The sequence below is a fragment of the Wyeomyia smithii genome, chromosome 1 (genome assembly GCF_029784165.1).
Source record: "Wyeomyia smithii strain HCP4-BCI-WySm-NY-G18 chromosome 1, ASM2978416v1, whole genome shotgun sequence".
Classification (NCBI taxonomy): Eukaryota; Metazoa; Arthropoda; class Insecta; order Diptera; family Culicidae; genus Wyeomyia; species Wyeomyia smithii.
The window spans coordinates 78,757,852-79,030,024 of NC_073694.1; the positions used below are offsets into that span (position 1 = coordinate 78,757,852).

The 272,173-nt window shown below is 37.7% G+C and overlaps 5 protein-coding genes across 16 annotated transcripts; 2 read left to right on the forward strand and 3 right to left on the reverse strand.

Moving 5' to 3' along the window:
- Positions 1-23,439: 23,439 nt before the first annotated feature.
- On the reverse strand, positions 23,440-28,441 carry LOC129716863 (uncharacterized protein K02A2.6-like). The gene is made up of 3 exons (XM_055666706.1): positions 28,209-28,441; positions 26,684-27,697; positions 23,440-26,535 (listed from the first exon to the last, which is right to left on the reverse strand). The coding sequence occupies exons 2-3, from the start codon at positions 27,227-27,229 to the stop codon at positions 23,440-23,442; spliced, it is 3,642 nt and encodes a 1,213-aa protein (XP_055522681.1). The 5' UTR covers positions 27,230-27,697; positions 28,209-28,441.
- A 2,171-nt stretch (positions 28,442-30,612) lies between these two features.
- Positions 30,613-200,906, reverse strand: LOC129718668 (cAMP-specific 3',5'-cyclic phosphodiesterase). 12 transcript variants are annotated; one of them, XM_055669676.1, is made up of 14 exons: positions 200,507-200,906; positions 181,134-181,298; positions 180,056-180,873; positions 65,192-65,380; positions 64,881-64,943; positions 48,284-48,385; positions 42,364-42,532; positions 42,206-42,299; positions 41,833-42,143; positions 41,504-41,768; positions 41,329-41,443; positions 41,113-41,275; positions 40,703-41,059; positions 30,613-35,332 (listed from the first exon to the last, which is right to left on the reverse strand). In XM_055669676.1, exons 3-14 carry the CDS (start codon positions 180,370-180,372, stop codon positions 35,267-35,269), a joined length of 2,211 nt encoding a protein of 736 aa, XP_055525651.1. In that variant the 5' UTR covers positions 180,373-180,873; positions 181,134-181,298; positions 200,507-200,906; the 3' UTR covers positions 30,613-35,266. The 12 variants fall into 12 exon arrangements, with proteins under 12 accessions (XP_055525651.1, XP_055525649.1, XP_055525647.1 ...); XM_055669674.1 differs by lacking the exon at positions 200,507-200,906 and adding an exon at positions 200,060-200,478; XM_055669672.1 differs by lacking the exon at positions 200,507-200,906 and adding an exon at positions 200,060-200,478 and having other exon boundaries at positions 181,134-181,461.
- A 21,721-nt stretch (positions 200,907-222,627) lies between these two features.
- Positions 222,628-223,689, forward strand: LOC129716864 (uncharacterized protein K02A2.6-like). Its single transcript, XM_055666707.1, has one exon. The coding sequence runs from the start codon at positions 222,628-222,630 to the stop codon at positions 223,687-223,689; it is 1,062 nt and encodes a 353-aa protein (XP_055522682.1).
- A 31,191-nt stretch (positions 223,690-254,880) lies between these two features.
- LOC129718885 (uncharacterized) lies at positions 254,881-255,954 on the reverse strand. Its single transcript, XM_055670082.1, has 2 exons — positions 255,722-255,954; positions 254,881-255,664 (listed from the first exon to the last, which is right to left on the reverse strand). Exons 1-2 carry the CDS (start codon positions 255,723-255,725, stop codon positions 255,243-255,245), a joined length of 426 nt encoding a protein of 141 aa, XP_055526057.1. The 5' UTR covers positions 255,726-255,954; the 3' UTR covers positions 254,881-255,242.
- A 2,576-nt stretch (positions 255,955-258,530) lies between these two features.
- Positions 258,531-260,036, forward strand: LOC129718884 (uncharacterized). Its single transcript, XM_055670081.1, has 2 exons — positions 258,531-258,815; positions 258,880-260,036. Exons 1-2 carry the CDS (start codon positions 258,797-258,799, stop codon positions 259,728-259,730), a joined length of 870 nt encoding a protein of 289 aa, XP_055526056.1. The 5' UTR covers positions 258,531-258,796; the 3' UTR covers positions 259,731-260,036.
- Positions 260,037-272,173: the final 12,137 nt, after the last annotated feature.

Below are 272,173 nucleotides of genomic sequence, written 5' to 3' on the forward strand. Positions count from 1 at the left end.
ACCACACTGAGCCCTTTGATATTTCCCTTTGATAACCACCCAAATTTGTTTTAAATCTATCAGCTTGTTTAATTCGACTATTTTACTTACATAACATTTATTTGACACCGCACAATACAAAAAATGTTTAACGGAGCCAGAGAACTCTTATATCTGGATATCTTATGAACTAAAGGCAACTTTTTTACCCTCGCTGCCGACTACGAGCTAAAACTAAAACTAGCTGTTTTTTTAATCAGTGGTTCGGTTTGTTGTTAAATGGGAACTCTGGTGTTTTTCAAATAGCCATAAATCAGCTTCATGTATGTTATGTTTCGCTGAGCCAGGATATCATGAACTGGGACGTAGGGTAGTATTCCTCGGGCCCTGAGGGAATCCAAAAGTAGGGATCTGGCGTCACGGAATTCAGCATACACCCAAACTACGTGTTCAATGTCATGATACCCCAATCCACAAACGCAATGAATACTGTCCGTGAGCCCAATATGCAGTAGATGTGCGTCTAACCCGTAGTGGTTGGACATAATCCGAGACATCTTGCGAATGAAGTCTCGTCCTACATCCAACCCCCAAAACCATGGTTTGATGGATATCTTGGGGATGATGCTGTGTAGCCACCTTCCCAATTCTCCCTTATCCCACGAGGTCTGCCAGTTGACAAGTGTGCTCTGACGTGAAAGTTTTAAAAATTTATTTTACGCAATTGGTCTATCGTAAATATCACCGTTTGTTGCGCTCGCCTTAGTCAAAGTGTCCGCTTTCTCTTTGCCCGGATTGGAACACTAAGGTAATCTGGAAAGATTTTTCGGATAAAGCACTCAAATATTCCCGTATTTTTCCCAGGAAATACGGAGAGTGATTTGCATTTTTATCGATCGGAGAGCCTCAACAGAACTGAGACTGTCCAAAAAGATGAAATAATGGTTCGTGGGCATATTTTCGATAATCCCTAAGGTATACTGAATTGCAGCCAGTTCTGCGACGTAAACAGAAGCAGGATTATCGAGCTTGTAGGAGGTGGTAAAATTATTGTTGAAGATACCGAAACCAGTGGACCCGTTGAGAAGTGATCCGTCAGTATAAAACGCATTGTTGCAGTTGAGGTTTTATATTTCTGTGGTGTAATAATAAGGCCCAGTAAAGGCGGAGTCCGATTGATAAATATATAAGATCAATATAACTTCTCCTCCGGAGTGGAGAGTTCTATCGAACACCAATACTATAACGCAAATCAGGAATAAAACCCGCTGCGCGGGGCTGACTCAGTCAGTTTGGTTTTGGATCAAGTAACAAGTGTTTCATATAGTGGTTAATATCCGAACTCCTACTAAGTGGTACTAAGGTACATAATAAGTGTCGACGAACTATTGATGAAATTAAAGATTGTTTGTCAGAATCACTTGGTTTTGCCCCCAACCAAGTAATTTTGATGAAACGAAAAGCAAATGCCAAAATTAATCAAACTGGAATACACCAGGAATATTACTTAGTACATTTTGATCGTACCAAAGTACATAATTTGAAATTTTTGGAAAAAGCACGTGTTTTATTTAACGTGCGAATAAAATGGGAAAATTTCAAGAGACATGCCTATGGTCATGGAACTCGAAACTGCCATATGGCTGCAAAATGTATGATTTGTGGTGACACTAGTCACACGAAAGATATCAGCCCCGTGAAAGAGACCACTAATAGTTTCAAATGTGTTAATTGTGGGGGAAATCACAAATCTAATTTCTTTAATTGTCCTGTAAGGTCAAAAATTATTGCTTCCAGACAACGTAGGAATTCTAAACAACCTGTTGTCAATGTGGGTATACAAAAGACTTTCAATACTGTTCAGGCATCACCAGCACTTTCATTAGCAGGTGTGTCTGTAGGTAATAATTTTAATTCAGATAAATTTCAGACAAATAATCCTGTTCAGGCAACACCAGGCTGTTCATATGGCGGTGTTAAGTCAGACCGGACCAAGTGACATTTTGTTCATTTCGAGAAAAACGAGTATGAAGTTTGTTGCTCTGGGAATTTTGAAGTTTTCAATATTTTAGCGCAGTTTTGATGTTATAAGTTGGAGTAACTCTCTAACTGTATCATGCAATATGACAATTGAAAAAAAGGAGAGCCGTGAGCTCAAAAAGGACAGGTTTGTAACTGATTAAATGTACTTGGTCCACTCTGATTGAATCAAAGAAGAATCATTAATGACTTGGTCCATTATGACTGAACAATTGAACAAATAATTTTAGTCCATTGATCGCCGAACAGCCAAAAACTTTTTAATCTACATGGTTAGCTTCTGCGACATCAACAATTATTGAAAATAGTTTGAATAAACTTTGAACTGTGTTTGTTTCAACAAATCAATGGCTTGCATAAAATAGTAACAAACATACACTTACCACTTATTTCAACCTCTTGAGGATATAATTCATTGGTGAAATTATCAAGTTTTAAGTCAGTATTACTACGGTAACTTGAACTTCTTTCTGAAATTGTGGAATGTTGTGTCACCCACACAAATGACTGACGTTTCTCATTGACGTGTTCAATCAGAGTGGACCATGTACATTTTCCTCATTCACTGGTAAAGTATACTTTTTTGACTAACGGGTAAAGAAGCATTCCGATAAGTTGCCTGATAGTGTTGAAATTCATTTATGTTGACTTCAAACCGATGCTGTAAATTTCGACAATTTCAACTTTTTTCTGTTTAACACATGGTTCACTTTGTCTGCACACTATGAGGCATGATATCAGGTCATGTTAGTGACAGCAATAAACGGTCCAAAAGCACATTCAAAACCACGGCAGTGCGTAAAACTTTACAGATTTCGATGGGGGTGAGTGAAAGAGTTCTCTGATACAAAGAAATCCGGAAAAACGCTTTAAAATTCTTCCGTTCGTTCGCTTTTATCAATAGCTGACCGAAGGCAGTCTCCTTGAAAATAAACACTTGGTCCATTCTGACTGAACATTGTAATAGCTTTTCATTGGTCATGCAGACAAAAATCATGCTATAATTTCTGCTGTTTTAGAGATAAATAAAATCTAATTGTTGTGTGATGTAGCTTAAGAAAATCTTTATCCAATACTATCGTTAACTCGTTTTTTTTTTTAATTTTGCGACTTGGTCCGGTCTGACTTAACACCGACCATATGCCAGTGTCCTTTCAGGTAATAATTCAAATTCAAGCAGTAACAAACCATTCGTGTTTGGTGCTGAAAAGCCAGCCAGTATTGATTTAGGTAGTCCAACTCCCGAGAAGATTGAATACCTACAACAATCCATGCTGCAGTTAATGTACGTTCTGTTGAACTGTAACTCGATATACGAGGCTGTTCAAAAAGGTATAAAATTTACAACTAATATTGTTATGAAATTGAAATTCAGCAATGATTTTAAATAATGCTGTAAATTTTCTAAATTGGAATGCTCGCTCTTTAAAAGCGAAAGAGGATGAATTTTTCAATTTTTTAACAGTCCACGATGTGCATATTGCAGTTGTGACTGAAACGCTTTTAAAGCCAAATATTAAACTAAAAAAGAACCCAATTTATATAGGTCATAGGTTTGATAGAATTGATGTTGCCGGTGGTGGAGTTGCAAAACATCGTGTTTTGCCCCATCTTGAAACCAAAGTTATCGGGAGTTTGGGAATTGAAATTGAAACAAGTATTGGCATTTCATTTATAGCCGCAGTGTATTTGCCTTTTCAATGCACTGGTGAGCGAAAACACTATTTCAAGGGAGAGCATAGCATAGCATAGCATAGCATATTTGATCGCCCGTGTGTTGCCCGCGATTGACCAGAATCAGCTGAAATTGCACAAAGAACCGTCAAAATGGTGCCTAGGAGTAGCAAGCCATTTTCAGTGTACAATTCCTGGTGATTTTTCTTTTCACTGGTCAATAACGTAGCTGGCCACGCCCAATGCAGATCAATAGAGGAAGGGATATCGGGAGTGTTAGTTTAATACTTGTTGCTACTAGAGACCGAGGAATCCTCTGCATCATCCACAAGTATCAAAGGAAGGTATTAGTGTTAGTGGAAAGGAATTGATCTGGTCTCTGCGCAACCGGCCATCAGAAGACGATATAAATAGAACCGCATCACGATCGCTGTATCGGCATATAGGAGAATCGAAGTTTCTAGGTATCACCGGCAACAAATCGTTAACAGTCTGTATCACACCAAACTTCGCATTTCATCCCGTGAACTATTAAAATTTACCTCGAAACGAATGAATTTCGTAAAACGCACCGCACGCCGAACGCAAACTACTGGTACCAGCTCAAAGAACCGTTAGAGCGAGTAAAAAAAAAACCCACAAGGCACACCCGAGCATTATACGATGTAATGGTCATTGAACTCCGAAACCGCTGTATTAAGATAGTTACACTGAGCGCTGTCAAAATAACGTGCGCGAAACTGAGCTGACCTCCCCGAAGCAAACAAAAGCGTGCCCACTACACTCCGGAAACCCTTAGATAAACAAAACTCACCCGGGCCGATGATGCGTTTCACCGGGGCATAATGCACGACCGCTCCATTTTCTCCTACCGACGCATACGCGACACGACGTTACGCACCAAAGACCTACTGAGTATAAAAACTGACAAAGTTCCATGCATTCATAGCCCAAAAACTCAAAAACATGCAAATAAGCATATTAAACGAAACAGAGTTCCAAGTTTATTATTAAAATGCCAAAATAATTGCAATCAAAGTTCAGTTGTCGTGAACTATTTTCACGCCCAAAACGATTTCAACATAATTAAATAAAAGTTACTTATGTATATCAACATATGTCCAAAAGCTAGAAAAATCATAAAACAAGAACATAGAACTGAATAAAATGTCACCGCCCTGCCAGGACTGACAATTGTAGACGATGCATCAATCGCATGCCGCATTGTCATGCTCGAATGATAAATTTTGAAACTATATTGTAAAACTGTCAATTTTGACCTGTGAGAGTGCATCGCACAATCTGGTTTGTAAATATAAAAAAAACTCTACCCGCAACCGAAAAGCTACCACACTTTGTGCACCCAAAGATGAAACATTTACATTTCTGAAAAAGTCCAAAACCCGCTAAAAACCACTACACACAGAGCCTATGCATTCTTAAAATATTTGATACAAAAACTTATACTCATCTGTTTTATTTTGGTTATGCCTATGCCAGCGAAACAAACACCGACAAGCACAGCGCAACACTTCTCTCTTCGCTCTCTCTCCAGATATTATCGTTCTCTTCGCTCACACCGCCATGCATTCCATTTTCGCATGTTAATAACGAACCGCTAGTTAGCGCGACGCACAAAGTAGGCACTCACACTGACGCAACTTAGCTGGCCTTACAATTTTCAATTGCAATTTGAGGAAAAATTATCACTTTCACGCAAGGAACACTGTGTTTTTCACAAAACCTTCACTTTTCTCATTTAGACAAAGCATCACAGATCACAACTTGACACTTTTTAACAAGTTTGGCCACTTAATTCACTTATAAATTAATAAATTAAACGGATAGCTTTCGGGGCACGTATTATTAGTTAGCCGTGATGCCAGCCTCCCGAAAAAACTATTTCAAGGGAGATTTGCAAAAACTCACAAGACGACTTCAAGACGACAAGAGGCGCCAACTTTCTAGAATTATTGAGAGAGCAAAATGATAAGTTGCCCCTTCGGAAAAAATATTGGAGGGGCAAAAAATGCCTTGCCCCCCCAGTAAAGATTTACTCTTGCATGAGCGTCTGTTCCCCAGGTTAGGAGCGACTCAAACAGCGACTGATCCGGAGCGGACGGCTGATCTATGAAATGCGGTGTCACGCCAGCTACACCCAGTAGAATTAAATGGAAATTTGTAGTAGAATTAAGTGGAAACATAACCTATTCTCAATATTCAATTCCATTCTACTAAGACGCTCAAAAAGAAGTTTATTTTACACCCAAGACGGCAGCCCCGTTGCGAAACTAGGCATCGCAGCCCTAGTAAGACAGCATGCTGAAATAAACATACTAAGACCAACCCAGAGAATAACACGAATTGGAACAATCGGTATAGACGTAGGCAAACGGAAAAGGACAACGATTGGAAACTTGGCACTTGGAATGTTAGGACTCCGATCGAACCGCCGGAGAGCTACGGAAGGCAAAAGTGGAGGTAGCAGCCATACAAGAGGTGCATTGGCCTCAAACCGGAGAACGTTAATTCCAGGCGGTTTGATTCCACCGCGGGCACTTCTTTCAAGTACCACATCTACTACAGTGGCGGTGACAGAGGGGAACAGGGCGTTGGTTTCGTGCTACTTGGAAACCAAATGAAGCGTGTCATTAGGTGGAGGCCTATTAATGGCCGTCTATGCGTATTGAGGATCAAGGGCAGATTCTTCAATTACAGCCTGTTGATAAGGCACGCACGTGTACGCACCGACAAACAATAAAACCGATGACGTAAAGGAGGAATTCTATAAGTTCTTGAGAAAACGTATGGAGAGTGCCCACAACACGATATAAAGATCGTCATCGGAGATACGAACGCACAAGTCGGACGAGAGGAGTTCTTTCGTCCCGTTACTGGTAGAGATAGCCTTCACTCTACCACCAACGACAACGGGTTGAGGCTAGTGAACTTCGCCAGGGCCAAGCGAATGGCCATTTTGCACGTCTGAGCATTCGGAAGCACACCTGGAGACACCCCAACGAAGAGGCCTGCTCCCAGATCGACCACATGCTAATCGACGGCCGGCACTTTTCAGACGTCATAGATGTGCGGTCCTTTCGAGGCCCAAACATCGACTCGGATCACTATCTCGTGGTAGGCATGATTCGCGCCCGGTTGTCCAACGTATTTAAATCAAGATCGGCGAGAAAAATACGTCTGGACATCCAGAGGTTATCAGCGGAAGGAGTTGCTGCAGAGTATACTCGGAAAGCTGATAGACGGATTGGTGAACCAGCTGGAGTGGACCTGAACGAGCAGTGGAAGCACATCCATGATACGGTTAGCGAAACAGCGCGACAGGGAGGGGAACCTGATTACCGATAAATCGCAGGTGGCCAGGCATTGGAAGCATAATTTTGAAGTGGTGTTGAACGGTTAGGAAGGTAGGAGAGGCGTCGAGGGGATCAGGATATAAATTAGGGAGGACGGAAAAGCTGTTGACCCACCTACATTGGACGAGGTAAAGAATGCTTGCAAAGAGGGGAGGATTACCCGCCGAACTTTTCAAAGCGGAAGCGAGCGGCTGTGTGGTGCAATTCACCGGATTATGCTAATGGGAATGGTCTGAGGAACAACCTACGGATAACCTACGGACTGGTTGGAAAGACTCATATGCCCTATCTACAAGAAGGGAAATAGACTCGAATGTAATAATTTTCGAGGCATAACCCTCCTCAATTCCGCTTACAAAATTCTCCCCCTGCGTTTGTGACGTTAGATGGTGTGAAGCAAGTTGACGGGCTCTCGAACTTGCTGTTCAACATCAAGGTTGTTAACACGATAGAATATCGTCGATAATCGTCATCGCCGTTACCGATAACGTATGGTATCGTTATTGACGATGACGATAACGCCTTCAAACATTAACGTTATCGGCGATGACGATAGTCACTAGACGTTATCAGCTCACTAACGTCTTATGCCAGTTTTGTCTGCTGTGGTAGCGAGTGGTGTACTGACTTGATCAAAAAGCAGGCACGGGGTGAAGAAGCGTTTTCTCACTTCGGAGGGTTGGAGACGAAGCATCACTAGGCAACAGAAAGAAACTTTTCCTTATTTGTTTATGTTTCGCTTCTCACCAGGCAAAAAATGTTGGAGTTTTGATTGTTTTAACTTCGGAGGCGCTTTTTGCATTTTTGCAGCACAAATATGAATAGTAAGGTATGTGGCATTGTCATATTTGCATTTAAAATGCATCTCAATCATATATCTAATGATACAAAAATTACTCTTGCAGTGGTTGTTGAAAAACAAACGTTATTGTTTCGATACCGTCCAGCAGCTATCGTCTTTGACAATGACGATAATGTCTGAGGACGTAAGCGTCATCGTCGATAACGATAACAGACGGTATCGTTATCGGCGTTTTCGATAGGTTATCGATTAACAACCTTGTTCAACATAGCTTTGGAAGGTACAATACGAAGGACAAGTGTGCAGAGGAGCGGCACCATCATCACTAAGTCTCATATGCTTCTGGGCTTCGCGGACGACATTGATATAATTGGTGTTAACCGTAGAGCAGTTGAGGAGACCTTTACGGCTCTCAAAAGGAAAGCTGAAAAAATTGGACTCACCATAAACACGACCAAAACGAAGTACATAGTGACTGGCAGAGAGCATGGTAGTTCTGCGGGGTTTGGTGCTGCGGTGAAGATGAATGGGGGTACTGTCAAAGTGGTTGACGAAGTTTTGTATCTTGGTACTCTCGTGACATGTGACAACGAGGTGAAGAGACGGATTCCGGCTTAGGTCACGTAGCCTACAGATCCCTACGGAATTTGCGCACTATAGGACTCTGATCCTTCCGGTGGCGCTCTACGGACATGAATCGTAACGTGGAAGGAGGCCGATCGACGAGCGCTTGGGGTCTTAGAGCGTTGAACCCTGCGATCAATACTAGGAGGCAAACTAGAGAATAGGGTGTGGCGCAGGCGCATGCATCACGAGCTGTAAGAAGTATACAAACACGCTGATATTGTCAAACTGATGAAACACGACAGGTTACAATGGGCTGGTCACGTAACACGGATGGCGGATGAGCGACCGGCAAAGATAATATTTAGCAGAGAGCCGGATAGAGCCCGACGACTTCGAGGTAGACCTTGCACGGGCTGGATGTGTGCTGTCGACGAGGATGCCAGAGCAGCGGGTGTAATGGGAGGCTGGAGAGTAGCAGCCTAAGACTGAGTTTTGTGGAGACGTATTCTGGATTCGGCATAGGATCTCAACGATCTGTCGCCATAAAAGTAAGTAAGGAAAGTAAGTTTGAGTCTCTACTTAAATCTAAATATTTCATAAAATGTTATCAAACCAAATACTGGGGCATTTGTTTCATTTTTTGCCTTTCTCTTAGAAAGGTATAGCAATCACTTGCAAAACCGAAAGTATAAAAGTGCTCCAAAGGGCCGAATGGCATATATCACTCGACTCAGCTCGACGAGCTGAGCATTTTCTGTATGTATGTATGTGTGTGTATGTGTGTGTGTATGTGTGTGTATATGTGTGTGTGTATGTGCAGATTTTTATTCTCACTCACTTTTCTCAGAGATGGCTGGACCGATTTTCATGAAATTAATTGCAAATGAAAGGTCTCGTTGTCCCTTAAGACCCTATTAAATTTCATTGTAATCGGATTTTTAGTTTAGAGGTTATGGTTCAAAATGTAATAATCATGAAACATCATTATCTCAAAAACTGCACAACCGATTTAAACAAAATTGATTTCAAATGAACGGGCTACCCGAAATACCTTTAACTTTTGAATTTCATTAAGATTGAACTTGTGGTTCAAAAGTTATAACAAGAAACGTGTTTTGAAGACTACTTAGTCTCACTCATGTTTCTCAGAGATGGCTGAACCGATTTTCAAAAAATCAGTGTCAAATCGAAGGTCTAGTTGCCTCATAAGACCCTATTGATTTGTTTTCAATCAGACTATTACTTTTCGTGTTATGTTTAAAAATGTGAAATCCAACTATGAAAAGGAACATATTCCGAAGACTACTTGAACTCACTCACTTTTCTCAGTGATGGCTGACCCGATTTCTACAAAATTAGTGTCAACTAATAAGTCTAGCTGCCTCGTAACACCCTATTGAATTTTACTGTAATCGGACTGTAACTTCGTCTGCAAAGTACCGAAATGTGAAAATCACGAAACTTCATTATCTCAGAAACTACACAACCGATTTGATCAATATTAATATCAGATGAGCGGGCTAGTTAAGGGTTAACTGATGAATTATGATTGAACACGTGGTTTCAAAGTTTGGCTGCCCTATACGTTCCATTTCATTTGATTATAATTGAACTCAAGCCATCGTATGTATTAAATTGTTAATAAACCAACGAAAGTCTACTATTTCAAAGATTACATGACTAATTTGAACATAACTAGTGTCATACGAACAAGTCATCTCTCAAACTTACAAATAACAAACTTCATAACAATTTGATATGTGGCTCAAAAGTTTGAATTTCAAAGTTCAAAGGCTATTTAAAACTATACCTGCTTTGATTGATATATGTGGTCTCAACATAATTTAAATGTGGTTTTGTACTATTTGAACGTTCCAAATTTATTGATTCCTTGCGATGTGTTTAAAGTCTGCAAATGCACGACGAATCGGCCATAGGATTTGATCAAAGTCAAAAGACAAATCGTTTGAAATGAATGGTTTTATCGAAATGACAAAATCTTCTTTTGGCTTTTGGCGCCCTAATTCTGAATATATTCATATTGGGTGGTATTCGGTCATTTTCAGCGAATTTTCTGGCATCAATCTGACACCGGAAATACCCATATTGGGAGGTATTTAGTTATTTTGGTTGTTTTCCAGAAACTAACAGTGGTCGTCTTTAAATTCAAAATAGTGTCAAGGGTCAACGTTTGGTTTCTATGCATCATCTCGATTTCGGAAATATCCATGTTGAGTATTATTTGGTCATTTTCGACTGTTTCCTATAAGTTGCCATTTAGCGATTCAAAATGGTGCCTGAGGTCAATTGTTAGCTCATTGCATCATTCTGGTTCCAGAGATACTCATATTGGATGGTATTTGGTTATTTTAGGCTGTTTTTCACAAACCGGAAGTCGCCATCTTGGATTTCAAAATGGTATTTAAAATAATTTCTGGCCCCATATTGGGTGTAATTCGATCATTTTCCGCTGTTTCCCAGGAACCGGAAGTCGCCAACCTAGAATCCAAAATGGGGTCTGTGATCGATTTCAGCAGCTGTGTATCATTTGTTACCACTAAAAACATTCTGTAGCAATCATGTTGGTGAATTAAATTTGCATAATTATTCTTCGTCAATTTTCGAATTTATAGCTGTTCTACTATAAAGATCATGGTTAGTTGGCTAACCAGGCGCAATTACACCTTGCGTACGAGTTAGCCGTTTGAATATTTGCTCTTCCTTTGGCCTCTCATTCGCGGTGACGCAACCCAAAATCTCAAGCACGAATCTGCGACTTACTTGCTTGTTCTTATTGGTAAAACCCCAGCCAGCGCAGGTCATTAAACTCGGGAAATGAAATGGTTAGATGCATGAATCTAATGGGAAAGGGAGATATAAACTCGGGTTTGAATTTGCCGTGGAAGTTTGTTGTAAAATTTCCGGTTTCAAAGCAAATGTCTCGTTTGATCTGAGGGGCAAACCAATCTCGCTTCGATCATTTATAATCGAACGGCGAAAGAAGCCAGAGTGTGTGTTTTTGTGTTGTTCGCGAATTTGTTCGAGGTTTGTGTTAGCGTGAGGTTGTCTTAGATTAGCTAGTTGTTTTAAGTGTTGTTTCTTTGATAGGATTAGCGCATGTTAGGAGTAGCTATAAATTTAGTGGAGACTTTGCCAGCAAGTGTGGTGAAAACAAAAGGTAAAGTTTGTCTGGGTTTGGCTGTAACTGTGTAACCTAACCGCGTCGAACAGCCGTTCGACGGCTTTTTACGTTAGATATTAAAGCGCTTGGCGAAGCCATAAACCCACCGCCAGCAAAGTACATCCACCCTCCTACCGCACACTTCTGGGACACGCCGTCAGCCAGGACAAGGCCCATTCTGCCAGCCGCCGCACACTAGGGCGGCCCATGCTGAGTCGCTGATCGAACTGATCGGCATATGCAGCCAATATAGAACCGACGCCATCGCTAAAACACGACCGTACCCGGATGGTGCGGTGATTGCTGTTGGACGCCGTTTGCCAGAGGGGATTCACTGCTGTCAAATTTCATATATGTGTGCGTTATCGCAGATCAACTCTGGTCCATGACGTTTGTTGGTCCATGACGTTTGTAACTATGAACAATAATGGGGGAAAAATCACTACATAACACATTCATGTAAGTTTTTCGCCGTTTTACGAGTTTTGATTTAAAAACGTTCCGGTTTTATAATTTTTCACATCGATCAATTTCATTAACAAAAAGAACGAAAACCAAAACAAACGCCATGTTGCCGAATATGTTGGTTACACGATGTTTGACAGATAGATCCCCCCTGCCGTTTGCAGTAGATCGCCGCGACGGCTAAAAAGGAGAGGTGTGAGTAGCCGCCATAAGAGTGAGTACGCTAGAAATAAATCTCTGCGCAGAGTAAAGTTCAGCCAAGACCCCCACCTTTGAAAGATAGCTTTATGGCATAGCCAATAGAATACACCCACGCACACTATAGGTTAGTGAGCTAGTTATAGATGGCCAAAATTTAGTTAGTAGTAAAACGAAGCATGCTTGTAAATATAATTGTAAAAGTGAGGTAGTGCGTTTCCCTGTTGTTGAAGTGATGTTTTTGATGATTTAGGTATTCTAAGGTGTCTCACGACTCGCGTTCGTTCTAGTTTGTTTGTTTTGGTACTCCAGGTGGACTGCCTGGGAAAACAGTCCCCGCACTCTGGTTACGCTGAACTGGGCAGCAATCTGATTGCTCAGAATTGGTCCAGTGAGGAGAATCACGAGTTCGGTGTTTGAGGTTTTAGGATTATTTTCGCGAATTTCTGCGGTATTGAAACGCATGAGACTGAGTACCTTAGTGAAGTGCATCTGCCTTTTCGTTTTCCCTCAGTTTATCACCCTGACCCGCCCTGAGGCGGAGTTTCTGGCCGGGCTAGCCAAGACAGGCAAGTGGTCCTCTTTGAGGTGGCGCTTAAGCCACTTGCTTGAAGATACGGGGAGCGGAACCGCGGATTTGAGAGTGTGGCTTTCCGGCCCGCTACATTTTTGCGCCCAACGTGGGGCCACGTTTTGGGGAAACTTAGTTGTTTTTTTTTTATATTTGTAGGATTTCTCTGGGAAATAGTTTAGGTTCACATAACTTTTTTCATTTGAAATATTTATTTGCGCTGTCTTGTGTAATTATAAAAATTCTTATGGTGTATTCGTCCTATTTCTTTAAGAATTAATTTCTACATTAAACATTTTGTATACAAAATAAATATTGATTATTGGGAAGTGTGAGTGCTACTTTTGAATAATTATTTGGTACCATATAAATTTTGTTTTTATCTTATTTGCTATTCAGTTTTGATAATTTTCTATTATCATATATATATATATATATATATATATATATATATATATATATATATATATATATATATATATATATATATATATATATATATATATATATATATATATATATATATATATATATATATATATATATATATATATATATATATATATATATATATATTTATCATTTATTGTTTTCTGATTTTAATGGATACTGTCGCGATGTCGCACAGGTTTCCACGCTGATCACCTCACTAACGAAGAGGTTGATTACGAACTATTAATCCGCGGTAAGAGAAATGATATGGCTACTGAGCCAGAAGCTAAATATCGCCTTCTGCGGAGTCTCTACCACGACGATATCCGCGAAAAGCGAGACTACCCGTCGCCATACACCATCGAGCAGGAGTTTGATTATATCGCGGGTAAGGTCTATGATTTGGAGAAGAAGTTGGGTCGCGGCGTGGATGATCGGGTCATGTCCCGGTTGATCCACTACGCTATGCGAGCGGCTAGAAGCCAAGCACCCGATGCTCGCTCGGAGGAAATGCGACGGGAATTGTGTGGCTCCATTCGGGAGGTTTTGAACAGAGCTAATGGGAAAAAGGTTACCGACGAGAAACAGGGTAGGACAAAAGCGTTAGATGCGCGCCGATACTTGTCGACGGATTTGGATGACGCAAACGGAGGTGCAGTAGGTGGTTATTCGTTGGAGGAGTTACAACGCGGAATCGGCGAAGCCTTGAGACGTGATCCTTCGAGTGGTGCATACCCGAAGCAACTTCCAGGGAATCGGGATCCAGCCGTAACTCCAAAACAGTCCAAGGACCAGGCACTCCTGGAGCGCATTGCGAGTTTGGAAAGGGAATTGGCGAAGGCACGGATGGAAGGTTCACGCCAGAATGCACCCCCGCGCGTCGAGCGGATAGCCTCAGAGGGTGGTCCGACAAATTCCCAAAAAGCGAGAGAGAAGCCACAGGAACGGCATTCAATGAACTTTCCTCTAAACCTCAACTATCCGTGGGCGGCACAACGCGAGCAAACCCAGTGGGACCGTTACGAACCCGAGCGTGTTCGACGCGACTTATCGCGGGATCGTCAGGGAGGTGATATCGGGGCAGACCGGAGGAATCGGAACCGATATTCACCGGATCCAGATCGTAAACGTAGGGAGCATAGCCCCAGACACGAACGTGATGCCAGTAGTCGCCCGAGAGGCGATACCGGGGCAAACCGGAGGGATCGGAACCGGTTTTCGCCAGATCCAGATAGTGGACGCAGGGAGCATCGCCCCAGAGTCGAGCGTGAACGCTGGGATTCTAGCGACGACGACAGCTCTCTCGCGGATGATAACGTGTTCAGTCCGCATCGCAGGCGAGATAGCCGAAGGGAGCGGCGAATTAGCGACGCCGAAATTCAAAACGCTGACCGCCGAATGGAAAAGTGGCATTTGACCTTCAGTGGCGATAGTCGGCAACGGCCATTAGAGGATTTTCTCCACAAAATCCGTCGCTTAGCGCATATGGATCGCATTGCGGACGATGTACTTCTGCAACGAATCCATACGATTCTTAGAGGGGAAGCTTATGACTGGTACCTATGCTATTCTGACGGGTTTCTCACTTGGGAGGACTTTGAAGAAAGGATACGGTACATGTGCGGTAACCCCAATAAGGATCAACGAAACCGGCAGCGGATTTACGAGCGTGAGCAACACCGCAATGAAACGTTCCTTTCGTTCAAGATGGAGATTGAGCGAGTCAACAAACTGTTGACCACACCGTTGGACCAGCACCGGCTCTTCGAGGTGATCTGGGACAACATGCGACCGCATTACCAATCAAAATTGGCCTGTATAACGGTTCGAGATTTGCGGAAGCTTGAGTACTACGCTTATCGCATCGATGCCTACGATCCGACTTTTCGACAGCATAGGGATGGACCAGCTCTACCTCCCAATCGAGTCCATCAAATCGAAGTGGAGAACCGGAGCAGCGACGAGTCGTATTCGGAAGCGGAAGAGGTCAATTTTATTGGACGGAAAGGTGAACAGCGAAGGAAACCTGTTGAGTCAGCCAACCTTCCAGCAGAAAACCGACAAGTGCGGCAGCAACCAGCACACGGAACGGAGCGCTTGGGCCCGTTGTGCTGGAACTGTCGTAAGACGGGGCATGTCTGGAGACATTGTTCCGAAGAAAAAGGAGTTTTCTGCTACATTTGTGGGAATCCCGGGAAGGTGTCCAGTAACTGCGACACCCACCCGCGAGTTTCTGCAAACAGAAGGTCGGAAAACTAAGTCAGGAATGCAAAAATGGGAACAACCGCATTCCAACTGACAGAGACGTTCCCAATGAAGGTTTTGACGATCTACTCCAAAAGGTGTGTGAGGTGCGAGTTCAGACCGAGAGTTGTCCGCACATTACGGTACACATTTTCGACCAAGCATATGACGCACTGCTAGATTCGGGAGCCAGTGTCAGTGTGACGAACATCTCTGACATTGCTGAACGAAACGGTCTAAAACTTCAGACCAGTCCTTTGAAAATAGTGACCGCCGATAAAACCGTTCACGAGAGCTTGGGATACGTGCAGCTGCCCGTACGATTTCGAGGGGTGACAAAGGTTCTGCCTATTCTAGTTGTTCCTCAAGTCTCGCAGAACCTAATTTTGGGATATAACTTCTGGAGAAAGTTTGGTATTCAGCCAATGATTCAGGGAGATAACGGATTCGAGTTAATCACTGCTATCGAGTCAACAACACGAGCTATTACGCCGGCAGCAGTGAAGTCGATCACCACGTTACCCGCCTTGAAACCGATGGGGCCAGATGAGACGCTGGATATTCCGGCGTTGGAATTGCCAGAGCCGTCGAAAACGACCCCCGAAACGGTTGAGACCGAACATGATCTAACGGTAGAGGAGCGGGAAAGTTTGGTGAAAGTCATTAAGATGTTCCCTTGCACGACCGAGAACAGACTGGGGAGAACATCGTTACTGCAGCATGAAATTGTGCTCCGAGAGGAGGCGAAACCGTGTCGGCAACCGTTGTACCGATGTTCGCCTGCAGTACAGGCGGAGATGGAAGCAGAGTTAGAGAGGTACAAACGAATGGATGCCATTGAAGAATGCACTAGCGAGTGGGCAAGTGCTCTAGTTCCTGTTCGCAAGACGAATGGGAAGTTAAGGGTGTGCTTAGACTCGCGGCGGATCAATGCTTGGACCAAGAAAGATTCCTATCCCATGCGCAACATGGGAGGAATATTCCACCGGCTTGGTAAGGCCAAGTATTATTCCGTTGTGGACCTGAAAGATGCGTATTTCCAAATTCCTTTGAAGGAGGAATGTCGGGATTATACCGCTTTTAGGACCCCACAAGGATTGTTCCGTTTCAAAGTCTGTCCGTTTGGCTTAACTAATGCGCCCTTCACGATGTGTCGCCTGATGGACCGTGTGATAGGTTTTGACCTAGAGCCAAATGTCTTCGTCTACCTAGACGATATCGTCATCGCTACGAAGACGTTTGAGGAGCACGTCCGGCTTCTGAGGATCGTGGCGGAGCGCCTAGCGAAAGCCAACCTAACCATCTCGCTTGACAAAAGCCGCTTCTGTCGCAAGCAGGTTACCTGTTTGGGCTATCTGCTTACCGAAGAAGGTGTAGCCATCGACAATAGCCGAATCGCCCCGATCTTGAGCTACGCTCGACCACGCAACGTAAAAGACATTCGTCGTCTTTTGGGTCTAGCCGGATTCTACCAACGGTTCATCCGAGAGTACAGCCGAATCGTGGTACCGATTTCCGATCTCCTGAAAAAGTCGAGAGCGAAGTTTGTCTGGACTGAGGCAGCTGCAGCCGCCTTTGGGGAGCTAAAAGCTGCGTTAGTTTCAGCACCGATTCTGGGGAATCCAGATTTTTCGCTTCCGTTCTCGATCGAGTCCGATGCTTCGGATAATGCTGTTGGGGCAGCGTTAATCCAACACCACAACAACGTGCCGAAAGTCGTGGCCTACTTCAGCAAAAAGTTGAGTAGTACCCAAAGGAAATATGCGAGTGTCGAGAAGGAATGTTTGGGAGTGCTCTTGGCGATCGAACATTTCCGCCACTTTGTTGAAGGGACCCGTTTTAAGGTGGTCACCGATGCTCGAAGTTTGTTGTGGCTGTTTTCGATTGGGGTTGAATCTGGCAATGCGAAACTGCTTCGTTGGGCTCTAAAAATCCAGTCGTACGACATCGAGCTGGAGTACAGAAAGGGCAAAAGCAACATCCTGGCGGACTGTTTGTCTCGCTCAGTCGAGATGATATCTGTACGAGCTTTAGATGTCGACCAGCAGGAACTTGCGACGAAGATTCAACAGGAGCCGGCGAAGTATCCAGACTTTCGGGTTGCCAACGATGAAATCTGGAAGTTCGTGAAGGTGGACGGAAAAAATTGAGGACCCGCGATTCCAGTGGAAACGGTATCCAGCGAAAGCGGAGAGACCCGAGATTGTGCATAGGATTCACGAACGTGCACACCTGGGCTTGGAAAAAACATTGAATGCTGTGAGGGAACGATTCTATTGGCCATACATGAGCAGTGAAGTGAAGCGAATCTGTCATACCTGCTTAACGTGTCAGATGAGCAAAGCTTCGAATCAGAACACGACACCTCCCATGACCAATCAGAAAAAGATCGCTCAGTACCCGTGGCAATTTCTCGCAATGGACTATGTCGGCCCTCTGCCAACTTCGGGCAAAAATCGAAATACGTGCCTTCTGGTGGTAACGGACCTATTTTTCAAATTCGTGATCGTGCAGCCCTTCCGACAAGCAACAGCTGAATCGTTAGTCAGCTTCGTGGAGAATTCTCTGTTCCTGCTGTTTGGAGTGCCGGAAGTGATCCTCTCGGACAATGGATCCCAGTTCACCTCTTCGTTATTCAACGATCTGTTGACCCGTTACCATGTCACACACTGGAGAACGCCCAATTACCACCTCCAGGTGAATGACACGGAAAGGGTTAACAGGGTGATAACGACTGCTATTCGGGCTTGCATCAAGAAGGATCACAAAGAATGGGCGAATAACCTGCAACAGATCGCCAACGCGGTGAGAAACTCCGTCCACGAAGCCACCCACTACACTCCTTACTTTGTCATGTTTGGTCGGAACATGGTATCCGACGGCCGGGAATATCGGCATCTGCGCGACGCTCCAACTCCGAGTAACGACAAGATTGTAGACGAGGAGAGGGAAAAGATGTTAGATGTGCGGAAAAATTAAAAAACCGCTTATGAAAAGCACTCCTCGTACTACAACCTGCGCTCCAATGCGAACTGTTCTACCTACTCGGTCGGTGAGCAGGTGCTCAAAAAGAATACGGAGCAGTCGGACAAAGGGAAAGGGTTTTGCGCCAAGCTGGCACCGAAGTACATTCCAGCGGTGGTAAGGAGGGTTGTAGGGGCACATTGCTACGATCTTGACGATTTAGAAGGGCGAAGACTGGGAATTTACAATTGTAAATTTCTTCTCGTCCTTAGTCTAACGTTTCCACCGTTGCAAAATGTTGATAATTTTTTTTTCAGCTATGTAACTCTAAGGAGTGACAATATGAAACTGATTTTTTTTTTGAGCTATGTAACTCTACGAAGTGACAAAATAATATTTGATTTTTTCGAGCTATGTAACTCTACGGAGTGACAAAATAAAATTTGATTTTTCTAAGCTATGCATCTCTACGGAGTGACCAGGATAAATTTGATTTTCAAAAGCTATGTAGCTCTAAGGAGTACCTTTTTTCAATTTTAAAATATGTGAGGGACCGAATTTCTTTCCGCTTTCTCAATGGTCATTGGGCAAGTTACTGAATCTGCACAATCAAAAGTGGCTCGTAAGAGTATTGGCCTCGTAGAACAGAGCATGAAGTTTAAGAAGGAGCTGGGCAATGACCTGTCGAAAGTAGTGGAAACACGAATTAGAAGTGAGCCCAAAGCGATGATTTCGCCGTGGTCGAATAATGACTCAGTTCTACTAATACTCGCCGCACTAAAATTTTAAGATTGTGTAGAATGGTAACAATTTGTTCCAATTCTCAACCTCATTTTGTTGAAATTCTTCACACATTTCCAAGCTATGTATCGCTCAATTGAGTCGAGACATCTGAGCCATGATGCGAAAACTCTGGTGCAGAAACACTGTTCTGCCATTCCGTAAGGATGCGCACATAAGTGCGGCCCTCACAAAACCATCTATTTACTGGGGGATCCTTGATGCTGAAACGCTCGAGGAACTTCACGAAATGTGTTGGAACAAGAAAATGGCAAGTTAGAACGAAGAAATTGTTCTGAGCTAATTGATGCGAAATATTTTATCAAGAATCGTCCACAGACAACGAGTTCTTGGTGAATGGTAGCATCAAACGAAGAGAGTTTTTTCGTTTTACCAGGGAAAGACTTCTAAAAGACGTTAAACAAAATTAAGGGCAAGGAAAAAACGAGGCGAATGTAAAATTTCCCTTTCGGCGTCAGTAATGTTAGTGTGTGCAACTACATCGAGTCTTAGGTGTAAGTTAGTACCTAACGCTATGTATATTTTTAAATTGTCCTGCTACTTAAATTTATTATTTTGAGTTAGTATGGTCAGTTTAATTTGTAAATAGTAGATTTAATTGCATGTTATTTATTTATTTATTTATATTTAGAATATGAGTAAATATTTATTTAGATGTGTATATGGTTGCTGAATTAGGGTTAATTTATTTATTTTCTCTATCTGTTATTTATTCATTTGTTTATTTAGTTAATTATTTATGTTAGTTAACATGGTTTGCTTAAAAATATTGTTAGTTTCTGAAATTTTTGTCTGGGTTGAAAAATTTATATTTTGGAAAGTTTATGGTTTAGAATTTATGGCTCGCTGCCGTCATGCTAGCAGGCCGCTGCAGCCACCCTTCGGTGCAAAATCTTAATTCCTTTGTCCGGCTATCCTAAAAATTAAAATTAACCATATTAGTTCTTGTTCAAAATCTTACCTGTAATTGGAAGTCATCTTTCCTGTTCACTTTTTCCCTCGATGTCCGGTTCAACCTCAATATTTTCCTCCAGATCCTACTCGTACCCGGGTAGTATAGTCCATTCCGTCCGTCGCGGGTGCCGATGGGGGCGGTGATATGGTCCTACAAAACATAGTTTTATATGGAAGTTCTCTTTAGTGAACTTCCGTATAAATTATATAAAATTATCATTCTTCCTACCTGTTTTTGTCGATTTTCTATCCGGTAGCACAAAACACACTTTTCCTGATCACTGTTTACTTTACGTTTGACGTTTCTATCGCTGCTGTACGGGTGTTCATATGGTGCGTAATTCAGTGCGGAGCTTTTTATAGCACAGGGTGTTTACTCATTTTTCGTCTGTTTCGTTATGGTCGATTATGTTCGATGTTAGAAACATTTCGTAAAATGTATTTGGAGTTATTTATGTCGATTAATGTTTCATGTGGTCGGATGTAGTCCGGCGTAGAAGCATAATCGTTGTATGTTGGGTATTTATGCGAATTGCATTGGGCTCTGTAACCGTTAATTTCGGTGTATGAGTTACTGCTGGGTAAATTAATGTGGGTTATTGCGTTTTGCGTGCAAAGATTCGTGTTCAGGTGTGTCCTGGGGTGTCTTTGACGTAAAACAAGGTAGATTTATGTAGGATACCTTTCCAATCATAGTGTTGGAGTAGTCCTGTATGTGAATGTGCCAATTTATTGTTGTAATTGTTTGGGGTATTTATGAATATTTATGTGGCAGATTTCTCACTAGACGAAGAGTCGTCGTTAGAGTTACTGCTCGGGAGTTTTTAATTTGGGGATAATGCGTTTGCCTAATAGAGAGAAGTTTCCAAAGAAGTAAATTCTCTCGAAAAGTAAATAGCATGGGAGTTTTGCTGGGGGTGCCTTTCCAACATCGTGATTGGAGCGGTCCTCCAGTAAAATTGCCTTGGAATCTTGGAAGCTCGTTTTAAAAAATAAAGCGATGCCGTATTTGGGAATAATCTATTTGGGAAATTTAATTGAATCACCGTACAGGACCGAAGGAACGTTACACGCCCATAGTTTGAATTTCTTGGTGAACCTAACATTTTGTAAATATTGTAAATAGTAGCTTAAGTTGTGATTGCTTTTGTAAATATTTTGTACATAATTTGCTTCTAAAATTTTCTCATTTGGTAATTCGTTTCTGTCAGGTTTGCAGTTACGAAAATTTGATTGTACTCCTACAATCAAATTTTCGTAAAACAGACCGGGGTGTTATGTAGCAATCATGTTGGTGAATTAAATTTGCATAATTATTCTTCGTCAATTTTCGAATTTATAGCTGATCTACTATAAAGATCATGGTTAGTTGGCTAACCAGGCGCAATTACACCTTGCGTACGAGTTAGCCGTTTGAATATTTGCTCTTCCTTTAGCCTCTCATTCGCGGTGACGCAACCCAAAATCTCAAGCACGAATCTGCTACTTAATTGCTTGTTATTATTGGTAAAATCCCAGCCAGCGCAGGTCATTAAACTCGGGAAATGAAATGGTTAGTGTAGGTTTTCTCGTTACCGGCTTGCTTCGTCTAATCAGGACTTGCGACCGTTCACCCTCGATATTCGCTTTTAACTCCCCTGAACACTTCTGTGCTTATTGCCACCACCTCGTTATTCTAGTACCACCAAAACTCTCCACATACACAGTTAGCGTTACTCACTCAATTTATCTTACAGCATATACACATTGCTGAGTTTGTTTCATCACAACTCTACATCCCTCTCCTTGTCCGATAAAAAAAATGTTTGCACATGAATAATTTCTAAATATCTGACAATATATTTATACTGTCCGGCCCCTCGTTTAGAGTTTGAACTGTTCAAATTAAAACCCATACTTGAATAAGTTTTAATTCAAAATATGTATTCAGAAAATGTGTAAAAAAAATCATTAAAGCAAACCAACTTAAGCGTGCTTAGCTCAATCCGTTTCAGGGATACCAAATGTGCAGATTTGTCTGCAAAAACGCTGATTTTTGGAGTCCGTGTGCAGATATTTATTTATTTGCAGATATTTGCAGTTTTTCCACGGTTTCTGCAGATTTTTTTCAGAGAGTCTTCTTATATTTGCGCAGATTTTCTTAAAATGTGTGCAGATTTTTACAGACTTTTGCCCGCGTCAGCGAATTTTTTTTTTTCCGGATCACGGGTAGATTTTTTTCAGATTTCGAGCACATTTTTCCGGTTTTTTTTTTCGAGCAGTTGCAGACATTTTCAAAAACATCTGTCATCTCTAGCAGTTGCAGGCATTTTTCAAAAACATCTGGCATCTCTGATCCGTTTGAAGTTTATGAAAAGATCGGACTCGAAACGGCTTGCATGCTTTTATTTTTTCTTAGCAGTAAGTATGCTTATCACTAACTAGATTTTTTTTGTTTGTTACACTTTTAGGTAATTTTTCTTTGAACTAGGCAACAGCAGTGCTAAGATATTTGCTTATGCAGCCAGCATTAATTACATTCGGAAGGTATTTGTATTATGTATACGTCGTGGTCAATTGGTTCCTTTTTTGTAGGGTTCTTGTTTATTATGTTCATGGTAATTTTCGATCTGGGTTTATTCTTAAAAGGAGGCGGTGATTGGAAGGAACTTATTTCCCAGTTGCCGCCGTGTTAAATTATTACTGGTGTTGATTTTAGCTTGGCTTCAAGTATCCCGTCAATTCCGACTGTATTAACAAGTATGTGAATCGAAGAAAGCTGGAAATTACAACTGATATATATCCGGACATTTGCATAAATCCTCCGATCGAAGATAATGGCTTTTCATCACCTTGCCGAAGATGACGATCGCTTTGGCTGCAACGACAGCTTGGTGAGAGCCTGTTCCCTCCCTTCGTGCAACCTCATTAGCATTCTTTTGACCCTGAGTATAAAATTTGTTTTAGGTTAGCCAAATCTCTGTATGGCAAAAATGCAGAGTAGAACAATGTAGTGACTGGAAAAGAACATCAGGGATATTACGAACTATTGTTGCTATTGTTGTCCAGTTCAGCAAAAGAAAAATAAGTCTCCAAGGTTTTGGAATTGTTTTCTTTCAAAGAATTAGTAATTTGTAGAGAAAAAAAAACATTTTTTTTTTCAAAGAACGTAAATCGCTGATTAGTTAGTTTAAAAAAAAAAAGGCTAGGAAGCCTATGAATTATAACGAGCTGGAATTTTTACTGTTCTAGTTGGACGCTTAGATGAAGATTCCTCTGCTCCTGTTGCGTCAAGATTACGCTTCGTTTGTTTTATTTCTTTTGTAGTTGAGGAATTAGCTTCTTCGGGTACAATACTTTCAGGTTCTGCCGGATCCAAAGCTCGCTCTGCTGTTTCAGGCCATTTTCTCAAATGAGTGACACATCTGCGATACCGTAAACCCTCTTCATTCTCAACAATCACATCACTTCCAGAACGTTTAACAACTGTGAAGCGCTCCAACCGAAATGCTGTTTCTAATTTTCCACATTCATAGTTTTTCAGCATAACGGAGTCACCAACTTCAATATTCGATGGTTTTGCCTGTCGCTGTTTGTCTGCATACAACTTCCCCTTGATTTTCTTGATAGCGTCGGACTCGCGTACACTTTCATCACGGTGGGATCCTGGTTCTGTTTTTAACGATGGAAGTAGGTCTTTCACCGGACGTCCTGTTAGAATTTCCATTGGAGCTTTTTCTGTAACAGAATGCGGGGTAATATTGTACCTATAGACATACTCCTGAACAGCTTTGCGCCAATCTTCTCCAGATGCCTTGGCGATCCGCAAAGCTCTCAAAATCCCTTGATTTTGCCGCTCCACCATTCCATTCATCTGCGGCCAGTAAGGAATAGTATGAATGAGCCTTATGTTCTTACTCAAACAGTAGTTGTTAAACTCATCGCTCGTAAATGGTGGGCCGTTGTCGCTGCGGATTGACTCGGGATAGGTTTGTTCAATAAATACGCTTTCGAGTGCCTCTATTGTTTTTGATGCAGTTGTTCCCTTCATCTCAATTACTTTTAGAAATCGACTATAATAATCAACAATTACTAAGAATGTGGCGCACTCCTTAGCTGAAAAGAAATCAATTGCGATTTGCTGCCATGCTCGTTCTGGCATTTCTTTCCGCATCATTGGCTCTGGTGGATTTTGTCTACTGACTACTGCGCATCCGTGGCATTGCTGGATTTTCTTTGTGACATCGTTATCCATGCATGGCCACCACACTCGTTCTCTAAGGCTGCGGCGCATAGAAACCACTCCTGGGTGACCTCTATGAGCTATTTCAAGCGCTCTTGCTCTGAGCTTCACTGGTAGAACAAGTCTTTCATCCCGAATCACCATTCCGTCAACGATTCCTAGTTCCCTTCTAAAAGCTTGATAACGGTATAATTCCACAGGCCATTCATCAGAACGCAGTGCTTTGATAACGGCTAAGAGAGTTTCATCTTTGCCGGTTTCAGATTTGATCTCAGCCAGCGATATCGCTGTTGGCCCTTCTCCCACTGCAAATAAAAAATGGTCAGTAGTGTCATCAAATGCAGGGTCTTGCTGGGTGATGAGCCGTGACAATATATCCGAGATGTTTGAGGTTCCAGGGAGATATTTCATTTCAAAATCATATGGTTGCAACCGTAGGGCCCAACTTTCTGCTCTTGAACAAGCCCGACGTCCCGTCTGATGCTTCCCTCCGTATATATACTCCAGGGTTTTGTGGTCAGTAAAGATCGTAAAGTGCAACCCAAACAAATAAAAATAAAATTTTTCAACCGCCCATACGACAGCGAGTGCTTCACGCTGGGTTTGTGGATAGGCTCTTTCTGAAGGAGTTGAGCCCTTCGAAGCAAAGCTAACAATTCGTGCCGTTTCGGTACCATCCCTCTGGACAAGCACCGCCCCGAGTCCAACAGGAGAGGCGTCGACATAGAGTTCTGTGCAGTCAGCAGGATCGAAGAAACCCAGTCTCCGCACATTGTTCGCTAATTCCATTCGTAAGTCTTCAAAAGCTTTCTCTTGGTCTTTTCCAAATACATCAACCTCACCCCGGATAAACTGTCTCAGAGGCTCAGTTCTTGTTGATAGCCGTGGGATGAAATGACCGACAAAATTGATCAGTCCCAGGAAACTGCGGGCTTCTTCCCTAGTTTCTGGCCTCCGAAAGTTCTTGATTGCTAGAGTCTTCTCATCTGAGGGGCGGATACCTTCCGCATTTACCTTGAAACCCAGTATTTCAAGTTCTTGTACACGGAAAACACACTTGCTCTGGTTTAGTAAGGCATTGTTACGCTCCAAAACCGATAGCACGGTCTGCAGTCGTTCGTCGTGCTCTTCCAGAGTCTTGCCCGCCACTACAACATCATCGATGTAAATGATAACACCGTCTATACCTGCCAGCATATCTGTCATGACGCGCTGGAAAATCTCGGGTGCGCAGGTTATTCCGAAATTCAGTCTCTTGAATTGCATCAGTCCTCTCGATGTCATGAACGTGGTTACACCTCTTGACTCGGGGTGTAATTCGATGTGGTGGAAGGCGGATGTTATATCCAGTCTTGAAAAGAATTTCGATCCCCTCAATTTGTTCAGAAAAGTATCAATTACCGGCAGCGGGTAATGCTCACGTTGAATGGCTGCATTTGGATACTTCATGTTGATGCATAGACGAACATCGTCCTTGCCTTTCGGGACAACCACCATCGGTGAAATCCATTCCGGTGGTCCTTTAACTTTCTCGATTACATCCGTGCGCAGCATTTCCAGAATTTTATCGTCAACTTTTTTCTCCATTGCTACTGGGACTCTCAAATAGGAGATTAGCCTTGGTGTACCGCTTTTGTCAATGGATAGTTTTACTTGTACATTCGGAAACTTCGGGAAGGGGTCCACTTCGGTTTCAATGTGGTTAACGTCAAGCCCTACTTTCAGAACTCGAAGTTCTTCAGAGGTTCTTTTACTTAATAACGATTTGGTCGCTCCTTTTATCACGAAGAACTCGGCGTAGCTTTGTGGTTTTGACGAGTTCACCGTTATGTTGGCTTCGAAACTAGCTCGGACGCATAAGGAGCCACTGCTTGCATATGCAGTGAAGTTGCGGTCGCAATGCGACTTGATATTGTGAACTTTAGCTTCTACTTCAACAAGCTTTTGCCAAATGTCCTCAGTAACAGTGTTAATCGCTGAGCCCGAATCAATTAAAAACTCAATTGGCAAATTATCGACCATGCACAAAATCAATCCATCCTTTAATTCCGGGTTTACTTTGTTTACCTGTCGTATCATAAAACAAAATCAGAAAGAATGGGATCATCAGACTTAAGATAACTAATTCTTTATTATTATTTTTTTTTATATTTGAAACATCAATGGGTAACTTATTAATAGTAATTGGGTTAGAGCAACAAACAGGTTATTCTACCTCTGAAATATCCTCCGGTTTTGGGCGGCGCGGCATTTCATCCTTCCAATCATCTGTGTCCGATACAGCATTAGTCTCTCGCGATGGACGTTTCCAAGCAGTTCTACGTTGTACAGCATTCTTACATTTCCGAGCGAAATGGCCAGTTTGACCGCATTGATGACATCTTGATCCCAGAGCTGGGCAACGAGAATAATTGCCATCGTGCTTCCACGATCCACAGCGGATACATTCAATATTCGAGCGGTTGCCTGCTGCCCGTTCTCCATACTTCAAATTATTCGGGAAATTTTGACGGTTCATTGATCGGGGATTCCTCGCTTGTATTTTATTGAATACAAATCCGTTTGTATTACGATTGTCAGTTGGTTGTCGACGAGACCATTTTTGTTTCACTGATGCTATTGTTTCCTCTTGTTTAAACGATCTAGTCTTCTCCCTCTGCTGCATCAGAATCTCTCTATTAATCGCATATCCGGTCAAATCATCAAGGTCCATGACACTCTCCAGACCTTTATCCCGAACTCGCTCATCTCGGGCACCCATAGTAATTTGATGCAGAATTTCCTTTTCTTCATGTTCTCCAAACTCGCATCGGGCTGCTTATGCACGCAATCTGAGCACGAATTGGTTGAACGATTCGTCTCCCGTTTGCTTCAAGGAACGAAAAACTTCGAGTTCCACACGATCATTTCGTTTGCCCACAAAAAATTTGTTGAGTCTCTTGACCGCATTGTCATATTCCGGGAACTCTGGTGGCATCAAAGGTATTTTCACTGGTTCAAAATTAACTTCCTCTGGGACAGGTTTCAGGTTATAAAAGATACGTTGCAATCCTCTGCCACCGTATGTCAACATTGTGACCAACCTCTCGTGTTGGGATTGAATGTTCTTCATTTCAATTAATAGCTCGAAGGATCTGTGCCATTCCTCCCACTCTCTCCTTAGATCTTGTGCATCCACTGTAGCGTTGAACGCTGCCAACGCCCAACGTTGTCCTTCATCGCCATTCATCTAAAACGATTGCAAATAGAAGAAAAACAATCAATAAAAAAACTTCTTCATTTCAAAATTTTTTTCAATTTTTTTTTTGAACTTCGCATTCGACCCGTCTTATTTGAACCACCTTCAAATTAATCTGCTTTTCATCCACATCTATATCATCCACTTCGTTTTTTTTTTTTTTTTTATCCACATCAGGTAAATTTACTTCATATAAATCCACTTCATATAAATCTACTTCATATAAATCCACTTCGTTTGAAACCACTTCGCTTCAATTCAAAAATTTGGCATTCAATTGAACTCGTCAGTATCTTACATCGTCGCTCCGCTTCAAGCAGATCCGCCATCTTTCATGCCAACTTTGCTTGCAAAAATACGCCATTTGTATTTTTTCCTCTGTCGGTAATGCGGATTTTCCTTTTTTTTTTTTTTTAGCTTTATGCAACTATGATTTTCATCGTCAGACAACTATTTCATAAGCCAGAAAATGTTTTGCTTAAGAAAAGAAAAGAAAACTTACCATTGATCCTACCGACTGTGCCAAATTGTAGGTTTTCTCGTTACCGGCTTGCTTCGTCTAATCAGGACTCGCGACCGTTCACCCTCGATATTCGCTTTTAACTCCCCTGAACACTTCTGTGCTTATTGCCACCACCTCGTTATTCTAGTACCACCAAAACTCTCCACATACACAGTTAGCGTTACTCACTCAATTTATCTTACAGCATATACACATTGCTGAGTTTGTTTCATCACAACTCTACAGTTAGATGCATGAATCTAATGGGAAAGGGAGATATAAACTCGGGTTTGAATTTGTTCGTTGTAAAATTTCCGGTTTCAAACCAAATGTCTCGTTTGATCTGAGGGGCAAACCAATCTCGCTTCGATCATTTATAATCGAACGGCGAAAGAAGCCAGAGTGTGTGTTTTTGTGTTGTTCGCGAATTTGTTCGAGGTTTGTGTTAGCGTGAGGTTGTCTTAGATTAGCTAGTTGTTTTAAGTGTTGTTTCTTTGATAGGATTAGCGCATGTTAGGAGTAGCTATAAATTTAGTGGAGACTTTGCCAGCAAGTGTGGTGAAAACAAAAGGTAAAGTTTGTCTGGGTTTGGCTGTAACTGTGTAACCTAACCGCGTCGAACAGCCGTTCGACGGCTTTTTACGTTAGATATTAAAGCGCTTGGCGAAGCCATAAACCCACCGCCAGCAAAGTACATCCACCCTCCTACCGCACACTTCTGGGACACGCCGTCAGCCAGGACAAGGCCCATTCTGCCAGCCGCCGCACACTAGGGCGGCCCATGCTGAGTCGCTGATCGAACTGATCGGCATATGCAGCCAATATAGAACCGACGCCATCGCTAAAACACGACCGTACCCGGATGGTGCGGTGATTGCTGTTGGACGCCGTTTGCAGTAGATTGCCGCTAAGTACCGTTGGATGCTGAACGACGGCTAGAAAGGAGAGGTGTGAGTAGCCGCCATAAGAGTGAGTACGCTAGAAATAAATCTCTGCGCAGAGTAAAGTTCAGTCCCCACCTTTGAAAGATAGCTTTATGGCATAGCCAATAGAATACACCCACGCACACTATAGGTTAGTGAGCTAGTTATAGATGGCCAAAATTTAGTTAGTAGTAAAACGAAGCATGCTTGTAAATATAATTGTAAAAGTAAGATAGTGCGTTTCCCTGTTGTTGAAGTGATGTTTTTGATGATTTAGGTATTCTAAGGTGTCTTACGTCTCGCGTTCGTTCTAGTTTGTTTGTTTTGGTACTCCAGGTGGACTGCCTGGGAAAACAGTTCCCGCACTCTGGTTACGCTGAACTGGGCAGCAATCTGATTGCTCAGAATTGGTCCAGTGAGGAGAATCACGAGTTCGGTGTTTGAGGTTTTAGGATTATTTTCGCGAATTTCTGCGGTATTGAAACGCATGAGACTGAGTACCTTAGTGAAGTGCATCTGCCTTTTCGTTTTCCCTCAGTTTATCACCCTGACCCGCCCTGAGGCGGAGTTTCTGGCCGGGCAAGCCAAGACAGGCAAGTGGTCCTCTTTGAGGTGGCGCTTAAGCCACTTGCTTGAAGATACGGGGAGCGGAACCGCGGATTTGAGAGTGTGGCTTTCCGGCCCGCTACAATTCACCTGCCAAATATGGTTCCATTTAGTTGATTAGTTCGCGAGATGTGCAGAAATTTGTGCAGACACATGTGCTTTCATGAGAGGAAGGGGCGTCGAACCATTATGGACATATTTATTACCCTTTAAAACATCCTTATGCCAAATTCGGTTTCATTTGCTTGGTTTGTTCTTGAGTTGTGCAGAAATGTATGTTTAATTTGTATTGGACCCCTCCTTTCCAGAAGAGGGAGGGGTCTCAAACTATCATAGGAACCTTTATCGGGACCAAAAACCCCTACATACAAATTTTCACGTCGATCGGTTCGGTAGTTTTCGAGCCTATATGGATCAAAATGGTGTCAAGGGCCAATGTTTGGTTACTATGCATCATCTCCATTACGGAAATATCCATATTGAGTATTATTTGGATTCGATCATTTTTGGCTGTTTCCCAGGAACCGGAAGTCGCCAGTCCAAAATGAGGTCTGTGTTCGATTTCAGCTGATGTGTATCATTCTAGATCCGGAGATACTCACGTTAGACGGAAATCGGCCATTTTTGGCTGTTTTCTAGAAACCACAAGTTGCCATCCTACAATTCACCGGACTGCATTTTTATATGTATAGATTACAACATCAATATTTTAGAACCTAAAGAGTGAATATACATTTATTGGATTGAAGCGTTCATGTAAATCTATTTTTACAAATAAAAGTTTGAATGAGAAAGGCGGGGCTGACCGCTAGGTGGATTAATTTAGGTTTTTTTTTCAAAAACTCATGGGAATGTGATAGCATTTTTAACAACTGTTTATGTCACTCTAGAATACTTCTGTTTTATTCCGAACAAATAGTTTGCATGCATCGGAGACTGCGATCATTTTTGTTAAGGTACGTTTACCAGTGATAAAACCCTTCCTTCGTCGACGATAGTATAAACTTTTAAAATTACACACAACAGAATTTATTACTGGTGAACGTACTCCAACTGACACTACGATTCAGGTTCACATTTGTGTCAATGCTTAATTTCATTTAGTTTTTTATCACTGTTGATAAAACAAAAATAAATGATTGTTCGTTTTTATTATTCAGCTTTTCTTCTCGACTTGCAGAACAAACAATGATAACGTACATAATATTGTGTTATTAGATATTGTAAAATATTGCGAAAAACGACGTCCTGCGCCGAAAAATATATATGTGTAATGCTTTCATTTTTGCTCGTTTGATTAAGTCATTCTTGGCTTGGGATTCAGTTATCCACCACGATTAGCTTAAGCACTCTTGATATTTTGGAATTGTATGATATTGGATTGAAAATTGTTTGAATACAAGACTAACAACAGACAAGAAAGTATTTCTTGTAAAAAATGTGATCCGGAAAGTTCCTGCCACAAGCTCGTTCACTAACCAAGTGAAATGACATTATTTTTATCTATTTCGAGAAGTAATGAAACACTATCAATATTACATCTTTTCAGTTTAAATCTAGATTTTTGTGCATGCTTTGATGAGTGTTTTATTTTCGATGAGTCGTGTTTTTCATACTATAACTGGCAAAATTGGACTTGAGATTTAGAGAGATAGAAAGAGAGCTTACTAAGTGGATACCTCCAAAATAGCTGATAGAAGAGTATAGCGAGTAACATGTCTCTTACGGTCTATTCAAAATTACACGTTGGTCTAATAGTAACTAACACGTAAAGCGTCTTGCATGTTTCTTTTTCATCCTATAGGTTTAATTACAATATTTCTACTACGATTAATACATGATTATGTTAAAGAGGCACTTTATTGCGCAAAATTTTGATGAGCTTGGGCAGCTTTCTCGGATAAATAGTTCCAGCAGTCTATTGCACATATAAAGACGGATACATCAGGTTCATGACATAGCTAACAATTGCAATATCCGCAGAGTGGATCACAAAATTCCAAACCAAAAATGAGCATCGAATTCTAGATGTTACTTACTTGTCAATTTGTTATAGTGTACCGCGTAGAACAATTCTGCATACAGCTTCTTTTCAGTACATAGATTTACTGTGATGTAAAATCAATAATGCTTTTGACATTAGAAGCTAAGGATATGCATGTCTGTGGCAACAGATCGCGTTGTATTTCGAATTTGAACACAGGCTCTCCGCCTTCTATGGTTTTATTTCAGACATTGAAATTTTGGTTGGAAATAAGACAAAAATTTTTTGGCATAATAATTCAAAAGCTATTTTTGAAAATGTTAGTTTACAGAATAAAAAATGTTTTCACTGGCAAATGATTTGCGCCTTCACAATTAATAACTGCATGTAATATTATCAATCCTTTGGTAACGATAATAATCTAATTATAAAACTCATTATTTTTAAACGTATCTGCATTACCACAAACACACATTATATTATTGTTTCCTTATAAATTAATCATAGAAAATATTTCAACCAATACTCTAAAGCTATCTACTCCTTTTGGTATTCATTATTATTGAAATTCTAGTTACAATTTCCCATTTTGGTTGCTTGCTATTATGGCTTCATACCCTTTTCTGCTATTACTCAAAACTAGTTACACATCGACATTTTACTAATTATTAGCATAATCAGACAGTGTTTTTTTTCTCTCTTGTTTAGTTTGTTGTGTTTCCGTTTTTAAATAGGTTAATTAGTCTTTTTCTAATTGTAGAGGTTTTCCCACTCCAAAAACAGACTTTTTCTGTACGTTATTACACTTTACTTTTCTTGTGTGTTTTGTTTGCTTTGTATATTTCTAGAGATTTGTTTTGCACTAGAAAGAAAGATTTTCCGACAAATTCCTTGTTCCCACTTACACAAATAATGGCCAGAGCCGGCGGTTAGCGGGGGTAGTACCGGAAAATATCCCTGTGGGTACTTTCCCTCTCAGGAAAAACAAAAATTCTAATAGTTTTTTTTCCTGATTTGAAAAATTTGAATCAATATACGTTAATACACTAACGACCTCTGTCTTTCGATGCCCCAGCTGCAATGCATAAATATTGCCGTATTGATATTTTATCGATATAAATACTTGGTTTATCATTGACGCGATCGCCACATAGCGGGAGCATTGCCACTTACGGTTAAATGACGGTTTCAAGTTTTTACACATCTTTGAAAAATAAGACGAATGTCTGTTCTCTGCTATAACCTCTATTTCTTTCTTCTTTTATTTAAAACATGCATCGCGAGCTGAGATGCCAGAATTTTTCGAGAGAAAATTCGTAGATCTGATCTCCGATAGCAAATGATGCATGTGAATGATGGCGAAGAGTAGTATTGCCACATCTCTATATCCTTCCCGATTCCTTACTACCCATTCGGGAAACAAGCGTGACGTCGGCCCTGACAATAGCGTATGTTGTAATGTGGAACGATGTGCATGAGCATATTTCAAAATGCCCAAATTCCCATTTACCGCAATGTAGCAACATGCTATCAATGAAACCTGGTCTTTTACTTGTTTGTTTCTTCAATAACAGTCTATGTTAGGGACAAAGCGATAACGTAAACTTTGGCATATTGACAACATATTCTAATTCATGCACGTTTTCTTATGCGTATTGGAAACCACAAGGCGTCTTGCAGATCTCTTTTAAATGTCAAATCAAGTTGCAAAATCATTTGAATGTAAATGAAATATAAAATCGTTTCTAGCTGCAATGTTGTCGTGTTCGATATTGTTGTTTGTTTTGATATTGCTTCTATTTGATAACTACTTATGTAATAGAACAGTTTCACTTTCAATAAGCAATGTAATATCTTCAGATGCGTATCCACTTTTCATAGTTCTCTAGCGTCTATTTTTGGTTCATGGCAACTTATCAAACAAGTTTTGCTTATTGGGCGAAATACTTAAAATCTTCGTGATTTTTAATACATTGCAAAAGGTTCAAATTCATGAGAAATTTGATAGCAACTGAAAAAAGTTGTTTTCGATCCAACATAATTGCTCACAGTTGAAAAATGAAGGGCTGTCAGTTTTTATAAGTTTGTTTTTTATAAATTTGCTTTGCATGCCAAACATTGAAAAGCGAAAATGAGTATAAATGCGAAAATTAGAAATGGTATTTTTTGGTCATGTCTAGGCTCTATCGACAATCGTTAAATTGTGGTATTGGCACTTAAAAAATTAAAGTGTGAATCAATCTGTCTTGCTAGCTTTATGACGCTTTCCTATATTTGAATTGAAGAGTAACTTATATTCGATTGATGAAAACAATGGTGTGGATTTATTTTCTAATTGGTAATTTTAATAAAATCGTTTTCTACGAAAAAAATCGGAAAATTGGATGGATTGACTTATCTTCTGGTTAGTAATTTTGAAGGTTGGTATTATTGGTTGAGTGTCGGCGATGAATAATAAATAAATAAATAATAATTTGTGTAATTGATATATGATATTTATCTAGAAAAATTAAAGATATGAAAGTCTATGAAGACTTGAAGAAGAGGGAAAAGTTTCCGACTATGTTTTTCATTCAAATTATGCATTTGCTGTTTAGAAAACTAAGGTATACACAAATTATTCATAATGACGAGTGTAACATGTAGCGATAACATAAAACAGGACACACATTTTTGATCATAGTTAATAAGTATGCGTATTTTTGGACGAAGAAAGAACATGTAAACAGAGGCTTTACTCCCAAAAGCTCTGTAAAATGAAAATTTATTTTTTCATAGTGAAGAAGCAATCATATGAACGAACACGATACAATGTTTGAAAATCACGAGTTTTTTAGTGTTAGGCCCATAAACCACAGATTCTCCAGGGGAAGAGAGATAAAGAAGTCACAGCGCGACAGCTATGTCTATACTGTAAGCTGTCGAAACTCTATTGATTAAGATAAAAAGGAATGAATGCTATCTCTCAATTATTTTGGGAGACCTAGTTTGCTGCAAATTTGTATTCCGTTTTCCCAAACGTATAGTTTACCTAAAACTAGAATTAAAATTGTTTTATTGTTTCATTTTGGATACAGCTTTGCTATGCGTGTGGTTTACATGGTTGGTTTTTTAAACTTGTTGTTTTAGTTTAACAAATACATCTCAGACGTATCAAAAATAAAGTTCAACTTATTGGTACAAATCTTTGTTATCCGTAAAATCTTTTCATAACTAATAAATTATCAACGAATTACATATACTACTGTTAAATATTAAACGTAGGGAACCTGCCCTCACGCGTGTATTTGTGTTTTTGTATGTATATATATATATATAATATGTGTGTGTTGTTACATTTGTTCTTGTTAGTAGCTTTAATTCATTCTTTTCTTGCATTGATTCAACCGCAGTAAAACCAGACTTTATGCTGTTCCGTGTTTGTATTGACGCATACACGATTACAAAGTTACGATGAGTATATGCTTGATTTCTTGCTACATTTGGTTTGGTTTACGTTTGCATTCAATTTGTTCATGAGAAGGAGATGGAAAGGCAGACTACTTTCACTGGGGCTTATCTTCACGGTGCGAATCGTCATTTTCGGAAGCACTCTCTTCTTCTAGCGTCATCTGGAATTTGACAGAGAAGTATGCTATCATTTTGTTATTGAATTAAAAAATAAATCGAAATGATTAATGTAACCGAGTTCAGGTTTAAAACAGAAGTGTATTGAATAAAAATATTATATAGGGGAAGGGCGGCTATAACTGGCCAGGGGGGTATAACCGGACGATGGCGGTTTGCTATGGAAACGATGATTTTTCCATCAACTTTTATTCAATTCACATTTTACTTAGTACATCGATCATTTTAAACCAGCATGTGCTACTTCACCGCGAGAAACGTCCAAATAAAACGCATAATATAAATTTGGAAGTAGAATTTTCTCTAAACAGCCAAGCAGCAAGTCGATTTTACCCTACTTGTGGCCGATTGAAACCCGCACGAGGAAAGAATAGTCGTTTTATCAACAAAATTCCACAATCGTGAAACATAGTACGATTGTTAAGAAAACAATTATCTGATATTTTTTTTATATGGTTTGGACTATGTAGAATCTTTTGTGGTATAGTAGTCGTTTTTTGTTTTTTGCTTCCGCTTTTCTATTAGGAAAAAGGCTTATGAGGTCGGTCTAGCCCCCCCTCCATCCCTTCCCCTTTTGTAATAGCGACTACTGCTGGTAGCAGATGAAGAAAAACAATAAGAGACACTCAGTACTGGCAAATACCCTATAGGCTCCGTAAAACATTAATTTGTATTGTGCCTTGTCAAATAAATGTTGTGAAAAAAAACCTATAAGACAATATTTCCCGATAGAACTGTTTCAGATGATCAGATCGCCCTATTTTCATCCAATATAGTTTGAATTAATTTTTTATTTTAATTCACAACAAAATCGATTTGTCAGTTGATAGCAAACTATCACATTCGCAATTGTAATTCGTCGTGAAAAAACAATACAAGCAAACAAATAACATGTTGATTGAATGCTTATCCATAATTTATTTCCATGCCCATGCCAAATAACCTATCGTCAAAGATGATTAGAACAAGATACCTGACTCTTGCAGAATTCTTCGGACATGGTTGTTGCTGCGCGTGAGCAAAAACTAATTTATGATATATACTTAACGTCAAAATCAACTGACGACAAGGCCAAGACATGACTGCTGAAAGGTGAAACAATTTTTTCAGTATCCATGAGGACGACTGTACGGTACTGCTATCCGAAAAATGATAATAATGTGTACGAATGTTTAGTTCTCAAACATGAAACTTTCCGGAAGAATCAAGAATTACCGGCGCATCATTTAAAATTAAGCGTACCATCAGAACTTCTTGATAACCGCTATGGGCACGCTCTACAGCCGAGTTTTCCACTCTTGCTAGCTTGCGACATATCAAACTTTAAGTTTTGGTAGAATTGGACCTGAAAACGAATATAACCCCTCAATATAAACCCCTACTCTGACAGTCAATTTCACACTTTTCTTTCGTACTTTGAAATGCGAAAAATATGGCAATAGCAAAGCAAAGCCTTGGTACTACATTCCGTATCGGAACTTCACCTTCTGTTTGTTATATACAGACTTCGCAGCCAACTGTTTAGTGTACAGGACAATCGCGGGGCTAGCGCTACGATCCTACTGACACTAACAGTCTCTCCCGAGCCGAGGCTCAAACCTACGACGACTGGCTTGTTAGGCCAGCATCGTACCTCGAGACCATCTGGGAGACAATAGCAATAAGTGCAAAAAATGAAGATATCATTAATCTGCATGTTAGGCGTCGTACACAAATTACGTAACGCTAAAAACCTAGATTTCAGACCCCCTCCCCCCTATGTAACGATAACTAACGTTCGATATGACTCCCCCCTAAAATTACGTAACGCTGGACAACCTGTCCCCCCCTCCAAATTTGCAATTTTGAGCAAACATCACAGTTACGTAACGATCTCAACTATCACCCCCTCCCCCCTATGTAACAATAAGTAACGCAGATTTAACCCCCCTCCCCCCACTTCATGCGTTACGTAATTTGTGTACGACGCCTTATCTTGAGCGTCGAACTGACCAAACTGCTACACATTTTTCATATACAACCTTGAACAGCTCAACGATCGATGACGGATTATGCACGATGAATCGGTTTTGCTCATAGTGACAATTTTATGAGAATTTAAGTCATCAGATGGCAGCACTCAGATGGCCGTCGAACGTCGGTCGTGTTCAAAATGTATGAAAAATATGGAAGTTAGGTATCTTGTTCTTGTTATCTTTGCTATCGTCCATTTCGAGTGGCTCCGAATCGAATGAAACTCAACGTGTTTTAAACGGTTGAAGACATTTTTTAGACGTATCCATTTTAGCAAATATTCAATTTGAATGTTCAATACAGCTCTCAAGCTACGTAGCTGCCCTTACAAGCCAGTCGCCGTAGACTCGAGTCTCGTCTCGGGAGATATTGTTAGTGTCAGTAGGATCGTAGTGTAATCCGTGTAATCCTGTATGTTAAACAGTTGGCCGCGAGATCTGTGTATAATAAACAGAGGGTCGAGCTCCGAATCGGAAGGTAAACCATGGTTTTGCTTTGCTTTGCTATTTTGTTCAATGATTATGTTGAGCATTTTAAATCACAAAACTCAGATATTCAAGATATTCAAGATATTCAAAGTTATATATATGGGTCATTCCATACGAAGTGTACATGCCACTTGGACACGACCATCACAGATTTTGTTCAAAGTTGGGGGAGTTATTCATCTACTGTCTCTTTGGAACAATCCCAATTTTGGTATCGATTGGAATACTCCCCGCTCTCCAGGACCCCCCTTTTTATTGCAAAGTCGCGCAATTTTTGTCAAAAATCTCTTTTCATTTTCTTACAATTCATAGACGTAAGATGTCCGAAAAATACTGATAGATTATTTTTGAAGAAAATAAACCAAGGAATCCAGAAAAAATATAAGTTTTGATTGGAAGTGTTGCGAGATAAATTATTTTTGTATTTGAAAACTAAATTTACATTTTTCGGCAAATGCAGCCATTTTTATTATAAATTTGATAATTTCATCGTGATCCTTTGAAAATTTCACATAAGAAACAACTATCATCTCGAAGCAGTATGAGCCAATCTCGAGATATAACATTTTTACGAAAAAAGTTGTAAATTTCGTGATTATTTTATTTTATAATTTATAGACGTAAGCCAACCGGAAAATAGTGATAGGTGAATTTTAAGGAAAATAAACCAAGGAATCCAGAAAAAATATTGTTTTTGTCCGGAAGTGTTGCCAGATAGATTATTTTCGTATTTTAAAACTAAATTTGCATTTTTCGGCCAATGCAGCTAATTTTATTTTAAATTTGATGGTTTCATCGTGTTTCTCATAAAATTTCACGTAAAAAGCACTTACCACTCTGTGGTAATATGAGCCAATCTTGAGACATAACATTTTTACGAAAAATTAGTTACGAAATTCAGAACTATTTTCGTAAAAATGCTATATCTCGAAATATGCTCATATTACCACGGGGTGATTAATGTTTCTTACGTAAAATTTTTCAAGAAATATGATGAAACCATCAAATTTGAAATAAAATCAGCTGCATTTGCCGAAATATGCGAATTTAGTTGTAAAATACAAAACCAATCTATCTGGCAACACTTCCGGTCAAAAATGATATTTTTTCTGGATTCCTTGGTTTATTTTCTTCAAAATTCACCTATCTCTTTTTTCCGGGTGTCTTACGTCTATAAATTGTAAAAAAAAAAATTATTACGAAGTTTACAACTTTTCTCGTAAAAATGTTATATCTCGAGATTGGCTCATATTACCTCGGGATGACAGTTGTTTCTTATGTGAAATTTTCCAAGGAGCACGTAGAAATTATCGAATTTAAAATCAAAATGGCTGTATTTGCCGAAAAATGTAAATTTTGTTTTTAAATACAAAAATAATTTATCTGACAACACTTCCGGTCAAAACTTATATTTTTTCCGGATTCCTTGGTTTATTTTCTTCAAAAATCATCTATCAGTATTTTTCGGAAACTTACGTCTATGAATTGTAAGAAAAAGAAAAAAGAGATTTTGAACAAAAAATGCGTGACTTTGCAATAAATAAGGTGGTCCCACAGACACTAAATTTGGGATTTTTTCAAAGGGACAGTAGATGAATAATTTTTCCAACTTTGAGCAAAATCTGTAATGGTCGTGTCCAAGTTTGTGCTTTTTCGTGGTCAATTCGTATGAAATGACCCATATATTCAACGAAAATATCGCTTTTTCTTCAATTATTCGTGATTCTCCAGTAATAATCATTCGGCATGCCACCAGACCGAACAAAGCCCGATTTTTTTAAATTCTGTTATTACCAGTTAATGTGAAAATTAAAACTTGTCCTTCATGAAAAAACGAAATCATTTGAACAGTTCATTAAGATGTTATAACAAACACCTGCAGTAAGCATATAGGATGATTAAATTTTCATCACCGATCACTCGGAATAATGTTTTTGGTACTTGGTTCGGTTTGGCTGCACGCCAAGCAGTTTCATCGAAATAATCCCATTCAGCTTGATAATAACCCCATTCGGCTTGGTAACTAGATCATTGTTTGGCATGAGAAAAGAAGCCCTAGGCTTATTATCATCATCAATTGAGTTTTTGAAGCAATCATATAGTTTTTACATTTTTGCAAATATGAAGAGATACTTTTCTTCAATCATCTGCAAATAACAAGAAGACTTTTTCCTTTTACGGAAATTCTTGTGTCGTCGCAGAATAATGTTTTGGGGCACACTTGTCTAGTGGCAGAAGTCGATCAATTAGATATTTTTTTAAAATTTTGATTAGAAAAATTAGAAAATAATAGTCCGCAATTTCGCAATCAAACTCTTATGTCAAACACTGTTGAAGGCTTTTTGTAAGTCTAGAAGAGCATCTTCAGAACTGTTAGCTTGTATCATATTAGGAACTCTGAGCAATTGATAAGTAGTGGAATACCCATGGAGAAATTTCAACTGTTCATCAGCAAAAATTCAATTTTTCATTGATGTGTATGTTATTGGTCGATAACTTGAAAACTCAGCAGGATTTTTATCCGGCTTCAAAATTGGAGTAACTTCCGCATTTCTCCATAATCTGGGAAAATATGTAATTTTTAACGTTAATGTACTGGAAAATAGCGCTACTATACTGGAAAATAGCGAGGCTAGCATTGCGATCCTGTTGAAACTAACAATTTCTGGAGTAAGACCCATACCGTTTCAGTTACAATTGATTGAAAAGGGAATAGAGTTTTTTGTCGGTTTTATCGCGTGAAATCGTCTTGATTGTTAGATTTTGAGGGAAGCGTTTCAAAAACTGAATGTGAAACTGATTATATTCACCTAAAATTATGAAAACGGCATCCAGTATTCAATTTAATCTTACCTGAAAGCGAATCTTGTCCTCTGCTTCATCTAACGCCGGTGGCGATGGCGGTATTAAGCTCTGATAGTAGTCACGGTTTTCCTCCAATGTATCAAGGATATCCTGTGCATCTGGATGCACCAGATCTGCCCAAGTCTCCCACAGTGGGTGAACAATATAATCGATGAAGCCAACTTGTGATTTCTCGATTGTCGCATTATGTCTATCGCACATTGGGCTTATGTCCATTCCAGCAGCTCGCTCCTTGTCTCCTTGCAAAAAGAATTCCTCCATCAGTAGAGAGACCCATCTTTTGTACAAGGGTAATGGTTTGGTGGGATTGCTCAAATCAGCACAGTGTACCATATTTTCTAATACCTGAAAATTGTTACAAGTTAAGTTATGCTTGGTATTCAGTTTACGGCACTAACCTGTATCCTATCAGTATAATTATCTAACAGAAGAACTCCAGATCCTGCTACCTTTTTTGTTTCAACCATTGTCTTCAAATCAGCAAGCAATGTCATATGTTTCGACATATCCGTCGAGAGCACCATATCAATGACCATCTTCCGAAAAGTTTGACGTTGTTTCCTGAAATCAAATTCTTTGTTTATAAGGCATTTTTCTCTAATTCCTTCACTTACTTCTGTATATTCCGTAGTATATCGCAGTCTTCATTTTGCAAAAGTTTAAATGCAACTGCTAAATGATGGTTCTCCAGTACAGATTCGTCATTGTACATAATCGCTAATTCCGAGCCTACGAATAAAAACCCGTCAAGATAATTTTGAATACTGTTGAATGTACGAATATATTTACTTGAATTTATTAAAAACTGGTTTGTCAGACCTGGATGATCAACGTCGTGTATGCAGGCTGCAAATAGTGCAGCACAAATTTCCAACGCGGTAAACACGTTCTCTAGAGCTGGTGTATTCAACAGAACGTGAGTACTTTGTGCTACATCGGCCGCGTGAAGAGAATTGTGAAATGGGTTATCCTTAACATAGTGATCCTCTAAGGTTGTCATAAACGCTAGAAAAACTTTGGATGGTATCATAAGAGTGTTCAAGATGTCCCGTTCCTGTGTAAAAAAGATCAAATTGAACTAAACCTAGATAGAACGATTATCGTGAAGAGCGACGGACCTGAAATATAGCAAAAGCTACACAGGTCAGCGGTCGATTGTTACTCAAAGTTTCTATTTTGAAAATATCGATGCCCCATGTATCGACACTATTGAGAATCTGTCCCAACTGATGCTCATGTGGTGTGTCCACTCCATATACTGGTAAGCGGTCACTGGTAAAAGAATTTGTATGCTGCAGTGGTCTCTTGAAGCCTGATATTTGCGACATTCTTTCGCCCATCCTGGGTGACCTACTGCGACAGAACGAGGTTTGATTATGAGAATCTGAGTCATCTCTACTATAAGGGATGTCCAACTCCTGTTGCTTGTCTGGAAATATGGTTTTTAAATTAGAATAAAATCTATTATATTTATATTATTGAATACATTACCTAAGAAAGTAGAGCAAATATACTCAGAGATTTGATTACCAGACTTGCTAGATTCGCTTAGATGCGACAATTCTTTATTAAGCATTCTTTTGAACTGGAACAGAAGGAAAATGAACTGTTATCTAGTTGTACTTCGCAAAAAAAAAACCGGAACTTACTTTTAATGATGCCATATCGGAAACACTGCGATGCGTTTGCACCGTTTCTAATTGGTCAAGGCACCAATCCAACTCATCGATCGTTTCTAAAGCCAGCTTCACATACGATTCTTCACCAGGAGTTGGAGCCTTAGGAATTGGTGTCAACTGAATATTGTTTCGTTTTGATCTGCAAGTGAAAAATTATTAAATAATCAGTATAGTTTGGAAATAAACCATTCAAAAGGTCCTGCTAGTCATTTGAGGCTTTGTTGTGGCTTCGAGTTGAGGTTCATGCCAAATTGGTTCATTTTCAATATTTCATTTTGTGCCAAATACCTAATTGTTATGCATCGCTGATTTTCTGCTTTCGTTGGAAGGAAACGGCAGTTGAAACATATCGAAGGCTGCAAAACATTTCTGAAATGCTGCGTGGGTTCAAATCGCAGTTATTTATTATAAGCTGTCAAACCGAACCTAGGTGGAAAAGCCAGTGCTAGTACCAGTTAACCCTAGCCTGCTAAAAAATTAAAAACTCAAGGACTTATAGAGATAATTGTAAAATCAACACAAACATTATTCAATTTCTGATAAGCATTCATAAAATCTAAAATTATTTTTTTATTCAGCAAAAAATACTTGCTTTCCCAACTTTACAACTATGCTCTATCAATTCTTACTGTTTTTTAAGGTACACCTGAACCTGAACGAGACGAATGAAGTGTGTTTTGCGATCCGAACTGCTCTTACTCGTCTCTTTGGAAATTGCTGTGCAGTCTCCCAACATCGTGTGTTCTACTCGCAAGAATATGAGTAGCACCCGATTCCCGAGTGTAAGAGACATCTCCGGTACGAGACGGATAAAGTGCGCTGTGACATGCGAGCTGCACTTACTCGTCTCTTTGGAAACGAACGTACAGTGCGATCCGAACTGCTCTTACTCGTCTCTTTAGAAATTAATGTGCAGTGGCAGTCTCCCAACGGCGTGTGCTTTGCTCTCAAAAAAACGAGTAGCAACCGATCCCTGACTCTTAGATAGAAAATCTTTCTCACCTTCGTCTCTTACTCCTCCCAAATATTGGAGACGTGCAAAGAACCTGCGAGGCGCACGTAAATTTTTTTGCACAGCTTTGAGTAGTAAGGTGATCCTTGTCTGGGGCTTTCGCGATTCACGATTTGCTGCCACCATCGTACGAGTTTGGGCCTGGTTTTACTCTTCCGGTTTTTTAACCAATATTTTTAAACTTAACCACTTGAGGATCAAGGGATGTGAGCTACCCAAATTTTGAACTGGTGATTTTCTTATACTACCTCAATGTTTTGTGCAATTTTTGTATAAAATGTCAAAATAGAACATGTGCTGGACACAATTTCGTCATAGGAAGAGTTTAAGAAAAGACTATCAAATATTTAAAAAATACGACGCCCAATAAATGTGTTATGTGCAAGGTACATCTTTGTTTTACAACCGATAGAAATTACTTCACAGAATATCATAATTAACAAATAGCATATTTCTTTTTTTATCTCTTTGATTGTTGATCTATTTACATTTTACGATATCTACTGATAAACTTATCTAAAAAATATGTTACCTTTGTTAACCTGTGGCAAATTTTTCTCCATAAAATTCCAGCAAAACTACACTTAGGCTATCGAGAGTCTTCGGCAGGTTTTTGAAGAACCTGCCGAAGACGTTGGCCACCCTATAAAATTATTCTCTGAAAATTCTCGTTCGATTCTGAACAACCTAAAATAAACGAATAGGTAGGTACCTGGGAGGGAGAAACGGATACGAAGTTGTGTGAGTGTCAAAATGAACCAGAATGAGTTGTCATTGACTGTCAATTCGAACCAAGCGAAAAAAATCATTTTTCATAATGAGTATTGTTATCACTGAAAGGTATCTCGTTGCTTGCAAAAATATTCATCGCAAAAAGTTTTTGTTAATAACAATAACAGTTTTTGCGTTTTACATAATAAAAAAAAAATTTGCACATTCAGTTTTTCTGATGTTACTAAAAACTTCGTTTGAGTCATGCATGCGTTACAGCAAGAAAATAGTTACACGCTATCAAAAAACGACTCATGTGCGTGTTCTGTATTTTGAGTGTAGTATTTGTTTCTTCCTCCCAGGTAGATATCAACATATCAGAATTACAGTCAATTCGGGTTATTCGCGTCGAAAGAGATTTTGAAGGCTGTTCACACCTACGTGATATGTAATTCTCAAAATGTGCGTGATGACAAAAGCAAAAATATTTCTTTCCTTCTTTTTCGCATGCAAAAACCAAACAAATATCAGCAACACCGTTAACGCGAATACCGTATTGTTCTGAAGTGGTTAAACCTTGCACAAAGCACTTGACTGATCAAGCATTCCGTACGCTCGAATGACAAAATAACGAGATTTGTGAATTCGCGTTTTTGCGTTAGAGCGAATATTGCTCTACACTAAAATTAGTCATAAATCACAAAAAAAAAAAACATGAATACTTGCTCAGCAATTCATAGTTCTAAGTTTAATTTTGTGAACTTGTCTCTCAACACTTTCAAATGTCATACACATTTCGTCACTCACCACCAATTGCTTATGGTAATATGATACACTTTAACAGAGCTGAACAGGCCCTCGAATTTCTGATTTACATAGATAGTCTCTCAAAAAAATCATATTACGATTTTTTCCATTAAGATGAAAACCGACGAAAATCGGGGGTGTTAAGTTCTATGTGGAAATACATCAGCAAAAAATATAACGAGGACAGAAAACAATGAAAAAGAAGTTGCTAAAAGTGCTGTATTCTGAAATTTCGTTTTAAAAATAATGTTTTTTACTCGAACTAATGATTATTTTTACAAGATAACAAAAAACAGGCTTGATGAAGCTAGTCTCCAAGTTAATAAGAATTTCCTTCGAGTAACGGAACTATCGAAATTGATGTAGATTTAATAGCTCTATTCGCTACTGCATATTGTTTATAAGTTTTAAGTATTTGACTATCGCAATGATCTCATATTGCGAAAACTTCGAAATGGAACTTTGATTATAAGAATGGTAAATTAGAATGATCAATTATTCTAACGTACTATAGCCCACAATTCTAACATCATAAACAATTAAAAAAAATTGTAAATGGGAGGTGATAGAATATGTTAGCATATCTGTCTTGAAAGGCAAAATCTTGCATGATGTCAATAATGTGTTTATCAGTTGTTTTCCCGAAAACGAATTTTCCTGTTTTGTTTAGTTACAATCACTCACATGATTCATTCTAAGAATATTTTCCTCATATACAACACAAACAACTACGAATAACGTCGATGAAGCATTGTGCAAGAAAAAAGTTGGCAAGAAAGTCAAAATACTTTTCCCCGATCTCTGTGCTGACGGCATGGACGTGTGAACGACCGAATCTATACAGCCGTAATAGCATACGAAGATTAAAAAAAATCACAGGAGGGTTGTGTGCAAAGCCACGACCGCAAGGTTGAAGTAGAATACATTTACAAGAAAGATAACCCGGCTGCTTGCGTGTCAGTCATTTCTAAATCGGATTTGTTTCGTATATACCGCTTGTTAAGCACAGTATCAACAAATCGTAATGAACATCATACTGCTGTGCATTTGCAGCAGCATCAAACCTCAGTTGCAGTTTATTAATAACCATTCATTATGCTCTTCCAAATACATTTAGTAGCCTTGAAAAAGGGCGATTGCTGCAATTGCAACTTTCATTCAACTATTGCATAAATGCTTCATGGTCAGATATACCAGCTGCAACTACTACGCTATCCATAGCCATGCCACAGTTGTGGCCGCTATATGCTACCATTGGTATCCGCTGCCCCTGCATCAGCTGGCCTAGCTGCTATAGATGCTGAGATCCGCTGCAACTGGTGCGCTATCCATTGCTATGCACAGTGGGGAATCGCTGGCCATCAGCCAAAAAAATTTTTTTTCGTTAGCTGTTTCATAATATTTTTTCCTTTATTGCTATAACATTCAAGTGTCTAAATCCAAAATTTGGGCGCAATATCATGAAATCTGAATTTTTTATGACTTTTCAAAGCTTGGCGAACTGACGATTTTTGTCTTTTTTTTTAAAAAAAGTACATTACTTTGAAACGCTCTGTAGCTTCAAGGATACCTTGGATTTTTTTGACGTCAAAGGAAAAGTTGTTGTAAATATTGTGCAAAACAAACCCTTTTCATTAGATATGGTAAAATTTGGTTATAGTAGGCCTGACACTAAAAAAAATTTAAAAAAACCTGATTTTTGGTAGAAAAGAAGCTTAAAAGTTTAGTTGCCGCAGTTTGCCACGGTTGTGACTACATTCAAAATTTAGGTAAAACAAAAAACAGTCGTCGCACTCCGCATCTTTTCGTATTCATTTAGAACGTTGTGTCATTCCAGTGTCTTGGTTTTCAAATTCATAAATTTGTTGAATTTTATTATGGAGCCTTTAATTTCAGCGGCACCACCTAATTCACTGTCTAGTAAGTTGTCAAGTCATGGTGTTATACATGTATTTAAATGTCCTCTCTCAACCATAGAACCCTGATTAGGAAAATCACTAGAAGAAATGAAAATTGCAGCGAAAGACATTTTTCTTGCTGATAAGTATAATGAATTTCAAATTTTCTGGAAACAATTCAACACAAGATTCAAGCGATCACAGCGGAAGATGATGATGATGATGATGACTTTTTCAATTTGTAATTAGTTTGTGTTACTTATGTTGTTTTAGTTTATTTGAAAAAATATATATATTTAAAATTTTTTTAGTTCGATGGGTCGTCCATAAATAACGTTTTTTTTTTCAATGGGGAAGACGCCCGGTGGCACTACTTGTGGTCAAAGATCATATAACTCTATAAAAAGGAAGAAAGTGCCAAAAAATATTAAAAATTGGGTTTCGTGCTTTATGGGCGGCCCCAAACATGAAATGGATGCCAAATTCGTGATCAGCGCCCCAAAATTATGTAAATACCATGTTTTAGTCGCATTTATCGAATTTTTTTTTTGCTTTGCCAGCCCCACTGTGCTATGCCACAGCTGTGGCCGCTATCCACTTTCGCTGGTATCCACTGCACTGCTAGTGCTGCTGCTAAGGATGGACGACTACTGTTGTCGCTTTCTAGAACTTTTATGAGCGGCTTCGGCTGAAACAGGCTCTTATATAGGCCAAATAGCATATTTTAAACTGCAAGGTATATGATTATGTCGACCGTGCTTGGGAAGCAATCTCATAACGACCAATCAGAGGTCTAATTTTCCGTTTTGACAAGGCTTAACTATTTTCAATAGTACAATAGTTTGAATAATAAAATTACAATTATCTTCATTTTGGAAGAATCTTAGAAGATTTTCCAATCTATTGCTGCAAAAACGAAGGAAGTCCATCGAATACTAACCGATTTATTAGCATTTGAAATTGGACATATTTTTCACTTTTTTCGGTTTTAGATTTTCATTTCACATCCCTATGTACTTTACGAACTAATTTCATTTTTTGTCATATTGACTTACATTTTAAGTTTAGTAAAGCGGGAAATGTATGTAGTTTCGCGGGAATGCGAAGATGAACGGGAATAGAAGGTGTGACTAGAATTAGAAAAAATTTTCCCCCGTCTGGACGAGGGAAAAAATTTTTTTCTAATTCTAGTCACACCTTCTATTCCCGTTCATCTTCGCATTCCCGCGAAACTACATACATTTCCCGCTTTACTATCCCTATGTAGCCGAACTTCCTGAGAGAAGTATTCTACTTCAAAATATAGTAGGGGTCTTCACATCGAGCTCGTATACGAATACCGAGCCGTAAACTGTGTATCTTCCATTACTCGTCAATGGAGGTGAGTATTTTTACGGCTGGGTATTTGTTTACGAGCTCGACATGAATCCCCCTAGTATATACGAATACGATCTATACTTACTTGGGCGGTGTAACATTCGTCAAGCTGTAGAAGTTCGATCGTATCGAACGTAGGCTTGCCAGAATTTGCGCAAACGGTGTTACGATCAAATCTTCCAAATGTCTGGGAGCGTAGTGATAGTGATCATGACGTTGACAGCCAACAAAATGCACCAGTTTTCAGGCATGATACGGGGCGAGTATGAAAAAAATAGAACAGAAATCACGAATTATTATTATTGCAGTTGGCGAAAAAACGTAGAGTATAACGAGTGTCCCGAAAGCGTAGGTTTTGGCAGTATACCAACATGTGAACATTAAATTTAGTTCCGCGCAACATCAAAGCAGTCGTTAGAATCGTGCTGGTTCTGTAAGCTAGAAGTATGGAGTATTCGTAAAGTTATTATTCTGTCGCAATCCATTCAAAATCTGTCGAGCAGTACATCTACCGTTCGTATCTGTTTCATATGATTTAAAAAAGTGACGAGTGTTTAAATACCTGGATGAATTCATTAACACTTCAGATTTCAATTCTTTTTATATGTAACTTAAAACTGAGAAAAACTACTCCAGCAGAAAACCCATAGTTGGTAGATTTGAAAATTTTAAAAATTTTATGATAGCGTGGCAGGATTTTATTGACTATTTGAGCTAGCCGCGATTAGGCGACGTCCATAACTTATGTAACGCAAAAAAAAACAATTTTTCGAAACTCACCCCCCTCCCCTGTGTATAAAAACGTAACGTCACCACCTACCCCCCATAAAAATTACATAACGCTGTAACACAACTCGGTCAAATTCTTTTTTGAAGCAAAATTACGGCCTCCTCGGAGAGGTGAGCAAGATATTTTTATTGTTACGTAAGGATGATCGTGCCTCTCCCCTCCACTATGTAACAATTCGTAACGCTCAAGGGTATCCCCCCTTACCCTATAAGCGTTACGTACTTTATGGATGCCGCCTTAGGAACAACCGGAAGACTTGATACCACTAGCAGAATTGAAAACCTTTCATAGAAATTTTAATCACCTTATTATCGTAACATTTCCATCAATACTTTTAAAATATTGTCAAAGTCTTGGTGCTACATTCCGATTCGAAACTTGACTTGCTTTTCATTATACACAGACTTCGAAGCCAACTGTTTGATGTACAGGACAATCCAGTTCCACGGCACTTTTTGAGATTTGCTTTTCGTAAATTGTCATGGACGGATCGCTTCCGTCTGCCAAGCTATGAAAGTCGCTGCTTATTAATACGTCTGGAGGCTCTGGCTCTTCGTAGAGACACGGCCAGGGCATTGTTTACCACAGTCCTTTTGCAAGGCCTCATAGACTACCCCGCTTTCTTGGAACAACTGAATTTAAACGTGCTACCTCGTGCCCTGCGGAACAATTCTACGCTACGACTGGCTGCTCAAAGACCTATCTACAGAATTTTTGGATGCAATAGATGGTCTCAAATGATTATTCAACAGAGTATCTGCTCTTTTCGACTTCAATTTATCTTGAACGCTTTTTCGATATCGTTTATTTTTTTTTTTTAATCTGACTAGTTCAAATGTAATATTGTTGCATTCTCGTTTCGTTATATGTATTGACTCTCTGAAGATAATTTTTGCTGTTAGCTTTAAGTTACACCATTGGGGCACCTGCTTGCCTGTTGGTGAATAGACCAAATAAACTATGGCTCTGGTAAAAAAAATTGCGGAGCTAGCGCTACGATCCTAGTGACCCAGAGCCGCGAAATTTCGAAACTACAAAATGAATATCACATTACGGCAATTACATTCTCTCAGATTGAGACTGATATTAAGTGCCTCCTGTGCCAATTCTCATTGAAAATCATGTCAGTGAAAAAATGATATTGTCTAGAAACATGTTAAATATATTTGATCTGAGCCAATCTAATGCATAAAACTGATGAAATAATGAGCATCTACATTCTCAAACACATGAACATCGCTAAAACAACGATGCGCGTGAGAAATCGCAGTAGTCAGCATTACGATAGGGCTCAAAAGTTTCGTCTTCTCGAAAAAAGATCATCCAAAAAAATTTTTTTTCCTATAAGGTACACCAGATCTCGACGTTTCATGCATCTTTTAGACATTTGGCATAAAAAAATTCGATATCGACGATATCATGAACTTTTACCTGTGCATTTTATCCGTCAGAAAGTTTAAACATTGGTCGCTTTGAGGGATGTGTTCCCAAAGGCCGATTTAGCTGAAATTTTGCATGGAGACTTGAACCCTACCGCTGAACGATATTCGAATGACCTTTTTTCATACATCTCACTGGCACCCTACGTATATCTTCCATTACTCGTCAATTGAGGTGAGTATTTTTACGGCTGGGTATTTGAATACAAGCTCGATATGAATATAAAGTAAATGTACGTAGCTCTTACTCAGTTAGAGTAAAACTAGCTGAACCTGCGTAAAAAATTGGTCCCCTGAAACTCAATTACACAATGTAAACCTGCTTATTTAAGTTAGAAATTTGTAGATTTTTTTCTTTAATAAGGAGGTTTTTAACCACAAGCTGGCTCGCCACTTTAAGACATAAATGATAAAGTTTATATCCCTGCTTTATTTCCGGGAAATTCCGGGAATATAAACCCGGAAAACCGGATTTTCGGGAATAAGAAAATTCTTACGGGACACCCCTAACGCTTATTTGAAAATAAATGGGCTTCTGAATCTTTAGGTGCTAAAACAATCGAAATGGGACGAAAACTGCAAACGGTATAAGAATTTTAATTTGTGAGTACCCGGGTACTCCGTTGGACGCGTAAAGATCCTTTTTTTTTGTCGAGCACATAACGGTTTTAAACTGCTTACTCCACAAAAAATAACGGTTATTAAATAAAAGTTCTCTGTATCCAGTTTCGCAACAAAAATTGGAAAAAAATGGAGACGGCTGGGCCTAGCAAGCGTCACGACAAACATGAATGTCTGTTCTCTGTGCTAACAGTCTCTTCCAAGCCGAGACTCGAACCTACGAAAGCTGGCTTGATGAAGGTAAAAGCAAAGCAAAGCCTTGGGGCTACATTTCGTTTTGGAACTCGACCTCCTGTTTATTATACACAGACTTCGCTGTTTAGTGTACATGACAATTGCGGGGCTAGCGCTACTCCTGCTGACTACGATCCTACTGGCACTTACAGCAAAGACGAGATAACAAGATACTTAAGTGTCAGATCTTCTCATATACCTTGTGAACTTCAAGTAATGTGGCGCCCCCGAAGGACTACCAGAAACATTGATGGTGAATGTGTGTGTGTGTGTAATGTGCATAAATACAAGCTTGACAATTACAACTACAGAAACGTTATGTCAAACGTGCCAAACCGATAACACGTACACAGACACAGTTGATGGATTATACGTGTTGAGGGCGTTTCGATTTTATTTCTAATCAAATGCAAGGAGCTGTGTGTCTTGTTATTGCTCGCCTTAGTTTAAGTCTCTCCCGAGCCGAGACTCGAACTTACGACGACTGGCTTGTTAGGCAAGAATCGTACCTCGGGACTGGCTGGGAGATGAAGGTACTCAGAAACAAATTGAGGTCAAAGCAACTTGTCTTACTAGGCAGTCGATTTGTTAATTTTTTAAGTCTTGAATGGTCAGGTGCAAAAAATGAGTAAAGGTTTGGTTTGAATTCACAACTGGCAAACTTTTGTTGCGGGTGAGAAGAATCATAATCGAATTAAATTTTCAAGGCGTTGGCATTCTTCTTATTACCTGCTAACAAAGGAAGAATGGTCGTTAAATCGGTCGTTTTTCATACGATCTTCCTAGGGTGGTCGGTATTACCGACTTTTCGAAAAACCGGTATTTCGGTATCCAGCTTTCCAGGAGTGGTAATGACGGACAGAGCACGCAGCCCATTTTGACGTTTTCTGTAGGTCAGGAAATTTTCAGTCACAGTAACGGAGTAGAAAATAGAACACCGTCGTAACGTAGCTTAGCAACTTCAACAAACAATGGGTGTTTTGTTATTCAAGTTTCGTCGTGCGCATGCGCCGATCAAAATAAACAAAGCTGTTTATGAAAGTTGCTATGTTACGTTGCAACATTTTTATGTTTTTTATTCCGTTACTGCGATTGAAAACTACCCGACCTACAGAAAACGTCAAAATGGGCTGCGTGCTCTGTCCGCCATTACCGCTCGTGGAAAGCTGGATTCATAAAAATAAAAACCGGTAAAAAACCGGTATTTTAATTTTTTTCGGATGAATCCAGCTTTCCATAAGCGGTAATGGCGGACAGAGCACGCAGCCCAGTCTGACGTTTTCTGTAGGTCTGAGAATTCTCAATCGCAGTAACGGAGTACAACATATAACAACGTCGTAACGTAGCATAGCAACTTTAACAAACAATGGGTGTTTTGTTATTTAAATTTCGACGTGCGCATGCGCGGATCAAAATAAACAAAACTGTTTATGAAAGTTGCTATGCTACGTTGCAAATTTTTCATGTTTTTCACTTCGCTACTGCGATTGAAAATTACCCGACCTACAGAAAACGTCACAATGGGCTGCGTGCACTGTCCGCCATTACCGCTCGTGGAAAGCTAGATACAAACCAGGGGTGACTAATGGTCTTGGAACCTACTTGTTCAACTACGAAATTCTGAAAACTATTTATAGTCTCAGGTTGCATCTATGGACGTGCCACTTTATAATTATGTTTTTGAATTTATGAGTACCGTAAACTGGGGTGACTTTGATCACCGGGGTGACTTTGATCACTGTACCTCTTTTTTGAAAATGTGGTAAAAAAGCGCTCGTAGTGCTTGGGACTTGTCGTAATCTTCACTAAATGCGTGGATATATGTTCGCATTGCTACTACTCATGCATTTCCTGCTATTTAAAGAGAGTTTTTCATGCTAAAATATTAATTGAATATAAAATGTATTTTTGGCGATTTTTGTTGCATACAAACAATCGGTTCAAGCAGATTCAAAACAACAAGTTGCAATACGTAAAGTTTTTTTATTTTGTTCCCAGATTAGTTCTTAAGATGAACAAATATTATAACAATACATTTTATTGTTATTTTTGCAAGTTTTTCCTCAAAGGCAATGTTGAGTCCCAATATTCTCCACAGCGTATTACATATTTCTTCTTAACAAAAACCCAAGACGTGAAGTAACATGCAAATTTGGCCAATTTCATAAGTCAAATTCCTCGTGGACTAGTTTTTGATGATTTTAGACCACCTTCTCTCTCAGTGGATAACAATTCATATATATTCTAAAAATTTTGTATGAATCTCGTACATTCGCCATTATAAACTGTTCACGTAGAATGTGAATGGCCCCCAAATTGCTTTCCATATTTATAAACCCGTTTAAGGCTGTTCAATTTAGTGAAAGTAGCAAAGTGTTACACCAAATTCATGAAAAAAATGAAGTGATCAAAGTCACCTCGGAATGATGATTGGTGTAAAATTTTTAGAGCATATTTAAAAACAGCAAAAATGTTGCTAAACTTTTGAAGTAGTGACTGAATCTTTTTAAATGCATGCCAGTACTTATTTTAAAAATGTCGAATAATATTTTTTTTTCCTTCATCTATAGTTTATTTGACACGGCACAAATACAATTCAATGTTTAATGGCGCCAATTATATCTGGTAGCTTACTTTCTAAAGTATCTTAATAACTAAAAGCAAATTTTTTATCCTCGCTGCCGACTACGAGCTGAAACTAAATCTAACTTAAAGTTAGAATATTTTGCATTGAAAGCACAGGTTTGCTGTTTGATGGTTTTCATTGCCATAGGTAAGCAGCATATTAAATTTGTTCCGCTGCTGGACCAAGATATTACGGACTGGCATATTGGGTTGTTTCCATCGGGCCTTGAGAGTATCGTGCGGGTCTGATTGCTGTTTCCGGATCCGGGGTCCTAACGTGTTCTTGTCGTTTGGTTGGATGTAGGCGGAAGGGGATAGGACTAAACTGGGGCGTGGATGGATTTCAGGAAAACGTATATAAGGGACATGTAGGATAGGTCACGGCTCGCCAAGACATCACGAACAGGAACAGCCGGCTGCCTACCTTCGGCCTGCAGGGAAGCTATTAATCTAGACCTGGCGTCACGGTGTACAGGGCATGACCAAACAACGTGCTCTATGTCGTGATATCCTTCACCACAGGCACAGATACCACTCTCCCCGAGCCCAACACGACGGAGATGCGCGTCAAATCTATAGTGATTGGACATAAGCCGGGACATCACGCAAATGAAATCCCGACTTACATCCAACCCCTTGAACCACGGGTTCGTCGATACCTTGGGGATTATGGAATGTAACCACCTTCCCAGTTCCCCCTTGGTCCAAGAATTTTGCCAACTGATGATCGTATTCTGACGTACAAATGCAAAAAATTCATTAAAGGCAATTGGTCTTTCATAAATATCACCGTTTGTTGCGCCCACCTTAGCCAAAGAGTCCGCTTTCTCACTACCCGGTATCGAGCAGTGAGAAGGGACCCACGCTAAGGTAATCTGAGTAGATTTTTCGGATAAAGCTCTCAGATGTTCCCGTATTTTCCCCAGGAAATACGGAGAGTGCTTAACATCTTTCATCGATCGGAGAGCCTCAATGGAACTGAGACTGTCCGTAAAGATGAAATAATGGTCCGTGGGCATTTTTTCGATAATCCCTAGGGTGTACTGAATTGCAGCTAATTCTGCGACGTAAACAGAAGCAGGATTATCGAGCTTATGGGAGACGGTTAAATTGTTATTGAAGATACCGAAGCCAGTGGACCCATCGAGAAGTGATCCGTCAGTGTAAATGATCCGGGATTCCACGAGTTTCTTCTATCATGGATGTATCGAAAAACACAGTAGAATCAGAAGTATTTGATAAGTCGACACGATTTGGAATATTCGAAGAAGGGTTAATATTTTGGGACATGTGATTGAAATACAATGTCATAAAACGGGTTTGAGAATTAAGTTCGATTAACCTTTCAAAATTTTCAATCACGGGACGGTTCAAGACCTCACATTTGATTAGAATACGAGAAGACAGGCTCCAGAAGCGGTTTTTCAATGGTAGTACTCCAGCTAAGATCTCCAAACTCATCGTATGCGTCGATTGCATGCAACCCAAGGCGATACGCAAACAACGATATTGTATTCGCTCCAGTTTGATCAAATGTGTGTTTGCTTCGGAGCGGAAGCAGAAACACCCGTACTCAATAACAGACAGTATCGTTGTTTGGTAAAGCCTTATAAGGTCTCCTGGGTGGGCACCCCACCATTGTCCGGTTATTGTACGAAGAAAATTCACTCTTTGTTGCCTTTTTTTCATCAGATACCTCACGTGACAACCCCAGGTGCCTTTAGAGTCGAACCAGACACCAAGATATTTGGGTACCAAAACCTGAGAAATCGTTTTACCCATTAATTGTGTTTGAAGCTGTGCAGGTTCATGCTTCCTAGAAAAAACTAATATCTCAGTCTTCTCCGGAGAGAATTCGATACCTAGCTGTAAAGCCCAAGCAGACAAATTGTCCAAGGTATCTTGCAATGGTCCTTGCAAATCGGCAGCTTTGGCTCCTGTAACAGAGATTACACTGTCGTCTGCAAGTTGTCTTATCGTGCATGAATTTGCCAGACATTCGTCGATGTCATTTACATAAAAGTTGTAAAGAAGGGGGCTTAAACATGAGCCCTGGGGAAGACCCATGTAGCTAATGCGAAAAGTTGCCAAATCGCCGTGCGTAAAATGCATGTGCTTTTCGGACAACAAATTGTGCAAAAAATTGTTCAAAATTGGAGAAAATCCTTGTCGGTGAAGTTTACCCGAAAAAATGTCAATAGAAACGGAATCAAAAGCCCCCTTAATGTCCAAGAACGCAGACGCCATTTGTTCTTTGCAAGCATACGCCAGCTGAATATCTGTTGAAAGCAACGCAAGACAATCATTCGTCCCTCTGGCACGGCGGAAGCCAAATTGAGTATCTGATAGTAGACCATTTGATTCGACCCAATGGTCTAAACGACGGAGTATCATTTTTTCCATCAATTTCCGGATACAGGATAGCATTGCAATCGACCTATAAGAGTTGTGATCAGAAGCTGGTTTCCCTGGTTTTTGGATGGCCATCACCTTCACTTGCCTCCAATCCTGCGGTACAATGTTTTGCTCCAGGAACTTATTGAACAAGTTCAACAAGCGCCTCTTGGCATTGCCGGGTAGATTCTTCAACAAGTTGAATTTGATTCTATCTAACCCAGGCGCGTTATTGTTACAGGACAGAAGGGCAACTGAAAATTCTGCCATCGTAAAAGGTGATTCTATCGCGTCGTGGCCCGGAGACGCATCGCGAACAATTTTTTGCTCAGGAACAGAGTCCGGACATACTTTCCTGGCAAAATCAAATATCCACCGACTTGAAGACTCCTCGCTTTCGTTGACCGTTACGCGATTCCGCATTCTTCGGGCTGTGTTCCAAAGAGTGCTCATCGATGTCTCCCTCGACGTCTCGTTCACGAACCGACGCCAATATCCGCGTTTCTTTGCTTTAGCCAGGCTTTTAAGCTTGGTATTAAGCTCCGAATACCGTATATAGTCGTCGGGTATACCTCCCTTCTGGAAGGCCAAAAACGCGTCGGGTCTTTGCGTGTAGACATCGGAGCACTCTTTGTCCCACCACGGAGTTGGAGGCCGCTCTTTGATCGTTACGCCGGGATATTTCTTCGTTTGGGCTTGCAACGCGGCGTCGAGGATTAAGCCCGCGAGGAGGTTGTATTCTTCAAGTGGTGGGTGATGTTGAATCGACTCGACCGCTTTTGAAATCATTTCCTCGTATAACTTCCAATCGACATTCCGTGTGAGGTCATACGGAATGTCAATTGGTCGCATGCGAGTTGACCCGTTTGTAATTGATATAAAAATAGGCAGATGGTCGCTACCGTGAGGATCGAGGATTACCTTCCATGTGCAATCCAACCGTAGCGACGTCGAACATAAGGATAGATCCAGAGCGCTTGGGCGCGCTGGAGGTTTCGGGATACGTGTCATTTCACCGTTGTTTAAAATAGTCATGTCGAAGTCATCGCAAAGGTTATAGATTAAAGAGGAGCGGTTATCATTGTAAGGGGAACCCCAAGCCACACCATGAGAGTTGAAGTCTCCCAAAATCAAACGTGGCGAGGGAAGAAGTTCTATTAAATCAAAGAGCAGCCGTTGCCCAACCTGTGCTCTGGGAGGAATATGTATTGAGGCAATACCAAGCTCTTTACCTTGTATTTGACATGCGACAACTTCGAAGCCTGGAATCGAGGGGAGGTTAATACGATAGAAAGAATAGCACTTTTTAATCCCTAAAAGTACTCCTCCATATGGGGTGTCTCGATCAAGGCGAATAATATTAAAATCATGGAAGTTTAGATCAATATTTGAAGTAAGCCAAGTTTCACAAAGGGAAAATGCATCGCATTTGTTTTTATTTATCAAAACTTTAAACGAATCAATTTTTGGTAAAATACTTCTACAATTCCACTGTAAGACAGAGATAGAATCCTTCATATACGCAGTTGAATTAGGCATCGAAGGATACAATCGCTGCAAGGAGGGGCCATTGGGCAGTCAACTGCTTCAAAAATGATCTAACTGTTGGGAGGAATGCTGTAAGAAAAATTTTAATTGGATCGGGAACATTGAAATTTTCAAAAATCCAGTCCACAATGTCAGAAAATTTCACTAATCCAGAGTTTGTTTCATCAACTGGATGTGCAAAAGGAACAACTGGGGTTTTAGATGTTCCCGGCAGTGCTGGGAACTCCTTCTGGGACTTTAAATTTGCAAGCCCAGGAGGAGTTTGCTTCGGTTTTTCCGCAGCACTGTTTGGTTTGTTCGTACTTTTCATTACACTTTGGGAAATCTTAGGACCTTTACGGGGAAGTTTAGGAGAAGAAACATTTTTCCTCTTCCTATACTCCCCAGGATTGGCATAAGATGTTCCCGCTGATGAATCGTCAGAATCGGTTTCATCAGAGGGCAACAGATCAAAGGGGTTCGATGTTATGGTAGAAGTTGAGGCGGGGGCCTAGTGTGGTTGGTAACGTCTCCGCCAACCACGCTCGACGCCTGGGTTCGAATCCCACCGCCGACATAGGTGTCGATGGTTGTGAGGTGGCGTGATCCACTCACAACCAACCCAACTGGTCTAGATTCAATCCTAGTCGACACCGGGAGATTTTCTGAGGCGAAAAATCTCTGGGATCACGCCTTCCATCGCATGAGGAAGTAAAGCCGTTGGCGCCGGTCCGTTAATAAACGGGTCGTGAGTTAGGGACCTGGGTGTGGAGTCGCCTCCCTGGGCGTCGGTAATTGGCCACAACAGTGGCGGAAATAGACCGACGGAAAATAAGCGAGAATAAAAAAAAAAAAAAAATGGTAGAAGTGGTCACGGTCTTCTTCAGCATCTCAGCATAAGAACGCTTTGAACGCTCCTTAAGTGACCGCTTGATTTTATCTCTGCGCTGCATGTACACCGGGCATGTGGAGAGCTCATGCTGGTTTTCCCCACAGTGAATACATTTTTCAGCATTAACACTGCAAGAATCTTCCGCATGAGTCTCCCCACACTTGCTACATCGTGCCTTATTGCAGCAGTATGCGGCTGTGTGGCCTAACTGCTTGCAATTGGTGCAATTCATAACACGGGGTACATACAATCGCACAGGCAGACGAACCCGGTCGATCGAGACGTGGCTAGGGAGTGCAGATCCGGCAAACGTAACGCGAAACGAGTCTGACGGAGTGTAAACTTTTTTACCGCCGACGAAAGACATGGACCGCAATTGCTTACAATTCAAAATCTTCGCCTGTGTTTCGGTATTTTTGAAGCAACCAGTTGCGCTTTTTAGGATACACTCGACAGACAGACTCGAATCGGTAATGACACCGTCGATCTCCACGTCTCGTGCGGGTATGTAAACGCGATACTCGCGTGTGAAGAGCTCAGAGCAAGCGATAGCATTGGCCTGTGCCAGATCACTGACCACGACACGGAGCTTGTTAGGTCGGACCTTGGAAATTTCGGTCACGGCCTTGTACCCCTTCGTCAGGTCTTTAGAAATTTGCAGTATGTTTAATCGCTTTGAATTCACTCCTGCCTTTGGACGAAAATAAACAGTATAGCTGCCCTGTTGAGATCCGTCCGGGTAAAGCCTGGGGCGAGGGGGGACTGGAGAATGAACAGAGGAGGGGGTAACAGAAGGGTCAGGGTCAAGGGGGTTCGGGGATGGTGGCACGGGAGGCGAGGGATCTATATCCATCGCGCTAAATGTAGCGCACTAGCGCACTAGCGCCGACAAGAACACGTACCTATTTACTTCTTCCTTCCAGCAGTGGTTGTCCGATCGTTCGAAGCTGCACCCAAAGCAGCCAGCAGCACCAGTACAGCAGCACCAGTACAGCAGCACCAATACAGCCACCAGCAGTGAGCCGGGTGTGAGATCACTCAGCACAGCGACACGACTCGACTGTCAAATGATGGCCTTGAATTAGAAAGATCTATTCACTGTGCACAGATCAAAACTGCAGCTGGTATTTTGCACCAATACAGCCAAAGTTGCGAGCCGGGTACAGAACGTAGCGACACAACTCACAATCTAGTTGGCCTTTAGCGCGAATAATACACTCTTTCGTTTGGCTATTCGTACACACGGACCGGATTGTAATAGAACGACCACTTTGCACGTCCGTTTCTGTCGAGTGTTCGACGCGGAATGAAATATCGAATAATATTGTTTTCAGTATATTCTGAAAATATTTGAGATACAATCAAAAAAGTGATCAAAGTCACCCCAGTTCACGGTACCTATATTTCATTACGATCTATACTGTTTGTGAGATTTGGATCACTGCGACCATTGTTTGATCTCTTGTGGTGTACGATACAGATACAACACTGGATAAATTTCACAGTGTTTGGAAAACTTCAATGAAGGAATAAAGTGATATGATTACGAAGAACATAATTTTGAACTCATTATCAAAAAATTATGCAAATTTCTATTTTAATTTTCATTCACTTAGTTTCAAATTAGTAAATTAGGGGAGAACCGTACAAGACGCACCAGTTGGGTAAGATGGCCCATGCTATCAATTCCCCAAAATACTGACACATGTGGCTCTTTATGACAAAATTCTACGCTTTTCTCATAAAAACCCAGCTTCTCTACAGTTCTCATATAAAAAAGTGTGCCGTAATGACTAAAATACTCAAAAAACTGTGTAATTGGCTGTGACTCTGTCCAACATGTAATAATTCATGAATTTTATTTAAGCTTTCATGATTAACTGGCTAGTAAATAACACAAAAAAAACTATGGTTCCCCTAACCTTTACACTTTTGGAGTTTATAATACTATGACTATTTCAAATTATTTCACTAACTTTCGTCAACTTTTACCTAAAAACAATCAAAATTAAAATTGGGACAGAATGCACTATGAAGAGCTTGCAAGAGATTGCTTGGCAATTTAGAGCATGTTCCATTATTTTTGATTTTACTTTCGAGACTTCAAGCGCTTCTCACTTCGCTTGCTGATTTCTGCTAGTGGCATATTAACCACCTGCTTTGGAGCATACTGACCTTTGTTGTGGTGCGTTTTGGTCACGGGCTTGTTTGGCGGCAATGGTAATTTTTACTGAAAAGACATTGAAATCTAGTATTTTATAATAAACTTTGTCATAAACATACAATAAATAGATCCTTCAATCATCCTACACGTTCAATATCGCATTGAAATGATTTGAAGCGCTGTAAAACGCGAGATTGCTTAACTGGTGCGTTTTGTACAATCCTCCCCTACTTTGAAATGAAAATGAAATGACGATCAGACAAGAATTTACATTTTTCGAATCTGAAGGTAAATACTTCTCTGTTCTGTTTGATTCTCTTTAGACAGTTACTCCAAATTCAGTTGAACCTAAGAAAGCGTTTTTCAGCTAGAATTATTGCTAATAAAATCCGCTGCGGTTTGTGCGACGAAGCTTTGATACTACTATTTAAATTTTACTTTTTTAGGGAGCAGTAATTTTTAGGATGAAATTCTTTATTGATTGATTATTTCATCCTGTAAACACTTTGTATCAGGAGCAAATTGTCCATAGCTAGGTGCAACTTGTGCTATGCACACGGAGACGCCAAACTAAAAATAAATTCCTAATGAGCAAGATCGCGCGAAATGACCTATGGTCGAATATCGACCATTTTTGATTTGAATGAAACTTTGCACACGTATTCGGCTTAGCGAACTGAGCATTTTTCACAGATGGAGAGATTTTTTACACCCATGAGTTACATTCTAAAAGGGCGTATGCCTTTTGGCATAGGTTTTATTCGAAGCATTGTAGCCCGTTGGTTGTATAGAAAAACTGTCTGAGAATGAGTTGTAGGGAATTAAAAATGCACCATAAAAAAAATATACACTGTACAAAACATTTTTTTTTTGACCAAAAAAAATTAAATATAAACATTAAATTTCAATTTAAAAAAAAAGAGTTGAATTTTTTTTCTATTTTTTTTTAAAGAAACTTGACGTTAATACGCAATTTTTTAAAAAAAGTCCGGGATGGAGAAATGAAAAATAATTTTTTTATGGTAGATTCATTTTTATATAAAAATTTTAATTCAAACATTTTTCAAAATATTTATATTCTGATGATTTTAAAAGATGCAGAGAGTCATTTTGAATCAAAAAGCTCTTGGTAGTAAACATTTCAAAGGCATCGGTTTTCGACTTATTTTTAATTTAAGCTCAATAAGTTATTAATATTTCGGAAAATACACGTTACAAAAACCATACGTTCATTGGAATGCTTGATCAAAAATAAACAATTCATTCTTTGACAACAAAACGATTGGATAAGTAACTCAAGCGCTGTACCTTAGCCTACCTACACGTTCCCCCTTGCCAAATGTTTTATAAAAAAATTTGTTTGTCGTGCAACACTACTACTACTTGCTTACTAATAATAACTGTTTGTAAAGTACGCAACCAATAACTACTGGGTTACCTATACAAATATCTGTTTTCGTATATAAATACGATTGCACTACTCCAGATGTGTTAATAACAGTTAGCATTTTGTGAAGATGAATAAAGTGAAAATGGAATACACCAAGCCCAAATGATGTAAACCCTTTCCTGATCATCGGTGCTCATCAAGCTTACGCAAATTAAACGGAAACGTTATTGCAAAATTAAAAATATTGAACAGTCAAGCTCATTTTAATACGTCTTTATCAATTTGTGATTCGTGTAGTTATTGGAATGATAGTCAAGTCACCATTCAGCCCTTCGTTGTTTACTATTCTGAATCTGGAACACTTAAGAATATCAGCTTCATCATAATATCGGAAGTACTCCATCATGATACTGTTGCGGTTTAGGTGTTCATTGCCAAATCAAAGAGTTTTTTGAAAACAACAATAGAGTTGAAAAAAGCGATATTAATGTCTGATGGAGCTGCCTCACAATATAAATATAGAAAAAACTTTGCAAGTTCGAAACAAAATATAATGTCGATGCAGAGTGGCATTTTTTGCGACTTCTCATGGTAAAGGCCCATGCGATGCAATTGATGGCATATTAAAACGAATGGCAGGAAATGCAAGTTTAGCTAAAGAACATGAACATCCTATTACAAGCGCAAAATAATTGTATGAAAAGTAATAATATTCATCAAAAATGTCATTTAGTTGGGTATCATATGAAAAATATGAACAAGGAGTAACAGAATGGAGCAATATTTTCAAAAAATCTATAATAAGAGCTGCCACACAAAAGTATTACTCTTTTGTTCCGATTTCAGAAAATAAGATACAAACGAAGCTGTTTTCAAAAGATGACGAATCATTTACTTATGATGTATATAAAATATAAGATGAAACAAGTTCTGTAAAGTATCTATGTCATAAAAAATATGTTCCTAAGATAATAAAACTCGAAAATAAATATTCGATTCTTATATATATTTATATCACCTAGAACATTTAACTCTTTTCTTGAGAACCGTTCGCCCAATCGTTTTGTTGTCAAAGAATGAATTGTATATTTTTGATCAAGCATTCCAATGAACGTATGGTTTTTGCTGGAGAACCATGGACAAATTAAGAAAAACGTGTATTTTTCTAAATACTTAAAATTTTTCGAGCTTAAATTAGAAATAACTCGAAAACGAATGCCTTTAGAATGTTTACTACCAAGAGCTTTTTGATTCAAAATGACTCTCTGCATCTTTTAAAATCATCAGAATACAAATATTTTGAAAAATGTTTGAATTAGAATTTTCATAAAAAAATCAATCTACAATAAAAAAATTGTTTTTCATTCCTCCATCCTGGACTTTTTTTAAAAGTTGCGTATTAACGTCAAGTTTCTTTAAAAAAAATTAAAAAAAAAATTCAACTCTTTTTTTTTAAATCGAAATTTAATGTTTATTTTTGATTTATTTTGGTCAAAAAAATTTTTTTTTTGTACAGTGTATATTTTTTTTATGGTGCATTTTTAATTCCCTACAACTCATTCTCAGACTGTTTTTCTATACAACCAACGGTTTCTGGGCTACAATGCTTCGAAAAAAACCTATGCCAAAAGGCATACGCCCTTTTAGAATGTAACTCATGGGTGTAAAGAATCTCTCCACCTGTAAAAAATGCTCAGTTTGCTAAGCTAAATACGTGTGCAAAGTTTCATTCAAATCAAAAATGGTCGGATAAATTTTCGCGTATTTCCAGTCGATTTGAAATGATTTTGCTCTAATGCAAATTTGTATTGATATATTTTTTTTAGTTTTACTTTCAACTAGCACAAAACGAATAATGATTTGCGTATTTTCGCGAACATGATTGTGATTATTGCCTTAAACTATGATTTTGAGAATTTGTAGTTGAACTGGTAAGTTCAAACCCCACGAGTTGCCTCTGTAATAATGAGTGTGTAAAGAGATTAGCTGTTCTACTTAGAAAATAAATGTTTTGCGTAATTGATATGCAGTCTTTTGACATGTTATCGATACACGCAAACACATCGTCTGAATCCAAGCGGAACAAACAAGAAGGAAACAAAAATTGACAAACAGGTAAAGGTAAATTAATATTCAATGTTGCTTCTGTATAAATGTATTTATTATATACACCGTCATGTGACTTGTAACGCCTACCTAAGTGGGTAGCATTCATTAGTCTTACAATGATTTATGAATATTGTGACATGTTTTTTTTAATTTTGATAAAAATACCGGAAATACCGGTGTTTTTGCCCCTCCAATACCGGTATTTCGGTATTGAAAACAAATATCGGTTTTACCGGTTTTTGTTTTACCGGTAAACCACCCTAGATCTTCCAGATACTGTGTATTATCTTTATATGTTTTCAAAACCTAAATCTCGAACGTTCTACGTTGGCCAAGTAATGCTTAGATATCTCCGATTCTTTACACAGCAGGAGAAGAGATAAAAGTTTTAGAACAGATATGTGCACAGCAATACATGTAGCGTGATTTCCAAATAAATATTATTGATCCATTGATTTCTATCTGAGGACACTCGTTACAACCACGTCAATACTTACGTTCGTTCTGTACTGGTGATCGTTGGCGCTTCCACTTCTTTGAGTCTAGAAAATTTATCAGTTCTATGAGATCAATGTACGAGCAGCGGTTGTTGGTTTTTGGTGGTGGTTGTGGATGTAGTGGTTGTAGATTGTGGTTTTTGATTTTTAGCGAACACAGGTGACGGCAGGCAACAAATATCGTAGGAGTGGGAAACAATTATAACAAAGGCATACAGTTTAGGCCATATATAGGAAAAGAGAGCATTGAATTAGAAACAGGACATAGGCACGAAGAGACATTTCTGGACAACATTGTGAAAAGTACCTACCTTTCACTCGCGATACTGGAATTTCTCGACATCGACTTCGGCGACATCTCGAAGTCCGAATCAGACCGATACAAAAAGGATTCTCTTCGTTGAGGTAGATTCTGCAGTACCAATCCGGCAGCAGCGGCGGCTGCTGGTGATCCACCTTCCAGCGGTGATCGTGAACCTTGGCCATTTTCAACGTCAAAACTGAAATGGTAAAAAAGAATATTATAGTTAATAGAGATCGTTTGTCTGTTTGTCTGAGGAAAATGATGAAAATATAGTGGACCGAGAAATTTATAATCTACACGCAAAAGTTGAAGTCTTGTACAATCATTGTGTTTCCCGATTCGCACAAATGTTGCACAGAAATCGCACAATAAATGTGTGAAACGCATAACGCAACAGTTGTACTGCGAATACATTGACATAGAATGAAATCAGAATATGTATCCTACACCGAAACTTTATTTCTCACGTCGAGTGTACTAGTAACTGCTACTTATGGAGCAGTGCCAGCAGTGAACAACAACTTGTGAACTCACTTGATTTAAATAGCTATAATACTCGATCGATTTATATCGATGTATTTGGTCATTAAAAAGTACCATTGAATGATTTGCAAAAAAAACGAAACAAAATTCTGTTCACAACATTTTATAATCAACGCTAGCTTCACCGCAAAACTAGCGAAACCCTCCATTCCACAAAGCTACAAAAGCGTTGCTGATTTTTTATGGCAACACTTGTAAATTGTGAATAATTATTTTTGTCATTCTGTGCTGTGCTTTTTCTCAAGCGACGAGAGAAATTTCTCTCTCGCTCGTAGAATTTCCATGTATGTGCGACAAGACTAGACACGTCACATACAATTTTCAGGTTGCTCTTTCGTTTCTTTTTCGGTTCGGATTGCAACGCGCAAGGCGATATCTCGTTGCTTCACGAAATGAGCGAGACACCCGTGTGTACATACTTGATACCAGTGTTGTTAGTCTCACTCATACTGTCGGTGCGTGCTTGCTGCTATTCAGAGGAATGCATGAAGAAGAAAAAGTATCTCGAAAGCGTGTGTGCAAAAGACTTGAAAAGCGTAGCATATGTCTCGTCCTCAAGTAGAAAGGAGGATAATGGTTTTGCTTCTCGCTCGCTTTGCAATGCTGCTTGATACCAGTTGAAACTGTTTAGGTGTAGTAGTTTGGAGCTGTCAAATACATTGGAGAAACGCTAGAGCATTAATTGCATTATGCCCAACACGCAATCATTGTACTGGTTCCGAATTACATCAACAATTGCGCTAAAAACGCACAATTTTGTACTGGTTTCGCACCATCCAACTTTTGCGTGTATAAAATCTCAAAAACGTGAATAACCCGAGGGTTCTATCTCTGAAAAGATTTGAAGGTACTTAGTATCGCAGCTTCATACTGTTTTCGGCAGGAAACATTAAAATTTCTCAGGCATGTTGCAATTGATAGAACCAAACCTGGATCGAGAACGAGGTCCAATCAATTGCGATGATCAACTTGTTCGAGCGTTCGAGTAGAATGTCATCAAATATAAAAAAAAATTCCCGTTATATTCAACTATCGACTTCTAAGTCGATTGATTTTGGAAAATGAAGTTTTTAAGATATATACATTTTTTTTAAATTTTTGCTTGAAAAACAAAAAAAAATTCCACACTGTTGTGAAATACAAATTTGCTATCTAGAACTCTGTCGAAGATGTCACACAGATCAAATAAACCAAATACCCTATTTACATAAACCGTCATTAAAAATCTCTCTACGTGAAATGTGGATGTCCCTTTAGCTCCAGGGGGATTCACTGCCGTCAAATTTCATATATGTTTGCATTATTGCAAATCAACTCTGGTCCATGGAGCTTGTTGGTCCATGACGTTTAATAAATTACCTGTGTGTCGATGAAACTTCATCACTTTTCTTCAGCCACCTGTACTGCCACAAAATTTCACTGTCTAACGCATGATTCAAAAAAACTTCCACTGTTTCTCGAGTTTTTTATAAAGAAACGTTCCAATTCTATTGAATTTTGCATCGATCAATTTCATGACTATAATGACAGAAACTAAATCAAACCAACGCAATGTTGCCAAATTTGTTGGTTACGCAATTTTTGATAGAGAGATTTCCCCCGGTTAGCCCAAATGTGTTCGTAATGCAGAGCTGGAACACTTTAATGCGAATATGGGTTTTCTAGATTTACATGAGTTTTGTATTATCAAACAGGTCCAAATGATTTTTTTGCAATAAATAGTGTGTTTTCAACATGGCTTGTATCCGCTTGCAAGAAAGTAAATGTTTGTGTTTCTCTCCAAAACGGCACAGAGATCGTGCTGTGAAAAATCATCAACATTTGCATACTGTATGGTAGAGAAAAATGATATACCTGTAACGGCCATTATTAAAAAATTGCAATTTCATTACATGTGTAAAATATATGACAGTATGTGTATGTTGACTGAAGAAGAATGTTATTGCTTTTTATTGCTCTCCGATATGGTAGATTGCGGGTTCAAGTCCCGTCTGTATAAGAAAAAAAATTTCTAAGTCTAAGTCACAACTTTTGTCCTAGTTCATTCTTCACACACTTTGCCTACTTTACTAAAACTTAAAATGTAAGCTATAAGACAAAAAATGCAATTAGTGCATTCGTATTACAAGAGGCTGCTATTCACTGTTTTGAAGTTCAAAATTTGTGATGAATAGGCTGACTTTTTATTATTCAAAGTTTTATGATGGGGTGGTGAGCACTTAAATTCTTTTTTGCCTTGATTTATTGGAAAGTTTGCACTGAAGATTGAAAATAAGGCAAACACTTCCACACACAACATTACTAAGAGAATCATACCACTTTCAGGTTTTCTTCAATGACTGTTATCGTTTCTTTATTGCAGTTAGAACATTGATTGAATTACTAAGCCCTAACTCGTCTTCCTATTTGTATACTACGCTTCTTTTGCGGATTCTAAAATCTACGCGGATTTTTGAATTTAGACGTTTTTCTTTGCACAGACGACAAATTTTATGCGGACTTTTCAGGAAAGTCGTTTTTAAGCGGCTTGCATCTCGATTCGCAGGTGAAATGAACACTACCTACAAGTGAAGTGTTTTACACGGATTTTGGAAATTACACGGATTTTGTAATTTACACAGTTTTTTAAGCGCTATGGGGCATAGCCCCTAACCAAGTAGTTCTAATGAAACAGAAATCACGAGACAAAAACAGTCGGAGAACTAGAACTTCTCTAGGTAATTAATAATGTTGTTGGCTTCTTTTTAACCGAACTGAGGTTAACAATTTTATTAATGCAATCTGTAATGTGCGGGTAAAGTAAAAGTTGTATAGGAAATTTGGCGAAGGTGAAAAGCATATCATTTAATGCCGTATTTGCCAATGATATGGCCATGGTTCTAAATCCTGTTACATAAAACAAAAATGCTTTATTTGTGAAAACTCTACTCACCAAAAGGACACATGTGAAAGAGAGTAAAAATTTCCATTGTGCCAATTGTAGCGGCAACCACATGTCAATTTTTTATCAATACCCTGTCCATTTAGCCATTGTTCTATTTCCCAGTCAAAGCAAGCTTCAAAACATATTACTAAGCCTCCAATTGTATCGATTATACAGCATATTGGTAAACATAAAACGACGACGAACAAAAATACAGAAATAAACACAAACAGCATTGCTACCGAGAATATATTTTTCAATATTAACTGCCTGGTCCCTATTCCAGGAGGTAAACTTTTTTTCTGCAACATGCAATGTTAGATCTTATGAACGTCATGTTACAGGTAATTCCATATTTGAAGCAATTCAAATTTGAATAAACTGTATCAAACTTAAATAATAAATAAAAAATAATTCAATCAAAGTTTTGAACTGTAACGCTCGCTCATTTAAAGCCAACGAGAATGAGCTTTTTATTTTTAACAGTAAATAATGTGTGTTCTTTGTAACCTAACATTCGATTAAAACATGATCCCAATAACGAGGTTCAAAGATATGACAGAATAGACCATCTCACCTTTTCTGACAGTTAGTGGTAACTTTGTTTGCATTTTGGACTTGTGCTTTTTTGGTGGAGCAATCGTGTGCGTTGTGAAAATGCTGCTCAAATTATAATTGTTCCTAATGTACTGGCACCTCACGCACAATATTTAAAGGGCATTTTGGTAACAATCTACTATAATGGAGAGCAAAACTGCATCGTCCGAAGGTAAACAAAGTTAACAGTAGCTGTCAAATTCAGATGCGTGACGTCACCGTGCGATGGTCTATTGGGGTTTCGACGGGGAAGTTGCGATTGTAGTCCATCGCAGAATCAAATATCGTGCTTTTATCCATCCCAAGACGAATGTTACTGAAACTTTGGGCATTGGAATGAAAACTGACATTGGGATTTTTTTTAGTGTCGCAACATATTTAACATTCCACACTGGGCCAGGATTGGAATCTAGCAGAACGAAAATATCAGCGCTCGCGCGATTTCCGATCTTCTACAAAGTTTCTTGGGATAGTTTTTTTTTTTAAGGGGGTTGTTAGTTTGTTAGTAGCTTAAGTATTTATGATAAATATTAGTAAATAATGAGTATGTGTGTCCAATCACAAATGGTGACTTCTCAACACTGTTAGTAATTTGTAATTTTAATTGTTAGGATTTGTTTGCTTTCGCAATTAGGACTTATCATTCGTAGGGGTTTAAACTTACTTGTCAGAAAAGAGGAAGTAAAGTTACAACTAACTTATTTGCTAACTTATTGGCTATGAAGAGAGCTTATCGTAACAATTGAGGATTGCAACGATTTTTGTCGAAAATTGTTAATAATTTTATTTGACATAGCTTCCAATGGTTCAACACCAGTAAGTCTATGTAATTCGAGTGTACCAAACCAAGGAGGACGCTTCAAAATCATTTTCAGAATTTTATTCTGAATCCTTTGGAGCGTTTTATTCCTTGTTGAATAGCAACTTGACCAGATCGGTACAGCATAAAGCATTGCTGGTCTAAAAATTTGTTTGTAAATCAAAAGTTTGTTCTTTAATCAAAGTTTAGAATTCCTGTTAATGAGAGGATATAAACATCTCGTATATTTGATGCACTTGGCTTGTATACTCTCAATGTGCTCTTTGAAAATAAGATTTTTATCATAAATTAGTCCCAAGTACTTAACCTTGTCGGACCAACTTAAAATAACCCCATTCATCTTGACAACGTGATTATTGTTTGGCTTAAGGAAAGAAGCCCTAGGCTTATGCGGAAAAAATATCATTTGAGTTTTAGAAGCATTGGGAGAGATTTTCCACTTTTGCAAGTAGGAAGAAAAAATATCTAAACTTTTCTGCAATCGACTGCATATGACACGAAGGCTTTTTCTTTTTACGGAAATGCTTGTGTCATAGCAGAACAATGACTTTGTGCATCCTGGAGGCAAATCAGGAAGATCTGAAGTGAATATGTTGTACAGGACTGGACCCAAGACTGAACCTTGAGGTACACCTGCTCTGACAGGATAGATTATCAGATTTTGAATTCTGATAGACAACCTGCAGAGTTCGATCAGTAAGATAATTTTTTAAAATTTTGATTAGGAAGATTGGAAAATTCAAAGATTGCCATTTCGCAATCAAACCTTTATGCCAAACACTGTCGAATGCTTTTTCTATGTCTAAAAGAGCAGCTCCAGTGGAATAACCTTCAGATTTGTTAGCTCGTATCATATTAGTAACTCTGAGCAATTGATGAGTTGTGGAATGCCCATGGCGAAATCCAAACTGTTCATTTGCAAAAATTGCATTTTTGTTGATGTGTGGCATCATTCTGTTAAGAATAATTCTCACAAACAGTTTACTTATTGAAGAAAGCAAACTGATTGGTCGATAACTTGAAACTTCAGCTGGGTTCTTATCCGGTTTTAAAATTGGAGTAATTTTTGCATCTTTCCATGATTTGGGAAAATATGCAATTTTGAAGCAGCAATTGAAAATTTTCACTAAAAATTCCATTGTGCTCTCAGGGAGATGTTTGATTAGTATATTAAAGATTCCATCGTCACCAGGTGCTTTCATATTTTTGAAATTTTTAATAATTGATTTAATCTCATTCAAGTTAGTTTCAATTATTTCTGCAGGTAAAAAATTCTGGGAAGAAATTAAATCAAATTGACGTGTGACTTCATTTTTAATTGGATTTACAAAATTCAAATTTGAGTTATGAACACTCTTAAACTGCTGAGCAAGTCTTTGAGCCTTTTGTTCATTGGATACAAGAAAACGTTCACCATCTTTTAAAACTGGAATAGGCTTTGAAGGTTTCCTAAGAATCTTCGACAGCTTCCAAAAAGGTTTTGAATATGGTTTCAATTTTTCAACTTTAGTCTCAAAATTTTGATTTCTCAGAAGAGTAAATCTATGTTTAATCTCTTTCTGTAAATCTTTATAAATAGTTTAAAAAACAGGGTCGCGAGAACGTTGATATTGACGTCTGCGGACATTTTTCAAACGAATTAGAAGTTGAAGATTTTCGTCAATTATTGGTGAATCAAATTTCATTTGAGCCTTTGGAACAGAATAATTCCTGGCATCAACAATTGCACATTTTAATGCTTCCAAAGCAAAATCAATATTCACTTCGTTTTGCAAATCAAGCTCATTATTGAAATTTCTCTCAATATGAGTTTTGTATCTTTCCCAATTAGCCTTGTTATAATTGAAAACAGAGCTCATAGGGTTTAAAACTGATTCATGTGATAAAGAAAAGGTTATTGGAAGATGGTCAGAATCAAAGTCAGCATGTGTGATCAAATCACTACATACATGATTTGATCTGTTAGCACCAAATCAATTGTTGAAGGGTTTCTTACAGAAGAAAAGCATGTAGGACTATTCGGAGACAAAATAGAATAGTATCCTGAAGAACAATCATTGAATAAAATTTTGCCATTGGAATTACTTTGAGAATTATTCCATGAACGATGTTTAGCGTTAAAATCGCCGATTATAAAAAATTTCGAACGATTTCTGGTGAGTTCTTGTAAATCACCTTTACAATAATTTTTGTGCTCGCGTGTGCATTGAAATGGTAAATATGCTGCGGCAATAAATGAAATCCCAAGTTCAGTTTGAACTTCAATTCCCAAAGTTTCAATAACTTTCGTCTCAAGATGGGGAAGAGCACGATGTTTGATTCGGCGATGAATAACAATTGCAACTCTACCGCCCTATCATATCTATGAACCACGTAATTGGGATCATATTTTAATTTTATGTTAGGTTTCAAAAATGTTTCAGTAATAATTGCAATATGCACATTATTTACTGTTAAAAAATTAAAAAGCTCATTCTCATTGGCCTTCAATGAGCGAGCATTCCAAATTAATATTTTAATTGTTTTATTTAAAACCATTGCTAAATTTTAAATTAGAAACAATTTTAATAGTTAAATTTGTGCCTATTTGAATGGCTTCTGGGGAAGAGCACGATGTTTGATTCGGCGATGAATAACAATTGCAACTCCACCGCCCTATCATATCTATGAACCACGTAATTGGGATCATATTTTAATTTTATGTTAGGTTTCAAAAATGTTTCAGTAATAATTGCAATATGCACATTAATTACTGTTAAAAAATTAAAAAGCTCATTCTCATTGGCCTTCAATGAGCGAGCATTCCAAATTAATATTTTAATTGTTTTATTTAAAACCATTGCTAAATTTTAAATTAGAAACAATTTTAATAGTAAAATTTGTGCCTATTTGAATGGCTTCAAACATTGATTTTGCCTGCAACATGGCGTTCATAAGATCGAACATTGCCTGTTGCAAAAAAGAAAGTTTACCTGCCGTAATAGGCCCCAGGCAGTTGACATTAGAAAAAATATTTTCGGCAGCAATATTAGCTGGAGTAATAGGTGTACAATTATTTTCTAGCGTGTTTTGCTGGCCCATTTCGGTCATTTTCGAACTACCAACACTAGGCGGTATAATGTTCGAACTACCTGTAACCTGTCCATAAGAAAAACGGGTATGCAAAGGAGTAGGTAAACTATGCGTCACTGGTACGCATGGAGAATTTTGTTTTGAAGTTTGTTTTGAATTTCGTTTATCTTGCCTTGCCTTAACAATTGCTAAACGGGCTGGGCATTGATAAAAATTCGACATATGGTTGCCGTTACAATTCGCACAGCGAAAATTTTTACTCTCTTTCACAGGACATGTGTCCTTTTTGTGAGAAGAGTCTACACAAATGAGGCATTTTTGGTCCATGTTACAAAACTTTGAACCATGGCCATAACGTCGGCAAACGCGGCATTGGGTGATATGCTTTTCACCTCCTCAAACTTTCGATATGATTCCCATTTTACACGCACGTTATATAAAGCAATTGCTTTTTCAAAAAATTTTAAGTTATTAACCTCACTGCGGTTAAAATGAATTAAATAATTTACAAGGGAAATTCCAGTTCGCTGACTGTTTTCGCCTCGTGATTTTTGTTTCATCAGAATTACTTGGGTAGGGGCTATACCAAGTAATTCTGTCAAAGTAATTTTGATCTCATCAACGGTTTGATCGTTGGTGAGACCTTTCAATACGACCTTGAACGGCTTGGCGCTCTTCGTATCGTATGAAAAAATACTACAAGGTATACAGCCCTAGGGTTGTATGAAATGGTCACGTGGGACTAAACACTGTAGGGGATTTTTTGTTACAAAATATACAGAGCCTGCAGACAGAATCAAGGTGTTTGCTCAGCGACTGTACGTATTTTTATTTTCAGCCTCCCCTGGAAATCAATTTTTTGAATTTTCTAAATTCTAATGAATCTTAGTAAATAATCCAAAAATTCACAAGCATTCGCAGGCTCTTACCCTTCTACAAATGTGTATATGTGGAATTTACTCTTTCGATACTATCCGGTCACGATTATTTAGTGAATATCGAAGATAAAATTGAATAAATATCCGTTGCAAAATCCACAATTCTTGTGGAATAGTTCATGGTAATCATATTTATGAGATAAACTTTAAATCACCATCAACAACAGCATTGCAGTTTTTCCTCGATTGCATACGTATAAAAATGTACGAACAAAAGTGTACTACTGCAATACGGATAGTACCGCTGCAGTATGAATAGGAGTGTACCGCCGAAATGTACGGATAGAAGAGTACCGCTGCAATCATAGACGACGAGAGACCTGCGGTTCTTTACTCCACTGATACTGTTGCTGTTACCAGCATGTTTTCCTACAAGACATCAGTTTTTATGAGGTTTTGAAAGCAGGTCTAGAAATTGTTCAGGAATGGAGATTGTTTCAAACTTTTCGGAAAACTTTTACCTTCGAGACATCATGTTAGTCTAAGCTCATGGAAGCAAAAATAAATTGACCTATTGGGACGGGGAGACTCTGTCAATTTTTATATCGATATTGATACAGAGAATATCACGGGGAACGGATGGTGTCCATTCACGCCGTCTGTGCTAGGGATGCTCGCATGTAATTGGTTCATTTTTCGCGTAAGTTTTCCTGTAACTTTTTATCAATTTTCACCGTTGAGCAGTAAAGTAATAATGATAACTAGCGTTTTATAAATGTGTTACACATTTTATCTATCCAACAACATATTGGTTATTGTTATCCATCATGTGGTTATGCTGCTATTAACGTTTGAAATCTGACGCAACATTTGCCAGTTTCATTTCCAATTTTACAGAATGCATCCCAGTATAGTAAACAAAGACGTAGTCCCACGTCAAAAATTATACATCTTTTCAGTTAAATACTGAATAAGACGATTTCAATGTTTGGGCCAGTAAACGGCATTCGCACAATAGGTGGAACTTTCTCCTTTTTTACAGAAATTTCACTTTGAATAGTTCTACTTTCGAACATTTCAATTTCGCCGGCTTCTTGCTCAGGCAGAATATCATATAAATTTTCACTGCATAAGCTAGTTTCAGAAAGAGATGTCTCTCTTTTTCTCCCCGTAGCTATGCGTGGTTTTTATTTTTCGTCCTGCCATTTCAGGTGATACGAAAAAAGTTCAAAAATAATATCAAATTGCAAGTATTGAGAAAGGAAGAAATAGGTAGTCTTGAGAAAGACTGATGTAAGTTAACTTCCAGGTAATCTTTAAAAGACACACTGACAAAACACAAACTTTGAAGCTATAGGCAGTCAAAGACCAGTCCACAAGCAACCGAAAATACGTCTGATCTGTCGGGCAGCTCTAGACGCACTGATTCTTGGGATAGTTATGGTTTCAATTTGGTTGCTTGAATTAGTTCTGAATTCAGCTGCCAAGGTGCCGTTGCGATGCCGATTTCTTTTTTCATACGGTTAAGCTTTGTGGGTATCAACAAAGTTGAAGATCTCTCAATTTTATGAAACATTACAAAATATACAAAATTTTTAGCTGTTCAAGTTTCAAAGATCTACGATTTTTTATAAAACATAATTTTATTTTTATTTTTTTTTTTCATTGTGATATTTTTCTGAGCTCGCTCGAATTAATTTCATACAATTTTTTTCTCGATAGTTATGGAATAATTACGTCTTTTTTCCGATTATAGAAATTTTTAAATACTTAACTGCCGGTAACCGCAAGTCAGTTCCATCTGTAATTTTGTCAATTTTTAGTTAGCATCGGATTTTGGCCTATCTTTGAGTGTATTTTCAGATGTACCGATAAAAAATAGTGGTTTGTTCAACAAAAGTGGAAATCAATACCAAGTCGAATTGTCACATTATGAAAAGTATCCGCAAGTCAGTCATAGAAGAAAAATAACCGAGTCAGTTTCAATTTAAAAAAAAAACATACATAATACAATAAAATGGATGGGGAGCGGAGAAGAGAAGTTTGATATGACCGTTTATATTAAAATAAGTCGTCTAGTACCAATTATCAGTTATTGGGATTATTTATTAGTTTGAATTGGTGTTGAATTTATGTGCAGCAATTTTCTGCTAAAACTAATTCAAGTCCATTTTTTTCTTGGTTCACTTCTTCGTGGATCTATCCGGAAGTCTTCAATAAAGAGAAAACTTCCACCAGAATCCAGTAAATCCAAAGGTGATGCTCGAACCTCAAACGGATTTTGGTTATCTTGACATTTGTTGTCGGATGAACCAACTGCAGTCACGCCTTCAGTTTCTTCATCCGAATCCTCACCGGATGAGCTTTCATAAGTTCCGTACATCATGAGATTTTACATATTTTAAACTGTTCTCATGGACACTACACTACACTTCCGAACTGCGAAGAATTGACAGCTTTTCACGACAACGAATAACAACACGTCAACAAGCACTATAGTATCAACGTGGCAATGTGACTGACTTGCGGTTACTTTTCTCTTCAGTGTAGAATGTAACGGCAAGTCAGTCACATTCAAGGTTTTTATCATAAAATCAATGATTTCAGTAGTTTTCACAACGTAATTAGTGCAGGCTAGTATGCAAACTATACTTTAGCATGAATATTGAAAATGAAAATAAGAAAATGAAAATTGAAAATGAACATGAAAATAGTTTTTCTGCGTCTAAAGTCACACCTTCTATTCCCATTTATTTTCGCATTCTCGAAAACTACATACATTGCCCGCTTTACTAAACCTAAACTGTAAGTCATATGACAAAAATGAAATTAGTTCGTAGAGTAAAATTTGCATAAACAGAGCTCTCCCGTAATACGCATTTAGTGGGGTTTGGCCACCAACTGAAGTGTCTCATCGCTTGCGTCGCTGTAGATTTAATAAGTCGTTATACACAGTGTGCGTAAAGAGACCACTCTCTCAGTTACAGAAATGAACTCCCACATGGCAGTGTGTGCAGTTCATCGTGGCGTGCTGAGATACGGGAACACAATAATAGAGAGTGATTCGACATTGGTCTTAGGGGGAGTTATACCTTTCCTAGTAGTTTAATTGGCTAAAACACCTTGCCAGAGACAACGGAGATTGCGGGTTCGAGTCCCGTCTGGACGAGGGAAATTTTTTTCCAAGTCTAAAGTCACACCTTCTTTTTCCGTTCATTTTCGCATTCTAGAAAACTACATACATTGCCCGCTTTACTAAACTTAAAATGTAAGTCATATGACAAAAATGAAATTAGTTCGTAAAGCTAAGTTTACTTGCCAGCATGATGTTTTTTCCTTAAACGAAAGGTAAGAAACGGCTCAAGCAGTGGCGCCTATTTTAATCAGTTGAAGAAAAACTCCTGAATTTTGATCAATATTGACAATTTCAATTACAGGAGCGAAAACTCTGATAAACTAGTTTTCTTACAAATACATTTCAAGTTCAACACGAAAACATCAATCGAGAAAATCCAACCAAAATTGTAGCCATTGAGGCGCTATTTTGATGCCGAAGAAGGGTGATTTAACTCATGTCCCCCGACTAGTAACGTTATATACTGAAGATCAGACCCGACAGAGAGGAAAATAGCAGACAAATGTTTATACTTATGTTTGTATTTAACCTTACACATTACAGTGTTGAGACGAATATTTCGTCTCAATACTGCTGCATAAGCTGTTTGAAATAGGCTCGCTGCCCTTTTTTGCCATTTTTTCTAGCAATAAGTATTACGCACGTTATGTGCGGAGATTTTGGATATTACTTATATCACTGATCTTGTAATAACATTTCTCAACAGATAAAGAATTGAGTATACAGAAATAAAAGAAAACAACATAATAACAGTGAACAGTTCCACAGAAAATTTTCCAGTTTAAATATTTTTTTTTAAATTGTCATTTTTGATTTGGCTGAAACTTTGCATAGATGTCTCTATAGGCAAAAGATGCCATTTTGTGTTATTTGTTCAGTTTTTTGGAACACGACTCATTTTTGGGAATTTATTGAAAAATGCTATTTTGTGGAGGTATTGATGATTACAAATATTTTTCGGGCCAAAATAGTTTGTTTGATCGCTATGACGTCTTCGGCAAAGTTGTAGATGACAATATTGCCTTTCCAAAAAGAATATACACTCTTAGAAAAAAACTTTTTTTGTGAAAAAAGTAAAATTAAAAATAATTATCTAAAAATCATTTTTTTTTAATAAAAACTACAAAAGATTACCTAAGCAATGAAACCTGTTCGATCATAGAGAAATCAAGAAAAAAAAGTAACGATTTTTTGAAAAATTTTTAAATTTTTTTCACAGGGTTTTTTTTTATGAAAGGACAAAATTATTATTTACGACTTTGTCAAAGACCGTTTCGACTGTAAAAATATTTTTAATTCCCCATAGAGTGCTCTATGGCAAATTAAACATATTTCTACAGCCAAAACGGTTTGTTTGATTGACATCAGTAAAATGGTAGATGACAATTATGTCCTTCAAAAAAAATTATGCCCCTCGAAAAAAAATTTAAAAAACAATTTTTTTTTATTTACTTCTGGTCGAGCGTCTTGATAGAATATTTACACTACACATTACACTTTTATCCACTTTCACTATTTAATTCTATCACTTTTCACTTATCACTTGCATATACGTATTTCAACGCTTACTTAGCGTAGCGCCTTCGTCAGTGCTTATTTGGAATAAGTACTGACGAAGGCGCTAAGTAAGCGTTGAAATACGTATATGCAATTGATAAGTGAAAAGTGATAGAACTTAATAGTGAAAGTGGATAAAAAATTTTTTTACAACAAATCATAACTTTTTTTTCTTGATTTCTCCATGATCGGACCGGTTGTATTGTTTAGGTAATCTTCTATAGTTTTTAAATAAAAAAAATAGATTTAAAATTAAACAGCTTTTTTCGATTTTTTTTTTAAATTTTTATTTTAACTAACAAAAAAAAATTCTCAGAGTGTATATTTTTTCCGGAAAGACAAAATTGTTATCTACAACTTTGCCAAAGACGTCATACCGATCAAACAAACCGTCTTGACCCTAAAAACATTTGTAATCATCAATACCTTCCCAAAATAGCATTTTTCAATAGCTTCTCAAAAATAAGTCGTGTTCCAAAAAGTTAAACAAATAGCACATAATGGCATCTTATACTTATAGAAACATCTATGCAAAGTTTCAGCCAAATCAAAACTGGTCGATTGAATTGGTTGCTCGTTTTCTTGTGGAATTGCTCTAGTGTGTTTCCCTGCGATGCGCGAATGTATTTTACCACCTGTTTTTGTGCGATAGCCGACAACCGGTCTACATTTACGAGTGAAAGCTTACTTACGACGCACACTAACGAAGTGAAATCAAATGAAAGTGTTGATCGTTTACAAGTCTGAACTATGTACTAGAAAACGGAAGTCTCTTCCCGATCAAATGATTATAACAATTTGTGTTACCGTGGAATGGGGTGAAATTTATCAGTGGGGTGAAATTGATTGCCTGAAAATTCGTGATAAAAATACTCATCAAAAGATACTGATCTTATAACACTAGGCAATGTTTACGTGTCCTTAAACCTAAAATGCAACTTTTGCAAGATTCACATAAGTGTCAAAGTTAACCCTTGCATGCAATTTTACATGTTTTCGAAAACTTCTTCTAACTCAGTCAAAACTCAATCAAATTTGATCAAACAAGTTTTCAAATAACAAAAAAGTAGGAGGGTGGTTTCAGAGACACGCCCACAAAGTTGACGTAGAACTACGATAGTTTTATATTTCATTTCGAGGCTGACATGGCACACATGTGCCAAAAACGACCCATTATGTTTAATCATATTTTTAAAATTATTTGTTTTTTTTTTACCAATTGTTAATTCTCCAACAGAAAGGTATTTTGATTCTCAATACTAAAAAGCTTACTATGTCTCTAATCACTCGGGTGGTCGGATCAAGTATCTAGGTCGTCATAGGCCACATGCGGACCTGTCCCCGTTGAGTTCCGGTTACTCCCAAATCATTGAGCCTAAATTTATCAAGTGAGACCTCTAACGACTTTAAACTAAAACTAGTTCAATAATGGCCATATCTTCTGTTAAGGTCGTCATAGGCACTTGAAAAGTAAAAAAAAAAAAACATGAAAAGAGATCCGTTCATTTTTGGCATGGTTCGACTGCCTGTTCAAAAATACGGAGTATTTTGGTTTTCTATTGTCTTCTTAATAGGTTTTTTACATTTAGTTATACAAATAAATCTGAGAAAAACAGAGTGTAGAGTTCAAAAATGGGCAACGAATTTTTTTTCATACAATGCACCAAATTTATTTACCCTGCTATCTGCCTCTACCGACACGAACAGAATTTTGTTGTCCACGGCTCACAGCGGATTATGCGGCACCTGATATTTGCTTCCGCACGAAACAAAAAGAAGAAGAAGACAATTCCAACGCAATTCGATTGTCGTTCATCGCAACACATCTGCCCAACACGCCCCACTACGCGTCCACAGTGACAATGTAGTCTTCACTTGGCTTGGCTGCGCACAAATGAATATCAAGTTCTACTGCACTGGCAGACGAAGAGTGAAAAACGCTGTATTCATATAAGGCCCGGTGCAGTACTATTGCCTGTGCCAGCATGTGCGTTAAACTGTCTGATGAAAAAGGTCGTTACGAACTCCCCGAAAAAGCTTCACCTTCAAGACATCAAAATAGTCTAGGCTCAGGGAAGCAAACATTAGTTGACCTATTGGGGCGGGGAGGTTCTGTCAACTTTTTTTTGTCGCTGATATAGAGGATATCGCAGCAGGCAGTTGGTGTCTACTCATGATGTCTGTGCTATGTAGGTGTGCTCGCATAAGATTGGTATAATGTTCGTGAAAGTTCGACCTTGAAACTTATATTAAATTTTCACTGCTAAGCAATGTGATAAGGATAACTGAAATATCAAAAAATTGTCCATCATTTTATAAATCCAATGACATATTGACTATTGTGATCTATCATGTGGTTACATCAGTATTACCGTTTAAAATATTTCATCCCGACGTCAAACTTTAGTTTTAATTTCCGCAGAATGTATCCCGATATAGTGCGGTAAGACGTAGTCCTACGTCAAAAAAAAGTGTTGAATTTACTTAAAATAATCTCAATTCAGGGTTAATTACGTTAAATTTGGAGAAGTGTCAAAAGTTTGATAAAGGCTCAAAAAATATAATTTTCAACAATGTTTATTTCATACCATTAAAGTAATACTGATGAATTCGGAGGAAACCACAAAGATTTTAATTTCAGAGCTAGTTTTTTAATTGAAATCGATATAACAACGATGATCAAATGAGAGCAAATTTAGCAAGCTGCAGTTCGTGAACCAAAATGGATAAATTTTAACCTGAAATATCGTTATTTTCGTTTCCAAACTAGCTGTGATTGATATTATTAGTTCAGAAATCATCATTTATCATAAACATATCGAAAAAAAATCAGATTTCCAATAAAATGTATGGATTTCAAAGGTGATCAATTTCACCCCGATTTATCTCATAGTAGGTACTTTATAGAATTCTCAAACTTATTTTATGAAGTAGGCGATAGAAATTTCATCAATAGCTATAGAGGTTTTCTATAGCACATGCCAGTACTTGTTTTAAATATATACTATTTCGGGAATAATGTACATGAAGTTAGTTAAATGGAAAATATAAATGGGTACCATGGAACGGGGTGAAACTGATCAATTTCACCCCGTTCCATGGTACCCTAAATATATCTGAACATGATAGAAATAACAAACCTGTAATATTCTTGATATGCCAGAATGATAAAAAGTACAGAATTATATCAAATTCTGTTACCATGCACTTGAATGTTCAAAAGTGTGTTTTTTAAAGTATATTTATAACAAAATTTGTTATTCAATTGCGAAAATATAGTACATTCTAACTAATTCTGATCTTTTTCCGCCAAAAACCTTACAAAACTTCTTTTTTTTTTTTCTTCACATAAGGTACAAAACTTCTTATAATTTGTAATAATCTATGAGTAACTTTGATAGGAATTTTGATATTTTAACTATTAACAAGACCAAGTTTAGAATACAATTTGATATAAAAAGTTTGTAACAAAATATCAAGATATGTTATAATCATGATATTTTTGACTGATCGGGTTTCTTGTTTTTTTTTCTTTTTTTAAAGACGTCTGGAGTAGCATTCTGACCTCTGAGCTGGGATAATGGTTACGAAAACACGAAGCAAATAATCTATCATTAAGAACAATTGCGTCATGGAATTTCATATTTTTATATTAAATATTTGATGCAGTTGCGCTGTTGGTTGCCAAAAAATATTATTTTGAGCCAAAGAAACATATAGATTATCCGTCGGTTATGTCTGTGTTAACAAATTTAACAAATGACAGAGTATGTTAAATAATAACAGATTTCGAATAAAAAAGATCAAAACAAACCTCTAGGTGGATTAATTCGTGTTTTATTAAACAAAAAAGAAACTGCTGAGAATATTCACTATCATGATATTCAAAAGCAACTTCATGATGCCCAACAACCCAAACAACCAATGAATACTGACCAGATAAACATTAACACTCGTGTTGATATTTTGATAGACAAAAATGAAAATCATTTCAAAATAGTGAAAACCTAAACTATCTCATTCGACAGTTGATACTGTACCGTACGGTGTACATCGTCTAAACAGACTTTCACTATTTGGATTGATAATCACCGAAGATCCTCTGAATTTAATTTCCGAGCTCTTTGATATTCATTTCATTGTTCTGTCCTTGAATATGGTAAAAAATTCAACTCAATTCAACGTGAATAATCATCGATCATCTAAGGCACTGATCTAAAGTAGAAAATTAGTTTAAACTGCTGATTACACTGGTAAACACAAATTTTGCCCTAAAGTTCAAACTGGAAAAAATGAAGACTGAAGCTTTTCAATCATTCCTGTGAATTTTGGTGCCTCTAGCAAAAGTAATTATTTCAGAGACTTGAATGAGTTTTCCCGTAAGCCATCGTAGAAGCCCGACGAGAAATCACTCTGCGGCCTTTTGACGCAGTTTTGCATATACTAGTGGCACCAAAATTAACAAGAATGGTTAAAAAGCTAATCTTTGTAGAGCATCTATTTAGAGCTTTGGGACAACATTTTTTTCGCTTTTGTCGTTGTTTATCACTCGAATGATTTTTCCTATGCTTGTTGTTTTCTTGGGACCGACAAACTTTGCGCGAAGTTGTTCGCTCTAAAATGACTTTGATCAGTAATTAAAGTAATTAAAGTAATTAATTAGTAGCTGAAGTCAGTGCCCACTTAATCGGAGATTTATAAGTTACTATTATTTTTAGTAATAAGTAAGTATTTAACTAGCTTTTTGCAGATTTTCCCCTAATTAACGGTTCCAAATTAGTGAATCAAAATTGAAAAATCAGAAACAGCATCGTGATTGGCGATTACAACGATCAACATTTCTTCTGTTCTACTATACCTTCCTGTGGTTCTTCGTCGACGACTGAGGCTAGTTCTGGACATACAACGTCGAATGCGGGTCAAACTTTTGCGTGTGGTAATACGCGTTTCCTCTGCCATTGATCGTCCCTCATCTGTGTTGAAAATGTCCGAACAAATCGACGATGAATCTTGGCGTCGTTTATCGTAGATTTTACTCGTTGCAGATGAATAAACCGTATCACTTTGCATAGAGACACAAAGCTCTTCGAAGGATGAATTAAGGTTCGTTTCACCGGCCGTGCCATCATGCAGTTTGTGGTTTCCACGGTTGCCGTTTGATATCGTTACAGGTGTTGTAACTGCCGCTACCGATGTCGATGACGTTAAAGTATTGTTTGTGATGGGTTTTCGCTTGTGTGTGAGCCCACGAAATAGCGAAAATATTACGAATACAGCAACAATCATATCATTGTTTGTTGGCTGTCTCCGAATTTCAAATTTTCTCTAGTATTAAACACTAAACATTTGTCACTATTTCGCAAGGATTTTTCTTTATAAATCCATATATATATATATATATATATATATATATATATATATATATATATATATATATATATATATATATATATATATATATATATATATATATATATATATATATATATATATATATATATATATATATATATATATATTTTTTTTTTTTTTTTTTTTTTCTCGCGGTTTATATACACTGTGAGGAAGAGTGCATTATCATATAGTCCGACAGGTGCAATTCTAGTTTTCAGATGAAATTCACTTTCTCGAGATTTATGATGCCCTAGTTTCCGGGTGCACTTCGTAATTGAAATGAGAGAGTCATGCAGGATCACTTGCTTCGATTAAATCAGACGTCTAATTCTGCAGAGCTAAAGTATTGCGATAGTTGAAAGATAATGGTTCTAATCAATAAGAGGAACAAACAGTAGAATTTTACTGTAGGCTTGAAAAAGCGGAAGATCTAACACGGGAAAAAGGAGAAATTCTAGTCTCCAATGTAAATAATGCGCTGTCTTGTTTGGTCGGTTTTCGAAGAGTGCTTTCTGTTTCTATACCGGCCAAGTACGCCTGCCCAGATGTTATAATCAATCATAGTGGTGATTGTTACCGGCGCAGACGCTTGTAGTCTCTGGTTGACACAATTATACCAACACATAGCAAGCTGCAAAAGACTAGACAGTGGGCTGAATCTCATAATCCACCCATGTTATACTCGATAATCCAGTTTTCTACTTGGTATGTGCACGTGAAAAATCGTGGTATTTCGAAACTACATACGTTTCATAACTGCACAAATTCTTCCAAAAAAAAAATCGTAAAGTTTTTATTTCACCCATAGGCACATTATTTTTATCAATTTATTGACGAATCGTGATGTCTTGAATATTTCGAAAAAAACTGTTTGTTTGAAGGCATCTGATGCAGTTATTGGGTTGCACGTAAAAGGCAGAACATCGTCAGTGAAGAATATTTGTTGTCCCAGCGAAGAATATTTGTAGACTATGAATATTTTCATCAATCTAAAAACAAGTAAGCTAACATTCTTTTTTTATTCAAAACTTCTTGTTGATTTAGTTAATGCTGCCTTTTTTGTGCATTACAGGCAGGATAATTGATAGTCAGGGCTAGACTTGAATGTTTCATACTGTAATTTTTTTCTTAAAAGTTATTATTATTACCATCGTCGTCGTTGGCTACGATTATAAGAGATGCAATATAAAAAAAGTCTTAATAATAAACTTATTTTCAAAGAGCACAATGAGAGTATACAAGAAAAATGCATTAAGTTTACGAGATGTTTATGTCCTCTCATTAATCGAAGTTCTAAACTTTGTTTACAGAATAAACTTTTGATTTACGAACAAATTTTTAGACCAGCAACGCAGCAATTCTGAAAATGATTTTGAAGTGTCTCCCTTTGTTCGGTACACTCCAATTACATAGACTTACTGGTGTTGAAACATTACACATTCCCTTTTTTGACGAATAGGTTTAAATCCTTACGAATGATAAGTCCTAATTGCGAAGGCAAACAAATCCTGACCATTGAAATTACAAATTCTTATCAGTGTTGAGAAGTCATCATTTGGTTTTGGCCACACAAACTTGTTATTTACTAATAATTATTATAAATACGAGCAAACCCTTTTAGTTAATAAAAAGACTTCATAACACTGGTCACTACAGGTGCACTTTAAAAGTTCAAAACGGAAAAAATGAAAGAATATAGCTAACCATTTCTGTGGATATTGGTGTCCCTAGCCACTGACATTTTTTCAGAGACTTAAATGAGTTTTCACGTAAACATAACGTTGAAGCGACGAATCCGGTGAACAATTACTATGCGAACTCTCACGTAAGTTAACGCGTTTTTACAATGGCTAGGGCACATCTGTTCAACTGAAAACCAAAAATGAGACAAAATCTCTTTATTTCAAGTATCGACATCTAGCGGAGGAGAGGACGCATTTTAAACTCGAAATTTTATTGCGCTTATATTCCATTCATTCAATAAAAGGACTGTATGAGCTCTCGCTGCTTTTTCGCTGTGAGAATCCTTTGTTCTCCCCGGTGCTGGTATAGCGAGAATGCCTTTTCATGATAATCGTACAGTACCACCCGCATACGTGCAACGGTTTTTATTTATGTAGATATATTGTTAATGAATTTCATTGTTGCCCAAGTTGAAATCTGAATATCTTGACTAACGACAATCATTTTTTTACATTGTACCTAATGTCGTAAGCAGTGCTGTGTATAGCGCGTCTGATATGCATTGCTTGCAATGTTAGGTATAAAAACGGTACGAGAAAACAATATTGTCGTTGGTCGAGAAATTCGGTTTCCAAGTCCAACGAAGATATCCAAGTAAATCAACTAACAGGTTAAAATAGTTTCAATAGTCGCGAGGTGTACGATCCAAAGTAAATCGTTAAACAATGTTTGAATGGTTGAAAGATTTTTAGTGCAATTTGTTTCATTGGCGTTGATTGTGAATTGTTACTGAATTTCCGCTTAAAAGAACTCTTGAACGTGATCCTGTCTTAACTTGATTTTGATTGGTTCAACTATTCAAGATCACCTTTTTGCCTGGTCATCGAAGTAAAAAAAATAATTTTTTGGTGCATTTTCAAACTATTGGAGCGAACTGTTCGAACTATGCACTGTAAAATCAATGTAGGATGGAACAGCAAAAAATGAATGCGAAAGCTTGGGCACCGATTTGCCGCAGAGTTTTGTACGAAGTTGCATATCTGTGCTGTGGCTAGGGGCAGCAAATTCATAGGAATGGTTGCATAGCTAAAATCTTTCATTTTTTCCGGTTTGAACTTTTGGAATGCACTTTTTATTTTGTCGACCAGTGTAATCTTTGAATCAGCGTATCGTTTACGAAAATAAATCATATTACAAATCTCCCCACATTCTCAAAGGAAAGCCTCTCAATGTAACTTAGGTCCTTTTGAAAAGTTACGCGAGAAATGGTCAATAGTTATCAGATTAGGTGAAACTTTTGCGTTAATTTATTACCTTAATAGTGAAAAGAACGTGTTTGTTTGCTTTCAATTACGAGTAACGTGTCCCGAGAATAGACGTGAAAGTTAACACCAACCTTAGTAATTATAAACTTAGAACACTGTCGTTTTACCAAAACCCTCCCTGCTGGTTTCCAGGTACGATGCTGGCCTAACAAGCCAGTCGTCGTAAGTTCGAGTTTCGGCATGAAAGAGACTGTTTGTGTCAGTAGGATCGTAGCGCTATTGTCCTGTACACTTAATTAGTTGGCTCCGACTTCTGTGTATAATAAACAGAAGGTCGAATTCCAAATCGGAATGTAGCACCAAGGCTTTGCTTTGCTTTTTCGTTTTACCAGAAACGGTATTTCTTTATTTAAAATAATTTTACCTTGATACAAGTATAAAAAGAACGAATCATTAACTGTTTTTTTTTTTCCTTTATTATAGAGACTTTCAGTCTTCGGACTGGTTCGTCTCTTATCGCTACCTGATGAAATTTTTGCGTTTATGGCATTTGTCATAAAAAATGTCAATTCTTTATTCATCAGCTATTCACCAATTTCTGATTTTTATATATCAGCTAAAAGAGTGTGATTTTCTGAGCAAAACGTGATTTTTTGAGATTTTATATCACATGCATTCGATTTATAAATTTATAAAAGAGAAGTTCTGTATGTATGTATGTATGTATGTATGTATGTATGTTCCAGCATAACTCTTGAAGGCCTGAACCGATTTCAACCAAACTTGGCATACGTGTTCTTTGTACAAAGTAAGTGGTCATAGAAATATTGACTAGGGGGGAGAGTTACCCTTAAAGAAGGAGTGGGTCAAAAGTAATAAATTTTTATATATAATGGAAACCTTTCATTGAAATTTGATGATTTTCGGGTTCTTTGTCATATTTGAAGGCCAGAAGTTGATGTCCAGAGACCGAAACATAATGTTCGATGCCATTTCCAATCCAAGATGGCGAATTCCGGTTTCTGGGAAGCCATTTAAAACTGTGGAAAACGCTCACAAACCCCTCAATGTTGGTTTTTTAGGGAGCAAAAATGACTCTTAAGAATCGGTTATCGGTGTCTGACGATACTTTGGGGCGTTCCTAAGCCACGTGGTCATGACGTCTAGAATCCAAATATTCATGTCCGGTGCAAATTTTTAAATCGTACATGGCGGATTACATATTCTGGAGAGATTACTAGAATACAGAAGAAGGCTTGGACGTATATATGAAGAAAAAAAAGGCTTGGACGTAATATTGAAACGTTGTTTTGAAATCAATTCCGCGATTTCTGCTTTCTGTCAAGCTGTGTAAAACTGAGTAAATTGGTTAAATAATGTCAATATTTCTAGAAAGAGAACTATGTTTAGAAAATGCCAACGGGCGTCCAACGCTATTTTCAAATTCAAGAAGAAAAATATTCAAATACTCCCTGATATTAGGTTCAAAGGTCAGAGTTGACTCCCCAAAACCGAAAATTGGTGTCCGAACGTTTGGTATAGTGAGGGTTGTTTTTCTGCATTGGAAGATTTTCAAAACTTGAGGAAAATGTGGAGATAGTCCCCGTATCTCCAAATTGCTAATTAATTCATGAGGCTGATGAGGCAATCCATTTTTCAACGGAATTTTTGATCTCACTCGACCCAGCTGGAATGCTTTCGAATCGATTGGTAATCAACGGAAAAGGTGGTATATAAGCAAGTTTATAACTAAGATAGAAATATTATTTGCAATGATGGGTTGGAAAAATACCTATATGGAAATATAAAAAATTATAGAAAAAGCAGAAATTTTTACACGAGCATTCAGCTAGTGAAGAATAAAAATTGCCCCAAATCGCTACAATGACAGTTGGAATATGGGCGAACTGTCATTGTAGCAAATTGGTGCAGATTTCGAGCAGTTTTAGTTCGTAATTTAAAAATTGAAGGACAATGATACGAAATTTTTGAAAATCACGTTTTGCTTAGAAAATGCAGCTCTTTCAGATGATATAAAAAACTGATATGGCTAAACAACTCAATTAAAAGATTATATGAGCATTATATAAATATGTTTACAAATGTTTGAATCTTGTGAAATCTACCGAAGAAAGCTGAAATGGCTCAACACAGTCGGCTGAATCCGAAAATCAACTATTTTTGGTGTTATTTTAATTTTAAGCATATGCTCAGCCCATAGTGTATTGATAGTATCATTATGTGAATAGCAAGGACATTATAGGTACTGTGAGAGCTGTCACGGAACGAAATGTTGGAATATGCGGAAAATCTGAAAGCCGGATGATTGTGTTGGAAAATGTATATTTGCATGCATTCATTCTTTGTCAGGAGGGATTTACCGCTGTCAAATTTCATATATGTGTGCGTTATCGCAGATCAACTCTGGTCCATGAAGTTTGATAAATTACCAATGTGACGATAAAACATCACCAATTTTCGTTAAAAACTTGTTGCTGTTCCAAAATTTCACTACGGAACGCATTATTGATAGAAGTTTTCCGCGATTTCTCGAGTTTTGTTAAAAGAGAACGTTCCATTTTACTTCGATCAAAACGACAAAACATGCAGACGCCTTGTTGCCAAATGTGTTGGTCACGGTTTCACGATATTTGACAGATAGATTCCCCCTGTTCTTTGTTGCTCCCATGAAATATTCATGGAAATGCAACATGCTAGTTTCACCTATCTGCTTTTCAAAGCTAGTCCTGGCAATGTTGGTGTGTCTGTTTTAGCTCTGCTGGTGTATATCATAGATTTACGCTACATCTACATATAAGCAAAGCGACCCACTGATTACCTAAATCTGGGCTGAAGTTTATCAGATTTACTTATACTAGCGAGCTACTTTTCCCGACGATGATGTAAGAAGGAAGCAACAGTTTCAACATAATAATATACTCACTCTAAGGTTTCAGCGTTTATGTAACATGATGTTCGTTCTTCCTTAGGTTGTTCACTGCGAATGCTCAATTGAACAGGACTTAAGATTGATATTTTCCTATTGAACAGCAGACTTTTTTTGAGCTTCATCTCACTATTGTTCTCCATCTGACCCAGCATTTTTTCGAAACGAGAACAAACTGCTTTTTGAGGTGATAGTGGCGGCAATTGATTTACTGTATTTGAAGACTCAGGAGAGAGAGACTCAGCTTCGGTAAAGTTTGGTGCAGCCGATGATTGAAGGGTGGGAAAACTGGCAGAGTTACTTTGCTGTGTGGTTGACGTGCTGCTACTCTGCAGGAAACTGTGGAATCTGGTTTTCTTCGAGGATACCACTGAAGAGGATACCGTCGACGCGGATGATGAACTCTGCACAGATTGAAAAGATTGTACGCTTGCGTTTGGGCTGACACCTGTTGCTGTAAAGTTTCCATGATTTCGAACATTTTCCAGTAGCTTGTCTGCTTTGTTCAGTCCACAACCGTCGAATGACGAACCGGAATCCAGCGTACTTGTGACGTCTGTCGCCTGTACCGGCAGCAGGCGTAGTTGGTTGGCAAACATTGGTTTGACATGTCGCTGCGGTTGATTAAATCCTCCCAAAGGGCGAATTTGATCGTCCTCTTCCCGCATAGTGTTCACGGTTTTATGTAGAAATATAACGTAGCTATTTCACTTTTTAGTTTTCTCTTTTCGGTTTTAATTAACAGTGTCAAATGTTTTTCGATAGTTCATACCATATTTGTATTACTTAATTCCAATGACTATCAAGTTTATGTTTGAAAAGTGCCCTATTTTTATTGATATTTGTCGCTGTTGATTCAGTGAACAATTATGCAACGAAAAAGTTAACAAACGTGCCATCTACTGATCACCTTATACGAATGCATTGATTTGAAATCATGTCAATAAACACGTCATAGGCATGAACTCATTAGTGTTCATTGCTTTCAATTTTTGCTTGAGAATTAATAACATGCACTCTCGTCTTCTACCCAGGAGATACATATCGTATCGTCAAATCGTGAATCGCGTGAAAAGTAGCGTTGAAAATGGCGCAAATGGATTGGATGTTGTTTAACACAACAAATATCGCAACAGATCATGAATTGATTTGAAGGTTTTGAGACTTAAAAAAAATATTTTGGTAGATGTGAAAAAATAATGGAACACAAGAATAATTTTAGAGAGCTGTTTTTTACGCTAATTTGATATTCATTTGATAGCATTGATTTGAAGCGAGTTTTTCCATATTTTACAAAGATTTTCGAAGTATGTACGAATGTATATGTACAACACGAACTTTCTCAACGACGAGTGGTCATACTCGTCTTTTTACTCAAACGCAATATTTTTTTACGAAGTTCCAAAACAATACGGACATTTCATACAGCAAAAATTTTTTATCTAAAAAGAGATTTGCTCTCAATTGACCAATTTTCTTCACCTGCCGCTATTTTTCACCTATCACCTTTTTCATTTATATATTCTCACAATTTCTTTACTTTTGCACTTTACCAACGATGCTGATGGCAGCAATAAATTGCCTTCTTTTCAAATGATCAATTTTATGTTAAAAAAAAACTCACTCTGGAGCAAGTGAGAGCGTGTTTGGTGTCGAATATTAGAGATTCGTCTGAGACACAGAACACCTATTTCACATTAGGATCAGCAGCAAATAAATATTCCATTGATCACTTTCTCGACGTGCTACAAAAACCGTGGAGTAGCAAAATTTTCGAAGGCGTGAACAGTATAACGAAGACGGCACATTCACTAGAAACCGTTCTACGAGTTTAAAGTGTGCTACTTAACTGGCAGATATACGCAAGATACAATTTTCGGTGGTTTGGCTTCTATCACCGTGAACCGGGGAATGACAAATTTTAAATTTTGTTTTTCAGCAGCAAGCATCTTTGGTACCTACAACGGTAAATAAACGTCCGTTGCTGCAAAGAAGAGGAGCTCTGCGAAAGGGAGGAAATTCGTTTTGTAAGGATGTTCAAATTATGTGCTTGGCACTTCGTATTATAAGAATAGTTTTGATTGAACATTATCTATACCTATAAAACAAGTTCAAACGGTACTTTATTGTTGACTGAAGAATAAATAAAAAAAAGCAAGCTTTTCGCAAATATTTTTCTGTATTATCACGCATTTTTCATAAATCATTGTCGTCTGATCTCCAATACGTATTTAATAAACAGTAAAGTGTGGCCCGACGCTAGACTGAGGGGCTATAAACTTGCACAGTTGCTCGATTGCGTTGCAACTTGCAGGTTTTCATAATTTTTAGTCTATTTTTATGAATCCATTCAAACATACTACATTTCATTGAATAGGGTAATCGCTCCATTATTCATCTCAACAGCTTGGTGCACCTATATTCATCTTATTTCTCTCATTTGTCCAATTTACCGTCAAATTTCTACAAATTTTTGAAAGTATATCTATTTGCTTCTCGAATTTCTCAAGTGGCGGAAAGTTTTACGTTGAAAAAATGGTAAAATTTGACGATAAAATGATCAAAAAGGCGTGATGAGATAAATATAGGTACTGAGATGAATATAGGAGCGGTTACCCTAGTACATGTGTACATGTTCTTATAAAAACTGAAAGATCTAGGCATATTTATGAGAACAAGCATAACCATACTGCCTATAAACGAGTCTTTTGTCACAGATGATTATTTTTCTTGTCACATGCTGAACACAACGCAAAAAAATAAATGCATTTTTGATGTTGTAATGGCAGCGAATGACAAATGAACACTAAAAAAAGAAAATTAAAAGTTCAACTATGGGCAATTCTCGGATATAGAGCGGGGGCCTAGTGTGGTTGGTAACGTCTCCGCCAACCACGCTCGACGCCTGGGTTCGAATCCCACCGCCGACATAGGTGTCGATGGTTGTGAGGTGGCGTGATCCACTCACAACCAACCCAACTGGTCTAGATTCAATCCTAGCCGACACCGGGAGATTTTCTGAGGCGAAAAATCTCTGGGATCACGCCTTCCATCGCATGAGGAAGTAAAGCCGTTGGCGCCGGTCCGTTAATAAACGGGTCGTGATTCAGGGTCCTGGGTGTGGAGTCGCCTCCCTGGGCGTCGGTGATTGGCCACAACAGTGGCGGAACTAGACTGACGGAAAATAAGCGAGGATAAAAAAAAATTTCGGATATACCAGGCCACTATGGACACGAGATCCTTCACTTTCATAACCTTCAATGTGAGTTTAGAATGTCACCGTAACCAACTAGTTCAGCCATTATATTGACATCAATAGAATTGAAACTTGCAATTGAATTCTTACTTTTTTTGTAAACTTTAAGTTTTAGTAACAAGTTGTCTTTCTGGGTTTAAAGTTCCCCTCTATTGCAAAAAATGACGCTCTGAATTGAAAAATGTTTGCTAAAATACAAAATGGTTGCTAAAATACGATTTACAATGGAGAAAGATTTCAACAACAAAATAATAATTCTATTATTTGAATCTATGTTTTCTATATACCCTGTCAATTTGGCAGCCCTACAATGTCAGAAAATGAAAATAAATACAAAAAAAGTTTTCGTTGCATACGGTCTAATTTTTTTCTCAGCGGAATTAAGTGTGCTCTTCAATTGTTGTTTTCCACTAGCAAAAAGTGTTATTGCATCGAATATACCTATGTCGAGCAACATATTTTTGATTAAATATCGGTAAGTTTAAATGAGAATTAACGTTATGTAACCAGAAACATTCTTTCATTACGTTCGGTGCATAACGCTTCCCGTATTTCGGTGGCAAAAGGACTCTTTGTAAAAAAACATTTACTTACATTTCATCTCGTTTCCAGCATTGTCCGGAAATCCAATAGGCGGTCATGGACCGTTCGACAGCTGCGATCGGTGCTAGAGGCTATCAAAAGCGGTGTTTCCGCTCGAGTGTATGAAATTTCAAAGGAAACCTTTTTGCCATTATTTATTAGATGGCGAAATGAGCCGTACTGCTCCAATATTGTGGTGCATTTTACCTCATTTGCATGGTGCTTCCTGCCCCTTTGCTGCGGTGCATTTTACCCCAGCAAGGGTGCATTTTGCCTCGATTGACGACTTTTATAATGTCTTACACTCACTTAAAAAAATGTGTGTTATTCATTTTTTATAATATTTAAGCATCGGATGCGAGTTTGAACGAATGAATAAAGGTTTTTATATTTTGATCAATATATAACATTGGTTTTATCTCACAGCTAAACTGGGGTAAAACTGGTGCGTTTTACCCCAGGAACCCCTACTAAATGAACTACGGTACGAAGTAGACAAAAAAGACGGTTGATAATTATTTTCACTCACATTCTAATTTAGCATTTTGTGCGCTACAACAGAGAATGCATTCAGAGTTCAGGAATTTTCAAAAAATAATTGAAGAAAAAAATAAATTGATCGTAAATTGACCGTTGATTAGTGGGTACCTATTTTTAATTGTATTCACGAGAAAATCGTTGCCTTCCAGTAGTTCTCGAGGCACGAAGTTGGTCCATCTAACAAACCATCGAATCTTCGAATCTCGACTGGAATAGTCATTGATATACACTACTCATGATCGTTGATCACGAAATCTGGAGGTAATAACGTTGACATCTGAGAATTGCGTGTTTGCAGCAAAAATGATTTTTATTTTTTTAGAGGGTTTTAAAGCAATGCCTTGGTGCTACACTCCGATTCGGAGCTCGACCTTCTGTTTATTATACATAAACTTCGCGATCAACTGAAGAAACGCTTCTTCAAATCACGCACTGAGGACAACAAGCGATTGCTTCACGAAATGGAAGAGCTCTACACCGCACAGTGGTTTAAAAACGTGACCGTCAGCCTTTTGTGTACAAAAATACCACTTAAAAGCTATAGTGTGTTCGACAAAGTTTTTGCAGATCTTGGGGGAAATTTTTTATGTGAATAAATTTTTGATTAATTCACCTAAAAGTGAAATTTTTTTTTCATAATTGCTTATCAGATCAAAATAAAGTCTTCAGCCAAGTTGTAGACAATCTTATGTAGAAAAACTTTGCTGAAGACACCTTTGTTCTATCTCTTGAAAATCGACGCAAGGCCGATAAGACACAAGGCCGAGGGGAAGTGAGGCGGAATACGGTATTATCGTCATCATCATCTCAGCGCTCTTTCAATAACATGTATTTCGCTTCAGAGTGTCATTTGGAGAGCAATACACTCGCGGCCTTCGCGTCCATTCGGCCTCGCGTCCATTCGGCCTCACGTCCATTCGGCCTCACGTCCATTCGGCCTCGCGTCCGTTATGCCTTATGGCAGTATACCTCGTATTCATTATGCCTTACATTCATTATGCCTCGCGTCTGTATGCCTAGCATACTATGCCTAACATCCATATGCCTGGCGTCCATATACCTCGTGTCCCGTCCCCTTTGTGCTTTACAGGAGGATATTGACGTACCTATACGCTGAAGCACATTAAACAGCATGCAGGTTAATACCACGAAATGCTGCCCCATTATCTTCTGCCGCTTACGCAATCCTTTGCATTTGGGTTGTATAATAGGTTCCAGCAGTCTTCTCCTAGTAAATGAAATAAAAGATTTGGGTGTCATCATTGACTCTAAGGTCAGATTCAACGGGCATATCTCCATGATTACTGCTAAAGCATCCACCAACTTAAGTTTCTTGAAAAGAAATACCAGTGCATTTCAGGATATCTACGCGCTCAAATCACTTTACTGCGCTCTAGTCCGCAGCATTTTGCAATACGCTGTCGTTGTATGGGCGCCGTATGACGCTGCGCAGGTAAACAGAATCGAAGCTATACAAAAAAAAACTTTATAAAATACGCTCTACGTGTCCTGTCCCGGAATAACAATATTAACCTTCCGCCATACGAGGAACCAAGTTAACTAATTAACCTGGAGTCATTGGCAGTAAGAAAAAAAACTACTTCACCGGATTTTTGTATTTAGTGCGAAATTACACGCTGCTGTGGCAATATACCCATCGTACCAACTACGCTTATAACGCACCATGGAATATGTGCTGTTGAGTTTTCAACGAAGTTTGTGGCGTCTTTGATTTTAACATTAGTAACAGTACTTACAGACGAAGAGTTCAACACCTAGGCTATGACAACATCTGTGCAGATTGACCAATAAATTAAATTAAAATTAAACTAGACTGGTTGAACTGACTAGCGCCACGATCCTACTAATACTAGCAGTTCCTCCCGAGCCGAGACTCGAACCTACGATGACTGGCTTGTTGGGCCAGCATCGTACCTCGAGACCAGATGGAAGGTCGTAAATAATGTTCCTAGATATTGTTTTCATATATTTAAAGTAGTGGGTATGAAATTCAATAGATAGAGCTTTTTAGTCGACCAGTAGTGTTTCGAAAAAGTGAAATTTTGATCGCTTTGAGGCGCCCCTTCCCGAAGTCCGATTGAACTGAAATTATGCATGCAGAGGAAACGGCCATTACTCGCTAAATAATTGGTATTTCTTACGAACTAACATTATTTGTTGTTGTTAAATAACTATTTTTATGCAATAAAAAAGATGCTACACGCTTAAAAATAATTCCAAACTTTGCTCTTTTTTCTCACGCAAAAACGTATATAACCCCTTAAGTAACTTCAAATTAATATGCACATTTGTGCTACTTAGAATTGGGGGTTTTAATTTGAAAAAATACCTGCTTTTTCTTATACTAATCGATAACCGACCTTTCAGTAGGCATTACGTAATTTGTCTTAGATCTCTACGAGTTTTCTTTGATTTTAAAATTGAAAAATTACATTTGTTTTAAGTTTTCACTAACTGGCAAGTAGTGCACAGAGTGACATTGCTGTTGCTGGCTTTTGGGGAATATAATCCTGATAGTAAGCAAAGTGTCATTTCTGCTGCTGGCTTGTGGGAAATATAACCCTGGTTTGCGTGTCATGACAGGGATGACAGATGTGAAGACATGTTTCAATATTGAAAACATTTGAGCGCGTGTGAATAAGTGGAAGCCTAATAGTCGGTTGATTAACCGTACTCGATTTAATGTGTCACTGGAAGTTTTGTAAACTTTCAACGGAGACCGTGTTTACAGATTTCCTATGTATAAAGACATTATTTGTGGAGTGTGAATATATTTGAAAAAATGACCTGGCCTCCCTGTGTCATGATTTCTTGACGGTGGGGTATGTCTTAAAACCACTTACAGTTGTTAAAATTCGAAATCAATTTTTTCAATAGTTTTGCTGTTTAAATTAAGAAAAGTCGGTAGAATATGTATTTCTTTTGACATTTCTTACCCCAAGAAAAAATAATATACATACCCCTAAAACACTCTATTAAACTCCTTATAAAACTTCTGGTTTGCTGGACAACCAATTGCATAATATCATTGATTTGATTTTTTTTTCCATATGTTGATTCATTTCGTTTTACAACTGATTTTTCTGAATAGTATCGATTGAGTATTGTTTGCATTTTTATGATATTTCAGAGGGGGTTGGGACACGAGGCATATGGACGCTAGGCATATGGATGTTAGACATAGTATGCTAGGCATACAGACGCGAGGCATAATGAATGTGAGGCAAAATGGATACGAGGCATACTGCCACAAAGCATAATGGACGCGAGGTCGAATGGACGCAAGGCCGAATGGACGCCAGGCCGAATGGACGCCAGACCGTATGGACGCTAGGCCAAATGGACGTTAGCTCGAATGGATGCAAGGACGAATGGATACAGTGTAGAATTGATGCAAGGCCGAATGGACGCGAGGTCGAATACAATGTTTACAATGAATACAAATCATCGTGAATATGTGACCCGGATTTGCAATATCCATTATATTATATACTCAAATATTTTTTACTCTGCATATGTAGTTCTAGAGCACATGTTAAAGCGCTCTCAATCCGAATGCCCAAAATGTACTGAAAGTTAAGCACGACAAAGAGACAGGCCAAGAAATTCCATAGGCCAGTATAGAACAGCCTAGTATGTGGTGAGCGGATCGAAGGGGTAAAAGCCTATCGCTCTGAATTACGTATAGGGTATTATTTAGGCTTTATGTGTAAATAAAAAACCTTAATCTACCTCTTCTCTTAGATAAGTCCGAACGAGCGGTAGCGAGTGGTAGGTCGCGAGTGTATTGCATTCAATTGACACTCTGATGCGAAATACATGTTATTGAAAGAGGGCTGTGACGATGATGACGATAACACCGTATTCCGCCCAAGTAAGTCTATTCGGCCTCGCCTCTATTCGGTTTCGCGTTCATTCGGCCTTGCGTCCATGCGAACTCGCCTTCGTTCGGCCTCGCGCCCATCCGGCTTCATGTCCATATGCCTCGTGTCCGTATGTCTACCGTCCATTATGCCTCGCGTCTGTATGCTTAACGGGTGGGTGAAAAATGGATCTTTGACTGGGCGAATTTTTGGGCATTCAGGGAGTCGAATTCGAGGGCTTGGACACCCATTTGGATATTTCTATCAAACACGACTAGATAAGTTATTTTGGCTGTAATGCAACCCGAGTGTGCAACACGATGCAAATTAGGCACTATACAGTAAATCCTGCATATCGTCGCAGTAACATATTGCCTTTTCTTTTTAAATGTTTGCGATTTACTTTTCTGGTAAGATGGTTTGCGTGAATTTGAATTCTCGCTTCTAGCAATTTTGCTTTTTTTAAATGATGTGAAACCTTCTTCTTTTTTCTATTAATTAATAGACAGTAAAACCCACATGCCGGTATTTGTTTATCTAGTGATTTGTCGATCGATATGTTAACAAAAAGTTGTATTTGTAATTATTTAAAAGTAATGTGTCAATTTTATATATGACTAGCTTTTACGTACATCATAATATAATTATTTCACCATGGTAAAAGCAAAATGTATCAAGTATGATTTTTTTGTCACAAATAGAGTGGGAGATTTATAGATCCGTTATTCTATTATATCTAAAGATTAAGCATTCAATAGTTGAGTAAACTTATTCATTTTTGCTAACATGAATTTGCAAAACATGTACAGAAAATTTGCTTTAGGCTTGTCTCAATATGAATTGTGGGTTGATTCTTATTTTTTAGTCATATACAATTGAAGATATGTAGATTCGCAGCTTATTGAATTACGGTCAGGTTCGGATTTTTTTAATGCATGTTCATTTATTATTTAATTTGTGCATGATCCAGGTCGAATGTTGCGATTTCAGTTTTTTGAGTATTCCGACAACGGTTTTCTTATAATTTTTCAATGTTCATAGCGCCAGCGATCCAAACATCAATTTTACCATGGTGAAATAATTACATTATGATGTATGTAAAAGCTAATCATACATAAAATTGACACATTACTTTTAAATAATTACAAATACAACTTTTTGTTAACATATCGATCGACAAATTACTAGATAAACAAATACCGGCATGTGGGTTTTAATGTCTATTAATTTATAAAAAAAAAGGATTCATTTCATTAAAAAGAGCAAAATTGCTAGAAACGAGAAGTCAAATTTACGCAGACTATCTTACCAGAAAAGTAAATCGCAAACTTTTAAAAAGAAAAGGCACACCCCTATTTCCACTATGGTTCCAATCAGCTTACGGATTCGGAGAAAAACGTTTCGCGGACGGTAGGGGCAGTTCACCTCGCGGCTAAAGATAAAATTAGAATTCATAAACACACGCGGGAAATGAGCTCTCGTTGCTTTTACTTACTAGTGACGAAGGAAACAGAAAAACAAACAGGTACTAGAAAACAACATACGGTAATGGTATTGTGGAAATAATGTCCGACGATTTCTTATGTTTCATCGTGCTGTCAATATGGTAGCAAACAGACACAGCACAAAAACACAGCCAAAAAAATCGGTAATATTTTTATTTGTTCTTTACATAACAATATTTACTCTGTAGTGGGATAGCAACCAAAGATTAGTGATAACTGCAGCTAAAATCCGCAGGGGACTGGGTTATTTTTGAAGTCAGTTTTAACATTGACTAATGGAATACTCTCTGCAAACAATGGTGACAACCTTAATCAATTTATCAATATCGTCAGTAAAATGAATTTTTATAAAATCACAGTATCCAAAAATCCACGAAGAAGAGATGAATGTAAAATGCATCACATTTGGTACAGTTTCGGGAATTGTTTGAAAAAAACCCAGTATGACTTTCTGTGTTCGCGAGTGAGTTTGAATGTAATGTTTTAAATATATCGGTATAGTTTCACTGCTGGCCACCAAAAATTTGTTATTTAGGTTATTTAGAGTGACAAATAAATCCAGCAAATATTATCAAGGTGTATTTTTTCTGAAACATCATGTGTTCGTGTGAATCCATTTCAACGAATAATAAATTTGAATGAGAAAAGCTGGGTCTCACCGCTAGGTGCATTAATTTGGGTTTTTTTTTTAATATTTTGCGAAAATTCAGTAGAACTTTGTGAAAACATTACATTATACAATACATGCTATGCTTACGAATTTGAATTATCAGGGAAAACATCATCTGTCATTGTTTGAAAATATCCTTAGGATTTTTATTTCCAATTAGGTAAACTCAGTTTTCAACGGACACGAGTCTTGATTAGCGCAGATAAACCTATCTATTTTAATCTTGCCTATGTTCGGTAAACCTCACGGTAATTTAATAATAAGGGCCATTAAAAATATATCTTGATCCCAACGAGCATCCCCTGACGTTACAATGATTGAAAAAGTGTATTCCGAAAGCAACAGGTGTAGCTGAAGCAGACAAATTCAATTTGCCTTCAATTTGCATTCCAAACACTTCTGATGCTGAAGATGGTTTACAGACTACCAAGATTGACAGGTCCGTCCTAGCAAACACGCATTTCTAGAAATTGAAGATCACTGTCATCGTTTAGGAAATTTACAAGCGCTTACTGTGCAAAGTGTTGACACCTCATTCACTTTCAAAATAAACATTGCTCGATAGATCGAACGTCATTTTTCACGGTCAGCCACAGTCGAAGAAATTCGACGTTGTATGCTTTTCGATCAGCGGTGGCGTATTTTTAGCTCAGCGGTTGTGAATTGTTGAACCACTAAAGAGAGCAGCATGAGTGAATCTATAGGGGTACGGGGGGTAAGCCCGGCCCCCTAAGGAAAATGATTCTTTAGTAGCACTTGATGGCGAATATTGTTATATTTCTTTCACAGAATCATTGCCCAGACTGTTTTCTACAAGATATAAAGGTTTTCAGTACTTTCAAACTGTTATTTTACAAGGAATAGTGAAGTTTTGAAACTAAGATAAAAACGACGTTTAGCCATCAGTGCGGGTGAAACCGGCACCCCTTGGGGGTAACACCGGCACCTAAGTTTGTTCATGAATTAACTCGATTTAACTGAACCAATTTGAATTCGAAAACCGCCGAATGAGGGATCTTACATTTTTGTATGTTACTGTTGAAATTGGTTGCTGTCGGTTAGCTGGTTCCGGCAGATTGCCGGAACAAGTTCCGGTGAACATTATGTATAAACAATGAAAGAATTTGATACTCGGCAAGCCTATCATGTGGCACGTTAAATCATATTATTAACTAGTTTCATTGAAGCCAGGAACACATTGACCACACCGGAGCATATTTCAAATACTACCGGAAAAGCCGTCAGTTTTGTGACTTGATTCAGTACATTTGACACCTCTAATAACCCTTGGAATCATTCATGAATCACAGAAGAGCTTGAGTGCATGGTTCTAAGTCGATTAATTAATTTATTTATCAACGAGACATCGGTAATAGATGAGAAATATGTGTCAGTAACATCCAACTAGCCTCAGCCCATGTCGGGCTTACCCCACTCACTAGGTGACGGTGTTACCCCGACAGCACACATTTTTTTTAAAAGAGTGTTTCTACAAATTTATCGCTTCAATTTACCTCAGATCGAATTCCTGTGATGGCTAACAATACAGGAAATAAACTGTAGAACAACGAAAAATTATTTTAGTCTTTTCAAATGAATGGAAGCTTAAGTTCCACTCGCGAAAAATTACATCTGTTTACGCATCAGCTGCAGTAGCGTATGTTTCGTCTATTATTTTGACGTTTGACGTTTCAAGGTGGCTTCGATGTGTCTTAAAGTGTCTAAAATATTAAATACCAACACTTCACATATTCCAAAACACAGTTAATTAGTGTTTTCTAGTAAAATCCTAGGGGTGACGGTCTTACCCTCAGTGCCGGGATTACCCCCAGTACCCCTACCTATGCATATACACTAAAGTGGATGGTACATTGGTGTTCTATATTTCATTAAACCATATGAAGTGATTTCGGCTCTCTGGAATCTCGCTGTAACAACTATAACTGTTGATTTAGAATGTAGTTATGCCTCAGGGGTGTACATCAACACCGCATATAATGAATGTATATCGAACAGACTTCCTGAAATCTCGCTCGCACAAAGAAGAGACAGTGTGCTTTGCGCTGCAAGTCTCGTTTCTCATTCAGTCGCTTCGTGCTGTGTGCAGCGTGCGAGCAAGAAAACTTACCATTCGTACGAGCCATGTCTCGTCACATGGGAATTTTTTTGCGACGTACACGAAGATACCTCGTCTCTCAACTTAACGAGTGCGGTGCATGGGCGACGCGTACTTGAGACAGCTTGCGTGCAAAATCTCGTGAGCTCGTCTCGCGAGCTTGCCTCGCATGTTGCTTTGCGCTAATGGTGCGAGAAGGAAATTTATTTTGCGCAGAAGGATACAGGCAGGGGATTTCATGTTTTTTTTATTTACGATGTTATAGCAGCATGCATCAAAACACCGTTAGAATTATCAATGATAAAACCTAGGTAACTTATTTATCAATTCAAAATTCTATTATTAATCCATCCAACTTTTGTTAACATGAATTAAGAATGTTTTGTTACTATACTTATTATGCTAACGGTACGAAAATGAGTAATATTTTTCTTTTCACCGGATGCAGAGTATTACGTTGGTTAATAGAAGTGTTTCTTTCGTCGGTTTAGATGTCATTGACTATCTTATGATAGAACTCTGTTTTGTAGTTCTAAGGATAAAAAATGGGGTTTGAAATTACAACATAAGTTTTTCGGGAGTTAAAAATAGTAAAACCATTGTTTATATTTTCTAGTACATGTTGATGTTGGATAGAATTTTCGAATTGAGTACACTAAAGTCGCTTTTTATGCCGCGTAAAAAACCGCGTAAATTCCGGAATTCGCGTAAAAAAAACCGCGTAAATTCTGCAATCCGAGTGAAGAGGAACCGAAATCCGCACGAAAAAAATACCGCGTAAATTCCGGAATTCGCTTGAAAAAACCGCGTGAATTCCGGAATCCGCGTAAAAAAACCTAATAAATTCCGGAATCCGCGTAAAAAAAGCCGCCTAAAAAGCGACCTTAGTGTATAGATATTGCAAATCAGGATCTGAAGGTTCGTGATAATCTGATCGTAGTAATATAGTTTTGTGAATTCTTCCGATTAATACACCTTCAGAAGGGTCTGACGGCATATATCGTATGTAGGTACGGTAGGCAGCCTATACACCAGAGAGACGCAGAGACACTACCGTTAAGGCAACTGTCAACATCAAAACGGATAACGGCAATGCAAAATTATACAGCTCGCCCGTTTTGATGTTGGCAGTTTCCTTAACGGTGAGTGCTTTGTCATTTCTCTAATATACAGGTTCACTAAGGTACAGTACGGGCGTCTCGCTTAGTTCGTAAAGCGATGAGACATCGTCTGGTGCGCCTAGTCAGCCTATACACCAGAGAGACGCCGAGACACTCACCGTTAAGGCAACTGTCAACATCAAAACGGTTAACGGCAATGCAAAATTATACAGCTCTCCCGTTTTGATGTTGACAGTTGCCTTAACGGTGAGTGTCTCGGCGTCTCTCTGGTGTATAGGCTGACTAGGTGCGCCGCAGTCCCATACCTAAAAAAAAGAAAAGAAACCTCTCGTCGCTTGAGTAAAAAGCTCGTGTACAGGAAATCTGTGTACACGAGAAAGTCTCACGAGCTGTAGCGCACGAGCTGTATCAAGTATGTACAGTACGGGCGTCTCGCTCAGTTCGTAGTGCGATGAAACATCGCCTTGCGCATCGCAATCCGAACCGAAAGAGAAGCGAAAGAGCAACCTGCAAATTGCATGTGACCTATCTCGTCTCGTCGCACATACATGGAAATTCTACGAGCGAGAGAAAGATTTCTCTCGTCGCTTGAAATAAAAGCACGTGCACAGGAAGTCTGAATCGAAGCATTCCTTTCATACTGCAGGTGCTAATTTGGAAGTTGATTCAATTCATTTTTAGAGAAACAAAGTATGGAATTTTTGATTAATATTCTCGGAATCGTCAAAACTAGTTTTTAGAACTTTTTGGTCTCTCTCGTATGGTGTCATTTCCGTAGTATTGCCCACGCAGAGTATTGTTTAATTCTAAATTGATATTTAGTATGACATGCAAAATAAAAACAAACCAGCGTGTGAATACTAATTTATTTCATATGTTTTTGCTATATTTAGTGTGATAAAAGTCTCTTGAAAATATTGCCTTAAGCTCGTATCTTTGTATGCATGTAGGTATGGTTTAAATGATTTGGAATGTGCAGGTATGTCTTGACAAACATCATCAAAAATTTTTAAATCTATTTTTTCTTTCTTATTGACCACAGTGTTTTCATTTACGACTTCGTAGACTGCAGAGAGAAACTATAACCTTAAAAAATTCAAAGAGCACATTTAGAGTACACAAGCCAAGTGCATCAAATATACACGCAAAAGTTGAAGTCTTGTACAATCATTGTGTCTTCCCGATTCGCACAAATGTTGCACAGAAGTCGCACAATAAATGTGTGAAACGCATAACGCAACAGTTGTACTGCGAATACATTGACATAGATTGAAATCAGAATATGTATCATATACCGACACTTTATTTCTCACATCGAGTGTATTAGTGACTGCTCTTTCTCTCTTGCTCGTAGATTTTCCATGTACGTGCGACATATAATTTGCAGGTTGCTCTTTCGCTTCTTTTTCGGTTCGGGTTGCGTCGCTTTACGAAATGAGCGAGACACCCGTGCTGTACATACTAGATGCCATTGTTGTTAGTCTCACTCATACTGTCGATGCGTGCTTGCTGCTATTCAGAGGAATGCATGAAGAAGACAAAGTATCTCGAAAGCGTGTGTGCAAAAGACTTGAAAAGCGTAGCATATGTCTCGTCCTCAAGCACAAAGGAGGAGAAAGGTTTTGCTTCTCGCTCGCTTTGCAATGCTGCTTGATATCAGTTGAAACTGTTTAGGTGTAGTGGTTTGGAGCTGCCAAATACATTGGAGAAACGCTAGAGCATTAATTGCGTTATGCCCAACACGCAATCATTGTACTGGTTTCGAATTACATCAACAATTGCGCTAAAAACGCACAATTTTGTACTGGTTTCGCACCATCCAACTTTTGCGTGTACGAGATGTTTGTATCCTCTCATCAACAGGAATTCAAAACTTTGTTCAAAGAACAAAGTTTTGATTTACAAACAAATTTTTAGACCAATGCTTTATGCTGTACCGATCTGGTCAAGTTGCTGTTCAACAAGGAAGAAAACGCTCCAAAGGATTCGGAATAAAATTCTGAAAATGATTTTGAAGCGTCCTTCTTGGTTTGGTGCACTCGAATTACATAGACTTACTGGTGTTGAACCATTAGAAGCTATGTCAAATAAAATTATTAACAATTTTCGACAAAAATCGTTGCAATCCTCAATTGCTACGATAAGCTCTCTTTATAGCCAATAAGTTAGCATTTAAGTTAGTTGTAAGTTTACTTTCCTTTCTTGACAAGTAGGTTCAAATCCCTACGCATGATAAGTCCTAATTGCGAAAGCAAACAAATCACTACAATTAAAATTACAAATTAATAACAGTGTTGAGAAGTCACCATTTGTGATTGGACACACATATTCATTACTTACTAATATTTATCATAAATACTTAAGCTACTAACAAATCCCCCCCTTAAAAACAAAAATAACCTTCAAAAAATTTTACCATTACCGCCGCGGTCTAGATGCTTAGGGTTAAGCCCAGTGCCCAGTGCCGCCTTTAGACGGTCTTCAGTTGAACCTCTAAAAAGCTTCAACTTGAAAAAAGTTTATAAAGCTTCATAGTGATTTTTTCGAAGTCCGTCTAAAAACTAATTTGGGCACTAGAGGGTTAATAACAATTTCCATTCATATTATTTACCAGGAAATATTATAAAAATTATTATAATTTCTAATTTATATTAATTGTTCTCAATGTAAGTTTTTTTACCTAGAGTTTGCTATAAATGTAATTGAAGAAATTGAAGCCAAAATTTACCAATTGCACTTATAAACCAGGGTTCATGATAATCAACTATCTCGATAAACAAACAGATGAGTGGTTGATTAAGACTGTTCCTACCTTAGTTCTTTGACAGTACGGAGCTTGTGGCTGTTGATGAAAGCAACATTCCAAAGAAAGATATTCTTGTCGTTATATTTCCAAAAAGCCCTCAATATGATTACAACACTATCAAAGCGTTTATTGAGCTTGAGCTTGATTGATCACCACCGGTTGCCACTACGTTACTGGCCAGGATCGATTGGAGTTGTAAATCGAATTTAGTGATTCCTGCTTGGGATTTAGCTTTTCGATGTGCATCTCCAATAACCCCTGCATCAATCAAAGAAATAGTTATCGGTTTCCGTTATACTCTACTAAATTTTTTGGAAATAAATATTGAAATTCAGTCCGCAAATATATATTTCGACTGTGACGTACAGTCTTCCTCAGTGCTTATGTGGACTGGTAAAGAGCAAAGCGTAAATCCTGTTTTTTTTATTTGTAGTAGGTAAAAATGAAAATTTAGCACCCTTAATTGGAGTTAGGTAGGGAACTATGCGGTCGATTGTTTACCGTACCATGTCTGGGGTTTTTGGGAAGCAGATTGAATAGCCATGAGGGGTGATTACCTGCGTCTTTATTGAGAAGCGTGCATGAGTGTTGTTTATAAATTTCAAAACTTTCAGCTACGTCTAATTTCCATAAATTATTAACGGGGCGGAGGAGGTGAATGTTATCCGAAGTTAGTGGATGTTCCTCGTTAAAAATATGTTCAGCCACTTTTGATTTGAAATGGTGTGGTGGGGCATTTGTTGAAACTTTACTTGCTTTGGTCACTTCTGCGAAATGTTCTTTGAAACGTATCCCTAGGTTGCGTTTAGTTTGTCCAATGTCCATGTCACAGTGACTGCATGCAATTTTATAAATTCCAGCTTTGTTCAGGGTATCAATAGGGTGAATACTGTATATGCGAAATATCCTAACATTCGAATGTGAATCGTTTTCTAAAGATTCGTTTATCTCGCGAACTACCTCATCATACCCTCAATACTTACAATAATAATTGTGATATGATACCTACTGAATTTATAAACTTGAAAACTCTCATGCATACAAAGCGTAACCGATGAGGATTATTATGTTTTGGCAAACGTTTGCACAGTTTTTCATTCATCTATCAAGAATCTAATCTAACTCGAATAGTTGCTCATTGAATGTTATCCGAAGTTAGTGGATGTTCCTACCACGTCATGAAAATTCGTCTGATTTAAAGACAGTTGAGGAATTACGTAAACAACCTATTTTCTATTTGAAGGCAGATAAGGGGAGCAAAACCGTCATCATGGACAAGTCTGACCATGATGAACAAATAACCCAAAAAATTGATAAAGGTCCATATTGGCAACTGCGACTTAATCCTCTTGCTGATATGGTAAAACGTGTAGAAAATACAATAAAAGAATGCAAACCCGTTTTGGGTAATGCGTCACAAAATCTTCGTGTTTCAAATCCAGTTCTTCCAAGAATAAAGGGTCTCCCCAAAATTCACAAACCTGGAAATGAAATGAGAGAAATTATCTCAGCGGTAGGGGCTCCCACAGAAAAATTGGCTAAATGGCTGGTAAAAGAATTTCGAGCCATGCCCCATAAATTTCCAAGTCGATCAGTAAAGAGCAGGATCAGTTGGAAATTTAAGATCCTCGGGTAACATCCAATCTGATGAGATAATGGTTTCATTTGACGTTACGGCCTTATTTCCTAGCGTTCCAGTGAATGAAACCCTAAACCTTTTAGAGGACTGGCTTCTTTCCCAATATTTTGATAATACTTGGAAAAAGAAAGTTGACAGTTTGTTGAAACTTTCACGCCTTTGCATGAAAAAAAACTACTTCACATTTCGTGGTAAATTTTACAAACAGACTAAAGGGGCACCAATCGGGAATCCTCTTTCTCCCTTTCTATGTGAGCTCTTCATGGCAAATATAGAAAGTACATTAGAGAAGAGGAACATCTTACCGATTCGATGGTGGAGGTATGTGGATGATATTTTTTGTATTTTGAAAAGGGCGGATCTTGAAACTTTTTTCATATCCCTTAATAATACCCATAAAAATATAAACTTCACGATTGAAAAAGAACTTAACAACAGACTCCCTTTCTTGGACGTCGTTGTAGTCAGAAAGTCTACGGACTTGGAATTTGAAATTTATCGGAAACCCACGAATACAAAACGGGTAATACCTAACACTTCAAACCATCCCTTCCAGCATAAAATGGCATCCTTCCATCATATGATCCACCGCATGGAAACTTTACCTCTAAGTGAAGTAGCCAATGAAAAGGAACTGTAATATATTTTCGAAATTGCTAAACTTAATGGCTACAATGAAAGTATCATTCAAGCCATTGTTGATAAAAAGAAGCGTGCTCAAATTCGGAAATCTTTTACAACACTCAACCCAATAACAGAAGATCTGAAAAGGGTAGCCGTTGAATATGACGTTAACTTGACACGCCCACTTCGTTCAAAATTTAGAAAATTTGGGATGGATATTGTCTACACTAGTAGAAATACCCAAATCAAAACATAAATTAGGGTCTACCAAAGACCCTATTGATACCCTGAACAAAGCTGGAATTTATAAAATTGCATGCAGTCACTGTGACATGGTTTACATTGGACAAACTAAACGCAACCTAGGGATACGTTTCAAAGAACATTTCGCAGAAGTGACCAAAGCAAGTAAAGTTTCAACAAATGCCCCACCACACCATTTCAAATCAAAAGTGGCTGAACATATTTTTAACGAGGAACATCCACTAACTTCGGATAACATTCACCTCCTCCACCCCGTTAATAATTTATGGAAATTAGACGTAGCTGAAAGTTTAGAAATTTATAAACAACACTCATGCACGCTTCTCAATAAAGACGCAGGTAATCACCCCTCATGGCTATTCAATCTGCTTCCCAAAAACCCCAGACATGGTACGGTAAACAATCGACCGCATAATTCCCTACCTAACTCCAATTAAGGGTGCTAAATTTTCATTTTTACCTACTACAAATAAAAAAACAGGATTTACGCTTTGCTCTTTACCAGTCCACATAAGCACTGAGGAAGACTGTACGTCACAGTCGAAATATATATTTGCGGACTGAATTTCAATATTTATTTCCAAAAAATTTAGTAGAGTATAACGGAAACCGATAACTATTTCTTTGATTGATCTCAATCACTCTGCTAAGACGCTCGTTATAGATTTTCTAGAACCCCTGCATGCTGATCAGTACCGACGCCTGCCGGTCCAGAACGTAGATCAAAGGAAGGAAGGAAAGGGGTGTTAGTTCGATACTTGTTGTTACTAGAGGCCGGATATACTCCTGCACACTCCACAAGCACCACGGGTATAGGAATTTTGTGTTAGTTGTTTGTCGCGTTTCTTCTCTACATACGATAAAACTCTTAGCGGTATTTATGGGCACTCGTCCACTAAGATACTTTTCGCGAACCTATCTTCTATATTTTTTGAAGTAGAATACTTCTCTCAGGAAGTTCGGCTACATAGGGATGTGAAATGAAAATCTAAAACCGAAAAAAGTGAAAAATATGTCCAATTTCAAATGCTAATAAACCGATTAGTATTCGATGGATTTCCTTCGTTCTTGCAGCAATAGATTGGAAAATCTTCTAAGATTCTTCCCAAAATAAGATAATTGTAATTTTATTATTCACACTATTGTACTATTGAAAATAGTCAAGCCTTGTCAAAACGAAAATTTCGACCCCTGATTGGTCGTTATATGCTTGCTTCCCAAGCACGGTCGACAGAATCATATACCTTGCAATTGAAAACATGCTATTTGGCCTATATAAGAGCCTGTTTCAGCCGGAGCCGCTCATAATAGTTCTGAACAGCGACGACAGCAGTCCTCCCTTAGCAGCAGTGGGTACCATCGATAGCGGAAGCGGCCACAACTGTGGCTTGGCTGTGGATAGGCCAGCGTATAGCGGCCACAACTGTGGCATAGCGTAGCATCAGACAGCGACAACAGCAGTCGTCCTTCCTCAGCAGCAGCACTAGCCCTGTGGTTGGTCACCACGTCTCAGGAGCAGCGCGGTTTTTCTCAGCGTGTGTCGCCAGACAGCCATTATTCCCCCCGTGTTGGGGCAGCATAATGATTGCCATCAGGAAATCCAGTTTCGGAAATCAAAATGCCTTTTTGAAGGCAAATAAACAAGTCATTGAAAGTTAATAATTTTTGTCAACGCAAGCAAGCATTCTGTGTTGCATCCCAGCAATTTAAATTTGTCGCACCCGTTTAATTTACTGAATGTGAAATAGCTTCCACAGTGCATGTTGTCCGTGTATCTTATTTCCCCCAATGTTAGGGCAGCTCAAAGGTTGTAATTAGCAACCGATTTTGAACCACACCATGCTTTTTTCAAGGCAAATAAAAAATAATTGAAGGTTAATAATTTTCTGGCATCAACACAAGCAGACATTCTGTGCGGGATGCAATCAAATTCTGTTGTAGTTGTCTAATTTTTACTTTCACTTTATTTAGTAAACCCCCCACTGTAGGGGCAGCGCAAAGGCTGCGATCAGCATAACCGACATTGAATAATAAATTTCCCTGTTAGTACGCCTTCACAAAAGCAGTTAGTCCGACTATGCAGAGCTAATATGAAGTCGATTCAATCAATCAGCATAAACAGAATTTCGTCATCTCCCAGCTGCCAAGTTGCAACATGATGCAACACGCAACAGCGAGCAAACGAAATCGCTTGATGTTACAAACCGCAATAAGATACGGGTTAAAACCGTTGCGTGTGTGAGAGCACCATCGGTGTTTATTCGCTGGATACACTATCTCTATACTGTCTACTGAACGCAATAATCTGCTTACATGCGACACGGGGACGGGAACATTTTCTTCAACCAAGCTGCACAACACGACACAAAACATGTTATTTTGTTGCTTCAATGAGAGTGCTATCGGTCCGGCTCGACAAGAAATCATTTTTGTGCATCCGTGCTACGAAACTGAGGAAAAACTTTAGAAACTGAAAAAAGAGGTGGAGCTTATCAAATGATCGCTATATCATTCCACCACGTACGTGAAATAATTCATTCCTATTTTCATCCCTATATAAGAGCCTGTTTTAGTCCAAGCCGCTCATAACAGTTCTGAACAGCGACGACAGCAGTCCTCCCTTAGCAGCAGTGGGTACCATCGATAGCGGAAGCGGCCACAACTGTGGCTTGGCTGTGGATAGGCCAGCGTATAGCGGCCACAACTGTGGCATAGCGTAGCATCAGACAGCGACAACAGCAGTCGTCCTTCCTCAGCAGCAGCACTAGCCCTGTGGTTGGTCACCACGTCTCAGGAGCAGCGCGGTTTTTCTCAGCGTGTGTCGCCAGACAGCCATTATTCCCCCCGTGTTGGGGCAGCATAATGATTGCCATCAGGAAATCCAGTTTCGGAAATCAAAATGCCTTTTTGAAGGCAAATAAACAAGTCATTGAAAGTTAATAATTTTTGTCAACGCAAGCAAGCATTCTGTGTTGCATCCCAGCAATTTAAATTTGTCGCACCCGTTTAATTTACTGAATGTGAAATAGCTTCCACAGTGCATGTTGTCCGTGTATCTTATTTCCCCCAATGTTAGGGCAGCTCAAAGGTTGTAATTAGCAACCGATTTTGAGCCACACCATGCTTTTTTCAAGGCAAATAAAAAATAATTGAAGGTTAATAATTTTCTGGCATCAACACAAGCAGACATTCTGTGCGGGATGCAATCAAATTCTGTTGTAGTTGTCTAATTTTTACTTTCACTTTATTTAGTAAACCCCCCACTGTAGGGGCAGCGCAAAGGCTGCGATCAGCATAACCGACATTGAATAATAAATTTCCCTGTTAGTACGCCTTCACAAAAGCAGTTAGTCCGACTATGCAGAGCTAATATGAAGTCGATTCAATCAATCAGCATAAACAGAATTTCGTCATCTCCCAGCTGCCAAGTTGCAACATGATGCAACACGCAACAGCGAGCAAACGAAATCGCTTGATGTTACAAACCGCAATAAGATACGGGTTAAAACCGTTGCGTGTGTGAGAGCACCATCGGTGTTTATTCGCTGGATACACTATCTCTATACTGTCTACTGAACGCAATAATCTGCTTACATGCGACACGGGGACGGGAACATTTTCTTCAACCAAGCTGCACAACACGACACAAAACATGTTATTTTGTTGCTTCAATGAGAGTGCTATCGGTCCGGCTCGACAAGAAATCATTTTTGTGCATCCGTGCTACGAAACTGAGGAAAAACTTTAGAAACTGAAAAAAGAGGTGGAGCTTATCAAATGATCGCTATATCATTCCACCACGTACGTGAAATAATTCATTCCTATTTTCATCCCTATATAAGAGCCTGTTTTAGTCCAAGCCGCTCATAACAGTTCTGAACAGCGACGACAGCAGTCCTCCCTTAGCAGCAGTGGGTACCATCGATAGCGGAAGCGGCCACAACTGTGGCTTGGCTGTGGATAGGCCAGCGTATAGCGGCCACAACTGTGGCATAGCGTAGCATCAGACAGCGACAACAGCAGTCGTCCTTCCTCAGCAGCAGCACTAGCCCTGTGATTGGTCACCACGTCTCAGGAGCAGCGCGGTTTTTCTCAGCGTGTGTCGCCAGACAGCCATTATTCCCCCCGTGTTGGGGCAGCATAATGATTGCCATCAGGAAATCCAGTTTCGGAAATCAAAATGCCTTTTTGAAGGCAAATAAACAAGTCATTGAAAGTTAATAATTTTTGTCAACGCAAGCAAGCATTCTGTGTTGCATCCTAGCAATTTAAATTTGTCGCACCCGTTTAATTTACTGAATGTGAAATAGCTTCCACAGTGCATGTTGTCCGTGTATCTTATTTCCCCCAATGTTAGGGCAGCTCAAAGGTTGTAATTAGCAACCGATTTTGAACCACACCATGCTTTTTTCAAGGCAAATAAAAAATAATTGAAGGTTAATAATTTTCTGGCATCAACACAAGCAGACATTCTGTGCGGGATGCAATCAAATTCTGTTGTAGTTGTCTAATTTTTACTTTCACTTTATTTAGTAAACCCCCCACTGTAGGGGCAGCGCAAAGGCTGCGATCAGCATAACCGACATTGAATAATAAATTTCCCTGTTAGTACGCCTTCACAAAAGCAGTTAGTCCGACTATGCAGAGCTAATATGAAGTCGATTCAATCAATCAGCATAAACAGAATTTCGTCATCTCCCAGCTGCCAAGTTGCAACATGATGCAACACGCAACAGCGAGCAAACGAAATCGCTTGATGTTACAAACCGCAATAAGATACGGGTTAAAACCGTTGCGTGTGTGAGAGCACCATCGGTGTTTATTCGCTGGATACACTATCTCTATACTGTCTACTGAACGCAATAATCTGCTTACATGCGACACGGGGACGGGAACATTTTCTTCAACCAAGCTGCACAACACGACACAAAACATGTTATTTTGTTGCTTCAATGAGAGTGCTATCGGTCCGGCTCGACAAGAAATCATTTTTGTGCATCCGTGCTACGAAACTGAGGAAAAACTTTAGAAACTGAAAAAAGAGGTGGAGCTTATCAAATGATCGCTATATCATTCCACCACGTACGTGAAATAATTCATTCCTATTTTCATCCCTATATAAGAGCCTGTTTTAGTCCAAGCCGCTCATAACAGTTCTGAACAGCGACGACAGCAGTCCTCCCTTAGCAGCAGTGGGTACCATCGATAGCGGAAGCGGCCACAACTGTGGCTTGGCTGTGGATAGGCCAGCGTATAGCGGCCACAACTGTGGCATAGCGTAGCATCAGACAGCGACAACAGCAGTCGTCCTTCCTCAGCAGCAGCACTAGCCCTGTGGTTGGTCACCACGTCTCAGGAGCAGCGCGGTTTTTCTCAGCGTGTGTCGCCAGACAGCCATTATTCCCCCCGTGTTGGGGCAGCATGATGATTGCCATCAGGAAATCCAGTTTCGGAAATCAAAATGCCTTTTTGAAGGCAAATAAACAAGTCATTGAAAGTTAATAATTTTTGTCAACGCAAGCAAGCATTCTGTGTTGCATCCTAGCAATTTAAATTTGTCGCACCCGTTTAATTTACTGAATGTGAAATAGCTTCCACAGTGCATGTTGTCCGTGTATCTTAATTCCCCCAATGTTAGGGCAGCTCAAAGGTTGTAATTAGCAACCGATTTTGAACCACACCATGCTTTTTGAAGTAGAATACTTCTCTCAGGAAGTTCGGCTACATAGGGATGTGAAATGAAAATCTAAAACTGAAAAAAGTGAGAAATATGTCCAATTTCAAATGCTAATAAATCGGTTAGTTTTCGATGGATTTCCTTCGTTTTTGCAGCAATCGATTAGAAAATCTTCTAAGATTCCTACCAAATGCATGAAATTGCAATTTTACCATTCGAACTATTGTACTATTGAAAATTCTTAAGCCTTGTCAAAACACAAAATTCGACCTCTGATTGGTCGTTATACCGCGCTTTCCCAAGCACGGTCGGCAGAGTTACGGTCCTAGTAAATTGGGAATGCATCATTTGGCCTATATAAGAGCTTCATCAGATAATAAACAGACATTTCATCGGATATTAAATCGAACAACTGAAATTTGAAGAACACAAATGAATATTTGAAGAGTTAATATTTTCTCGTTTTGCGCTATAATCCAAAGTTAATTATCTTCATCTACATACTTACTCTGACTATTATTACGTGTTTGCGTCGCTTAGTGTTTGGCTACGGTCATGCAGAACGCAAACAACGGCGCGATGCGATTCGGCAAGACGAAATGTGTTGAAATGTATAGCTCTACTTCGCCTTAGAAAGAGCTGTACATTTCACCACGGTAAGGCGAATCGCATCGCGCCGGCATTCGCGTTCTGCACAACCGTAGCCTTTTTTCCGTTCCTGTTTAATGATGTCGTATTAAATGTGCATATTACAATTCGGCAGCACTTCAACTTCTCATTTGCACAAAATTTAAAAATATTCAATGAACTTCATTCAAAATATCAAACAAAAAGAAATTACAATACTGCCAATGAACGGTCAACGTTTATTTACTAGAAAAAATGACTGACACGCAAGCAGCTGGGTTATCTTTCTTGTAAAAGTATTCTACTTCAACCTTGCGGTCGTGGCTTTGCATACAACCTTCCTGTGATTTTTTTTTTTACGAGAAACTTAAATTTGAACACAAAACTTATTGCGCGAACAAAACAACTATTGGGCCAAAATAACTTGCAAGTAATAGGTGATGCGCGAAGTATTCAGGTTTCTATCTATATTTTACGACATTCCCTTAAATTAAAAGATATCTCATGTCCATTTCATGAATAGTATTTCTGTGAATACTGTATATGCGAAATATCCTAACATCCGAATGTGAATCGTTTTCTAAAGATTCGTTTATCTCGCGAGCTACCTCATCATACCCTCAATACTTACAATAATAATTGTGATATGATACCTACTGAATTTATAAACTTGAAAACTCTCATGCATACAAAGCGTAACCGATGAGGATTATTATGTTTTGGCAAACGTTTGAACAGTTTTTCATTCATCTATCAAGAATCTAATCTAACTCGAATAGTTGCTCATTCGATCGAAACAGTGAAACTAGCTAAATGGAATCACATTTATTGTTTCCCGGCAGAATTTATATCTAGGTCAGACGCAAACAAAAGAAAAACCGACTCTCGACCTGACATTTTTTTAGTCAACGCAACACAAGAAAATATACATCTAGAATTTTAAAATTGGCAAAATGCATGCATTTCAAGCTAAAAAAGTATATAAAATGCGTATTGGCTCGGGTAACAATGTATTATTTCAAATCAATTGACAAAATGCCTGAACATTATTATGGTCAATATTTAATTTTTATCTATTTTTCAAAAGCTAGAGAAGTTATAAAACAAAAACTTATCAGAAATCTGTCCGTGGACTCCGAAAGATATGCTCTGCACAGTAGGCGGCACTTGCTGGCACCAGCAGCAAAAATTTTGCATCCCAATACATAAAAAATAGTAAACACAAACTCAGGTATTTGGCATGCCTGTTTCGACATTCATCACGTATGTCAACCTAACACTCACCAAAACAACCACAACACACTTCAAAGGCGTCAACAACTGTCAACAGTTTGTTCGCTCGGCGGAATTACATTTTTCATCAGACAAACACGAGTAGGTATTCCATTCTAAAGCCAGATCGGCAACACCATCAGACCTTACACAAAGAAGAAAAAAGAGCTCTTAAGACGCAACAATAGCACTTAATTTTCCAATTGATTTTCTTTCCAATTGGAATGTTGTCATATTGAAGATGGATGTAGTAATTTTCAGTCTAAATGAGCTATTGAAACATTCAGTTATAAAAGGGATACTTAGCTTCTGGTTTCCGAATGTTAAAAGGAGAAAAAGATTCTTAATAGTCGGAATACATTATCTGATTTCCGATTTCACTACCGAAATGCTTGACCTGTAGGTTACATGCTCTCGCTCCCGCTCTCTCTCGAACACTTTACATGAACTATCACCAAGGAAACGATAAACAGCAGACATATTTTGGCATGTCGACAGAAGCAGTATCTTTAATTCAAATTTCCACTTGCAAGTTTGCTTGTCCTGACGAATTTCACGGATTTCACACGCGGCGTACCGGGCTTAATAAGCCTGTTTTAAATTATTAATTTTTTGACCCAAAAATCGTGGAAAAATCACTAATATTCGTAACGATTTTTAACGCGTTGCAGCCGTTCAGTACTGTGCTGCCAGATCTCCCACTATCAAAGCGTTTATTGAAAGTCAAAACACTGAACACTGATGCATGGAAAATCCTAAATCGCTCGGTGATTTACAATCTACACTATAAGTAGGCACTCACGGTCGATGGAGCAGCGATGAAGACGATAGTTGACCGCGATATGCACATCAACTACGAATTTGGAAAGATAATGTTAAATAAATCTACCAAAACATCGGGTGAACCCAGAACTGCAGTCTCCGGCTAAATAAGAAATGATATCCATGGTGAACAGAACTCAGGGTCAAACATTATTTGTCCCATTTCTGTCTAAAGACATAACTCACGCCCCTCGTCAGACTTTGGAAAACCCACAAACGCTGTTGGTCGATCAAAAAGCCATAAAGACTTGGTTAGGGATACGATTCGATCAAGCATTCATACTAGGGATGGGCGATCGGCTCGCGAGCCGTTCATATGAACCGGTTCTTAGGAAAGAGCGAAAGAACGAACGGCTCACGAAAAAGACCATCAATCAGAAGCTGAATCTATTTAGGTGAACCACTACCACAACAATAGAGTTCAAGGAATTTCTACTCCAAAATGTAAGCTTCTTTACGAAAGTACACAAATTGCTTCTAAAGAAGCAATTTTTATAGAGATAAGTGACTTTTCACCACGCACACTAGGAAACGTGTAAGCCCATGTAAAGTTGCTTTTGTTTCCTCCAAACTGTAAATCACCGCAGCTCGTTGCTTCGACTTTTATCACTTTTTAACGTTTTTGGTCGATTATGTTCAGCAGCTTCTTCCGATTTCTAATCACGAATAAAAAATAATGCAGAAACAAGTTCTAAGGGGTAATATCTACCAAAAAAAATTTTTCTTGTCATTTTTTTTATTGGCTTAAATCATGCTAAAACTATCCTAGAATCACAATCTACATCGCCCAAGTACTGAACTAAACTCAAAATTCGTTTAAATCAATTTTTACCGAAAAACTTTTATGCTCCAAAATAACATTTTTCGTTTATTTTGGTCATGGTTGTTTTGAAGTAGAATACTTCTCTCAGGAAGTTTGGCTACATAGGGATGTGAAATGAAAATCTAAAACCGAAAAAAGTGAAAAATATGTCCAATTTCAAATGCTAATAAATCGGTTAGTACTCAATGGATTTCCAATGGATTTGGTTCTTGCAGCAATAGATTGGAAAATCTTCTAAGATTCTTCCCAGATGAAGATAATTGTAATTTTATTATTTAAACTATTGTACTGTTGAAAATAGTCAAGCCTTGTCAAAACGAAATACTCGACCTCTGATTGGTCGTTATATGATTGTTTCCCAAGCACGGTCGACAGAATCATATACCTTGCAATTTGAAATATGCTATTTGGCCTATATAAGAGCCTGTTTCAGCCGAAGCCGCTCATAATAGTTCTAGATAACGACAAAAGCAGGCCCCCCTCAGCAGCAGCAGTAGCAGTGCAGTGGATACCAGCGATAGCGGATAGCGGCCACAGATGTGGCATAGCAATGGATAGCGCACTAGGTGCAGCGGATCTCAGCATCGATAGCAGCTTGGTCAGCTGATGCAGGGACAGCGGATACCAATGGTAGCGTATAGCGGCCACAACTGTGGTATGGCTACGGATAGCGTAGCAGTTGCAGCGGGTATCAGCATCGATAGCAGCTGATGCAGTGAGGCACTTTAGTAAAATGCAGTCTCTGTGCGATAGCGGGCACTAGTAAATGCATTCAATGGAAAGTTGACTCATTTTGACAACACGTGAGCCGTCTAGTTTTGAGTGTTAAATCAGCTTTTCACTGTTTATTTTATCACAAGAAATACTCAATTCGCGCTGTCAGTGATAACGCCAAGTTGTGATCGGTAACTTATCCGATATTGAATTGAACAACAAATTGTCCTTTTCAGGATGAAAAAAAAGCTGATGATTGAAGAGTCAATATTTTCTCTTGAGTTAATTTACATTTTTAAATTTGTAATAGTTATAAATTTTACTTTATCTACGTGTCTTTGAACGTACTGAATTCTCTTTTCCTTCAGTCATGAGCAAGACATCCGAAAATTTTCATTATTTGCATAAAAATTAATTTTCCGCATAGCCAAAATTTAAAAATTGCCAAGCCCCAATCATGACCAGCAACTTACTATTATATTGAAAATGGTCAATCCTTGTTGAAGCGCAAAATTCGATTGATCTGATTAGTCAACATTTATTTATTTAAAAAAAATGACTGACACGCAAGCAGCCGGGTTATCTTTTTCGTAAAAGTATTCTACTTCCACCTTGCGGTCGTGGCTTTGCACACAACCCTCCTGTGATTTTTGTTTTCAATTTCGAGGCCTTGTAAACCAGTAGAAGTCACCTATGATCGATATCGTGTTTCAAATGTGAAGTATAGAGGTTGCCGCATCAAGTTTCGACCGTTACAGCGTCTCTAAAACACGTGTTTACTCACAATTACCATTTGTTTAGTCGATCAGCCGTTCTCGTGGTGTAGGTTCTTTATTTGAGTTTTTTGATACTTTTTAACTGTGAGTTATCCTCAAAAAAACTTAAATATGAGTGACAAGTTTTGCGTGGGATCGGACGCCAACCGCGTCAAAGTCACTGAGCGTCGCATGTCTGATACCGCGAAAGAGGGTAGGCGCAGCTTTAGATCAGATAAAAAAAAAGGAAGAAGAGAAAGATAAAGCCCAGGAAGGACAACTCTACGGCACAGGGATAGCTGACTGAAGGTTAAAAAAATATTAGGGGCTTTATTATTGCGATTCGTAAGATTTATAGCATTTTGAAACTTTAAACGCGTTTTTCTCAAAACTATGTTTTCAAAATCGGCGAGCAGTAGAACTGAACAAGTTTACATCCGATTGACTTTAAATTTTAACTATAGCTTTTTCATTAGATTATCTATATTTGGCGATTGATTAACAACAACAAAAGTTATAAACAATTAAAGTCGATTTTTTTTGTCAAAAAAGAACTTTTTTTTTAAACCGGTGCCATTTTGCGAAAAAAAATTCTAAAAATATAGTCATGTGTACTTCACTAGCGACACTTATGTAGATAATGAGAAAATTTTTGTTTTGGTGATAGGTGGAGTTGGGCACGACTTCTACTGCTCGCCGCGGAACAACTTTTAAAAAAAGCGGTTTACGGCAATCGCTGCACAGCCGCACAGTACTTTTATATAGCTCAAGAAATGGCCTGTGCTATTTTCACGAAGTCAAGGGTTGAGTGGACAGTGGATTCCTCAAAACCCAGCCAGGACCAAATGGAATTTATCCAGTAAGCAAGGATACTATAGTCCCTCTTCCGGTAGAGATGTTCAGGGCTAACATAATATTAGCTACATTCCTGGTAAATGGCGAAAAGTCGACGTCATATTTATTCCTAAGGCTGGAAAACGGGAGAGGACGGGTCCCAAAGCATGCAGACCAATCAGTCTAGCTTCTGTCATTCTGAACATGATAGAGAAAATCATTAATCCATATATCAAATTATCGTATTTGAACAGTAGACCATTAAACAAGCTTCAGTTTGCCTATCAATCTGGTAAATCAACTGAAACAGCACACGTTGGTTTTAAAAGTAAAGAAGTTTTCTGATGTTAAAGGAAATCACACTTTCCGCTTTTCTTGACATTGAGGGAGCATTTGACATTGCTTTTCATGAATAAGCTATGCAAAAAAGCAGTTTCGACAAGTGTATCTCAAATTGGATACTTGCTTTGTTAGCTAAAACGGTTGTCCGCAAGAGGGGTGTTATCTCCAGTATTGGCCTCTTGTAGTCTAGTAGTCGCCATTATTGTGATAGTTTGGGGGAATTGTGGGTCTACAGTTACTAAAAGAATACAATCAGCCCTAAATTACACACTCGAATTGTGTAACCTGGAAAGAATAAACGTTTATCTTTTTAAAGTATGCAATCTTAAAAGCCAACAAATTCCTCTGGGCTTGCGGCTTTACATTTGGCGAAAAGTGGGGACTCAAACCGAGGATGATTCACTGGTTATACTCGGCAATAGTGAGACCTAGAGTATATTTGTATATTTGTATATTTTACTATAGTTTATCTGACAATAGTCTCAATAAATAGCAAAAATCAGAGTCAAGTCTAAAACATATTTGACAACTTTAACCTATCCACAAATTTTCGTGATGATTCACCGAACTCAAATAAATCTTTAGCACTCAAAAAGGTTTTGATTGCGGCGGCGATTCGCTCGTGAAAACCATAGGATGTACGATGAAATGCAGTTTGTAGTAGGCCAGTCGATCTGAGAGTACGTTGCGAAGCACGGAAGTTTAACTGGAACAGAAGCGACGGTGAATCGATCTCGCCATTCAAAATTTTGGTGACAAATACAGCTTGCTACGGCGTTGTGTCAAGGCCAAGTAATCGACAGCGATCAGGATACGGTAGAAGGTTTTCCGGGTCACGTAATGCTAATCGAACGAATCTTTTTTGGACACGTTCTATCCTTAGACACCAAGATAGCTGATCGGGAAACCAAATCATGCTGCAGTTTTCGAGTAGTGGTCGTACCAGTGAACAGTACAGCGCTTTTAGACAGTGTTGTCGGTTTGCTTTCGATATTAAGTTGGCATGATGCAAATTAAAATTGAGCCTAGCGTCAAGTTTGATACCAAGGTCACAGACACGGTCAACTCTTTTTAGCTCAAGTCCATCAATGCGGTATTCGAACATAATAGGGTTTAATGTTCGGTGAAAAGTCATAACCTCGCATTTTCCTATGCTAATCACTAGGCAGTTCCTATGACACCAGTCAACAAAAACATTTAGTAGAGCTTGTAAACGGCGACAATCGTCAATTGTGCGGACTACCAAGTACAACTTTAAGTCATCCGCGTATACTAATTTACAACCAGTCTCCAACAGTAGCATAGCATCATTAGAGAAAAGCGCAAAAAGCAGAGGCCCCAAGTTGCTGCCTTGCGGTACTCCCGATTTGTTAGTGAATTGCGACGAAACACAAGAACCAAGTTTCACACGTAGAATCCTACACATAAATATGAACTCTGCCATTCGACGAACGGACGTGATGCTCCAAGTCGTAAAATTTTACGCAATAATATGCAATGGTCGATACGATCGAAAACATATAGTATGGTGGTCTGAAAATACCAACCACCCACAACTTGACAGATTCTCTTAGTTTCGCGTACTCACAAATTGTAGGTGTCGCTACCGTACACAAACAATGGGATCGTCCGGTTTTGGCGAAACAACTTTTTTGCAAAAGAAAATAAATTTTCATATCACTAGACGTGGACGTCAAAAGTACACCACGCTCAACATTCGATTTGGACGTAATAAATGAGTTGGTACAATAATTTAATAAGAAAAAATCAATAAATTATGAATTCTTAAAAATAGAGAACGAAGAGAAAGAGGGAGAAGAGAGAAATTATGGTCGTTGCATGTCTATTATGTTACCTACTTCGGTATATGTAGTGTGCGTGTTATAACTGTCGGTAATCAACACAGGCAATTATATTGACTGTTTGCCTGACAGCTGGCGCTGCAGTAAAAATACTGAAGATGATTTGCAAACAGCATTTTACCTATCAAGATTCTATTTGCAGAGAAATATCACGAGTTTACACAGCGGGAAACTTTAAACATTTAGATTTTTTTCACTAGACGGTAGATTCAAACTAGGAAAACGCCCAACACGCTATGTACCTACCAACTCCTGTAAAAACATAACCTCAAATTAAAAACGAAACCGGATCTTGATCTGACAAGAATGATCAGCCAGATGGCTCTTAAATGGGTGAATCTACAGGCGCTGGGGTCACTGGACCTGGATTCAATATATCAATTCCAATAGCTCACAGTTTTGCGATGCTATTTGAACATGCACGAATATGTTTGGCCAATTCAAGTTAATCTCAAACCTGTTAAAAGATCACTCGGTTCAACTTTTTAAGAGTTTAGGCCATCACTGTTATAAACAAGAGAATGTCATGGAATTAACGCCATTAAGTTTGTAAGTAAAAGTTCGTAAAAGTTCGGAATGCATGGCAGATCCCAGATTTTCTATCCGTGACTTCAACCTTGTGGTGATGACAATGATGATGGTCCCGCCACATACCCCTACAAAGGTTTGAGCTGGACGATTTATCTATAGATTATTAATGTAGTCACATTTTAATCAGTTATACAAAAAAAAGGAACTGATTTTACCTCCAGATATAAACTTCTTCAAAAACTGTACACTTGATTCATAGAGCACACAAAACTAGTACAGGGTTTTCATGACCTTCAGCCAGACCAACCACAACTATTTCATGATTTTCTCTAAGCATTCAAATAATTTTAACCCTTTCCCGCTCATGGTGACTCTAAAGCACCAAGAATTATAATCATCATATCTTGACATAAAACAGTTTGTTGTGCTTACGATTGTTCCATAAACTTTTATATGCTGCCTCAGAGCATCACTGGGCATTTTCTTCAACATACTACAGTTGACAGTAATTTTAGTTAGTCTACAAAGTGTTCACTTTGAATTTTCTCGTGAAGCTATAAATCGTCAGGCAAACTCTACATTATTTTGAAAAACTTAGTGTCATTCTATACAATAGAAACTTTCACGTGTGAAATACATTGTCTCTTAAACTGTGCAAGTGTCGGTGCACGTTTAACATGTCTTGGCATCGAATTGAAAAAAATTATACCTTTATAAAACAATGAATTCTGTGAAGCTCTCGTTAGAAAGAAAGGTGTTTTTATTTCATCCGCGTTCCTAGTGTTATATCTATGAAAATCACGAAAAGAGGTTTCAATTCGATCACTCAAATATTGAGGTAGCAAACCATTTTTTTTTAAAATGAACACCATAGACAAAATTAACAATTCGCTGCTTCACAGATAGCCATTGCAAAGCGTCCAACATGAAAACAGAGGAAGTTAATATATCACAATTTAAAATCGAACGCATTATTCTATTCTGCAAACGCTGTAACCTCAAAAGTTGTGTGTTATTGGCCAAGAACAAAAATGTAGGGCAAAAATCCAAATGTGGAGAGATGATTGACTTGTATAGCTGTATTTTACTACTTATCGTTAATTCGTTTTTCAGAGGGCATAGAAATCCATACTTTTTGGAAATTTTCTTGATGACATTGTCAACGTAGAGCTTCGTAGCTGCAAGGTTACAGAGTCCGCTTTGACAAGCGAATGGTCATAGGTTCGAATCTCAGTAGAACCAAGCCATTCGTTGGCAAAAAGAACTTCAAGTATGGGTTTATTCTCAGGCTCTTCCACAAAATATATTCTCTTCAGACTAAATAACCACTGGTCTAAAGCTTCGATTATATCATAGGCACTATAGCACGTTATACGCTGTTAAAGTTAAAACTTGCAGGAGGACATGATAAAGTCGATAAGGAAGGCAGTAGGTTATTAAGTCTGAATAAGAAGACAAAAAGCAGAAACAACACGGAGCAGGTTACTTCTCACTAGGTAACACTGCAAAAGAGTAAAAATAAACAAAAATGTGCGAACAGCTAAAACGTTCGGACAATGCCACAAAAGATCAAAAAACTATACTGGTCGCAGTGGGGTCCATACAAAAAAAAAAATGCGAGCGTTGAACTTCAGGTTGTCATCAAGAATCTCGCCAAGATATTTAATCTCCCGAACGCGACCAATTGCCTCATCATCTATAATAACAGAGACATCGTCATTTACAACGGTGCGCGAGAAAATCATAAATTCAGTTTTATCAAAATTCAATTTCAATTGCTTATACTTCAACCATCTGCTTCAAGAACGTAAATCTTCGTTGAAGTGTGGAACGGCTTCTTCCACATTCTTAGCTGCAATGAATAACACGGTCATCGGCAAAAAGATTAATATCACAAAAATGTAAAACTCGTCGCATGTCATTTATATACATAATAAACAAAAGGGGCCCTAATACACTTCCCTGTGAAACTCCAAGATTATTCTCCACGGGACTAGAAACAGAATCATTAAAAACAGTCGGTTGATTTCTGTCAGACAAGTAGCTTTTAAACCATCTGAATGCAGTACTCGAAATTCCAAAGCGCTTGATTGTGAATATATAAGTCTATTGCGCAAAAGCCAAAGTATTTAGGTTTTAATGTATTATGCAATGTACTATGCATTACAAAATTACAAAATAACCATGGGCGCAACTACGGGGGGGCTTCAACACAAATTAAGATGTCGTCATTCATTGGCTTAGAACTAGTCCTGCACCCCGGATCGTTTCTCAAGCCTAGCTCTCTTACTCATCTTACCAGTCAGACAAGAGCTGTAGTAACTCGTGCTGTATCAAGAAGTTGCCGCCATTTTACTCGGTTTTGGGCTGTGTTTCACCAGTTCCTGCGCCCCGTTACTTTCTGGTGCCGGTAGGGTTAGCTGAAGAGAAGTGATTTCACAGGGTTGTCGTCCAGCATCCTTACGACGTGAACGGCCCACCGCAACCTATTGTCTTTCGCCAGGTGCGCAATGGGGTTCTCTCCAAGCAGCGCTTGTAGCTAATGGTTCATGCGCTGTCGCCGTTATCCGTCGTCCGTTTGTACTCCACCGTAGATAGTCCACAGCACCTTCCGTTCGAAAACACCAAGAGGACTTCTGTAGAGGACTACCGGTTATATCAGGGTTTTGTAGTTTTTTGTATTGAAGTAGTCATGTCCGATCAGCACTGTGATTGGTGCGTACGTATGTAATGTCTGTGAAGAACGGGCCGTCGATGAGAACGTGGTCAATTGTTTTGCTGTACGTTGGTCGAGGAAAGAAGGGACTTTGGACTGCCAGCCCGTGGGAAGCTGCGAAGTTGGTGCATAGCAGGCCGTTGTCGTTCGTCACGGTGTACAGGCTATGCGGACCGATCACCGGCTTATATAAGTCTTTCCTTCCGTTCATGTCCTCAATGACGATCTTGATGTCTCTACGCGAGCAGCTATCGTAAAGTTTCTCCAGCTGTGCGTAGAACGTTTCTTTTTCTGCATCTGGTCTTCCTTCGTGAGGGCCGTGCACATTGGGAATAGTGTAGTTGTAGAACCAGCCTTCTATTCTCAACAAACACAACCTGTCGCTGATTGCCTGCCACTTCATCACACGACTCTGCATCCTGCACAGCACTATAGAACCGCTACCAAGCTCATTGGTTGTGCCACCGCTTTGGTGGTACTGTGCCTTGCGGTCACAAATCCACCGTTCCTTCTCTCCTTTCAGGCAAAGCTCCTGGAGCGCAACGATGTCGAAGTGGCGGGATTCTAGCTGATCCAGCGGAATCTGGTCGACATCCGGGGCGTTGAGCGATCTACTGTTACATGTACCGAGCTTCTAATCGTCGTCCTTATTTCGTCGGCTGGGTCATTGTCTATTGTTCCGGTTCGTTTTGAATTCTTGATTCTTCGTAGTATGTTTATTTTAGTATGCTGCCTTACTAGGGCTGCGATGCCTAGTCTCGCGGCGGGGCTGCCGCCATAGGTGTAGCTGGCGAGACACCGCATTTCATAGTTCAGCCGGTCGGTCTGGATCAGTCGCTGTTTTAGCCGCCCCTAGCCTGTGGGGTTCAGACAAGCTGCTCTCTAAGGAGAACAACTACCCCTTTCCTGTCCTGACCAAGTTCCCACCGGCTCACCGGTTTTCCCTTGGTTGCTCGTATCACAGTCGGTAACACGTGGAGGTAGGAATAGGGCATTATGCCTTGAACCACACTGGGGTCTATTTTATTCCAGCTAGTACGGATGTGTTGTTAAAAAGCACTGCCCAGCCATTTACTAAACCTGGCTCTCCTCAATATCAAATCAGTGTTGCTGAAAGAGGTTGGCGTTGACGCTGTGTTCAAGATATTCAGTACATCTTCGGAGATTCTATCCCGAAGTGATTTTTTCTGCTGTAACGACACTATTTTAAGCGTTATCAAATAAACATATAAAAACCGTTTTTTTTTAAATTACATACATGAAAACTAGCCCCCCTAGAAATTTTCCTTAGTTGCGCCCATGAAAATAACTACCAGCCTTCGCTGATGACTTGGAACTATTCAATAAAATCAAAAACATCGAAGACGCCACTCATCTTCAACAACAGCTCAACTTATTTGCACGCTGGTGTAAGTTGAATTGCATGATACTAAACCCCGACAAATGCTCTGTGATAACGTTTACCAGAAAGTACCGCCCACTACATTTCGATTACACGTTGGATGGGTCTTCAATACAGAGAGTCGAACACGTCAAGGATCTTGGCGTCCTCCTTGATTACAAACTCACCTTCAAGCAACATATATCGTTCATTGTTTCTAAAGCCTCTAGGCCAGCAGTTCTCAACCTGGGGTACGCGTACCCCAGGGGGTACTCGAAAACCTTCAGGGGGTACGCGAAAGAAAAATCAGTGATGGCGGACAAAACAACTTTCCTCTAAAATACTTAATTTGTTTTTCAATATTGCTCTCAAAACATGACTGTAGCAATCAAACAAACCATAGTTCAATTAGAAACCTAAACAAGATTATCCTAAAATGATCTTCCACTATTCTCTCCCAATCTGCGAAACCATTCCAAGCCAGGGGGTACAATCGATATGAAAAATATCGCCAAGGGGTACGCAAACAAAAAAAGGTTGAGAACCGCTGCTCTAGGCAACTGGGTGCGATTTGTCGCTTGACGCGGACTTTAGAAATATACAATGTTTAACGACACTCTACTGCTCGCTTGTTCGGTCCTCGCTAGAATTTTGCTCCACTGTCTGGCTTCCTCACTACAACAACGCAATTCATCGCTAACGGTGCCATCACTGGTCTGTTAGTAGTTGCAAATAAATATATAAAACCAGGAACCTGAAACCTTTTTTTAATGTGTACCATCTGCCGGGGTAATATAGGGTCACGGGGGTGAGATTGCTCTATAACGGAAAATTTTTATATATGAGAATACACTAAAGTCGTTTCTCACGTGGGGAACAGTGTTGCGAAATTTCGACACAGAAAAATGAAAATGATACAACAGCAGTTTCCCTCTCACTCTCTTCAATCTGATATTGAGTGTCACTCTAGTCAATTATCAGTCAATAATCATCCATCGCATGAAGTCAATGAAGTAGGTAAGCACCTTCGTCGGCATCGGCATCGGCGTCGGCGTCGAAAGGAGCAGAAATGACATTGATAATGATGGACAAGCTGTAGATCCACCAACCATGGACGAAGTTAAAAAAGCAGGTAAAGAACTGAAAAACTGCAAGGCAGCTGTGAAGGACGGCATTCCATTTATGGAAAATATGCAATTTTTAAACAACTATTGAAAAATTTTACTATGAATTCCATTGTGCTCTCAGGGAGATATTTGATTTATATGTCGAAGTCCCAGATTTTTGCGCATATTTTAAAATTTTTAATAATTGATTTAATCCCATTCTTGTTAGTTGTTAGTTTGTTATGAGAAAACATATCAGGTTGGGTTTTAAATTTGATCCCGTTAGGTGATAAAATTACAGAAATTCACATAAAAATGATTCTACTAGTATCAAACTCATATCAAACTTTGTTGCTAACGTATCAGCTTTTTTACGAAATAAGATTGCAGTAGAGAACAGCATAAGCACAACCATTGTTAGAAACAACTGCAAGGCAGCTGTGAAGGACGGCATTCCATTTATGGAAAATATGCAATTTTTAAACAACTATTGAAAAATTTTACTATGAATTCCATTGTGCTCTCAGGGAGATATTTGATTTATATGTCGAAGTCCCAGATTTTTGCGCATATTTTAAAATTTTTAATAATTGATTTAATCCCATTCTTGTTAGTTGTTAGTTTGTTATGAGAAAAACATATCAGGTTGGGTTTTAAATTTGATCCCGTTAGGTGATAAAATTACAGAAATTCACATAAAAATGATTCTACTAGTATCAAACTCATATCAAACTTTGTTGCTAACGTATCAGCTTTTTTACGAAATAAGATTGCAGTAGAGAACAGCATAAGCACAACCATTGTTAGAAACAACAGGATTTGATAGAGACGAAAAATTTGTTAAACTTGTTTCAGGACAACGTTATTTCAGGATTTGTTATTATAACTCATTCAGATTCAATTTTGTTATCAAAAGCATATGAGAAAACACAATATTGAATCAAATCATACTATTTTTATCTCGTGTTTATGGAATTTTGTATTTTTTTAGTTATGCTCTTCTGATCGGGAAGCTATAACGGTCTGCGCAGTGCGCGAAATTCACATTCACAACAAAACTTTCCGATGAAATGTACAATGGTGAATGTTAAATAATAATTGAAACGAAAAGTCTTCGAGGCTTTATGCCTCAACATTTTATGCCTTAACATTTTCCCGGCTGTCTTTAAACCACGTTTTAATTACTGGTTAATCAAGATATCCTTCTACCGTTCGGATTAATCCAGTCATACATTTTCTCATAATTTGTATGAAACGTAGGGTAGGGAACGGCTTAAGCAGTAGCGCCTATTTTAATCAGTCGAAGAAAACAGGCCTCAAGCTCCTGCATTTTGATCAATATCGACAATTTCAATGATGGAAACGAAAACTTTGGTTGTCTAGCTGTCTTACGAATATAAGAAATACCGTTAATCACAAAGCAATCTGTGAACAATTGCAATTGAAATAAATGAAATAAAACGACCTATATAGCAGCCATTCAGGAGCCACTTCGGGTGCTGAAAAAAAACGCCTGCAAAACAGATGGAAACTGCTTAAAATAGGTTAGGGGTGATTGGAATAGTGTCCCTCGATTGGTAACTTTGATTGATGATTGTTAAAGTTTACTAACTTAGTTTTACAATCTGAAAGCAAGTTCTGACAGAGAAAACGATAGCGAACAGATTGATATACTACTGTTTGAGTTTCACCCAACACATTTCGAGTATTTCGTCTGAATAAACAGGCGGTTCCTAAAGCTGCTTAGAATATGTTCTCTACCCTAATTCTGGTCAATCCTTCCAGTCCCTTTATAGTTTTGGTGGTCATGGTCAGCCCTAGACAAACTATTTCATAATGTTATAAATGTATATTGTTTGTATACGCACTATTGCTCATTTTTCATATAATAAACTCTTTTATCTTAGGTACAATCTCATCAGATTGAGTTAGGGTTCATATGTTTTTAGCAAAATAATAGTCCTAAGTAACTTAACCATAATTGTGGCAGCTGTTAACTAAACATTTAAGTATGCATAGACTTGCTTTGGATCAAATTCATTGCTTAAATGTGTGTATTACAAGCTAAGAAATAAACACACAATCTCACCCCGGTAGACGGCCGTTTAAATAACCAAATTATACTACAACAAATATTTGATTTTACATAAAAAGTACACATTACAAATGGTTTTTTCTTTATTTAAGCTGCAAGAGTCTTCAATAGTTTCTTGTTTTGAAAAACTGCTCATTTAATATTTTTTAACAAATCGAAAAATTAATGGCGTCGGATTAAATCGTTTCGGAAATGCAATGATTAAAACAAATATAGTTTCGTCATAATAATTTCCAAGAAACCGTCACCAATTACTTTAGACTGAAACGGTATTTCGTAGACTGTTCGTCGTTTCCTATTAATGTGTTTAGTATAATTATACTAATGCACTGTTTTGAATCAAAACATGTTAAGATAGTCTTCTATGAATAGACGTTACTCAATTAACACAGTATAAGATCGAAAAAACAAAATGCACTGCAAACGTTACCGACTGAGCTTGCTTTTGTCCAAACACGCTCGCTTATAGTAAGGGAATATTTTCCTGAAGGTATACCTAGTAATATTAGGTAGTAAAAAGCTACTTCGAATCGAATATACATGAAAAAGCGCTGTGGGAAGCGACGCGAAAGTGCTCCAATTTTCAACGTCTGCGACTAGCGCGTACTCTTCCGGAGTATATTAACTAGCCGCGATGACGCTCAAGTATTCAGTAAGTAAGTCGAAAATGCACATGTAGTAATCACCAGGAATGACTTAGCACCAAACATTACTTATAGTCAGCGCTCTAAACACTTGTACGTGAGTATGTATTAGGGTTTGCAATATTTCCGGGAATCGGTTTCCCGGGAAACGGGAATGAAAATTCTCATTTCCCGGGAATTCCCGGGAACCGGGAATGAAAACAAAATACTTAGCAAAAATGGCATTTCAAATAAAGTTTATTGATAGAAGGTACCAAAAAATCGTTTACATTTTCGTTATCAATTCGCATGAAAAACGAATTGAAAAACAAAACTTATTCAAGTTCACATCAGAAATTGCAGAAGAGTAGCTTTCAGGGTTTTTATGTCGTTAAACAATCGCTTCAGACCCACTGACAAATTTCCGTTAAACCCAAATAATGTAATTTCCTTCTGTGAAATTTTGCTTAAATCCGCTGAATCACCGCTGGTGTTCGATTTCCATAATACTTTTAAATCACCGATTCCATCTTGTGCTACATTTCATTAGAAACTGGAGTTTCCAATACTTTAAGTTTGTTGAAAAGCAAGCTGAGTGTTAAGCAGGTATCAAACAAGACAAATATTTGATATATTTGGTACCGCATTTTTTAAACAAAATATTTCTTCGGGCTATTATATATGCTATAGTATTGCTCTATAATCAATATTTGCTCAAAACTCTGTTTGCTTGAACAGTAGCAAAGCCCATTTGCTCATATTTTACCGAATATATTTGCTATACTACCACACGATGCGATTTATTTTCGTAAAAAAATGTGCGTAACAATTTAGTTTTAATTGTTGTTTAATTTTAATTGATATAACAACATTTCGAACCCTTTGGATTTATTTGCCTGACTTCTCGTTGACTGAATAAGACAGCAAATGTTTTTGAAAAAAAATTGAAGCAAATAATTTTATATAACACGGCCAGCAAATATTGACCGTCATTTCAAGCAAATATTTGCTCCCTATAATGGCTACTTCAAAGTGCTTCACACTTTGACGACTTATGTTTCGTGCTTGGAATCCCGGGAAATCGTTCCCGGGATTGCAAACCCTAGTATGTATGCATTCTGAAATGTTTGAAATTCACATAGAAATCAACAAGAATGCTAAAACGATTTCTGATAAACGTATAAAAGATTGTTATGTAAATCCCTTTTTTACTTAAAGTGCTTAGTGAAAAGTAGTATCAAGCTGAAAATTTAAAAACGCAGGGTTCATCATCCTAGTTGAAATGCTCAGATATCAATTCAGATCTTATGCGTCTCCGGGCCACGACGCGATAGAATCACCTTTTACGATGGCAGAATTTTCAGTTGCCCTCCTGTCCTGTAACAATAACGCGCCTGGGTTAGATAGAATCAAATTCAACTTGTTGAAGAATCTACCCGGCAATGCCAAGAGGCGCTTGTTGAACTTGTTCAATAAGTTCCTGGAGCAAAACATTGTACCGCAGGATTGGAGGCAAGTGAAGGTGATCGCCATCCAAAAACAAGGGAAACCAGCTTCTGATCACAACTGTTATAGGCCGATTGCAATGCTATCCTGTATCCGAAAATTGATGGAAAAAATGATACTCCGTCGTTTAGACCATTGGGTCGAATCAAATGGTCTACTATCAGATACTCAATTTGGCTTCCGCCGTGCCAAAGGGACGAATGATTGTCTTGCGTTGCTTTCAACAGATATTCAGCTGGCGTATGCTCGCAAAGAACAAATGGCGTCTGCGTTCTTGGACATTAAGGGGGCTTTTGATTCCGTTTCTATTGACATTATTTCGGGTAAACTTCACCGACAAGGATTTTCTCCAATTTTGAACAATTTTTTGCACAATTTGTTGTCCGAAAAGCACATGCATTTTACGCACGGCGATTTGGCAACTTTTCGCATTAGCTACATGGGTCTTCCCCAGGGCTCATGTTTAAGCCCCCTTCTTTACAACTTTTATGTAAATGACATCGACGAATGTCTGGCCAATTCATGCACGATAAGACAACTTGCAGACGACAGTGTAATCTCTGTTACAGGAGCCAAAGCTGCCGATTTGCAAGGACCATTGCAAGATACCTTGGACAATTTGTCTGGTTGGGCTTTACAGCTAGGTATCGAATTCTCTCCGGAGAAGACTGAGATAGTAGTTTTTTCTAGGAAGCATGAACCTGCTCAGCTTCAAACACAATTAATGGGTAAAACGATTTCTCAGGTTTTGGTACACAAATATCTTGGTGTCTGGTTCGACTCTAAAAGCACCTGGGGTTGTCACGTGAGGTATCTGATGAAAAAATGTCAACAAAGAGTGAATTTTCTTCGTACAATAACCGGACAATGGTGGGGAGCCCACCCAGGAGACCTTATAAGGCTTTACCAAACAACGATACTGTCTGTTATTGAGTACGGGTGTTTCTGCTTCCGCTCCGCAGCAAACACACATTTGATCAAACTGGAGCGAATACAATATCGTTGTTTGCGTATCGCCTTGGGTTGCATGCAATCGACCCATACGATGAGTTTGGAGATCTTAGCTGGAGTACTACCATTGAAAACCCGCTTCTGGAGCCTGTCTTCTCGTATTCTAATCAAATGTGAGGTCTTGAACCGTCCCGTGATTGAAAATTTTGAAAGGTTAATCGAACTTAATTCTCAAACCCGTTTTATGACATTGTATTTCAATCACATGTCCCAAAATATTAACCCTTCTTCGAATATTCCAAATCGTGTCGACTTATTAAATACTTCTGATTCTACTGTGTTTTTCGATACATCCATGATAGAAGAAACTCGTGGAATCCCGGATCATTTACGCGTGCAGCAGATCCCTAAAATTTTTTCCAATAAATATCGAAACATTAACTGCGACAATATGTACTACACTGACGGATCACTTCTTGATGGGTCCACTGGCTTCGGTATCTTCAATAACAATTTAACCGTCTCCCATAAGCTCGATAATCCTGCTTCTGTTTACGTCGCAGAATTAGCTGCAATTCAGTACACCCTAGGGATTATCGAAAAAATGCCCACGGACCATTATTTCATCTTTACGGACAGTCTCAGTTCCATTGAGGCTCTCCGATCGATGAAAGATGTTAAGCACTCTCCGTATTTCCTGGGGAAAATACGGGAACATCTAAGTGCTTTATCCGAAAAATCTACTCAGATTACCTTAGCGTGGGTCCCTTCTCACTGCTCGATACCGGGTAATGAGAAAGCGGACTCTTTGGCTAAGGTGGGCGCAACAAACGGTGATATTTATGAAAGACCAATTGCCTTTAATGAATTTTTCGCATTTGTACGTCAGAATACGATCATCAGTTGGCAAAATTCTTGGACCAAGGGGGAACTGGGAAGGTGGTTACATTCCATAATCCCCAAGGTATCGACGAACCCGTGGTTCAAGGGGTTGGATGTAGGTCGGGATTTCATTTGCGTGATGTCCCGGCTTATGTCCAATCACTATAGATTTGACGCGCATCTCCGTCGCGTTGGGCTCGGGGAGAGTGGTATCTGTGCCTGTGGTGAAGGTTATCACGACATAGAGCACGTTGTTTGGTCATGCCCTGTACACCGTGACGCCAGGTCTAGATTAATAGCTTCCCTGCAGGCCGAAGGTAGGCAGCCGGCTGTTCCTGTTCGTGATGTCTTGGCGAGCCGTGACCTATCCTACATGTCCCTTATATACGTTTTCCTGAAATCCATCCACGCCCCAGTTTAGTCCTATCCCCTTCCGCCTACATCCAACCAAACGACAAGAACACGTTAAGACCCCGGATCCGGAAACAGCAATCAGACCCGCACGATACTCTCAAGACCCGATGGAAACAACCCAATATGCCAGTCCGTAATATCTTGGCCCAGCAGCGGAACAAATTTAATATGCTGCTTACCTATGGCAATGAAAACCATCAAACAGCAAACCTGTGCTTTTAATGCAAAATATTCTAGCTTTAAGTTAGATTTAGTTTCAGCTCGTAGTCGGCAGCGAGGATAAAAAATTTGCTTTTAGTTATTAAGTTACTTTAGAAAGTAAGCTACCAGCTATAATTGGCGCCGTTAAACATTGAATTGTATTTGTGCCGTGTCAAATAAACTATAGATGAAGAAAAAAAAAATTCAGATCTTTGATTTTTTGAAACATTGATTTCATTTGTCTGCAAATGTGATTGAACTTCTCATCCAAAATAAGAAGATTACATTTATTATATAGCAACTAGAGCATATTCAGATATATTCAAATATTATAGAAATTTGGCTTGGTGGTCAAAATTGACATTGTTTCGGTTAGGTTAAAGATTATTAGAATATGTAATATAAACATAGGCGAATATAAATCTTGACATATATATTTGAGCCAAATTAAACATGAAATTCCATGGGCACAAATAAGGTTAATTCTAGAAGGGTTTACTCACCTTTTATTTAAAAAAAATTTTTTTTTCATATCGTGTAAAATAGTATCGATGAAGTAAATGAAGATCAGTCCAATTGAAATTGAAGCTCCGAATTAATTGAAATACGGTTAAAGACCATCATTAATCAACATAGTTTTCTTTTATCGTAGCTCTAGCGTTAATCCAATTGTATTCTTTTCAAACCACCAAATCTAAAATTAATATGGCTGTCTAATGATAATTAACAAGATAATTTTAAGGCATACATAATGTATTTTTTTTTGTACCAGGCTAGTTAAGTCAACTTTACACGAATTAGAAAACTCTAACAAATTGAACTTTATCCTCCGAGGTTCAAAAGATACCCTCTTCTCTTTCCCGATTATCTATTTATAAAAAGGATATAAATGCAGGTCAACGTGATAGGTACAGAGAAAAACGGCGGAAACATTTTATCTGAAACTGATATTAATCTTTTCACCCTTTTTTCCAGTTCATTAAGCACGATGACAGTCAATGGTGAACTGCCTGGCATAATAAAGCCCTCCTACTTCTTTGCTCCTCTGGATATCGGCAGACGTGTAGACACACAAATTCGCCGATATCCTCCGTTTATCCAGAATATGCTGAGAATGCATGTATTCTTTCCAGTATGTGTTTTTATCATGCATCGTATATGAAACCGTTAAGGTGGATGGGTAAAGTACGATCAATATTCCACATGAGCAACAGATAGCAGATTGTATATACCAATTTGAACTCATATAAAAGATACTTTTCCCGCTCGGAAACACGACTGCTTGTTCTTCACATACTAAACATTTTATCTGGTGGTCTTGTACTGGTTGATTTGGCAAACTGGCAAAATCGGCAGCATACGTCAGCAGTATACCTCGAGTAAATTGTGTAAAGTTTCTGGAAGCGGCGAATTATGTATATATAGGGTTTTGAGGGCAGCACCTGTTGAACTGAAAAGCCGTAGTGGCAAGTGAAGCGTAACGAAAGGGTACCTCGTTTTGAGCAAACAAAAAGTGATTGATTCCTGCATTTCACCTTCCGAGAAACAGTAGAATAATGATTTTTATAGACCTTCATTTGGTATATGACAAGAATCAATAAGAAAGTTTGATCGTTGAGCATCTTTATTGCAGTCATTTTTTTTTTGCTCGCAACTCTCATGCCAATAAGTAAAAAGTTTTATTTAATAAAAGTATTGTACGTGAAAATGCATTTGTTTGCAATTGCAGCTTGTATGTTATTGTTACAATAACCTGCAAATCTTAGTAAGGTCATGATCGGAACAATTTGGACTGTTTTCATGGTACATAGATTTTCATGTTACATTTTCCCATTTAATATACGTTTATCGAAACAATCTACATCTGTCCAGTTTACAGAAACAATCATAGAATTTGCATTATGTTCGGAACAGGATTGATCACAATCGGAACGAAATATTCTTCATAATCGGACCAGCCGTTATATTTCTGATCCATTTAAATGCAAGTAGTTTTTTAGGTGGACAATTTAGTTGTCTAAAACTCTTCCTAACATTTCAAATTGTGTAGGAAAAGGAAAAGATTTTTTTCTAACAAAAACTTTCCCATGAATTGTACCCACGTGAAATCCATCATTATATCAAGCTCAGGCAAAGTGAAGAGGTGAAGTCTCAGAAGTAAGCTGTTCCGATTATAATGCAATGCTGTTCCGAACATTTTACGGAAAAATATACTGCTATTTCTTGAATATTTGATTTCATTATCACTACTTACGAACAAGATTTAATATAGCAACCCGCATAATCAATAACCATTAAACGTGCATAACAACTAGTTCGGGATATAGTCCCGACTGTATGGGGTATCGTTAAACAATATGGATTATCATCCGTTTATTGTTATTGATTATGCGGGTATTGCGTTCGAGATTGAATCAATTTTAAAACTTTTTCTTACTAATAGGAATACTTAAACAATCCTAATGAATCTTTCTGTACAGTATCAGGAGAAGTTATTTGATGTTTTTGCTGAATGTTTGATTATGCAGGTGCCGAAATTGCGTTTTTAAAAATTGTTTCGATCATTGTACATGTTCGGGCTTTTCCGGTCATGATACATTACCTTACCTGAAACTTAATTAACCGAAGCGTAAGACGTTATTCATTTTATTTCAACCAAGACCCATCATTTTCTTTTTTTTTATTGGAAACCAAAAACACTCGTTCGCTTATCCGTCTAACAGAATCTTTCACTATCAAATAAACATTTTGATTGTTACGCAAATCTTGCATGGTTCTATCTAATGTCTCCAACAACTCTTTGTAAGTCATGAGTGCATGTCAGGGCAATATTAATCGTTTGTGTTTGAAAACTATTGTGACTTTTTGAAAAAAAAAACTGAATTTTTAACCACCGATGCAGAAGCTCCATTCGATACCGTTGAGCATTACGTCTTCGTTATTTATTATTACATAGGGGAGGGGATTTTAGAGTTACGTAACCGTGAAGTTTGGGTAAAAATTGGGGAAGGCAATCTGAAATCTAGATTTTTAGCCGTACGTAGTTTGTTTAGTCGTTTCAAAGATATCATGAACAAAATGACGGCTCAGATCTCAGGTTACGTTATATTCACATTTTCAGGCAAGGTTGCATATTCAATTTTTAGCTGTCAACTCCATTCAATTAGTCGCGTGCCGATAATTCGCTCCACAAGTACAATTGTGAAACATGATGTACGACAAAGTTGCAGTCCTTAAGTAATGCTACAAGTTTGTCAAAGAAAGCAATGCTCTAACTCTTATGCCTAAAATGTGAAAGCCCATATTCAGTAGGGTATTCAGCCAATATACGCTGTGAATATCACCGCGGATATTGGCTGAATATTGCGCTGAATATGGACTCTCACAACTTCAGGTATAAGAGTTAGATCATTGCACTATTCGACAAACTTGTAGTACTACTTATGGACTACAAGTTTGTCATACATTGTTTCACAAAATTGCATTTTTGGAACGAGCTATCGGCACGCGGCAATAAAACACCCCAAAATTGAATATGCAACCTTTCAGGGATGACGACAAATTAGACACCATAAGGGATACAAGGCCGTGACCGAAATTTCCATGGTCCGACCTAACAAGCTCCGTGTCGTGGTCAGTGATCTGGCACAGGCCAATGCTATCGCTTGCTCTGAGCTCTTCACACGCGAGTATCGCGTTTACATACCCGCACGAGACGTGGAGATCGACGGTGTCATAACCGATTGAGTCTGTCTGTCGAGTGTATCCTAAAAAGCGCAACCGGTTGCTTCAAAAATACCGAAACACAGGCGAAGATTTTGGATTGTAAGCAATTGCGGTCCATGTCTCTCGTCGGCGGTAAAAAAGTTTACACTCCGTCAGACTCGTTTCGCGTTACGTTTGCCAGATCTGCACTCCCTAGCCACGTCTCGATCAACCGGGTTCGTCTGCCTGTGCGATTGTATGTACCCCGTGTTATGATTTGCACCAATTGCAAGCAGATAGGCCACACAGCCGCATACTGCTGCAATAAGGCACGATGTAGCAAGTGTGGGGAGACTCATGCGGAAGATTCTTGCAGTGTTAATGCTGAAAAATGTATTCACTGTGGGGAAAACCAGCATGAGCTCTCCACATGCCCGGTGTACATGCAGCGCAGAGATAAAATCAAGCGGTCACTTAAGGAGCGTTAAAAGCGTTCTTATGCTGAGATGCTGAAGAAGACCGTGACCACTTCTACCATAACATCGAACCCCTTTGATCTGTTGTCCTCTGATGAAACCGATTCTGACGATTCATCAGCGGGAACATCTTATGCCAATCCTGGGGAGTCTAGGAAGAGGAAAAATGTTTCTTCTCCTAAACTTCCCCGTAAAGGTCCTAAGATTTCCCAAAGTGTAATGAAAAGTACGAACAAACCAAATAGTGCTGCGGAAAAACCGAAGCAAGCTCCTCCTGGGCTTGCAAATTTGAAGTCCCAGAAGGAGTTCCCAGCACTGCCAGGAACATCTAAAACCCCAGCTGTTCCTTTTGCACATCCAGTTGATGAAACAAACTCTGGATTAGTGGAATTTTCTGACATTGTGGACTGGATTTTTGAAAATTTCAATGTACCCGATCCAATTAAAATTTTTCTTACAGCATTCCTCCCAACAGTTAGATCATTTTTGAAGCAGTTGACTGCCCAATGGTCCCTCCTTGCAGCGATTGTATCCTTCGATGCCTAATTCAACTACGTATATGAAGGATTCTATCTCTGTCTTACAGTGGAATTGTAGAAGTATTTTACCAAAAATTGATTCGTTTAAAGTTTTGATAAATAAAAACAAATGCGATGCATTTTCTCTTTGTGAAACTTGGCTTACTTCAAATATTGATCTCAACTTCCATGATTTTAATATTATTCGCCTTGATCGAGACACCCCATATGGAGGAGTACTTCTAGGGATTAAAAAGTGCTATTCTTTCTATCGTATTAACCTCCCCTCGATTCCAGGCATCGAAGTTGTCGCATGTCAAATGACAATACAAGGTAAAGAGCTTTGTATTGCCTCAATATATATTCCTCCCAGAGCACAGGTTGGGCAGCGGCTGCTCTTTGATTCAATAGAACTTCTTCCCTCGCCACGATTGATTTTGGGAGACTTCAACTCTCATGGTGTGGCTTGGGGTTCCCCTTACAATGATAACCGCTCCTCTTTAATCTATAACCTTTGCGATGACTTCGATATGACTTGTTTAAACAACGGTGAAATGACACGTATCCCGAAACCTCCAGCGCGTCCAAGCGCTTTGGATCTATCCTTATGTTCGACGTCGCTACGGTTGGATTGCACATGGAAGGTAATCCTCGATCCTCACGGTAGCGACCATTTGCCTATTCTTATATCAATTACTAACGGGTCATCTCGCATGCGACCAATTGACATTCCGTGTGACCTCACACGAAATGTCGATTGGAAGTTATACGAGGAAATGATTTCAAAAGCGGTCGAGTCATTCAACATCATCTACCACTTGAAGAATACAACCTCCTCGCGGGCTTGATTCTCGACGCCGCGTTGCAAGCCCAAACGAAGAAATATCCCGGCGTAACGATCAAAGAACGGCCTCCCACTCCGTGGTGGGACCAAGAGTGCTCCGATGTCTACACGCAAAGATCCGACGCGTTTTTGGCCTTCCAGAAGGGAGGTATACCTGGCGATTATTTACGGTATTCGGAGCTTGATACCAAGCTTAAAAGTTTGGCTAAAGCAAAGAAACGCGGATATTGGCGTCGGTTCGTGAACGAGACGTCGAGGGAGACATCGATGAGCACTCTTTGGAACACAGCCCGAAGAATGCGGAATCGCGTAACGGTCAACGAAAGCGAGGAGTCTTCAAGTCGGTGGATATTTGATTTTGCCAGGAAAGTATGTCCGGACTCTGTTCCTGAGCAAAACATTGTTCGCGATGCGCCTCCGGGCCACGACGCGATAGAATCACCTTTTACGATGGCAGAATTTTCAGTTGCCCTCCTGTCCTGTAACAATAACGCGCCTGGGTTAGATAGAATCAAATTCAACTTGTTGAAGAATCTACCCGGCAATGCCAAGAGGCGCTTGTTGAACTTGTTCAATAAGTTCCTGAAGCAAAACATTGTACCGCAGGATTGGAGGCAAGTGAAGGTGATCGCCATCCAAAAACCAGGGAAACCAGCTTCTGATCACAACTCTTATAGGCCGATTGCAATGCTATCCTGTATCCGGAAATTGATGGAAAAAATGATACTCCGTCGTTTAGACCATTGGGTCGAATCAAATGGTCTACTATCAGATACTCAATTTGGCTTCCGCCGTGCCAAAGGGACGAATGATTGTCTTGCGTTGCTTTCAACAGATATTCAGCTGGCGTATGCTCGCAAAGAACAAATGGCGTCTGCGTTCTTGGACATTAAGGGGGCTTTTGATTCCGTTTCTATTGACATTTTTTCGGGTAAACTTCACCGACAAGGATTTTCTCCAATTTTGAACAATTTTTTGCACAATTTGTTGTCCGAAAAGCACATGCATTTTACGCACGGCGATTTGGCAACTTTTCGCATTAGCTACATGGGTCTTCCCCAGGGCTCATGTTTAAGCCCCCTTCTTTACATCTTTTATGTGAATGACATCGACGAATGTCTGGCAAATTCATGCACGATAAGACAACTTGCAGACGACAGTGTAATCTCTGTTACAGGAGCCAAAGCTGCCGATTTGCAAGGACCATTGCAAGATACCTTGGACAATTTGTCTGCTTGGGCTTTACAGCTAGGTATCGAATTCTCTCCGGAGAAGACTGAGATAGTAGTTTCTTCTAGGAAGCATGAACCTGCTCAGCTTCAAACACAATTAATGGGTAAAACGATTTCTCAGGTTTTGGTACACAAATATCTTGGTGTCTGGTTCGACTCTAAAGGCACCTGGGGTTGTCACGTGAGGTATCTGATGAAAAAATGTCAACAAAGAGTGAATTTTCTTCGTACAATAACCGGACAATGGTGGGGAGCCCACCCAGGAGACCTTATAAGGCTTTACCAAACAACGATACTGTCTGTTATTTAGTACGGGTGTTTCTGCTTCCGCTCCGCAGCAAACACACATTTGATCAAACTGGAGCGAATACAATATCGTTGTTTGCGTATCGCCTTGGGTTGCATGCAATCGACCCATACGATGAGTTTGGAGATCTTAGCTGGAGTACTACCATTGAAAACCCGTTTCTGGAGCCTGTCTTCTCGTATTCTAATCAAATGTGAGGTCTTGAACCGTCCCGTGATTGAAAATTTTGAAAGGTTAATCGAACTTAATTCTCAAACCCGTTTTATGACATTGTATTTCAATCACATGTCCCAAAATATTAACCCTTCTTCGAATATTCCAAATCGTGTCGACTTATCAAATACTTCTGATTCTACTGTGTTTTTCGATACATCCATGATAGAAGAAACTCGTGGAATCCCGGATCATTTACGCGTGCAGCAGATCCCTAAAATTTTTTCCAATTAATATCGAAACATCAACTGCGACAATATGTACTACACTGACGGATCACTTCTTGATGGGTCCACTGGCTTCGGTATTTTCAATAACAATTTAACCGTCTCCCATAAGCTCGATAATCCTGCTTCTGTTTACGTCGCAGAATTAGCGGCAATTCAGTACACCCTAGGGATCATCGAAAAAATGCCCACGGACCATTATTTCATTTTTACGGACAGTCTCAGTTCCATTGAGGCTCTCCGATCGATGAAAGATGTTAAGCACTCTCCGTATTTCCTGGGGAAAATACGGGAACATCTGAGTGCTTTATGCGAAAAATCTACTCAGATTACCTTAGCGTGGGTCCCTTCTCACTGCTCGATACCGGGCAATGAGAAATCGGACTCTTTGGCTAAGGTGGGCGCAACAAACGGTGATATTTATGAAAGACCAATTGCCTTTAATGATTTTTTCGCATTTGTACGTCAGAATACGATCATCAGTTGGCAAAATTCTTGGACCAAGGGGGAACTGGGAAGGTGGTTACATTCCATAATCCCCAAGGTATCGACGAACCCGTGGTTCAAGGGGTTGGATGTAGGTCGGGATTTCATTTGCGTGATGTCCCGGCTTATGTCCAATCACTATAGATTTGACGCGCATCTCCGTCGTGTTGGGCTCGGGGAGAGTGGTATCTGTGCCTGTGGTGAAGGTTACCATGACATAGAGCACGTTGTTTGGTCATGCCCTGTACACCGTGACGCCAGGTCTAGATTAATAGCTTCCCTGCAGGCCGAAGGTAGGCAGCCGGCTGTTCCTGTTCGTGATGTCTTGGCGAGCCGTGACCTATCCTACATGTCCCTTATATACGTTTTCCTGAAATCCATCCACGCCCCAGTTTAGTCCTATCCCCTTCCGCCTACATCCAACCAAACGACAAGAACACGTTAAGACCCCGGATCCGAAAACAGCAATCAGACCCGCACGATACTCTCAAGGCCCGATGGAAACAACCCAATATGCCAGTCCGTAATATCTTGGCCCAGCAGCGGAACAAATTTAATATGCTGCTTACTTATGGCAATGGAAACCATCAAACAGCAAACCTGTGCTTTTAATGCAAAATATTCTAGCTTTAAGTTAGATTTAGTTTCAGCTCGTAGTCGGCAGCGAGGATAAAAAATTTGCTTTTAGTTATTAAGTTACTTTAGAAAGCAAGCTACCAGATATAATTGGCGCCGTTAAACATTGAATTGTATTTGTGCCGTGTCAAATAAACTATAGATGAAGAAAAAAAAAATTAGACACCAGAGCTGAGGTAGTGAAAAAAAAATGACGAGAAACCGCCTCGGGGTGCAAACCGTACGCAGTAAAGATTACAATAATTGCTTTCATATTCCATTTTCCATTAACACCTCAATCAACTGAGGGGAAACGCTGAGTGGCTATCAAGTGGGTAGCATTTAAAAACATCAAAAGAGCGTGAATATATTTCGATTTATTGCTAACCACCCGCCATTCGTGGATGCAAAAATTCAACAGAGATTGAACCAAATAGCATTTGTTACATAGGTTTCAGAATTCCTAACAATCATTTTGTTTGATTTTCTTGTTGTTTTTGTTTTTTTTTCCCTAGCTCAGAATATTTTCAAAAATTTGTACAAACTTTCACTACTATTGCTATCGCATTTAACTTGAACGTTAGTTTCTTTAAATTTTTTGGAGGATTTCGAACATCAGAGACGATAAGGTCAGTTTTATCATTTTTGAACAAAAATTGAAATTTGAATTTGAATTAAAACAATTATAACTAAAACCAAAACTAAATGAGAATGTTGTGGATTTCTAATCATAAATGAAATAGTACGCAGTGTACTATTCTATAATGTGCTTTGGGAAAAGATTCATATTGCTTTTGCGATCAATTGATTGAGAACTGATATTTCCCTGGTTTATCCTCTAGATATAGTTCATGAACATTGGGTACATTTGGTCCATGTCATACAGTAATAAGATGAAAGTAAACAATTCGACATATCGAGTAAATTTTGTTATTAACAGTTCATTATTTTATTAACATAGAATGTTCATTTTGCACTTTTTTTTTTCAAATAGAACTGAAATATATAAAGTGCTTAATGTTTGTACGTTTCCTAAGAAAATCAATATTTAGCCACCAAACTTTGATTTATGTAGAACCAGCTGACCCGGCAAACTCTACTACGTACTACGACAAATTGAACTAAATTTAGTAGGTATTGTAAATTTCGGTTGAACTATGAAACTTACTGTTCCACAGAATAAGCAATGAATTGATTCAAGTGAAGAATTCAGAGCATCCGAATCGTGTCTTCAAGGGGCCAATTTGACTGTTATTGGTCTAGTCAGAAACTAAAAATTTCCTCGGTATTTCATTTTCTTTTTTTTTTTTGGATGCCAAAAACACTTGTTCGCTTATCCGTCTAACAGAATCATTGCACTATCAAAAATACATTTTGATTGTTACACAACTCATGCATCGTTCTATCTAATGTCTCCAACAACGTTTTGTGTGTCATTAGTGCATGTCAGGGCAAATCGAAATAAATGATATAAAACTCTTTTTCATAGTCCTAAAGCAGGGTCAGACGAAGCAAATATTAACTAATTTTGGTTCGAATTTTATTTGCACAAAATAAAATCCGTACGGAAGTTGACTTCAATATTACCTCTTTTTCTTGACTTTGAGTCAACTCAGGCATGATGTTAAACATGGGCCCGTTACCATAGTATCTAATATGCTCGTTCGAACATTTGAAATAATAATGTAATCTACATAAATTAGTTATTTCGGATACCAATCTAGAGGAACTTGGTAGAGGAACCTCTATCAAAACAGTCTAACGTACGCGTTAACTTTTTCTAAGCCCAGGTTGATTGCTCTAATTTAGTAATTCTGAAATGGTTACATGAGACACCATGATTTGTTCCACACCTGTACTGGCTGATAGACACCGTCAATCATTCATCGGAAATTTCAGCAGTTGAGCTGGCAATAGAAACATTGAGCAAGCATATAAAGACTTCAAGATAGGTATACCTACTACCTGTTGCATGCATGCCAATCAAAACAGATTGGAGCAAAAGCCTCGGACTAAAAAGAATGAAGCAAGCCTCGAATTATTGATGACGTAGTTTTCGTTCATCAATCACTGGTCTACCTTAGCTAGTGGTGTGAAAAACAACAACTTCAAAACAATGAATATAGATAAAATTAATATCTGTGTCGATGTACTGTGTTCGAATGCATTGATTAAAAGGCAATCGTATTATTCAATTACAGAGTTTCAACCCACAATTTGCGCTGCCGCTGAAATTGCTAGTGCAAATGACGTCGATTGAAGCTTTTAAGTAGAATGAACATACAACCGCATGCAATATCTTTCATACATAGGTATATTCAATAAATTCATACGTATATCTAGAGTATTGTTTAATAAATAAACGAGATCAGCTGGACGACCGACAAATGTTTTGCTCTATGTGTGCTACTCAGTGGATGCACTTTTTGCATTCTCTCCTTTGTTCCATTATATGGTCCGGACATAGCTGAGGCCTGTTTAATCGATTTGTGATGGGAAAAAAACTGTAGTACCTGTTGTAAAGCTAGTAAAACCACTGTTGAACGTTTAGTCGTGACGAAACGATGCCAAACGACGATTTAAGAGCCATTTACATACTTAATTGGATTTCTTCTGAGGAAACAATTATCGTGTCCGATGCATGTCCACGACAGAATAGAAGGGCTGTTTTCGTTCTTTCAGTGTTTTTATCATATGTATAGGAGATTGAGTTTGGTGCTACTAGTTATGAGAAAACATGTATACCAATAATTTAAATAAGAAGGAAAAACTAGTTTTAATAAATCTTTCAACCAAAACCAAAGTACTAGTATTTTTATTTCTTTTTCTCTTGAAAAAACTAGATATCATATCTACTTCTAGAGCTTTGTCCTGCCTATTTTAATTTTAACGTAACTCACAAAAAGGCATATTATCATTTAAAACTGGAATTTTTCAAACAAAATTTCGAAATATATCTAACAAACGGCATTTAGAAAGATAGTCACCAAGAGCTTTACCATTTGAAATTGCTATAAAAGTTAGATTTCATCTTGGGATTTGATTGTTTTTTTTAAAGCTGAAACTGAAAAAAAATGTGTAAAAGTCAACTTTCAAGTAAAATTTTGTCATTTACATTTCTCCATCCGAAATTCTTTAAGTTTAAATAAAAAACTGAATTTCACGGGAAATTTAGCTCTTTTTTGCAATAATAGAAAAACAGTCCTTTTTTCTTACTCTCTAAGCTATAATTCTAAATAATTTTGAAACAGATGTATGTAGGAAAGTAATTATTATAAGCTTTTCTGATTAAAAAATGTTTATCCAATTCTTTGAAATCTTTAGAATAGAAATATTTTGAAAAATCTTGGAATATATTTCTTTGAAAACCTAACTTTTTAAGAAAAAAAAAATTCATTCCTCTTTCCTGAACTTTTTACCAAAAGTTTTTTAATAACTAAAGGTTTCTGTGAAAAAAAATCAACTCTGTTTTTTTTTTTTTTCTCGCTTGTTTTCCGTCGGTCTAGTTCCGCCACTGTTGTGGCCAATCACCGACGCCCAGGGAGGCGACTCCACACCCAGGACCCTAACTCACGACCCGTTTATTAACGGACCGGCGCCAACGGCTTTACTTCCTCATGCGATGGAAGGCGTGATCCCAGAGATTTTTCGCCTCAGAAAATCTCCCGGTGTCGGCTAGGATTGAATCTAGACCAGTTGGGTTGGTTGTGAGTGGATCACGCCACCTCACAACCATCGACACCTATGTCGGCGGTGGGATTCGAACCCAGGCGTCGAGCGTGGTTGGCGGAGACGTTACCAACCACACTAGGCCCCCGCTCGGACTCTGTTTTTGTAAATGTGTAAATGTTTATTTATAATTTATTTGGGTAAAATTTTTTTTTTGCACGGTGTTACTATTTTTGTAAAGTAAAGGTCGACAAAAGCAAAAAAAATGCTGCCCCAAAGCTCGAAATACCTGCCCCAGATTTTTTTCTAGTTTAGGCCACACCTGTGTTTACCAGTGTTATTTATTCCCTGCAATTCGTTCTCAGATAGTTTTTCTGTACAACCAAAGGTTATCAAGGTACAATGTTCTGAATAAAACCTATGCGAATATGCTTACGCCTTTTTGGAAAACTACTCTCCAGCCTGAAAAGTTTTTGCACTCGCGAAAAATACTCATTTCGCTAAATCCAACAGTGTGCAAAGTTTCATTCAAATCAAAAATGTTTGAATAAATTTTCGCATATTTTTGCATCATTTGGCATAGAAACGCTCTCCTATGAGTTGGAATTCAGTACTGATGAAAGTCTGGTGCCCAAGAGATATTGAGTAAGGATTGGGTATAAATGCTTGCGTTCTCTTTTGCATCGTCCTTGTTAAAGGTATATTTTTGGAGATATGGAATTTACTAAAGGAGAAGAAATTATTGAATAAAAGTGGGTCTGAAAGTAGGCATTTGTCATTAACACAGACAATTTCACTGCCAGCTAGAGAGCGGCCAGCAGATCGTTCGATTGATTCCATTCTTATAGCTAAGAATCATTCTAGCAGAGAGTTTTTGATTATAGGATTGTCTCGTTAGGTAGCCGTATGACGTATATGAGAATTTCAAAATTTTAGCTTCTAAAATTCATAAAACTCGAATCCGCTCAACTTTTGAGACGTGCAGACGTGTTTTTCGATTGCGCCTATCACAAGTGAAGCATTTGCCTTTGAAAATTCTTATTCTTGATTTATACCGTGCCGCGTCGCGTGTAGCAGTGTTTCCGCGATGAGGCGCGAAAATACCTTCAAAATTGACTATTCACAGTTCGCCATAAAGCCGTCAGTTGAAAAGCTCTACGGTTTTTGTCGCTCAGTTCTCGGCTTGAAGAGAGAAGAAATAAAAAGATTACAGTGCCACAGAGGTGGATCATGTGCGTTTATAAAGGTCAGTGATCTGACGCTTGCCCAGAAAGTCGTCGACGAACACGACGCAAAACATGAGGTGGAGTGTGAAGGGAAGAAACACAAGCTACGAATCACGTTAGAAGATGGTAGTGTTGAAGTGCGTGTTTACGATCTCCCTGAAGATGTGGGGGAAGAAAAGGTCGTTGACTTCCTGAAAGGCTTCGGAGAAGTAATCTCTATTCGCGAAGTGTCGTGGAGTGAGAGTAACGAATCCGAAGGAATACCGCTCGGCATATGGTCTGTACGTATGTTAGTGAAGCGGAACATTGACTCGTGGGTAACCATCGACGGAGAGCAAGCACTTGTTGTCTACAAGGGACAGCTGCAATCCTGCCGCCACTGCAAGGAGCAAGCACACACTGGAATATCGTGCGTCCAGAACAAAAAGCTGTTGTACCAAAAAAGCTACGCAAATGTAGCGAAACAAACTGGACAAACAAACAGGCAAACTGCTGGTCACCAATCCAAAAACTCAGCTAGCATGAGACCAACAAACATGAAAACAGTGGGTACTAAATCCACCGCTCCTTCGCTAAATTCGTTCACCGCCTTCCCCAACCTGCCGAAGAGTGCCACTGAGCAGAGTGAGCCAGCAGTCCCGAAAACGCTCGGAGAAAACCAGCCCACAGTCGGGTTAGTTGCATCGCATCAAACCATGCAGCAAACGTACGATGCGTCACTGCCATCCGTATCACAGCCGAAAGCTGTCGGAAATCTGGGAGATATTTTTAAAAAACCCTTCCTTACGCTGCGATCGCAAAGTAAGAGCAGCAACGGTAACGAAACCGACGATTCCACTACTTCAATTAACAGCCGAAGAACTCGAGGACGACCTGCTGGTAAAAAACCACGACCGAACGACGGCGATGATGAGCAGGAGGAGAACTACCAACTATAAATGGCTCTCACATCCTACAATATCTCGTCCATCAACATCGGTACCATAACGAACCCCACGAAACTCAACGCACTTCGGACCTTCATCAACAACCACGACCTAGACATCATATGTCTACAAGAGGTAGAGAACGAGCAGCTATCTTTGCCTGGATACGTCGTTTTCTTCAACGTGGACCAAGCGAGAAGAGGTACAGCGATTGCTCTGAGGCAACACATCCGAGCCACTCACATCGAGAGAAGCTTAGACAGTCGACTTCTCGCATTGCGAGTGCGAGACACGACGATATGCAACATCTACGCTCCCTCCGGATCAGCACAACGCGCTGCGCGGGAGAATTTCTTCAGAGAAACGCTTCCCTACTATCTTCGTCATCATACAACACATACAATTCTAGCCGGTGATTTCAATTGTGTGCTTAGAACATGCGATTCAAGCAGCCCGAATACCAGTGGTGCCCTCAGAGCAATCGTACAACAAATGCAGCTTCACGATGTGTGGGAAAAATTATGCCCACGTGATGCGGGCTATACGTATGTCTGCCGAAACGCGAGGTCGCGCCTCGATCGCATCTATGTCAGCAACGGCTTGCGTGATCAGCTGCGAGCAACACATGCCCACGTATGTTCGTTCACCGATCACAAAGCGGTAACACTTCGGCTCTGCCTTCCTAGTTTGGGACAAGAGTATGGTCGTGGTTTTTGGTCTCTTCGACCCTATTTGTTAACCGATGAAAATATAGCGGAGTTCCAATATAAGTGGCAATATTGGACTCGACAGCGCAGGAATTATGCTTCATGGATAGAATGGTGGCTTGCTTTCGCTAAGCCCAAAATAAAAAGTTTTTTTAAGTGGAAATCCCGCGCCGTCTTCGAGGAATTTCACTGTCAACATCAACATCTCTATGGCGAGCTACGGCTAGCTTACGATAGCTACTACCAACATCCAGAAATGATAACCACCATCAACCGGCTGAAAGCCGAAATGTTGACACTCCAACGTAGATTCTCTCACACATTCATGAGAATTAATGAGACGCACGTGGCAGGTGAACCCATGTCAACGTTTCAGTTGGGAGAAAGACGAAGGAAAAAAACCGTCATAACACAGTTGCAAACAGAGCGGGATGAAACGATAACAGAACCAGGGGAGATCGAAACGCACATGGTCAACTACTTCTCGTCCCTATACTCGGAAGAGGCAGGAGAAGAGTTTGACAACAGCTTCAACTGCACGAGAGTAATTCCAGCCAACGACCCGCTAAACGAAGCCTGTACGAATGACATCACGACGGCAGAGATCTGGTCAGCAATACTATCGTGCGCACCCCGAAAATCACCCGGATACGATGGTATTCCGAGAGAATTCTACCACCGCCTGTTTGATATCATCCACCGTGAGATGAACCTTATAATGAACGAGGCAATGAACGGTAATCTCCCTCCGTCGTTTGTGGAAGGCATTATCGTGCTGGTGAAAAAGCGAGGCGGCGATGATACAGCCCGATCGTACCGCCCGATATCTCTCCTAAATAGCGACTACAAGCTCTTCTCACGCATCCTCAAAACCAGGCTAGAGCGAGTGATGCAGGAACATCGCGTCCTGAGCGATGGACAGAAGTGCTCAAATTCAGAGCGCAACATTTTTCAAGCAACTCTCGCTCTGAAAGACCGAATCGCAAATCTTCGTCACCACCGGCGGGCAGGCAAACTGATTAGTTTCGATCTCGATCATGCATTCGATCGGGTTCGGCACTCATTCCTTTTCGGAACCATGCGGGCGCTCGGTTTCAACGATGAATTTATCACTCTGCTCTCACGCATCGCCAGCCGATCCACATCTCGGCTGTTAATCAACGGACATCTCTCCCATCCCTTCGAGATTCAACGTTCTGTGCGGCAGGGGGATCCACTGTCCATGCACCTCTTCGTACTGTACCTTCACCCACTTGTGTGTAGGCTTGAACGTGTATGCGGCGACGATCTACTGGTGGCATATGCAGACGACATAAGCGTGATCATCTCATCGACAAGGCAACTCGAAGAAATGAACGACCTGTTCACCCGCTTCGAGGTAGCTGCTGGCGCAAAATTAAATTTGCGCAAAACTGTTGCTGTAGATGTTGGGTGCAGCGAAGGGAACGCAATTAACACCCAGTGGCTGCAGACAACCAATGTTGTCAAAATACTAGGTGTGCAATTCACAAACTCGATACGCCTGATGACTACATTAAACTGGGATGCGTTGGTAGGCAAGTTTTCACAACTAATGTGGTTGCATTCTTTACGCACACTGACACTGCATCAACGGGTCACCATGCTGAACACGTTCGGAACTTCGAAGGTATGGTACCTGGCTTCCATCCTACCACCGTTGTGCGTACATACTGCGAAAATAACAGCAGCAATGGGCAAATTCCTGTGGAGAGGGATGGTCGCTCGAGTCCCAATCATGCAGCTAGCTCGTAGCATAGAAAATGGCGGGTTAAAACTGCAACTACCGGCATTAAAATGCAAATCTCTCGCTATCAACCGACATCTGCAAGAAATTGAATCACTTCCTTTCTACAGATCCCTCCTTTTGCAAACAAATCCTCGCCCAACGATCTCGATAGATCTCCCTGATCTTAGACAAATACAGACAAACCTGAGACAAATTCCCCATCAAATTCAACAGAGTCCCTCCACCGGCCATATCCATCAGCATTTCATCAATCAAACAGTTCTACCAAGGGTAGAACAAAAATATCCAGGAAGTGGCTGGACGCGCGCCTGGCGGAACATAGCAACGAGGAGACTAACATCAGAACAGCGAACACAACTGTACCTTTTAGTAAACGAAAAAATAGAACATCGCAAGCTGCTATTCGTGATTCAACGGGCGGACGACGAGAACTGCATACACTGTGGAAATCGAAGTGCAGAAACTGTAAAACATAAATTCTATGAATGTGATCGCGTAAGACCAGCATGGACAACCTTACAGCAAAGGACAACAGCCATTCTGGGTGGATGGAGACAGCTAAGTTTTTCGGACCTAGCCAAACCTGCATTATTTGGAATAAATGAACAACGAAGACTCAAAATACTGAAGCTTTTCAAGGAATACATCTGTTTTATAAATCAATGTAATAGTAGAATTGATACTACAGAATTAGCGTTTCATCTCGATTTAGTGAACCCAAGCTAAAAGTAATTTTTATGTACATATAAACGACCTGACAAATAAAATCATTTTACAATTAAAAAAAAAAAAATTCTTATAGCTAAGAATCATTCTAGCAGAGAGTTTTTGATTATAGGATTGTCTCGTTAGGTAGCCGTATGACGTATATGAGAATTTCAAAATTTTAGCTTCTAAAATTCATAAAACTCTTCTCACTGGGAATAGTTTGTTTGACAGACTTTATGAAAGCATTAAGAAAGTAAAAGGCATCGTATCTATAAACCAGCTGGAAGGTTACTTACTAACTAACATTGTTTTAACTTCGTAAGAATGGTAGAAAATGTAGAGTGATCAGGTAAACACTTACCTAACTTTGAATGTCCTCGATGCCCGACGATTCCACTTACGATCCGGAAGCATTGTTCCGGATACTGTCCAAATATTATATACAAATTGTGAACAAGTTTATCCCTTTACAAACTTTATAACCGCACTGTAGGGCTCTCATCAGAATTTATTTAAAAACTTTTAGTTCTAGGACACTAACTAATCAAGGCACAATATCGTCCCCTACACTCCACAAAAATAAGCATCTGTGAGAGGAGTTCTTCGCTTCTCTTCCCTGCTCAATTACCTACCACTTACTAATTTCGATTTGCCACAATATTCATATGTTGCATCAAGTAGAGACCATGACGTCGATGATAATGGCCATTTGTCACAAATTTTCAATCCCATTAATTTTCGGCTCCCGCTTGAATACCTCCCATAAATTTCGCCCTCAGCAGCTTATTTTTCTCATGTTAACTTTTGCGGACTAGCTTCTGAATCAAACTAGTCGAGCAGCGCAATTTAACAAGGCTAATGCGAAAACAAATCAAAATGCATTTATATTTTGTAATTATACATACTCATCTACTGTCTACCGTGCGGCGGCCAGACTGAGTGAACAAATCCATTGAGCCGGGAAGAAAAACTTAGAGAGCGCTCCAAAACCGAGCTATAGCCAGAATAATCACACGCTCTTTTCGGTGGATGTGCAAGTGTACTGTCAGTGCATCGCATTGTAGCACCCTGCTTTTAATAGTCTGTATAATTAGTAGCAAATATTGGCTTAGCTGGAACAAATTTAAACAGTAAATCTTCGTGAGATCCCCAGTAACATTTAGGTTAATAAACAGGTACAAACTGGAAAAATAAGTTGTAAAACAAACCCAAAAATAGTAGATAAGACGAAAACTGAAACATTACCTTACATAGGCCTACAATACACTTTAATCGCACGCTCTGTGATGTAAGTTGGGGAGAGGCTCTATACAGCTGACTCCGACCAATTATTATGAGAATTCAGTGCCGGCTCTGATCTAGTAATTTGTAATGTTTTATACATTGCTTAGTATAGGTATGTAATATAATAGAGCCAGTAGTCTATGTATTACGTACACATACACAAATTCGATGTTTTCGGTGGAGCACTCGAGCTCCAGTCATTTAGCTTGGATGATGTACAATTGAATAACCTGTTGGTAATTGCATAGGTTTCTTTCAATGTCTCTTATTTAATACAAAAAAAAACAAAGCTAATAATCACAATACCTTCCTGCTATGTACGACTGAGCTTAGGCGGCGTTTAACATCTATGAATGAAAGCATAATTTTATACAATTTACTAGAGTTGAAATAGGAAGGTGACCACGACGAACTAAAACCTCAAAACCTCACTGCTAAGTGAAACAAGCCTTGCATGTACTCCAATATTCGAGGCTATTGGGATGCGTTATCTATAAAGCAAAAACACTTAAATAGCAACGAATGCGTGAAATTCACTGATTAATTCATGTAATTAACCGCTTTATCTGAAGTAATCTACAGAAGTTGTGTGAAGGTGTTTGTTTTCCTCCCACCGGCAATTGACGCCATTAAACTATCACTACCACTTTGTAGATTCTCAGGATCAGCTGATGACAGACTTCATTTTTCGCTAACTGTTCCATTTACTGAGCACATAAATTGAATTTACGTTGAATTTGTATTTCACTACTGAGTTGCAACTTTTTCATTTTCCGCTTTGGCGGTGTCTAGTTGGTTGCTTAACACGTTGCTAGACATATTATAAAAAGTGTAGGTCAGTGCTGGAAATTATCGGTTGATATTCGCAATACCGATATTCCAATTTCACCACAAATCAAATGGCAAATGATTTTTAGTTGTATCAAGTATCCAGCATATCAAGCATGCATAGAAATGCATAGAAAATCAAATATTCATCAATGAACCCCATATTTATATTAATGAAGAAATGTTTCGATGCTACGAAAAGGCAAACTTAATTATTCCAGTTTCGTAACGATTTATATTTCCACCACTGAGTAAGATAAGAACAAATAATCAATCCAACCAGCAATTTCATTTTCTTTCATTAAAGTACGTAGTTTTAATTTCACCTCTCGATTCAATCGAGTGGTCGGAAGCATAACTTTGTAACAAAAATAGTAAACAAAAAAAAAAATAGTAAAGAGCGATGAGATGAATATAGGTGTTGGGATGAATATAGGAGCGACTTCCCTAAGGTAGCGGGGGTACACATTCAACATTTTACGCGTTTTATCTGATGAATTCGATGAATATTAAAAAACTATGCATGTATCATAACATACTTAGGAATAATACTATATTATAGTTTACGGCTAAACAGTCACTCTTGGTAGCATTATTTTAGAATTAGTTTACACATATTCAAAATTACGGGTGAGTCAACCCAAAGTCAAAAGGAAGTGGTATTTCAGTGAATATTACGCTGTTGACAGCGTTTTTCACGAAACAACGTTTTTCAACTGGTGGTAAGTTCTCAGCATCAACTGAATTTTTAGCTTGGTTAAAAAGTTTGCTTAACGTGTAGAAACGGGTTATCTCACATGTTAGATAGCCGTTTTTCGAAATATAAATTTATCAACGTTTTATGAATTTTCTAAAAGTGATTTTTCTTGAAAAAATTATTTTTTTCACTGAAATGCCATTCTGTCGATTTTTTGAATTTCCAAAAACGGCTATGTAACAAGTTAGATAATCCATTTTTACATTCTAAAAAAATTTCAGCCAAATCGGTTCAGTAGCTGCTGAGAAAAACGTACCATGGAACGGGGTGAAATTGATCAATTTTTATAACAATTTCCAATTAACTAGCTTCATGTACATTTTTCCCGAAATAGTATAATTTTAAAACAAGTAACCTCTATGGCTATCGGTGAAATTTCTATCGTCTACTTCATTAAATAAATTCGATAATTCTATAAGGTACTATGAGGTAAATTGGGATGAAATTGATCACCATTGAAATCCATACATTCTTTTGGCAATGTGCTTTTTTTCGATATGCTAAAGATAAATTATGATTTCTATACTGAAAAATATCATTTACAGCTAGTTTGGAAACGAAAATAACGATATTTCAGGTTAAAATTTGTTTATTTTGGTTCACGAACTGCTTGTTGCTAAATTTCCTCTTATTTGATCGTCGTTAGACCGATTTCAATTCGGTTGGTTGCAAAAGCTCAAAAACTAGCTCTGAAATTAAAATCTTTATGGTTTCCTGCGAATTCATCAGTATTTCTTTAATGGTATGGAATGATCATTGTTGAAAATTACATTTTTTGAACTTTTATCAAACTTTACTCACTTCTCCAAATTTAACGTAATTAACCCTCAACTAAGACTGCTTTAGGTAAAATCAATACGTTTTTTTTGTTATTTGGAAACTTGTTTGATCAAGTTTGATTGAGTTTTGACTGAGTTAGAAGAATTTTTCGAAAATATGAACAATTGCACTGTGCATGCAAGGGTTAACTTTGACAGGTATGTGAATCATGCAAAAGTTGCGTTTAAGGACACGTTAACATTGCCTAGTGTTGTATGAGCAATATCTTTTGATTAGTGTTTTTATCATGAATTTTCAGGTGATCAATTTCACCCCACTGATCAATTTCACCCCATTCCACGGTACCACCAGTTGAACAACACGGTTTCGAGAAGAACGCTGCCAACAGCGTCATACTCATTATATTTGTACTCTAAACATGCAAAATATATCGCAATATACCTTAATCAATTGCCAAAATACTCAAACACATTACTTTACTTTGAACATTCGGGAACAAATTACGAAAATTCTCTTTTTTCCAATCTTTCAGAGTACGGTCCCCCCTTTTTTTTTTTTTAAGGGGGGATTTGTTAGTAGCTTAAGTATTTATGATAAATATTAGTAAATATTGAGTATGTGTGTCCAATCACAAATGGTGACTTCTCAACACTGTTAGAAATTTGTAATTTTAATTGTTAGGATTTGTTTGCTTTCGCAATTAGGACTTATCATTCGTAGGGATTTAAACCTACTTGTCAGGAAAGGGGAAGTAAACTTACAACTAACTTAATTGCTAACTTATTGGCTATAAAGAGAGCTTATCGTAGCAATTGAGGATTGCAACGATTTTTGTCGAAAATTGTTAATAATTTTATTTGACATAGCTTCTAATGGTTCAACACCAGTAAGTATATGTAATTCGAGTGTACCAAACCAAGGAGGACGCTTCAAAATCATTTTCAGAATTTTATTCTGAATCCTTTGGAGCGTTTTCTTCCTTGTTGAACAGCAACTTGACCAGATCGGTACAGCATAAAGCATTGCTGGTCTAAAAATTTGTTTGTAAATCAAAAGTTTGTTCTTTAAACAAAGTTTAGAATTCCTGTTAATGAGAGGATATAAACATCTCGTATATTTGATGCACTTGGCTTGTATACTCTCAATGTGCTCTTTGAAAATAAGATTTTTATCATAAATTAGTCCCAAGTACTTAACCTTGTCGGACCAACTTAAAATAACCCCATTCATCTTGACAACGTGATTATTGTTTGGCTTGAGGAAAGAAGCCCTAGGCTTATGCGGAAAAATTATCATTTGAGTTTAAGAAGCATTGGGAGAGATTTTCCACTTTAGCAAGTAGGAAGAAAAAATATCTAAACTTTTCTGCAATCGACTGCATATGACACGAAGACTTTTTCCTTTTACGGAAATGCTTGTGTCATCGCAGAACAATGACTTTGTGCATCCTGGAGGCAAATCAGGAAGATCTGAAGTGAATATGTTGTACAGGACTGGACCCAAGACTGAACCTTGAGGTACACCTACTCTGACAGGAAATCTATCAGATTTTGAATTCTGATAGACAACCTGCAGAGTTCGATCAGTAAGATAATTTTTTAAAATTTTGATTAGGAAAATTGGAAAATTAAAAGTTTGCAATTTCGCAATCAAACCTTTATGCCAAACACTGTCGAATGCTTTTTCTATGTCTAAAAGAGCAGCTCCAGTGGAATAACCTTCAGATTTGTTAGCTCGTATCATATTAGTAACTCGGAGCAATTGATGAGTTGTGGAATGCCCATGGCGAAATCCAAACTGTTCATTTGCAAAAATTGAATTTTCGTTGATGTGTGACATCATTCTGTTAAGAATAATTCTCTCAAACAGTTTACTTATTGAAGAAAGCAAACTGATTGGTCGATAACTTGAAACTTCAGCTGGGTTCTTATCCGGTTTTAAAATGGGAGTAATTTTTGCATTTTTCCATAATTTGGGAAAATATGCAATTTCGAAGCAGCAATTGAAAATTTTCACTAAAAATTCCATTGTGCTCTCAGGGAGATGTTTGATTAGTATATTAAAGATTCCGTCGTCACCAGGTGCTTTCATATTTTTGAAATTTTTAATAATTGATTTAATCTCATTCAAGTTAGTTTCAATTATTTCTGCAGGTAAAAAAATCTGGAAAGAAATTAAATCAAATTGACGTGTGACTTCATTGTCAATTGGACTCACAAAATTCAAATTTGAGTTATGAACACTCTCAAACTGCTGAGCAAGTCTTTGAGCCTTTTGTTCATTGGATACAAGAAAACGTTCACCATCTTTTAAAACTGGAATAGGCTTTGAAGGTTTCTTAAGAATCTTCGACAGCTTCCAAAATGGTTTTGAATATGGTTTCAATTTTTCAACTTTAGTCTCAAAATTTTGATTTCTCAGAAGAGTAAATCTATGCTTAATCTCTTTCTGTAAATCTTTATAAATAGTTTTAAAAACAGGGTCACGAGAACGTTGATATTGACGTCACGGACATTTTTCAAACGAATTAGAAGTTGAAGATTTTCGTCAATTATTGATGAATCAAATTTCATTTGAGCCTTTGGAACAGAATAATTCCTGGCATCAACAATTGCACATTTTAATGCTTCCAAAGCAAAATCAATATTCACTTCGTTTTGCAAATCAAGCTCATTATTGAAATTTCTCTCAATATGAGTTTTGTATCTTTCCCAATTAGCCGTGTTATAATTAAAAACAGAGCTCATAGGGTTTAAAACTGATTTATGTGATAAAGAAAAAGTTATTGGAAGATGGTCAGAATCAAAGTCAGCATGTGTGATCAAATCCCTACATACATGACTTTGATCTGTTAGCACCAAATCAATTGTTGAAGGGTTTCTTACAGAAGAAAAGCATGTAGGACTATTCGGAGACAAAATAGAATAGTATCCTGAAAAACAATCATTGAATAAAATTTTGCTATTGGAATTACTTTGAGAATTATTCCATGAACGATGTTTAGCGTTAAAATCACCGATTATGAAAAATTTCGAACGATTTCTGGTGAGTTTTTGTAAATCACCTTTAAAATAATTTTTGAGCTCGCGTGTGCATTGAAATGGTAAATATGCTGCGGCAATAAATAAAATCCCAAGTTCAGTTTGAACTTCAATTCCCAAAGTTTCAATAACTTTCGTCTCAAGATGGGGAAGAGCACGATGTTTGATTCGGCGATGAATAACAATTGCAACTCCACCGCCGGAACCCTGAATCCTATCATATCTATGAACCACGTAATTGGGATCATATTTTAATTTTATGTTAGGTTTCAAAAATGTTTCAGTAATAATTGCAATATGCACATTATTTACTGTTAAAAAATTAAAAAGCTCATTCTCATTGGCCTTCAATGAGCGAGCAATCCAATTTAATATTTTAATTGTTTTATTTAAAATCATTGCTAAATTTTAAATTAGAAACAATTTTAATAGTAAAATTTGTGCCTATTTGAATGGCTTCAAACATTGATTTTGCCTGCAACATGGCTGTTGGGAATAAAAACTTCTCTGCAGCGACTTTGTGGAAATACGCTCAAAGCTAGAATATATTACGAAATAAAGGTTTCCTAATCTAGATGACATTTTTAAGGTTATATGAAATGGGACTTACAATTTTAGTTTCCTCCCAATAATTCAGCTTTCGCTGGTACAATAAATTTTCGCGTTAACTGTTTGCGTATGGCAACGTATTTCTTGCTCCTAATCCTAACAATTGATAGAATATAATTCGAGTTTTATTTTAATAAAGATTTACCATACCGTTAGTTTGCTACCTATTACTAATCGTCACGTTTGCCAATGAGATGATGAGTCATCGTTTAACTGACATCTACTTATAATAAGTGACATAATATTTAATTAGAGGGCCTGTCAGTTGACCGTTTACGAGTTACGTCGGTTTAATGCAGGGGGTAGTCAAGTGGAGTTTCTTGGCGGATCGAACACTCCCCAGCCCGTAAACTCTTATCCTCCTGTTGTTCAGTAGCAGGATAAGATTTACCTTCCAATTCGAGAACCGCCAATTTTGCTACCGGCCGTCGAAATACACCTTTATTTGTTTTGACCATTACTTGGCGCACGCGACCATCTGATCCAGGAAAAATTTCCTCTATCCTACCTCGTACGCCGTTATCCCCATCACCATCGTCCATTACTATGACCAAATCTCCAACTTTTATAATTTTGTTTTCTTCGTGCCACTTGCTTCTAGTATTTAATGTTGGAAAGTACTCTCTACACCATCTGTTCCAAATTTCAGTCGCCAGGTTTTGGGACCGTTTATAACTGCTTCTCAGCTGCTCTGCCAGATTATACGTTATTCTAAACGGTTGGTGTTCTCCAGCTGAGTTTCCATGCAGAAAATGATTTGGGGTTATAGCCTCCAAATCGGCTGGCTCGGTACCGGAATATGTCAATGGTCGAGAATTTATGATATTTTCTGCTTCTGCTAGCGTCGTTACTAAAATTTCGTCATTGAATTTATGTCCATGGTTCAATGTCTTAAGGGCATCCTTGACCGAGCGAACCATTCTCTCCCAAACGCCACCCATATGTGGGGCGGAAGGAGGGTTGAAGGACCACTTGGTTCTCGCGTCTGTAAAGACATCTGCACATTTCTCGTTTATGCTTTTGATCTGATTCCTCAATACTCGCTCAGCGCCCTGAAAGTTGGTTCCATTGTCCGAAAATATTTCTACGGGAGAACCACGCTTTCCGACAAATCTGCGTATTGCCATTATACACGATTCTGTCGATAAAGTATACGCAACTCACAATGGACTGCCCGGACTACGAGGCACGTAAATAGCCCGATCCATCGTTTCTCCACGCGCCTACCTACTGACACCTCAATAGGACCAAAATAATCCAATCCCACATAGCTAAATGGTTTCACGTATGGTTGAAGACGTTGAATGGGTAGCGGTGCCATTCTCGGAATCTGAGGTTTGCTTCGACGCAGTTTGCACCATGCACAGTCTCGAACAACTTTCTGCACCGTTGCTCTTAAACGAAATATATAAAATCTCTGACGTATTTCATTCACGATTGTCTCTTTCGATCCATGACAATATCGTCTATGATAGTCTTCTATGAGCTTGATCGTTATTTGGTGATCTTTGGGTAATATTATTGGATAGCGGGCATCAAATTCGGCAAATACCGCGTTAGCCGTCCTTCCTTCCACTCTCAGAACATCAGATTCATCAAGTATCGGCGAATATTTGTATAACTGACTCGATTTCTCCAGATGAATATAAATCCCCTTGGTACATTCTTTGTTGCGTTTCAGGATTTTTACCTCGTCTGCAAATGCCTCTCCTTGAGCCATACGCCACAAGAGATTTTCTGCTTGCAGATATTCATTTTGCTGTATCGGAACTTGAACAGTTTCAAACGCACTCGGACGAGCCTTTGCCCAGTATACCGTATGTAGTGGGACACCCTGTATTAATCTCTTACAATTCGATATGAAGCGATACACGAGTGCAGCTGTACGTAGTAGGATTTTCCATTTTGAAAAGCGCTCAACTTTAATTAGTGGTTGTTGTGTTGTTATATGTACGAATAAATAACAAGCTCGTAACTCTTCGGCAGTATTCGATTTTAACGTTGGCTGTTCTGGCCAATCGTTCTTTGATTTCCGCAAAAACTCGGGTCCTTGGAACCAACGACTATTCATGTCTAATGTCGTTCCTTTGCCCCATTTCGTCATATCATCGGCCACGTTCAATTTTGTCGGAACCCATTTCCAACACTCAACACTTGACGTACTAATGATTTCGCCGATTCTATGCGCCACAAATGGTTTGTATTTTCTTTGATCCGACCGTATCCACGAAAGCACAGTCGTAGAATCGGTCCATAAATAACGTTCCCCTATAGGCAATGAATGATTGGCGCATATTGTATTCAACAATCGAGCACCTAGAACTGCAGCCCGTAATTCTAATTTAGGCACAGTAGCTTCTTTCAGTGGGGCTACCTTCGATTTCGACGTCATCAGAGTGCACGTAGATTTTCCATCCATTTCAAAGCGGAAATATGCCACACATCCGTAGGCGACCTCACTGGCATCTGTGAATATGTGCAATTGCAGTGTTCGTATGTCTTTACTGGAACGGGTACCAAAATAGCAGCGAGAAATTTCTACCTTTTCAATCATCGGTAGGGCTTGAGTCCACCTTCTCCAGCTACTGAAAATTTCATCATTAACCGCCTGATCCCAATCTGTGCCACACCTCCAAACGTCTTGCATAAGTATTTTACCATGCACAAGAAAAGGTGCAAGAAATCCCATCGGATCAAAAAAACTCATAGTGCATCTGAGGATGATGCGTTTAGTAGGCCGAACGTTCTCCATGAGGTACGGAATTAGCTCCGCACGTATTCCTGTGGAAAATGTGAACACATCTTCCGTGGGCTTCCAAAGAATTCCCAAAACACGTTCTGCTTCTAACGAAACATTGCCACATATTGACTTCGATTTGGGGCGAGCATCTTCACCCAGTTGTTTAAGCACATCCACAGAGCTACTCACCCAGTTTCGAATTTTAAAACCTGCCAACGAGTGCACATGGCGAACTTCAGCCGCGCGCTGTACTGCTTCCTCCAACGAGTCGGCGCTATCAAAATAGTCGTCTACATAGTGTCGTTTAATTATGGCTTCTGCTGCCTGTGGGTGTTTCAGGGACTGCTGCTGGGCGTTCATATTTTTAACAAAATGCGCTGAGCAAGGCGAACACGCTGCTCCGAAAATGACGACATCCATCACATAGATTTCAGGAGACTCTTCTGGTCGCGTACGAAAAAGGAAACGTTGGGCTTGTTTATCTTCATCTCGTACTTTTATTTGATGGAACATTTCCATTATATCGCCTCCGAATCCAACACGTCCCTCGCGAAATCTGCTTATCACTGCTGGTAAGGATATCAGCATATCTGGCCCTTTAAGTAACATATCGTTGAATGAAATGCCTCCAGCCTTTGCCGCAGCATCTAACGTTAGTCGAACCTTGTCCGGTTTTTTAGCGTTTACTACCACATTCAGTGGTAGGTACCACGTCCGTGAAGCAGGCGTTATTTCAATCTCTCTCTGAGTAGCTTTATGAGCATAACCCTTCTCGATATATTTGCTCACTTGATCTGCTACCTTAACTGAAAGTTCCGGGTTATTTTTCAGCCGTTTTTCCAACGAAAGCAGACGTCTCATCGCCATCGGGAAACTATTTGGGAACTTGACATCGTCATTTTTCCATAACAACCCTGTCTCAAATCTATCTCCTACCCGTTTTGTCGTACGCTTCAAAATTTCACGGGCACGCCGGTCTTCATCGGACTCAAGCACGTACGGAGAATTTACACCCGTTTCTTCCACTGCAAAGAAGTTTTGTAAGGTTTTATTCAGCTCTAGATCACATTGGTGTATGCCACAGAAAACATCTGTCTGTAAAGGTCTTGGACCGCAAATTGTCCACCCTAATGCACCACGCAATGCAACAGGCTCACCAGCCTTGCCTATTTTTGATTCAATCGGTGCTAGTAACTCCATACTGTCCAACCCTATTAAGATGGTTGGTTCTGCGTCGGTTTGATCGTCTATAGATAGACCAGACAGGTGTGGAAAGGAAGCGGTTAGCTCTCGCATCTGGTAACTTTGTCTTGGTAGATTTAGTCTCTCTATCGTTTGCACCTCATTCAGAAGATGCTTCCTATTCCCACCTCTCGCTGAAATCGCTAAACTGACGCGCATCGAAGCCTTCTCGGTTCTACTAACATTCGCTGTCCACTTAAGATTCAGAGGTCCAGCTGTACCAACCAAACCCAATTTATCTGCTACCGCTCTTTCTAAATGGGTTTTGGATGACCCTTCATCGAAAAAGGCAAATGTTTCAACCGATTTTTTTCCATTATATAAAGTCACAGGAGCTACTCGAAAAATAACTGCTCGTTTAACATTTTCGTGGGTGAAACAGTTAGACTCCTCCGCCCTTCTCTCACTTGTATGCAACAATGGATGATGTGGTTCATTGCAGCCGTTTATTTTGCATCTAAATTTGTTACGACATGCTTGATTACCGTGACCATATAAGCATAATGTACATAAGCTCAACCGCTTCACTAGGTTAATCCGTTCATTCAAAGAAAGTTTGCCGAAATAATCACAATTCCTAGCCCGATGTCCCGACTTACGGCAGACTGCGCAAGGTTTATCGTCAGTTTTTGCTTTCGATAACGTATGAGTGGTAACTGCTTTCACCGACTCTTCATCATAGTGCGTATTCAGAAATCCCCTCTGTTTAGTAAACACTTTCTCTCGTCTAGAATCTGTTCCCTTCTTTTCACCAATCGGGATCAACTCACTAGCATCATCAACTAGTGATTCCATAAAATCACCAAACGTTCGCAAGGTGACGTGAGATGCACTTCTTTTATACCGTACCCACTGCATTTGATAATCAGCGGGAAGCTTTTCTACCATCTCCTGCAAAAGCACTGGATTGCTCAGATGGTCTAAAAAGTTTGCGGCTTCGATGTGATCGCATAGCTGTTGCGTCACTAACCCGAAATTTATCAAACTCTCCAAATGATCCGATTTAGGAGAATCGGCTTTCTTCGCCTCGGAGATCAATTTCCGAATCGAAAGCTCTGGTCTGCCGAAAACTTTAGCTAAAGTGTCAATTATCTTCGGAACATTTTTTAGCAACAACAGTCTACTGCGCACTGCCTCGAGAGCAGGTCCTTTTAAGCTCTCCTGTAGCCGTATCAAATTTTCTACATCAGAAAATCCACACGCGTCATTAGCGTTTTCGAAAGAACTAATAAAGAGCGGCCAATCGATAGGGTCGCCTGAAAATGTTGGCAGCTTTCTTGGCCATACCTGCCGAGCGGCGATTTGATTTTGTGTCGGCCCCAGCCCGTGTGTAACTACATGATTTGAGTACGTCGCGACGGTTCCATCGATAGATTGTTTGTTACTCGCAATAGAAAAGTGGGAATGAGGTTTAGAATCATGTGCGGCACTTGTTTTTTCGGATTTTTCGATAACCGGAGAGAGATGTTGATTATGCAGTGCTGTTCCACCGATATGCCCTCCCGTACCCGGAGGCGGATGAGAACGGTTTTCGTTAGATGATCGATTATTCGAGACATTCGGGTGCCGTAGCGGTGTGCTTGTGAATGGTCTTTGGTTTTCGAAACCCGTTTTGCCATCGGGAACGAGACAGTTTCCAGGAATAACCTTAGGGATCGCGCCGAGACTATTCATGTTAGAAAGCTTCTCTCTTTTCGCTTTTAACTATTCTCGCTGTTGCTCGATCCATAATTGCGTTCTACTGGCTTTACTGACGGCGCTCTTTACATTGTCGGTATCCTCTACTCTTTCCTCTTCTCGAATAAGCGACTCTATCACTTCATATCGCCTTCTCATGTATTCTTGTTGCAAAACCCATTCCTCATCTAGACGCAACAGTTCCAATTCAGCTGTGGTACGTCGTAACGAAGCTGAGATCGATCCTCCAGACTTTACCGACGCTGCTCGATTAGAGGCGGGCTTAATTATATTCGCGCACGAATCACAGAACCAGGCTCTGTTTGCAACAGAATCATCCACTCCTACGCATTGGTAATGGTACCAAATACTACACTTGTCGCAAGCAACCATTCCGCGGTCTACTGATGGGGATAACCCACATCTACCACATGTGCAAAATGTTTCATTAACATTCTCCGACGATGCCATATCGCTGAGCGATAAAATTCTTTGAGACTGTTGGGAATAAAAACTTCTCTGCAGCGACTTTGTGGAAATACGCTCAAAGCTAGATTATATTACGAAATAAAGGTTTCTTAATCTAGATGACATTTTTAAGGTTATATGAAATGGGACTTACAATTTTAGTTTCCTCCCAATAATTCAGCTTTCGCTGGTACAATAAATTTTCGCGTTAACTGTTTGCGTATGGCAACGTATTTCTTGCTCCTAATCCTAACAATTGATAGAATATAATTCGAGTTTTATTTTAATAAAGATTTACCATACCGTTAGTTTGCTACCTATTACTAATCGTCACGTTTGCCAATGAGATGATGAGTCATCGTTTAACTGACATCTACTTATAATAAGTGACATAATATTTAATTAGAGGGCCTGTCAGTTGACCGTTTACGAGTTACGTCGGTTGAATGCAGGGGGTAGTCAAGTGGAGTTTCTTGGCGGATCGAACAATGGCGTTCATAAGATCGAACATTGCCTGTTGCAAAAAAGAAAGTTTACCTGCCGTAATAGGCCCCAGGCAGTTGACATTAGAAAAAATATTTTCGGTAGCAATATTAGCTGGAGTGATAGGTGTGCAATTATTTTCTACTGAGTTTTGCTTACCCATATTAACGGTCATTTTCGAACTACCAACACTAGGCGGTATAATGTTCGAACAACCTGTAACCTGTGCATAAGTTAAACGGGTATGCAAAGGAGTAGGTAAACTATGCGTCACTGGTACGCTTGGAGAATTTTGTTTTGAAGTTGGTTTTAATTGAGAAATTGAATTTTGTTTACCTTGCCTTGCCTTAACAATTGCTAAACGGACTGGGCATTGATAAAAATTTGACATATGGTTGCCGTTACAATTCGCACAGCGAAAATTTTTACTCTCTTTCACAGGACATGTGTCCTTTTTGTGAGAAGAGTCTCCACAATTAAGACATTTTTGGTCCATGTTACAGAATTTGGAACCATGGCCATAACGTTGGTAAGTACGGCATTGGGTGATATGCTTTTCACCTCCGCCATACTTCCTATAAATTTCCCACTTTACACGCACATTATACAAAGCATGTGCTTTTTCGAAAAATTTTAAGTTGTTAACCTCATTGCGGTTAAAATGAATTAAATAATTAACAAGGGAAATTCCAGTTCTCTGACTGTTTTCGCCTCGTGATTTTTGTTTCATTAGAATTACTTGGGTAGGGGCTATGCCAAGTAATTCTGTTAAAGTAAGTTTGATCTCATCAACGGTTTTATCGTTGGTGAGACCTTTCAAGACAACCTTGAACGGCTTGGCGTTCTTGGTGTCATATGTAAAAAATTTGTACATCTTGTCAGTTAAATACTGAACAAGACGATCACGACCCTTTACTGAGTCGGCTAATAAGCGGCATTCACCTCTACGGCCAATTTGATAGGTAACTTTAACGTCAGAAACAAACGTTGAAAGTTCCTTTTTGAAATTATAAATTCAGAAGAAATAGTTACTACAATAGGTGGAACTTTCTCCTTTTTTAAAGATTTTATATTTTGTATAGTTTCATTATTAATAACTTCCATTTCACCAGCTTCTTGCTCAGGCAAAATATCAAAAGGATTGTCACTACAGACACTCGAAGTGTCAGAAAGAGATGCCTCTCTTTTCCTCCCCGCAGCGATGCGAGGTTTCTTTTTCCGTCCAGCCATTTCAGGTGATACGAAAAAAGTTAAAACAAATGTTAAATTCAAAAGTAGGTAGTCTTGAGAAAGACTGATGGGAAATAACTTTCAGGTAGTCTTTAAAAGACACACTGACATAACACAAACTTTGAAGCTATAGGCAGTCAAAGACCAGTCCACAAGCAACCGAAAAAACGTCTGATCTGTAGGACAGTTCAAGACGCACTGACGGTCCCCCCTTAATTATGTTTATACAGTCAGGTTTTTTCTATGCGGTTTTTTAACGCGGATTTTTTACGAGGTTTTTTCATGCGGATTTTTGAATTAACGCGGATTTTGAAACTAACGTGTTTTTTACACGGAATTTTTTAAAAACGCGGTATTTCTTTACGCGATACCGCGCTAATTCAAAAAAAATTTCAGGAGTTTTCGAATTAACGCGGGTTAGAAACCAAACACGTCTAAGTATTTATTGAGTGAAACACTTCGTAAAAAACGGAAGATCAAAAATATCCGTCAAAGAGGACAATTTTTCGGTTTTTTTCTGAAACCTTTTTGATTTTTAATTAACGCGGTTTTTTTACGAGGTACATATCCCCCGCGTAAAAAAACTTGACTGTATATGGCAGACTATTGCACAACATACAGACATAATTAATTCCGGAATGTTTTATGTGTTTTTCACATAAATACGTGTTATACATACTTTTTTTGACGGCCGATTTAAATGCGAAACTTGTCTTTCTTTCTCTAAGCATAAAGAATCATGACCAAGGAGCTTTCAACTTTCACATGCGCTACAATATATCTCATTGATACCATGTAAAACATAGTAGTTACATGCTTCAACCGTTGTTATTTTGGTTTTTACTTGAAAAGATATGGAGTACCGTAAAACGGGGTAACATTGATCTTTTTTCACGTTTTCGTGAGTATTTATATATTTTACAACTGAAATTACAGGTTTCATATTTCTAAAACCAGTACAGGTTGGACTCGATTGTATATAGTCTCCGATTTTTTTCACAATATATAATCGAATTATATATATAATCGAATCAGAGAAAAAAAAAGTTTTATATTTATATTTATAAATGTTTTCGAATAAATAAGAAGAATTTTATTTTTGAATTATCCCCCTAAAAGTCAGAAAACACGTTTCTTACAACAAAAAATACATATCTTGTAGTTATTCCTGATGTGATTGCAGTCAAATGTAAAGAAAAATTATTTAAATAAAAAAATAAAAGTATATGTAGTTTTGTCAACTTGTTTGCATTTAATTTTTCAAATTTTTAAAAATAATTTTTTTAATTTTTTTTTAATTTTTTTTATTTTTGAAATTATTTTTATTCGGGTATTTTTGTTTAGGTATTTTTAGTTTTTTTATTTTTAAATTTTTTCAAACAATTTTCAAAATTAGTTATGTTTTAAATTTTTTTTTTTTATTATTTTCCTCCTTTTTATCAAGCGTCACGTATTTTGTAGATATTCTCTTACGATATATTAGCTCTAGATAAGCCATATTTGAAATTCAAGGGTCTGAAATTATATATAATCGAATCATATAGAATCGAGTCAATATATAATGGAGTCTCTATATAATCGAGTCCGACCTGAAATGGCATCCTTAGAACTTGAGAAGTTAGTTTTTGAAGCTCTTCGAAAATCTTGAACATTAAATCATTTGTTTTTCGTCGTTGTTTAAATTTTCCTTATTTGGGGTAACTTTGATCAGTTTTAATTTTGAATAGTTTTGAAACCTTTTTGAACTAAAAATGTTAGATAATGCTTCACGGATTGATATCACGTTCTCCTTGACTGCTCTTACTGCGGAGGATTGTCCTGCCCTTGCACCTAGCCGCGGTATGTATTGCGAGTCATTTTTATGCTATATATAATTTAAGCTTTCAATGATGAAAAACGTAATCGTTGGTCGCGAAATTTGCCTGAAGTATTTCTTAACAAATATAAACTGATTAACTATAAATGTAATAAATTTGACTAACATTTTTTTCTAGTTGATTAAGAAAATTAAATAACGGATTTGGAAAACATGCCAACGAAATGTTCGATATTCGACCAGTATAAAGTGCTTGTTTGGCACTTACTGAGAGTAAGAAATATAACGGTCAAATTAATTTTAAAATTCTGTCATCAAAACAATAAAAAATTTCAACCAATGCAATATTGTTCAGACCTCGAGTGACACAAGACTAAGATGTTATACTCAAATTTAGGAAAAGTAATCACGGAGCAGATTTATTTCAACTAACCATGAGAAGGGTTAAACTGATCAATGTTACCCCGCTGATCAATGAAACCCCGTTTTACGGGATATACAAAATTTAATTTAGAAACTAAGAAGATTTTTTAAAAATCCCGTGTACCGTGAATCGCTGAAACAACTTCACAGTAATTGCGTCACATAACCGTATAGGTGAACTGACGAGGTTGATAATATCATTACAATATGTCTCAAATATGTATCAAACATTTCAACATTGGTTTAATAGCAAATTAATTTTTTGATTTTTTTGTCTATGGAACGTTGCACTGTGCGTCGTTTAGCGCTACGTAATTTAAGTCCTTTTCAAATCAAATACTATAACCTTACGGCTACGAAGCCTCCCTTAACATCTTCTTTCTCTTAATGCTTTTCATTCAGCTGGGTTTTTGATATGCAGAGTATCTAAAACGTTAGAAAAAATAATGGAAATTTTCCGAAACGTCATCAATATTCCATGATTGAATTACAAATTTCACGACTAAATGATACGTTTACAAACTTTAGTATTTTAGTTGATATTCCTGTGGAAAATGTGAACACATCTTCCGTGGGCTTCCAAAGAATTCCCAAAACACGTTCTGCTTCTAACGAAACATTGCCACATATTGACTTCGATTTGGGGCGAGCATCTTCACCCAGTTGTTTAAGCACATCCACAGAGCTACTCACCCAGTTTCGAATTTTAAAACCTGCCAACGAGTGCACATGGCGAACTTCAGCCGCGCGCTGTACTGCTTCCTCCAACGAGTCGGCGCTATCAAAATAGTCGTCTACATAGTGTCGTTTAATTATGGCTTCTGCTGCCTGTGGGTGTTTCAGGGACTGCTGCTGGGCGTTCATATTTTTAACAAAATGCGCTGAGCAAGGCGAACACGCTGCTCCGAAAATGACGACATCCATCACATAGATTTCAGGAGACTCTTCTGGTCGCGTACGAAAAAGGAAACGTTGGGCTTGTTTATCTTCATCTCGTACTTTTATTTGATGGAACATTTCCATTATATCGCCTCCGAATCCAACACGTCCCTCGCGAAATCTGCTTATCACTGCTGGTAAGGATATCAGCATATCTGGCCCTTTAAGTAACATATCGTTGAATGAAATGCCTCCAGCCTTTGCCGCAGCATCTAACGTTAGTCGAACCTTGTCCGGTTTTTTAGCGTTTACTACCACATTCAGTGGTAGGTACCACGTCCGTGAAGCAGGCGTTATTTCAATCTCTCTCTGAGTAGCTTTATGAGCATAACCCTTCTCGATATATTTGCTCACTTGATCTGCTACCTTAACTGAAAGTTCCGGGTTATTTTTCAGCCGTTTTTCCAACGAAAGCAGACGTCTCATCGCCATCGGGAAACTATTTGGGAACTTGACATCGTCATTTTTCCATAACAACCCTGTCTCAAATCTATCTCCTACCCGTTTTGTCGTACGCTTCAAAATTTCACGGGCACGCCGGTCTTCATCGGACTCAAGCACGTACGGAGAATTTACACCCGTTTCTTCCACTGCAAAGAAGTTTTGTAAGGTTTTATTCAGCTCTAGATCACATTGGTGTATGCCACAGAAAACATCTGTCTGTAAAGGTCTTGGACCGCAAATTGTCCACCCTAATGCACCACGCAATGCAACAGGCTCACCAGCCTTGCCTATTTTTGATTCAATCGGTGCTAGTAACTCCATACTGTCCAACCCTATTAAGATGGTTGGTTCTGCGTCGGTTTGATCGTCTATAGATAGACCAGACAGGTGTGGAAAGGAAGCGGTTAGCTCTCGCATCTGGTAACTTTGTCTTGGTAGATTTAGTCTCTCTATCGTTTGCACCTCATTCAGAAGATGCTTCCTATTCCCACCTCTCGCTGAAATCGCTAAACTGACGCGCATCGAAGCCTTCTCGGTTCTACTAACATTCGCTGTCCACTTAAGATTCAGAGGTCCAGCTGTACCAACCAAACCCAATTTATCTGCTACCGCTCTTTCTAAAAGGGTTTTGGATGACCCTTCATCGAAAAAGGCAAATGTTTCAACCGATTTTTTTCCATTATATAAAGTCACAGGAGCTACTCGAAAAATAACTGCTCGTTTAACATTTTAGTGGGTGAAACAGTTAGACTCCTCCGCCCTTCTCTCACTTGTATGCAACAATGGATGATGTGGTTCATTGCAGCCGTTTATTTTGCATCTAAATTTGTTACGACATGCTTGATTACCGTGACCATATAAGCATAATGTACATAAGCTCAACCGCTTCACTAGGTTAATCCGTTCATTCAAAGAAAGTTTGCCGAAATAATCACAATTTCTAGCCCGATGTCCCGACTTACGGCAGACTGCGCAAGGTTTATCGTCAGTTTTTGCTTTCGATAACGTATGAGTGGTAACTGCTTTCACCGACTCTTCATCATAGTGCGTATTCAGAAATCCCCTCTGTTTAGTAAACACTTTCTCTCGTCTAGAATCTGTTCCCTTCTTTTCACCAATCGGGATCAACTCACTAGCATCATCAACTAGTGATTCCATAAAATCACCAAACGTTCGCAAGGTGACGTGAGATGCACTTCTTTTATACCGTACCCACTGCATTTGATAATCAGCGGGAAGCTTTTCTACCATCTCCTGCAAAAGCACTGGATTGCTCAGATGGTCTAAAAAGTTTGCGGCTTCGATGTGATCGCACAGCTGTTGCGTCACTAACCCGAAATTTATCAAACTCTCCAAATGATCCGATTTAGGAGAATCGGCTTTCTTCGCCTCGGAGATCAATTTCCGAATCGAAAGCTCTGGTCTGCCGAAAACTTTAGCTAAAGTGTCAATTATCTTCGGAACATTTTTTGGCAACAACAGTCTACTGCGCACTGCCTCGAGAGCAGGTCCTTTTAAGCTCTCCTGTAGCCGTATCAAATTTTCTACATCAGAAAATCCACACGCGTCATTAGCGTTTTCGAAAGAACTAATAAAGAGCGGCCAATCGATAGGGTCGCCTGAAAATGTTGGCAGCTTTCTTGGCCATACCTGCCGAGCGGCGATTTGATTTTGTGTCGGCCCCAGCCCGTGTGTAACTACATGATTTGAGTACGTCGCGACGGTTCCATCGATAGATTGTTTGTTACTCGCAATAGAAAAGTGGGAATGAGGTTTAGAATCATGTGCGGCACTTGTTTTTTCGGATTTTTCGATAACCGGAGAGAGATGTTGATTATGCAGTGCTGTTCCACCGATATGCCCTCCCGTACCCGGAGGCGGATGAGAACGGTTTTCGTTAGATGATCGATTATTCGAGACATTCGGGTGCCGTAGCGGTGTGCTTGTGAATGGTCTTTGGTTTTCGAAACCCGTTTTGCCATCGGGAACGAGACAGTTTCCAGGAATAACCTTAGGGATCGCGCCGAGACTATTCATGTTAGAAAGCTTCTCTCTTTTCGCTTTTAACAATTCTCGCTGTTGCTCGATCCATAATTGCGTTCTACTGGCTTTACTGACGGCGCTCTTTACACTGTCGGTATCCTCTACTCTTTCCTCTTCTCGAATAAGCGACTCTATCACTTCATATCGCCTTCTCATGTATTCTTGTTGCAAAACCCATTCCTCATCTAGACGCAACAGTTCCAATTCAGCTGTGGTACGTCGTAACGAAGCTGAGATCGATCCTCCAGACTTTACCGACGCTGCTCGATTAGAGGCGGGCTTAATTATATTCGCGCACGAATCACAGAACCAGGCTCTGTTTGCAACAGAATCATCCACTCCTACGCATTGGTAATGGTACCAAATACTACACTTGTCGCAAGCAACCATTCCGCGGTCTACTGATGGGGATAACCCACATCTACCACATGTGCAAAATGTTTCATTAACATTCTCCGACGATGCCATATCGCTGAGCGATAAAATTCTTTGAGACTGTTGGGAATAAAAACTTCTCTGCAGCGACTTTGTGGAAATACGCTCAAAGCTAGATTATATTACGAAATAAAGGTTTCTTAATCTAGATGACATTTTTAAGGTTATATGAAATGGGACTTACAATTTTAGTTTCCTCCCAATAATTCAGCTTTCGCTGGTACAATAAATTTTCGCGTTAACTGTTTGCGTATGGCAACGTATTTCTTGCTCCTAATCCTAACAATTGATAGAATATAATTCGAGTTTTATTTTAATAAAGATTTACCATACCGTTAGTTTGCTACCTATTACTAATCGTCACGTTTGCCAATGAGATGATGAGTCATCGTTTAACTGACATCTACTTATAATAAGTGACATAATATTTAATTAGAGGGCCTGTCAGTTGACCGTTTACGAGTTACGTCGGTTGAATGCAGGGGGTAGTCAAGTGGAGTTTCTTGGCGGATCGAACAATGGCGTTCATAAGATCGAACATTGCCTGTTGCAAAAAAGAAAGTTTACCTGCCGTAATAGGCCCCAGGCAGTTGACATTAGAAAAAATATTTTCGGTAGCAATATTAGCTGGAGTGATAGGTGTGCAATTATTTTCTACTGAGTTTTGCTTACCCATATTAACGGTCATTTTCGAACTACCAACACTAGGCGGTATAATGTTCGAACAACCTGTAACCTGTGCATAAGTTAAACGGGTATGCAAAGGAGTAGGTAAACTATGCGTCACTGGTACGCTTGGAGAATTTTGTTTTGAAGTTGGTTTTAATTGAGAAATTGAATTTTGTTTACCTTGCCTTGCCTTAACAATTGCTAAACGGACTGGGCATTGATAAAAATTTGACATATGGTTGCCGTTACAATTCGCACAGCGAAAATTTTTACTCTCTTTCACAGGACATGTGTCCTTTTTGTGAGAAGAGTCTCCACAATTAAGACATTTTTGGTCCATGTTACAGAATTTGGAACCATGGCCATAACGTTGGTAAGTACGGCATTGGGTGATATGCTTTTCACCTCCGCCATACTTCCTATAAATTTCCCACTTTACACGCACATTATACAAAGCATGTGCTTTTTCGAAAAATTTTAAGTTGTTAACCTCATTGCGGTTAAAATGAATTAAATAATTAACAAGGGAAATTCCAGTTCTCTGACTGTTTTCGCCTCGTGATTTTTGTTTCATTAGAATTACTTGGGTAGGGGCTATGCCAAGTAATTCTGTTAAAGTAAGTTTGATCTCATCAACGGTTTTATCGTTGGTGAGACCTTTCAAGACAACCTTGAACGGCTTGGCGTTCTTGGTGTCATATGTAAAAAATTTGTACATCTTGTCAGTTAAATACTGAACAAGACGATCACGACCCTTTACTGAGTCGGCTAATAAGCGGCATTCACCTCTACGGCCAATTTGATAGGTAACTTTAACGTCAGAAACAAACGTTGAAAGTTCCTTTTTGAAATTATAAATTCAGAAGAAATAGTTACTACAATAGGTGGAACTTTCTCCTTTTTTAAAGATTTTATATTTTGTATAGTTTCATTATTAATAACTTCCATTTCACCAGCTTCTTGCTCAGGCAAAATATCAAAAGGATTGTCACTACAGACACTCGAAGTGTCAGAAAGAGATGCCTCTCTTTTCCTCCCCGCAGCGATGCGAGGTTTCTTTTTCCGTCCAGCCATTTCAGGTGATACGAAAAAAGTTAAAACAAATGTTAAATTCAAAAGTAGGTAGTCTTGAGAAAGACTGATGGAAAATAACTTTCAGGTAGTCTTTAAAAGACACACTGACATAACACAAACTTTGAAGCTATAGGCAGTCAAAGACCAGTCCACAAGCAACCGAAAAAACGTCTGATCTGTAGGACAGTTCAAGACGCACTGACGGTCCCCCCTTAATTATGTTTATACAGTCAGGTTTTTTCTATGCGGTTTTTAACGCGGATTTTTTACGAGGTTTTTTCATGCGGATTTTTGAATTAACGCGGATTTTGAAACTAACGTGTTTTTTACACGGATTTTTTTAAAAACGCGGTATTTCTTTACGCGATACCGCGCTAATTCAAAAAAAATTTCAGGAGTTTTCGAATTAACGCGGGTTAGAAACCAAACACGTCTAAGTATTTATTGAGTGAAACACTTCGTAAAAAACGGAAGATCAAAAATATCCGTCAAAGAGGACAATTTTTCGGTTTTTTTCTGAAACCTTTTTGATTTTTAATTAACGTGGTTTTTTTACGAGGTACATATCCCCCGCGTAAAAAAACTTGACTGTATATGGCAGACTATTGCACAACATACAGACATAATTAATTCCGGAATGTTTTATGTGTTTTTCACATAAATACGTGTTATACATACTTTTTTTGACGGCCGATTTAAATGCGAAACTTGTCTTTCTTTCTCTAAGCATAAAGAATCATGACCAAGGAGCTTTCAACTTTCACATGCGCTACAATATATCTAATTGATACCATGTAAAACATAGTAGTTACATGCTTCAACCGTTGTTATTTTGGTTTTTACTTGAAAAGATATGGAGTACCGTAAAACGGGGTAACATTGATCTTTTTTCACGTTTTCGTGAGTATTTATATATTTTACAACTGAAATTACAGGTTTCATATTTCTAAAACCAGTACAGGTTGGACTCGATTGTATATAGTCTCCGATTTTTTTCACAATATATAATCGAATTATATATATAATCGAATCAGAGAAAAAAAAAAGTTTTATATTTATATTTATAAATGTTTTCGAATAAATAAGAAGAATTTTATTTTTGAATTATCCCCCTAAAAGTCAGAAAACACGTTTCTTACAATAAAAAATACATATCTTGTAGTTATTCCTGATGTGATTGCAGTCAAATGTAAAGAAAAATTATTTAAATAAAAAAATAAAAGTATATGTAGTTTTGTCAACTTGTTTGCATTTAATTTTTCAAATTTTTAAAAATAATTTTTTCAATTTTTTTTTAATTTTTTTTTATTTTTGAAATTATTTTTATTCGGGTATTTTTGTTTAGGTATTTTTAGTTTTTTTATTTTTAAATTTTTTCAAACAATTTTCAAAATTAGTTATTTTTTAAATTTTTTTTTCTATTTTCCTCCTTTTTATCAAGCGTCACGTATTTTGTAGATATTCTCTTACGATATATTAGCTCTAGATAAGCCATATTTGAAATTCAAGGGTCTGAAATTATATATAATCGAATCATATAGAATCGAGTCAATATATAATGGAGTCTCTATATAATCGAGTCCGACCTGAAATGGCATCCTAAGAACTTGAGAAGTTAGTTTTTGAAGCTCTTCGAAAATCTTGAACATTAAAACCATTTGTTTTTCGTCGTTGTTTAAATTTTCCTTATTTGGGGTAACTTTGATCAGTTTTAATTTTGAATAGTTCTGAAACCTTTTTGAACTAAATATGTTAGATAATGCTTCACGGATTGACATCACGTTCTCCTTGACTGCTCTTACTGCGGAGGATAGTCCTGCCCTTGCACCTAGCCGCGGTATGTATTGCGAGTCATTTTTATGCTATATATAATTTAAGCTTTCAATGATGAAAAACGTAATCGTTGGTCGCGAAATTTGCCTGAAGTATTTGTTTTATATTTATATTTATAAATTTTTTCGAATAAATAAGAAGAATTTTATTTTTGAATTATCCCCCTAAAAGTCAGAAAACACGTTTCTTACAATAAAAAATACATATCTTGTAGTTATTCCTGATGTGATTGCAGTCAAAAGTAAAGAAAAATTATTTAAAAAAAATAATTGAAAGTATATGTAGATTTGTCAACTTGTTTGTATTTAACTTTTCAAATTTTTAAAAATTAATTTTTTTTTTATTTTTTTTTTTTGAAATTATTTTTATTCGGGTATTTTTGTTTAGGTATTTTTAGTTTTTTTTTTTAAATTTTTTCAAACAATTTTCAAAATTAGTTATTTTTTAAATTTTTTTTCTATTTTCCTCCTTTTTATCAAGCGTCACGTATTTTGTAGATATTCTCTTACGATATATTAGCTCTAGATAAGTCATATTTGAAATTCAAAGGTCTGAAATTATATATAATCGAATCATATAGAATCGAGTCAATATATAATGGAGTCTCTATATAATCGAGTCCGACCTGAAATGGCATCCTTAGAACTTGAGAAGTTAGTTTTTGAAGCTCTTCGAAAATCTTGAACATTAAATCATTTGTTTTTCGTCGTTGTTTAAATTTTCCTTATTTGGGGTAACTTTGATCAGTTTTAATTTTGAATAGTTTTGAAACCTTTTTGAACTAAAAATGTTAGATAATGCTTCACGGATTGACATCACGTTCTCCTTGACTGCTCTTACTGCGGAGGATTGTCCTGCCCTTGCACCTAGCCGCGGTATGTATTGCGAGTCATTTTTATGCCATATATAATTTAAGCTTTCAATGATGAAAAACGTAATCGTTGGTCGCGAAATTTGCCTGAAGTATTTCTTAACAAATATAAACTGATTAACTATAAATGTAATAAATTTGACTAACATTTTTTTCTAGTTGATTAAGAAAATTAAATAACGGATTTGGAAAACATGCCAACGAAATGTTCGATATTCGACCAGTATAAAGTGCTTTTTTGGCACTTACTGAGAGTAAGAAATATAACGGTCAAATTAATTTTAAAATTCTGTCATCAAAACAATAAAAAATTTCAACCAATGCAATATTGTTCAGACCTCGAGTGACACAAGACTAAGATGTTATACTCAAATTTAGGAAAAGTAATCACGGAGCAGATTTATTTCAACTAACCATGAGAAGGGTTAAACTGATCAATGTTACCCCGCTGATCAATGAAACCCCGTTTTACGGGATATACAAAATTTAATTTAGAAACTAAGAAGATTTTTTAAAAATCCCGTGTACCGTGAATCGCTGAAACAACTTCACAGTAATTGCGTCACATAACCGTATAGGTGAACTGACGAGGTTGATAATATCATTACAATATGTCTCAAATATGTATCAAACATTTCAACATTGGTTTAATAGCAAATTAATTTTTTGATTTTTTTGTCTATGGAACGTTGCACTGTGCGTCGTTTAGCGCTACGTAATTTAAGTCCTTTTCAAATCAAATACTATAACCTTACGGCTACGAAGCCTCCCTTAACATCTTCTTTCTCTTAATGCTTTTAATTCAGCTGGGTTTTTGATATGCAGAGTATCTAAAACGTTAGAAAAAATAATGGAAATTTTCCGAAACGTCATCAATATTCCATGATTGAATTACAAATTTCACGACTAAATGATACGTTTACAAACTTTAGTATTTTAGTTGATATGGTGGTCACTATATCAACCAAAGTTCATTCGGAGTCAGTTGCCATTTAAAAAATTAGCTTGGAAATGTTCGTCAAAGAAGTAGCCTTCCAGTTTTTCGTGGCGCGATGGAAGCGCCATATGATTCAGCTCGTAAAAAATTGATTTTTTTTATCAGTACAAGTATTCGAATATTTTTTCTACAATATGTTACAAACATTGCAATGAAAACCTAAAACCTTGATATAGAGAATGTTAAAAATGGCCATTCAAAACATTAGTTGTTGGTCAGGTTCATGTGACTAGATTGTCAGCATACTGAAATTCAACATGGTCGATAGTTTCTGAGTTACATTAAACGTCAATTTTATTGAACTTATAAAAGTGCGTGTTTCGGCTGCTGACACATATTGAAATTTATTAAAAAAATTACATGAGAATTAACCTAAACCCAACTAATTTTAAGAAAAATAAACATTGGATGAAAGTCCGCGTCGGCGTGGTCTTCGTAAAAACATTCCGTCGCAAAATGTATGGTTATACATTGAGCATTTAAACCTCTTTTAAAGATTAAACCAGCAAAAATAATGATCAGACAAGATATGTTCTCTTAGTTCGAAGCTATTTAACTAAAACTAAAATGGGAAAATTATTTACCATAACAAAAAGTGTACTTACCGAACATTGGCCAAGGTATGTCGCCGATTCTTCAGATAACGACTGTGGTACTTTTGCAAGTCGCCGATCGAACCCTGCTCCGCCTGCATCTTGTTAGCGGACGACGAAACGTTTGTGCTACTGTTGCTGCTAGTGCTGGGTTCTAATTCAGTTGTGGAGTTCGGCGCGTTCGAGGCAAGAGATTTCGCTTTAGACTTAATCTTGATGCGACTAATATTGATTTTCGGTGAAGGTGTTAACGAGCGCACGACATCTGCGTATCGAATTGTACATGCTTTAATTCGGGATGGTAGCAGGGGATTATGGAAATGTTGCATACCAATGTCAAACTCATCGTCTTCCTCTTCTTCAATGTGAGGCAATTTCAGCTGTCCGGACTGTGATTGCTGCAGTTGTTGCTGTGAATTTAAAGTTTGCTCGTCGAGAAGCGTTAGTTGTTGAGCGTTATCACTATTGTTGTTGCTGCTTTCAGTGTTGGTACTGTTGCTATGCTTGGCGGTGGTATTGTTACTGTTGAACTGTTGTTCGTGCTGCTGCTGCTGCTGATAATGGTACAACTCCGTAGTGCTAGTAGTTAAAGCTTCGTCTTCGGTGGCGTAGTCGACAATGTGATCGTCTATTGTCGACGTGTTGCTTTTCTGATGGTTTGCAGCGGGGGCTGAGGAGCCCCCGCGACAAGGCAAACAACACCGAAACAGCGTGCCACCAGTACGAGTTTATTGGCGAGATTTTCTTCTCACTCCGCTCATTGATAAATGTTTTGATTTATAATGGAGGTCCATTCGTCTTTTCTATTTTAGAGCGAATAAAGGATTTTACTGCAGTGAAAAAGCATAGTTGACTTTCTTCGAAAGGATTCGATTTACAAATGAACACAAACACATGCACCTCGATTTGGCTCAAGATTTCAGTAGTTTGCTAATCCAATTTCGGCAACATATATCACACCAAACACTAGACATACATTTTGGCGAGAAACTTTTTTGCGTGCTTATCCACCAATTATACTGGTTGATATATTTTAAATAACTCAACGATAAACCTGTATAATCAAACTCAAATTTTTAATACTATTTACCTTGTACGATACGATTGAAAATACACTCTATCTGGCTTTATACTTCGATTACGCAGACAACACACACACCATAAGAAACATCTAATTATTTTCTCTTGTCATTTTCGATAACTTATCGCGAGACTTAATCACATCGAGCACTCCATCACTGACGCAGTATAATACCTTCAAATTATTGATATATTCAACAAAGCTCACTAGTTCTCACTACATAATTGTTGTTAGTTTCCAGATCCATTAGATTGACGAGTAGTGAAAAATTGTGTATCTTTTTTCCTAATGATTACCAACGCAACTTCATCTAACACGTGAACCGAAACCATGTGTACTGTATGTTTACTAACAAATGTTTACTGAATTTTGTAAAACTAACACCAGTATAGTATTCCCCCTCTGTCACTAACTTCCACAGCCTGGATTCACGCAGCTCACAGTTGTTCTTAAGGCTTCAGTTATTTTCTATCAATATTTATCGAAAAATATGAACCTGCGGTAGGCGATCGCCGCAAGTACTACTAATATTCCGCCCGGTTAGAACAAAACACCAAGCTACACACCGCTTCAATATCGTGATACCGATTTTCATAAGCTAACAAAATTTGCACAAGTATGTTGTACTGATTACCGCTGTGCATTGGTGAGATTGTAGAAGTACTCCACGCCTAACCTAACCAGTATGGATACCGCTGCTGCCCTCAAGGAATATTAGCAACAGCACGTCATCGCGTACGGTCTCCACATACCGCCAACCGCCGCAAACCAGTGTTACAACCATCCAACAGCGCATCGATTTGCCCATATGCAAGGCAGCTTGCTAACATCCCCTCGAAAAATACGTGTTACCGTTGTACGTCATATGGTAGTTTGATTAGCGACCCTTATCGTCACAAACCTGATAGCTGAGAGCGCTGCGGCGGTAGTTACTATCTCATGGCACACAACTCTATAGACTATACGCAAGATAGGAATGGTAGTCACATCGTGCTGTAAGTCATAGCAGTACCCAAAGCAGCATTTTAATAAACTAGACATATGGGATCTTATTGGTTTACTTTTGGTGTGATGAGAGCTTGAAGATTCATTATCTCGTTGATGCCGTCACCGTCATCGATTACAAAGACGGTTTTCGTGCGCATTCATGGATGGATGTTTTTGGAAAAAAAAATCTAGTTTTTAGCTCTAAAAAAAGTCGTCAATTTTGAACGTTTATTGATTTCGCTGTACCCGTGCGTTTCGTTCATTTACTACGAATGTTGAACTGTCGTGTAAATGTGATAAGATTGGAGATTTTTGTGGGAAAAGTACATCTTTTGTAAACATTGGACAGGTTTCGCACCAACTGTTGGTTGTGCAGAACCCTCTGAGATTCCGACGAAATATTGTGAGAATTTGTCTAATCAACCAACTGCTCTCTGTTAAAACGTTGGACTACGTCTCCAAGGAAATTCCGCCACAGGGGTGTATAATAAAAATCTAAAAATGGGAAATAGGACAATTTATCTATCTTTTAAATGCTTATAACTCGATTAGTCTTCAACTGATTCCCCTCGTTCTTACAATAACCGATTAAAAAATTAGCTAGGCATCCACCTAAACGCAGAAAATTGTAATTTGATTATGCGAACTATTGTACTATCGAAAATTTTCAAGCCTTGTTGGTGCGCAGATTATGACTTAAGCCCTCGTCTCCGGTGTTTGCCGAAGTTTGAAACAGCGGGGCTGACAGTATAGCCCTGACACTGGCTCCGGTGTTTGGATTGTCGCCCTTCGTGCCGTCTGTCTAACACTAACACTGAGCGGTAGTTGCAAAACAAACCGTGCCGTGTTGTAAGAATTATTCAGCAGTGCAGAACGCGGATGGCTGCACGATACACGTTACGGGTTATGTTGTTGTTGTTGTTGTTTTTTTTTCTCTCTGTGTGGACTCATCACTGCGACCAGAGACATTTTGATCTATTGTGATATTACCCAGGTGCTTCCTGTACTCCGCACTACATATTATTGGCAGTATCACTATTGAAGTGAATGATACGCTTTTTTTTATTTATATCCGTGCTTGTGTGTGAGAGTTTACCCTTACATTTCAAGCTTACTGCTCTACTATACCGAGCCTCTTTTCTATCCTACCAATATCGCCAAATTACAATTGCCTGAACTGAGGCTACACCTAACGTTCCTCTCTGGCCAGGTTTATTCTAAGAGGGACTTATTATGTCAAGAGGAAGAGTCTTATCGAAATCTCGTTCCTCGTGCCAATATCGCCAATTACAATTCCCTGTAGAGGGTAAATATTTCTGAAATCAGTTTTATTATAAGAAGGACTTATTTTGTCAAGAGGAAGGAGTCTTATCGAACCTCGTTCCTTCTACCAACACCGCGTCACAATCACAATTCCCTGAAGAGGCACTCAATACTCCACCTCTGGTCAGGTTTATTATAAGTAGGACTTATATTTTTGTCAAGAGGAAGGAGTCGTATCGAAACCTCGTTCCTCCACCCAAGACCGCGTCATAATTACAATTCCCAGAAGAGAACTATTATACGTTACTCAGAACAGTTTTATTATAAGAGGGACTTTTTTTTGTTAGGATGAAAGTCGGCAAGGGTACTATAGAATTCAGCTTGAAGGAAGGGTATGTAGTAGAGAGCCTGAGAATGAACCCATGTTAAAGTCCTTTGACAACCAAATGGCCTGATTATACTAAGATTCGAACCCACGACCACTCGCTTATCAAAGCGGACTCTGTAACCTTGCGGCTACGAAGCTCTCTTTGTTGTTGTTGTTGTTGTTGTGGAACTGACCAGCAATGGAGTTGTAGTAAGCTTATGGGAATTTATCCTATATTTTGTAGATTAAACCATTATATACACTATATTATATTTGCTTTGCTTTTTTGTTTTTTTTTGTATAGAAAAAGTGAGATGTTATCAGATCTATACCACAGTTGTAGCCAAAAAAATCGGTAATTAACATAATCCTCATTTCGTTGAGAGCAAAAGTGGTAAATGTCCTGTCTGAGTATGGAGGACGCATTATAGCTCAATAATCTTAGGACATAGAATACTCATGTCTTCTGCAAAGTAATTCAAGTGATTGAGCACTTCAAGATGATAACCTATTTGTTAACAAATTTTGTCACTGCGAGGTGCTATTATAACGGGAGTGTTTTGTAACAGCAGAAATTTTACCTATTTTAGATCGACTGAGTTCAATTCATCAGATAAAACTCTAGTGCCTCCGGGAATGTTATTGGGTCGATATATAACTACACACTGGACCAAAGTTTGACATTCGTTAGACTACCAGTGGCCCTGCGAATTCAGAAATACCGTAAAAGAGATTATTTTCTTTTGGATACCCTCAGGGCCCGAGGAAAACAACCCTATGTGCCAGTTCGTGATATCCTCGCTCAACGAAACTTGCCTTACATTATACTTGTTTATAGCTAGTTGAAGAGCATCAAGGTACCCATTTAACAGCGAAACGAGTCTCGGATAAAAAAAACCATGTTAGTTTTAGTATTAGATATAGTTTCAGCTCGTAGTCGGCAGCGAGGATAAAAAAATGCCTTTAGCTTATAAGATATTTTAGACCATAAGGCATTAGATATTGTTGGCTCCGTAGAACAATAATTTGTATAGTGCCGTGTCGAAGAAATGTTGTGTGAACAAAAAAAAATCAATTTTTAAAAGCTCTTGGTTTTCTAAAAATTATTCCACGGTGATTGATTATCACAAAAGTGTTTTGACCCATCAAAAGAACCAAAACTACCGTAGAAAAAACAGTTTTTGAAAAGATTCTCAGTTTTTTTTTCTGAACCACTCCTAAGCGGTCAGTAGAATGCAAATGGTATTATGATCGAAAGATACTCAAAGTTGTGTCTGTGACGTTATTCAACCCCCTGACGGTATGTAATTATGTTCCGTTATGTTACGTAATGTTATGCAGCACTGTGAAGTTACATAGCGTACATCCTGTAACACTGTTACATATCACCATCAAGGAGTGGATTCAGAGAAATCGATAAGCTCTACAAACAGTTTTGAAAATTGACCTTTCTCGCGGTAGTTCTGGATTTTCCAGTAAACCACCAGTTTCGAAAAGACCAGAAAGTTCCAGCATCCCTTTTGAAAATTGACTGGGACCATCTTACTTCACTCATTTTTCGATTTAGTGCTAACGTAAGAACTGTATTAATCACATAAAAATGCGACGCGCTAACGGACACAACACTTATTGTTCTTACAAACGTAAAAGGACAACAAAAAATTACCTTTTAAGTCGACCGCTTTCGGTCCCCGTGTGGACCATCTACTGGACAATGCCCAACTGTTGGGCATTGTCCAGTAGATGCTCCACACGGCGACCGAAACCGGTAGACTCAAAAGGTAATTTTTGGTTGTCCTTTTACGTTTGTAAGAACAATAAGTGTTGTGTCCGTTAGAGCGTCGCGTTTTTATGTGACCATCTTACTTCTAGTTGACCGCGATTTAGAAACAAACCGGAGAGCTCTAGGATAATCAGATTACAAAATATTTGGCGTTGAATATTTCTAACATATGTACCACTTTTGTTTTCAGCGCTTTTTGGGTATCAAACAAAAGTGGTGCATATTTTTCAATCAAAGTTTGTGCAAGTTTCTCAACCAAATCTTTTTCGGTTTTCATGCATCGAGTTTTGAAACCTTCCCAGCAATGATTTAGTGCAGTTATATAGAAAAAAAAAAACAAAATAAACAAATAAACCTGGCTGCTTGCGTGTCAGTCATTTTGAAATCGGATTTGTTTCGTATATACCGCTTGTTATGCACAGTATCAACAAATCGTAATAAACATCACACTGCTGTGCATTTGCAGCAGCATCAAACCTCAGTTGCAGTTTATTGATAACCATTCATTATGCTCTTCCAAAAACATTTAGTAGCCTTAAAAAAAGGCCAATTGCTGCAATTGCAATTTTCATTCAATTGTTGCATAAATGCTTCATGGTTAGATAGCGTGCGATATCCGCTCTGACATAATAAATTTTTCGAACGTTGCGTTGTTAAATACTTCAGCTAGATTACCAATTAGCATAAAAATGTAGTGAACTCTAAAGCTAAACCTATACTATAATTTAAACATATTTTGTATCTTACACCTAAATTTGTTAACCTACCTTAAAGCTACTGCGTTATATACTAGATTCTAAACAACTACACTTACAATCTAATGAACCTACTTCCAATGTAAGATAAAAATGATAGTGAATGCGAATGCACTTAGCCTCTGACTGCCACTAGTTTTGCCGAAGAAAACCTTTCGGTTCTGGCATTACGATCCGACTTGGCTCGCTCAAACATTGTGGAATGATATAACTGGAAAAATGGGTGTGGCTAAATTATTTCCAGTTATACCATTCTACAACGTTCGAAAATTTTTATTTCGTATGTCGTAAAACTCATGTACGAAAAATACATCCCATTCATTCTGGACCCGCCTTTATTTTCAGTTCCCACAGATTTTCTCAGTTTCGTAACACGGATGTACAAAAACGTTTTCTTGTGGACATTTTGTCGAGACGGACCGATAGAGCTCTCATTAAGGCAACAAAATAATATGTGTTGTATCGTGTTGTGCGGCTTGGAAGAAAAAAATATTCCCGTCCCCGTGTCGCATGGAAGCAAATTGTTGTGTGTTTGATATTGCCGATGGTAGACATGAGTATGAAGGTCGAAATTCTGCTGGGATGTCTAACCATAACCGTCTTCTTCAAGGCGTTACATCCTTGTTAATGAAGTGTTGTGAATTTTCTAAAACAGACTCAGCATCGTGAACAGAACGTGCCGAACTTTTCTGTTTGAAATCGGATTTGTTTATTATATACCGCTTGTTATGCACAGTATCAACAAATCGTAAAAAACATCACACTGCTGTGCATTTGCAGCAGCATCAAGCCTCAGTTGCAGTTTATTAATAACCATTCATTATGCTCTTCCAGAAACATTTAGTAGCCTTGAAAAAGGCCGACTGCTGCAATTGCAATTTTTATTCAATTATTGGATAAATGCTTCATGGTCAGATATACCCGCTGCAACTGCTACGCTATTGGTAGCCATGCCACACGTGTGGCCGCTATACGCTGCCATTGGTATCCGCTGTCCCTGCATCAGCAGGCCAACCTGCTATCGATGCTGAGATCCGCTGCAAGTAGTACGCCATCCATTGCTACCCCACAGCTGTGGCCGCTATCCGCTATCGCTGGTATCCCCTGCACTGCTACTGCTGCTGCTAAGGGATGACTGCTGTTGTCGCTGTCTAGAACTATTATGAGCGGCTTCGGCTGAAACAGGCTCTTATATATGCCAAATAGCATATTTTCAATTGCAAGGTATATGATTCCGTCGACCGTGCTTGGGAAGCAATCATATAACGACTAATCAGAGGTCGAATTTTTCGTTTTGACAAAGCTTGACTATTTTCAATAGAACAATAGTGTGCATAATAAAATTACAATTATCTTCATTTGGAAAGAATCTTAGAAGATTTTCCAATCCATTGCTGCAAGAACGAAGGAAATCCATAGAATATTAACCGATTTATTAGCATTTGAAATTGGACATATTTTTCAATTTTTTCGGTTTTAGATTTTCATTTCACATCCCTATGTAACCGAACTTCCTGAAAGAAGTATTCTACTTCAAAAAAAGCAAAGCCTTGGTGCTACATTCCGATTCGGAACTCGACCGAATCTACGACGAGTGGCTTGTTAGGCCAGCATCGTGAAAAATTTTGGTGAAATATTTACAGTCATGGAGAAAAAATAAATACACTTGCAGTGTTGGATGATTTTTCGTATTTGCGCAGTGAATTTAATTGTTGTATGATGTTATGTTACGTCATTATGATCTGCAGACACTCTTTTTGAAGGAAGAACGAAGAAATAACTGGAGAAATGTCTTTGTCGGTGACTCCGAAAATTTTTTGCGTGAGTTAGTGTTTTTAAAGTGGCGACAAAAATAAATACACTATTGAAATATATATACAAAACAATCCAAATCAGCTTTATTTCTCTACATATCGTTAGCAAAGTGACCTTTAACGTTACAAAACCCACTTTCAAAATTTTGTGGCTTGTCCTTTGTTTTGTAAAGCCATATTCAATCTTCCGGGTATGTTTACCACCAGGTTTTCACGAGTAGAAGCTGAACTAGCATTTCACGCTGCCTACCCGACGTTCCATAAGTCTGTTTTATTCTTTGGATGGTGCTTTGCAACCTTGACTTTCCCAATCTTCCATAGAATTTCTAAAGGATTGAAATTAAAAGTCTGCGCTGGTCAAACTAATAATTTTATATTTTCGTTTTAAAATTATCTTCGTGTTTTCAATGCTGTATGTTTAGGATCGTTATACTGCATAGAGATCCAGCAAAGTGGCATGTTTTCTTCGGCATATGGAAGCAAAATCGACCACCTAGGTACACAGGAAACTTTATTCTACTTCAAAAGCGACACATTTTGGCAAGAACTGAATTTTCTAAAAAGTTTTTAGACTAGGGTGCAACTAAATGGCACATCGTGTTTCGGTCGGATGAGTCGAAATTTAACCCTTTTGGCTCAAACGGTCAGCAGCTGGTGAGAAGACCGGTGGATACTGCCTTCAACGCACAATTAACCACGAAAGTAGTAAAATTTGTAAGTGACCACAAAACGGTGTAATACTGTTTTCTGATGCTGGTATGAAACCCATTAAGTTTATAACATAGACTATAAATACTAACGACTGTGTAGATGTTTTACGTAGCGCAATGCTTCCGTATGCCAAAGAAAACATGCTTCTTTGTTGGAGAGTAACGATCCTAAACATACAGCATTGAAAACACGAAGATAATTTTAAAACGAAAATATAAAATTATTAGTTTGACCAGCGCAGACTTTTAATTTCAATCCTTTAGAAATTCTATGGAAGATTGGGAAAGTCTAGGTTGCAAAGCACCATTCAAAGAATAAAACAGACTTATGGAACGTCGGGCAGGCAGCGTGAAATTCTAGTTCAGCTTCTACTCGTGAAAACCTGGTGGTAAACATACCCGGAAGATTGAATATGGCTTTACAAAACAAAGTACAAGCCACAAAATTTTGAAAGTAGGTTTTGTAACGTTAAAGGTCACTTTGCTAACGATATGTAGTGAAATAAAGCTAATTTGGATTGTTTTGTATAGATATCTCAATAGTGTATTTATTTTTGTCGCCGCTTCAAAATCACTAACTCACGCAAAAAATTTTCGGAATCACCGACAAAGAAATTTCTTCAGTCATTTCTCCGTGCCTCTTTTAAAAAGAGTGTCTGCGGATCATAATGACGTAACATAACATCATACAATAATTAAAATCAGTGCGCAAATACGAAAAATTATCCAACACTGCAAGTGTATTTATTATTTTCTCCATGACTGTATATGAATCTTCGCATGTAGGAGGAAGTGGTGGTACTTCCTAGCGTCATGAACCTAAAAAAGGGAGGAGGAGGATGAGATCAATGTTACGTAATGATAAAAAATATCTCTTGCCTTTCGTACCAATCACTAAGTAAAACTCAAAAAAAAAGAATGGGAAAAGTGTTTTTCATATATTTCTTTGCCGGACAAATCTGTTCAACACATAGGTAATTTCCGAGCTCAGTAAAAGAAAAGTACCGAATCTGATATCATTTTACCAAAACCTTGTTTAAGATAGTTGAAAAAAACGAAGCTTACTAAGATTCACGAGAAAAACATTACTACCAAATTAAAGTGTGCACTCACTTTATTCAAGTCTCGGTTTAAGTGTTGTGAAATTGGAGAGGGTTTTACAGGTGATTGTCATAAAAAGATATCGATACAGTATGGTGAGAAGGAAAGTGCGATTAAACAACTACTTTGGCATCGGTTGAGTTGAGTGAAAGCAGAAGACACACTCTCAAAAACTTTCTTTTATGGCAGAAAAATACGATCATTTGCGCAATGATTATGGTTCGATTATTTATTTCTTTTTAGAAAATTCAGTTCTTGCCAAAATGTGTCGCTTTTGAAGTAGAATAAAGTTTCCTGTGTACCTAGGTGGTCGATTTTGCTTCCATATGCCGAAGAAAACATGCCACTTTGCTGGATCTCTATGCAGTATAACGATCCTAAACATACAGCATTGAAAACACGAAGATAATTTTAAAACGAAAATATAAAATTATTAGTTTGACCAGCGCAGACTTTTAATTTCAATCCTTCAGAAATTCTATGGAAGATTGGGAAAGTCTAGGTTGCAAAGCACCATCCAAAGAATAAAACAGACTTATGGAACGTCGGGCAGGCAGCGTGAAATGCTAGTTCAGCTTCTACTCGTGAAAACCTGGTGGTAAACATACCCGGAAGATTGAATATGGCTTTACAAAACAAAGGACAAGCCACAAAATTTTGAAAGTAGGTTTTGTAACGTTAAAGGTCACTTTGCTAACGATATGTAGTGAAATAAAGCTAATTTGGATTGTTTTGTATAGATATCTCAAAAGTGTATTTATTTTTGTCGCCACTTCAAAATCACTAACTCACGCAAAAAAATTTCGGAATCACCGACAAAGAAATTTCTCCAGTCATTTCTCCGTGCCTCTTTTAAAAAGAGTGTCTGCGGATCATAATGACGTAACATAACATCATACAATAATTAAAATCAGTGCGCAAATACGAAAAATTATCCAACACTGCAAGTGTATTTATTATTTTCTCCATGACTGTATATGAATCTTCGCATGTAGGAGGAAGTGGTGGTACTTTCTAGCGTCATGAACCTAAAAAAGGGAGGGGGAGGATGAGATCAATGTTACGTAATGATAAAAAATATCTCTTGCCTTTCGTACCAATCACTAAGTAAAACTCAAAAAAAAGAATGGGAAAAGGGTTTTCATATATTTCTTTGCCGGACAAATCTGTTCAACACATAGGTAATTTCCGAGCTCAGTAAAAAAAAGTACCGAATCTGATATCATTTTACCAAAACCTTGTTTAAGATAGTTGAATAAAACGAAGCTTACTAAGATTCACGAGAAAAACATTACTACCAAATTAAAGTGTGCACTCACTTTATTCAAGTCTCGGTTTAAGTGTTGTGAAATTGGAGAGGGTTTTACAGGTGATTGTCATAAAAAGATATCGATACAGTATGGTGAGAAGGAAAGTGCGATTAAACAACTACTTTGGCATCGGTTGAGTTGAGTGAAAGCAGAAGACACACTCTCAAAAACTTTCTTTTATGGCAGAAAAATACGATCATTTGCGCAATGATTATGGTTTGATTATTTCTGTTCGTCTAATGGGCATTATCTGATATACTTAATATACCCAGTTGTGCAAATTGAAATACACATTTACACTTAACACTCACAACAAGAGACCCAATAAATCAGATGTTCCCCAGGGAAGTAATATGGTGCCTTTGCTATTTGTGTTTATTGTAGTTTAATGATGTAGCGCTACTGCAAGATGATGGTTGTAAGCTGGTGTATGCAGATGACTTGAAATTGTCCATTTTTGATTTGAAATAAACTATGCACACGTATTTTGCTTAGCAAACTGAGTATTTTCCGCGTATGGAGAAATTTTTCTGAGTCAAGACTAATTTCCTGAAAGAGCGTGTGCTTGTTGATATAGGTTTTGTTCAGTACATTATAGCTCAGAAACTATTAGTTGTTCCCTACTTTGTTTTACAAAAAAATACACGTGGAAAACCACGGACAAATTAAGAAAAACGTGTATTTTCCTAAATGTTAATAATTTTTCGAGCTTAAATTCAAAATAATTCAAAAACCGATGCCTTTAGAATGTTAACTACCAAGAGCTTTTTGATTCAAAATGACTCTCTGCATCTTTTAAAATCATCAAAATACACATATTTTGAAAATGTTTGAATTAGAATTTTTATAAAAAAAATTACAACAACAATATCGCACGTTTAGCCTGGAGGCTAATAGCGATCTCGATTAACTAGATTTAGTTGAGAGAATTCGTTATCGATATTGTTTTTGGCACATTTTGCATGTGTAGGATAAGTACAACGATACACCGTGCCCCAGTGCTGAGTCGAGAAAATTTCCAGCTCGAAAAGATCCTTCACTCGATCGAGAATCGAACCCGATATCACAACCGTGTGGGAGAGCTAGCCGACCGACATCGCTTTCTTTAAAGTTTCTTTAAAAAAATTTAAAAAAAATCAATTTTTTTTTAATTGAAAATCAATGTTTATTTTTAAGTTTTTTTGGTCAGAAATTTTTTATTGTACAATGTATATTTTTTATGGTGCATTTTTAATTCCCTACAACTCATTCTCAGACAATTTTTCTATACAACCAACGGTTTCTGGGCTACAATGCTTCGAATAAAACCTATGCCAAAAGGCATACGCCCTTTTAGAATATAACTCATGGGTGTAAAGAATCTCTCCATCTGTGAAAATGCTCAGTTTGCTATGCCAAATACGTGTGCAAAGTTTCTTTCAAATCAAAAATGATCGATATTTGACCATAGGTCATTTGGCGCGATTTGTCTCATGAACAAAAAACTAAGCAGTGCATACAGCGGATAAATTAGCAATCAAAGTACCACAACGAAAGATGCTTTTTCACTAATATTACATTCCTGACGTGTATATACAAACATACTATTCCGAATTCAAGGCAAGTCGTTCAGAAATTTCAGTTTGGTGTCTCTTTTCCAATGATATTGTTCAAACTTTCCCAACACATATTAAATCACCGATTTTCTTCTTTAGCGCTCGACTCGGTAGACCCACACATAAACTGCATACAAGTTTCGATGATTCGTGTAGCGGGGTGTGATAAATATTTCCAACATCGCGCCATCCAGCCGACGCTGCTAACTGTGTACCTCAGGTAAAGCGAAATGGCCTTCATAACAAATCTAAAAATACCCTCAAAATTTGATTGAAATCCTTAGTAAGCGATCTTTGTAAAATGAATAAATATTGAACACACGGTGCGCAAAATCACACTGCCGCGAATTTATGATTTGCTATAAAAATAAAAATATATCTTCTTTCGTACGTTGATCACTACAACTAATGGGACATATCGCAACTATGAACTACTTTAGTTTTAATCTAACATACCAAGGCCGTTTCTCGTGCTAGATGTAAGCTCATTCAGGTATTAACTAACTGTTGCTGAACAAATTTTCATTTATCTCTATACGGTGATTTTTTTACTTTAGAAATTTTTATAGATAGAAACACTTGAGTGACCAGATCATTTGCATCATGGTTTTGAATGCATGATGTCGGTATAGTAAGGCAGTTGTCATTTGTTCGAACACAGACTTGGGAGAGACTGCCAATGTGTGAGTAGGATTGTAAGACCTACAATTGTCATGTATCCTAATAGTTACCAGATTTAGTTTGCAGGTAACAATAATAATCCTGGTATAATAACAGAAAATGTATTTCAATTCATGTGAATTTCGAAATGTTTTGAGGTAACATTTGAAACATTTGGTCAAAGAGCTGTCCATAAACACCGCAGCCACATTTTTGACACATTTCTGGCCCCATTTACCTTTCACATTTTTTGTTGATGTAGGTTTGAGTGATTTGGTGATTTCATTCGATTGTATGTTTCTTACAAGTGGGGCAAGCCAAATACACAGAGAAGTGCAAATTTTAAGGCACATTCGTACGTTTTTATGAATGAATGTTTGTGAAAATATTGAGACCCGTATCACAGACAAACAGACGTGCCACTCCATACAATATTCTAAGAAAATTGTGGTTCCGACTAACTTGTGCGACACCTGCTGGACATATTTCACAAAAGATAAACTTTCAGCCATTCTGCTACTATTGGCAGCACGGCGCGTGACAACTGTCAACTGAGTTCAAAAGGCACATCAGCACATCAGCGCCACCATCGCTATGGCGGGAATATTCCGCATAACTGAAACTCATTTGAATTAACCGTTATTTCGATGCACTAAAATAAATTTCGTGGTACATCTGTTTGTCTGCGCCAGTATGTCAGTGCTTAACGAACTATATTGGAATATTGCTATTTGGGTCATGGAAAAAATATGTGACTGTTTGAATGCCTCAGAAAATAGTTCAGAATTCTGGAAAATATTCTTGGAAAACTGTACGACGCTATTGTAAATTTATTGGATTGTTATACGAAAGTCATCATGCACTATCAATACTACTCGCATTGTCAAAGTTTGCTGCGTTTACGGTACTACTTTTTGCAATAAAGCAAAGAATTGATCGCACTAACGAACAACAGCGATTTAATTCATATATGCCTTGGTTATTAGTAATAGCATGAGGCTCTGGGAAATTGCTTTGTTCTCTAGTGTCTCTCATACATTGATCTCGAAGACTGGGAGGTATGTCAACTAAAATATAATGTAACCGAGCTCAACTTTAACTCCCATATGCACCAACAGCGGTTAAATTTTCCATTGAAATCGCAATGTATCGCATAAGTTACCCATCACTATCGACAAATGGCTCCGGCAAACGTGGAATGTGTACCAAGGAAAAAATAAACTTGAGCGATAGCGTAAATACACGCAACAGGGGCTGGCCATCATCACCACCAGATGATGACTGAGTAGAACAGCGTTATATGTAGCGCTCACCACCCAGGAAATCGATAGATAATCGCCGTTTACGAAGACCAAAATTGACGTGGCTGAGTTGTAAAACAGGTAAGAGTTGTATAATAACGCATTTAGGGTTTAGAGCTGTCTTTAAGAATGAAAAAACTGTCAATTTCTTCTGATTAGTTTTATGTTTTATTGGATCTTGGTCTTAGTAGTTCAAAAACAACGATGTTCAAAAAACTGATAATTTTTTTTAAATATTTTATCAGGTATTCTGAACAAAAACAGCTCTAAACTTCTATCCAATTTTAACATTTAATTTTTTTTAATGGGGAAAGATAAATACTTAAATAGCACATGGAATGAATGACGTATCAACACGCGGGTGGTGTGTGTTGTTGAAAAAAGAAAGTGATTTATTGTTAATTATGGTCATTTCCCAATTTTTATATTTACAATCCACATTGTTACTGATTATTACTAAGAGTTCTTTGCTAAAGACAGTAAGGTCTTTTTTACACGAAGGATGCGTTCTTAATTTGTACGGGATCCCGTAAAAAAGACTTTGTTGAGTTGCGAATATAGCGAAAAAACCATTTTAAAATGTTTATAGTGGTCAATCTAGAGACCAAAATTCAACATTTTAAATTTTTAGTATATACATCGAAAATTGTAATTTTTTTTTTGAAAACGGATAAATGATTCCCTTTGATCTAAAACGGAAAACGTGATTGAAATGAGGTCGTTATCTTGTACCGTTTTTGAGTAATTAGGAAAAGCAACCCGTGTAAACCGTGTAATAAAAGACCTTACTGTACTTCAAACTCTTTGTACAAACATGAACTGAGGAATCCTAAACCCTTTAATTTATTTTAGTAAAGCTGCTTCCATATTTATTACAAATAATGAAATATCATAATATCATAAATACAGACGCTTTAACTTGAAAGTCCATCGCGTATAACAAGAATTAAAAAAAAATAACTCACAAAATAAACAAAAAATGATGTTTTCTGTTAGTGGTCGCGGATTTTGAAATATTAGAAAAAAAACATTCCTATGACTAATTAGAGTACTGGTCACAGAAATTGATGCTAACTCAAGAAACGATATTTGTCTAGCACTGAAAATGTAAAACCTATACAATAAAAACATGGATAAAACAGTTGTATGCATATGGCTCACACAAGCTAAAGTACGAAATATAACTATTGTAGTCTTATAAATCACAATATTGATAGCAATAATTCTGCACAAGGCAGGCTATATAAAGAAAAAATATGGCTCTATTTGCACATAAAAACCACTCACTCAAAACATGCTCAATTCTATTAGCTATTCTAAAACACACATTTTGTCAGTGAAATTTTCACCTTTGTAATTAACTTACGGCCAGGCATACAGTAACATGCTCATCGTCGAAAAGTTGTGACAAATGTCCTTTTTTGACGTACGACAAAAGCCGCGACACAAAGCTTTCTATCCATACGCCAGTCACACCTTTACGAAACGACAACGCACACTCTCGGTTATAAGTCCTAGAGTCCATAGAATACTTCTGCACAAGCTGACTCGCCTTGGTGTTTCTTCGCAACTAACGTCTTGGTTGGAATCCTATTTAATGGAGCGGGAACTTCGCGTCAACATTGACGGTTTTGTTTCAAGACCATTTTCAAACAAATCGAGAGTGCCTCAAGGTAGCAACCTCGGCCCGCTACTGTTCATTTTATTTTTTAACGACGCAGCCTTTGTTCTGAAAAAAGGTTTCAAGCTGCTATATGCTGACGACTTTAAAATCTATATTGAAGTGCGGACTGAAGAGGATTGTCGGCTTCTACAAGACTCGCTAACCACGTTTGCTGATTGGTGCCGCAGGAATAAACTAACAATTAGCATCAATAAATGTCAGGTCATATCGTTCCACCGCACATCACAGTCGATATTGTTTGATTATAGCATTGAGGGGAAAATCATCCCCAGAGTCACCGAAGTGTTGGATTTGGGAGTTAAACTGGACTCTAAAATGAGTTTTGACTCACACCGAACAGCGATCATTTCCAAAGCAACGCGGCAGTTGGGTTTCCTGTCTAAGATTGCCAAGGACTTCTCGGATCCACATTGTTGGAAGTCATTGTATTGTGCTCTCGTCCGCCCAATTTTAGAGAATGCGTCAATCGTGTGGAAACCGCATCAACTTTCGTGGAGCCTTAGAATCGAACGTATCCAGAAGCGGTTCATTCGTCTTGCACTGCGAAATCTGCCTTGGAGGAATACCGATAGTTTGCCACCCTATCCTGACAGATGCCGACTACTGGCTCTCGATACACTGGAACAACGAAGGAAACTACAATACGGAACTCGACCTCCTTTTTATTATACACAGACTTCGCAGCCAACTGATAAGTGTACAGGACAATTGCGGGGCTAGCGCCACGATCCTATTGACACTAACAGTCTCTCCCGAGCCTAGACTCGAACCTACGACGACAGGCTTGTTAGACCAGCATCGTACCTCGTACCGTACCATCAAAAACTATCAGTAAAGCTGCTTCCATATTTATTACAAATAATGAAATATCATAATATCATAAATACAGACGCTTTAACTTGAAAGTCCATCGCGTATAACAAGAATTAAAAAAAAATAACTCACAAAATAAACAAAAAATGATGTTTTCTGTTAGTGGTCGCGGATTTTGAAATATTAGAAAAAAAACATTCCTATGACTAATTAGAGTACTGGTCACAGAAATTGATGCTAACTCAAGAAACGATATTTGTCTAGCACTGAAAATGTAAAACCTATACAATAAAAACATGGATAAAACAGTTGTATGCATATGGCTCACACAAGCTAAAGTACGAAATATAACTATTGTAGTCTTATAAATCACAATATTGATAGCAATAATTCTGCACAAGGCAGATATAAAGAAAAAATATGGCTCTATTTGCACATAAAAACCACTCACTCAAAACATGCTCAATTCTATTAGCTATTCTAAAACACACATTTTGTCAGTGAAATTTTCACCTTTGTAATTAACTTACGGCCAGGCATACAGTAACATGCTCATCGTCGAAAAGTTGTGACAAATGTCCTTTTTTGACGTACGACAAAAGCCGCGACACAAAGTTTTCTATCCATACGCCAGTCACACCTTTACGAAACGACAACGCACACTCTCGGTTATAAGTCCTAGAGTCCATAGAATACTTCTGCACAAGCTGACTCGCCTTGGTGTTTCTTCGCAACTAACGTCTTGGTTGGAATCCTATTTAATGGAGCGGGAACTTCGCGTCAACATTGACGGTTTTGTTTCAAGACCATTTTCAAACAAATCGAGAGTGCCTCAAGGTAGCAACCTCGGCCCGCTACTGTTCATTTTATTTTTTAACGACGCAGCCTTTGTTCTGAAAAAAGGTTTCAAGCTGCTATATGCTGACGACTTTAAAATCTATATTGAAGTGCGGACTGAAGAGGATTGTCGGCTTCTACAAGACTCGCTAACCACGTTTGCTGATTGGTGCCGCAGGAATAAACTAACAATTAGCATCAATAAATGTCAGGTCATATCGTTCCACCGCACATCACAGTCGATATTGTTTGATTATAGCATTGAGGGGAAAATCATCCCCAGAGTCACCGAAGTGTTGGATTTGGGAGTTAAACTGGACTCTAAAATGAGTTTTGACTCACACCGAACAGCGATCATTTCCAAAGCAACGCGGCAGTTGGGTTTCCTGTCTAAGATTGCCAAGGACTTCTCGGATCCACATTGTTGGAAGTCATTGTATTGTGCTCTCGTCCGCCCAATTTTAGAGAATGCGTCAATCGTGTGGAAACCGCATCAACTTTCGTGGAGCCTTAGAATCGAACGTATCCAGAAGCGGTTCATTCGTCTTGCACTGCGAAATCTGCCTTGGAGGAATACCGATAGTTTGCCACCCTATCCTGACAGATGCCGACTACTGGCTCTCGATACACTGGAACAACGAAGGAAACTACAATACGGAACTCGACCTCCTTTTTATTATACACAGACTTCGCAGCCAACTGATAAGTGTACAGGACAATTGCGGGGCTAGCGCCACGATCCTATTGACACTAACAGTCTCTCCCGAGCCTAGACTCGAACCTACGACGACAGGCTTGTTAGACCAGCATCGTACCTCGTACCGTACCATCAAAAACTATCAGTCAATTCGAAATCAAAATATGAAACATCTTTTTAAACCTATGGTTGCGGCTGCAGAATCACAAATAACGTAATTCAAATTTCTCGAAATTGAATTTGAAATATCTCGAAAACGGCTGCATTGATAAACGAGTTATAAAATGGTGTGGCACCTTTCTTTTACAAAACTAATTGACATAGATTTTTCCATCATGGAACTTTTATCAAACGGTTTGTCTTTAACTATAGGGTAAATTTTTTAAGCTAACATAGCCAAATTAACAGTCAAATACACGTTTTGTAGAGAGAAAATTGTTCTAACTGTAAAAATCATTATAAAAATTATCACAAAAATTTCAGACTATAAATGAAGAAAAGTATTTATAATTTTCTCTAGCCATATAATTCCTATTGTTATTCGGTAAACTGAATGTTCAAGTTATTACAACTTTTTCTTGTTTAGCCCAAATACTAGGACTGTAAGCTGAAAAAATGTTATTTTGTGTGTTATAAATCATGAATTTGCATTGGATTGGAGTAGCTCTATAAATATATAAATATACATTCTACCGTTAAGCGTTCACATACATATAAAACACACGCACTATAATCAAACGGTATCACGTCCTTATTCATGTGAATGGCACTGTACAGTGTGAATAGGTAAGTCCATAGACCGATCTACACTGATCAAGTGCAAGTAATCAATCGCGACATGCAATGACACCGATAGTGCTGTGATATTGTACGGGTGTTCGTTCAAGTTCAAATCACTCACGCGAAGATATTAATGCAACCGAACTCAACGCTGCAGCAGGAGAGTGAAGATTTACATGACTCGTGGAAGCGACAGAAGGGTATACTATACCGTTTCAAATACATAAGAAATATATGAGTGAGAACAATGGCATAATTCATTAATCCGTTTGGTTGATTGAATGCGTATATCTATTTAGAGAATACTCCTTCCAGGTTATTTTCCACGTAATGACTATGTTTTGTTTTCGTTTTTGTACTCGATTAAATACGATTGTTTTTGCATGAAACATGCACCACTAGATAAGCTTAAACAATTGCACTTGGACTTGAAAACACTATATTTTGATTTAACATGAATTTAGCAGAAAACACATACACTTTTACCCTATTGGCATCCACGGTAGAACGTTTCTCTCTCTATTCTACCGTGTAAAACTAAATTTTTATTTTTCACGCATGCAGAGTAGTAGCACCGATTTTCCATAAACTTGCACTAAAGCAGGAACACTGCATCACGGAATTGCAAACGATGATCCTTCGTTATTCCTTCGCACAACAAACTAAACTAGTTATACAGCTACTATCGAGAAATGAAAAACGTACACTTTGTTGCACACTGGGCTACCAAATCGATACCATCATTTTTATAGCACACTCAGAGCACAGAAAAAAAATCCTCTTGACACATCGCCGAATTCGTCGCACGAAATAGTAATCGCATCCTTCGCTTTTGTATTCATTTTGATAACTAAGAGCGCGCGAGCATCGGTATGTTACTCGAAGAATGGAATCGCACTCTACTTTTTTTTCTCTTTCAATATACCTTGCTGGTTTGGTCTAGCCTGGTCTGATGCTGCTACCACACTTGACGCTCGCTTTAGTTTGCCTACCACCAGGGTGTCATCATCCCTTGGCGAATGTGAACACACATACACAAACGATTCGATTATTATTAGAATATACTTTTCTGCTTCCTAGTACACCTGCTTTACCCGAATCCTCTCGTAAGCTTAATTGCCAGCAATAGTTTTTTCCAAATGACAGAGCTATCAACAAATATTTTCCTTTACTTTCGCAGTATTTTTTTTGTGATTGAACCCAAATTATAAACGATGTACAGAAATTGCAATCACATCAAATCAAACTCAAAGTTGCAACAAATCGGTAGTCGATATACACTCAGAACAACACCGCACTTGAATGCTCATCAACTGTCTTTTCGTTTGTGTATTACCCATAATTTTCACTTTCCATGAAAACGAATTTATTATTTCTGCAACATCCTCCAACAATATCCGCACACAACATAAGCTCCAATACTCTCGGTCTCCCTTTTAGAAAAACTCTTCCTATCTCACAGTTCTCACCTACGACATATTTCATGTTTGAACCAATACATCCAGCCAAATACTCATCATCGTACCGCACAGTTACATGAAGAAAAGTGACTCGCAGCGGGAGAAAATATTCCGGATTAACATACGTCGGAAGCACACTAAAGGATCGAAACAAACATCGCTCTTTCTCTCTTCGCTATTATTATAAGCTCGCTTCCTTTTCTGATACATACTCGGATTATTATGTATTTTACAAACTTACTATCTCTGAGACACACTCGATATTTGGAAATGCTATAACAGCATCTTAACACTGAGAGCGAAAATTACGTAGTATCATCTGTTGACTTTACTATGCTACAGGTTTGTTATAGGGCTCCTTCCAAATGAGATCAACGGAGGCGCGTGATATCCTACACTTCTTCCCATAATCGCATGAACAAAAATAATTCGTTCTGTGATATGAGGTAATGTACATGATCGGACCAATTCAGACTATTTTTTTTTTGTACCATAGCGTTTTATTTCACATTTTCACCTTAATATGTATCGCATGAAATCATAAACAAATTACGTTTATCGAAACAATATATTTGGGTTGTTGTTCGGCTATTGCGGTATTAGAATTTGAAATAAAAAGCAAACAATTATGGGGTAAACTATTTATTAAAAAGACTATGCTTTAGCGGGATTTTATTACTTCTATTGCGAATGTGTATGTGTATGGGGGGATGGCTGATGATCGGTACGATGCCGCTGCTCAATTTGACGCTGCTGCTGCTCGTAGTGTTTTGCTTCGTTGTTGCTGCTGTGATTAACGACGGAGGGGTGGGGTGAGGAACAAACGCTGGCTTGTGCTTTATCTTTGGTCTTCCCTCATTGACGTATATCGACAGGCCCAAAACGATGCCAGAGTGGCCGTGCTGAGAGGGACAAGTCCTCCTTCACGATTATGGTCTTAAGCCAGAGGACTCTCGGTGGTTCTCCACGTGTTAGACGTAGCAGGCATCCAGGGCTAGGTAGGCCGGTCGGTCGTGTACTGCTCCGTACGAAGCGAAAACATTTGAATCCAATTTAAAAGCATTTTAAAAGGTCCTGAGAAACCTCTGCTGCCATTCACAACACTTATTTGATTTTTCAACTTTAACACACGACAATCAGACAATATCAGATCTAGGATGACGCTCTAGGCCTTCAGGAAACTAATTCGCACTATTTTAATCTGGAACGGCTCTACAGTTCGCGCCTAAAGTATTTTGACACCCACTCGTATAACAGAATTCATACCCCTCAACCAGTCCGTCATACTAGATGAGAGCTGACCATTGTACTACCAACTTATACCCACGTGACGTATGTATTGGGGAAGTGTGTTAACAATCGAAAAGTGAAAGCATGGTTGAATCATTGAAACACAAATAAAAACCATTTAGGATTCTCTAACCTACGGCAAAGATGACTAGAACAAGATACCTGACTCTTGCAGAATTCATCGGACATGATTGTCGCTGCGCGCACCTGCGCGTGAGCAAAAGTCGAACTAATGTATATACTGTTGATGTGATGTATACTTAACGTCAAAATTAACTGACGACAAGCCCAAGACATGACTGCTGAAAGGTGAAACGATTTTTTCAGTATCCATGTGGACGTCTTTACGGTGCTGCCATCCGAAAAATGATAATTACGTGTACGAATGTTTAGTTCTCAAACATAAAACTTTCCGGAAGAATCAAGAATTATCGGCGCATCATTTAAAATTAAGCGTACCATCAGAACTTCCTGATGAGCACGCTCTACACCCAAACTCTTGCCGAGGTCAATAAAGCAAAAATCGGGTGCCCCGGTGAACCTGACCATACGCACAATGGTTCTAAAACTTGGTTTGCGACATGTAAAACTTTAAGTTTTGGAAGAATGAGACCTAAAATAAATATAACCCCTCAATATAAACCCCCACCCTGACAGTCAACTTCACACTTTTCTTTCGTACTTTGAAGTGCAAAAAATATGGCAATAGCATTAAGTGCAAAAAAAGAACAATTTCAATAATCTGCATGTTATTTTAAGCGTCGAGCCAGGGGAGGATTAGAGCGAAGGCGAAGCAGGCGGTCGCCTGCTCGTCATTCATTGGAGGGTGCCAAATGTGGGAGCGAATATATTCAAAAAAACAAAATTCCTACCATTATAATAAGTTGAATGTTCGGCAAATTTAGTTGGTTATTTTTTTCAGGCTTGCTTATCGAGTCAATAATGAACGCTCTCAATTGTTCAGTAAGTGCGAAAATGGGACGGAAAGTTCCGTCCGGATTTCGGTCCAGTTTGGTCGATAATCGGAACAAGCTCGTTCCGGTCTGTCTTAAATCCGGTGCGATTGGCTCCGTTCCGGTCTGCCCAAAGTCTGGGAACGAAAATTGTCAATTTTTTCAAGCAAGCGTTATTTTAATGAAAATAAATCATCAAGTTTACTATGCTTGTTAGAAACAGTTTGATTGATTTGAAACAATGCGAAACTTGACTTCTTAAAGTGTTGTTTTTGTCAAATTTAGAGTAACACGTTTCTCAACCACTGAAAATGCACTTTCGATTTTTTTTAACATTGATCACAAATCAAATAAAAATTCTTTTTTTTATATAATACAGGTCGGACTCGATTATCCGGAATGTCGAAAAAAAATTTCATTCCAGATAATCGAATAACAGAAAAAACATTCGAATTCACGATTAACGAACATAAAATAAATATTTTCTTTGTTTCATTTTACTTGTATGATGCAGTGGCGTAATCAGAAATTATTTCCGAGGCGAAAAGGAGTAAAATCATGAGAAGCAGAATAAATAAATTGAACATTGATCATTTTCACTTAAATCGAACATGTCCCAAACATGCCAGAAGTGACATAAATGGTAACAAATATTCCAGAAGGGATGGTAAAGGTGAAATTTCGGAATGAAAATTAAAACCGAACACCAAAAAAATAAAATTCCGGATAATCGAGTCTCCGGATAATCGAGCCCGCCCTGTAATTAGCTGCGAAAAATAAATATATTTACTCTTTGAAAATTTAATAGAGTGCTTTTACTAAAATCAGTGCACTTTGTAGAAATGAAAACTTGCAAAAATCGTCGTAGTTGAAGAGGAGTCATGATTTCTAAAAGGGTGATCTACTGATCATTAGAGCTTCACGAAACTTAGTCTTGATCGACTGAATAGGAAACTCTTTCGTCAAGTTTCTTTGTGTCAACTGAATTTGTTTTTAGTTCAACTATATCATATTTTTTTCATTATTTTTTAACTGCTGAACTGATTTAGCGAGTGTTTGAAGATTTTTAATATAAGTTTTACACAATTGCACTTGGGGAAAACGCCAATTATCAATAGGCCATGCTAAGTTCTAGTGATGTTCAAAATTGATTACAGTTAACATCATGTTAGTATGCGCTTGTCGGCGTTCTTGGAAATTCCCAAAATTTTAGAATGTCGTGGTTTTTCGTTATCAGATTTCTGTCTTGCTTGCTTATTGACGCTTGGTTTTTCAAACAAACATTACATATTTTATCTTTCCAACCACAAGATCTCGAAAAAATTAAAAAGACTTAATTAAAACCATAATTTACGCTTTTATATTTTATTAGGATATTATAATAAATTATATATAAATTGAAAAACAAAACATATAAGAGCTTGAAAATGTGAAAAATTTGGAAAAATAAAAATTACTCTCTAACAAGCTGTACTCCGATTGGGGACGATCATTGATGATGTCACGCAAAATTTGGAAAAAATCAACTCCCCCCTCCCCCTTGTCACAAGCTGACACAACTTCCTTGACCCCCCCTTAATTACGTCACGTTTTTATACCCCCCTCCCTCTTCTTTGCTGATAATTGATTGAAAATCGAGTGTCGTAACCAAATCTTTTGTACGGCACCGTAAACCATAAACAAACGAATTTCGAATCAAACCACTGACCCGCGCAAGTGAGTTCCGTTACTTATTGAAAGCCTTATGACTAAGCGTTACAGCACACTCGCTACCATGCCTTGCTGAGTGTACCGCAACGGTTGGTGCCTGATTCATACAGCACGCAAAATGCAGCGTTGCAATTTTAATGCTCGTCACTCCAGCTGTTTCCAGTAGGGGCCCAAGTTGGCCACACTTGTAGGGTAGAGGAACCATATTTCATCCGGGCACCATATTTCGCCCTCCAATGGATCTTCACGATATTAATGCTTTTGAATGTTCAAAGACAAATAATTTATATTCGCTACTCTCAAGCTTGAAGTCTCATGATATCTTTAACGCTGGTACGTGATTCATGGTTATAATATTTTACTATTTTACAAGCTATCAATACAGCGTCTGCTAGTTAGACTGATTTTCTTTTGGTTTCCAGAAACGAGTGCTAAATATTTCTAAGGGGCCATCCACATACCACGTGGACAGATTTTTAACGATTTTGAAAGCGATAACCGTCTAGAAAAAAACATGCTCAGGAACTTAGAACCGGTGTCCGATGCCATTTTGAAGCCCGACACGGCGATTTCCAGTTTACGAAAAGTAAATCGACGTTTTCCGGTAGTCTGCTTACATAATTAACCACCGTCATCGATTACTATTTGGATGTTTTAGGAATATCTGTGGCTGGTGTTGCATTTCCAGCGATTTTGGGACTTTCATGAAAACCTTTTTAGAGAAGCACTTCAAAAATTCGCTTTGATCGATTGTTTGTTTTCACCTCCCGCTTTTTGATGGAGCAAGAATAATAATGATTTGATAGCGGAGAGTTCAAAATAGGTTCCGAAAAGTTGCTGCATTTTTAAATTGAAGATTTAACAAGAGCATCCATTGAAACGAATAAGAGCTTTTAAAATCTTTTAATATAAAAATAGCGGTGTATTTTAATATATGATTCATGTTCATTGCGGAACAGCTAGACCAAATTTATAGAAGAATAAACCATAGATTGACTCATTGTTGACAACATGATCTTCTTACAATCCAGTTTGAAATGATAGGTTCAATAGTAACATAGAATATCAAAAAACCAGGCCGTAATAACTTCTAAGACACCATAACAACAAGAGCTAACATGGAATCCCGAGTAAGGCTGGGTAATCAGCTGGTAATTTATAAAATAAATGCTTTTCACGGTTAACCAACCAATTGCATTACATAATTAAGTTGATTTTCTCAGATCGACTTGAACTGTCCTACAGTACGGTCGCATTTCACCAACAGCTCGAGGCTAAGTCTTAGACTACCGAGAGATATTAAAATTTCGCTTTCAACAGGCAATCTTCTTAAAAGACTACCTGTTGAAACGCAAAGTAATAAATTTGTTTTTAACGTTAACGAGTGTTTAGTGAGTAAATTTGGTTTGAGATATTTCTACTTAAATTCTATAGTGAAGTGAAAGTGCAGTGAAGGTTTCCAGTTATGCCTGGAAGAAATAAAAAAGCTCGCTTTGATGCGGCTTCAAGGAAACGTAAGGCATCTCCTCCAAGTGACACTGAAATTTCGACAAACAGGTATGATATTCTTTCTTCCGTTGGGGATCAAGAATTTCAAACTTCTCATACTGAGCATAAAGCCGTTATGAAGAAGGTTAAAGTTCCACCTATTGTGGTATTTGTAGCGAATTTTAAAGCATTTCGATCAGAACTTTCATCATTTCTGTCGGATGTGAAAGTTAATTTTCAAATTGGCCGCCAAGGCAAAATTCGTATTTTGGCCGAATCTTTTGATGGCCATAAACATATTTTACAGTATTTGACTGAAAAGATGTATAAATTTTATTCTTTTGATGCCAAAAACGAGAGACCGTTTAAGGCTGTTTTAAAAGGTCTTTCAAATGATCAAACTATTGAGGAAATTAAAGATTGTTAGTCAGAATCAGTTGGTTTTGCCCCCAACCAAGTAATTTTGATGAAACGAATGGCAAATGCCAAAATCAACCAAAATGGAATACACTAGGAAAATTACTTGGTACATTTTGATCGTACCAAAGTACATAATTTAAAATTTTTGGAAAAAGCACGTGTTTTATTTAACGTACGAATAAAATGGGAAAATTTCAAGAGACATGGAGGAATCCATAATCTTACGCAATGTCGGAATTGTCAAGCCTATGGTCATGGAACTCGAAACTGCCATACGGCTGCAAAATGTATGATTAATTGTCCTGTAAGGTCAAAAATTATTGCTTCCAGACAACGTAGGAATTCTAAACGACCTGTTGTCAATGTGGGTAATCAAAAGACTTTCAATACTGTTCAGGCTTCACCAGCACTTTCATTAGCAGGTGTGACTGTAGGTAATAATTTAAATTCAGATAACAAATTTCAGAAAAATAATCCTGTTCAGGCAACACCAGGCTGTTCATATGCCAGTGTCCTTTCAGGTAATATTTCAAATTCAAACAGTAACAAACCATTCGTGTTTGGTGCTGAAAAGTCAGCCAGTATTGATTTAGGTAGTCCAACTCCCGAAAAGATTGAATACCTACAACAATCCATGCTGCAGCTAATGTAGCTAGCAGCTAAACGAGGCTGTTCAAGAAGGTATAAAATTTACAACTAATATTGTTATGAAATTGAAATTCAGCAATGATTTTAAATAATGCTGTAAATTTTCTAAATTGGAATGCTCGCTCTTTAAAAGCGAAAGAGGATGATTTTTTCAATTTTTTAACAGTCCACGATGTGCATATTGCAGTTGTGACTGAAACGCTTTTAAAGCCAAATATCAAACTAAAAAAGAACCCAAATTATATAGTTCATAGGTTTGATAGAATTGATGTTGCCGGTGGTGGAGTTGCAATAGTTATCCACCGTCGAATAAAACATCGTGTTTTACCCCATTTTGAAACCAAAGTTATCGAGAGTTTGGGAATTGAAATTGAAACAAGTATTGGCATTTTATTCATAGCCGCAGTGTATTTGCCTTTTCAATGCACTGGTGAGCGAAAAAATAATTTCAAGGGAGATTTGCAAAAACTCACAAGAAATAAATCTAAATTTTTAATCATCGGTGATTTTAATGCGAAACACCCATCTTGGAATAATGCTCAAAGCAATTCCAATGGAAAAATATTGTTTAATAATTGCTCGGCTGGATTTTATTCAGTTTTATTTCCAAATGGTCCTACATGTTATTCTTCTATTAGGAATCCATCCACAATTGATTTAGTACTAACAAATCAAAGTCATTCATGCAGTGATTTATTAACTCATGCTGACTTTGATTCTGATCATTTCCCCATAACATTTTCTATTTCCCATGAAACTATTTTAAATCCCACTAGATCTGTGTTAAATTATCACAAGACTAATTGGGATGGATATCGTTCTACGATCGAAGAAAATTTGAATGATGATATTATTTTACAAAAAAGGTGCTGACATTGACAGAGCATTAGATAATTTTAGCAGCTTAACTCTCAATGCCCAGAATTTATCAGTTCCTAAGGCTCGAGTGAAATATAATGCACCAAATATTGACAGTGAACTTCAACTTCCTATACGTTTGAAGAACATACGGAGACGTCAATACCAAAGATCTCGTGATCCTGCTTTAAAAATTATTTTTCAAGAATTACAAAAGGAAATTAAACATAGATTCACTCTCTTACGAAATGAAAATTTCATGAGAGAAGTTGAACAACTAAAACCTTATTCAAAACCTGTCTGGAAGCTTTTGAAGGTTTTTAAGAAACCTTCGAAGCCCATTCCAGTCCTTTAAGATGGTAATTGTATTTTTCTAACGAATGAACAAAAATCTCAAAAACTTGTTCAGCAGTTTGAGAGTGTTCATACCTCCAATTTGTACGTAGTAAGTTCTATTGAAAATGAAGTGAACCAAAAGTATGATCAGATCACCACCCAAGAATTTCTTTCTGAAGAGGTATTGGATACAAACTTGAATGAGGTGCGAACTATTCTCAAAAAATTCGAAAACATGAAAGCACCTGGAGATGATGGGATTTTCTATATCTTCATCAAAAGACTTCCCGAAAACTCTTTAAATTTCTTGGTAAACATTTTTAACAGATGCTTTGCACTAGCACATTTTCCTACGAAATGGAAAAATGTCACTCCAATTTTGAAACCCGAGAAGAATCCAGCTGAGGCATCAAGTTATCGACCAATTAGTTTACTTTCCTCTGTTAGCAAACTTTTTGAAAGAATAATTCTCAATAGAATGATAACACATATTAATGAAAACTCAATTTGCAAATGAGCAGTTTGGTTTTGCAAATGAGCAGTTTGGTTTTCGAAATCAAAGAAATAGTTATCGGTTTCCGTTATACTCTACAAATATTTTTGGAAATAAATAGTGAAATTCAGTCCGCAAATATATATTCCGACTGTGACGTACAGTCTTCCTCAGTACTTATGTGGACTGAGGAAAACTGTACGTCACAGTCGAAATATATATTTGCGGACTGAATTTCAATATTTATTTCCAAAAAAATTAGTAGAGTATAACGGAAACCGATAACTATTTCTTTGATTTCTCAATCACTCTGCTAAGACGCTCGAAATAGATTTTCTAAGTTTGGTTTTCGCCATGGGCATTCCACTACTAATCAGTTACTTAGAGTAACAAATATGATTCGAACTAATAAATCTGAAGGCTATTCGACTGGAGCTGCTCTTCTAGATATAGAAAAGGCATTCGACAGTGTTTGGCATAAAGGTTTAATAGCTAAAATGTCAAATTTCAGTTTTCCGCTTTACCTCACAAAAGTGATACAAAGTTATTTAACTGACCGCACTCTTCAGGTCCACTATCTAAATGGTAAATCTAATAGATTGCCTGTTAGAGCTGGTGTGCCTCAGGGGAGTATCTTGGGCCCAATCTTATATAACATTTTTACTTCTGATCTTCCTGATTTACCGCCAGGTTGTGAGAAATCTCTGTTTTGTGACGATACAAGCATTTCCGCAAAAGGAAAAAGCCTACGTGTTATATGCAGTCGGCTACAAAAAAAGTTTAGATATATTTTCATCATACTTGCAGAAATGGAAGATTTCCCCTAATGATTCTAAAACACAGTTAATTATTTTTCCTCATAAGCCAAGAGTTTCTTTTCTCAAACCCACCCATAACCACGTTATTAAGATGAACGGTGTAGTCTTAAATTGGTCTGATCAAGTTAAATACTTAGGGCTAATTTATGATAAGAATCTTACTTTCAGGGAGCACATTGAGAATATCCAAACAAAGTGCAATGAGTATAACAAATGTTTATATCCACTTATGAACAGAAATTCTAGACTTTGTCTTAAGAATAAACTGTTAATTTACAAACAAATTTTTAGGCCAGCAATGTTATATGCAGTTCCCATCTGGACAAGTTGTTGTGCAACCAGGAAGAAGACACTTCAAAGGATTCAAAATAAACTTTTGAAAATGATTTTGAAGCGTCCTCCCTGGTTTAGCACGAACGAGCTACATAGGCTCACTAATGTAGAAACATTAGAAAATTTTTCAAGCCAAATTATCAACAAATTCCGACAAAAATCGTTGCAATCCTCAATTGCAACGATTAGCTCACTTTATAGTCAGTAAGATAGTTTTAAGTTTATTTTAAGTTTTGTTTTATTCCTTTTTTTTCCTTGACAAGTAGGTTTAATAATTTTCCTACAATTACATTAACTTAACTGCGAAGGCTAATAACATTCAATAATATAAAAAAGCGTACAAATATATATATATATATATATATATATATATATATATATATATATATATATATATATATATATATATATATATATATATATATATATATATATATATATATATATATATATATATATATATATATATATATATATATATATATATATATAATAGTGTTGAAATGTCACCATTTGTGGCAGAACACACAATATTAATTCTGAATAGATATTAGTACATAAAGAAATCATTACAAACATTCCCCTCTATTAAAAAAAAAAGTTGATTTTCTTTTCATATGTTGATTTGTTTCATTTAACAACTGTTTTCGTCATATATCCGAGGTGGGCGAAAAATGGATCCCCAGGTGAACGAAATTAGGATTTTCGGGGTCGAACTTAGGGGCTCGGACACACATCAGGAAATTTCTGTTTAACTCGACTACATAAGTTATTTTGGCTGTAAAGCAACCCGAATACAGTAAATACTGCACATCGTCGAAGTAACACATGAAAATGTATAACGTTTGATTGGTTAGTCATGAATAAAGTGGGCGATTTATGGGTCCATTACCCTAAATACACACATAGAATTAAATATCTTGGCAATTGCATTTGCCTATAAAAGCGAATGGTTTTTAATAAAGATCAATCAATTAGTATTCCGCAGCGACTGGTCTACTCCAGTTCGTCTCACCGGAATAGCTTCGAACAACGAAGAGGTTTTATCATTGCGAACGGGTTGACTTTCGTCAACTCCGTCACCGCTACCAAAAGAAACCTCCCGATGTTCCGCCGGTTGTTTAAAAGGTTATTAAGTTTGTTAAACGAGCAATTTGCTACGAATGCATTTTTTCTTATTGAGAACGATGCACTGAAAGAAAAACTGGAACTAAAAGGAAAAAAAGATTATAGAAGACAACTAGAAGATAACTAGAAAAGGCGTTTAGTTCTTAGTCCAAGGATGCTTAATGGAATCGCATATCGACGACATAGAAAACCGAGACAATAACTGCAGCATCATTGCTGATTTTTGAAAGACCATCAATATTTAGTTCCTCTTTTTCAATCAATTCGCAATCCAAATCTTCTCCACATGTTACAATAGCCAAGCCAGGGGGGATCTATCTGCCAAACATCGTGTAACCAACATATTCGGTAGCATGGCGTTTGTTTTGGTTTTTGTTCTTTTTGGTCATGAAAATGATCGATGTGAAATATTATAGAACTGGAACGTTTTCTTATCAACACTCGAGAAACCGCGGAAAACTTTCATGAATGTATTGTGTAGTGATTTTTCCCTCATTATTGTTAATAGTTACAACATCACGGACCAACAAACGTCATGGACCAGAGTTGATCTGCGATAACGCACACATGTATGAAATTTGACAGCAGTGAATCCCCTCTGAGCCAAACATTCTTTTTTACGTTTTTGTCACAATTTTTGTATTGTTTGGATTAAGAGACCCCAAAAATAATGAAATTGCGCTGTCATTCATAAGCGAACATGCTTGGTAAAACAGAATTTACGAACATTATGCTGTGGTTAGGTATGTTACTTTATTTATTTATTTATTTTTTTTTTGAGTTGAAATGTGATGTCACACTCAAGCTAGCCGCCTCCCCCCCTAATCCCCCATATGTCACAAAATGTCACAATAATCGAAACCCCTTCCCCCCCTAAACGCGTGACATCATTAATGAATGGTCCCTTGGTTACATTTTTATTTTGGTCAGCTACAAACCACTCAAATTATTATTATTATTATTATTATTTATTGAATAATTCATCCGACAGTAGTCTTAATGAATAAATATTAAACTATATGGCTGGGAAAAGCCACCTTGAAAGGCCGTGAATGTAACTTCCAAGCTGGCATAAAAACCCAGCATCTTTTGCAAATAATTCATGGCAACAGTACAAGCAAATATCTTAAATACCAATATAGTTCACTTACGTGAAATTATGAAGACAAATTGAAAATGACAGAAGCGTTAGTCACCTTTTCGACCGCTAGGTGTGCCACTTCTGATTTTGTTTTACACGACATGCGAAAAAGTGTAACTTTTGACAATAATATTACCCTAATGGGTAAACTGAAAAAAATGCACATTTTATTGTTAAGTGGACTCGGCTTAAGTTCGCCTATGTATGAGGCAATCCATGGGTGGTGTTCCACGGTTTGTACGTTTGTCGACCTCCGACAATATTTTGAGTTGTAGAATGGCGACTTCCGGTGACTGGAAAACTACCGAAAATGACCAAACACCACCTAATATGGATGTTTCTTTAACCAGAATGACGCTCAGAGGCCAGAAATTGTCTCTGAATACCATTTTAAAATCCAAGATGGCGACTTCCGGTTTCTGAGAAACAGCGAGATATGACCAAATACCACCCAATACGAGTATTTCTGAAATCGTGACGATGCACTGAAACCACAAATCGACCTCAGACAACATTCTGAGTTGTAAAATGGCGACTTTTGGTGACTGTAAAACTGCCGAAAATGACCCAAAACAACCAAATATGGATGTTTCTTTAACCAGAATGATGCTCAGAGGCCAGAAATGGTCTCCAAATGACATTTTGAAATCCAATATGGTGACTTCCGGTTCCTAAACAACAGTGGCAAAAGACCAAATAACATTCATTTGGGTATTTCCGGGATTGTTATGATGCACTGAAGCTACAAATCGACCTAAGACAACATTCTGAATTGTAAGATGACGACAGTAAACGGGAAACTGCCGAAAATGACCAAATACCACCCAATATGGGTATTTCTTCAACCGGCCGATTTCCATTCAATATGAGATGCTTCGATACCAGAATGATACACAGGAGCTAGAATCGACCACAGACACCATTTTGAATTCTAAGATGGTGACTTCCGGTTTCTGGAAAACAGCCGAAAATGCCTAAATAACACCTATTATTGGTGTTTCTTAAACCAGAATGTCGCTCAGGGGCCAGAAATTGTCTCCAAATGCCATTTCAAAATCCAGGGTGGTGACTTCCGGTTTCTGGAAAATAGCCTAAAGTGACCAAATACCAAATTGTAAGATGACAACTTCTGGGAAACGAATACTACTGCATATGAATATTTTCGTAATCGAAATAATGTATAGAGGCCAAGCAATGACCCTGGACACCATCTTGAATTCGAAGATGACCACTTTCAGTTTCTGGAAAACAACGAAAATAACTGAATACCACCCAATATGAGTGTTTTCGGAATAGAGGTGATATAATATAGGCAAAAGTCGAGGATGTTGTTATTCCGATAAAACCAATCATTTCAAACGATATAAACAAATCGCAAGAAATCAATGAATGTGGAATGTTGATAATTATCAAATTTAACACAAAAATAGGCGGGATGAAGTTTGCCGGGTCAGCTAGTAAATACATAAATATGCTGGTTAAAGCAAAGCTGCAAGTGATTAATACGAAGATTAGAACTCGAGAGCAAAAAATTCGGAGGGATAAAAAAAACAAAAAAATACTTTCAAAACGAAGAAAACTAAACATTAAATAATAGTTTTTGCATAACAGTTTTTATCACTAATTATGTTTGTTTTGTTGAATAACTTTTGTTTATAACATAAAATAAAGCTTTTAAACCAATTACAACATTATATGTATCCATACTTAAATTGTTAAATTGATAGAACATTCAAGTATTATCTAAGCTAAAAGTTGCACAACAACCATATACGACTTATGACAACCATTGTGCGGTTTCTCCTTTTATCTTTTTCACGAGATAATTGAAACATTCATTTAATTGTACACTTCGTGGCCTGATTATTGAGCTTGAGACGGCCGCACATTCCGATGTTGCTTCCCGTGATGAATCTGAGCTAGTGATGTTACACAGGGAACCACGTGTATAGCAACTTGGGATTAGTTTACCATTTACACGTCGTGGCCCGATTATTTGAATATTTCTTCTTCGTGCCTCAATAAGCTACATCTATTATATTATCAATATTTAACTCCCGGAATGGCGTTAGTTTTACATACAAACAATATACGCACGAAATCTGCAGCATATTTTTTTCTGTGAAAGTATGAAATTGAGTCAACTAAATCTAAAATTGAGTAAATTCAGTTTCGTGTGTGAGAATGGCGGTTACACGCTCACAGAAATTCAACAACAATGCACAGTGGTACAGTAAGGCAATGTAGGCGGACATGAGTTTTTCGATGCGATTTTGTGGTTTTAGAGTAAAATTTTTTTCTAAGAACTTGATTCTTATATTTAGTCTATTTTTTTTGTGCAAATGAAAATTAGGGTGGTCCTGAAATCGACTAAATAAAAACTAACTTTTTTATTTGCAGAAATAAATGTATACATTCATCGGCACAGTTGTAGATCGACTAATTTTAAGCAACTTTCGGTATTTCTTCACAATATTTATACAAAATTTGGTCTTTCAAATGATACCAAAAATATTAGTTATGTTTGCCCTAAACGGAGACATCAATATATCAAAAGGGCCTATTTTTAAAATAGAAATAGAGAAAACTCTTCAACTGTACAATATATCGACAATGTTTTTTCGTCAAAATTGACGTATTTTTGATTAAAGTTACCGAAGAAAACTTTGTTTTTAAATTTGAATTGAAAAAAAAGAACGAAAAGGCTGCTTTTGGAAACCAAATTTAATGTATACAAAAAAGTTTTTTTACAAAGTTACTTAGAATTAGTTGGTCTACAAGTTTGCCAAAGAATGTTTACAATTATTTATGCAAATAAAAACAAGTTAGTTTGTTTTTATTTCGTTGATTTTAGGACCACCCTAATTTTCATTCGCACATAAATAGAGGACTATGTATAAGATACAACTTTTTACAAAAACTATGGCTTTAAACCGCAAACCAAAATCGCAACGAAAAGCTTATGTCCGCCTAAATTGCCTTACTGTACCACTGTGCAATGAGTTTAGTTACCTTTTTCACCACAAGAGGGGTTGTTCCCTGTCTGTCTTCAAGGAAATATATGGGAAATGCGAGAGTGAACTATATTGTTATTTTAAGCTATTTGGTACAAGTATAAAATAACATACATTATATACAATTCGTAGCATACAAGACATGACTAAAAATTAAAATTTGCGTAGTATCGATTGAAGAGCACGGCCATTCGGCGAACAGGTTCATTCTGGCCGTAGTTCGTGCGGTGCGAATTCGTTTGCAATAGGCTCTGGCTTCGACGAGGACGAATGGGACAATACAACTGCAGCAACGTCAGGATGGCTGGACAATCATACCGGCTTGTCAAAATATTGTAAGTCATTCTGGCAATTATCTCCTTGCGGCGCTGTTCGAGAGGGAATATTCCAACCAACAAGCAGAGGCTTTCGTAAGATGGCAAATGATCTGGATCTCTCCATGACAAAGTACGGCAGATCCTTCTAACAAAATGTTTTTGTATGCGCTCAATTCGCTGACTCCAAAATTCATAATGCGGGTCCCAAACAACGCAAGCAGTTTCCAGAATAGAGCGTACTAATGAACAATAGAGAGCTCGCATGGTGCCATAATCAACAAACTCATTTCCAATTCTGAATATCAAACCAAGTTGATGATTAGCTTTGGAGATAATCATCGACAAATGCTGCCTGAATGTTAGTTGAGTGTCTAACAAAACACCCAAATCGGTGACGACATTGGTACGTTGTAAACATGTACCGGCAATGTGGTAATTGAACAAGAGAGGCTGTTTCTTGTGCTGGAAACTGATCACGGTACACTTCGGAATGCTTAGCATCATATAGTTGCGATGGCACCAGTCATTAAAAAGTTCAATCAGCGATTGAAGCCTACAGCAATCTTCAGCAGTCTCGATAAGTTTAAAAATTTTCGTATCATCTGCGTACAATAAACTTGTGCCAGGTGGTAAAACTTTTGTAACGTCATTAATGAACAGCGAAAAAAGGAGCGGTCCCAGGATGCTACCCTGTGGAACCCCTGAACTGTTACTAAACCAGGTAGATCGCGACGTACCCAACTTAACGGCAATCTTACGATTCCGCAAGTACGAGTCTAGCCATGCCACCATTCCAGTTGCAGTTCCGGAATTAAAAACAAGTTCAAGATACCTAATGAACAGTAAAAAAAATTACATCTGGTTTGAAACGAGTTTTGAAAATGACCGGAAGCCAGTTTTAGAATATTTCATATTAAGCCCTCGGTTTCCCTAAAATCGGCTAAATCCCAGAAGGTCGATTTTTGACCAAAAATATTTTTTCGAGATAATCTAGTGTTATCTCGAAAAAATATTTTTGGTCAAAAATCGACCTTTCGACGTTTTAAGTATTTTTAAGACATTTGGCATCGAAAAAAAAGTTTCGATTTTTCCAATTTCTTGTACTCCTCCTTCCTTGGTAGATTTTGGAGGGTCGAAAAATCACAACTTTGAGCGCTTTGAGGCACTTTTAAATCATGTCCGATTGAGTTAAAATTTTGCATATATGTTTTTTTTGCGCGAATTCTTGAATTACCGCGGTTTTTTTACGGGATACCGCGCCAATTGAAAAAAATTTCACGGGTTTTCGAGTAGACGCGGGTTGAGTACTGAAAACTTTTGAGTATTTATTGAGTAAAAGACTTAGTCAAAAAAAAAACCCTCCGCTCTCCGAAAGATCCGAAATAACCGTCAAAGAGGATAATTTTAAATACTGGTCGTAGAGCGTCCCGGATTTTTCCTAAAATCTTTCATGGTGGTTTACTTAACGCGTTTTTTCACGCGGATTTTTAAATTGACGCGGTTTATTACGAGGATTTTCGAATTAAATCGGTTTTTTTCACGGTTTTCAAGAAGATTCGTATCCCCCGCGTAGGAAAAAATCTGACCGTAACCGAAAAAATTAAGGGGAGTGCCAAAATAAGTTTTCGCCTGCAGCTCAAATCAGTCTTCGTCCGCCCCTTCGTCGAGCTGACCAAACTGCTACACCTTTTTCATATACAATCTTGAAGAGCTCGATCGATCGATGACGAACTATGCACGATAAATCGGTTTTGCTCATAGCACAGAACGGAAGGTCATCTGTCAGGCCTTTGAAAAGACGCCATTTCTATATGACCGAAAAATAACAAGCGAAATATTGGAACCACGGTGGGTTCGAAATGGAAATGGAGCCACAAAAAAGTCACATACAACCCAGTGCAAAAGCATAGGCGCGTCTAAGGCCTGTCATCTGTGATTCGAAAACTGCTGAGTGCTCAGTGAATTTTGCAGCGCTCGCTTGTGGTGGAAATAACGCATTTTACACGGAAAATAAATAGAATTTATACTTCTTTTATTGAAATCTGTCATACACACTGGTATAAATCTGCCATGCGAAAACACTACAGGTGCACTCTTTTAATGCGGTTATGTGTTTATTCTATATTATTACTTTTAAATTCTCTCAAGTTTCCCAGCAGTAATGGTTACCACAAGCATTTGAAAGATGTTTTATATTACACTTTTGACGTATGAGTACGAATAATATAATCGATCTGGAAATTTGCAAATTTTTACTACTGAAAGGTACGGGGATAAAGGAATATTTAAATTGCGTCCTTCACGAAAAGTGATTAGGATTCGAATGCTTATAGAATCTGCGATCTCGAACTATCCCAGATGGTCTCGAGGTACGATGCTAGCCTACCAAGTCAGTTGTCGTAGGTTCGAGTCTCGGCTCGGAAGAGACTATTAGTGTCAGACTGACACTGTCAGTAGGATCGTAGTGCTAGCTGCGCAATTGTCCTGTACACTCAAACAGTTGGATGCGAAGTCGGTGTATAACAGAATGTCGAGTTCCGAATTAGAATGTAGTAGCGATAAAACCAAAAGCGTAGTGCGGTGCGCCATCGCATTGAACGAAGGATGTAGCAGCGAGCCCCTTGGACTTTGCAGCTGGCAACATGGCGCTGGACGAACGGGAGCTTGACGGAGCGAGAGGAACAAAAGAGGAGAGAGAGAGAGTTGAGTTCGGAGAAAAGACCGGTCGAAGACGGCTGACCAAACGAGTGCCGCGACATAGAAAAAGAGAAATTAAATAAAATATAAACTTACAATTTAATATTAGAAGGATATATTGTAGTGAGTAATCAGAACCGTCTACAATTGGCGACGAGGATAATGGAAAAGCTGGTAAGTGATGAAAATTTTCGCGAAAACGGGAAAGTTGAATGCGTGCAAATGATTGACGGAAAGCTACACGGGGCATAACCCTGCCCCAATAATTGAACTCTATTAGTCAAAAAGAAAAAGTGCTGCAACGCCCCATGCTCAAAAAAAAAACTATACTGCTTCCATCACATTGAGATTACTAGGTGATATGGGGAAGCGGGAAAAATGTAGAGTGAAGTTATTTTTTGTTTTTGTTTGGGAATGAATCAATGCGATGCTGTCTCGAAGCCAGCTGCAAGCTAGTTTCATTTCCTTATTAGGTTTTGCGTATTCTGAGGAGTGCGATAAAAATGCTTTGAGAAGCCGAACCGCGATTCATATTGAGATGTGGAGCAAAAGCACTTTGAGAAGTGATAAACAAATGAATTAATGTGATTTCATTTTCTGAGGAATATGGAAAGTGAAGACTATTACTGTGTTGCTATCGAATGAGTTCGGTGAGGTTTTCTTCTCTGAGGAGTTTGAAATGTCAAGCTATACGTACTATAATACGAGTAGTATGACGTTAGAAGTCACAGATTTTAACCTGAGGGATTGATAGTGTCATTTTGAAAGTTTTACTGTCTGCTATGACGAGGGAACACGAAAAGTAATTTTTTCTGTCTGTTCCATTTACAGATCAACGACGCTCGGCCGGTTCCACCTTTCCGGTGCGAAGAAATAGAAAGGAATCAGTTGGCCAGAGAGTGGAAGAGCTGGAAATCGTCACTTGAGTTTTATTTCGAAGCGTACGGTGTATCGGATCAGAAGGTGATGCGGGCCAAGTTATTGCACTTCGGTGGCAATCAGTTGCAACGTATTTACGAGAATTTGCCTGACGCTAATAAGATTCCCGTGGTGTCTACTAAAGAAAACTGGTACGATGCTGCGATTGCCAAATTCGACGGATTTTTTGAACCCGGGCACCAATGCATTCTCGAACGTTGACGATTGCGGAAGATTCGACAAAAGAAAAACGAGAGGTTTGCTCACTTCGTGATGCGTATACGTCAGCAACTGGCTGAATGCGGTTTTGAAAAGTATGCCATAGATGTACGAAGCGTCCTCACGGAGATTTTTATCGTTGACATAATCGTGGAGGGCTGCGCATTGGAAGAGCTGAGACGAAGGATTCTGCAGAAGGACGTAACGGTGTCAGAGATCGAAGAGATGGGCTCCATGATGGAGGAAATCGAGCAGCAAGTAAAAGATTTGGGCTCACTGAAAACTGGTGAAGGAACTTCGGAAAAGGTGTTCCGGGTGGAAACCAATCGAGGAAAAAAAACGCGTCCGGTAGACATCAAACGGAATAACGAGGCTTCAAACTTTGTTACTTGTTACAGCTGCGGTGTAAAGGGACATGTCTCTTCCTCGAAGGATTGCAAAGCTCGGAATCAAACGTGCCGTAAATGCAACCGAAAGGGGCATTTCGAAGCTGTTTGCGGGAAGAGACCGAATCGATACGTCGAAAATCGGAAATGGTCCAATGGTGAACCAAATGCAAAAAAGGTTCGTTTTTTGGAAGAAGTGAAAATTGATGCGGATGCTGCATCAACCATTGGTGATGCCGACCAGAAAGCGAAACCTAGTCAAAAATCATATTACTGTTTTTATTTCGGAACCAAGAATGACACTCTCGAGTTTACACTGGGTGGCGTTTCTATTAACATGTTGGTAGACTCAGGATCTGATGTGAATTTGCTTACTGCACTTGAGTGGGAAAACTCAAACAACGAGACGTGCGAGTCCAGCAGATGGCGAAAGGCTCAAAGAATGTCATTAAAGGATATGGCAGCGATATGCCACTGAAAATTATAGGATCGTTCGTCGCCAAGGTTTCCATTGGTGCCAAGGCGGTCATGGCCAAATTCTTCGTGGTTAAGGATGGGCAACGTTGTCTGATGGGAGATGCAACCGCAAAGGCACTCGGTGTGCTGAAAATTGGACGTGAAGTGAACCAGTTAGAGCGAGACACAGTACCCTTTGCTAAGATAAAAGGCGTGCAAGTCCAGATTCATATGGATCCTTCGGTCAAACCAGTGTTCCAACCTGTACGCCGTGTACCGATTCCTTATGAAGTGGCAGTAAACAAGAAGCTAGACCAGTTATTGGCCCAAGATATCATTGAGGTGAATATTGAAGAATAATCCTTAAGAAACTGTATCACTTGTTGATTTCATCATTGAAATGTAATACATAATAAATTATTAAAATGATACAAGACTATATTTATTTTCGAATTGAATACAAATACTCTAAAATTTCAGGTAAAAACCGCACCAACTACGTGGGTCTCCCCATTGGTGGTTGTGGGCAAAGCCAATGGTGAACCTCGTGTATGTCTTGACCTCAGACGAGTTAATGAAGCGGTGTTAAGAGAGCGTTTTCCCATGCCTATAGTTGATGAGCTGCTAGCAAGAATAGGGAAAGGTGTTGTTCGTAGTAGACTGGACATCCGGGAGGCATTCATGCAGACCGAACTAGCTATCGAGTCCCGCGATATAACGACGTTCATTACGAGTCGAAGACTCTTCCGTTTGGTCTAGTATCGGCTCCTGAAATATTCCAGAAAGTTATGGATGAGATTTTGGCAGGATGCGAAGGTACAGTTTGCTATCTGGATGACATTTATGTTGAAGGTGAGAATCGAAAGCAGCACGATGATCGTTTAAAACAAGTAACAGATGCTCTTGAGAGTCGTGGTGTCGCTCTCAACCAGGACAAATGTGAAATAGGCGTACCTGAGGTTCAATTTTTGGGCCATGTCATTTCGGCTAAAGGTATTCGTCCATCACCTTCAAAAGTAGAAGCTCTGGTCTCTTTTCGTCGTCCTGAAAGCGCAACCGAGGTAAAAAGTTTTTTAGGGTTGGCCAATTACACGAACAAATATATTCATAATTTGGCGAAAATTGACGAGCCACTTCGTAGACTGACGCAACAGGGAGTTAGATTTTGTTGGGCAGACGAACAGCAGAAATTGTTCGACGATATCAACAGCGCTCTGTCAAAATCAGTTAATCTGGGGTACTACAACGTCGATCTCACAACTTCGGTGATGGTAAACGCAAGTCCTGTAGCTTTGGGTGCCATTCTGATTCAAACGAACGACTGTGGTGTTCACCATGTTGTATCCTACGCATCTAAGTCACTGACTGACACAGAGAAAAGATACTGTCAAACGGAAAAGGAGGCGCTGGCAGCAGTTTGGGGAGTCGAGCGTTTTCAGATGTATCTTTTGGGGAAACATTTTGATTTAATTACTGATTGTAAGGCATTGCAATTTCTTTTTACCACTCGGTCGAAACCATGCGCTCGGATTGAACGATGGGTGCTTAGGCTTCAAGCTTTTGATTATACAGTGAAACATATTCCAGGCGAAAAAAACGTGGCAGATGTCCTATCGCGACTATCAACTCTAAACCCAACACCGTTCGACCTCTCGGAAGAGCTATTTGTCAATGAAGTCGCTACAGCAGCAGCAACTAACGTAGCGATCAGATGGGAGGAGATCAATGGTGTTTCGAAAAATGATGAGGAGATACAACTGATTTTGAAAACGCCCAGCGACTGCCTCTTGCATACCGTATCATTGGGCCAGAGCTGTGTCAAGTGGAAAACGTTTTGATGCGAGGTGATCGCGTGATCGTTCCGCAATCTCTCCGTAAGAAAGTATTATTCCTAGCTCATGAAGGCCATCCCGGTACCCAAATGATGAAAAATTTTCTACGCGGATCAGTATGGTGGCCTAAAATGGATGCCGATATTGAAGGATTTGTGAAGAAATGTAGAGGATGCACGCTCGTGTCTGCTCCGAATGTTCCCGAACCTATGACTCGCCGAGATCTACCATCTGGACCATGGGAGGATGTCGCTTTAGATTATTTAGGTCCGCTTCCAGAAGGCCAATACTTGTTAGTAGTTATAGACTACTATAGCCGATTCTTTGAAGTATGTGAGATGACCAGTATTTCAGCAGAGTCTACCATAGCAGAACTTACAGCCATATTCTGCCGATTCGGATTTCCTCTGACATTGACAGCTGATAATGCTCCTCAGTTGAGTGAAGAATGTAACGAATTTTCAGTGTTCTGTCGTTCACATGGCATCGAGCTCATCAATACAATACCTTACTGGCCCCAGATAAACGGGGAAGTAGAAAGGCAAAATAGGACGATACTGAAACGACTTCAAATTGCCCAGGAACTCGGTCAAGATTGGCGAAGTGAATTACAAAAGTTTCTTCTTACATATCGTGCTTCCTCCCATTCAACGACTAGTCGATCACCGGCTGAGCTGATGTTCGGCCATAAGATTCGTACTAAACTTCCACATCTTCCAAAATTCTGTGCAAATGACGAAGAAACGAGAGACCGAGACAGAATTCAAAAGGAGAAAGGGAAAAAGAACAGCGATAGGAAGAGAAGAGCTAGGGAAAGTGATTTGCAGGTGGGAGATCGTGTACTCACTAAGAGGATGAAGAGAGACAATAAGCTCAGCACGGAGTTCATAAATGAAGAATTTATAATTATGACCAAACAAGGATCGGACGTTACAATCAAATCGTTGTGGTCGGGAAAAAAGTATCGTAGCAATACGGCTTATCTGAAGAAGTTAGAATGCAGTAATGAGGATGGCACGTCAGAGAATACCATGTTTCCTCAAGCTGAGGAACCAGCAGAACCAGATTATCAGGAGGATGCCAAACGAGAACAGCAAAACGGAAGTCCGTCAGCAAACAGTGAGGTTGTGGAGCAGAACAGGGGCCGTAACCGCCGGGAGCCGTCTTGGTTTCAAAACTTCGTGCCTCACTAGATCAAGAAGTGTTAAGGGGGATGTAGCAGCGAGCCCCTTGGACTTCGCAGCTGGCAACACGGCGCGCTGGACGAACGGGAGCTTGACGGAGCGAAAGGAACAAAAGAGGAGAGAGAGAGTTGAGTTTGGAGAAAAGAACGGTCGAAGACGGCTAACCAAACGAGTGCCGCGACATAGAAAAAGAGGAATTAAATAAAATATAAACTTACAATTTAATATTAGAAAAATATATAGTAGTGAGTAATCAGAACCGTCTACAAAGGATGTTCCTATGCCTTGCCAGAGGGATCTAGGAAGAGGAGAATGCTCAACTCTCCTAATCTTTCTCGCAAAGGTCGTAAGATAACCCCTAGCGGGATGATCAATAAGACAACACAAAAAGGAAGCGGTGAAGAAAAACCGAAGCAAGTACCCCCCGGTTTTAATTTCAAATCAAACCAGGAGTACCCACCGCTTCCTGGGGCGTCAAAAACCCCTCGTGCACCCATTTCTCGATCAGAAGACATAAAAGAAACAGGGTTCCTAAAATTCTCTGATATTGTGGACTGGATATTTAAAACATGCGACATACCAGATCCCCTTCAAAACATTCTTCTTGCCCTTCTCCCTACAGTGAAAATCTTTTTGAAGCAACTCACAGCAACTTGGCCCCTCATTTCAGCTATCATATCTTTCGATGACTAATACGTCGAAAGAGGTTAGGAATTTTATCACTGTGTTACAGTGGAACTGCAGAAGTATCATCCCCAAATTCGATTTATTTTCACATTTGATAAACACATACAATTGTGATGCGTTCGCGCTCTGTGAAACTTTTCTCAATTCAAATGACCAACTTAATTTCCACGATTTCAACATCATTCGTCGAGATCGAGACTCACACAGTGGAGGGGTACTTTTAGGGATCAAAAAGTGCTATTCTTTTTTCAGAATCGACCTCCCCTCGATCTCGAATATTGAAGTTGTAGCCATTCAAACGAATATGAATGGAAAAGACCTTTGCCTTGTTTCGTTATATATTCCCCCATCCGCGCGGATTGAACAGAAGCAACTCCTTGATATAGCAGAATTGCTTCCCGCACTTTTTTTGATTTTGGGAGATTTTAACTCTCACTGTTCGCTATGGGGGTCGCTGTACGACGACAACCGATCTTCTTTAATCTGTAACTTGATCGACGACTTCAATATGACACTTTTGAATACTGGGGAAGCGACACGTGTACCTAATCCTCCAGCACGTGAAAGCGTGCTTGACCTATCCCTCTGCTCGACATCACTAGCGTTAGATTGCCAGTGGAAAGTAATCGATGATCCCCACGGTAGTGATCATCTTCCAATCGTTATATCAATTGCTAATGGTTCAACTCCCGCGAACCCAATCAATGTTTCCTACAACCTTACACGTAATATTGATTGGAAGCGTTATGAGTCTATTATAGCGGAATCCATCGAGACTCATGAGGAACTTCCTCCGGAGGAAGAATACGCGTTCTTAGCTGGCTTGATAATCGACGCCGCGACTCAAGCTCAGACGAAACCGATACCCGGGGTCACGATTAGACAGCGCCCTCCCAACAAATGGTGGGACAAAGAGTGCTCTGAGCTGTACGCGCGAAGGTCCGCGGCGTATAAGGACTACCGGGAGTACGGCACTGTCAACCTACTTCAAAAGTACGAGGCACTGGGCAGGCAGATGAAGAGCTTAGTAAAGGCGAAATAACGCGGGTACTGGCGGCGGTTTGTGAACGCGTTGTCCAGGGAAACAGTGATGAGCACTCTTTGGGATACCGCCAGGCGCATGCGGAATCGTAACGTTTCGAATGAGAGTGAGAAGTATTCAGACCGCTGGATATTCGATTTTGCCGAAAAGGTCTGCCCGGATTCTGTACCGGAACAGAAAACCTTTCGCGACGCGTTTTTAGTAACTACGGAAGAGCCTCCATTTTCGATGATGGAATTTTCAATGGCTCTCCTCTCGTGCAACAATAAAGCTCCAGGATTGGATCAAGTTCAACCTGTTGAAGAATCTACCCGATTCTGCAAAAAGACGCGTGTTGAATTTATTCAACAAGTTTCTTGAGCTAAACATTGTTCCGCACGACTGGAGAGAGGTGAAAGTTATTGCTATTAGAAAACCCGGGAAACCTGCCTCTGATCACAATTCTTATAGGCCGATTGCTATGCTCTCTAGCCTCCGGAAATCAATGAAGAAAATGATCCTCTTACGGCTAGACAAATGGGTTGAAACAAACAATTTACTGTCAGACACTCAATTTGGCTTTCGCCGGTTCAAAGGAACGAACGATTGCCTAGCGTTGCTTTCTACTGAAATTCAACTCGCCTTTGCTAGGAAAGAGCAAATGGCCTCTGCATTCTTGGATATTAAGGGGGCTTTTGACTCTGTCTCTGTTGAAGTTTTAACCGAGAAACTTCATTCATAGGGACTTTCACCAAATTTGAATAATTTTTTGCTCAATTTGTTGTCAGAAAACCATATGTATTTCTCACATAGTGATTCGACATCTTCCCGAATTAGTTTTATGGGTCTTCCCCAGGGCTCATGTTTAAGCCCTCTCTTATATAATGTTTATGTCAATGACATCGTTGAATGTCTTGCAAATTCTTGCACGCTAAGGCAACTTGCAGACGATAGCGTTGTATCCATTACTGGCAGCGAGGCTAACGATCTGCAAGGACCATTGCAAGATACCTTGGACAATTTGTCTGAATGGGCTCTTAAGCTGGGTATCGAATTCTCCCCGGAGAAAACTGAGTTGGTCTTTTTTTCTAGGAAGCATTGTAAGTTTTCGCTTACCACCCCAGCTTTTACGGGGCCGATTTACCCGGCGGGCGGTGTAGCACTGGGGTACTTTACCAAAAGGGGGTTAGATTGGGTGGAAATGAAATTGTTTAACATAAATAAATAAATAACAAATAAATAAAATAAAACAAAATAAATAAGAAACCTATCTCTAACCTTCCGTCCTCCTCGCAGCAATGGCGGGTTCCAGTGATCCGTTGGCAGTGAAATGAATATTATGCCGGCTTGGCGGGTGCGTTTTGCCTGTTTATTACTCCCTGCTGTCGCTGGTAACCAACATCGACGAGAAGCTGGCTCTAAGTCAGATGCTGCACTCTATTACGGTTTTGCACATTCGATCGATTGCGACGTTCGGTGGAAGACTCGGCGGACAAAAAAACGTCTTTCTCTTTTCGCGGTTCACTGCGATCTTCTGGCGTAGCATAATCAAACACCCCGCTTGACGTTTTTTCCCATCACTTCGAACCAACACAACGGCACTTGGCTCGCCGTTAATGCATTTTTCTTTTCCACCGCGGGAGGAGAGACGGGGCCTAATTTTAATTCACACGCGAGACAATTCACACCGATAATTTATAACCTATCTACTAAAACACCTATCACAAACTGCTAAATAAAATCTAACGTGAAAACAACGAATTAAAATTACACATGCAACATGCAGCGGCGAGTATGTTGCTTGTCACTACAACCAAAATCAAAACAAAAACAACTCCTACACACAACTGACAAGCAACATATATATACACGCTCGGCGTTTTTTACACAAATTTGGGTTAATTGCAACCTCGAGAGTTGCAATCTCGCCCACACCGAGGAGGAAAAAATGTCTACATTTTTTTTTAACTAATCCTTATATCCCTTTCACCGATACAATAAAAAATAACGAGTTAAAATTAATAAATAAAATAAATAAATAAATTAACATGCAAAATAAAATTAAACTACACTACAAACTCTTTCCACAATTCCAATTAAACATGTAACAATCAGAACTACAAATCGACGCGACATATTATAAATCGGTGCTTCGGCTCCAAATCTGTCTACAGGTCAAGAGCTGGGCCTTGCCTACGAGTGGCAACAGCTCACCATTCTCACATTCAGGTGTCAATGGGTGAACTAAAGTATCCATCCTTGACCACGACGAATCAGGTTCGGCATTCCGCCCCTAAAATTTTGCAAATCACCTTAGGCCATTCGCAGCGGAACGCGTGTTATTATCTTTTTGATCCAGTTTCAGTATTCATACCAACTCTACAATTACGGTTTCAATCCTTTCCCAAATTCATCTTAGGTGAATCACACATCCATTAACATTTCGGCCCGCGTGGACAAAACATTTGTATAATCCCGCAAGCGGTCGAAATTAAACTTACTCCCTCCAAATACTAAAACAACTGGACAACACAGTACGCTCAGGTTGTGTTTACCGCATCAAGAATGACTCGAAAAGAGTTGTTTGAGCAAGACCTTGGGAATCAGGCTAGTTCGTTCTGATTCCTCTCGGAATCGGAAGAATGATCCTGACGCTAACACATTAAAATAAACGTAAAAACAGGTTAAAATTGGACAATTCATAATAATTAATAATTAAAATCGAATTAAAACATTATATTTCATGCGGTGTTTTGATTTTGATATGAAATTAACGTGAAGATTTTGCCCAGTGTCTCCTCACAAAGCGCTACGCGCAACAACAGTGAGTGGGCTAACCTCACGCGCTCCCTCACTGAGAAGTGTCACAAGGAACAGAATGGAAATGATTCCCTTGATGACATTACTCAGTCGGGAGGGGAAAAGAGAATGACAGAAAACAGTAAATAAAAACAAATCGGTCGCGACGTCGCGATTTTATTCGTTTTCGTCGATTTTGAGAGGGTTTTCGTTCCGAAAACGCCCTCGGTCGTATGTTTGAGTCCTTCCCCTGCAGAAGGAAGAGACTCCAACGTGAAAATCCCCGCTGAAGAGGGGCAAAAGTGTTTTTTTAATTCCCCAAATGGGAATGAGGAATCTTCCCGACGATGGGAATAGTGTAAGGTTTTTTTTTCAATGTTTCCCAGCCTACAAGCAGCTGGTTCACCGTGTTGGCAAGTGTCACGGTAAACAGAAAGTGGTGTTCGCTGCAACCGGAGCAGCTATATGGAATTTCGACGCTGGCAGTACAGGTGACCCGTACCCAAACAAAGGGATTCGACATCAACCTATGCCACGGGGAAAAACTGACTACGCGGGTTTAAAAAGATTCCCATCGAACGCCATCTGTCTACCTCGGCCCATACCTTGAACAGTTTTTCTGGACTCATGTTATACGGATAGCGGATTACTGGATCCTTACCTCGGAACTCCTCTTTTATTACAATCCTGTGCTCAGTCAAGGTGGTTGTGTTCAGTTTACCTGGAACAACGCTCTGGAAGAGAGACTTTACCTCATCTACCCGCTGCGCTTGTTCTGGAGTGAGTGTCGATTCATTCAAGCACTCATTGGCCTCCAAAACCCGCATCTGACCAGGGTTAACCACAGCACATTCATGTAATTCCGGAGTAATTCCAAAGGTTCTCCAAAAATCCATTCCCAGCAGACAGTCCACACTCAAATTTTCGACGATGAGGGTACAAACGACTCTGGTCTTCTTTCGAAGGTGAAAGGAAGGTAGCACTGGCCTTGAACCGGCATGATCTGACCACCAGCCGAGCGTAGTTCGCATGGCTGATCTAAATCCTCCAAAGAGGTGGGGGAAATTCTCTGTAGAAGTCGCATGCTCATGATTGTGGCATTACTGCCACTGTCGAGCAGGGCTGCGAACATTGAATCATGAACTTCAACCCAGGCAAATGGTCGATTATCCGAAGGCAGATTAAAACTGATCGTTTGTACGGAAAGCGGATCGCAATAGTCCTCATCGCCGGCAGGTCGAAAGTTTTGGTGCACTTCGGGAGGTATGACTAGCTGTTCGATGGTGCGCTGGTCGGCTCCGAAGGGCGGCTTTAAATGGACCAAATCCCGTTTTTTAGGCAATAGGGACAATGGGAAGCTTCAAAACCCTTAAATCCACACAGCACACAGAAAATTCTCTTTGGTTTCTGACACTCTCCATGCTCGTGTCCGCGAGTTCCGCAGTTGTAACAGGAACCGAGATGCGGTGGACGATGGTTTTCCACCAGGTAATGTAAAGGGATGACCGTTTTCTGTGACTGAGCTGATTTATTCTCGTTATTCGCTTTCCCATGGAGATTCTTATCCGGCTGGCCTCTCGTATTCTTTGGGAGATTCTGAGGTGGCTTAGTGGCCGGCTGTGAGGCTCCCGGGGCTCTCTTATAAAAAAACCTTTGATCTGGTAAATCTCGCATTCCCCTGCTGCAGTTGAGTTGGCTTTGAACCACTGTAAGCCGGGTTATCAGAAACTGCAGCTACTTCCTTGGAACCACCAAATACTTTGGAGTAGATTGGGGTTCTTGAAGCATCGAGAGATTTGCCGATAGTCAGAAGCCAGCAAGCGTATTCACCGGCCTCAAGATGAGATACTGTTTGTAATCTGGCTTGAGATTTCTCTTAAGCAGATCGAGTTTCTCACTTGGGGACAATGGCGTGGTCATGGCTCGAAAATTGACTCCATTTCCAGGTAATACTGCTGGAAGGATTCATTTCACTGCTGTCGCCGATGAGATGCTTTCATGCTCAACGTAGCGTCGAACTCAGGGTGAACGAAATTCGCCCTCAACTCGCAAACTAAATGATTCCAATTATACAACCGCTTTTGCGACCGCATAGCTCTATACCACGCCAGAGCATTGCCGGTGAATAGATGCATTGCTGAGTTGAATAACTCCTCTTCGGAAATCTGTTCTGACTCGGCATACTGGTGCACAGATTCTAAGAATTCATTCAGGCCCGTCCCTTCATCATTCCCAGCGTACTTGTTGATTTTCCAATCGGCTACGCGTTGGGGACGACGATAATACGCCGCAGGCTCGACCGAACCTACGCTACCATAATGGTTATGATAGTTGTAGTTCGGGAGCGGAGATTGCTTGAAATAACTCTGGGGATGATGAATAGGCAGACCAGAATTCTTAGAAGTGCCCCTTTGATTCATCGGTTGTTGAACTACGGGAAGATCCTCTGGTTCGGGATCATCATCTTCATGATAGTTGTCCATTTTGGGTGGAGGATCTTCACCAACAGGTTGTAAAATGGTACTTTTGGTGAATTGCTGTAATCCCGAAACAGTTTCCCGTAGCTCTTTCACCTCTTGTTTCGTTTTATGGAGATCTGCAGCAATCTTTGTAATGGCGGTCATTTCATGGCCCAGGACCTCTACGGATCGTTGAAGAGAACTAACACGCGCATCGTTGTGAGTCTCATTCTTCGCCATTCGATCCTGCACACCCCGAATCTCCGCCCTTATTTTTAGTAAGACACTCAACAGTTCTTGTCCGAATGCCCTGTCGCTGACATCATTATCATCTCTGGCCGGAGTGGGTTTCGGATCGGGATTTTGACCCGAAGAACTCTCCCCGGTTTTCCCATCCACATCTTCGTGGGAAGGAATACGTGGAATAGGATTTTCACCGAAATGATAATCGTATAGCGCCATGATATCCAGGAAAATGTTTCTAATCTCCGTAAAAATCTCGCCAATGGCATATTTTGGCAAAAGTTGAAGTCGAAATCCCACATGGAGCAGTCTGCTCCGATAAATCTCTTTGTTTGGGCACCTGTACTGTAGATCTTCCCTCATGGACTCAAACTTCCCACGACACAAAGCGATTTCTTCCTGAACATCTCCCTTAAATGACCGAACAGTTTCCGCTGTTTGTTCCATTTCGATGTTCAGTAACCCTCTCAAACGCCGACGTCGCTGCGAACCCGAGTTGTCACTCTCCGAAGGGATCACAACACCGCGGGAGATAAGTTCAAAATCGACCTCATCGGGGTGCAAATGGTCAACACGCATTTGCAGATACGCTGCGTTGAATTCCTCAAAGGACAGTGCTCTGTCGGCCATGTTAAGGAATAAATGTGTAATACACAAATTCAAAACCGGGAGAAGAATTGAAACTTTGTAATTGTAGGGTATGGTATGATTACAGTAGGATTACGTCCTTTTTTTTATTTATCTTAGGAATTTCGCCGCGAATGTTAACCTAAGTCGGCAATGGTCTCAAGAACCTTCGTTGCACGAACAAATTCACGCTGAAAAAGCAAGAAATCGTTCTGCAAAACAATAAAATGAAGCCTAACACCGACCTAGAATATAATAAAAACAACAATATACGAGAAAAAAAAACGCGACTATTGCGGAAAAAGTCCTCGCCACTGTGTTTATTCCACCCAAAACTAACTTTTGGTGGAAGTACCCCACGCTCGGGAGGAAAAATATTCCTTCAGAATATTTTTTCAAAAAAACTCTATTTCAGTTGGGCGCCAATTGTAAGTTTTCGCTTACCACCCCAGCTTTCACGGGGTCGATTTACCCGGCGGGCGGCGATGCACGGGGGTACTTCTACACAACGTAGATTTACTTGGGTGGAAATCAATTTAAAAAAATAAATAAATATCAAATAGAACAAAATAAATGAAAACAAGAAAACCTAACACTAACCTTCCGTCCTCCTCGCCGACTCTTCGCAATGGCGGGTTTGTGGAAGGCAGCCGTTGTCAGTGAATTATATTTTGGCGGCTCGCTGCTGGCTTGGCGATCCAGCACTCTGTAGAGGCTTTTTCCACACTGACGGGGTGTATTTCACGATGGGGCACACACGGTTTCACTTCCGGCGGTATCGGTTTCTATCACTCCGACTCGCGTTGGTTCACGGTCAAGTCGCGATTTCTTTTCAGGCGGGCCAAAAAACGCGTCCTTTTCTGTTGGCGGTTCACTGCGATCTTCTGGCGTAGCATAATCAAACACCCCGCTTGACGTTTTTTCCCATCACTTCGAACCAACACAACCGCACTTGGCTCGCCGTTAATGCATTTTTCTTTTCCGCCGCGGGAGGAGAGACGGGGCCTAATTTTAATTCACACGCGAGACAATTCACACAGATAATTTATAACCTATCTACTAAAACACCTATCACAAACTGCTAAATAAAATCTAACGTGAAAACAACGAATTAAAATTACACATGCAACATGCAGCGGCGAGTATGTTGCTTGTCACTACAACCAAAATCAAAACAAAAACAACTCCTACACACAACTGACAAGCAACATATATTTACACGCTCGGCGTTTGCACGAGGGTACTTCTACACAACGTAGATTTACTTGGGTGGAAATCAATTTAAAAAAATAAATAAATAACAAATAGAACAAAATAAATGAAAACAAGAAAACCTAACACTAACCTTCCGTCCTCCTCGCCGACTCTTCGCAATGGCGGGTTTGTGGAAGGCAGCCGTTGTCAGTGAATTATATTTTGGCGGCTCGCTGCTGGCTTGGCGATCCAGCACTCTGTAGAGGCTTTTTCCACACTGAGGGGGGGTATTTCACGATGGGGCACACACACGGTTTCACTTCCGGCAGTATCGGTTTCTATCACTCCGACTCGCGTTGGTTCACGGTCAAGTCGCGATTTCTTCTCAGGCGGGCCAAAAAACGCGTCCTTTTCTGTTGGCGGTTCACTGCGATCTTCTGGCGTAGCATAATCAAACACCCTGCTTGACGTTTTTTCCCATCACTTCGAACCAACACAACCGCACTTGGCTCGCCGTTAATGCATTTTTCTTTTCCGCCGCGGGAGGAGAGACGGGGCCTAATTTTAATTCACACGCGAGACAATTCACACCGATAATTTATAACCTATCTACTAAAACACCTATCCAAACTGCTAAATAAAATCTAACGTGAAAACAACGAATTAAAATTACACATGCAACATGCAGCGGCGAGTATGTTGCTTGTCACTACAACCAAAATCAAAACAAAAACAACTCCTACACACAACTGACAAGCAACATATATTTACACGCTCGGCGTTTTTTACACAAATTTGGGTTAATTGCAACCTCGAGGGTTGCAGCATAACCCAGCTCAGCTGCAGCTCCTACTAACGGGTAAAACGATCACCCAGGTTTTAGTCGCTAAATATCTCGGGGTCTGGTTCGACTCTAAATGTACCTGGGCTTGTCATATTAGGTATCTGCACGCTGGTAAATAATAACTCATGAACTGAGCAACTCTGACTCAGTTTATAACGATGTTCGTAGACGTCAAAAAATGAGTAGAAGTCCTTTTTGATTTTGAGTAACTTTGACTCACTTTTTGGGTTCCCTTCATATAACTTCTTTCTGAGTAACGTCGCATATAACGACGTCCATTTTGAAAGGTGATTATGATGTGCACGCTCGTAAATAATAACTCATGAACTGAGCAACTCTGACTCAGTTTAGAACGATGTTCGTAGACGTCAAAAAATGAGTAGAAGTCCTTTTTGATTTTGAGTAACTTTGACTCACTTTTTGGGTTCCTTTCATATAACTTCTTTCTGAGTAACGTCGCATATAACGACGTCCATTTTGAAAGATGATTACGATGCACGCTCGTAAATTTTTAATTTTGTGCGCCTCAGATGGCATTATAACTGTTTACTATTATTACAAGGTAATTATTGATGAACATGTGGTGTCGTTTATTGGCCGTGGTGGATTTCTAGCCAGTAATAAAACTGAACTGTACCCAAAAAATGAGTAATGTCGTACTCAAATTTTGAGTAATAATGACTCATTTAAAAGACGCCTAGTGTTACTCAGTTTTGAGTATTTGTGGAGTTACTCAATTCAAAAGTTGTTCCACTTTTTACGAAAATGCGTCAATTGTTATTCATTTTAGAGTTATTATTTACGAGCGTGTGACACGCAAATGCCAACAGAGGATTAATTTTCTTCGTACGATTACCGGAACCTGGTGGGGTGCTCACCCAGGAGACCTTCTAAGGTTATACCAAACAACAATACTGTCAGTTCTTGAATACGGTTGTTTCTGCTTTCGCTCCGCTGCGAACACGCATATTTTGAAACTAGAAAGAATACAATATCGTTGTTTGCGTATAGCCTTGGGTTTCATGCAGTCGACCCATACGATGAGTCTTGAAGTGCTAGCGGGTATTCTTCCGTTGAAACATCGTTTTTGGAACCTCTCTTACCGGTTGCTAATTCGATGTACAGTTATGAACCCATTAGTAATTGAAAATTTCGAGAGGTTGGTCGACCTTCAATCCCAAACCAGATTTATGACTTTATATTATGACTACATGGCTCAAGATATTAACCCTTCTTCATACGTTCCCTTCAATGTCGCACCTTTAGATACTGCTAACAATGCTATATTCTTCGACACCACCATGAAAGAAGACATTATTGGTATCCCGGATCAATTGCGTCCACAAGAGATCCCTAAGATTTTTTTCAAATAAGTTTAAACATGTGAGTTGTGATAAAATGTTTTATACTGACGGATCTAATCTAGATGAGTCCACTGGCTTCGGTGTTTTCCACGAAAATTTTACCGCCTCCTACAAACTTGATGCTCCTGCTTCCGTGTACGTCGCAGAACTTGCTGCTATTCAGTACTCTCTTGGGGTCATCGAAACCCTGCCCATAGACAACTAATTTATCTTCATAGATAGTCTCAGTGCCATTGAGGCTCTGCGATCGAAGAAGTCGGTAAAGCACTCCCCGTATTTCCTGACGAAAATACGGCGGTTCTTAAGTGCTTTAACAGATAAAAATTATCAGGTTAGCTTAGCGTGGGTACCTGCTCATTGTTCCATTCCGGGCAATGAGAAGGCTGGCTCTTTAGCTAAGGTGGGTGCGATTGATGGCGATATTTATGATAGACCAATTGCTTACGATGAATTTTATAGTATTTTGCGTCAGAGAACACTCCATAGTTGGCAATTATCATGGAATTCAGATGAACTGGGACGGTGGCTACATTCCATTTTTCCTAAGGTGGATGTAGGTCGGGACTTCATTCGCGTGATGTCCAGACCATGATGTATAGATACATGGTGTAATGGTATGTCAAAAGGCATAATCAGCCATGTTAGAAAATCAGTTGACATGGCATCGGTTTGTTTATCTGAAATGGGAAAAATGTCAGTAGCGGTAGATGAAGCATTAAATTTAAGTATAGACGTAAATTTGCCAGGAATGTTTTTCGGAAAATTAGCTGAAAGGTGTACAGTAAAGTAACAACTGGTGGTAAAAAATACTAATGAAGCAAAGGAGTACCAAATCAATCAATCGAATTCGAGTTAGGCTAGGTCTGTTGCCTTGCCATTAAATTTATATATTTTTGAAATGAAATGTCCGTTTAATTTTTCATATTACTTCAATACTCGGTTAAATTTATTTAAGGCGTTATACGCGTGTTGTCAAATTTAGGAAGAAAAACTTTCGCAACCTTTTTTTTATCACAGGGAAAGCTGCCGGCCGCTGAAGGTTTCTTTTGGGCAGTCAATTTATTTACGAGGCGAATCAGCTGAAGGACGATATGAAGCCAAAGAAAATTCATCGTTATGAGAATAAGCATCATGCTACGAGACACACCCATGTTCACTTTCTGAATAATCTCATATCTGTTACAAATCATCAGGGCAAATTAATTTAATTTTTATATTCAACGTATTCAATGCGAACGTTCCCTACCCGTTAGAAAAAAAAACTTAACCGTAAGTGAACATGGTAAATTACAGAATATGTTACAATCGGGTTATGTGCAGTAGACTCGTTAGAATTTTCAATAATAAATTTTCTTTTTGATATTGATCAATTGGGCTATTATATTATTAAAATTAAAATTGTAGCGAAAAAGCCACTTCGTCGCGGGATTACTAATGTGATATTTATTGCGTACGCATTAAATTAGTGAATAAAAACGGTAGCTAACAGGAAAATAAATATGTTGATCCTGGACACGAAAAGCACAATTGATTATATAATGGCAATCTGTAAGGTTGCTGGCTTGGGAAAGCGATAAAGTGATGGCCATTGCAAAAGCAGCCAAAGTAAAAGGCCTTTAACACCATTGTTATCCCACTCATAAAACCAATAAAGCTCTGATAGCGGGATTGTTGATAGAAAAGCGACTTCGTCGCTGAAGTATTTATGATTTGTATTATTTTTCTTATATTATTCTCTCTTTGCGTATAATAATACTTAAATGCATATTGGATGATTATCGTTAGTGGCCAGTGACAAGTGATTAGCGATTATCATTAGTGGATGAGTATCATATCTATCCGTGCTGTCTCAGCAGAGCGGAGTAGCCACAGTGCTTAACCAATTTTGTTGCTGGTCAAACTATTAGCGGCAGCAAACTGTAATTTTTTTTTTTTTTTAATTGTTTGATCATTTTCTATTTATTTTTTATTTTTTCTTTTTCATCTTATTTATACTTTTATTATATGACAATTGTATTAATATTTATATTTATATTTATATGTATATTTATATTTATATTTATATTTACATTTATATTTATATTTATATTTATATTTATATTTATATTTATATTTATATTTATATTTATATTTATATTTATATTTATATTTATATTTATATTTATATTTATATTTATATTTATATTTATATTTATATTTATATTTATATTTATATTTATATTTATATTTATATTAATATTTATATTTATATTTATATTTATATTTATATTTACATTTATATTTATATTTATATTTATATTTATATTTATATTTATATTTATATTTATATTTATATTTATATTTATATTTATATTTATATTTATATTTATATTTATATTTATATTTATATTTATATTTATATTTATATTTATATTTATATTTATATTTATATTTATATTTATATTTATATTTATATTTATATTTATATTTATATTTATATTTATATTTATATTTATATTTATATTTATATTTATATTTATATTTATATTTATATTTATATTTATATTTATATTTATATTTATATTTATATTTATATTTATATTTATATTTATATTTATATTTATATTTATATTTATATTTATATTTATATTTATATTTATATTTATATTTATATTTATATTTATATTTATATTTATATTTATATTTATATTTATATTTATATTTATATTTATATTTATATTTATATTTATATTTATATTTATATTTATATTTATATTTATATTTATATTTATATTTATATTTATATATATATTGATATTTATATTTATATTTATATTTATATTTATATTTATATTTATATTTATATTTATATTTATATTTATATTTATATTTATATTTATATTTATATTTATATTTATATTTATATTTATAGTTATATTTATATTTATATTTATATTTATATTTATATTTATATTTATATTTATATTTATATTTATATTTATATTTATATTTATATTTATATTTATATTTATATTTATATTTATATTTATATTTATATTTATATTTATATTTATATTTATATTTATATTTATATTTATATTTATATTTAAATTTATATTTATTTTTATATTTATATTTATATTTATATTTATATTTATATTTATATTTATATTTATATTCATATTTATATTTATATTTATATTTATATATATATATATATTTATATTTATATATATATTTATATTTATATTTATATTTATATTTATATTTATATTTATATTTATATTTATATTTATATTTATATTTATATTTATATTTATATTTATATTTATATTTATATTTATATTTATATTTATATTTATATTTATATTTATATTTATATTTATATTTATATTTATATTTATATTTATATTTATATTTATATTTATATTTATATTTATATTTATATTTATATTTATATTTATATTTATATTTATATTTATATTTATATTTATATTTATATTTATATTTATATTTATATTTATATTTATATTTATATTTATATTTATATTTATATTTATATTTATATTTATATTTATATTTATATTTATATTTATATTTATATTTATATTTATATTTATATTTATATTTATATGTATATTTATATTTATATTTATATTTATATTTATATTTATATTTATATTTATATTTATATTTATATTTATATTTATATTTATATTTATATTTATATTTATATTTATATTTATATTTATATTCATATTTATATTTATATTTATATTTATATTTATATTTATATTTATATTTATATTTATATTTATATTTATATTTATATTTATATTTATATTTATATTTATATTTATATTTATATTTATATTTATATTTATATTTATATTTATATTTATATTTATATTTATATTTATATTTATATTTATATTTATATTTATATTTATATTTATATTTATATTTATATTTATATTTATATTTATATTTATATTTATATTTATATTTATATTTATATTTATATTTATATTTATATTTATATTTATATTTATATTTATATTTATATTTATATTTATATTTATATTTATATTTATATTTATATTTATATTTATATTTATATTTATATTTATATTTATATTTATATTTATATTTATATTTATATTTATATTTATATTTATATTTATATTTATATTTATATTTATATTTATATTTATATTTATATTTATATTTATATTTATATTTATATTTATATTTATATTTATATTTATATTTATATTTATATTTATATTTATATTTATATTTATATTTATATTTATATTTATATTTATATTTATATTTATATTTATATTTATATTTATATTTATATTTATATTTATATTTATATTTATATTTATATTTATATTTATATTTATATTTATATTTATATTTATATTTATATTTATATTTATATTTATATTTATATTTATATTTATATTTATATTTATATTTATATTTATATTTATATTTATATTTATATTTATATTTATATTTATATTTATATTTATATTTATATTTATATTTATATTTATATTTATATTTATATTTATATTTATATTTATATTTATATTTATATTTATATTTATATTTATATTTATATTTATATTTATATTTATATTTATATTTATATTTATATTTATATTTATATTTATATTTATATTTATATTTATATTTATATTTATATTTATATTTATATTTATATTTATATTTATATTTATATTTATATTTATATTTATATTTATATTTATATTTATATTTATATTTATATTTATATTTATATTTATATTTATATTTATATTTATATTTATATTTATATTTATATTTATATTTATATTTATATTTATATTTATATTTATATTTATATTTATATTTATATTTATATTTATATTTATATTTATATTTATATTTATATTTATATTTATATTTATATTTATATTTATATTTATATTTATATTTATATTTATATTTATATTTATATTTATATTTATATTTATATTTATATTTATATTTATATTTATATTTATATTTATATTTATATTTATATTTATATTTATATTTATATTTATATTTATATTTATATTTATATTTATATTTATATTTATATTTATATTTATATTTATATTTATATTTATATTTATATTTATATTTATATTTATATTTGTATTTATATTTATACTTATATTTATATTTATATTTATATTTATATTTATATTTATATATATATTTATATTTATATTTATATTTATATTTATATTTATATTTATATTTATATTTATATTTATATTTATATTTATATTAATATATGTATTTGTATTTGTATTTGTATTTGTATTTATATTTGTATTTGTATTTATATTTGTATTTGTATTTGGTTTTGTATTTATATTTATATGCATATTTTTATTTGTATTTATAGTTATATTTATATTTACATAGATTTACATCAGCTTATTTGAACTATTTATATGTGTTTTTATATTTGCATAGTACAAGCTAACAAGCAATGGAAAAAATGGAACTAGAAAAAGTTTTGGATGTAGAAGATGATAATTTGCAAATTAAATCGGACGACGATGTACTCTCTTGTTCTTCATCTATTTTAAATACGCCTCGGCACGAGAAGTGTATGGATGATGATGTTAGTGATTTTGATGATGATGATGGCATGATTATAACATTACTTTCGAAACCACCAGTGGATATGACTTCTCTGTCCAGGCAGGACCAAAAAGGAACTAAACTGAGCGGAGAGTCATTGAAACCCCTAAGCGGAGCAGGGAAAAAGCGGTTCAAGCGCTTAATTAAAGAAGGAGTCAATTCTGACGATGCGCGACGATTGGCTATGCTACCTCTGTCTACTCCACAATCGGATCAAGCTAAACGCTTCCGAAATAGTGAGTCGAACAGTAGTGGTGAAAATCCGCGTCCAAAGAAGCAGAGTCGCCCCACGGGGCCAAAACTGCCATTGAAAGCAACGTCGATTCAACGGCGCTTAGATCAGATCAGAGGGGGACAGTCTGGACAATCAATAAGAACAGATGGTACGGCCAAACCGTCATATAGAGACATGGTAAACTGTGTGAAGGTAGGAATAATTCCAAAAAACTACCCGAACACAGAATTATCATTGCAGCAGCTAATTGCAACGCAAAAAGCTGTTCTGGCTAAAGTGGTACAGCAACGGAAAGAAAAAGTTAAACCGAAATTCGGAAACTGCTTATTTAGACCGGGCTACCTCATTCTTATTTGCAAAAACCGAGAAACATCTGAGTGGATAAAAACCATTATCCCCAGTAAAGTTCCTTGGGTAGGAGCAGAACTGGTTGCGGTTGATGAAAACATAATCCCGCAACCAGTAACTCTAATTGGATTCTTTCCCATGAGCGCTGATGACAGCAATGAAGAAATTCTTGCTCTTCTAGAAGCTCAAAATGAGGGACTAGTAGTTGACAGCTGGAAGATTTTTCTGAGGAAGGTAATAAACAAGCGACATGTAGAACTTACCTTCAGCGTAGATGGAACATCGTTGAGAGCTCTCAACGAATGCGAATTTGTCCTTGACTTCAAATTTGGGAACGCTCCTATCAGGAAGAAAAATCCTAAAAAGTCACAGGAGGAAAAGATGGACGTTGACCAAAACTCGGAGGCTACCCGTATTATTGCACGGACCCAAGTATCAGGAGACAGAAAAGTGGCGAGACTCGCTACTAACGAAGTCCCTGGAACAAGTGGAGTCATTAATGCGGCAAGGACTCTACACAATAATAATGAGGCCAACAGTATCAGGACTCGTGATGAAACTGGAGACGATATAGTGGGTGGAAACAACACTAATCAAAATGTCCCAGGGCGGATCGATGTCCAGAATACTGAAAAGACTCATTCGAAAAACAAGCGTAACAAAGATGACTTTCCAACAGGCAACAACGACTGCGGAATAGTCACTGGAAATCTTGAAAATGATAATTGACATGGCCATCACATCCAACATCAATCACAGCATCAAATTTATCCAAGCAAATCTTCATCATGCAAAGGGGGCTAGCGCAGTACTTTGCAAGGATTCGCTCAAAGCAAACTGGATATTGCTTTCATCCAGGAGCCATGGTCGTATAATGGGAAAATACTGGGTCTTGACATTAAATCGTGTAAGTTAATATATGACGAAACACAGCAATCTCCCAGGTGTGCTATTGTTACTAGCAAAAAAATAAATATTATGCCTATTACAGAATTTATTAAACGTGATATTGTGGCGGTAGCTATACAAATTTCCACCACACGTGGTAAAACTGAAATCTACATAGCTTCGGCATATTTTCCTGGAGACATAGACGAGGCGCCTCCACCAGAAGTTTCAGCGTTCGTGTCATTCTGTAAAAATCAGAAAAAAGCATTCATCATAGGTTGCGACGCAAATGCACATCATACAGTATGGAGCAGCAACGATATAAACAAAAGAGGTGAGTGCCTACTAGAATACATAACTCAAAATAATATAGATATTTGTAATAAAGGGACTGACTTCACTTTCATGAACTCCATAAGACAAGAAGTCTTAGATTTAACACTCTGCAGTAACACCCTTTCGGAAAGAATACATAATTGGCATGTCTCTAATGAAGTATCCTTATCCGATCACAGACATATTTTATTCGAATACAAAACAAATGACATTATCAAAGAAACTTTTAGAGACCCCAGAAAAACGAACTGGGGGCTATACTATTCTTATCTATTAGCGGGAGGCAACTTCCCAAATGATATTATAACCACAAACAGAGAACTTGAAAATGTCTCTGTTCAAGTAACAAATAGAATCTTCCAAGCGTATAACAACAGTTGTCCGATCAGGATTCGATCAACAAACAGGGATGTTCCATGGTGGAACACCAGACTAGATAATCTAAGGAAGCAGGCACGAAAAGAGTTTAATCGCGCAAAGCGCACCTCACAGTGGGATGCATATAGAAGAGCTCTTACTACGTACAACAAAGAAATAAGGAAATCTAAACGTAAAAACTGGAGGCACATGCGAAAATATCGAGAGTACTCCAGTGGTTGCTAGGTTACAAAAAGTTCTTTCACAAGATCATTCTAATGGCTTAGGCACTTTGAAATATAACAGCGGAGCTTTCACTTCCACCGCCACAGAAACTTTGAACCTAATGATGGAGGTACACTTCCCAGGATCCTCACCAGTAGTGAGCGAAAGTGCGACTTCGTTGGAATCATACACTGGATCAGAAACGACCAGCATAATTAATTCCAATGAACCCAATGAAATTGTAGGTGCAGCTGGGCAAAATATGACCAGAGAGCATTCGCAAGATCTAGCAAGTCGTATTTTTACTCACGCGAGAGTTGAATGGGCAATAAATTCGTTTGCACCATATAAATCACCAGGTTCTGACGAAATCCGTCCTATCATGATTCAAGAGGGCAAAGGAAGCTTAACCTCTTGCTTAACTGAGATGTTCAAAGCAAGCTTAAGGTTAAAATATATTCCAAAAAGCTGACGCCAAGTTCGTGTTGTCTTTATTCCGAAAGCTAATAAAAAGGACAAAACGAGTCCAAAATCGTTTAGACCAATTAGCCTTTCGTCATTCATGTTGAAATTGATGGAAAAACTCATTGATGACTATATAAAGTCAGAATATCTGAAGCCAAAACCTTTGAATAAATATCAATTTGCTTATCAGCATAACAAATCCACAGTAACAGCACTTCATGCACTAGCAACAAAAATTGAAAAAACATTCGAAGCCAAAGAAATTATGCTAGCAGCATTTCTAGACATCGAAGGCGCTTTTGATAATGCATCCTATAATTCAATGAAAGGTGTTATGATAAAACGTAACTTCGACAAAACTATCGTTGACTGGATATTTGAAATGTTACAAAAAAGAGAAATAACTTGCAATCATGGTGGCTCAACAGTCACAGTAAGGACTGCAAAAGGATGCCCACAGGGAGGGGTTCTCTCACCCCTGTTGTGGTCATTAGTGGTTGATGAACTGTTGACACAACTAGAATCACAGGGTTACGAAGTAATTGGTTTTGCGGAAGATATAGTAGTTATAGTTCGTGGAAAATATGAGCATGTAATCAAAGATAGACTCCAAGATGCTCTAAATTTAACTACAATGTGGTGCAAAAAAGAAGGACTTACGATACATCCAAAGAAACTAACGTTATTCTATTTACACGCAGGAAAAAAATCAAAATTCCTGACTTATGTCTCAATGGAACGAAATTAGAACTTTCGCAAGAAGTCAACTACTTAGGAGTAACTCTAGACAGCAAATTAAGCTGGAGCTTACATATGGAAAAAATAATAAATAAGGCTACAAGTGCCTTATGGATCAGTAAAAAAACCTTTGGTAACAAATGGGGATTGAAGCCAAAGATGATCTATTGGATCTATACAGCTATCGTTAGACCCAGAATAACATATGCGTCCTTAGTATGGTGGCCAAAAACAAATGTCAAGTATGCTCAAAAGAAGCTGGAAAAGTTTCAAAGACTTGCCACAATTTCCATCACTGGAGCAATTCGAAGTACTCCTTCAAAGGCACTAGATGCTATGTTAAGCTTACTTCCATTGCATCTATTTGTACAATTAGAAGCAGAAAAAAGCGCACTAAGGCTACAAAGAACAAAAAAGTTCCTTGAAGGAGACCTTAGGGGACACCTCAGTATACTTGAAAATTTCAAAATCAGTGCAATGTTATCTCAGGAAGACTGGATGGATAGGCAGTACAACTTTGAACGACTATTCCAAGTGACTGAGCCAAGTCGCACTGAATGGGAATCAGGTGGGCCTAGCATTCAACCAGACTCAATAGTGTTCTACACGGATGGCTCCAGGTTAAACAATAGGGTTGGCGCTGGGGTGGCAGGCCCTGGAGTCAGTCTATCAATACCTATGGGAGAGTGGCCAACAGTATTTCAAGCAGAAATACAGGCAATAATTGAATGCGCTACAATATGCTTACGACGTAACTATAGACATACAAATATATGCATTTTTTCGGATAGTCAAGCTGCACTAAAAGCACTGAAATCCGTTTCCTGTTCTTCGAAATTAGTATGGTATTGTATTCAATTGCTACAGCAGGTGGCTAGAAATAGTGAAGTAAACTTATTCTGGGTACCTGGGCATTGCGGCATTGAAGGGAATGAAAAAGCTGATCTGTTGGCGAGAAATGGATCAATGCAGTTGTTCATAGGGCCAGAACCGTTTTGTGGGATCTCAGAATGTGCCCTCAAAATGGAACTTAAGAAGTGGGAACAATCAATGATAGAAAACATTTGGAAAAACAATAATTCAGCTCGACAATCGAAAAAATTTATTGCACCCCAAAAAACAGTAACCCAGCGATTGCTCAGTATCTCAAAAAAAGACCTTTGTACCTACAGTGGCCTTGTAACGGGACACTGCCCAAGTAAATATCACTTTAAACAGATAGGTAAATTGCAAAATGATGCCTGTCGCTTTTGTACCCTAGATAAAGAAACCTCGGAACATTTATTATGTGACTGTGAAGCACTCTCTCAAAAGAGGAAGCAATTCTTTGATAAACACTTAATACAACCATTAGATATCTGGATGACTTCTCCCAATAAGGCAGTGAACTTTATTCGTTCAATAATACCTTATTGGGACGATGCCTATATTCAGCAAGTGGAAACCATTCAACCTAATAGTGGTACGACACCCTGATAAGGCTTACATCAAATAGGGGCCCGCCACAAAAGATCAAATCTCTGGTCGCAGTGGAAAATGTACCCAACAGGAAAAAAAAATTATATTATTATATTAAAATAATATCACACTTTATGTTATTATATATATAAATATAAAAAAAAACATATAGTTAAGGACTTCTAAACACTGAGATTTATTTGATTTAAATCCAAAAATATTCACTCTACATCATATTAGAAAACGCTTGGATTTGTTCACTAACTCATTACTAAAACGACCACGAAACTCTGCTTGAGATTAACTGGGTTCCTTCTGACCCAGATCTAACTACCAGTATTATCAATCACTACTAGCACGATGTGTTCTTATACTGGCCATTGATACTTGATGCCAGCTGACTCGTCGTTTGGCTACTCGGGTCATATTAACTGGATACCGGCCGTACTGGTCGTTGATACGCGAAGACTACTAAATCGTCTTCTGGTTTCTCGTGGGCATGACGATTGAGCTGGATGTCGTATGTGCCTCTGCTTCGTCAGACGAGTGCTTTTGATATGTGATGGCAATCTTATACTGTACCTACGAAATTACGGCATCTAAAAGAAATAAAAAATGGATCGGTTTTCTGATTGAAAATACTTTCGGCCTTTTCTACGATGAAGAGTAATTATATTACGATGAATAATTTGCAACCTACTTACGTTTCACATCCCCGAACTCAGAAAAATATCACTTTCTTCAGGAAATATTCAATCCACTTGAAAAGAAAGCAAAAACGATTGGACTGTTGTTATTCTAAAAGTAGCTAGCTGTCACTTAGCGACGTTTCGTCTCCATTCCTCCAGCGGAAAGAAGCTACCTCGCCGCGCGCCTACTTTTTGATCAAACTGTTACACCATGTTCTATACATCATGGTCCAGACTTATGTCCAATCACTACACGTTAAACACGCACCTCTTTCGTATTGGGCTTGTAGACAGTCATCACTGCGTTTGTGGCGATGGCTACCATGACATCGAGCATGTTGTTTGGTCGTGTGCCGAATTCTGTGATGTTAGGTCCGAGCTCATTGATTCCCTCCGGGCCCGAGGAAAACAACCGAACGTTCCCGTTAGAGACATTCTGGGAAGCGGTGATCTCCAGTACATGACACAACTGTACTGTTATTTGAAAAATGCTGACACTAAAATTTAAAATTCTTTTGTCTATTTGTCAGAATACCCGTATACGACGCTGGAGACACGAACACAAGAGCCTACATCTATGTTTGAAAAACAAGAAGAACACCAGTCGAAACACAAATAGATATATCTTAATTAGTTTTAAGCAAGAATTGTATTTCCCCTCCTCTCACCTTTAATCCCCACTAGCTCGTAGTCGGCCGCGAGAAATAAAAAAAGTTCCTGCTAATCTAGAAACATAAAATTGTATCGTGCCGTGTCAAATAAACCATATTAAATCAATGTCACAAATCTGGTTCGTTCTTGTGTGCAATGTTCTAAAGCAGCCAAGTCAAACATTAAAATACACTTAGAATCATGGCCTGTTCCCGAATGTCCGTGGCAGCGTGTGCATGCAGATTTTGCTGGCCCTGTAGATGGGCAATTTTTCCTGATTGTTGTGGATGCATTCAGTAAATGGCCAGAAGTAATACCGTCTAAACGAATCACTACGGCAGCAACGTTCGCTATGTTCAGGAAAATATTCGCCAGACATGGTATGCCGGAGACGCTGGTAACCGACAATGGAACGCAGTTCACCAGTGTCGAATTTGCCAGTTACAGTGAAACTAACGGAATCCTGCACCTAAAAACTCCACCGTATCATCCCCAGTCAAATGGGATAGCTGAACGGTTTGTAGACGCATTCAAGCGAACCGTGAAAAAAAATTACAGCGGGGGGAGAGACTCTCCGTGAAGCTTTAGATACATTTTTATTATGCTATCGTTCTACCCAAATTCGTAGTGCATAAGAGGGCAAGCCACCAGCAGAATTGCTACTTGGCCGAAAGCTGAGAACGTCACTTGATCTTTCGATGCCACCTGCACCATATCATAAACCAGTGATCTCAAATCAATCAGAACAGTTCAACAGGAGACATGGAGCAAAGGCATATAGGTATGATGCCAATGATTTGGTTTGGGTGAAAGTTTATCGAAACAACACATGGACTTGGGAATCAGGGAAAATAGTTGTTGGCAAAGTTGTTTACAATGTGTGATTAGTGGAACAACAGAAACTCATCCGATCGCATGGCAATTAGCTGCGAAAAAGATTCGAGTCCGAGAAACTTAATGCGGTAAATCAGCACGCGTTCCAGATACCGCTTAATATTTTGTTAGATTCTTGCGGACTGACCCAGCAGTCAACCACAGCCCGGCTTCCAGAACCACCCACAATCACCATTATCCGAGAATGTAACTTCGTTTGAAGATGAATCTGTGGAAAACCCAGTGCAAAACATCAGTAGTTGTATAGAAACCATTTCCCAGCAAAAACCAATACCTAGCCTGTCTTCCAGGACCAGAAGACCACCAGTGAGGTACGCATGTCATTCTTACTAAAAAGGGGAGGTGTTGTAGGACTACCCTACCGACTGGCACTGGCTCACCGTCTGACTTACACGCTCGTAAATAATAACTCATAAACTGAGCAACTCTGACTCAGTTTAGAACGATGTTCGTAGACGTCAAAAATTGAGTAGAAGTCCTTTTTGATTTTGAGTAACTTTGACTCACTTTTTGGGTTCCCTTCATATAACTTCTTTCTGAGTAACGTCGCATATAACGAAGTCCATTTTGAAAGGTGATTATGATGTGCACGCTCGTAAATAATAACTCATGAACTGAGCAACTCTGACTCAGTTTAGAACGATGTTCGTAGACGTCAAAAAATGAGTAGAAGCCCTTTTTGATTTTGAGTAACTTTGACTCACTTTTTGGGTTCCTTTCATATAACTTCTTTCTGAGTAACGTCGCATATAACGACGTCCATTTTGAAAGATGATTACGATGCACGCTCGTAAATAATTACTCATGAACTGAGCAACTCTGACTCAGTTTAGAACGATGTTCGTAGACGTCAAAAAATGAGTAGAAGTCCTTTTTGATTTTGAGTAACTTTAACTCACTTTTGGATTCCCTTCATATAACTTCTTTCTGAGTAACGTCGCATGTAACGACGTCCATTTTGAAAGATGATTTTGATGATGATGTATGTCACACGACGCTCATAAGTAATAACTCTAAAATGAGTAACATTTGACGCATTTTCGTAAAAAGTGGAACAACTCTAAAATTGAGTAACTCCACAAATACTCAAAACTGAGTAACACTAGGCGTATTTGAAAATGAGTCATTATTACTCAAAATTTGAGTACGACATTACTCATTTTTTGGGTACAGTTCAATTTCCTTACTGGCTAGAAATCCGCCACGACCAATAAACGACACCACATATTCATCAATAATTTTACCTTGTAATAATAGTAAACAGTTATGATGCCTTCTGAGGCGCAAACAGTTAAAAAACATATGTCACAAACTGAAGCACATCATAATCACCTTTCAAAATGGACGTCGTTATATGCGACGTTACTAAGAAAGAAGTTATATGAAGAGAACCCTAAAAGTGAGTCAAAGTTACTCAAAATCAAAAAGGACTTCTACTCATTTTTTGACGTCTACGAACATCGTTCTAAACTGAGTCAGAGTTGCTCAGTTTATGAGTTATTATTTACGAGCGTGTACCGTGTCAGCTATCGAGATGCTTGTCACTAGTGATGGGAAATATCGCCAAGAACGGACATCGATAACAATCGATAATTCCGGGACTTTTATCGATATTATCGATAAGTATCGATAATTTGACAGCTAACGTTTGCGGTGAAAAAATTTTTTTCAGATGATGAAAAAAAACTATTTCAGATGGCGATGAAAAAAAAACTATGACATATAATTGAGTTGGATAAATTTCCCATGGAAGGTTGTCATGTTAGCTTCCTCACAAAAAATATTACGTCCTTGCGTGCAGCCTTCCGACAGTTAACCGGAACATTCGCCATGGCGGACGAAAACATGCGTGTAGCCATGTTTGTAAGCTCTTTCTTCGTTTTTTTTATTTCCTCCTCCGTTTTCGAGACAAAATTGTTGGAATAGATCTTGCGCTTCAAATTTGCCCAGAAATTCTCGATGGGAAGCAGCTGGGGGACATTGAGCGGATTCGCCGACTTCGGTACCACATCAATATTCAGCCGCTCCATCTTCTCCAACGATCGCTTCGAATAGTTGGCCGACGTCAAATCTGGCCAGAACACCGTGTCTTCGCGCTTATGGTATTTCTTGATGAACGACGCAACTTCTGTCAGGCACTTCGTACTCAGGGATGCCACATGTACAGATTAATCTGTATTTTACAGATTTTTGGCCGAAGTAACGGTACAGAATCTGTATATACAGATATACAGATTTTCGTCGAAAAGTACAGATTTACAGATTTTTCGAAATTGACATTAATTTTTAAAAACAATCCAAATTGAACATATTTTCAACTCCTCACACGTTTTAAGCTAAAAATTTCGTTTATGTACCATAAAAACTCAAAAAATACAAAGTTCTTTGTGTTTAAACAACACAGATTTTTTTTACAGATATTTTTGTTCCAGATACAGATGTTCAGATTTTTTCAAGGGAAAACACTGATTTAAATGTGGCAACCCTGTTCGTACTATAAATGTCCCCGTGCACGGCCAGCCCGGAGCGAAAGAAGAGCAATTTTGACATCCCTTTCTCGCTGATTGACAGCAACAGCCGCACCTTCTTGGGGAACTTGGTCTGTGAAATAAACCTTACCTCGATGCTCACTTCCTTCGTGGGGGAGGTAAAATACGGAGAGCCCTGCTAGTCGTTGCCATCCAGGGTGAGATAGGTCTAGTCGTCCAATACCACTGCCGCGTCGCGATTCACCGGGAAAATTGACTTGACCATCTTCAACCGCTGTCGCTGCGTCATTGCCTGCAGCTCCAAGACCAGTGGACGGGACTGCCGCTTCCTACATGTATGTCCATGTTCTCCAGATGCTTTTTCACTGTTTTAAAGCACGCACCAATCTCTCTGCCAAGTGCACGCAGCGATTTAGCTACTTTTCCCTCGGTCTTCCTTTTCAGCATCCTTGGAAGCTTCTTGTCGCTCAGGGTCGTTGGCCATCCGGAATCGGGCTTTCTTTCGATGCTCTGATCGTTGTCCAATAGTGTCAAGATGTTGTAGATGCCAAAACCGACATACCCGGGGTCAACAAAGTGTCGCACGATGACCGTTTTTGACGCGGCGGGGTACCGTTCTTTGAACGCGCACACTTCTGAACGGAGTAGCTTCACTTTTTTCGCCATCACAGTTAGAGTTTGACTGATAGGGCTGTCAATTTTTTTTGCTAACTCATGGGTTACTATGTTTGATTTTTTTTACCGCAAACGTTATTCGACAAATGCAATTTTGCTATATAAATTTGTTAAAAACAGAGACAGTGATGGCTCAAACAGAATGGATACGTTGCGTTGCGTTGACGTCAATGTGACAGTAAATGTATGGGCTAACTGTCAAATTGCCGCAAACGCAGCCGCAACGTATCCATTGTGTTAAGGCCTTGAATGACAAATCTTACGATACTGCAAATGAAAATTCAAACAACCGGACGAGTTAAACAGTTTGTTTTGGAAAGTCTTCGGGTTTTACGCCGAGAGTGCTTTCTACGGAGTAGTTTCAAGCTGAAGTTTATTTTGAAGGTTGTATAATAAGGGAAATAATTGAAGCAGGCAAAATTCTGTCAATTTTTAAATGGCCAAAACTACACGAAAAATGAATCAATTCTGACAAAACTGGTTTCATTTTACTGGAAAACTGTCCTAGTTTCCTAGTGTTACTTGAGAACTGGACGTGACCAAGGTTCACTGGAAATGTTTCGGATTTCCGGAGTGTGTGCCAAAGTGTACATTTTTGCAACGCGTAGAACTTTTTATGATATTCTGTTTCACTTTGGTTTATATGTTGTCAATAAATAAGAATTTATTTCGGGTTCATTGGTAGCCAAAGATTGGAAATTCGCCAAGGAATCATCGAGGTATGAATTTATTAAGTATGGGTGTTGATTTTGGCGGTTTTTTCCCTGTTGGGTACTAATTTTCTTTGAGCTTGCAGCACTCTAGCAGAATTCAATCGAACATTGTGGGTGTGTAGGTCATAGAGCAATTTATCTGGATTAACATTTAAATAGATCAGATTATTTTCACACGGATTTTGTCTAAAAGGTTATTTTTGCAGCTTTTCAAATTAACGTGGTTTTTACGCGAATTTTTGAATTAAAGCGGTTTATCAAGCGGATTTTTGAATTAACATGGTTTTTTCACGAGGCATGTATCCCCCGCATAAGAAAACCTAACTGTATTTGAACCTTTTTCTTATGAATCAATATATCTTAGTAAAAGTTATCTGAACTTTCCTTCGAAAATATAAAAAAATGAGTTTAAGATCCTACTCTGAAAACAATATAATTTTAAGAACAAAAAAGGATTTTAGAAAATATCGGTGATCTCAGATTTTTTTGAATGAAGTATTTTAGATAGACAATTTAGTTGCCTAAAACGCTCTATGCGTTGCAAAAATGTACACTTTGACACACACTCTTGAAATCCGAAACATTTTCGGTGTAGGTAGGTCATACCAAGTTCCCAAGTAATACTAATATAATACTGTTTTCCAGCGAAATGAAACCAGTTATCAAAATTGATTCATTTTTCGTAAAGTTCTGGCCATTTAAAATCCGAGAGAATTCTATTTATCTCAATTATTTTGTCTACCTCCTGTATACATCAGGATACTTTTTTGGCGCAACAATTTCGTTGATTTGGATTTTTAGTGGAACTAAAAATTGTTTGTTGGGTAACAGATACTTTAAACTTAAACAGTTCCAAGTTAAACTAAACAATTACCAATAGACTGCCGCTATGCATGTCCATCATATTATAAGAGTTGGCGAGCCAAAGAAAATGCATTTCATTACAATTTCGTATCATTGCTTTTTATGAGATAGTGCAAAAAGTTTGGATATTTTTTCAAAGTTCTCCAGTACTAAGTTGTCGAATTCATCTGTTCTTAGGAAACTAAAAACTATCAATACCTATTTAGTTACCTATATTTCTCAGAAACTCAGTGCCACCCGTGGCGAACCGTTACACCACCCCCAAAAATGCTAAATCTTGTCGAATAGCAGCACCCAACAAATACCTAGCGGCAAAAGCAACTCCTGGGGTAGGGTAGGTGAGGTCTCCTTCTTTTGGGTCTCCTCCAGTAACCAGCCGCACTGACTTGTGCTCACCCTTATAATATCGATAATTATCGTTAACGTCAAAAAATTAACGATAATATCGATGACCAGCATTTATCGATATTATCGATAAGTATCGATAGGTTTCCCATCACTACTTGTCACTTCTGATGTACTTGCCTTCAAGATAATACCAATCTAGGCCCACCACGTTTTAAATGTTTTATATTAGTTAATGGAATACACTATTTTATTTGTTCTTGTTTTGTGTTTCACATCCACAACAGTTACCCAACTTAATAATGAAGACAGTACACTTTATGTCCCTAACAACCCTCAAGTGTACCTGCACAGTTTACTAAAAAAACAATGCAAAATTTAGTAAAGGGACAATCCTACAGAACGCACCAGCGAAGTAAGATTGCACATACTATTTCTTTTAGTCATTATGGTGCACTTTTTGGTATGAGAACTGAAGAAAGCTGAGTTTAGGAGCGCTTCTCGCTTGAAAATGCTTTGCGGCACTAACTTTGAAAACCCATATCTTTTGAACAAAAAATGACACAACTCGAAATTTTCAGGAGAGTTTCCAAATTCTGTTAAAAATACGTTTTTTTTTAATTTTTCAGTGTCCCAGAACATCATATTCCAATATATTGTTTAAACAGTTACCATTGAAAAAATATTTTTTCTCCGAAAAAAGTATTTTCATAAACTACAACTCAGCATGCATCTGCTTTGAAAATTTTATCAAATTCGATGCAATAGTTTCTAAGATATGTCTATTTTAAAAGAATATTGACCTTAATTCCAAATAACAATAACAACTTCAAAACTTACTCAATTTCAATAAAAATTGGAAAATCAACTTCCCGAGTGATACTCTTGAAGTTTTTAATACTTATTTGAAAAATTAGACATCGCGATTCTTAGTTTCACGAATTCTGACCCATCTATTACTTAGGAGAGCAACTACAAATCAGAAAATTTACCAAATTCAAAAAAAAACTGTATACGAGTCAAATTTAAAATGCACAAAAACTTTAGTAAATGTAGCTTGAAACGTCTGAAAACACTTCTTTCAAATAGAAAAGATGATTTCTGAACTTAGTTCAGTAATTTAAAAATATCACTGATGTCTAGAAAAAGCCAACAATGGAAATAATAGTTTATGACGCATTATTTAGACAGAAAATATTAAAATAAAATATGATCATGAATTACCAAAAATGACTGTGAAATGTTTTCGCAGGTAAAGAAGAAACAAAAGAAAAGAGACGTCTAAAATTATGTTCTAAAAGCCTTTAGAAAACGGATCTAGCAGATAAGGTATTCCGAACCAACTTGAAATGCTTAGCAAAGCTTTTGAAATACAACAACAACAACAAAAAAACGAAAACTAAGAAAATGATCTTGAATTTGGTTCAAAATAATAAATTAATTCTATGGAGAAGAAAAGGTCAAAAAGAAAACTATTTAAATTCAGCCAAATGGTTGAAGAATAGAAGCGTTCTGAAAGAAAAGGGTAAAGCAGAAAATGATTCCAAATTTAGTGAAAAGTGGATTGATAGATGGATGAGATTAAAAACAAAACTTATTCCAAATTGAGCTTAGTTGAAGCTTCCTCAAAGACCTCTCCTAACGAGAATGATTAAAAAGAAATATATCTTAGAAGCCAAGTTTATTAGCAATACAGCTGACAAATCTAAAACCAGAAAGGTTGTAGATATTTTAATGCAGATCAAGACTTTTTGGCAGATTTTCATTTTTTAGAAAAATATCGTGCCCACGTGGACATTATCATTAACCACCCCCCCACCCCCCAATAGTGGACATTTGCGCAGACCCCCCCCCCCCCCCCTTCTCACCACTCAAGTTGTCCACGTGGAATGTGGACAGTCCCCAAATCACCGTCATCGTTATTCGTAAAGAAATTACACAAAATGATTTATTGAACTAGTCACCAAACGAACTCATTAACAGATTAAAAACACTTTTCATTACATTACATGTCAATTTAATTCCTGTCAAAGGATTTGTTTTTATTATATTAAGGTACCAATGGGTCATATACCTTTCAAATAAAAATAAAAGGTCAGGAAACGCCAGCGATGCGGATACAATCTTCATTGCCGTGTTTGATTTTTGCTGACTGGTTATTGTAGATTTATCTTTAAAAAATAACAATGAATGACACGTCTCTTTCAATTCAACATTAGATAATGGAATGCCAACGTTCAACAAACAAGTTTTTGAAGAATCTGGACTAAAATGTCTGGGTTTATCTGTCTGGATTCTCCTTTGTTGAAAGTAATCCACTTAAAACCATGTCAAATTTTCCATTCACGTATTCATCCATTTCTTCGAAATTCTGATTTCCGGTATCGGCATGTTTCGGAACATCCAATAGAAAATCATCACTTTCAGTTGGATCATCTAAGGAACCGAGTTTCTGCTGGTAAAACGTCGGATTGAAGTATCGGATTACTTCATCTTTTAGGTATTTATAGTGCTCTTCATCATCAATCACATCATTTAAAAACATGGTCCGCAAATTTTCAGCAGACATTTCTATATCGGGGTGAGCCGCGCGAAAATCTTCCCAGAAGAACATGTGTTGGGAATGTGCTATTCCAGATACCCGATAAACGTGAAGAATCATTCTTTGTGGTAATCCAAATATTGTGAAGAACTTGGCATAATCTAAGTACGAAATGTTATAAGGATCACATTCATGATAATTTCAATATAATTACTTACCCATTTTAATAAGCAAAACTACTTTAACTCAGGCAGATAAAAAGTAAGCTACAAACGCAACATATTATTTCAAATTATTTTCCCAGCTTTTCTGTTCCGCAGTCCGCTTCGGTTTTGGCCCGTTTTAGGTAATCTCAGGGCAGAGATGCCAGATGTTTTTGAAAAATGTCTGCAACTGCTCGAAAAACCGAGGAAATGAACTGTTGGCCCTGACGACTCTGTTGATATCGTTGATATTGGTTTGTTTTTTTTTTGCGAAAGTGAAGGAGGGTAATATTTTTGCTTATGTTTTTATATTATTGTTCCAGTTGAAAATCGAAATATCGACTCGCGACTTTCGATTTTTTTACCTTATGCACAATGCGCATAGTGTCGCATCTAGTGCGCTGTATTGCGCGTCAGATGCGTTATACAGCGCACCTGATGCGACATTATGCGCATTGTGTATAAGGTTAAAAAATCGAAAGTCGCGAGTAATTATTTCGGTTTTCAACTGGAATAATAATACATAAATTGACAATTGCATATGAAAACTCGCGTAGGTGCGAACAGACTTAAAAATCTCTTTTACTTGTGTCAGGGCCAATGAGCGCTATTCGGGACTACGAAGCTGCTGATATTTGTTTGAGTTTTCACATAAGAGAGCAAAGGAAAGAAATATTTTTGCTTTTGTCAACACGCATACTCTGAAAATCGAATACGAAAGTTTACGTGAGTGCGAGCAGCCTTTAAAATCTTTTTGAGCTTCGCAGTCGCAAATGAGTTATAATGTTATGCTGCTATGCTGATGTTTTTGCTCTTTTCTGGCTTGCGTTTGCTTGTTATAGATACAAATATCTCATCGTTCCTTTAATTTTCGAACGGAAATCTCATTATAAATTATTAAGAGTTTTTTACATAGATTACATCTTTTTTTTTTTTGGATAATAATCAGATTCACTGTGTCTACTTAAGAAACGCAAGAGTTAAGCCACATACATAAGACATACATAACACTCAGGAAGAAATCTTCAAAAAAAGTTGGTACAAAATGAACTACTCGAATAGTACCATACTCTGAATAAAATCGCTGTTTGAGTAGTTTATGGAGGCGGTGTACCTGCGCAGCCCTGATGCATTTGTCTCGTTCCTACGCGAAAATTGCTGCATTTATAGATCATTGCACACGAAAAATAACCTCACTTTTCCGACACTTCCCACGGGTTTGTTTACAATGTGTTCCATTCACTGTTTATGTGATAGGAGTGAAAATGAGTACGAAAAAGATGGGAAAATTCTCCGCCTATGCGAATTCGTTACTGTGATCTTTTGGTTTATTCATGGAAACGCAAATTTGACCAAGACACTTCCGCATTTTTATTCGGGCCGAAAATTTCACTATGTAAACAAACCCGCGACAACTGTCAAATCCCTTTCTTCTTGTTTTGTGACGTCATCGTGCAATGATCTACATATTTTGTAAGCAGGGATACCAGATGTGCAGATTCCTCGACTACTTTGTGATAAGGTCGTATGTCTAAACGTACACTCAAAAAATAAACCTCGTAGTATTCACTTGAAAAGTTACGTAGATTTTTTCCACCTAGTTTTTCAGGTGAATGTAACGTGTTCTGGATATGACTTATTGTGTAACGTAACTCAGATAAAAATTAAGTGGTTTTCAAATAGACTTCACTGGAAAAAATTATAACAATTGCGTTGATTTTAGTTAAAGGTTACGTGTTTGTACAGTGAAGCTTACTGAATCTCGTAGTATCATCTATGTGAATTTATGGTAGATTTTAAAATTTGCACACCAACACGCACATAACATATATTTTTAGTTCACGTAACATTTACTAGTATGACACTTGAATATCAAATGAAAATCCATTGATGTTTACTGCGATGCGAATAAGATTTATGTGACACAAGTAACTCTTATTGGATTCCAATTTTTTGTCGTTTATGTGACATTTCAGGTGAATCTTACATTTGTCGTTGGTTCAGTGTAAACAAAACGAGTAAGAGTTATATTCCTTGTACTTCACAAGCACAAATCTCGACTACTTTGTGATAAGGTCGTATGTCTAAACGTAAACAAAACGAGTGAGAGTTATATTCCTTGTACTTCACAAGCACAAATCATCTCTCACTAGTTTTGTTTACGTTTAGACATACGACCTTATCACAAAGTGGTCGAGAAATCATCTCTCACTAGTTTTGTTTACGTTTAGACATGCGACCTTATCACAAAGTGGTCAAGATTTGTCTGCAAAACGCAGATTTTTAGATTCCGTGTGCAGATTTTTATTGATTTGCAGATATTCACAGATTTTCCATAGTTTCTGCAGATTTTTCTCCTTAAGCCTGTAGTACACTCTTTGACCGAGCGTCAAATATTTGTCTCTTTTTGACCAATAAAAATTTGGTCAAAGATAATTATTTGTCACTCTCCGATTTTAACATGGGGCAAACACAGGCAAACAACAACCATGATGTCAAATAAATTTGACCATTATGTCAGATAGTCAAATATTTGACCATCAGACAAAGAGTGTACTACAAGCTTTATATTTGCGCAGTTTTTCTTAAAATGTGTGCAGATTTTTATAGACTTTAGCCTGTAGTACACTCTTTGTCTAATGGTCAAATATTTGACCTTCTGACATAATGGTCAAATTTATTTGACATCATGGTTGTTGTTTGCCCCATGTTAAAATCGGAGAGTGACAAATAATTATCTTTGACCAAATTTTTATCTGTCAAAAAGAGACAAATATTTGACGCTCGGTCAAAGAGTGTACTACAGGCTTTTCACCAGCGCGAGCAAATTTTTTTCGAATCACGAATAGATTTTTTTCAGATTTCAAGCTGATTTTTCCGGTTTTTCGAGCAGTTACAGACATTTTCAAAAACATCTGGCATCTTCGTTTGTAAGAAACTGACATCTCTGGATCAAAAAGGTTACCGAAAAAGAGCGGGAGAGGAAAGCTGGGAAATTAATTTTATATCGTTTGAAGAGTTCCGAGTTGCTTAAAACTTTTTTGTGGTCTTAACCTGTACAAGTGTCTAAGTAAACAAGTTTACTCGAACATGGAGTTTTCTGAAATGGGTAAGCAATTTGTATTTAAAGTTAATCGAAGATGTGATTTTATTTTATTACATTTTGCGCTTAGATTCTGCTAGCTCCTTCACAATATTTGGCACAGATGATGAACCAAGATTGCCACAAAGGATGATTCTTCACGTCTATCGAGTTTCGGGAATACTAGATGCACAAAACTTGTTTTTCTGGGAAGCGTTTCGCGCCGCAAACCCCGATATAGAAATGTCTCCTCAAAATTTGCGGGACATGTTTTTCAATAAGGTGATTAATGTTGAAGAGCACTACCAGTACATTAACGATGAAGTGAAGCAATACCTTAACCCGACGTTCAATCACTGCGAACTAGATAACTTAGAACCTGGTGATTTGATTGAAGCTGATGATTTTCTATTAGATGTTCCGAAACATGTCATTACCGATAATCTGAATTTTGAAGAAATGGCTGAATACGTTACTGTACCGTTCACAGTAAGACACAATCTACCAATTATACCACTAGATATGCACACTTTTACACATTCAGAATGTTCCATGTCGCAGGACGATTTTCGTGAAAATTTTGACCGTATTTTAAGTCAATTACTTGTAACAGAAGAGAAAGGTAATCTTACGGCTGCAGAGGTTCAAGAGAAAGTTGTGACGCAAACAGAAGACGGAATTTCATTGCAACATCGATCAAAACCTGGTGTGATAGTTGTTAACTTTTCAAATAGTGGTGAAACGGTTCGAGACAGTGACAGTCGACAGAACGAGCCGTTTTTTGCTGAGTTCAGCTTCAAGCCAAAGCGTATCACCAAACGCGGCAGATCAATCGATGATTCTGAAATTGTGTGTTGTCCAAAGAAACGATCACGAGTTGTTCCCAGCAAAATCCAACAACGGCGATTAAGACGATTATATTCGGCTCCAGATGATTCATAAACCTAGTTGAACGTTGAAGTTCAAGATGTTAAGTTAAAAGATATATGACATTTATTGTCTTCTTTTTTATATTATAAGTCCTCTATTACCAGTCATTATCAGTTGAACATTGACTATATTCAGATGGTTTTATCCGGCTCCAGATAACTCGTAAACGCTGACGTTTCCTCACCTTATTGTTATAAGTTGAGAAGGTACTTGACGTACATTGCTATCTTTTTTAATTAGAGACAAATCCATTAAATTGATTTTTAACATGTATTAGAAGTAACTTAAAACGTTTTTTAATGTGGTCATGTAGGTATTATTCGTTGAATAAAGATCGCTAATAATCTTTCTGTTTGAGCGATATGAATTGGTTCATCTGCATACTTTCATCTATGATTATATCCACTTACCGCATAAGTGTACCTTTATATGTGATTTTCTTTCTTGCAGCAACCCGTCCAAAGGCAGAACTACGTAATTTGATTATGCGAACTACTTGTACTATTGCAAATTATTGTACCTAATATATTATTTGTCATATAGGCAGAGCCGGATTTACGATTGTATGGGCCCGGGGCCCAGTTCCAAGTGGGGGCCCTAAAATATTTATTTTTCATACGAGTACGAGATTTACACCAGAGGTGCCAGATGTTTTTGAAAAGAAGTCTGCAACTTCTCGAAAACCGGAAATTTTTTCTTGATATAAAAAAAACCTACCGTAATTTGAAAAAATTACGATCCACAGGCAAAAATTTGCCCTCAAAAAAACTGTGCAAATATTAGGCGACCAAGACAGTAATCTACAGAAACTAGGAAAAAAACCTACACACATCTGCAGGTCAATAAAATCTGCACACGAGCTCTGAAAATCTGCATTTTGCAAAGCACATCTGGTATCTCTGATTCGAACAAGTTAGCAATAGCAATGCATTAAAAACTTGTGGGTTATTTTTCTCTCGGCTTTACATACCTAGCTACAAAAACGTGATGGAAATTGAGTTGATCAAAAAAAAAAAAATGGTTTTAGAGCCGTAGTGGCTTCGGCAATGTTGATCCATTAATTATTCTCCATTTTATAGAAGTTGCAGTTTCGTGATTAATCCACCAAACAGTGAGAAACAAATTTTACTTTTTTCATTTTTACATATAAAAATTCACTTTGTTTGGCAAAGTTATAGCACGTTCTATGAAAAACAGCTTTGTTAAAGACACCGTGCTTCTATCTGCCAGTTTTAATGGACTTTTGTGGAGTTTTCTACAGATTGCCACTAAAAATCAATTTTTTCGATATAACATTTAATCACAATTTTTCAATGTTCTACAATGTTGTCTGCTACATCTGAACAAATGATTTCATCACACAAAGTTTATTTTTATCTCTCATATTTCTTTCATTATTGACGATTTTTTTAAAATAATGCACTAATATACTAAGAAATATCATCAAAATCTGCAAATATCCGCAGACTAAACAATTTTTATATTAAAGTATAAGTAAAACATCATTCAACTCACATATAGGCATTTGTCTCTCGCTGCCTCCTGTGTAGATATATGTAAGTAAATGAGAGCTCTATTACATAAAAATTTTCAGAAGCTGATTAAATAAAAGCGATAAAAATAAACTTTTTTAGGTGACCTTATGTGTTTTATTATAGTAAACAACATTGAAAAATTTTAGAAAATCACTAAAAAAAGTTATATTAAAAATTAATTCTAAAGGGCATTCCAAAGAAAACATCACATTAGTTGATTTAAATTTGTAGATAGAAGTATGGTGTCTTCGACAAAGTTGTTTTTTATAAAATGTGATACAACTTCACTCAGCAAAGTGGATTTTTATATCCAAAAATGAGAAAAATAAAATTCGTTTCTCACTCTTAGGTAGATTAATCTCAAAATTTTAGTTTCCATGATATGGTGAATAATTACTGAAACAACTTTACTGAAGACACTGTGGCTCTAAAATCAATGTTTTGGGTCAAAATAATTTCGATCACGTTTTTACAACTTAGGCAACAGTGTGCACTGGTTCGAATCAAACGGTGTGTTAATGAGTATCATTCCAAGAGAATCTTAGGTGAACTCTCATGGATGTAGTTGTGATATTGGCCCTCGCGAAAAAATAACACTAAAGAAAAGACTGAAAGTCATATCGACACGGTCTGTTCATATATTCTTGCTGTAAATCGAACTTTTGATTTAATCTCATTTTTGATAGAGAGAAAAATTGTTCTCGATTTGTGGGGGCCCGGGGCCCGGGCCCCCCCTTAAATCCGGCTCTGCATATAGGACTTGTGATAGTGTACTGAACGTAGACCATTGGGTTCGGGTATCCGTCGCTTCAACCAGAGAAAAGTGTTGAAATCAGATTCAAAGCCAGAAGCCGTTCGATTCTGGGTTCATTTATTGAACTGTTTTATATTGCTAAACGTATGTCTCCATTTATTAAGTCTACACATTGATTTACAAATATTGATAGGTATATACAAGACGGAGACAACTAGCCGATACAATTGAAGTGACGTACGCAAATATATGCTTCTTCTGCACTTTACGAAGTCGAACACCTTATCTATTAGTTTTTTTGTTATTATAATTTTAATTATTATTTTCATTATAATTAATATTATTTTTATTTTCAATATTATCACATTCATTATCATTATTATTGCTTTCATTATCATTCTCATTTTTATTATTATTATTATTAATTTTTTTCTTCCTCATCTATAATTTATTTGACACGGCACAAATACAATTTAATGTTTAACGGCGCCAATTATATCTGGTAGCTTACTTTCTAAAGTATCTTAATAACTAGAAGCAAATTTTTTATCCTCGCTGCCGACTACGAGCTGAAACTAAATCTAACTTAAAGCTAGAATGTTTTGCATTAAAAGCACTGATTTGTTGTTTAATGGTTTTCCATCGCCATAGGTAAGCAGCATATTGAATATGTTCCGCTGCTGGGCCAAGATATTACGGACTGGCATATTGGGTTGTCTCCCTCGGGACCTGAGAGTATCGTGCGGGTCTAGTTGCTGTTTCCGGATCCGGGGTCTTAACGTGTTCTTGTCGTTTGGTTGGATGTAGGCGGAAGGGAATAGGATTAAACTGGGGCGTGGATGGATTTCAGGAAAACGTATATAAGGGACATGTAGGATAGGTCACGGCTCGCCAAGACATCACGAACAGGAACAGCCGGCTGCCTACTTTCGGCCTGCAGGGAAGCTATTAATTTAGAACTGGCGTCACGGTGTACAGGGCATGACCAAACCACATGCTCTATGCCGTGATAACCCTCACCACAGGCACAGATACCACTTTCCCCGAGCCCAACACGACGGAGATGCGCGTCAAATCTATAGTGATTAGACATAAGCCGGGACATCACGCAAATGAAATCCCGACCTACATCCAACCCCTTGAACCACGGGTTCGTCGATACTTTGGGGATTATGGAATGTAACCACCTTCCCAATTCCCCTCTGGTCCAAGCATTTTGCCAACTGATGATCGTATTCTGACGTACAAGTGCGAAAAATTCATTAAAAGCAATTGGTCTTTCATAAATATCACCGTTTGTTGCGCCCACCTTAGCCAAAGAGTCCGCTTTCTCATTGCCCGGTATCGAGCAGTGAGAAGGGACCCACGCTAAGGTAATCTGAAATGATTTTTCGGATAAAGCACTCAGATGTTCCCGTATTTTCCCCAGGAAATACGGAGAGTGCTGAACATCTTTCATCGATCGGAGAGCCTCAATGGAACTGAGACTGTCCGTAAAGATGAAATAATGGTCCGTGGGCATTTTTTCGATAATCCCTAGGGTGTACTTAATTGCAGCCAATTCTGCGACGTAGACGAGCAGGATTATCGAGCTTATGGGAGACGGTTAAATTGTTATTGAAAATACCGAAGCCAGTGGACCCATCAAGAAGTGATCCGTCAGTGTAGAACATATTGTTGCAGTTGATGTTTCGATATTTATTGGAAAAAAATTTTGGGGATCTGCTGCACGCGTAAATGATCCGGGATTCCACGAGTTTCTTCTATCATGGATGTATCGAAAAACACAGTAGAATCAGAAGTATTTGATAAGTCGACACGATTTGAAATATTCGAAGAAGGGTTAATATTTTGGGACATGTGATGGAAATACAATGTCATAAAACGGGTTTGAGAATTAAGTTCGATTAACCTTTCAAAATTTTCAATCACGGGACGGTTCAAGACCTCACATTTGATAAGAATACGAGAAGACAGGCTCCAGAAGCGGTTTTTCAATGGTAGTACTCCAGCTAAGATCTCCAAACTCATCGTATGGGTCGACTGCATGCAACCTAAGGCGATACGCAAACAACGATATTGTATTCGCTCCAGTTTGATCAGATGTGTGTTTGCTGCGGAGCGGAAGCAGAAACACCCGTATTCAATAACAGACAATGTCGCGGTTTGGTAAAGCCTTAAAAGGTCTCCTGGATGGGCTCCCCACCATTGTCCGGTTATTGTACGAAGAAAATTTACTCTTTGTTGACATTTATTCATCAAATACCTCACGTGACAACCCCAGGTGCCTTTAGAGTTTAGAGTTTAGAGATACCAAGATATTTGTGTACCAAAACCTGAGAAATCGTTTTACCCATTAACTGTGTTTGAAGCTGAGCAGGTTCATGCTTCCTAGAAAAAACTACTATCTCAGTCTTCTCCGGAGAGAATTCGATACCTAGCTGTAAAGCCCAAGCTGACAAATTGTCCAAGGTATCTTGCAATGGTCCTTGCAAATCGGCAGCTTTGGCTCCTGTAACAGAGATTACACTGTCGTCTGCAAGTTGTCTTATCGTGCATGAATTTGCCAGACATTCGTCGATGTCATTTACATAAAAGTTGTAAAGAAGGGGGCTTAAACATGAGCCCTGGGGAAGACCCATGTAGCTAATGCGAAAAGTTGCCAAATCGCCGTGCGTAAAATGCATGTGCTTTTCGGACAACAAATTGTGCAAAAAATTGTTTAAAATTGGAGAAAATCCTTGTCGGTGAAGTTTGCCCGAAAGAATGTCAATAGAAACGGAATCAAAAGCCCCCTTAATGTCCAAGAACGCAGACGCCATTTGTTCTTTGCGAGCATACGCCAGCTGAATATCTGTTGAAAGCAACGCAAGACAATCATTCGTCCCTTTGGCACGGCGGAAGCCAAATTGAGTATCCGATAGTAGGCCATTTGATTCGACCCAATGGTCTAAACGACGGAGTATCATTTTTTCCATCAATTTCCGGATACAGGATAGCATTGCAATCGGCCTCTAAGAGTTGTGATCAGAAGCTGGTTTCCCTGGTTTTTGGATGGCGATCACCTTCACTTGCCTCCAATCCTGCGGTACAATGTTTCGCTCCAGGAACTTATTGAACAAGTTCAACAAGCGCCTCTTGGCATTGCCGGGTAGATTCTTCAACAAGTTGAATTTGATTCTATCTAACCCAGGCGCGTTATTGTTACAGGACAGGAGGGCAACTGAAAATTCTGCCATCGTAAAAGGTGATTCTATCGCGTCGTGGCCCGGAGACGCATCACGAACAATATTTTGCTCAGGAACAGAGTCCGGACATACCTTCCTGGCAAAATCAAATATCCACCTACTTGAAGACTCCTCGCTTTCGTTGACCGTTACGCGATTTCGCATTCTTCGGGCTGTGTTCCAAAGAGTGCTCATCGATGTCTCCCTCGACGTCTCGTTCACGAACCGACGCCAATATCCGCGTTTCTTTACTTTAGCCAAGCTTTTAAGCTTGGTATCAAGCTCCGAATACCGTAAATAGTCGCCAGGTATACCTCCCTTCTGGTAGGCCAAAAACGCGTCGGATCTTTGCGTGTAGACATCGGAGCACTCTTGGTCCCACCACGGAGTGGGAGGCCGTTCTTTAATCGTTACGCCGGGATATTTCTTCGTTTGGGCTTGCAACGCGGCGTCGAGAATCAAGCCCGCGAGGAGGTTGTATTCTTCAAGTGGTGGATGATGTTGAATCGAATCGACCGCTTTTGAAATCATTTCCTCGTATAACTTCCAATCGACATTCCGTGTGAAGGTCATACGGAATGTCAACTGGTCGCATGCGAGTTGACCCGTTATTAATTGAAATAAGAATAGGCAAATGGTCGCTACCGTGAGGATCGAGGATTACCTTCCATGTGCAATCCAACCGTAGCGACGTCGAACATTAGGATAGATCCAAAGCGCTTGGGCGCGCTGGAGGTTTCGGGATACGTGTCATTTCGCCGTTGTTTAAAATAGTCATGTCGAAGTCATCGCAAAGGTTATAGATTAAAGAGGAGCGGTTATCATTGTAAGGGGAACCCCAAGCCACGCCATGAGAGTTGAAGTCTCCCAAAATCAAACGTGGCGAGGGAAGAAGTTCTATTAAATCAAAGAGCAGCCGTTGCCCAACCTGTGCTCTGGGAGGAATATATATTGAGGCAATACAAAGCTCTTTACCTTGTATTGTCATTTGACATGCGACAACTTCGATGCCTGGAATCGAGGGGAGGTTAATACGATAGAAAGAATAGCACTTTTTAATCCCTAAAAGTACTCCTCCATATGGGGTGTCTCGATCAAGGCGAATAATATTAAAATCATGGAAGTTGAGATCAATATTTGAAGTAAGCCAAGTTTCACAAAGGGAAAATGCATCGCATTTGTTTTTATTTATCAAAACTTTAAACGAATCAATTTTTGGGAAAATACTTCTACAATTCCACTGTAAGACAGAGATAGAATCCTTCATATACGCAGTTGAATTAGGCATCGAAGGATACAATCGCTGCAAGGAGGGGCCATTGGGCAGTAACTGTTGGGAGAAATGCTGTAAGAAAAATTTTAATTGGATCGGGTACATTGAAAGTTTCAAAAATCCAGTCCACAATGTCAGAAAATTTCACTAATCCAGAGTTTGTTTCATCAACTGGATGTGCAAAAGGAACAACTGGGGTTTTAGATGTTCCTGGCAGTGCTGGGAACTCCTTCTGGGACTTTAAATTTGCAAGCCCAGAAGGAGTTTGCTTCGGTTTTTCCGCAGCACTGTTTGGTTTGCTTGTAACTTTCATTTCACTTTGAGAAATCTTAGGACCTTTTCTGGGAAGTTTAGGAGAGGAAATATTTTTCCTCTTTCTAGACTCCCCAGGATTGGCGTAAGATGTTCCCGCTGGTGAATCGTCAGAATCGCTTTCATCAGAGGACAACAGATCATAAGGGTTTGATGTAATGGGAGAAGTGGTAACGGTCTTCTTCAGCATCTCAGCGTAAGAACGCTTTGAACGCTCTTTGAGAGACCTCTTTATTTTATCCCTGCGCTGCATGTACACCGCACATGTCGGGAGCTCATGCTGACTCTCCCCACAGTGAATGCATTTTTCAGCATTTTTACTGCAGGAATCATCCGCATGATTCTCCCCACACTTGCCACAACGTGCCTTATTGCAGCAGTAGGCGGCGGTGTGGCCTAACTGCTTACAATTCAGGCAGTTCATGACGCGAGGCACATATAATCGCACAGGGAGACGAACCCGGTGGATCGAGACGTGGCTTGGTAGCGCTGACCCGGCGAACGTAACTCGAAACGAGTCTGACGGGGTGTATACTGTTTTGCCACCGATGATCGATGCTGACCGCAATTGCTTGCAGTCGAGCCCCTTTACATCGGGACAGGTTTTGTTCTTAAAGCACCCATTGGCACTTTTCAGTATACACTCGACGGACAGACTCGAATCGGTTATGACACCGTCGATCTCCACGTCTCGTGCGGGTATGTGAACGCGATACTCGCGTGTGAAGAGCTCAGAGCAAGCTATATCGTTGGCCTCTTTCAGGTTACTGACCACGACACGGAGCTTGTTAGGCCGGACCTTGAAAATTTCGGTCACGCCCTTGTACTCCTTCGTCAGGTCTTTAGAAATCTGCAAGAGGTTCAACTGTTTCGATTTCGGTCCCGCCTTTGGCCGAAAATAGACAGTATAGCTGCCCTGGGCTCCGTCTGGGTAAAGCCTGGGGCGAGGGGGTACTGAAGAATAAACAGGGGAGGGGGTAACAGAAGGGTCAGGGTCAGAGGGGTTCGGGGATGGAGGCGCGGGAGGCGAGGGATCTACATCCATCCCGCTAAGTCTAGCGCACTAGCGCCGACAAGAGCACGTACCTTTTTACTTCTCCCTTCCAGTAAGGTTGGTTGTCCGATCGTTCGAAGTTGCAGCCGTTACAGCCAGCAGCACCAATACAGCAGCACCAAACAGCCACCAGCAGCGAGCCAGGTGTGAGATCACTCCACACAGCGATACAACTCACTGTCAACTGATGGCTTCTTCTTTTTCCTCTTTTGTGTCTCGTCCACTGCTGTAGCACAATTCAGCCAGCAGCCAAATCGGCTTACGCACCAGCTGGTAGTCACGATGCGAAACAGTTGCACAAAGGCGCGACCTTGAACCCGGATTTATTTCACTCGACCAGGCAAACAATGCCAACACTTGTTCACACGTCTTTTGTTTTATATTCTATCGGAGCGATCACCGATCACACGTCCGATACTTCTGCGTGTTCGGCACAGAATGAATTATTATTAATATTATTGTTATTATTACTATTATTTCTATCAATATTCCCTGCGACAATACTGAACCTTGACGTGGTGCATGGGCTTATAGACAAATCAGTAAATGAACAGCGGTCACATTCACAATTTATTGGTCGTATGTATGCATGTTATAAGAACAGACATATCAAAATCATAGCTTTTCAATGTGAATTTTATAATGACTACCATGAAATTTATCATACTTTGTTGTCATGTTTTGTTAGAAAAAAAAAAACAACTTCTTCATTCTAGTTCTTTACTCGCAAATATATAATAACGAGTGCAAGTTAATGTATAAGATTACGTCAAATAACACTTTGAGGTTTTGCCATTCGGGAAACAAATTCACCTTTGATTCTTCTTGCCGAATGTCGTCAGTGTTGTCCTTTTCAACGATCACAAGAATTATTAGTTGCTAGAATAAACATAGATGACATGATGTAATAGTAGGATTTGTAGAGAGGTACTTACAGTTTTTTGCTCCAATTTTTAACCCAGTTTCTGCATAATTATTTATCCACCGTAATGCTGGTCTGCCATTTTGCAGATTTTATAAGATATGCATATAGTATTTTCACAATGTTAACGTTTATGAAAATCATAAGCTACGCGTATGGGATTATTATTATTGTTATTATTATTATTATTATTATTATTATTACTATTATTTTTATTACTATTATTATTATTACTATTATTATTATTACTATTATTATTATTACTATTATTATTATTACTATTATTATTATTACTATTATTATTATTACTATTATTATCATTATTATTATTATTATTATTATTATTATTATTATTATTATTATTATTATTATTATTATTATTACTATTATTATTATTATTATTATTATTATTATTATTTTTATTATTATTATTATTATTATTATTATTATTATTATTATTATTATTATTATTATTATTATTATTATTACTATTATTATTATTACTATTATTATTATTATTATTATTATTATTATTATTATTATTATTGTTATTATTATTATTATTATTATTATTATTATTATTATTATTATTATTATTATTATTATTATTATTATTATTATTGTTATTATTATTATTATTATTATTGTTATTATTATTATTATTATTATTATTATTATTATTATTATTATTATTATTATTATGATTATTATTATTGTTGTTGTTGTTGTTGTTGTTGTTGTTGTTGTTGTTGTTGTTGTTGTTGTTGTTGTTGTTGTTGTTGTTGTTGTTGTTGTTGTTGTTGTTGTTGTTGTTGTTGTTGTTGTTGTTGTTGTTGTTGTTGTTGTTGTTGTTGTTGTTGTTGTTGTTGTTGTTGTTGTTGTTGTTGTTGTTGTTGTTGTTGTTGTTGTTGTTGTTGTTGTTGTTGTTGTTGTTGTTGTTGTTGTTGTTGTTGTTGTTGTTGTTGTTGTTGTTGTTGTTGTTGTTGTTGTTGTTGTTGTTGTTGTTGTTGTTGTTGTTGTTGTTGTTGTTGTTGTTGTTGTTGTTGTTGTTGTTGTTGTTGTTGTTGTTGTTGTTGTTGTTGTTGTTGTTGTTGTTGTTGTTGTTGTTGTTGTTGTTGTTGTTGTTGTTGTTGTTGTTGTTGTTGTTGTTGTTGTTGTTGTTGTTGTTGTTGTTGTTGTTGTTGTTGTTGTTGTTGTTGTTGTTGTTGTTGTTGTTGTTGTTGTTGTTATTATTATTATTATTATTATTATTATTATTATTATTATTATTATTATTATTATTATTATTATTATTATTATTATTATTATTATTATTATTATTATTATTATTATTATTATTATTATTATTATTATTATTATTATTATTATTATTATTATTATTATTATTATTATTATTATTATTATTATTATTATTATTATTATTATTATTATTATTATTATTATTATTATTATTATTATTATTATTATTATTATTATTATTATTATTATTATTATTATTATTATTATTATTATTATTATTATTATTATTATTATTATTATTATTATTATTATTATTATTATTATTATTATTATTATTATTATTATTATTATTATTATTATTATTATTATTATTATTATTATTATTATTATTATTATTATTATTATTATTATTATTATTATTATTATTATTATTATTATTATTATTATTATTATTATTATTATTATTATTATTATTATTATTATTATTATTATTATTATTATTATTATTATTATTATTATTATTATTATTATTATTATTATTATTATTATTATTATTATTATTATTATTATTATTATTATTATTATTATTATTATTATTATTATTATTATTATTATTATTATTATTATTATTATTATTATTATTATTATTATTATTATTATTATTATTATTATTATTATTATTATTATTATTATTATTATTATTATTATTATTATTATTATTATTATTATTATTATTATTATTATTATTATTATTATTATTATTATTATTATTATTATTATTATTATTATTATTATTATTATTATTATTATTATTATTATTATTATTATTATTATTATTATTATTATTATTATTATTATTATTATTATTATTATTATTATTATTATTATTATTATTATTATTATTATTATTATTATTATTATTATTATTATTATTATTATTATTATTATTATTATTATTATTATTATTATTATTATTATTATTATTATTATTATTATTATTATTATTATTATTATTATTATTATTATTATTATTATTATTATTATTATTATTATTATTATTATTATTATTATTATTATTATTATTATTATTATTATTATTATTATTATTATTATTATTATTATTATTATTATTATTATTATTATTATTATTATTATTATTATTATTATTATTATTATTATTATTATTATTATTATTATTATTATTATTATTATTATTATTATTATTATTATTATTATTATTATTATTATTATTATTATTATTATTATTATTATTATTATTATTATTATTATTATTATTATTATTATTATTATTATTATTATTATTATTATTATTATTATTATTATTATTATTATTATTATTATTATTATTATTATTATTATTATTATTATTATTATTATTATTATTATTATTATTATTATTATTATTATTATTATTATTATTATTATTATTATTATTATTATTATTATTATTATTATTATTATTATTATTATTATTATTATTATTATTATTATTATTATTATTATTATTATTATTATTATTATTATTATTATTATTATTATTATTATTATTATTATTATTATTATTATTATTATTATTATTATTATTATTATTATTATTATTATTATTATTATTATTATTATTATTATTATTATTATTATTATTATTATTATTATTATTATTATTATTATTATTATTATTATTATTATTATTATTATTATTATTATTATTATTATTATTATTATTATTATTATTATTATTATTATTATTATTATTATTATTATTATTATTATTATTATTATTATTATTATTATTATTATTATTATTATTATTATTATTATTATTATTATTATTATTATTATTATTATTATTATTATTATTATTATTATTATTATTATTATTATTATTATTATTATTATTATTATTATTATTATTATTATTATTATTATTATTATTATTATTATTATTATTATTATTATTATTATTATTATTATTATTATTATTATTATTATTATTATTATTATTATTATTATTATTATTATTATTATTATTATTATTATTATTATTATTATTATTATTATTATTATTATTATTATTATTATTATTATTATTATTATTATTATTATTATTATTATTATTAT

Bases quoted from the DNA above. Each gene is read 5' to 3' on its own strand.
- LOC129716863 (XM_055666706.1), bottom strand. From the start codon at position 27,229: ATGGGTGCCCGAGATGAGCGAGTTCGGGATAAAGGTCTGGAGAGTGTC. The intron at 26,536-26,683 runs GTAGAATAACCT...ATGATACGACAG, and splicing joins AACCGGAGGATATTTCAGAG to GTAAACAAAGTAAACCCGGA.
- LOC129718668 (XM_055669667.1), bottom strand. From the start codon at position 90,667: ATGCGGGAAGAGGACGATCAAATTCGCCCTTTGGGAGGATTTAATCAA. The intron at 64,944-65,191 runs GTAGGTACTTTT...TTGATCTCATAG, and splicing joins TCCAGTATCGCGAGTGAAAG to AACTGATAAATTTTCTAGAC. The intron at 42,533-48,283 runs GTAAGTATAGAT...TTTCACTTGCAG, and splicing joins ACGAATGTTACACCGCCCAA to ATCAAAACGAAACAATATTC.
- LOC129716864 (XM_055666707.1), top strand. From the start codon at position 222,628: ATGGATGCCGATATTGAAGGATTTGTGAAGAAATGTAGAGGATGCACG.